This window comes from Bombina bombina, chromosome 1 (genome assembly GCF_027579735.1).
Source record: "Bombina bombina isolate aBomBom1 chromosome 1, aBomBom1.pri, whole genome shotgun sequence".
NCBI lineage: Eukaryota > Metazoa > Chordata > Amphibia > Anura > Bombinatoridae > Bombina > Bombina bombina.
Genome location: NC_069499.1, coordinates 1,536,309,859 through 1,536,598,216, shown reverse-complemented (window position 1 = coordinate 1,536,598,216; position 288,358 = coordinate 1,536,309,859). Strand labels below are relative to the sequence as shown.

At 39.4% G+C, this 288,358-nt stretch overlaps 1 protein-coding gene across 1 annotated transcript; it reads right to left on the bottom strand.

Annotated features, from left to right (window-relative positions):
• Window positions 1–84,660: 84,660 nt before the first annotated feature.
• On the bottom strand, window positions 84,661–277,587 carry LOC128654585 (myosin-4-like). The gene is made up of 39 exons (XM_053708583.1): window positions 277,384–277,587; window positions 264,377–264,520; window positions 261,892–262,048; window positions 259,716–259,743; window positions 259,463–259,580; window positions 257,482–257,574; window positions 249,851–249,914; window positions 245,554–245,652; window positions 244,769–244,872; window positions 231,873–232,011; window positions 230,889–231,007; window positions 230,661–230,810; window positions 225,178–225,348; window positions 219,576–219,882; window positions 217,740–217,810; window positions 200,722–200,809; window positions 198,223–198,340; window positions 196,420–196,543; window positions 188,772–188,908; window positions 187,992–188,247; window positions 178,990–179,232; window positions 177,205–177,381; window positions 176,542–176,687; window positions 174,966–175,056; window positions 154,936–155,325; window positions 153,807–153,933; window positions 148,974–149,092; window positions 141,356–141,552; window positions 139,635–139,818; window positions 133,759–133,924; window positions 131,194–131,318; window positions 123,870–124,178; window positions 115,128–115,331; window positions 107,383–107,508; window positions 104,743–104,913; window positions 103,786–103,890; window positions 96,620–96,715; window positions 94,486–94,620; window positions 84,661–84,767 (listed from the first exon to the last, which is right to left on the bottom strand). The coding sequence occupies exons 1-39, from the start codon at window positions 277,585–277,587 to the stop codon at window positions 84,747–84,749; spliced, it is 5,823 nt and encodes a 1,940-aa protein (XP_053564558.1). The 3' UTR covers window positions 84,661–84,746.
• Between the last annotated feature and the right edge of the window lie 10,771 nt (window positions 277,588–288,358).

Genomic DNA, 288,358 nt, shown 5'->3' with positions numbered 1-288,358 from the left:
ACACAAAATCCACGTCCGTCAGGTACTGACTAGACTCAGAAGCAATTCTTTATATGTAAAAGCTGAAAAATGCACCTTTCATGCAAATAGTATACCGTTCCTTGGGTACATAATATCTGATAAGGGTATACGTATGGACGACACCAAATTAAAACTGTAGTAGATTGGCCTGTCCCTACTTCCAGAAAACAAAGTCAAAGTTTTCTGGGATTCGCCAACTTCTACAGGAAATTTATAAAAAACTACTCTTCTCTGGCTAAACCTCTTATCGATCTTACAAAACAAAATATAAAATTCACCTGGTCTACTGCCACCCAAAATACCTTTGATTTATTGAAATCACGTTTTACCTCTGCACCTATTTTGCGCTACCCTAACTCAGAACTCCCTTATACTCTTGAAGTAGACGCTTCTGACTTTGCCCTTGGAGCCATCCTCTCACAACGACAATCTCTACAACAACCATTGCATCCTGTTGCTTACTATTCTCGTACCTTAACAACAGCAGAGAGAAATTATCCAGTTGGCGAAAAGGAACTCCTCGCCATAAAGGCCGCATTCGAACAATGGAGACACCTACTGGAAGGAGCTACAACACCAACTGTAGTTTATACTGACCATAGGAACTTGCAATTCCTGAAGTCCACAAGAACACTCTCCGCCCGCCAAGTTCGTTGGAATTTATTCTTTTCACGCTTTAATTTTCTCATTACCTACAGACCAGCCAGCAAGAATGGCAAGGCAGATGCATTATCTCGTCTTCCACAAACATTATCAGCAACGACCACAACCCAAAACATTATTCCTGAAGAAAATTTCCTTCTGTTTATGATTGATTCTGTTCCTTTATTACGTACTGAACAAATAAAAGATTCTTCAAAACCTGAACATCAACTGTACCTCCCTCCATCTCTACGTGTCACGCTCGGCTGCTGGGAATCTCTGCAGTCCTCTCTGTGTGCTTGATTGACAGGTGTCTGAGCCACCCCTTCCTGATGATGTCACAACCAGGCTTTTTATTCTGGGCTTCCTGTTTCTCCGGTGCCTGTTTGTTTGTTTAAACTTTTTGGCTTCTGTTAGGAATTCGCTGAGGAATCTCTCTAACTGCTGCTTTTCTGTTGCCACTCTCTTCAAGGATTTACTATGCTGGATTAACCTTCAACCTCCTGTTTACCTGTCTCCAAACTATGCAAGTACTGTTTGTTTTGTGAAACTTTCAAACTTCCTGTTTGCATACAAAGAGAGAAGCGCTCTACCAGGAACGAACAACAGCTCAGTGGCTTGTTCTATGGCGATTTACCACCCGGAAGCAGCCTCTTTTAGACCAGTGTGCTTTTCACAGAAGAAAACTTTCCTGAAGTATATCAGTCTGATCCCGCCAAGTAAGGTCAGTCCAGCCCCGAAATACCAGGCAATTCTCCTCTGAACAAGGAACATGACAACCCCAGACGATCGTTTCGGCCTTCTATGGGCCTCGTCAGTGAGGTGCAGCCACATTCCTCTAAGCACACTGGGCAAGGAGTCCACGTCTGGTTTCCCCCCATCACCCATAGGGAGACTTCCCCAGGGTCATAATAATTTGCATACAAAGAGAGAAGCGCTCTACCAGGAACGAACAACAGCTCAGTGGCTTGTTCTATGGCGATTTACCACCCGGAAGCAGCCTCTTTTAGACCAGTGTGCTTTTCACAGAAGAAAACTTTCCTGAAGTATATCAGTCTGATCCCGCCAAGTAAGGTCAGTCCAGCCCCGAAATACCAGGCAATTCTCCTCTGAACAAGGAACATGACAACCCCAGACGATCGTTTCGGCCTTCTATGGGCCTCGTCAGTGAGGTGCAGCCACATTCCTCTAAGCACACTGGGCAAGGAGTCCACGTCTGGTTTCCCCCATCACCCATAGGGAGACTTCCCCAGGGTCATAATAATTTGCATACAAAGAGAGAAGCGCTCTACCAGGAACGAACAACAGCTCAGTGGCTTGTTCTATGGCGATTTACCACCCGGAAGCAGCCTCTTTTAGACCAGTGTGCTTTTCACAGAAGAAAACTTTCCTGAAGTATATCAGTCTGATCCCGCCAAGTAAGGTCAGTCCAGCCCCGAAATACCAGGCAATTCTCCTCTGAACAAGGAACATGACAACCCCAGACGATCGTTTCGGCCTTCTATGGGCCTCGTCAGTGAGGTGCAGCCACATTCCTCTAAGCACACTGGGCAAGGAGTCCACGTCTGGTTTCCCCCATCACCCATAGGGAGACTTCCCCAGGGTCATAATAATTTGCATACAAAGAGAGAAGCGCTCTACCAGGAACGAACAACAGCTCAGTGGCTTGTTCTATGGCGATTTACCACCCGGAAGCAGCCTCTTTTAGACCAGTGTGCTTTTCACAGAAGAAAACTTTCCTGAAGTATATCAGTCTGATCCCGCCAAGTAAGGTCAGTCCAGCCCCGAAATACCAGGCAATTCTCCTCTGAACAAGGAACATGACAACCCCAGACGATCGTTTCGGCCTTCTATGGGCCTCGTCAGTGAGGTGCAGCCACATTCCTCTAAGCACACTGGGCAATGAGTCCACGTCTGGTTTCCCCCATCACCCATAGGGAGACTTCCCCAGGGTCATAATAATTTGCATACAAAGAGAGAAGCGCTCTACCAGGAACGAACAACAGCTCAGTGGCTTGTTCTATGGCGATTTACCACCCGGAAGCAGCCTCTTTTAGACCAGTGTGCTTTTCACAGAAGAAAACTTTCCTGAAGTATATCAGTCTGATCCCGCCAAGTAAGGTCAGTCCAGCCCCGAAATACCAGGCAATTCTCCTCTGAACAAGGAACATGACAACCCCAGACGATCGTTTCGGCCTTCTATGGGCCTCGTCAGTGAGGTGCAGCCACATTCCTCTAAGCACACTGGGCAAGGAGTCCACGTCTGGTTTCCCCCATCACCCATAGGGAGACTTCCCCAGGGTCATAATAATTTGCATACAAAGAGAGAAGCGCTCTACCAGGAACGAACAACAGCTCAGTGGCTTGTTCTATGGCGATTTACCACCCGGAAGCAGCCTCTTTTAGACCAGTGTGCTTTTCACAGAAGAAAACTTTCCTGAAGTATATCAGTCTGATCCCGCCAAGTAAGGTCAGTCCAGCCCCGAAATACCAGGCAATTCTCCTCTGAACAAGGAACATGACAACCCCAGACGATCGTTTCGGCCTTCTATGGGCCTCGTCAGTGAGGTGCAGCCACATTCCTCTAAGCACACTGGGCAAGGAGTCCACGTCTGGTTTCCCCCATCACCCATAGGGAGACTTCCCCAGGGTCATAATAATTTGCATACAAAGAGAGAAGCGCTCTACCAGGAACGAACAACAGCTCAGTGGCTTGTTCTATGGCGATTTACCACCCGGAAGCAGCCTCTTTTAGACCAGTGTGCTTTTCACAGAAGAAAACTTTCCTGAAGTATATCAGTCTGATCCCGCCAAGTAAGGTCAGTCCAGCCCCGAAATACCAGGCAATTCTCCTCTGAACAAGGAACATGACAACCCCAGACGATCGTTTCGGCCTTCTATGGGCCTCGTCAGTGAGGTGCAGCCACATTCCTCTAAGCACACTGGGCAATGAGTCCACGTCTGGTTTCCCCCATCACCCATAGGGAGACTTCCCCAGGGTCATAATAATTTGCATACAAAGAGAGAAGCGCTCTACCAGGAACGAACAACAGCTCAGTGGCTTGTTCTATGGCGATTTACCACCCGGAAGCAGCCTCTTTTAGACCAGTGTGCTTTTCACAGAAGAAAACTTTCCTGAAGTATATCAGTCTGATCCCGCCAAGTAAGGTCAGTCCAGCCCCGAAATACCAGGCAATTCTCCTCTGAACAAGGAACATGACAACCCCAGACGATCGTTTCGGCCTTCTATGGGCCTCGTCAGTGAGGTGCAGCCACATTCCTCTAAGCACACTGGGCAAGGAGTCCACGTCTGGTTTCCCCCATCACCCATAGGGAGACTTCCCCAGGGTCATAATAATTTGCATACAAAGAGAGAAGCGCTCTACCAGGAACGAACAACAGCTCAGTGGCTTGTTCTATGGCGATTTACCACCCGGAAGCAGCCTCTTTTAGACCAGTGTGCTTTTCACAGAAGAAAACTTTCCTGAAGTATATCAGTCTGATCCCGCCAAGTAAGGTCAGTCCAGCCCCGAAATACCAGGCAATTCTCCTCTGAACAAGGAACATGACAACCCCAGACGATCGTTTCGGCCTTCTATGGGCCTCGTCAGTGAGGTGCAGCCACATTCCTCTAAGCACACTGGGCAAGGAGTCCACGTCTGGTTTCCCCCATCACCCATAGGGAGACTTCCCCAGGGTCATAATAATTTGCATACAAAGAGAGAAGCGCTCTACCAGGAACGAACAACAGCTCAGTGGCTTGTTCTATGGCGATTTACCACCCGGAAGCAGCCTCTTTTAGACCAGTGTGCTTTTCACAGAAGAAAACTTTCCTGAAGTATATCAGTCTGATCCCGCCAAGTAAGGTCAGTCCAGCCCCGAAATACCAGGCAATTCTCCTCTGAACAAGGAACATGACAACCCCAGACGATCGTTTCGGCCTTCTATGGGCCTCGTCAGTGAGGTGCAGCCACATTCCTCTAAGCACACTGGGCAAGGAGTCCACGTCTGGTTTCCCCCATCACCCATAGGGAGACTTCCCCAGGGTCATAATAATTTGCATACAAAGAGAGAAGCGCTCTACCAGGAACGAACAACAGCTCAGTGGCTTGTTCTATGGCGATTTACCACCCGGAAGCAGCCTCTTTTAGACCAGTGTGCTTTTCACAGAAGAAAACTTTCCTGAAGTATATCAGTCTGATCCCGCCAAGTAAGGTCAGTCCAGCCCCGAAATACCAGGCAATTCTCCTCTGAACAAGGAACATGACAACCCCAGACGATCGTTTCGGCCTTCTATGGGCCTCGTCAGTGAGGTGCAGCCACATTCCTCTAAGCACACTGGGCAAGGAGTCCACGTCTGGTTTCCCCCATCACCCATAGGGAGACTTCCCCAGGGTCATAATAATTTGCATACAAAGAGAGAAGCGCTCTACCAGGAACGAACAACAGCTCAGTGGCTTGTTCTATGGCGATTTACCACCCGGAAGCAGCCTCTTTTAGACCAGTGTGCTTTTCACAGAAGAAAACTTTCCTGAAGTATATCAGTCTGATCCCGCCAAGTAAGGTCAGTCCAGCCCCGAAATACCAGGCAATTCTCCTCTGAACAAGGAACATGACAACCCCAGACGATCGTTTCGGCCTTCTATGGGCCTCGTCAGTGAGGTGCAGCCACATTCCTCTAAGCACACTGGGCAAGGAGTCCACGTCTGGTTTCCCCCATCACCCATAGGGAGACTTCCCCAGGGTCATAATAATTTGCATACAAAGAGAGAAGCGCTCTACCAGGAACGAACAACAGCTCAGTGGCTTGTTCTATGGCGATTTACCACCCGGAAGCAGCCTCTTTTAGACCAGTGTGCTTTTCACAGAAGAAAACTTTCCTGAAGTATATCAGTCTGATCCCGCCAAGTAAGGTCAGTCCAGCCCCGAAATACCAGGCAATTCTCCTCTGAACAAGGAACATGACAACCCCAGACGATCGTTTCGGCCTTCTATGGGCCTCGTCAGTGAGGTGCAGCCACATTCCTCTAAGCACACTGGGCAAGGAGTCCACGTCTGGTTTCCCCCATCACCCATAGGGAGACTTCCCCAGGGTCATAATAATTTGCATACAAAGAGAGAAGCGCTCTACCAGGAACGAACAACAGCTCAGTGGCTTGTTCTATGGCAATTTACCACCCGGAAGCAGCCTCTTTTAGACCAGTGTGCTTTTCACAGAAGAAAACTTTCCTGAAGTATATCAGTCTGATCCCGCCAAGTAAGGTCAGTCCAGCCCCGAAATACCAGGCAATTCTCCTCTGAACAAGGAACATGACAACCCCAGACGATCGTTTCGGCCTTCTATGGGCCTCGTCAGTGAGGTGCAGCCACATTCCTCTAAGCACACTGGGCAAGGAGTCCACGTCTGGTTTCCCCCATCACCCATAGGGAGACTTCCCCAGGGTCATAATAATTTGCATACAAAGAGAGAAGCGCTCTACCAGGAACGAACAACAGCTCAGTGGCTTGTTCTATGGCGATTTACCACCCGGAAGCAGCCTCTTTTAGACCAGTGTGCTTTTCACAGAAGAAAACTTTCCTGAAGTATATCAGTCTGATCCCGCCAAGTAAGGTCAGTCCAGCCCCGAAATACCAGGCAATTCTCCTCTGAACAAGGAACATGACAACCCCAGACGATCGTTTCGGCCTTCTATGGGCCTCGTCAGTGAGGTGCAGCCACATTCCTCTAAGCACACTGGGCAAGGAGTCCACGTCTGGTTTCCCCCATCACCCATAGGGAGACTTCCCCAGGGTCATAATAATTTGCATACAAAGAGAGAAGCGCTCTACCAGGAACGAACAACAGCTCAGTGGCTTGTTCTATGGCGATTTACCACCCGGAAGCAGCCTCTTTTAGACCAGTGTGCTTTTCACAGAAGAAAACTTTCCTGAAGTATATCAGTCTGATCCGCCAAGTAAGGTCAGTCCAGCCCCGAAATACCATGCAAATTATTATGACCCTGGGGAAGTCTCCCTATGGGTGATGGGGGAAACCAGACGTGGACTCCTTGCCCAGTGTGCTTAGAGGAATGTGGCTGCACCTCACTGACGAGGCCCATAGAAGGCCGAAACGATCGTCTGGGGTTGTCCATGTTCCTTGTTCAGAGGAGAATTGCCTGGTATTTCGGGGCTGGACTGACCTTACTTGGCGGGATCAGACTGATATACTTCAGGAAAGTTTTCTTCTGTGAAAAGCACACTGGTCTAAAAGAGGCTGCTTCCGGGTGGTAAATCGCCATAGAACAAGCCACTGAGCTGTTGTTCGTTCCTGGTAGAGCGCTTCTCTCTTTGTATGCAAACTTCCTGTTTACCTGCTGCAATCCCTGCAAATTCTGACTACTCCATTTACTGCCAAACTATTCAAATACTGTTATTTCTGTGAAACCTTCAATCTGCATGTTTACCTGTTTCCAAACTCTGCAAATACAATTATTAAGTGTAAACCTTCAAACTGCTTGATATCCTGTTGCCAATATCAACAAGTACTGATTAATCTGTGTTAACCTTCAAACTACCAGATTACCTGTTGCTATCTCTGCAAGTTCTGACTACACAGTGTTAACCCTCAAACTGCCTGATTACCTGTTGCATACTCTGCAAAGACTGTCTACACAGTGTTAACCCTCAGACTGCCTGATAACAAATGACCTACTCCTGCATTATTAACTGTTTCCTGTTTTACCCTTCTTCTGTCTGAGTATAAGTGGACTATCCCTGCTCTCCTGATTCTGTGGAAGACATTTCCTGAAACCAGTTCCTTATTCAGAAGTCTATCTGGCTGATATCTTGAATTACTTTGGCACAGGCTTACCCTGCTCCATATCGTGAGTACTTTGTTTTTTGGAGGTTGTCGTGGGGTCACGTCCTGGATTAAACTCAGAGTGCAAGGGTGTTGTTTAAGTTCGCCCTAGCATTTGGGTCTTCTTCTTGTCATTTTCTAACCTGACACTACGTTACCAACTATTCAGATCCGCTCATGATTCATCTCTTGGGGGACACTGTGGACTAACTAAAACTAGGGAATTGGTGCAGAGATCTTACTGGTGGCCTACAATGTTAACTGATGTAACACAGTTCATAAACTCTTGCCCCACTTGTACCATATCCAAAAGGAACAAAAGACCACCTTACGGTCTTCTACTCTCAATACCTACCCCCGAGAAACCCTGGCAGGAAATCGCTCTGGATTACATTGTGGATTTACCTACATCTGACAAAAACACCACTATTGTAGTAGTAGTGGATCTTTTCAGCAAAATGATCCATCTGATACCCTATCACAAACTACCCACCGCAGCAGAAACCATACAACTTCTTTTAACACATGTTATCAGGCTACATGGTTTGCCTAAGAAAATTCTGACCGACCGAGGGTCCCAATTCACTAGCGCTCTTTGGTCTGCTTTCTGTAAACAGTTCTCCATTGAAAAGTCCCTCTCTTCTTCTTACCATCCTCAGACAAATGGACAGACGGAACGGTGTAATTAATGGGTGGAAAAGTTCCTACGAACTTATTGTCATACTAACCAACACTCCTGGTCCCAACATTTACATTTCGCTGAATTCGTCTTCAATAATACGCATTCTACAACTAAACAGATACCTTTCTATGTCAACTATGGTTTCCATCCTACGTTCCAATACTTGCCTGAACTGGTTTCGGATCATTCCCACATTTCAGATTTAACTTCCACCATCAGTTCTAACTTCATAACCGTCAAACAATTGAAGACGCAAAGATTATACAGAAAAAGTATTATGACCGCCGCCACACTCCACCACCTACATACAAAGTAGGAGATCTCGTCTGGCTCTCCACAAAAAATCATCTCTTATCAACTCCATCCAGGAGGCTATCTCTTCATTGGACCATTCCCTGTACAGCGGGTTATCAACTGCAATGCTGTTCGACTCACCTTACCAACTTCACTCAAAATACATCCCACTTTCCATGTATCCTTGCTTAAACCTTACGTAACCAATCCATGGATACTACACTACCTTCTGTTTCTGTAGACCCTAACATGGAATATGAGGTTGAGGACATTTTGGATGCTAGACGTCTTAGGGGTGTCCTTCAATATCTCATTAAATGGAAGGGCTACTCTAGTGAGCACAACTCTTGGGAACCATCCACCAATATCTCAGCTCCCAGATTACTTTCCAGATTCCACCAAAGACACCCAGATCGTCCTAGACCCTGAGTATCGGTGCTGCTCCTGGAGGGGGGTGTTCTGTCATGCTTATTACCCTCACCTATTGTAACATAGTACTGGCCCTTTAAATCCCCTGCAATTGCCATAAATAGCAACAATCCTCACTTACTCATTGCTTGGTATTGATTCATTCCCGGACCAGTCCTGAGCTCCACCCTCTACCTGCAGTCTGTGCAGCAACCGCTTCCTGAGCACTGTCTCATTCAAGCTGCTTTCCTGTGAAGTGAACTGCTCCGCTAACCAGAACTCCGGCCTCTGTGACGTCACACGCCACTCTCTTGCCGACTTCAGCTGCTATCTTACCGCTCTCAGCACTTACCTTACTTGCGGTTATACCGAAGTCCAGTCTCCAACTTTAGGTCTATCAGGTATCAATATTAAGGGGGTTCTTTTGCTTATATTGTTATGCTGCTCAAACTGTACACTTTGGCGCAATCTTCTATGTGCACTAGTTATAAGAGCTCATGTTACTTTATAAGTATCCATTTTCCCATTGCTTCCAAAACACCATAAGCCTTTTCCATTCCTTGTTTTGTGCACAAACATATATATATTCAAGGTATAACGTTACACAATAATTTCATTATTGAGGTTAAAGCAACTAGTTACACTGCTGAATTGTATTTACCCTGTTACTTCAGCTATAGTGATTGCTGCTGCTTTGTTTATTTTTTCTCTCTTCACATATTAATTGCTAGTTGTGTGTGTGCTAGGTTGTCACATATTACTTAAGGGTAATATCTATGTGACACCCTGCTACACACTTAGCTACACCAATTATATATATAAATATATTGTTTATCAGTAGCTGTGGTCCACTCTAATATATGTCTCTTTTCCAGACATTACACATACATAGGTTTGGCTGTTAGTATAATATATAAACAATGAATATTCTTAAAGTTTTTTTAACAAAAAAAGTTTATTAATGTTAACCTATAGGCTCGGATGGTGAACAGGATTTCCAAGAGAGCAACAGAGCTCTGGAAAAGATATATATATCCGGCTTTCCACAGAGGCAGATAAAAAAAAAACAAGAATGTAATGATTTCTGTATTTTTATAAACATTAACAGTTGCAGAGCCTTATAGTAGATATTGCATAAGGAGGGCAATCTGTCTGGACTACTAGATATCTCTTAAATGTACCCATGCTACCTACTAGCCCTAGACATGGTACTACCATCAAGGAGGTTACAATTACCAAACAGAGGATAAATGAAAAAGGGTAAGAACCTTCCACACATTAACAAATTGGGCAGCTATAGGGTCATAATAAAACAAAAACAAACCCCTTCTTGCAGTAGATATCAGATACATTGGCAGAATGCAATTTACATGTGATTATGTTTCAGACTGGTGGTAGTCCTCAAGAAGTTATAATGACCTCCACAATTTGGTCATAATAGCACACATGTCACATCTGTAAAACATGACTTCTTTGGACAGCCATGTAGTATATATCACATCTCATAGCTACCTGACCCCGACCCGGCAAATGCTGTAGCCATGTTCCACAAATATCATAGATGAGGGCCACATTAGAAAGGAAGGCATCAGCGTGTATAGTGTTACTGAGGTTATCAGACTCAAAAAGGAATTCTCCAGTGTGACAGCAGTCTCAACATCTACTGGTTGTCAGGCCAAGGAAAACTCCATCTCCCTTAGCATTAGAGAGAGACTCAACATATAGGGCAGGGATCGAGCCGGCACCAGCTCAGACTGTGCATGACAAACCTTCGATAGCCATCTCTCATATATCGCCATCCATTTAGAGGTACACAATGTGGCAGTAAGATCATTGTCACATGTCGCCTCACAGTCTATTGTGAGAAGAGAGGTCAGCATTTGGGTAGATTCCATTTCCTGCATGGTAACAGGTATATTAGTTAGAGCCTGCTGTGATCTCCTGTTTGCATTGTGTACACTGTGATCTCCAGCAAGGTTTGTTGGTGTGTCTTGGATGATGCCTTCGCTGATAGGGGGTTTGAACATAGATCTTATGGTCTGAGTAAGATCCGTTTGATAGAAGTCTAGTAAAGAGCTTATCTCAGCCAGAAGGTGAATTGTCAAATCCATTGTTTATGCAGGTGTTGTTTCTGCCAAGGATTCAGGAGGAGGATGTGCACTCTATTAGTAAGATGAATGGTAGCTCCCACTTTATTAGGTACACCTTGCTAGTACCGGGTTGGACCCCGTTTTGCCTTCAGAACTGTCAAAATTCTTTTTGGCATAGATTAAACAAGGTGTTGGAAACATTCCTCAGAGATTTTGGTGCATATTGACATGATAGCATCAATCAGTTGCTACAGATTTGTCGACTTCACATCCATGGTGTGGTTGAAAACTAGATTTTTCAGGAGTTTTGAAGCTAATGGCAGCAGTGATATGGGGCAGTAGTTTGTAGGAGAATTGGGGTCGAGGTAGGATGTTTTGAGGATGGGGGTGACCTTTGCATGTTTGAAAGAAGATGGGAATGAGCTAGTAGAAAAGGATAGGTTGAATATGTGAGTAAGAGCTGGAGTCAAGGTGGAAGACATAGAAGGTATTAGATGTGAAGGGAAGTGGTGGGGAATTTGCTGAGAATGACAGAGGGGTGCCTGGTATTGGAGATGGAATATTGCAGGTTTGTGTTGGGATGTTGCTTCTGATGGTAAGTATTTTGTTTAGAAAGTAGTCTGTCAGGTCTTGAGCATTAAAGGCAGATGAAGGGGGTGGTGCATGTGGATAGAGGAGAGAGTTGAGTCATTTAGGATTTGAGGAGTGTGTAGATATAAGAGAAGATAACTAGGAATGCTGCGCTAAGAGAAGGGAAGAGGTGTAATTTATAGTGGATGAAGTCAGGTTTAGAGCAAGATTTTTTTTTAGGTAGCGTGTTTACCAAGAGAGTGCTGGAACAGACGATGTGGGGTTTTGCATAGTTGGGGAGGAGCAAGAGTGTCTAGTGCAGAAGAGAGAGTATTGATATAGTGGGTTGTAGCAAGGTCAAGGCAGGATATCGTAGAAATGTGGGGGGAGGAATGTTTGCATAAAATTGTAGAGGATCCAAAGTTTGCAGATTTCTACAGTTGTGGGGGTGAGGGGAAGAAGGTTCAGCCTCTACAGTAAGATTATAGGTGAGCAGATGGTAGTACGAGATGGGAAGCGGGGTAGGCGCTAAGGGTTAATGGAGATGAGATTGACCTAGAGTTTTTACTGTGGGAGACTGAGCAAGAGTGTGGAAGTTTGATGTTTGCTGCAGGACAAGGGTTAGGAGCAATGTCGCCAGTAGCTAGAAGTAGTAGGACTGAGATTGAGAGAAGGTGAGTGAGACTTGTAGGAGTGGGTATGATTGGAGACAGGAGAGTTAGATGGGGAAGTGTAGACATAGTAGTTAATGAGCAGACACCATAGGGGATGAGAGGAGGGAGGGGGAGATATTGTTATAGGGGTGTGCAATGAGTTTCAGGAGAAGGGCAGATTGAAAGAGCAGAAAAGACACATAGTGCATTGTGCAGGTGTATAGTTAGTTAGATTACCTGTTAGTAGGACAGCAGTTTCACCTTCCAGTTTCTATCTCCAGTTGGTAACTCTGCCACTTGTAACACAGAGCCACTTAGAGCACAGGGGCCACAGAGCCAGGGCTCAGAGGGTCTGTGTTGTGCTGTTTATAGCAGTGAGATCTAAGTTCTAATTATTTGATCCTAGACATCTGGTTAGAGACAGCCTTGTTAGGTAGACAGGGGTTACACAGTTGCAAATTAGGTTGTAGGTGGGAAAACAAATGGTAGGGGATCCACGCTGAAGTTGTACAGGGTAGCAGATAACAGATTACAATTAGTCATACATTCAGACATAAGAAATGCATACCAAAATAAATCAGTTTAATGGGACGTGTACAAGCAGCCAGGGTGGAAATTGGAGCAGAATACATTTCCATTATCCCTTAAACATGCTTTTAATTACACCAATCTTCAAAAAGCCTTCACTTAATCAGCATCCCCTTGCAACTATTGCCCAGTCTGTCTTCATCCCCTCACCTCTAAACGTCTTGAGCGTATTGTTTATCCCCTTACTGACCAAAGCACTTTTCAATTTTCTTACCGTTAAGGACCAGGGTTATTTTTACATTTCTGTGGTGTTTGTGTTTAGCTGTAAATTTCCCTCTTACTCATTAACTGTACCCACACATATTATATACCGTCTTTCTTGCCATTAATTGGACTTTTGAAAGATACCATTATTTCCATCATATCTTATAATTTAGTATATAAAAAAAATAAATTATAAAATATGATGAAAAGAATGGAAAAAAAAAAAACATACTTTTTCTAACTTTGCCCCCCAAAATCTGTTACACATCTACAACCACCAAAAAAAACACCCATGCTAAATAGCTAGAAATACCCAATGTTGTTTACTTTTTTTTGCAAGTTATAGGGCAATAAATACAAGTAACACTTTGCTATTTCCAAACCATTTTTTTTTTCAAAATAAACAATAATTACATTGTAACACTGATATCTGTCAGGAATCCTGAATATCCCTTGACATTTTTCTAATTTTTGTCCTGAGTTTAGAAATAAACCATGTTTACATGTTCTTTGCAAATTATAGGGCAATAAATACAATTCAAACTATGCTATTTATTAAACATTTTTTCTCAAAATTAGCGATAGTTACATTGTAACACTGAAATCTGTTAGGAATCCCTGAATATACCTTGACATGTATATATATTTGTTAGTAGACAACCTAAAGTATTGATCTAGGCCCATTTTGGTCGAATTCATGCCACTATTTCACAGCCAAATGAGATCAAAAAAAAAAAAAAAAATCATTAACTTTTTCACAAAATTTAGATTTCTCACTGAAATTATTTACAAACAGCTTGTGTAATTATGGCACAAATGGTTGTAGATGCTTCTCTTGGATCCCCTTTGTTCAGAAATAGCAGACATTTATGGCTTTGACATTACGTTTTGGTAATTAGAAAGCTGCTAAATGCCGCTGCGCACCACACTTGCATTATGCCCAGCAGTGACGGGGTTAATTAGGTAGCTTGTAGGGTTAATTTTCGCTTTAGTGTAGTGTAGTAGACAACCCAAAGTATTGATCTAGGCCCATTTTGGAATACTTCATGCCACCATTTCACCGCCAAATGCGATCAAATAATAAAAAATCATTAACGTTTTCACTAACTTTAGGTTTCTCACTGAAAACAATTTACAAACAGCTTATGCAATTATGGCACACAAGGTTGTAAATGCTTCTCTGGGATCCCCTTTGTTCAGAAATAGCATATATGGCTTTGTTTTTTTGGTATTCATAAGGCCGCTAAATGCCATTGCGCACCACACTTGTATTATGCCCAGCAGTGAAGGGGTTAATTAGGTAGCTTGTAGGATAATTTTAGATTTAGTGTAGAGATCAGCCTCTCACCTGACACATCCCACCCCCTGATCCCCCTCAATTAGCTATCTTTCCTCCCCACCTCACAATTGTGTCTGCCAGTACTAAAGTAAAAAACACACATATACATATATATATATATATATATACACACACAGTATCTCACAAAAGTGAGTACACTCCTCACATTTTTGTAAATATTTTATTATATCTTTTCATGTGATAACACTGAAGAAATTACACTTTGCTGCAATGTAAAGTAGTGAGTTTACAGCTTGCTGGCCCCTCAAAATAACTCACACAGTCATTAATGTCTAAACCATTGGCAACAAAAGTGAGTACACCCCTAAGTGGAAATGTCCAAATTTGTCCCAATTAGCCATTATCTCTCCCGGTGTCATGTGACTCATTAATGTTACAAGGTCTCAGGTGTGAATGGGTAACAGGTGTGTTACATTTGGTGTTATAGCTCTCACACTCTCTCATACTCGTCATTGCAAGTTCAACATGGCACCTCATGGCAAAGAACTCTGAGGATCTGAAAAAAAGAATTGTTGCTCTACATAAAGATGGCCTAGGCTATAAGAAGATTGCCAAGACCCAAAACTGTTCTGCAGCACGGTAGGCAAGACCATACAGTGGTTTCAAAGGACAGGTTCCACTCAGAACATGCCTCGCCATGGTTGACCAAAGAAGTTGAGTGCACGTGCCAGCACTGGAGAACTACAGTTCATTGAGGGAACTGTGAATTCCAACATGTACTGTGACATATTGAAGCAGAGCATGATCCCCTCCCTTCAGAGACCGGGCCACAGGGCAGTATTGCAAAATGATAATGACGCCAAACACACCTCCAAGACGACCACTGCCTTGCTAAAGAATCTGAGGGTAAAGGTGATGGACTGGCTATGCATGTCTCTAGACCTAAACCCTATTGAGCATCTGTGGAGCATCCTCAAACAGAAGGTGGGAAAGTGCTCCATAATATTGTCATGGAGGAGTGGAAGAGGACTCCAGTGGCACGCTGTGAAGCTCTGGTGAACTCAATACCAAGAAAATAATGGTAGCCACACAAAATATTGACAGTTTGGGCACAATTTGGACATTTCCACTTAGGGGTGTACTCACTTTTGTTTCCAACGGTTTAGACATTAATGCCTGTGTTTTTAGTTATTTTGAGGGGACAACAAATTTACACTATTATACAGGCTGTACACTCACTACTTTACATTGTAGCAAAGTGTAATTTCATCAATGTTGTCACATAAAAAGATATAATAAAATATTTACAAAAATGTAAGGGGTGTACTCACTTTTGTGAGATACTGTATATATGTCATGTTCTGTCTCAGGATATCATGTGAGAGCCTCATTGTCTGGAACAGCAGGAGTGAAAATAAACAAACAAAGTAAGCAGAGATGCAGATTCAAAAAGGAAAGTCTTTCTCCTGGTAATAACTGAAATGTAAGATTTGCTCAAGGCAGAAAACAACTTGTAAACAGGTAGCAGGTTTAAAGGTAAAGTCTTTCTCCTGGTTATAGCTGAGTGCAGGAATTGCACGAGGTAGGATACAAACTTGTGAACTGGTAACAGGTTTAAAGGTAAAGGCTTTCTCCTGGTAATACCTTGTAAACAGGTGCAAAGGTGAAATCTTTCTCCAAAGAAGTACAGGAAACAGGTTCTGACTTGACAAAACAGATCCAATGTGAAGACACTAATGCAGACTAAAAGCCATCCTTAAATAGGGAGGTTTTGCACAGGGTTGGTTCTGATTAATTCCAGAATTGAGAACACCTGTGTGTTGCACAGGTGTAATAACAAGTAAGGCAAATAGTTATTTATCAGATCTTTTAAGTTCCTTGCAATTACTAGAACTGGCTGTGGCTCAACACACAACCAAACCGACTTACAAGCAAATAGGAATAGTAACCAGAGAGCCACAGGTTCAAAACCCCACACAGCCCTTCTTAGCAGAATGCCTTCCAGACTTTTTTTTTTTTCTTTTTAATCTGGAGGCTTGGTTCATGACAGATGCCCCCACCAAAGAGCGCACTCTGGGCGCTCAGAGCCTGTTCAAACATCTGAAGGTGGGATTTACAAACAAGTGTTCCATTTGAAGCCCTAATACAATCAGATGGAATTGATTCTTCGCTTGGAACAGCTGCCTGAGATTGGGGACCCTTAGAAGAATCCACTGTAGACATAACAAGAGTTGAAAAACAAAGATCGGTTTGATTTGGAGGTTCCTGTATATGCCTAGCAGCTTGCAATGGAATGCCTGATGGGTAGGAGTACCTCCGGGTAAGGTATGACCTCTCCTTCAGAGTCAAGGAATTCATTTTCTGTTTCATGTATATCCAATTCAACCATCTCATCCAATTCTTCTTCAGTCAATGAGTAGCTGGGTGAAGGTGGTGCAAGGAGGTGTGGATCTTTAGAATTGGCAGAGTCTGGAAGGTTTGTCACTTTTTTGTCTGATGAGTGACTTTTGTTAGCTGGAGCTCCAGCCAGGGCGGAAACAAGGTAAAGTGCAGAATTTCCAGGAGGTATTTTTGCAGAGTTCCCCAATGTGGTTGATGCAGAAACAGACGTAGTGGTATGGGTAATGGATGTAGTTGGAGTTGTACTCCCAATGACCATCTGTTTCAAATCAGGTACCATTTCTTGAAGCGTGTTAGAAACGGTTGTTTGTAGAATAGATGTATTCTCCATAGCTGGGTCATCTCCAGGGGTATCATACAGTTTGCTAGTGGAAGTATAATTTGTTCCCTTAACATCAGAGTCCATTTTAAACTTGGCTGTATCTCAACTTGATCCTCTAGGAGGTCTTACTGGACACCCTGTGATGCGGTGACCAGGTCCCCCACAATAGAAACAGAGGTTAAGTTGTCTTCTCCAAATTTTCTCCTCCTCTGTTAAGGGTTCTTTAAAACCTTTCCTTGTTTGGGAGGTAACTTTAGACAAGGTTTCGGTTGGGAGAGATAACATTTCCATCAGCTCCATGAAGTTAATCAGTATGTCCTTAATAAACTTTAACACTGATTCCAATACATCAATAATCCCAGAGGGCTCTCTTTTAGGGTCTTCACATTCTGTAATTTTCTGTCTCAGGATATCATGTGAGAGCCTCATTGTCTGGAACAGTTGCTTTAAAGGAAGATTAGTAGAAGCCATACTGATTAAAAAATGATAAATTTATTTAAACAAAATACTTTGATTAAGCAAATACTTGCAGAATCTTTAAATATGCTACTCAGGTATGTTAAGACCACATACGGCAGGAGTGAAAATAAACAAAGTAAGCAGAGATGCAGATTCAAAAAGGAAAGTCTTTCTCCTGGTAATAACTGAAATGTAAGATTTGCACAAGGCAGAAAACAACTTGTAAACAGGTAGCAGGTTTAAAGGTAAAGTCTTTCTCCTGGTAATTGCTGAGTGCAGGAATTGCACAAGGCAGGAAACAGACTTGTGAACTGGTAACAGGTGTAAAGGTAAAGTCTTTCTCCTGGTTATAGCAGAGTGCAGGAATTGCACAAGGCAGGATACAAACTTGTGAACTGGTAACAGGTTTAAAGGTAAAGGCTTTCTCCTGGTAATACCTTGTAAACACGTGCAAAGGTGAAGTCTTTCTCCTGGCAATAGCTGAGTGCAGGAATTGCATAAAGCAGGAAACAAACTTGTAGATTGGTAACAGGTTTAAAGGTAAAGGCTTTCTCCTGGTAATGCCTTGTAAACAGGTGCAAAGGTGAAATCTTTCTCCAAAGAAGTACAGGAAACAGGTTCTGACTTGACAAAACAGATCCAATGTGAAGACACTAATGCAGACTAAAAGCCATCCTTAAATAGGGAGGTTTTGCACAGGGTTGGTTCTGATTAATTCCAGAATTGAGAACACCTGTGTGTTGCACAGGTGTAATAACAAGTAAGGCAAATAGTTATTTATCAGATCTTTTAAGTTCCTTGCTATTACTAGAACTGGCTGTGGCTCAACACAAAAGCAAACAGACTTGCAAGCAAATAGGAATAGTAACCAGAGAGCCACAGGTTCAAAACCCCACACAGTCCTTCATAGCAGAATGCCTCCCAGACCTTTTTTTTTTCTTTTTAATCTGGAGGCTTGGTTCATGACAAAAAAAATAAAATATATATATATATATATATATATATATATATATGCTGCAGTGTTGGATCCCTCATAGCCCCCAACCTCTCTGATCCCCCCCAAATAGCTCTTTAACCCTCCCTCCTTTACCTATTTGTCACCATCTTGGGTACTGGCAGCTGTCTGCCAGTACCCAGTTTGCTAAATTTTAGGCTTTAATTTAAATTAAAAAAGAATAAAGCCAATTTTTCTGTAGTGTAGCTGTCCCCTCAATACCCTCCCCCTCCCAGATCCCTTTCCCAAAAGTTATTCCTCCCTCTCCTTCCTTCCCACTCCCTCATTCCCTCTCCCTCCTGCTTTTAAATCGCTTCCCTCGTATCCCTCCCACCCACCAACGATCGGCACCATCGCTGGCCGATACAGAGAGGGCCACAGATTGTGCAATACTCTGAAAGTGGCTGGAAGCGATCAGGATCGCTTCCACTGCTTGAAACCCCAGAGGCACATCCTTGGTCCTTAACAACCACTTTTTGTAGGACGTGCCTGGCATGGCCTCGGTCGCTAAGGGGTTATAAACACTTATCACACTTTCTATCTTCTAACCATCTTCTTGACCCTTTAAAATCTGGCTTTCACCCCCAACACTCTACAGAAACTGCCTACACCAAGGTGACAAATGACCTGCTTATGCCAAGTCCATGCTTATCCTTTTAGACCTCTCTGCAGCCTTTGCCACTGTTGAGTATCCAGTGCTGCTCCAGACCCTTCAATCGTTGGGCATTTCTGACACAGCTTTTCTGTGGCTTTCTTCCTACCTTTCTAAATGCACCTTCAACCTTTCCTTTTTCTTTTCTCAGTCTACATATCATCTCTAGGCACATTAATCAAGTCCTATGGGTTTCAGTATCATCTCTATGCTGATGACACACAAATCTACCTTTCTGTACCAGACATTTTCTCCTCCCTGCTGACTCATGTCACTAGCTGCCTATCTAATATTTTATCCTGGATGGCTTCTCACCACCTAAAGCTGAACCTCTCTAAAACTGAACTCCTTCTAATGCCGCCGTCTAGCAACCTCCCCGTTCCCAAAAATCTCACTTACTGTGGACAACTGTGTCATCACCTCTACCCCCTAGACCCAGTGCCTTGGGGTCACACTTGATTCAGAACTTTCTTTTGCTCCCCACATTAAGTCCTTAGCTAACTCCTTCCATTTCCATCTTAAAAACATCTCTAAAATTTGTCACTTCTTCACTCAGGACACAACTAAGATTCTTATCCACTCCCTTATCATTTCCCACATTGACTATTGCAATTCTGTGTTATCTAGTCTCCCAAGCTACAACCTATTTTTCTTAAGCCTTGCTCCACATCTGCTGCACTTCCCTAGCTTCCCTTAGCCTCAAGCATAAAATTAAAAAACAATGCCCTCACCAACACTGCACCCTCCAATATCTTTGCCCTTGTCTGCAAATACTCCCCAGCCCGATCCCTTAGCTCTGCCCAAGACCTACTTCTCTCCTCATCTCTCATTACTTTCTCACTGTCTCACCTGCAAGACTTTTCTAGAACTACACCTATCATACGGAACTCCTAGCCTCACTTAGTCAGACTTTCCTCTAGTTTCTAAAACGTTGTGTTCCTTTATATCGTCTCTACTTCATATGTTTCCATCTCCCTCAACCTCTTCATGTTCTTCCTTTAGATTGTAAACTTGAGAGCCTCTCTAACTGTAGCTCACCTTGTATGAAAGTGCATCAACAACTGATTGTGCTCAAGGGCAGGGCACTCTTCTCCTTTTGCTTATGTTTGTCATTGTAAGCCTAGTAATGTACATTGTATAGTCTTAAACAATGAATGTTTTTATTGTATTGCTGCATAAAATGTTGGCACTTTATAAATAAACAATATTAATAATGAATGAGAAACTCTATCAGTTGTAGAGCCAAGAATGGAAACATTTTCACATCCCCATGGAAAATTATTTAACTTCCTCTTAATTCCTTCCTCACATTTCTGTTAATCTGCCATGGAACAGTTAATTTGTTTATCCACTGTGTCATGGCTCTAGTTACTGTATGTTTCTCTGCAGTCATTGGGGTAGATTTATCAAGCAGCAGATGCTGCAATCTACCCACGAAGTTTAAGGTCCGCCTGAAACTTAAGTTAAGAAGCAGCGGTCATAAGACCCCAGCTCTTTAACTCATCCGCTACCTCTGAGGTGGCTAACAGCAATCATTCCGATCAAATACGATCGAGATGATTGACACCCTGCTAGCGGCCGATGCCGCGAATGTGCAGGGGGTGGCATTGCACAAGCATTTCACCGTCCAACATATGATAAATCTACCCCATTGGCTCAAGCTGCATTTTTAGTTAGGGCTGTCGTGCTTCTAATTGGTGTGCACAAGCATTTATTCAGCCCAGCACAGCTTTTGCACTTGAAGTAATGACCACAATCTGCTTTATTGTGATATCATTTGATTTTCTTATAATCTTGTGTGATCTCCCTTTGATCTCACAAAATTTCATAGTAAACTTCCTTTACAATGAGGAAGGAAATATAATGACTGTGGGCCCCATGTATTAACCGTTGTGTAGCGCTGCGGAATCTGTTGATCTTTATAAATAACCAATAATAATAATAATTGTGTAGACAAGCTTCTAAACTTGAGAGGTTGTCTACATGCCTTCGCTGCATATGGACAGCAGATCTGTTTAACAACTGGCCTGTATCATTACACACTCCAATGAGTGTGTAATGCCTACTCCTTCTTTGGTCGTGTGAAGGGTCACCCAAAGAGAACCCAGTAAAAGCTCTGCAGCAGCTTACAATGCATCATATATAGAGCCCTATGTCTGCACATGCCAGATGCTCACTAACTCAAAAGTCCAAGGACAAGCATTCTGATTGGATACTTTATTGTCCCTTTGCAATAGCATGTAGCTACTGAGTAATTCTGAGGTGAAATATCTTCATTTTCTACATATAGATATTAATGTACTATATTCTAGTCTGCTTTTTTCAGTTATGCTGCATCATTTTTAAGGTCTTTTTTATATGGGTAACATGTCCCTTTAAACACCCTGGCAAATGCAAGCCTTAATGCACATGTGAGAAGTATAGCTAATATGTATCAGATGTGGGGTTCATGTTTTCTGGATGTGTCTATCATATGCCTATTGTACAATTTAATTTTCATTGTAGATTACCATGGATTTTGTGTTTTGTTTTTGTTTTTACAAACAATACAATTTAAAAAATAAAGGAAATTCAACAGTTTATTACATACTGGATTTTTGGATTAGAATCTGTGCTGTTGTGCCGCTCCTGTGTCGCCGCTCCTGTTGCCATGAATGCGGCGGTTGCCACTTTCATTCTGATGTTGGTCGGATCACCTGGGGGCCCTCTTTTGGCGCAGATCTGCGCCTATGTACGTAAGTTTGAGGATTTCTTTCCTCTGTGCCCAAGTATAGGTTGTCTTGTGCTCCCTGGGTGCTAGTGTTATTGTTATTGAACTTCTGATTATTGATGCTGAAATTTGCCTGTCTGTGACCACTCTACTGATTAACCCTGAACTGCTGATTGCCTTACTGTTGCAGTACCCTGCTTGTCTCTGACCATTCTTCTGTTTAACCCCTGAACTGCTGGTTCTCTGGATTGCTTTGTTGTTTCCGAACTCTGCTTGCCTGACTACTCTCCAATTAACCCCTCTAGTGCCGTGAGGAATTGTCTTGTTGCTGAACTCTCCTTGCCTGACTACTCTCCCCTGTTAACCCATCTGGTGCCGTGAAGGATTGCCCTCCCTGCAGTGAGTACCGCTTAACTCATTTAATAATCTGTTCTCTTGTTCTGGGATATTTCCTTATCCTTCCACTTGACGCTGGGATAAGAAGACTACTGGCCAAGTTTGGTCTGATGGGGAAATATCCCACGAGCACTACATGTGAATACTCTTCTTTATAGTAGTGTCTATTGCATACAGTTACATGAAAATTAGTGTATACTGTCCCTTTAAAGTATTCCAGGCTTTTTATCTGCCTTTTTCTTTAGGGTACAATGATTTTTGTTCTGATGCAAATCCTTTAAAAAGGTTTTAAGGTCTCTTCTGTTTTAGCACGTGTTCTGTTCTAGCCCGTGTTCTGTTCTAGCCCATGTTCTGTTCTAGTCTGTGTTCTGTTCTAGCCCTTGTTCTGTTCTAGCCCATGTTCTGTTTAGCCTGTGTTCTGTTCTAACTTGTGTGCTGTTATAGCTCGTGTTCTGTTATAGCCCATATTCTGTTCTAGCCCGTGTTCTGTTCTAGCCGTGTTCTGTTCTAGCCTGTGTTCTATTCTAGCCTGTGTTCTGTTCTAGCCTGTGTTCTGTTCTAGCCCGTGTTATGTTCTAGCCTGTTTTCTGTTCTAGCCTGTGTTCTGTTCTAGACTGTGTTCTGTTCTAGCCTGTGTTCTATTCTAGCCTGTGTTCTGTTCTAGCCCATGTTATGTTCTAGCCTGTGTTATGTTCTAGCCTGTGTTCTGCTCTACCCAGGTTCTATTCTAGCCTGTGTTCTGTTTTATTCCGTGTTCTGTTTTAAACCGTGTTATGCTCTACTGCATGTTCTGTTCTAGTCTGCATTCTGTTCTAGCCTGTGTTATGTTCTAGCTTGTGTTCTGTTCTAGCCCGAGTTCTGTTCTTGCCTATATTCTGTTCAAGCACATGTTCTGTTCTAGCCTATGTTCTGTTCAAGCATGTGTTCTGTTCTAGCCTGTCTTCTGTTCTAGCCTGTGTTCTGTTCTAGCCTGTGTTCTGTTCTAGCCTATGTTCTGTTCTAGCCTATGTTCTGTTCAAACATGTGTTCTGTTCAAGCCCGATTTCTGTTCTAGCCTATGTTCTGTTCAAGCACGTGTTCTGTTCTAGTCTATGTTCTGTTCAAACACGTGTTCTGTTCTAGCCTGTGTTCTGTTCTAGCCTGTGTTCTGTTCTAGCCTGTGTTCTGTTCTAGCTGTGTTCTGTTCTAGTGTGTGTTCTGTTCTAGCTTGCATTCTGTTCTACCCTGTGTTCTGATCTAGCCCAAGTTCTGTTCTAGCTTATGTTCTGTTCAAGCATGTGTTCTGTTCAAGCACGTGTTCTGTTCTAGCCCAAGTTCTGTTCTAGCCTATGTTCTGTTCAAGCAGGTGTTCTGTTCTAGTCTATGTTCTGTTCAAGCACGTGTTCTTTTCCAGCCTGTGTTCTGTTCTAGCTGTGTTCTGTTCTAGCCTACATACTTTTCTAGCCTGTGTTTTGATCTAGCCCGAGTTCTGATCCAGCCTATGTTCTGTTCAAGCACGTGTTCTGTTCTAGCCCGAGTTCTGCTCTAGCCTATGTTCTGTTCAAGCTTGTGTTCTGTTCTAGCCCGAGTTCTGTTCTAGCCTATGTTCTGTTCAAGCACGTGTTCTGTTCTAGCCTGTGTTCTGTTCTAGCCTGTGTTTTGTTCTAGCCCATGTTCTGTTCTAGTCTGTGTTCTGTTTTAGCCCGTGTTCTGTTCTAGCCCGTGTTCTGTTCTAGCCTGTATTCTGTTCTAGCCTGTGTTCTGCTCTAGCCTGAGTTCTGTTCTAGCCTGTGTTCTGTTCTAAACCCTGTTCTAGCCTCTGTTCTGTTCTAGCCTGTGTTCTGTTCTAGTGCGTGTTCTGTTCTAGCCTGTGTTCTGTTCTAGCCTGTGTATTGTTTTAGCCCGAGTTCTGTTCTAGCCTATGTTCTGTTCTAGCTGTGTTCTGTTCTAGTGCGTGTTCTGTTCTAGCCTGCATTCTGTTCTATCCTGTGTTCTGATCTAGCCCGAGTTCTGTTCTATCCTATGTTCTGTTCAAGCATGCGTTCTGTTCAAGCACGTGTTCTGTTCTAGCCTGTGTTCTGTTCTAGCCTATGTTCCGTTCAAGCATGTGTTCTGTTTTAGCCTGTGTTCTGTTCTAACTCATGTTCTGTTATGGCTCGTGTTCTGTTCTAACTCGTGTTCTGTTCTAGCCCGTGTTCTGTTCTAGCCTGTGTTCTGTTCTAGCCCGTGTTCTGTTCTAGCCTGTGTTCTGTTCTAGCCCGTGTTCTGTTCTAGCCTGTGTTCTGTTCTAGCCCGTGTTCTGTTCTAGCCCATGTTATGTTCTAGCCTGTGTTCTATTCTAACTTGTGTTCTGTTAAAACTCGTGTTCTGTTCTAGCCTATGTTCTGTTCTAGCTGTGTTCTGTTATAGTGCGTGTTCTGTTCTAGCCTGTGTTCTGTTCTAGCCTGTGTTCTGTTCTAGCTGTGTTCTGTTCTAGTGTGTGTTCTGTTCTAGCTTGCATTCTGTTCTACACTGTGTTCTGATCTAGCCCGAGTTCTGTTCTAGCTTATGTTCTGTTCAAGCATGTGTTCTGTTCAAGCACGTGTTCTGTTCTAGCCCAAGTTCTGTTCTAGCCTATGTTCTGTTCAAGCAGGTGTTCTGTTCTAGTCTATGTTCTGTTCAAGCACGTGTTCTTTTCCAGCCTGTGTTCTGTTCTAGCTGTGTTCTGTTCTAGCCTACATACTGTTCTAGCCTGTGTTTTGATCTAGCCCGAGTTCTGATCTAGCCTATGTTCTGTTCAAGCACGTGTTCTGTTCTAGCCCGAGTTCTGCTCTAGCCTATGTTCTGATCTAGCCCGAGTTCTGTTCTATCCTATGTTCTGTTCAAGCATGCGTTCTGTTCAAGCACGTGTTCTGTTCTAGCCTATGTTCTGTTCTAGCCTATGTTCCGTTCAAGCATGTGTTCTGTTTTAGCCTGTGTTCTGTTCTAACTCATGTTCTGTTATGGCTCGTGTTCTGTTCTAACTCGTGTTCTGTTCTAGCCCGTGTTCTGTTCTAGCCCGTGTTCTGTTCTAGTCCGTGTTCTGTTCTAGCCTGTGTTCTGTTCTAGCCCGTGTTCTGTTCTAGCCTGTGTTCTGTTCTAGCCCGTGTTCTGTTCTAGCCCATGTTATGTTCTAGCCTGTGTTCTATTCTAACTTGTGTTCTGTTAAAACTCGTGTTCTGTTCTAGCCTATGTTCTGTTCTAGCTGTGTTCTGTTATAGTGTGTGTTCTGTTCTAGCCTGTGTTCTGTTCTAGCCTGTGTTCTGTTCTAGCTGTGTTCTGTTCTAGTGTGTGTTCTGTTCTAGCTTGCATTCTGTTCTACCCTGTGTTCTGATCTAGCCCGAGTTCTGTTCTAGCTTATGTTCTGTTCAAGCATGTGTTCTGTTCAAGCACGTGTTCTGTTCTAGCCCAAGTTCTGTTCTAGCCTATGTTCTGTTCAAGCAGGTGTTCTGTTCTAGTCTATGTTCTGTTCAAGCACGTGTTCTTTTCCAGCCTGTGTTCTGTTCTAGCTGTGTTCTGTTCTAGCCTACATACTGTTCTAGCCTGTGTTTTGATCTAGCCCGAGTTCTGATCTAGCCTATGTTCTGTTCAAGCACGTGTTCTGTTCTAGCCCGAGTTCTGCTCTAGCCTATGTTCTGTTCAAGCACGTGTTCTGTTCTAGCCTGTGTTCTGTTCTAGCCTGTGTTTTGTTCTAGCCCATGTTCTGTTCTAGTCTGTGTTCTGTTTTAGCCCGTGTTCTGTTCTAGCCCGTGTTCTGTTCTAGCCTGTATTCTGTTCTAGCCTGTGTTCTGCTCTAGCCTGAGTTCTGTTCTAGCCTGTGTTCTGTTCTAAACCCTGTTCTAGCCTCTGTTCTGTTCTAGCCTGTGTTCTGTTCTAGTGCGTGTTCTGTTCTAGCCTGTGTTCTGTTCTAGCCTGTGTATTGTTTTAGCCCGAGTTCTGTTCTAGCCTATGTTCTGTTCTAGCTGTGTTCTGTTCTAGTGCGTGTTCTGTTCTAGCCTGCATTCTGTTCTATCCTGTGTTCTGATCTAGCCCGAGTTCTGTTCTATCCTATGTTCTGTTCAAGCATGCGTTCTGTTCAAGCACGTGTTCTGTTCTAGCCTGTGTTCTGTTCTAGCCTATGTTCCGTTCAAGCATGTGTTCTGTTTTAGCCTGTGTTCTGTTCTAACTCATGTTCTGTTATGGCTCGTGTTCTGTTCTAACTCGTGTTCTGTTCTAGCCCGTGTTCTGTTCTAGCCCGTGTTCTGTTCTAGCCCGTGTTCTGTTCTAGCCTGTGTTCTAATCTAGCCCGTGTTCTGTTCTAGCCTGTGTTCTGTTCTAGCCCGTGTTCTGTTCTAGCCCATGTTATGTTCTAGCCTGTGTTCTATTCTAACTTGTGTTCTGTTAAAACTCGTGTTCTGTTCTAGCCTATGTTCTGTTCTAGCTGTGTTCTGTTATAGTGCGTGTTCTGTTCTAGCCTGCATTCTGTTCTATCCCGTGTTCTGTTCTAGCCCGTGTTCTGTTCTAGCCTGTGTTCTGCTCTACCTGTGTTCTGTTCTAGCCTGTGTTCTGCTCTAACCCCTGTTCTGTTCTAGCCCGTGATCTGTTCTAGCCTTTGTTCTGTTTTAGCCCGTATTCTGTTTTAAACCGTGTTCTGCTCTAGTGCATGTTCTGTTCTAGTCTGTATTCTGTTCTAGCCTGTGTTCTGTTCTAGCTTGTGTTCTGTTCTAGCCCGAGTTCTGTTCTAGCCTATGTTCTGTTCAAGCACATGTTCTGTTCTAGCCCGAGTTCTGTTCTAGCCTATGTTCTGTTCAAGCATGTGTTCTGTTCTAGCCTGTGTTCTGTTCTAGCCTATGTTCTATTCAAGCACATGTTCTGTTCTAACCCGAGTTCTGTTCTAGCCTATGTTCTGTTCAAGCATGTGTTCTGTTCTAGCCTGTGTTCTGATCTAGCCCGAGTTCTGTTCTAGCCTATGTTCTGTTCAAACTTGTGTTCTGTTCTAGCCCAAGTTCTTTTCTAGCCTATGTTCTGTTCAAGCACGTGTTCTGTTCTAGCCTGTGCTTTGTTCTAGCCCATATTCTGTTCTAGCCTGTGTTCTGTTCTAGCCCATGTTCTGTTCTAGCCTGTGTTCTGTTTTAGCCGTGTTCTGTTCTAGCCCATGTTCTGTTCTAGCCTGTGTTCTGTTCTAGCCTGTGTTCTGCTCTAGCCCGAGTTCTGTTCTAGCCTGTGTTCTGTTCTAGCCTGTGTTCTGTTCTAGCCTGTGTTTTGGTCTAGCCTGTGTTCTGTTTTAGCCCGTGTTCTGTTCTAAACCGCGTTCTGTTGTAGTGCGTGTTCTGTTCTAGCCTGTGTTCTGTTCTAGTCTATGTTCTGTTCAAGTACGTGTTCTGTTCTAGCTGTGTTCTGTTCTAGTGTGTGTTCTGTTCTAGAATGCATTCTGTTCTAGCCTGAGTTCTGTTCTAGTATATGTTCTGCTCAAGCATGTGTTCTGTTCAAGCATGTGTTCTGTTCTAGCCCGAGTTCTGCTCTAGCCTATGTTCTGTTCAAGCACGTGTTCTGTTCTAGCCCGAGTTATGTTCTAGCCTATGTTCTGTTCAAGTTGATGTTCTGTTCTAGTCTATGTTCTGTCCAAGCATGTGTTCTGTTCTAGCCTGCATTCTGTTCTAGCCTGCATTCTGTTCTAGCCTGTGTTCTGATCTAGCCCGAGTTCTGTTCTAGCCTATGTTCTGTTCAAGTATGTGTTCTGTTCTAGCCCGAGTTCTGCTATAGCCTATGTTCTGTTCAAACTTGTGTTCTGTTCTAGCCCAAGTTCTTTTCTAGCCTATGTTCTGTTCAAGCACGTGTTCTGTTCTAGCCTGTGCTTTGTTCTAGCCCATATTCTGTTCTAGCCTGTGTTCTGCTCTAACCCCTGTTCTGTTCTAGCCCGTGATCTGTTCTAGCCTTTGTTCTGTTTTAGCCCGTATTCTGTTTTAAACCGTGTTCTGCTCTAGTGCATGTTCTGTTCTAGTCTGCATTCTGTTCTAGCCTGTGTTCTGTTCTAGCTTGTGTTCTGTTCTAGCCCGAGTTCTGTTCTAGCCTATGTTCTGTTCAAGCACATGTTCTGTTCTAGCCCGAGTTCTGTTCTAGCCTATGTTCTGTTCAAGCATGTGTTCTGTTCTAGCCTGTGTTCTGTTCAAGCACGTGTTCTTTTCCAGCCTGTGTTCTGTTCTAGCTGTGTTCTGTTCTAGCCTACATACTTTTCTAGCCTGTGTTTTGATCTAGCCCGAGTTCTGATCTAGCCTATGTTCTGTTCAAGTATGTGTTCTGTTCTAGCCCGAGTTCTGCTCTAGCCTATGTTCTGTTCAAACTTGTGTTCTGTTCTAGCCCGAGTTCTTTTCTAGCCTATGTTCTGTTCAAGCACGTGTTCTGTTCTAGCCTGTGCTTTGTTCTAGCCCATATTCTGTTCTAGCCTGTGTTCTGCTCTAACCCCTGTTCTGTTCTAGCCCGTGATCTGTTCTAGCCTTTGTTCTGTTTTAGCCTGTATTCTGTTTTAAACCTTGTTCTGCTCTAGTGCATGTTCTGTTCTAGTCTGCATTCTGTTCTAGCCTGTGTTCTGTTCTAGCTTGTGTTCTGTTCTAGCCCGAGTTCTGTTCTAGCCTATGTTCTGTTCAAGCACATGTTCTGTTCTAGCCCGAGTTCTGTTCTAGCCTATGTTCTGTTCAAGCAGGTGTTCTGTTCTAGTCTATGTTCTGTTCAAGCACGTGTTCTTTTCCAGCCTGTGTTCTGTTCTAGCTGTGTTCTGTTCTAGCCTACATACTTTTCTAGCCTGTGTTTTGATCTAGCCCGAGTTCTGATCTAGCCTATGTTCTGTTCAAGCACGTGTTCTGTTCTAGCCCGAGTTCTGCTCTAGCCTATGTTCTGTTCACGCTTGTGTTCTGTTCTAGCCAGAGTTCTGTTCTAGCCTATGTTCTGTTCAAGCACGTGTTCTGTTCTAGCCTGTGTTCTGTTCTAGCCTGTGTTTTGTTCTAGCCCATGTTCTGTTCTAGTCTGTGTTCTGTTTTAGCCCGTGTTCTGTTCTAGCCCGTGTTCTGTTCTAGCCTGTATTCTGTTCTAGCCTGTGTTCTGCTCTAGCCTATGTTCTGTTCACGCTTGTGTTCTGTTCTAGCCCGAGTTCTGTTCTAGCCTATGTTCTGTTCAAGCACGTGTTCTGTTCTAGCCTGTGTTCTGTTCTAGCCTGTGTTTTGTTCTAGCCCATGTTCTGTTCTAGTCTGTGTTCTGTTCTAGCCCGTGTTCTGTTCTAGCCTGTGTTCTGTTCTAGCCCGTGTTCTGTTCTAGCCCATGTTATGTTCTAGCCTGTGTTCTATTCTAACTTGTGTTCTGTTAAAACTCGTGTTCTGTTCTAGCCTATGTTCTGTTCTAGCTGTGTTCTGTTATAGTGCGTGTTCTGTTCTAGCCTGCATTCTGTTCTATCCCGTGTTCTGTTCTAGCCCGTGTTCTGTTCTAGCCTGTGTTCTGTTCTAGCCCATGTTCTGTTCTAGCCTGTGTTCTGTTCTAGCCCGTGTTCTGTTCTAGCCCGTGTTCTGTTCTAGCCTGTTTTCTGTTCTAGCCTGTGTTCTATTCTAGACTGTGTTCTGTTCTAGCCTGTGTTCTGCTCTACCTGTGTTCTGTTCTAGCCCGTGTTCTGCTCTAACCCCTGTTCTGTTCTAGCCCGTGATCTGTTCTAGCCTTTGTTCTGTTTTAGCCCGTATTCTGTTTTAAACCGTGTTCTGCTCTAGTGCATGTTCTGTTCTAGTCTGTATTCTGTTCTAGCCTGTGTTCTGTTCTAGCTTGTGTTCTGTTCTAGCCCGAGTTCTGTTCAAGCACATGTTCTGTTCTAGCCCGAGTTCTGTTCTAGCCTATGTTCTGTTCAAGCATGTGTTCTGTTCTAGCCTGTGTTCTGTTCTAGCCTATGTTCTATTCAAGCACATGTTCTGTTCTAACCCGAGTTCTGTTCTAGCCTATGTTCTGTTCAAGCATGTGTTCTGTTCTAGCCTGTGTTCTGTTCTAGCCTGTGTTCTGATCTAGCCCGAGTTCTGTTCTAGCCTATGTTCTGTTCAAGTATGTGTTCTGTTCTAGCCCGAGTTCTGCTCTAGCCTATGTTCTGTTCAAACTTGTGTTCTGTTCTAGCCCGAGTTCTTTTCTAGCCTATGTTCTGTTCAAGCACGTGTTCTGTTCTAGCCTGTGCTTTGTTCTAGCCCATATTCTGTTCTAGCCTGTGTTCTGTTCTAGCCCATGTTCTGTTCTAGCCTGTGTTCTGTTTTAGCCGTGTTCTGTTCTAGCCCATGTTCTGTTCTAGCCTGTGTTCTGTTCTAGCCCGTGTTCTGCTCTAGCCCGAGTTCTGTTCTAGCCTGTGTTCTGTTCTAGCCTGTGTTTTGGTCTAGCCTGTGTTCTGTTTTAGCCCGTGTTCTGTTCTAAACCGCGTTCTGTTGTAGTGCGTGTTCTGTTCTAGCCTGTGTTCTGTTCTAGTCTATGTTCTGTTCAAGTACGTGTTCTGTTCTAGCTGTGTTCTGTTCTAGTGTGTGTTCTGTTCTAGAATGCATTCTGTTCTAGCCTGTGTTCTGATATAGCCCGAGTTCTGTTCTAGTATATGTTCTGCTCAAGCATGTGTTCTGTTCAAGCATGTGTTCTGTTCTAGCCCGAGTTCTGCTCTAGCCTATGTTCTGTTCAAGCACGTGTTCTGTTCTAGCCCGAGTTATGTTCTAGCCTATGTTCTGTTCAAGTTGAAGTTCTGATCTAGCCTATGTTCTGTTCAAGCACATGTTCTGTTCTAGCCCGAGTTCTGCTCTAGCCTATGTTCTGTTCAAGCTTGTGTTCTGTTCTAGCCCGAGTTCTGTTCTAGCCTATGTTCTGTTCAAGCACGTGTTCTGTTCTAGCCTGTGTTCTGTTCTAGCCTGTGTTTTGTTCTAGCCCATGTTCTGTTCTAGTCTGTGTTCTGTTTTAGCCCGTGTTCTGTTCTAGCCCGTGTTCTGTTCTAGCCTGTATTCTGTTCTAGCCTTTGTTCTGCTCTAGCCTGAGTTCTGTTCTAGCCTGTGTTCTGTTCTAAACCCTGTTCTAGCCTCTGTTCTGTTCTAGCCTGTGTTCTGTTCTAGTGCGTGTTCTGTTCTAGCCTGTGTTCTGTTCTAGCCTGTGTATTGTTTTAGCCCGAGTTCTGTTCTAGCCTATGTTCTGTTCTACCTGTGTTCTGTTCTAGTGCGTGTTCTGTTCTAGCCTGCATTCTGTTCTATCCTGTGTTCTGATCTAGCCCGAGTTCTGTTTTATCCTATGTTCTGTTCAAGCATGCGTTCTGTTCAAGCACGTGTTCTGTTCTAGCCTGTGTTCTGTTCTAGCCTATGTTCCGTTCAAGCATGTGTTCTGTTTTAGCCTGTGTTCTGTTCTAACTCATGTTCTGTTATGGCTCGTGTTCTGTTCTAACTCGTGTTCTGTTCTAGCCCGTGTTCTGTTCTAGCCCGTGTTCTGTTCTAGCCCGTGTTCTGTTCTAGCCTGTGTTCTGTTCTAGCCCGTGTTCTGTTCTAGCCTGTGTTCTGTTCTAGCCCGTGTTCTGTTCTAGCCCATGTTATGTTCTAGCCTGTGTTCTATTCTAACTTGTGTTCTGTTAAAACTCGTGTTCTGTTCTAGCCTATGTTCTGTTCTAGCTGTGTTCTGTTATAGTGCGTGTTCTGTTCTAGCCTGTGTTCTGTTCTAGCCTGTGTTCTGTTCTAGCTGTGTTCTGTTCTAGTGTGTGTTCTTTTCTAGCTTGCATTCTGTTCTACCCTGTGTTCTGATCTAGCCCGAGTTCTGTTCTAGCTTATGTTCTGTTCAAGCATGTGTTCTGTTCAAGCACGTGTTCTGTTCTAGCCCAAGTTCTGTTCTAGCCTATGTTCTGTTCAAGCAGGTGTTCTGTTCTAGTCTATGTTCTGTTCAAGCACGTGTTCTTTTCCAGCCTGTGTTCTGTTCTAGCTGTGTTCTGTTCTAGCCTACATACTGTTCTAGCCTGTGTTTTGATCTAGCCCGAGTTCTGATCTAGCCTATGTTCTGTTCAAGCACGTGTTCTGTTCTAGCCCGAGTTCTGCTCTAGCCTATGTTCTGTTCAAGCACGTGTTCTGTTCTAGCCTGTGTTCTGTTCTAGCCTGTGTTTTGTTCTAGCCCATGTTCTGTTCTAGTCTGTGTTCTGTTTTAGCCCGTGTTCTGTTCTAGCCCGTGTTCTGTTCTAGCCTGTATTCTGTTCTAGCCTGTGTTCTGCTCTAGCCTGAGTTCTGTTCTAGCCTGTGTTCTGTTCTAAACCCTGTTCTAGCCTCTGTTCTGTTCTAGCCTGTGTTCTGTTCTAGAGCGTGTTCTGTTCTAGCCTGTGTTCTGTTCTAGCCTGTGTATTGTTTTAGCCCGAGTTCTGTTCTAGCCTATGTTCTGTTCTAGCTGTGTTCTGTTCTAGTGCGTGTTCTGTTCTAGCCTGCATTCTGTTCTATCCTGTGTTCTGATCTAGCCCGAGTTCTGTTCTATCCTATGTTCTGTTCAAGCATGCGTTCTGTTCAAGCACGTGTTCTGTTCTAGCCTGTGTTCTGTTCTAGCCTATGTTCCGTTCAAGCATGTGTTCTGTTTTAGCCTGTGTTCTGTTCTAACTCATGTTCTGTTATGGCTCGTGTTCTGTTCTAACTCGTGTTCTGTTCTAGCCCGTGTTCTGTTCTAGCCCGTGTTCTGTTCTAGCCCGTGTTCTGTTCTAGCCTGTGTTCTGTTCTAGCCCGTGTTCTGTTCTAGCCTGTGTTCTGTTCTAGCCCGTGTTCTGTTCTAGCCCATGTTATGTTCTAGCCTGTGTTCTATTCTAACTTGTGTTCTGTTAAAACTCGTGTTCTGTTCTAGCCTATGTTCTGTTCTAGCTGTGTTCTGTTATAGTGCGTGTTCTGTTCTAGCCTGCATTCTGTTCTATCCCGTGTTCTGTTCTAGCCCGTGTTCTGTTCTAGCCTGTGTTCTGTTCTAGCCCATGTTCTGTTCTAGCCTGTGTTCTGTTCTAGCCCGTGTTCTGTTCTAGCCCGTGTTCTGTTCTAGCCTGTTTTCTGTTCTAGCCTGTGTTCTGTTCTAGACTGTGTTCTGTTCTAGCCTGTGTTCTGCTCTACCTGTGTTCTGTTCTAGCCTGTGTTCTGCTCTAACCCCTGTTCTGTTCTAGCCCGTGATCTGTTCTAGCCTTTGTTCTGTTTTAGCCCGTATTCTGTTTTAAACCGTGTTCTGCTCTAGTGCATGTTCTGTTCTAGTCTGTATTCTGTTCTAGCCTGTGTTCTGTTCTAGCTTGTGTTCTGTTCTAGCCCGAGTTCTGTTCTAGCCTATGTTCTGTTCAAGCACATGTTCTGTTCTAGCCCGAGTTCTGTTCTAGCCTATGTTCTGTTCAAGCATGTGTTCTGTTCTAGCCTGTGTTCTGTTCTAGCCTATGTTCTATTCAAGCACATGTTCTGTTCTAACCGGAGTTCTGTTCTAGCCTATGTTCTGTTCAAGCATGTGTTCTGTTCTAGCCTGTGTTCTGTTCTAGCCTGTGTTCTGATCTAGCCCGAGTTCTGTTCTAGCCTATGTTCTGTTCAAGTATGTGTTCTGTTCTAGCCCGAGTTCTGCTCTAGCCTATGTTCTGTTCAAACTTGTGTTCTGTTCTAGCCCGAGTTCTTTTCTAGCCTATGTTCTGTTCAAGCACGTGTTCTGTTCTAGCCTGTGCTTTGTTCTAGCCCATATTCTGTTCTAGCCTGTGTTCTGTTCTAGCCCATGTTCTGTTCTAGCCTGTGTTCTGTTTTAGCCGTGTTCTTTTCTAGCCCATGTTCTGTTCTAGCCTGTGTTCTGTTCTAGCCCGTGTTCTGCTCTAGCCCGAGTTCTGTTCTAGCCTGTGTTCTGTTCTAGCCTGTGTTCTGTTCTAGCCTGTGTTTTGGTCTAGCCTGTGTTCTGTTTTAGCCCGTGTTCTGTTCTAAACTGCGTTCTGTTGTAGTGCGTGTTCTGTTCTAGCCTGTGTTCTGTTCTAGTCTATGTTCTGTTCAAGTACATGTTCTGTTCTAGCTGTGTTCTGTTCTAGTGTGTGTTCTGTTCTAGAATGCATTCTGTTCTAGCCTGTGTTCTGATATAGCCCGAGTTCTGTTCTAGTATATGTTCTGCTCAAGCATGTGTTCTGTTCAAGCATGTGTTCTGTTCTAGCCCGAGTTCTGCTCTAGCCTATGTTCTGTTCAAGCACGTGTTCTGTTCTAGCCCGAGTTATGTTTCTAGCCTATGTTCTGTTCAAGTTGATGTTCTGTTCTAGTCTATGTTCTGTCCAAGCATGTGTTCTGTTCTAGCCTGCATTCTGTTCTAGCCTGCATTCTGTTCTAGCCTGTGTTCTGATCTAGCCCGAGTTCTGTTCTAGCCTATGTTCTGTTCAAGTATGTGTTCTGTTCTAGCCCGAGTTCTGCTCTAGCCTATGTTCTGTTCAAACTTGTGTTCTGTTCTAGCCCGAGTTCTTTTCTAGCCTATGTTCTGTTCAAGCACGTGTTCTGTTCTAGCCTGTGCTTTGTTCTAGCCCATATTCTGTTCTAGCCTGTGTTCTGCTCTAACCCCTGTTCTGTTCTAGCCCGTGATCTGTTCTAGCCTTTGTTCTGTTTTAGCCCGTATTCTGTTTTAAACCGTGTTCTGCTCTAGTGCATGTTCTGTTCTAGTCTGCATTCTGTTCTAGCCTGTGTTCTGTTCTAGCTTGTGTTCTGTTCTAGCCCGAGTTCTGTTCTAGCCTATGTTCTGTTCAAGCACATGTTCTGTTCTAGCCCGAGTTCTGTTCTAGCCTATGTTCTGTTCAAGCATGTGTTCTGTTCTAGCCTGTGTTCTGTTCTAGCCTATGTTATATTCAAGCACATGTTCTGTTCTAACCCGAGTTCTGTTCTAGCCTATGTTCTGTTCAAGCATGTGTTCTGTTCTAGCCTGTGTTCTGTTCTAGCCTGTGTTCTGTTCTAGCCCGAGTTCTGTTCTAGCCTATGTTCTGTTCAAGCTTGTGTTCTGTTCTAGAACAATTTATGTTCTAGCCTATGTTCTGTTCAAGCATGTGTTCTGTTCTAGTCTATGTTCTGTTCAAGTACGTGTTCTGTTCTAGCTGTGTTCTGTTCTAGTGTGTGTTCTGTTCTAGAATGCATTCTGTTCTAGCCTGTGTTCTGATATAGCCCGAGTTCTGTTCTAGTCTATGTTCTGTTCAAGCATGTGTTCTGTTCTAGCCTGCATTCTGTTCTAGCCTGCATTCTGTTCTAGCCTGTGTTCTGTTCAAGTATGTGTTCTGTTCTAGCCCGAGTTCTGCTCTAGCCTATGTTCTGTTCAAACTTGTGTTCTGTTCTAGCCCGAGTTCTGTTCTAGCCTATGTTCTGTTCAAGTATGTGTTCTGTTCTAGCCCGAGTTCTGCTCTAGCCTATGTTCTGTTCAAACTTGTGTTCTGTTCTAGCCCGAGTTCTTTTCTAGCCTATGTTCTGTTCAAGCACGTGTTCTGTTCTAGCCTGTGCTTTGTTCTAGCCCATATTCTGTTCTAGCCTGTGTTCTGTTCTAGCCCATGTTCTGTTCTAGCCTGTGTTCTGTTTTAGCCGTGTTCTGTTCTAGCCCATGTTCTGTTCTAGCCTGTGTTCTGTTCTAGCCCGTGTTCTGCTCTAGCCCAAGTTCTGTTCTAGCCTGTGTTCTGTTCTAGCCTGTGTTCTGTTCTAGCCTGTGTTTTGGTCTAGCCTGTGTTCTGTTTTAGCCTGTGTTCTGTTCTAAACCGCGTTCTGTTGTAGTGCGTGTTCTGTTCTAGCCTGTGTTCTGTTCTAGTCTATGTTCTGTTCAAGTACGTGTTCTGTTCTAGCTGTGTTCTGTTCTAGTGTGTGTTCTGTTCTAGAATGCATTCTGTTCTAGCCTGTGTTCTGATATAGCCAGAGTTCTGTTCTAGTCTATGTTCTGTTCAAGCATGTGTTCTGTTCAAGCATGTGTTCTGTTCTAGCCCGAGTTCTGCTCTAGCCTATGTTCTGTTCAAGCACGTGTTCTGTTCTAGCCTGTGTTCTGTTCTAGCCTGTGTTCTGATCTAGCCCGAGTTCTGTTCTAGCCTATGTTCTGTTCAAGTATGTGTTCTGTTCTAGCCCGAGTTCTGCTCTAGCCTATGTTCTGTTCAAACTTGTGTTCTGTTCTAGCCCGAGTTCTTTTCTAGCCTATGTTCTGTTCAAGCACGTGTTCTGTTCTAGCCTGTGCTTTGTTCTAGCCCATATTCTGTTCTAGCCTGTGTTCTGCTCTAACCCCTGTTCTGTTCTAGCCCGTGATCTGTTCTAGCCTTTGTTCTGTTTTAGCCCGTATTCTGTTTTAAACCGTGTTCTGCTCTAGTGCATGTTCTGTTCTAGTCTGCATTCTGTTCTAGCCTGTGTTCTGTTCTAGCTTGTGTTCTGTTCTAGCCCGAGTTCTGTTCTAGCCTATGTTCTGTTCAAGCACATGTTCTGTTCTAGCCCGAGTTCTGTTCTAGCCTATGTTCTGTTCAAGCATGTGTTCTGTTCTAGCCTGTGTTCTGTTCTAGCCTATGTTATATTCAAGCACATGTTCTGTTCTAACCCGAGTTCTGTTCTAGCCTATGTTCTGTTCAAGCATGTGTTCTGTTCTAGCCTGTGTTCTGTTCTAGCCTGTGTTCTGTTCTAGCCCGAGTTCTGTTCTAGCCCATGTTCTGTTCTAGCCTGTGTTCTGTTTTAGCCGTGTTCTGTTCTAGCCCATGTTCTGTTCTAGCCTGTGTTCTGTTCTAGCCCGTGTTCTGCTCTAGCCCGAGTTCTGTTCTAGCCTGTGTTCTGTTCTAGCCTGTGTTCTGTTCTAGCCTGTGTTTTGGTCTAGCCTGTGTTCTGTTTTAGCCCGTGTTCTGTTCTAAACCGCGTTCTGTTGTAGTGCGTGTTCTGTTCTAGCCTGTGTTCTGTTCTATTCCATGTTCTGTTCAAGTACGTGTTCTGTTCTAGCTGTGTTCTGTTCTAGTGTGTGTTCTGTTCTAGAATGCATTCTGTTCTAGCCTGTGTTCTGATATAGCCAGAGTTCTGTTCTAGTCTATGTTCTGTTCAAGCATGTGTTCTGTTCAAGCATGTGTTCTGTTCTAGCCTGAGTTCTGCTCTAGCCTATGTTCTGTTCAAGCACGTGTTCTGTTCTAGCCCGAGTTATGTTCTAGCCTATGTTCTGTTCAAGTTGATGTTCTGTTCTAGTCTATGTTCTGTTCAAGCATGTGTTCTGTTCTAGCCTGCATTCTGTTCTAGCCTGTGTTCTGATCTAGCCCGAGTTCTGTTCTAGCCTATGTTCTGTTCAAGTATGTGTTCTGTTCTAGCCCGAGTTCTGCTCTAGCCTATGTTCTGTTCAAACTCGTGTTCTGTTCTAGCCCGAGTTCTTTTCTAGCCTATGTTCTGTTCAAGCACGTGTTCTGTTCTAGCCTGTGCTTTGTTCTAGCCCATATTCTGTTCTAGCCTGTGTTCTGTTCTAGCCCATGTTCTGTTCTAGCCTGTGTTCTGTTTTAGCCGTGTTCTGTTCTAGCCCATGTTCTGTTCTAGCCTGTGTTCTGTTCTAGCCCGTGTTCTGCTCTAGCCCGAGTTCTGTTCTAGCCTGTGTTCTGTTCTAGCCTGTGTTCTGTTCTAGCCTGTGTTTTGGTCTAGCCTGTGTTCTGTTTTAGCCCGTGTTCTGTTCTAAACTGCGTTCTGTTGTAGTGCGTGTTCTGTTCTAGCCTGTGTTCTGTTCTAGTCAATGTTCTGTTCAAGTACGTGTTCTGTTCTAGCTGTGTTCTGTTCTAGTGTGTGTTCTGTTCTAGAATGCATTCTGTTCAAGCCTGTGTTCTGATATAGCCCGAGTTCTGTTCTAGTATATGTTCTGCTCAAGCATGTGTTCTGTTCAAGCATGTGTTCTGTTCTAGCCCGAGTTCTGCTCTAGCCTATGTTCTGTTCAAGCACGTGTTCTGTTCTAGCCCGAGTTATGTTCTAGCCTATGTTCTGTTCAAGTTGATGTTCTGTTCTAGTCTATGTTCTGTCCAAGCATGTGTTCTGTTCTAGCCTGCATTCTGTTCTAGCCTGCATTCTGTTCTAGCCTGTGTTCTGATCTAGCCCGAGTTCTGTTCTAGCCTATGTTCTGTTCAAGTATGTGTTCTGTTCTAGCCCGAGTTCTGCTCTAGCCTATGTTCTGTTCAAACTTGTGTTCTGTTCTAGCCCGAGTTCTTTTCTAGCCTATGTTCTGTTCAAGCACGTGTTCTGTTCTAGCCTGTGCTTTGTTCTAGCCCATATTCTGTTCTAGCCTGTGTTCTGCTCTAACCCCTGTTCTGTTCTAGCCCGTGATCTGTTCTAGCCTTTGTTCTGTTTTAGCCCGTATTCTGTTTTAAACCGTGTTCTGCTCTAGTGCATGTTCTGTTCTAGTCTGCATTCTGTTCTAGCCTGTGTTCTGTTCTAGCTTGTGTTCTGTTCTAGCCCGAGTTCTGTTCTAGCCTATGTTCTGTTCAAGCACATGTTCTGTTCTAGCCCGAGTTCTGTTCTAGCCTATGTTCTGTTCAAGCATGTGTTCTGTTCTAGCCTGTGTTCTGTTCTAGCCTATGTTATATTCAAGCACATGTTCTGTTCTAACCCGAGTTCTGTTCTAGCCTATGTTCTGTTCAAGCATGTGTTCTGTTCTAGCCTGTGTTCTGTTCTAGCCTGTGTTCTGTTCTAGCCCGAGTTCTGTTCTAGCCTATGTTCTGTTCAAGCTTGTGTTCTGTTCTAGAACAATTTATGTTCTAGCCTATGTTCTGTTCAAGCATGTGTTCTGTTCTAGTCTATGTTCTGTTCAAGTACGTGTTCTGTTCTAGCTGTGTTCTCTTCTAGTGTGTGTTCTGTTCTAGAATGCATTCTGTTCTAGCCTGTGTTCTGATATAGCCCGAGTTCTGTTCTAGTCTATGTTCTGTTCAAGCATGTGTTCTGTTCTAGCCTGCATTCTGTTCTAGCCTGCATTCTGTTCTAGCCTGTGTTCTGTTCAAGTATGTGTTCTGTTCTAGCCCGAGTTCTGCTCTAGCCTATGTTCTGTTCAAACTTGTGTTCTGTTCTAGCCCGAGTTCTGTTCTAGCCTATGTTCTGTTCAAGTATGTGTTCTGTTCTAGCCCGAGTTCTGCTCTAGCCTATGTTCTGTTCAAACTTGTGTTCTGTTCTAGCCCGAGTTCTTTTCTAGCCTATGTTCTGTTCAAGCACGTGTTCTGTTCTAGCCTGTGCTTTGTTCTAGCCCATATTCTGTTCTAGCCTGTGTTCTGTTCTAGCCCATGTTCTGTTCTAGCCTGTGTTCTGTTTTAGCCGTGTTCTGTTCTAGCCCATGTTCTGTTCTAGCCTGTGTTCTGTTCTAGCCCGTGTTCTGCTCTAGCCCAAGTTCTGTTCTAGCCTGTGTTCTGTTCTAGCCTGTGTTCTGTTCTAGCCTGTGTTTTGGTCTAGCCTGTGTTCTGTTTTAGCCTGTGTTCTGTTCTAAACCGCGTTCTGTTGTAGTGCGTGTTCTGTTCTAGCCTGTGTTCTGTTCTAGTCTATGTTCTGTTCAAGTACGTGTTCTGTTCTAGCTGTGTTCTGTTCTAGTGTGTGTTCTGTTCTAGAATGCATTCTGTTCTAGCCTGTGTTCTGATATAGCCAGAGTTCTGTTCTAGTCTATATTCTGTTCAAGCATGTGTTCTGTTCAAGCATGTGTTCTGTTCTAGCCCGAGTTCTGCTCTAGCCTATGTTCTGTTCAAGCACGTGTTCTGTTCTAGCCTGTGTTCTGTTCTAGCCTGTGTTCTGATCTAGCCCGAGTTCTGTTCTAGCCTATGTTCTGTTCAAGTATGTGTTCTGTTCTAGCCCGAGTTCTGCTCTAGCCTATGTTCTGTTCAAACTTGTGTTCTGTTCTAGCCCGAGTTCTTTTCTAGCCTATGTTCTGTTCAAGCACGTGTTCTGTTCTAGCCTGTGCTTTGTTCTAGCCCATATTCTGTTCTAGCCTGTGTTCTGCTCTAACCCCTGTTCTGTTCTAGCCCGTGATCTGTTCTAGCCTTTGTTCTGTTTTAGCCCGTATTCTGTTTTAAACCGTGTTCTGCTCTAGTGCATGTTCTGTTCTAGTCTGCATTCTGTTCTAGCCTGTGTTCTGTTCTAGCTTGTGTTCTGTTCTAGCCCGAGTTCTGTTCTAGCCTATGTTCTGTTCAAGCACATGTTCTGTTCTAGCCCGAGTTCTGTTCTAGCCTATGTTCTGTTCAAGCATGTGTTCTGTTCTAGCCTGTGTTCTGTTCTAGCCTATGTTATATTCAAGCACATGTTCTGTTCTAACCCGAGTTCTGTTCTAGCCTATGTTCTGTTCAAGCATGTGTTCTGTTCTAGCCTGTGTTCTGTTCTAGCCTGTGTTCTGTTCTAGCCCGAGTTCTGTTCTAGCCTATGTTCTGTTCAAGCGTGTGTTCTGTTCTAGAACAATTTATGTTCTAGCCTATGTTCTGTTCAAGCATGTGTTCTGTTCTAGTCTATGTTCTGTTCAAGTACGTGTTCTGTTCTAGCTGTGTTCTGTTCTAGTGTGTGTTCTGTTCTAGAATGCATTCTGTTCTAGCCTGTGTTCTGATATAGCCCGAGTTCTGTTCTAGTCTATGTTCTGTTCAAGCATGTGTTCTGTTCTAGCCTGCATTCTGTTCTAGCCTGCATTCTGTTCTAGCCTGTGTTCTGTTCAAGTATGTGTTCTGTTCTAGCCCGAGTTCTGCTCTAGCCTATGTTCTGTTCAAACTTGTGTTCTGTTCTAGCCCGAGTTCTGTTCTAGCCTATGTTCTGTTCAAGTATGTGTTCTGTTCTAGCCCGAGTTCTGCTCTAGCCTATGTTCTGTTCAAACTTGTGTTCTGTTCTAGCCCGAGTTCTTTTCTAGCCTATGTTCTGTTCAAGCACGTGTTCTGTTCTAGCCTGTGCTTTGTTCTAGCCCATATTCTGTTCTAGCCTGTGTTCTGTTCTAGCCCATGTTCTGTTCTAGCCTGTGTTCTGTTTTAGCCGTGTTCTGTTCTAGCCCATGTTCTGTTCTAGCCTGTGTTCTGTTCTAGCCCGTGTTCTGCTCTAGCCCAAGTTCTGTTCTAGCCTGTGTTCTGTTCTAGCCTGTGTTCTGTTCTAGCCTGTGTTTTGGTCTAGCCTGTGTTCTGTTTTAGCCTGTGTTCTGTTCTAAACCGCGTTCTGTTGTAGTGCGTGTTCTGTTCTAGCCTGTGTTCTGTTCTAGTCTATGTTCTGTTCAAGTACGTGTTCTGTTCTAGCTGTGTTCTGTTCTAGTGTGTGTTCTGTTCTAGAATGCATTCTGTTCTAGCCTGTGTTCTGATATAGCCAGAGTTCTGTTCTAGTCTATGTTCTGTTCAAGCATGTGTTCTGTTCAAGCATGTGTTCTGTTCTAGCCCGAGTTCTGCTCTAGCCTATGTTCTGTTCAAGCACGTGTTCTGTTCTAGCCCGAGTTATGTTCTAGCCTATGTTCTGTTCAAGTTGATGTTCTGTTCTAGTCTATGTTATGTTCAAGCATGTGTTCTGTTCTAGCCTGCATTCTGTTCTAGCCTGTGTTCTGATCTAGCCCGAGTTCTGTTCTAGCCTATGTTCTGTTCAAGTATGTGTTCTGTTCTAGCCCGAGTTCTGCTCTAGCCTATGTTCTGTTCAAACTTGTGTTCTGTTCTAGCCCGAGTTCTTTTCTAGCCTATGTTCTGTTCAAGCACGTGTTCTGTTCTAGCCTGTGCTTTGTTCTAGCCCATATTCTGTTCTAGCCTGTGTTCTGTTCTAGCCCATGTTCTGTTCTAGCCTGTGTTCTGTTTTAGCCATGTTCTGTTCTAGCCCATGTTCTGTTCTAGCCTGTGTTCTGTTCTAGCCCATGTTCTGCTCTAGCCCGAGTTCTGTTCTAGCCTGTGTTCTAGCTGTGTTCTGTTCTAGTGTGTGTTCTGTTCTAGAATGCATTCTGTTCTAGCCTGTGTTCTGATATAGCCAAAGTTCTGTTCTAGTCTATGTTCTGTTCAAGCATGTGTTCTGTTCAAGCATGTGTTCTGTTCTAGCCCGAGTTCTGCTCTAGCCTATGTTCTGTTCAAGCATGTGTTCTGTTCTAGCCCGAGTTATGTTCTAGCCTATGTTCTGTTCAAGTTGATGTTCTGTTCTAGTCTATGTTCTGTTCAAGCATGCGTTCTGTTCTAGCCTGCATTCTGTTCTAGCCTGTGTTCTGATCTAGCCCGAGTTCTGTTCTAGTCTATGTTCTGTTCAAGTATGTGTTCTGTTCTAGCCCGAGTTCTGCTCTAGCCTATGTTCTGTTCAAACTTGTGTTCTGTTCTAGCCCGAGTTCTTTTCTAGCCTATGTTCTGTTCAAGCACGTGTTCTGTTCTAGCCTGTGTTCTGTTCTAGCCCATGTTCTGTTCTAGCCTGTGTTCTGTTTTAGGCATGTTCTGTTCTAGCCCATGTTCTGTTCTAGCCTGTGTTCTGTTCTAGCCCGTGTTCTGCTCTAGCCCGAGTTCTGTTCTAGCCTGTGTTCTGTTCTAGTCTGTGTTTTGGTCTAGCCTGTGTTCTGTTTTAGCCCATGTTCTGTTCTAAACCGCGTTCTGTTGTAGTGCGTGTTCTGTTCTCGCCTGTGTTCTGTTCTAGCCTCTGTATTGTTTTAGCCTGAGTTCTGTTCTAGCCTATGTTCTGTTCTAGCTGTGTTCTATTCTAGTGTGTGTTCTGTTCTAGCCTGCATTGTGTTCTGATCCATCCCGAGTTCTGTTCTAGCCTATGTTCTGTTCAAGCATGTGTTCGGTTCAAGCACGTGTTCTGTTCTAGCCCGAGTTCTGCTCTAGCCAATGTTCTTTTTAAGCACGTGTTCTGTTCTAGCCCGAGTTCTGTTCTAGCCTGTGTTCTGTTCTAGCTGTTTTCTGTTCTAGTGCGTGTTCTGTTCTAGCCTGCATTCTCTTCTAGCCTTTGTTCTGATCTAGCCTGAGTTCTGATCTAGCCTGAGTTCTGTTCTAGCCTATGATCTGTTCAAGCATTTGTTCTGTTCTAGCCTGAGTTATGTTCAAGCCTATGTTCTGTTCAAGCACGTGTTCTTTTCTAGCCTATGTTCTGTTCAAGCACGTGTTCTGTTCTAGCCTGTGCTTTGTTCTAGCCCATATTCTGTTCTAGCCTGTGTTCTGTTCTAGCCCATGTTCTGTTCTAGCCTGTGTTCTGTTTTAGCCGTGTTCTGTTCTAGCCCATGTTCTGTTCTAGCCTGTGTTCTGTTCTAGCCCGTGTTCTGCTCTAGCCCGAGTTCTGTTCTAGCCTGTGTTCTGTTCTAGCCTGTGTTCTGTTCTAGCCTGTGTTTTGGTCTAGCCTGTGTTCTGTTTTAGCCCGTGTTCTGTTCTAAACCGCGTTCTGTTGTAGTGCGTGTTCTGTTCTAGCCTGTGTTCTGTTCTATTCCATGTTCTGTTCAAGTACGTGTTCTGTTCTAGCTGTGTTCTGTTCTAGTGTGTGTTCTGTTCTAGAATGCATTCTGTTCTAGCCTGTGTTCTGATATAGCCAGAGTTCTGTTCTAGTCTATGTTCTGTTCAAGCATGTGTTCTGTTCAAGCATGTGTTCTGTTCTAGCCTGAGTTCTGCTCTAGCCTATGTTCTGTTCAAGCACGTGTTCTGTTCTAGCCCGAGTTATGTTCTAGCCTATGTTCTGTTCAAGTTGATGTTCTGTTCTAGTCTATGTTCTGTTCAAGCATGTGTTCTGTTCTAGCCTGCATTCTGTTCTAGCCTGTGTTCTGATCTAGCCCGAGTTCTGTTCTAGCCTATGTTCTGTTCAAGTATGTGTTCTGTTCTAGCCCGAGTTCTGCTCTAGCCTATGTTCTGTTCAAACTCGTGTTCTGTTCTAGCCCGAGTTCTTTTCTAGCCTATGTTCTGTTCAAGCACGTGTTCTGTTCTAGCCTGTGCTTTGTTCTAGCCCATATTCTGTTCTAGCCTGTGTTCTGTTCTAGCCCATGTTCTGTTCTAGCCTGTGTTCTGTTTTAGCCGTGTTCTGTTCTAGCCCATTTTCTGTTCTAGCCTGTGTTCTGTTCTAGCCCGTGTTCTGCTCTAGCCCGAGTTCTGTTCTAGCCTGTGTTCTGTTCTAGCCTGTGTTCTGTTCTAGCCTGTGTTTTGGTCTAGCCTGTGTTCTGTTTTAGCCCGTGTTCTGTTCAAAAATGCGTTCTGTTGTAGTGCGTGTTCTGTTCTAGCCTGTGTTCTGTTCTAGCCTGTGTATTGTTTTAGCCCGAGTTCTGTTCTAGCCTATGTTCTGTTCTAGCTGTGTTCTATTCTAGTTTGTGTTCTGTTCTAGCCTGCATTGTGTTCTGATCCATCCCGAGTTCTGTTCTAGCCTATGTTCTGTTCAAGCATGTGTTCTGTTCAAGCACGTGTTCTGTTCTAGCCCGAGTTCTGCTCTAGCCAATGTTCTTTTTAAGCACGTGTTCTGTTCTAGCCTGAGTTCTGTTCTAGCCTGTGTTCTGTTCTAGCTGTTTTCTGTTCTAGTGCGTGTTCTGTTCTAGCCTGCATTCTGTTCTAGCCTTTGTTCTGATCTAGCCTGAGTTCTGATCTAGCCTGAGTTCTGTTCTAGCCTATGATCTGTTCAAGCATTTGTTCTGTTCTAGCCCGAGTTATGTTCAAGCCTATGTTCTGTTCAAGCACGTGTTCTGTTCTAGCCTGTGTTCTGTTCTAGCCTGTGTTTTGTTCTAGCCCATGTTCTGTTCTAGCCTGTGTTCTTTTCTAGCCCATGTTCTGTTCTAGCCTGTGTTCTGTTTTAGCCCATGTTCTGTTCTTGCCCATGTTCTGTTCTAGCCCGTGTTCTGTTCTAGCCTGTGTTCTGTTCTAGCCTGTGTTCTGCTGTAGCCCGAGTTCTGTTGTAGCCTGTGTTCTGTTCTAACCCCTGTTCTGTTGTAGCCTGTGTTCTGTTGTAGCCTGTGTTCTGTTTTAGACTGTGTTCTTTTCTAAACCGTGTTCTGTTCTAGTGCGTGTTCTGTTCTAGCCTGTGTTCTGTTCTAGCCATGTTTTGTTCTAGTGGGTGTTCTGTTTTAGCCTGCGTTCTGTTCTAGCCTGTGTTCTGTTCTAGACCATGTTCTGTTCTAGCCTATGTTCTGTTCAAGCACATTTTCTGTTCTAGCCAAGTTCTGCTCTAGTCTAAATTCTTTTCTAGCCTGTGTTCTGTTCCAGTCTGTGTTTTGTTCTTGCCCATGTTCTGTTCTAGCCCGTGTTCTGTTCTAGCCTGTGTTCTGTTCTAGCCCGTGTTCTGCTGAAGCCCGAGTTCTGTTCTAGCCTGTGTTCTGTTCTAACCCCTGTTCTGTTCTAGCCTGTATTCTGCTCTAGCCTGTGTTCTGTTTTAGCCTGTGTTCTTTTCTAAACCGTGTTCTGTTCTAGTGCGTGTTCTGTTCTAGCCTGTGTTCTGTTCTAGCCATGTTTTGTTCTAGTGGGTGTTCTGTTTTAGCCTGCGTTCTGTTCTAGCCTGTGTTCTGTTCTAGACCATGTTCTGTTCTAGCCTGTGTTCTGTTATAGTCTGTTTTCTGTTCTAGAGTGTGTTCTGTTCTAGCCCGTGTTCTGTTCTAGCCCGTGTTCTGTTCTAGTCTGTGTTCTGTTCTAGCCTGTGTTCTGTTCTGTTCTAGCTGTGTTCTGCTCTAGTGCATGTTCTGTTCTAGCCTGTGTTCTGTTCTAGACCGTGTTCTGTTCTAGCCTATGTTTTGTTCAAGCACGTGTTCTGTTCTAGCCCGTTATTTTCTAGCATGCGTTCTGTTCTAGCCTGTGTTCTGTTCTAGTCTGTGTTCTGTTCTAGCCTGTGTTCTGTTCAAGCATGTGTTCTGTTCTAGCCTGTGTTCTGTTCTAGCCTGCGTTCTGTTCTAGCCTGCGTTCTGTTCTAGCCTGCGTTCTGTTCTAGCCTGTGTTCTGTTCTAGCCTGTGTTCTGTTCCAACCTGTGTTTTGTTCTAGCCCATGTTCTGTACTAGCACGTGTTCTGTTCTAGCCTGTGTTCTGTTCTAGCCTGTGTTATGTTCTAGCCAGTGTTCTGTTCTAGAGTGTGTTCTGTTCTAACCTGTGTTCTGTTCTAGCCTGCATTCTGTTCTAGCCTGTGTTCTGATCTAGCCCGAGTTCTGTTCTAGCCTATGTTCTGTTAAAACTTGTCTTCTGTTCTAGCCTGAGTTCTTTTCTAGCCTGTGTTCTGTTCAAGCACGTGTTCTTTTCTAGCCTGTGTTCTTTTCTTGCCTGTGTTTTGTTCCAGCCCATATTCTGTTCTAGCCTGTGTTCTGTTCTAGCCCATGTTCTGTTCTAGCCTGTGTTCTGTTTTAGCCGTGTTCTGTTCTATCCCGTGTTCTGCTCTAGCCCGAGTTCTGTTCTAGCCTGTGTTCTGTTCTAACCCCTGTTTTGTTCTAGCCTGTGTTCTGTTCTAGCCTGTGTTCTGTTCTAGCCTGTGTTCTGTTTTAGCCTGTGTTCTGTTCTAAACTGTGTTCTGTTCTAGTGCGTGTTCTGTTCTAGCCTGTGTATTGTTTTAGCCCGAGTTCTGTTCTAGCCTATGTTCTGTTCTAGCTGTGTTCTATTATAGTGCGTGTTCTGTTCTAGCCTGCATTCTGTTCTAGCCTGTGTTCTGATCCATCCCGAGTTCTGTTCTAGCCTATGTTCTGTTCAAGCATGTGTTCTGTTCAAGCACGTGTTCTGTTCTAGCCCGAGTTCTGCTCTAGCCAATGTTCTGTTTAAGCACGTGTTCTGTTCTAGCCCGAGTTCTGTTCTAGCCTGTGTTCTGTTCTAGAGCGTGTTCTGTTCTAGCCTGCATTCTGTTCTAGCCTGTGTTCTGATCTAGCCCGAGTTCTGATCTAGCCTGAGTTCTGTTCTAGCCTATGTTCTGTTCAAGCATTTGTTCTGTTCTAGCCCGAGTTATGTTCAAGCCTATGTTCTGTTCAAGCACATGTTCTGTTCTAGCCTGTGTTCTGTTCTAGCCTGTGTTTTGTTCTAGCCCATGTTCTGTTCTAGCCTGTGTTCTGTTCTTGCCCATGTTCTGTTCTAGCCCGTGTTCTGTTCTAGCCTGTGTTCTGTTCTAACCCCTGTTCTGTTCTAGCCCATGTTCTGTTGTAGCCTGTGTTCTGTTCTAGCCTGTATTCTGTTCTAGCCTGTGTTCTGTTTTAGCCCATGTTCTTTTCTAAACCGTGTTCTGTTCTAGTGTGTGTTCTGTTCTAGCCTGTGTTCTGTTCCAGCCTGTGTTCTGTTCTAGCCGTGTTTTGTTCTAGTGGGTGTTCTGTTTTAGCCTGCGTTCTGTTCTAGCCTGTGTTCTGTTCTAGCCTGCATTCTGTTCTAGCCTGTGTTCTGATCTAGCCCGAGTTCTGTTCTAGCCTATGTTCTGTTAAAACTCGTGTTCTGTTCTAGCCTGAGTTCTTTTCTAGCCTATGTTCTGTTCAAGCACGTGTTCTTTTCTAGCCTGTGTTCTTTTCTTGCCTGTGTTTTGTTCTAGCCCATATTCTGTTTTAGCCTGTGTTCTGTTCTAGCCCATGTTCTGTTCTAGCCTGTGTTCTGTTTTAGCCGTGTTCTGTTCTAGCCCATGTTCTGTTCTAGCCTGTGTTCTGTTCTATCCCGTGCTCTGCTCTAGCCCGAGTTCTGTTCTAGCCTGTGTTCTGTTCTAACCCCTGTTTTGTTCTAGCCTGTGTTCTGTTCTAGCCTGTGTTCTGTTTTAGCCTGTGTTCTGTTCTAAACTGTGTTCTGTTCTAGTGCGTGTTCTGTTCTAGCCTATGTTCTGTTCTAGCTGTGTTCTATTATAGTGCGTGTTCTGTTCTAGCCTGCATTCTGTTCTAGCCTGTGTTCTGATCCATCCCGAGTTCTGTTCTAGCCTATGTTCTGTTCAAGCATGTGTTCTGTTCAAGCACGTGTTCTGTTCTAGCCCGAATTCTGCTCTAGCCAATGTTCTGTTTAAGCACGTGTTCTGTTCTAGCCCGAGTTCTGTTCTAGCCTGTGTTCTGTTCTAGAGCGGGTTCTGTTCTAGCCTGCATTCTGTTCTAGCCTGTGTTCTGATCTAGCCCGAGTTCTGATCTAGCCTGAGTTCTGTTCTAGCCTATGTTCTGTTCAAGCATTTGTTCTGTTCTAGCCCGAGTTATGTTCAAGCCTATGTTCTGTTCAAGCACATGTTCTGTTCTAGCCTGTGTTCTGTTCTAGCCTGTGTTTTGTTCTAGCCCATGTTCTGTTCTAGCCTGTGTTCTGTTCTTGCCCATGTTCTGTTCTAGCCCGTGTTCTGTTCTAGCCTGTGTTTTGTTCTAGCCTGTGTTTTGTTCTAGCCCATGTTCTGTTCTAGCCTGTGTTCTGTTCTTGCCCATGTTCTGTTCTAGCCCGTGTTCTGTTCTAGCCTGTGTTCTGTTCTAGCCCGTGTTCTGCTGTAGCCCGAGTTCTGTTCTAGCCTGTGTTCTGTTCTAACCCCTGTTCTGTTCTAGCCCATGTTCTGTTGTAGCCTGTGTTCTGTTCTAGCCTGTATTCTGTTCTAGCCTGTGTTCTGTTTTAGCCCGTGTTCTTTTCTAAACCGTGTTCTGTTCTAGTGTGTGTTCTGTTCTAGCCTGTGTTCTGTTCCAGCCTGTGTTCTGTTCTAGCCGTGTTTTGTTCTAGTGGGTGTTCTGTTTTAGCCTGCGTTCTGTTCTAGCCTGTGTTCTGTTCTATACCATGTTCTGTTCTAGCCTATTTTCTGTTCAAGCACATTTTCTGTTCTAGCCAAGTTCTCCTCTAGTCTACGTTCTTTTGTAGCCTGTGTTCTGTTCCAGCCTGTATTTTGTTCTAGCCCATGTTCTGTTCTAGCCTTTGTTCTGTTATAGTCTGTGTTCTGTTCTAGAGCGTTTTCTGTTCTAGCCCGTGTTCTGTTCTAGCCTGTGTTCTTTTCTAGCTGTGTTGTGCTCTAGTGCATGTTCTGTTCTAGCCTGTGTTCTGTTCTAGACCGTGTTCTGTTCTAGCCTATGTTCTGTTCAAGCATGTGTTCTGTTCTAGCCCAAGTTCTTTTCTAGCATGCGTTCTGTTCTAGCCTGTGTTCTGTTCTAGTCTGTGTTCTGTTCTAGACTGTGTTCTGTTCAAGCACATGTTCTTTTCTAGCCTGAGTTCTATTCTAGCCTATGTTCTGTTCAAGCACGTGTTCTATTCTAGCCTATGTTCTGTTCTAGCCTGTGTTCTGTTCTAGACTGTGTTCTGTTCTAGCCTGCATTCTGTTCTAGCCTGTGTTCTGTTCTAGACAGTGTTCTGTTCTAGCCTATGTTCTGTTCAAGCAAGTGTTCTGTTCTAGCCCAAGTTCTGTTCTAGCCTGCGTTCTGTTCTAGCCTGTGTTCTGTTCTAGCCCAAGTTCAGTTTCAGCCTGTGTTTTGTTCTAGCCCATGTTCTGTATTAGCACATGTTCTGTTCTAGCCTGTGTTCTGTTCTAGCCTGTGTTCTGTTCTAGCCTGTGTTCTGTTCTAGAGTGTGTTGTGTTCTAACCTGTGTTCTGTTCTAGAGCATTTTCTGTTTTAGCCTATGTTCTGTTCAAGCACGTGTTCTGTTCTAGCCTATTTTCTGTACTAGCCTATGTTCTGTTCTAACCCGTGTTAAGTGCACAAGTAACCAGGGGTCATGGGGATACTTCCAGGTAGTGGCCATACTATGTTATGATACTGTAAGCTGCAAGTAAGCTCTATCAAATCTATGGACTGCAACTGTATAGGCCTATACAATTTACATATACTGCCTCAACGCTATCAGCTGAATGAATAGATGTCTATCTATATATGTAAAACAGCTCAGGTTTTCCGGAATGTTTTGAGACTTATACAGAGGAGAAGGACTCACACTAACATTCCCCTCAGTGAGTTATGTGTTAGATCTCACTGAGAGCAATATGGATATAGTTAAAGGGACAAGAAACCCAACATTTTTATTTCATGATTCAGATAGAACATTCCATTTAAAACACCCTTTCAATTTACTTCTATTATCTTATTTGCTACATTTTCTTGGTACCCTTTATTGAAGGAGCAGCAATGCACTACTGGGAGCTAGCTGGGCACATCTGTGAGCCAATGACAAGAGGCATATATGTACAGCCACTAATAAGCAGTTAGCTCCCAGTAGTGCATTGCTGCTCCTGAGCCTACTTAGGTATGCTTTTCTACAAAGGATATCAAAAGAACAATGCAAATTGAAAAGTTATTTAAAATTGCATGTTTTATTTGAATGTGTCATTTTTACTTTATTTTTCCTTTGACTTTTGTTGCTTCAATATAATACAGCCTCTGATGACACATTTAGATGTTATTTCCAAAACTGGCCAAAGTCACTTCCATATTGATGTTAAAAGACACTTTAAACAGGGTTTGGATAAATGATGACCACTTAATATATAAAAAATTAGGTAGTTGGAAAACAGCACCCTGTTTTGAGCACTGAACCCTGGGTAAGCCAGCTTCAAGTCATAAACCTGAAAATAAAGATGAGTTCCAACCTCCAAATTCTCTTAAAAAGGGACCTTTATTGTTTCATGGCAGGGACCACAGTGTAAAACTGTGACAATGTTTCGGGCCTACAACCAGCCCTTAGTCATGTCTAAGAGATCATTGCAGGCACCAAACATAGATACGATCGGGATGATTGACACCCCTGCTAGAGGCCAATGTGCAATATTAAATGTCGTCAGCGTACACTGTTGCCATTTAGCGATATCATGCAGACATGGTTCACTATAGCGAATCATGTCCGACTGACATTTGCTACATTGACCCAAAGACTTATAAAGTGCTGCCCCCTCAAGTGCCTTGTTTGCCTAGGTTTAGCTAAATACTTGGGTGTACATTACACTTAAGTGTCAGGGAGATCGATGACATCAGTAAATCTTGCACATTAAAAGTATTGGAAATGCAGAGCCAAATTAAATCAAAACAAAACATTTTTTTTTATTTTTTTTTTTAAAGTGATAGTTCCTTAGGAAAAGTACATTTCAAATGGCCAAGGCTATTAGATAAATGCAAACTTCATGTGTAATCCTGTGTGAAAAGTATATTTAGATGCATAAAAATACTGTTGTTGAATTCTTCAAAAACAAATTATTAATGAAGTTAACACTAAAATAATTAAAAAAAACACTTGATAACATGGAAATCTAATGGATTGGAATGTTGAACAAAGCAATTAATACAGCTCTTCTAATCAGTTGGAATGGAACTATACTGTTGATTTGTATAAGTTAATATGTCTAGTCACAAAAACCTTCACATTTCTACCCTCTTATCTTTTAATTCAGAAACTGTGCTCTTGCTACTCTTAAACCAAAATCCTCAGACGGATTCAATATCTCCCTTAAATGTTTATGACAACCAAACTGTGTCTTTCATGGTTCAGATAGCGAATACAACTTTAAACAACTTTCCATTTTACTTTTATTATCAATTTGCTTTATTCTCTTAGGCCTAGATTTGGAGTTTGGCGGTAGCCGTGAAAACCAGCGTTAGAGGCTCCTAACGCTGGTTTTAGGCTACCGCCGGTATTTGGAGTCATTCAAAAAAGGGTCTAACGCTCACTTTTCAGCCGCAACTTTTCCATACCGCAGATCCCCTTACGTCAATTGCGTATCCTATCTTTTCAATGGGATCTTTCTAACTCCGGTATTTAGAGTCGTGTCTGAAGTGAGCGTTAGAATTCTAACGACAAAACTCCAGCCGCAGAAAAAAGTCAGTAGTTAAGAGCTTTCTGGGCTAACGCCGGTTCATAAAGCTCTTAACTACTGTGCTCTAAAGTACACTAACACCCATAAACTACCTATGTACCCCTAAACCGAGCCCCCCCCCCCACATCGCCGCCACTCGATTAAATTTTTTAACCCCTAATCTGCCGACCGCCACCTACGTTATACTTATGTACCCCTAATCTGCTGCCCCTAACACCGCCGACCCCTATATTATATTTATTAACCCCTAACCTGCCCCCCACAACGTCGCAGCCAGCTACCTACAATAATTAACCCCTAATCTGCCGACTGCAAAGAGCCGCCACCTACGTTATCCTTATGTACCCCTAATCTGCTGCCCCTAACACCGCAGACCCCTATATTATATTTATTAACCCCTAATCTGCCCCCCTCAACGTCGCCTCCACCTGCCTACACTTATTAACCCCTAATCTGCCGAGCGGACCGCACCGCTACTATAATAAAGTTATTAACCGCTAATCCGCCTCACTAACCCTATAATAAATAGTATTAACCCCTAATCTGCCCTCCCTAACATCGCCGACACCTAACTTCAATTATTAACCCCTAATCTGCCGACTGGAGCTCACCGCTATTCTAATAAATGTATTAACCCCTAAAGCTAAGTCTAACCCTAACACTAACACCCCCTAAATTAAATATAATTTTATTCTAACGAAATTAATTAACTCTTATTAAATAAATTATTCCTATTTAAAGCTAAATACTTACCTGTAAAATAAATCCTAATATAGCTAAAATATATTTTATATTTATATTATAGCTATTTTAGGATTAATATTTATTTTACAGGTAACTTTGTATATATTTTAACCAGGCAATAGCTATTAAATAATTAAGAACTATTTAATAGTTACCTAGTTAAAATAATAACAAAATTACCTGTAAAATAAATCCTAACCTAAGTTACAATTAAACCTAACACTACACTAGGTATTTTATTTAATTTATTTATTGATAGTGTAGTGTTAGGTTTAATTGTAACTTAGGTTAGGATTTATTTTACAGGTAAATTTGTAATTATTTTAACTATTTTAGCTATTAAATAGTTCTTAACTATTTAATAGCTATTGTACCTGGTTAAAATAAATACAACGTTACCTGTAAAATAAATATTAATCCTAAAATAGCTATAATATAATTATAATTTATATTGTAGCTATATTAGGATTTATTTTACAGGTAAGTATTTAGCTTTAAATAGGAATAATTTATTTAATAAGAGTTAATTAATTTCGTTAGATTTAAATTATATTTAACTTAGGGGGGTGTTAGTGTTAGGGTTAGACTTAGCTTTAGGGGTTAATACATTTATTACAATAGCGGTGAGCTCCAGTCAGCAGATTAGGGGTTAATAATTGAAGTTAGGTGTCGGCGATGTTAGGGAGGGCAGATTAGGGGTTAATACTATTTATTATAGGGTTAGTGAGGCGGATTAGGGGTTAATAACTTTATAATAATAGCGGTGCGGTCCGCTCGGCAGATTAGGGGTTAATAAGTGTAGGCAGGTGGAGGCGACGTTGTGGGGGGCAGATTAGGGGTTAATAAATATAATATAGGGGTCGGCGGTGTTAGGGGCAGTAGATTAGGGGTACATAGGGATAATGTAAGTAGCGGCGGTTTACGGAGCGGCAGATTAGGGTTTAAAAAAATATGCAGGGGTCAGCGATAGCGGGGGCAGCAGAATAGGGGTTAATAAGTGTAAGGTTAGGGGTGTTTAGACTCGGGGTACATGTTAGGGTGTTAGGTGCAGACGTAGGAAGTGTTTCCCCATAGCAAACAATGGGGCTGCGTTAGGAGCTGAACGCGGCTTTTTTGCAGGTTTTTTTCAGCTCAAACAGCCCCATTGTTTCCTATGGGGGAATCGTGCACGAGCACGTTTTTGAGGCTGGCCGCGTCCGTAAGCAACTCTGGTATCGAGAGTTGAAGTTGCGTTAAATATGCTCTACGCTCCTTTTTTGGAGCCTAACGCAGCCATTCTGTGGACTCTCAATACCAGAGTTATTTTAAAGGTGCGGCCAGAAAAAAGCCAGCGTTAGATACGCGGGTCGTTACTGACAAAACTCTAAATCTAGCCGTATGTACACATAGTTGAAGGGGCAAAAATGTGAGCTAGCTGAACACATCTGGTGAACCAAAGACAAGAGGCATATATGAGCAGCCACCAATCAGCTGCTAGCTCCCAGTAGTGCATTTCTGCACCTGAGCCTACCTAGGTATGTTTTTTAACAAAGGATATCAAAAGAAAAAAGCAAATTAGATAAAAGAAGTAAATTGGAAAGTTATTTAAAATTGTAAACTCTATCTCAATCATGTCCCTGTATGGTACATTATCTCTTAAACATACACTGGTCCCTTCAACTACTGTTCAGTTTCTCCTCTCCTAATTTTCTCAAAATGTATTTAAGTTTAGATTCTCCATGTGTTTACAGTTGCTCTTGTCAAATTCACTTCTTGATCATCCACAGAGACTGCAATAATGATGACAAATGACAAATGACCTGCTGCAAATCTAAAAGCCATTTCTTGCTGTCAGTCCTTCCTCAACCATTTGCTGCCTTTGATAGCGTAGACCAGGGTTCTTCAAACTTCTTTTCTCCAGACCAGTGCCCTGATACCATGAACCTTTACGGCCCTATTTTTATGCTTAGGGGGTCAATTTATCAAGCTTCCCCGGGTTACCAAGCTGCCCCGTGTTTCCCAGAAACAGAAGTTATGAAGCAGCGGTCTAAAGATCACTGCTCCATAACCTGTCCGCCTGCTCTGAGGCGGCGGACAGAAATCAACCTGATCTCATACGATTGACACCACCTGCTAGGGATGGGCGAATGTTTCTAAAAATTCAAAATTTAAAACGAATTTTGATAGATTCGTTCATTCGAATCGAATTTCGAATGTTTATATAACATTCTAACATTATATTTTCAAATTTTCGTTTTCGAATTTTTCAATAAAATTCGAAAATATTTGTTCGAATAATAGAATGTTTAGCTATGTATTCATTCAATTTCGAAATGTAATATTCGAATTCGAATGTGACATTCGAATTTGAAATAATATTTCTAGTCTACAACTGTGTTTAATAAATGTAATATTCGAATTTGAATTCGAAATAGTATTTCTAGTCTAATACTGTGTTTTATAAATGTAATATTCGAATTCAAATGTGACATTCGATTCGAATGTGATATTCGATTCGAATGTGACATTCGAAATAGTGTTTCTAGTCTACAATTGTGTTTTATAAATGTAATATTCGAATTAGAATGTGATATTCGAATGTAACATTCGAATTCAAATGTGACATTCGAATTTGAATGTGACATTCAAATTCGAATGTGACATTTGAAAACTAAATAACATTCGAAAATCGAATTTTTTAGAATATTTGTTCTTAACAACATTCTAGTTTGTAAATCAAATTTCTACAATAACATTCGTTCTAACATTCGAATTCGGATATAAACACATTCGCCCATCCCTACCCCCTGTTAGCAGCCAATCTGTAGAGGGCGGCATTGCACCAGCAGTTCACACATTCTAATACAACACACAACACACACACTTTCATACAATACACACACCACACACACTCTCATACAACACACACACCACACACACTCTCATACAACACACACACCACACACACTGTCATACAATACACACACCACACACTCTCATACAATACACACGTCACACACACTCTCTTACAATACACACGTCACACACACTCTCATACAATACACACATCACACACACACCCATACAACACACATACCACACACACACTCTCATACAACACATACACCCCACACACACACTCTCATACAATACACACATCACACACACTCTCATACAATACACACCACACACATTCTTATACAATACACACAACACACACACTCTTATACAATACACGCACATTATTATACAATACACACACCACACACACTCTTATACAATACACACATCACCCACACTCTCATACAATACACACATCACACACACTCTCTCATACAATACACAGATCACTCACACTCTCATACCATACACACATCACCCACACTCTCATACAATACACACATCACACACACTCTCTCATACAATACACAGATCACTCACACTTTCATACCATACACACATCACACACACTCATACAATACACACATCATACACACTCTCTCATACAATACGCACATTACACACACTCACATACCATACACACATCACACACACTCTCATACAATACACACATCACACACACTCTAATACAATACACACATCATGCACACTTTCATACAACACACACAACACACAGTCTAATACAACACATACCACACACATCACACACACTCTAATACAACACACACACACCACACACATTAAACACACTCTAATACAATACACAAACACCACACACACTCTCAAACAATGAGCTCTCCGTATTCAGCATTGCACCAGCAGCTCATAAAAGCTGCTGGTGCAGCGCTGCCCCCTGCAGACTCGCAGCCAATCGGCCGCCAGCAGGGAGTTTCAATCAACCCGATCGTACTCGGTCGAGTTGAATTCTGGCGATTTCTGTCCGCCTCATCAGAGCAGGCGGACAGGGTTATGGAGCACCGGTCTTTGTGACCACTGCTTCATAACTGCTTTTTCTGGTGAGTCTGAAGACTCAACAGAAACACAGGCCCACAAGCTCCTTACGGAGCTTGATAAATGGACCCCATTATGTACACATATACACACCAAACACACACACTCATATTACACATATACACACCAAACACACATACTCATATTACACATATACACACCAAACACACATACTCATATTACACATATACACAACAAACACACATACTCATATTACACATATACACACCAAACACACATACTCATATTACACATATACACACCAAACACACATACTCATATTACACATATACACACCAAACACACATACTCATATTACACATATACACACCAAACACACATACTCATATTACACATATACACACCAAACACACATACTCATATTACACATATACACACCAAACACACATACTCATATTACACATATACACACCAAACACACACACTCATATTACACATATACAGACCAAACACACATACTCATATTACACATATACACACCAAACACACATACTCATATTACACATATACACAACAAACACACACACTCATATTACACATATACACACCAAACACACATACTCATATTACACATATACAGGTGGCCCTCGTTTTACAACGGTTCAATTTACACCGTTTCAGAATAACAACCTTTTTTTCCAGTCATGTGACTGCTATTAAAAAGCATTGAGAAGCAGTGGATTTGTTAAAATAGCCAGTAGGTGGAGCTGTCCGCTTGTGTTGCCGCAAAGCAAAGCAAGCTGAAATTAATCAGTTTAACCAGACCTGAGCTATCGAGCAGATTTCAAAGGAACAAAATCTTCCTGTCTATAAATTAGTGCACATTGGAATGCATAGAAAGAACTGTTTGCAGAAAAATGCAAGTGAAGTCTGTGTTGTGTGATTATTTTATTAGGTTTATAATGCTGTTTAGCAAACGTTTTTGTCCATTTAACTTAGTTTAATTATATATTCTGTGTTGTGTGTTTATTTTATTAGGTTTATAATGCTGTTTAGCATTTAAAGTCTTCATTTCAAAGCTTTAAAAATAATGTATTAGGTGTTACTTATGACAATTTTGATAGGGGCCTGGAACCTATCTCCCCCACTTCCCATTGACATACATTATAAACTGGGTTTCAATTTACAACGGTTTCGATTTACAACCATTCCTTCTGGAACCTAACCCCGGCGTAAACTGAGGGCTACCTGTACACACCAAACACACATACTCATATTACACATATACACACCAAACACACATACTCATATTACACATATACACAACAAACACACACACTCATATTACACATATACACACCAAACACACATACTCATATTACACATATACACACCAAACACACACACTCATATTACACATATACACACCAAACACACATGCTCATATTACACATATACACACCAAACACACATACTCATATTACACATATACACACCAAACACACACACTCATATTACACATATACACACCAAACACACATACTCATATTACACATATACACACCAAACACACACACTCATATTACACATATACACACCAAACACACACACTCATATTACACATATACACACCAAACACACATACTCATATTACACATATACAAACCAAACACACACACTCATATTACACATATACACACTAAACACACACACTCATATTACACATATACACACCAAACACACATACTCATATTACACATATACACACCAAACACACATACTCATATTACACATATACACAACAAACACACACTGTCATATTATACATATACACACCACACACACACACACTCATATTACACATATACACACCACACACACACTCTCTCATATTATTGGTCAAAAATTGCACATGTCAAAGGAGGGGGGGGGGCGATCAATGGTTAAGTCAGGGGCCCCAAAATATCTAGTTGCGGCCCTGCACACACCACATACTCTCATACACCACGCACTCTCAAACAACACACAGTCTCATACAACACACACTCTCATACAACACACACACACCACACACACTCTAATACAACACACACATCACACACATTCTAATACAACACACAACACACACACTTTCATACAATACACACACCACACACACTCTCATACAACACACACACCACAAACACACTCTTATACAACACACACACACACTCTCATATGACACACACACCACACACACACTCTAATACAACACACACACTACACACACACACACTCTCATACAACACACACACCCTCTCATACAATATACACATCACACACCCATTCTCATACAATACACACATCACAAATACTCTCATACAACACACACACCACACACACTGTCATACAATACACACTCTCATACAATACACACGTCACACACACTCTCTTACAATACACACGTCACACACACTCTCATACAATACACACATCACACACACACTCATACAATACACACATCACACACACTCTTATACGATACACACATCACACACACTCTCATACAATACACACCACACACATTCTTATACAATACACACAACACACACACTCTTATACAATACACGCACACTATTATACAATACACACACCACACACACTCTTATACAATACACACATCACACACACTCTCATACAGACTCTCATACAATACACACATCACATACTCATATAACACATATACACACCACACACACACTCTCATATTACACATATACACACCACACACACACTCTCATATTACATATATACACACTAAACACACACTCTCATATTATACATATACACACCACACACACACACTCATATTGCACATATACACATCACACACACACTCTCTCATATTACACATATAGAGACCACACACCCACTCTCATATTACACATATACACACCACACACTCACTCTCATATTATACATATACAGTCACACCCCACACACTCTTATATTACACATATACACACCACACACACAGACTTTCATATTACACATATACACATCACACACACACTCTCATATCACACATATATACACTACACACACAATCTCATGTTACACATACAGGGAGTGCAGAATTATTAGGCAAATGAGTATTTTGACCACATCATCCTCTTTATGCATGTTGTCTTACTCCAAGCTGTATAGGCTCGAAAGCCTACTACCAATTAAGCATATTAGGTGATGTGCATCTCTGTAATGAGAAGGGGTGTGGTCTAATGACATCAACACCCTATATCAGGTGTGCATAATTATTAGGCAACTTCCTTTCCTTTGGCAAAATGGGTCAAAAGAAGGACTTGACAGGCTCAGAAAAGTCAAAAATAGTGAGATATCTGGCAGAGGGATGCAGCACTCTTAAAATTGCAAAGCTTCTGAAGCGTGAACATCGAACAATCAAGCGTTTCATTCAAAATAGTCAACAGGGTCGCAAGAAGCGTGTGGAAAAACCAAGGCGCAAAATAACTGCCCATGAACTGAGAAAAGTCAAGCGTGCAGCTGCCAAGATTCCACTTGCCACCAGTTTGGCCATATTTCAGAGCTGCAACATCACTGGAGTGCCCAAAAGCACAAGGTGTGCAATACTCAGAGACATGGCCAAGGTAAGAAAGGCTGAAAGACGACCACCACTGAACAAGACACACAAGCTGAAACGTCAAGACTGGGCCAAGAAATATCTCAAGACTGATTTTTCTAAGGTTTTATGGACTGATGAAATGAGAGTGAGTCTTGATGGGCCAGATGGATGGGCCCGTGGCTGGATTGGTAAAGGGCAGAGAGCTCCAGTCCGACTCAGACGCCAGCAAGGTGGAGGTGGAGTACTGGTTTGGGCTGGTATCATCAAAGATGAGCTTGTGGGGCCTTTTCGGGTTGAGGATGGAGTCAAGCTCAACTCCCAGTCCTACTGCCAGTTTCTGGAAGACACCTTCTTCAAGCAGTGGTACAGGAAGAAGTCTGCATCCTTCAAGAAAAACATGATTTTCATGCAGGACAATGCTCCATCACACGCGTCCAAGTACTCCACAGCGTGGCTGGCAAGAAAGGGTATAAAAGAAGAAAATCTAATGACATGGCCTCCTTGTTCACCTGATCTGAACCCCATTGAGAACCTGTGGTCCATCATCAAATGTGAGATTTACAAGGAGGGAAAACAGTACACCTCTCTGAACAGTGTCTGGGAGGCTGTGGTTGCTGCTGCACGCAATGTTGATGGTGAACAGATCAAAACACTGACAGAATCCATGGATGGCAGGCTTTTGAGTGTCCTTGCAAAGAAAGGTGGCTATATTGGTCACTGATTTGTTTTTGTTTTGTTTTTGAATGTCAGAAATGTATATTTGTGAATGTTGAGATGTTATATTGGTTTCACTGGTAAAAATAAATAATTGAAATGGGTATATATTTGTTTTTGGTTAAGTTGCCTAATAATTATGCACAGTAATAGTCACCTGCACACACAGATATCCCCCTAAAATAGCTATAACTAAAAACAAACTAAAAACTACTTCCAAAACTATTCAGCTTTGATATTAATGAGTTTTTTGGGTTCATTGAGAACATGGTTGTTGTTTAATAATAAAATTAATCCTCAAAAATACAACTTGCCTAATAATTCTGCACTCACTGTATACATACCACACACACACTCTCATAATACACGTATACACACCACACACACAGAGTCTCATATAACACATATACACATCACACACACACTCTCATATTACACATATACACACCACATACACACTCTTATATTACACATATACACACCACAACCTCAATCATATTACACATATACACACCACAACCTCAATCATATTACACATATATACACCACACACTCTTATATTAAACACATACACATCACACACACACACTCATATAACACACACACACTCTCATTTTACACATACACATACATACTCTCATATTACACATGCACACCCACACACAACCTCTCATATTACACACATCACACACACACGCTCATATAACACACACACTCTCCTACAACGCATACACACACACACAAAAGAAACGACCCAGTTAACATAATGCTACGATGCAGTAAAAGGTTCCGATCAGTGGTTTACAGAACCCTGGTGTAGACTAGCTTCTCCTGATCCAGCCCTTCAATCTTCAATCCTAATGTATTTTAACACAGCACTCTCACCAATCTTTTCTTATACATCTAATTCTGCCTTCAGTGTATCCTCTAGCAATTTCTCTGTCTATTATCGCACACGGTCAATGCTCCTTTCTTGCTCCTGTTTTCAATCTAGACATCATCCCTAGATAATTTAATAAAGTGCCATCAGTTTTAATATCATCTGTATGCTGATGACATCAAAACTACCTCCTATTCGGTCCCTTACATCACTAGCTGCTCCTCTAGTAACTCTGTATGTGTGTCTTCTCTTAATCTAAAATGTAATAGCTCCAAAACCGAACTCCTCCTTTTTCCCCTTCATCTAACAACCCTACACGTGAACCCTAAATAACTGATGTCATTACTGTTACATCACACTAAAATCTCATATCCTCTGCCTTGGGATCCAATCCTACCTTAAGAAAATGTGTAACATCTGTAGCTTTCTTACACAAGACACATGAATTATTCTAATCCACTGTCTCATCATTAGTGATGTCGCGAATAGTTCGCCGATGAATAGTTCCTGGCGAACATAGCATGTTCCCGTTCGCCGCGGCGGGCAAACATATGCGATGTTCGATCCACCCCCTATTCGTCATCATTGAGTAAACTTTGACCCTGTATCTCACAGTCTGCAGACACATTCCAGCCAATCAGAAGCAGACCCTCCCTCCCAGATCCTCCCAGCTCCTGGACAGCAGCCATTTTAGATTCATTCGGAAGCTGCATTGTTAGTGCGAGGAGGGACAGTGTAGCTGCTGGTGATTTAATAGGGAAATTGATAGCTAGGCTAGTGTATTCAGTGTCCACTACAGTCCTGAAGGACTCATCTGATCTCTGCTGTACGGACAGCACCCCAAAAATCCATATTTAGGGCTAGAACATCATTTTTTTCCCCCTGTATAATCTAATTGCAGTTGCCTGCCTGCCTGCCTGCCTGCCTGCCTGCCTGCCAAGCCACTTGCCCAGTGCCACCACTCATATCTGGTGTAACAGTAGTGTAAATTTAAAAAAAAAAAACTTTTTTGACTGTGAAACATCAGTCTGCTTGTGTAATCTAATTGCAGTTGCCTGCCTGCCAGTGTGTGTGCCAGGCCCATTTGCCCAGTGCCACCACTCATATCTGCTGTAACAGTAGTGTAAATTTAAAAAAAAAAACGTTTTTGACTGTGAAATATCAGTCTGCTAGTGTAATCTAATTGCAGTTGCCTGCCTGCCAGCATGTGTGCCAGGCTCACAGCGTATACTGTGCCCACTTGCCCAGTGGCCCCACTCATATCTGGTGTAACAGTAGTGTAAATTTAAAAAAAAAAACTTTTTTGACTGTGAAACATCAGTCTGCTTGTGTAATCTAAATGCAGTTGCCTGCCTGCCAGCGTGTGTGCCAGGCTCACAGCGCATACTGTGCCCACTTGCCCAGTGCAACCACTCATATGTGGTGTAACAGTAGTGTAAATTTAAAAAACAAAAAACTTTTTGGACTGTGAAACATCAGTCTGCTTTTTTGTGTCAGGCTCACAGCGTATACTGTGCCCACTTGCCCAGTGCCACCACTCATATCTTGTTTAATAGTAGTGTAAGTGTACATTTAAAAACAAAAAAAACTTTTTGGACTGTGAAACATCAGTCTGATTTTTTGTGTCAGGCTCACAGCTTATACTGGGCCCACTTGCCCAGTGCCACCACTCATATCTTGTTTAATAGTAGTGTAAGTGTACATTTAAAAAAATAAAAACTTTTTGGACTGTGAAACATCAGTCTGCTTTTTTGTGTCAGGCTCACAGCGTATACTGTGCCCACTTGCCCAGTGCCACCACTCATATCTATTTTAATAGTAGTGTAAGTGTACATTTAAAAAAATAAAAACTTTTTGGACTGTGAAACATCAGTCTGCTTTTTTGTGCCAGGCTCACAGCGTATACTCTGCCCACTTTCCCAGTGCCACCACTCATATCTTGTTTAATAGTAGTGTAAGTGTACATTTAAAAAAATAAAAACTTTTTGGACTGTGAAACATCAGTTTGCTTTTTTGTGTCAGTCTCACAGCGTATACTGTGCACACTTGCCCAGTGGCACCACTCATATCTTGTTTAATAGTAGTGTAAGTGTACATTTAAAAAAAAATGACAGGCAGAGGCAGGCCACCCCGCAGGTGCCGTCGTGGTCGTGGTGCTGTGATTCCCTTTGGCCCTAGAATAATGCCCAGTGTTCAGAGGCCATGTACCATGAACTCGAAACGTTCTGAGGACATAGTTGACTTTTTAACACAGGACACCCAATCTTCTATAGCTTCCGCTCCGAACCTTGACGCACCATCCTCCTCCAGCTTATCTTCGGGCAGCACCTCTCAAGTTACCACTCACCCGTCTGCCGCCACCACCAACACTAGCACCACAGCCGCTTCACTTGATCTATCAGAGGAGTTATTTACACATCAGTTGGAAGATATGAGTGATGCACAACCATTATTGCCAGAGGATGTAGATAACAGGGATATGTCTCAGCCAGGCAGCATTACACACATGGATGTACGGTGTGATGATGATGATGTTGTACCCGCTGCGGGAGTTTGGTCTGTCACTGTGAAGCGGGCGTAACCCTTACACTACCTGATCAATACAACATCATACCTGATGTTTTAAAGCACATTATTCCAATCAATTTAGGAATGTTAGGTGATTTATGCCCTTTATGGATTAAAACCAGACTCTGTATCAACTATGTAATTTTCTGTGGGAGTTTTGCCATGGATCCCCCTCCGGGATGCCACAGTCCAGGTGTTAGTACCCTTGAAACAACTTTCCCATCACTATTGTGGCCAGAAAGAGTCCGTGGGGGTTTTAAAATTCGCCTGCCCATTGAAGTCAATGTGGGTTCGCCCGGTTTGCGAACTTTTGTGGGAGTTCGCGTTTGCATTTCGCAAACCCAAATTTTTAGGTTCACGACATCACTACTCATCATACCCCACCTTGACTACAACAACTCCATTCCCAGAACTTTTTCTTTCTTCCTCTCTTGTTTCCACCTCACATTATTATTTTGTGGAAATCTCAGAATCTCTTAGCAACACTTGCTCCAACCTTTCAGAACTACAAGTGGTTTGCTAAAAACACTAATATTCAGAGACACCTGCATTCTACTTTAACATGTCTCACCATTTTTCAGCTCAGATCCATCTCATTTTCTCACCAATTCACCCCTTTATATGTGACCTACTTCTGATGCCCCTTCATACAATACACACAAAACACACACTCTCATACAATACACACATATGCATGATCTATTTAGCTTGAAATAAGATGTGTGGTATATTCATATATTAATGTTTGTGAGGTTGTTATAAACCAATTCTAGCCTTATAGAGAGACTCTACAATCTGTTTCCCTTTTAAGATCCAATATGATACGGCTTGGTGATATCGCTTGCAGTAGCTGCGTTTGATGTCTGTGTGTTTTCGTTCTGTAACACAGTATCTCATGACAAACATCTAGCAGAATCTCAGTCCTCACTTGACTTTTATAAAATAGCATGATCCAGAGTAATTCAAAACCTCATGTTGTAAAAAAAAGTATTCAACACTTCACTGAATAAATTACTGGAAGTCTTCAAGATAAAAATTCAGGAATCTGTATAGTCTTCCTCTAACAGAAGACAAAGATTGTTTTGCAAGGTGGTAGGTTCAATGGTAATTTGTGGAAACACTTTCTTACAGAAAGGGTGGGGATTCATAGAATAGACTTTTGATAGGGGTGGTATGAAAAATACTTTAAGAGAATTCAAGAATGCCTGGAATATGTTTCAAGGTATGTTAAGGATTAATTAGGCTCATACTTAATCATGAGCAGACTAGATGGTGCTTATCAGCTGTCATCTATGTCGCTAAAATGATACAAATAGAAAATATACTTACTTAAACATACCTCACAGTCTGAATTCTTGAGCAATTTATTTTGCAAAACTAATGCTGTATGCCACAAATAAATATCCTCCTTGCTTACTTGTCTTCATCCCTTGCGCACATTTCGACTATATTACTGCAAGGTTTTCTTAAACCCTTTAAAGCCAAACTTCTTCTTTTGTGATTCAGATAGAGCATACATTTTTAAACAAAATTTTGCTAGCTGATCACATTGGCTGATAAGGTTGCCACAGGATTTGAGTTACACATGTTGCAGAGTAAGAAGAGGAACATGAATAGTGTTGTTCCAGGGTACTATGCATTTGCAGTTCAGGGGCTCCCTGCACACTCTGTAGCATGTTTAACTCATAACTTGGAAAATATGGCTGGGGGTTGCAATGCTATGAGTCAATGGCAAGAGGAATATACTGTATATCTAGTCACTAGTCAGCAGCTAGCTCCCAGTAGTGCAATACTGCTCCTTCCCCTACAAAGGATACCAAGAGAACAAAGCAAAAAGTAAATCAGAATGTTGTTTAAAATTGCATGCCCTATCTGAATCATGGAAGTTTCATTTTGACTGTCCCTTTAAACATCCTTTTTGTTTTTAATTTTAACAATTTTCTTAGAGCAATTTTACCTATATTTTTGTACATCTGCTATTTTATATTCTCTGAGACATAAAGCCGACAGGCAGAAGAGTTCTTCTCACTGGTGTCACTGGGAGGAGGGCATGAGGGGCACTAGCCCCTGCCCCCAGCAAAATGTCTAGCCTCCCATATGCCCCTCAACAGTGGATTCCCACCACCACTCTGCACAGGCACTGCAACAGCTTCAGCTGTTTGCATCTGCAGCACACACCGCACCACTCACATCACGCCAATACCTCCCATGACACATCTGATCCCACCCACTACACACTCAACCCCTCCCATGACACACCTGGCCCCACCTGTAACACCCTCAAAACCTCCCATGACACACCTGGCCCCACCCATAACACACTCAATCCCTCCCATGACACACCTGGTACCACCCATAGCAGGCCCAATTCCTCACATTACACTCCATCAAGGAACAATAATCTCAGCAAAGAAACTCAACCCCTTAATTATGCTACGGGGGGGGGGGGGCGGCACTTCCCGGAAGCCCACAGCTGATTTGAGGACATACCGAGTCTTGCGATCCCACCAAGTCCCCATCCACAAATCAGCTGTGGGCCTACTGGAAGTGCTCCCTCAAGTAGAAATTTCTAGGGACACCACTAGTTCCCCTGTATTAAATTATTTTTTAATGACATCCAAGAATTACAATTTTACATTCAACATTTGAACATTACATTGAAATGATAAAATATACGGAAAATCTGAGGCTGTGGGCATCAAGTTTCAAAGCTGGATAGAGGTTCACATATCTGTGACTAATGCTTTCTTAAATAGCTACATCAACAAATAGCTAGCTCTACAAATTCTGAAAGCATCAAGAGATGATTGGTGATAATCGCGTCTTCATTTTTAATATACTAGGGAATGCATCCTGCCTTTAATCTAATGTAATGTTCTGAGATTATCAATTAACTGTTCAAGGAGAGTCATCAAGGAACAATAATCTCAGCAATCTAACTTTTTTTTTTTATAAATATTTTTATTGAGGTAATAAAAAGGTCAGAGTTACAATCATAGTGTAAAGGACAATATCTCAGGCAATGGTATATGACATTAATTCCTCATTTCAAACATGTATACACTAAACAGTAATGGGAACATGGTATTGACCTTAGTGATGCCTCATTTGTTTTGTTAAATAATAGAACATTCAAACATCAACAATGTAAAGTAGATCCACTCATGGGATCTGGTAACTGGTACTCATCAGAAGACAGAGTTCTTAGATTCAAAATTTCTCATTGTGAGTCATATAAAATAAAAACCATAAGTGTAATCATCCAAGATATACAAGATGGGAATTCTTGAGCTATAAAATGTAAAACATCTAATGGACATATCGTGGAAATGGGGGGTAGGTAGATAACCCGAAGAACTGCTGTTGGGAGGTGGGACACGGGGGGAAGAGGAGAGGGCGAGAGAGAAAAAAAAAAAAAAGGGGGGGGGGGGGGGGAAGGAGACATCTCAGCAGGCTTGGAGGATTGATCGGGCCACCATCAATCCAGTTCAGTCCTAGGGACTTACGCATCAGCTCAGCCTCCCGCCGAACTACTGATATTTCTAGTCCCTCTATACTCCTCCCATGCAAACCAGATAGAGCAGTAGAAATCATAGCGACCCTCAACCCTCAACGCATATTCTTCCATTTTTTGAATGTAGTCTAGGCACTCTAGGACTGGGGTCAGCGTGACAGGGGTATGTTTCGCCCACTGTCTGGCTATAACAAGTTTTGCCGTCAGGAGAATAATACACCTAGTAATCGGGAAGATCTTGGGAGGCCCTGCAATCCAAGATGAAAGAGCGCCATATCTCCAGTGAGAGTGTCAGTGAAACCTAGTCTCTGGAGCAATTCCGCCACCTGGGTCCAAAAGTGTCCCAGCTTGGGGCATTCCCACCAGATGTGTAGGTGTGTACCCCGCTGTGCGCAGCCTCTCCAGCAGTCCGCTGACCAGGAGGGGTATATTCTATGCAACCTGGTCGGGACCCAATGCCACCTAAGTAGGATTTTTAGATATAATTCGAACAGGTTAGAGCATTGAACTGCTGCAATGACATCCTGGAGAGCACGCTGCCACTTCCCATCAAGAGCCACCACCCCCAAGTCCCTCTCCCAATCCTCTGTAGACTGAGTTTTCATGAAGTGAGGGGAGTTAAGGAGAGTCCTGTAATGGAACGATAGGGAACCCCGCAAAGGTCTGCCCCCCAACCATCTCCTCTCCCACTTGGTGAGGACTCGCATGTTTGATTTCTGAAATCCCCAAGACAAAAGGAGTGAAACCAGACGGAGGTATTCAAACTGTAACTCTCTAGGAAAATTATCCGTCGGGTAAGTGTGGGGGGGGTGGCTAACACGTCTCCTCGATACAGATCTGACAGTAGCCTGATCTCTAAGGCCTCCCATTTCTTGGGGTGGGAGTCAGGGAGGCAATATAGTAGAGCCTTAATGGAGTGTATTGGGGAGGGGTGCGGAGCGACCGAGTCGAGAGACCTCAGCTCCCTCCAGAGTTTCAGGCAGGTCTTGATTATGCGGCTGTGAATGCCGCTCAGAACCTCTGCATGGTCTGGAATCCAAATAAGATCGGCCAAGTCTACTCCGGCAGGCAACGATCCCTGCTCTATTCGGAACCACCCAGAGGAGCAGTCCCTCACCCCCCAAGCAGCTATTTGCAAGAGCATAGCAGCTTTGTAGTATTGTGAGATATTTGGCACAGATATGCCCCCGCACCTTTTTGGCTTTTGTAATTGGGACAATGGAAGCCTCACGTGACGCCCTTTCCATACGTACTTCGTAAAGACAGATTGAAAGTGGTTGAGGAGATATGCCGGGACAGGGACAGGGAGGCATCTAAAGAAGTAAATCAGTTTTGGGAGCAGGAGCATTTTCACAGCCGCGACCCTACCCGTCTGCTGAAACTCTCTGAGAAGGGACCCATAATTTGCGGTCACGATTCGTTTGGAATCATGAGAGAGCACAACCCCCAAGTGCTTTAGTCCTTCAGTGGACCATTTGAACGGGTAAGATCCTCTCAAGGTCCCCAGTGTGGTTTCGGATAAGCCTATAGCGTAAGCCTCAGTCTTAGTATAATTAAGTTTATAATATGTCAGGTTAGCAAACTCTGCCAATATTTTGAATAGTTCAGGAAGCGATTCCTCCGGCTCAGCCAGGAATATCGTCAAATCATCCGCAAATAGCGCTAGGGTTTGCGGGATATCGTGTAGCATCAGGAGTTGGATAGAAGGGGTCGCCCTGAGCCTGGTCGCCAGAGGCTCCATCATCAGGGCAAAAAGAAGCGGCGACAGAGGACACCCCTGTCTCGTGCCGTTCTTGATTTTAAAAGCTCTAGATACAAACCCTAGCCCTCTCACTCTAGCAGATGGGCCAGAGTACAGGGCCATCACTGCCGTGATGAAAGCGCAAGAGAACCCAAAAGAACGTAAGACCCCAACCATGTACTCCCACCGGACCCTGTCGAATGCTTTTTCAGTATCTAACGACAGGGTTACCAGTGGGATCCCGAGTTCAGCTGTCTCAAAGAAAATATTCAGGAGACGCCTAGTATTGTCTGAGCCCTAGCGTCCCGGAGTGAATCCCACCTGATCTGGGTGGATCAAGACCGGAAGGGTTTTATTTAGCCTCGAGGCCAGAATTTTTGCGTATAATTTTACATCGCCATTTATGAGAGATATTGGGTGATAACTCTCACAGAACTCAGTGTTCTTCCCGGGCTTGGTTATAGTTATAATTGATGCCTCTAAGAAATCTTGGGGGAACCTACCAGCGACCATGGTCTCACCGAACACACGGGTGAGGATGGGACACAGTTGGGCCACACATTTTTTGTAGAACATGGCATCAAACCCGTCCGGCCCTGGAGATTTGTATGCCTTAAGGCTCTTAACCGTCGTCTCAATCTCCTCTGCCGAGATAGGGGCAGTGAGAAGGTCCAATAGGTCTTCAGGAACCTGCGGTAGTTGAAGTTTGTTAAGGAACTCAGGGATAGCGGACGCCGGCGCAAAGTGTGAACAGGGGTCATCAGATATCTGGTATAGACCACTGTAATAGTCAGCAAAAACATCTCCTATGTCGCTAGGGGCGTAGAATTTTCTATTGTCTCTTGTGATAAAAGCTATCTTGCTTAGTAAGGTTCTCTGTTGAAGCTTGTGGGCCAGAAGCCTATCCACTCTGTCCCCTTTGTGGTAGTACCTCTGTTTCAAAAAATAGAGCCCTCTCTGAACCCTCTCGAGCTCGCAAGACTCAATCTGTTTTTTAAGAGCTTGGACTTTCCTAATCAGGGAGTCCGATCTAGCCCCTCTAAGCTGTCTCCTGGAAATAGTGTAATCCTGATAGAGTCGGGCCAAGCTAGCCCCTTTGAGCATTCTGGTTTCTGAAGACTTTTGCATAAAGAGTCCGCGGAGATAGGCCTTAAGCATCGCCCACAAAGTTAGTGCCGATGTCATTTATACTGAGGAACCCCTCTATTTCTCGTATCCAGAAAGGGACCTGAGAGTCGGCGAGGAGATACTCCAGTAAGCGCCAGGAGCATCCACCCTCCCCCGGGGGGAAAAAGTGATATCTACAACCACTGCGTCGTGATCCAACCATACACAAGGTATGATCCTAGCCGCCGCCACCGTCTGTAATGTCCACGAGTGGCAGAAGAAATAATCAAGCCTTGAAAAAGACTGGGAAGGGGGTGAGTAACAGGTGTAGTCGTCAACATCAGGGTGCAGGGCCCTCCAGGCATCATGGTATGAGTGCTGAGAGACAACATTTCTAAAGAGGCAAGAGTAATGCTCCTCCCCCCGATGTGGAGGGCTCCTTCTCTTTGACTTTCTATCTCTGCTCGGGTCCCACACCAGGTTGCAATCTCCGCCTATAATAACATGCCCTTGCTTAAGTCGGCTCACCTTACTTAGTAGGTTGCTAAGGAAGCGAGTCTGGTTGACATTAGGGGAATACAAAGCCACCAGAGTGACCAAGATGTTGTCCAGCTGACAGACGCATATTATATACCGGCCGGAGGGATCAGATTCAAGATAGATAGGCTCGTAGGAGATATGCCTACCAATTAAGACAGTAACTCCCCTGGCCTTTTTATGAAAGGTAGAGGATAAGCGAATCAGGAAATCTCTAGGGTGAAACATGGTGGCCCGAGACTCCGTCCAGTGGGTCTCCTGTATATACTCAACATCTAGACGTTGAGTTTTCAGGAATTTAAGAAGCAGGCTTCTCTTAGTAGGGGAATTAAGACCACGAACATTTAGCGTGCCGATTCTCATTGTAGGACGTGGAAAAAAAAAAAAAAGGGGAGAGAGAAGGGAGCTGGTAAAGATAGAAGGAGTTGGGGGAGAGGTACGCTGTAATTTACTAAGTTCTTCGGGCTGGGCAGAGGCTACTACACTCTGCCAAATAGAGAGTGCGGAGGATGAAATAGACAATCCCTAACCGCACCGAAAATAACAGCCCCCGGGGGGGGGGGATCAGCAATCTAACTTAACCCCTTAAGTGCATGGTTATCATCTGCACAAGGTATTCAGTACATTATCAAGGACAGCTTTCGTAGATTATTTAAACCCCTTCTGCACTTACCCTCACATCATTGGTGACCAAGTGGTCCTGGAAACCCAGAAGTGTTGGGCTGCTACAGATATCTTAAGAGAGCTGGATGAGGGGTAAGTATTCAAACCCCTCTTTCTCAAGTCCCTTAACCCTAGAAATCCCTGAGACCCACCACTTGAAAGGCAAATCGCTGCTTTTGACACACTTACTTAATAGAAAGGGCTCATCAAAAAGGCCTAAATAACTCAATACCCCAGAAGCCCCTCTTTAAAAGAAGGCTCCTATGGTTGCTTTTAATAGCCAGGTAATCACTGTAGTAAGAGAGATCACCTGGCAAGAATAAATATCCATTTATTTGAAGGATCAGGGGAGCGCCTATGTGCAGACCAAAGTTACATAAATAAACGGAAATGTCTTTATTTATATGAGGATATCCCCTTTTTATTTTAGAGTTTATAGGTAAACACACGCAGACACTGTTATTTGTAAGCTTTATTCAAATTCTAAAATCATAAATTAATTTGTTTCACACTTTTTGTTGCAGGTTTCTCATTATATAAACATAAATAATGGTGTAATTTGAATCTGCTGTGTGTGGGATTCTTCTTGATGTGAGCAGCATCTAAAAACTGCAAAACAGCTCAGCACTGGTGTAGACATTGCTCAACTGATACAGGGAAAATAAACACCTTGAGATTGTAATATAACATGCTTAGTTATGTGTAATTAAAACTTAGCAGTGAATTTACATGGTTTATTTTGCCCCTTTTCATGTAATTTATATCTAAAAATAGTTGTTTTTCTAATTATGAGAATTTGAAATGCACAATGGAAACTTCTGAAAGATAATCATGATTCACATATGTCCCTAATTAGTCTCAGCAGGAGCATTACATAAGGGAATGCAGAACAGTTCAGGATTTGCTATTATAATGAATGTGGCTAGCCTTGTATACAACAGAAATAAGCATGGATTAGCGTTTCTGATTTGATCAGCCAATAGGCTGTAAGCAGCTCTCATCTTATTGGCTGATTTGAAATTTTCAGCTAATAGGAATGCAAGGTACCCCAATATAAAAGGGGTACCTTGCATTCAATCTTCAGTGTGTGGCGGATGATCGAATGAAGAGGACCTCCACGTTGGATGACCGTTCCACCTCTGCCACCGGGATATAGATGGAAGATGGTGCCGTGCTAAAAGAAGACCTTCGCTGCTTGGAAGAAGATTGATGTCCGGACTTCATCAATGGTGAGTACCTATTTCTGAGTTAGTCTTAGGTTTTGTTGAGGTTTTTTTTTTTTTTCATTTTTTTTTTCATGGGCAGTATAAAATTGCCCTATTTTGTGGGTTTGGGTGGGTGGGGGGTTGTACTGTTAGGGGGTACTTTCTATTTTTTTGCCTAAAAGAGCTGTTATCTTCAGGGCAATGCCTTACAAAAGGCCCTTTTTAAGTTAGTTAGTTAGTTTTTTTTTTATTTTGGGGTGGCTTCTTTTCTTTTTAAAGAAGATATTAGATTAGAAATATTTTTTTTTTATTTTGGATAATTTACAGATAGATTACGAGTTTTTGTCGATAATAATGTGCGGTGCTAATGAGTGTTTTTTTCTCACTGCTCACTTAAGACAACGCTGGTATTACGAGTTTTCTACAAGCCGGCGTTAGCCTCAGAAAAATGAGTGTTGAGCAAAATTTAGCTCCACATCTTACTGTAATACCAGCGTTGCTTAAGTCAGCGGTAAGCTGGTGTAACGTGCTCGTGCACAATTTCCCCATAGGAAACAATGGGGCTGGCTGAAAAAAAAACCTAACACCTGCAAAAAAGCAGCGTTCAGCTCCTAACACAGCCCCATTGTTTCCTATGGGGAAATACTTTTTACGTCTACACCCTAACATGAACCCCGAGTCTAAACACCCCTAATCTTACTCTTATTAACCCCTAATATGCCGCCCCCGACATCGTCGCCACCTGCATAATCTTATTAACCCCTAATCTGCCGCTCTGGACACCGCCGCCACCTACATTATACTAATGAACCCCTAATCTACTGCCCCAAACATCGCCGAACCCTACATTATATTTATTAACCCCTAATCTGTCCCCCCAACGTTCCCACAATTATATTAAATTTATTAACCCCTAATCTGCCGCCGCCAACGTCGCCGCCACTATAATAAATTTATTAACCCCTAAACATAAGTCTAACCCTAACCCCCCCTAACTTAAATATAATTTTAATACATTTAAATAAATTATTCCTATTTAAAACTAAATTCTTACCTGTAAAATAAACCCTACGATAGCTACAATATAACTAATAATTACATTGTAGCTATCTCATGATTTATTTTTATTTTACAGGCAACTTTGTATTTATTTTAACTAGATACAATAGTTATTAAATAGTTATTAACTATTTAATAACTACCTAGCTAAAATAAGTACAAATTTTCCTGTTAAATAAACCCTAACCTAAGTTACAATTACACCTAACACTACACTATCATTAAATTAATAACATAAAATACCTACAATTAATTACAATTAAATTAAATAAACTAAATTACGAAAAACAACAAACGTTAAATTACAGAAAATAAAAAAGAAATGACAGATTTTTTAAACTAATTACACCTAATCTAATCCCCCTAACAAAATAAAAAAGCCCCCCAAAATAAAAAAAATCCCTACCCTATACTAAATTACAAATAGCCCTTAAAAGGGGCATTTCCCCAAAGTAATCAGCTCTTTTACCTGTAAAAAAATAAAATCCCCCCCAACATTAAAACCCACCACCCACACATCCAATGCTACTCTAAAACCCACCCAATCCCCCTTAATAAAACCTAACACTAACCCCCTGAAGATCACCCTACCTTGAGCCGTCTTCACCCAGTCGAGCACAAGTGGACCTCCAGACCTGCAGAAGTCTTCATCCGATCCGGCCAGAAGAGGACTTCCAGACTGGCAGAAGTCTTCATCCAGACGGCATCTTCTATCTTCTTCCATCTGGAGCGGAGCGGGTCCATCTTGAAGACATCCGACGTGGAGCATCCTCTTCCATCCGACGGCGACTGAAGAATGAAGGTTCCTTTAAGTGACGTCATCCAAGATGGCATCCCTTCAATTCCGATTGGCTGATAGAATCCTATCAGCCAATCGGAATTAAGGTAGGAAAAATCCTATTGGCTGATGCAATCAGCCAATAGAATTGAAGTTCAATCCTATTGGCTGATCCAATCAGCCAATAGGATTGAGCTCGCATTCTATTGGCAGTTCCAATCAGCCAATAGAATGCAAGCTCAATTCTATTGGCTGATTGCATCAGCCAATAGGATTTTTCCTACTTTGATTCCGATTGGCTGATAGGATTCTATCAGCCAATCAGAATTGAAGGGATGCCATCTTGGATGACATCACTTAAAGGAACCTTCATTCTTCAGTCGCCGTTGGATGGAAGAGGATGCTCCGTGTCGGATGTCTTCAAGATGGACCCGCTCCGCTCCGGATGGAAGAAGATAGAAGATGCCGTCTGGATGAAGACTTCTGCAGGTCTGGATGTCCTCTTCTGGCCGGATCGGATGAAGACTTCTGCCAGTCTGTAGGTCCACTTGTGCCCGGCTGGGTGAAGATGGCTCAAGGTTGGGTGATCTTCAGGGGGTTAGTGTTAGGTTTTATTAAGGGGGGATTGGTTGGGTTTTAGAGTAGGGTTGGGTGTGTGGGTGGTGGGTTTTAATGTTGGGGGGGATGGTATTTTTTTTTACAGGTAAAAGAGCTGATTACTTTGCGGCAATGTCCCGCAAAAGGCCCTTTTAAGAGCTATTTGTAATTTAGAATAGGGTAGGGATTTTTTTATTTTGGGGGGGCTTTTTTATTTTGTTAGGGGGATTAGATTAGGTATAATTAGTTTAAAATATATGTAATTTCTTTTTTATTTTCTGTAATTTAGTGTTTGTTGTTATTCATAATTTAGTTTATTTAATTTAATTGTAATTAATTGTAGGTATTTTATGTAATTAATTTAATGATAGTGTAGTGTTAGGTGTAATTGTAACTTAGGTTAGGGTTTATTTTACAGTAAAATGTTTACTTATTTTAGCTAGGTAGTTATTAAATAGTTAATAACTATTTAATAACTATTGTACCTAGTTAAAAACAGAATTTATGCTTACCTGATAAATTACTTTCTCCAACGGTGTGTCCGGTCCACGGCGTCATCCTTACTTGTGGGATATTCTCTTCCCCAACAGGAAATGGCAAAGAGTCCCAGCAAAGCTGGTCACATGATCCCTCCTAGGCTCCGCCCACCCCAGTCATTCAACCGACGGACAGGAGGAAATATATATAGGAGAAACCATATGATACCGTGGTGACTGTAGTTAGAGAAAATAATTCATCAGACCTGATTAAAAAACCAGGGTGGGCCGTGGACCGGACACACCGTTGGAGAAAGTAATTTATCAGGTAAGCATAAATTCTGTTTTCTCCAACATTGGTGTGTCCGGTCCATGGCGTCATCCTTACTTGTGGGAACCAATACCAAAGCTTTAGGACACGGATGAAGGGAGGGAGCAAATCAGGTCACCTAAACGGAAGGAACCACAGCTTGCAAAACCTTTCTCCCAAAAATAGCCTCCGAAGAAGCAAAAGTATCAAATTTGTAAAATTTGGCAAAAGTGTGCAGTGAAGACCAAGTCGCTGCCTTACATATCTGGTCAACAGAAGCCTCGTTCTTGAAGGCCCATATGGAAGCCACAGCCCTAGTGGAGTGAGCTGTGATTCTTTCAGGAGGCTGCCGTCCGGCAGTCTCATAAGCCAATCGGATGATGCTTTTAAGCCAAAAGGAAAGAGAGGTAGAAGTCGCTTTTTGACCTCTCCTTTTACCAGAATAAACAACAAACAAGGAAGATGTTTGTCTGAAATCTTTAGTAGCCTCTAAATAGAACTTTAGAGCACGGACAACGTCCAAATTGTGTAACAAACGTTCCTTCTTTGAAACTGGATTCGGACACAAAGAAGGTACAACTATCTCCTGGTTAATATTTTTGTTAGAAACAACTTTAGGAAGAAAACCAGGCTTAGTACGCAAAACCACCTTATCTGCATGGAACACCAGATAAGGAGGAGAACACTGCAGAGCAGATAACTCTGAAGCTCTTCTAGCAGAAGAAATTGCAACCAAAAACAAAACTTTCCAAGATAGTAACTTAATATCTATGGAATGTAAGGGTTCAAACGGAACCCCTTGAAGAACTGAAAGAACTAGATTTAGACTCCAGGGAGGAGTCAAAGGTCTGTAAACAGGCTTGATCCTAACCAGAGCCTGAACAAATGCTTGAACATCTGGCACAGCTGCCAGTCTTTTGTGTAGTAAGACAGATAAAGCAGAGATCTGTCCCTTTAGGGAACTTGCAGATAATCCTTTCTCCAAACCTTCTTGAAGAAAGGAGAGAATCTTAGGAATTTTTATCTTATTCCATGGGAATCCTTTGGATTCACACCAACAGATATATTTTTTCCATATTTTATGGTAAATTTTTCTAGTTACAGGTTTTCTGGCCTGAACCAGAGTATCTATCACCGAATCTGAAAACCCACGCTTTGATAAAATCAAGCGTTCAATCTCCAAGCCGTCAGTTGGAGGGAGACCAGATTTGGGTGTTCGAATGGACCTTGAACAAGAAGGTCCTGTCTCAAAGGTAGCTTCCATGGTGGAGCCGATGACATATTCACCAGGTCTGCATACCAAGTCCTGCGTGGCCACGCAGGAGCTATCAAGATCACTGAGGCCCTCTCCTGATTGATCCTGGCTACCAGCCTGGGAATGAGAGGAAACGATGGGAATATGTAAGCTAGGTTGAAAGTCCAAGGTGCTACTAGTGCATCTACTAGAGTCGCCTTGGGATCCCTGGATCTGGACCCGTAGCAAGGAACCTTGAAGTTCTGACGAGACGCCATCAGATCCATGTCTGGAATGCCCCATAATTGAGTTATTTGGGCAAAGATTTCCGGATGGAGTTCCCACTCCCCCGGATGAAATGTCTGACGACTCAGAAAATCCGCTTCCCAATTTTCCACTCCTGGGATGTGGATCGCAGACAAGTGGCAGGAGTGATCCTCCGCCCATTGAATTATTTTGGTCACTTCTTTCATCGCCAGGGAACTCCTTGTTCCCCCTTGATGATTGATATAAGCAACAGTCGTCATGTTGTCTGATTGGAACCTTATGAATTTGGCCTTTGCTAGTTGAGGCCAAGCTCTGAGAGCATTGAATATCGCTCTCAGTTCCAGAATGTTTATCGGGAGAAGAGACTCTTCCCGAGACCATAGACCCTGAGCTTTCAGGGATTCCCAGACCGCACCCCAGCCCACTAGACTGGCGTCGGTCGTGACAATGACCCACTCTGGCCTGCGGAAGCTCATTCCCTGGGACAGATGGTCCAGGGTCAGCCACCAACGGAGTGAATCTCTGGTCTTTTGATCTACTTGAATCATTGGAGACAAGTCTGTATAATCCCCATTCCACTGTTTGAGCATGCACAGTTGTAATGGTCTTAGATGAATTCTTGCAAAAGGAACTATGTCCATTGTTGCAACCATCAATCCTATTACTTCCATGCACTGCGCTATGGAAGGACGAGGAACAGAATGAAGCACTTGACAAGAGCTTAGAAGTTTTGATTTTCTGACCTCGGTCAGAAAAATCCTCATTTCTAAGGAATCTATTATTGTTCCCAAGAAGGGACCTCTTGTTGACGGGGACAGAGAACTCTTTTCTTTGTTCACCTTCCATCCGTGAGATGTGAGAAAGGCTAGAACGATGTCCGTATGAGCCTTTGCCTTTGACAGGGACAACGCTTGTATTAGAATGTCGTCCAAGTAAGGTACTACTGCAATGCCCCTTGGTCTTAGAACCGCTAGAAGGGACCCTAGCACCTTTGTGAAAATCCTTGGAGCAGTGGCTAATCCGAATGGAAGAGCCACAAACTGGTAATGTTTGTCCAGAAAAGGGAACCTTAGGAACTGATGATGTTCCTTGTGGATAGGGATATGTAGGTACGCATCCTTTAAATCCACGGTAGTCATAAATTGACTTTCCTGGATGGTGGGTAGAATCGTTCGAATAGTTTCCATTTTGAACGATGGTACCCTGAGAAATTTGTTTAGGATCTTCAAATCCAAAATTGGTCTGAACGTTCCCTCTTTTTTGGGAACTACGAACAGATTGGAATAAAAACCCATTCCTTGTTCCTTTATTGGAACTGGGTGTATCACTCCCATCTTTAACAGGTCTTCTACACAATGTAAGAATGCCTGTCTCTTTATTTGGTTTGAGGATAAGTGAGACTTGTGGAACCTTCCCCTTGGGGGTAGTTCCTTGAATTCCAGGAGATAACCTTGAGAAACTATTTCTAGCGCCCAAGGATCCTGAACATCTCTTGCCCAAGCCTGAGCAAAGAGAGAGAGTCTGCCCCCCACCAGATCCGGTCCCGGATCGGGGGCTACTCCTTCATGCTGTCTTGTTAGCAGTGGCAGGTTTCTTGGCCTGCTTACCTTTGTTCCAGCCTTGCATTGGTTTCCAGGCTGGTTTGGGTTGTGAGGCATTACCCTCTTGCTTAGAGGATGCAGAATTAGAGGCTGGTCCATTTCTGCGAAAGAGACGAAAATTAGGCTTATTTTTAGCCTTAAAAGACCTATCCTGTGGAAGGGCGTGGTCCTTTCCCCCAGTGATGTCTGAAATAATCTCTTTCAAATCAGGTCCAAATAAAGTTTTACCTTTGAAAGGAATGTTAAGTAATTTTGTCTTGGATGACACATCCGCTGACCAAGACTTTAGCCAAAGCGCTCTGCGCGCCACAATAGCAAACCTTGAATTTTTCGCCGCTAATTTTGCTAATTGCAAAGCGGCATCTAAAATAAAAGAGTTAGCCAATTTAAGTGCGTGAACTCTGTCCATAACCTCCTCATATGGAGTTTCTCTACTGAGCGACTTTTCTAGTTCCTCGAACCAGAACCACGCTGCCGTAGTGACAGGAACAATGCATGAAATTGGTTGTAGAAGGTAGCCTTGCTGTACAAAAATCTTTTTAAGCAAACCTTCCAATTTTTTATCCATAGGATCTTTGAAAGCACAACTATCTTCGATAGGAATAGTAGTGCGTTTGTTTAGAGTAGAAACCGCCCCCTCGACCTTGGGGACTGTCTGCCATAAGTCCTTTCTGGGGTCGACCATAGGAAATAATTTCTTAAATATAGGGGGAGGAACAAAAGGTATGCCGGGCTTTTCCCACTCTTTATTTACTATGTCAGCCACCCGCTTGGGTATAGGAAAAGCGTCGGGGGGCACCGGAACCTCTAGGAACCTGTCCATCTTGCATAATTTCTCTGGAATGACCAAATTGTCACAATCATCCAGAGTAGATAACACCTCCTTAAGCAGTGCGCGGAGATGTTCTAATTTAAATTTAAATGTCACAACATCAGGTTCAGCTTGATGAGAAATTTTTCCTGAATCTGAAATTTCTCCCTCAGACAAAACCTCCCTCATGGCCCCTTCAGATTGGTGTGAGGGTATGACAGAACAATTATCATCAGCGTCCTCTTGCTCTTCAGTGTTTAAAACAGAGCAATCGCGCTTTCTCTGATAAGTAGGCATTTTGGATAAAAGATTTGCTATGGAGTTATCCATTACAGCCGTTAATTGTTGCATGGTAATAAGTATTGGCGCACTAGATGTACTAGGGGCCTCCTGCATGGGCAAAACTGGTGTAGACACAGTAGGAGATGATGTAGTATCATGTTTACTCCCCTCATTTGAGGAATCATCTTGGGCAATATCATTATTTGTGGCAGTACTGTCCTTACTTTGTTTGGACGCTATGGCACAATTATCACATAAATTTAAATGGGGAGACACATTGGCTTTCATACATATAGAACATAGCTTATCTGAAGGTATAGACATGTTAAACAGGCTTAAACTTGTCAACAATGCACAAAAAACGTTTTAAAATAAAACCGTTACTGTCACTTTAAATTTCAAACAGAAAACACTTTATTACTGAATATGTGAAAAAGTATGAAGGAATTGTTCAAAAATTACCAAATTTTCACCACAGTGTCTTAAAGCCTTAAAAGTATTGCACACCAAATTTCAGAGCTTTAACCCTTAAAATAACGGAACCGGAGCCGTTTTTCAATTTAACCCCTATACAGTCCCAGATACAGTCCTTGCTAAGACCCAACCAAGCCCTGAGGGGAATACGATACCAAATGACGCCTTCTAAAAGCTTTTTCAGAGATTCTTAGATCCACACACATGCATCTGCATGCCCTGTTCTCAAAAAACAACTGCGCATTAATGGCGCGAAAATGAGGCTCAGTCTATGACTAGAAAGGCCCCCTGACTGAAAAAGGTGTCCAATACAGTGCCTGCCGTTTTATAAACGTTCCCCAAGATTATAAATGTCAATTGTTAGCCTAAATTTGAATAATATGCACAAATAAAGCAATCGATTTAGCCCATAAAAATGTCTACCAGTTTTTTAGCCCATAATAAGTCCTTTATTCTGTTTGTTTTTGACTAAGAAAATGGCTTACCGGTCCCCATGAGGGGAAATGACAGCCTTCCAGCATTACACAGTCTTGTTAGAAATATGGCTAGTCATACCTTAAGCAGAAAAGTCTGCTAACTGTTTCCCCCAACTGAAGTTACTTCATCTCAACAGTCCTATGTGGAAACAGCAACCGATTTTAGTTACTGTCTGCTAAAATCATCTTCCTCTTACAAACAGAAATCTTCATCCTTTTCTGTTTCAGAGTAAATAGTACATACCAGCACTATTTTAAAATAACAAACACTTGATAGAAGAATAAAAACTACATTTAAACACCAAAAAACTCTTAACCATCTCTGTGGAGATGTTGCCTGTGCAACGGCAAAGAGAATGACTGGGGTGGGCGGAGCCTAGGAGGGATCATGTGACCAGCTTTGCTGGGACTCTTTGCCATTTCCTGTTGGGGAAGAGAATATCCCACAAGTAAGGATGACGCCGTGGACCGGACACACCAATGTTGGAGAAATAAATACAAAGTTGCATGTAAAATAAAAATAAATCCTGAGATAGCTACAATGTAACTATTAGTTATATTGTAGCTATCTTAGGGTTTATTTTACAGGTAAGTATTTAGTTTTAAATAGGAATAATGTATTTAGATATATTTAAATTATATTTAAGTTATGGGGGGGTTAGGGTTAGACTTAGGTTTAGAGGTTAATACATTTATTATAGTGGCGGCTACATTGGCGGTGGCGGCGGCAGATTAGGGGTTAATAAATTTAATATAGTTGGGGAGGCAGATTAGGAGTTAATAATATTTAACTAGTGTTTGCGAGGCGGAAGTACGGCGGTTTAGGGGTTAATACATTTATTACAGTGGCGGCGATGTCCAGTCGGTAGATTAGGGGTTAAATAATTTTATTATAGTGTTTGCGATGTGGGGGGGCTTCGGTTTAGGGGTTAATAGGTAGTTTATGGGTGTTTGTGTACTTTATAGCACTTTAGTTAAGAGTTTTATGTTACGGCATTAGCCCATAAAACTCTTAACTACTGACTTTTAAATGCGGTAGGAGTCTTGGAGGCAGAAGCTGTACCGCTCACTTTTTCAAGCGATCGTAATACCGGCGTTAGGCAAATCCCATTAAAAAGATAGGATACGCAATTGACGTTAGGGGATTTGTTGTATGCTAAAATTACAGGAAAAAAAGTGAGTGGTACTCCTGTACCTGTCAGACTCGTAATACCAGCGGGGGTTAAAAAGCAGCGTTGGGACCCCTCAACGCTGCTTTCTAAGGCTAACGCAAGACTCGTAATCTAGGCGTTAGTTTGTTATTTTCTGTAATCTTAGCTTTTTTTATTTTTTGTAATCTTATTTTTTTTTATTTTAATGTAATCTTAGGTTTTTTATTTTACTGTAATCTTAGATTTTTTTTTTTTTACTGTAATGTTATGATTTTTTATTTTACCGTAAAGTTAGTATTTTTTATTTTTGGCAATTTTTTATTAATTTTTATGGTAGATAGTCTTTTTTATTTTATGTAATTGTATTTTAATTGGTGTTAATTTAGGGGGTGTTAGGTTAGGGGGCTTAGTTATTAGATTAATACTTTGTGTTGTGGGGGTTGGCGGATTAGGGGTTAATAGTTTTATTAGTTAGATTGCGATGTGGGGGGTTAAAGGATTGGGGTTAATAGTGTAATTAGTTAGATTGCGATGTTGGGGGTTGGTGGTTTAGGTGTTAATACTTTTATTAGTTGGGTTACGTTGTGGGGGATTGACGGTTTAGGTGTTAATACATTTATTAGTTAGATTGTGATGTGGAGGGTTGTCGGTTTCGGTGTTAAAACTTTTATTATTTAAATTGCGATGTGGGGGGTTGGCGGGTTAGGTGTTAATACTTTTATTGGTAGTTGCACTGTGGGGGGATGGCTGATATAGGGGTTAATTACTTTTATTAGCAGTTGCAATGTGGAGGGATGGCAGATATAGGGGTTTTGACGTGTCAATTTAATTTTTTGAGGTGGGTTAGATTTTTATGTCTATTTTGCACTTTTTTTTGTTTTTAACTTAGGCGACCCAAAATATGTGTATTTCCACAAATTTCTGAATGTCGCCATTTTGTTCGACTGCCGGCGCGTTTTATGTGATTCACCCTATGTGCGAGGTGAACTTACAGGCTACAGGGGTTTCAGCAGTTGCGCTGAAACTTACGCTGCATATGTAACCTCGCCCCTGGCTTTAACTTTGTACTGAACTATTGACCTTGGCACTTCCTACTCCTTTGGCACCTTGCAAGTTTGGAGGATACCTGGCTTCAACTTTGGACTGAACTTTTGACCTTGACTTTTCCTACTTCCTGGGAACCTTTCTTGTTACTGTTCCTGGTGATCGCTATCCAGCATTGGTGTGAGTCCCCATTCTACAGGTACTACTTTGTTTCATTTTGCTCATCGCTGATTCCGTCTCTGTCAGGAGTTGTCCAGAGCCTTCGGTTAATTACTTTATACCCCTTCAGGTGAGAGGGGGGGTCTGTGTGGCTCTCGGCAAGACCTGCGGTATTACAGCCAGACAATCCTGTAACGACCAGCGATGAACAGGGCATGTTGCAGTGGTTAAGGGGTTAAAGCCATTTGATTGCATTTTTTTCCAACACCTTTGATCTCGTATCTTTGAGCCCTTTTTTTTGTGCAATATTTTTTTAATAACTTTTTATTAGATGAGTGTAACTGTACTTTTAAATGTATTTTTGATGTGTTTTGTGACACTTTTTTGTGATACGAAACGGTTAACCAGAGCTCTGAGGTCTCGCTATCCTGACATCTGTTAAATTCAATTGCGCTAAAGCAATTGCGTTTACTTTCAACTTCGGATGAGCACAAACTGCTGCTATAAAACCGATATCCCTTGTGCATTACTGTTAGTGTTCCGCTTGTAATCTGTCCCAGAGTTGGCTGCTTAAATGGACATGAAACACAACATTTTTATTTCATGATTCTTTCTTGGTATCTTTTTTTAAAAAGCATACCTAGATATTCCCAGAAGATAGGATCTAGCTTCTGATTGGTGGCTGTATATATATATATATATGTCCCTGTTGACACAGGCTTACCAGTGTGTCCAGCTAAGTACCAATAGTGCACTGATTCTCCTTCAATAAAGGATACAAAAAGAATGAAGCAAAATTGATAATGGAAGTAAAATGGAAATTTGTTTAAAATTGTATGTTCTATCTGAATCATAAAAGAAAAATGTTGGGTTTCATGTCCCTTTAAGGCTGTAACACAACTGCAGTGTTGAACATTATTATCAGCTGAAATATTCCTATCTAGTATACACCAGAAAACAAACAGATATCACTATTAATTCCAAGAACTAATAAAGAAAATGATAACTTTAAGAAATATTTTTTATTGTGTACAATGCACAATACACAAAAAGGGCATCTTTCATCACTTTAAGACATTTCTGTGCAAATTAGGCTTCACTTTCCTTCACCTGCAAGAACACAAAAAATAAATAATAATAAATAAATACAAATTGTTTGTTATTTTAACATTTCTTAATATTTAATTACCATTTGAGGTTGATCACAAGTATTTAGAAAATTGTATCTAATGATTTTCAACAGAAAAACACCATTAATGTATATGGAAATTTTTTTCTCATTAGTTCCATAAATATAAAGTTGTATTTTTTATGTGTTTTTTGTTTGTCTGTTTTTGTGCAGGAATACAGTTATGTGCACAGATGTTGGTAACATTACTAGACTGTAATCAATAGTTCTTCTATTTTTGTAGTTTAATTACAACTTCAAAGTTAATTTTTCCTCGGACGGGCGATAGTCTTGGGTGCGCTAAATGGGGAAGTGCTCTAAAATTCATGTTGGATATCGCTCAAACGATAAGCCGAGGGTGTGCGCTATGCCTAAGGTGCACAAGTGGCCGAGCTGTTAATGTTGCTATTTGCAATATCATTAATAATTAAGGTCTCAAAATGCACTCAATTTTACAGTTGCATTTTGGATTACGCACAAATTCAACAATTAACCGCTTAATAGAAACGTAATGAGCATGCTGATAGCGCTCCTTGAGCTATCCATTAAAATTATAGGATGCAATAAAAAGTTTTGACCATGTTAGGATACTCCGATTAAATGTTTCATTATCCACTTGTAATGCCAATTTGTGCATTATTTTTAGTGCTAGACACCAGATAACATACCCTGCACTGCACTACAATTACACTCTACCAATGGCATATTTAGGTTTTGTGCTGCCCTAGGCACTCAAAATAAAGTGAGTGAGTGTGTGTGTAGCAAGACTCACAAAAGTGCTGCCCGCCTAAATATGCCGCCCTAGGCAAATGCCTTGTTTGCCTAGGCCAAAATATGCCCCAGCACTCTTTTTTTATCTAACCCCATATATTTTATATTACAGTTGAGATGGTATGTTAATTTTGAGTTATTTTCATCTTTAGATTAATTTCAAAATGTAACTTAATTTGGACTTACAGCAAGTTTAGAGGGGAGTTCAAACAAGAGGAAAAAGAATAAGATGGTGAGCAGTAACCATGCATTTGTAGTTGTGCCAATTCATGTCCCTTTAAAGGGCCAAAAACGCCTTAAATTGTTTTATATAAAAAATGTTTGCAATATATTTTCATCATATCTTTTGCCCCCCTTTTCTGTAATTTAGCTCCGCAATATGAGCAATTTCTAATTCTCTGAACTTGAAATGCACCTGCTGACTCCCCAAAGCTATAACTACTTATTTGTTCCTAATTGGCTTTAACTGATAACAGCTAGAAAACAATACATTTTATAATAACTGAAAAATAACTGCAAATTTATTTTAAAAATGTTAATACTTGGCTGAAATGTTATTCTATAGCAACACAACTGAACTGTCTTTTAATTAGAAAGGGCCAGATTACAAGTGGAGTGCTATTTAGCAATCCCACTCGAGCACAAACTTTGCTAGACAGAGAATTTTTAGCACGTGTCGGATAGCGCACATATTACAAGCTGAAAGTAAAAATTTTGCGCGCAAGTGAAACCCAACACGCGCTACCCAAATATCGCAACCGTGTTAACTTTTCCCCATAGAAGTCAATTGAGAGCGCACAAGAAAAAAACACCTATTGTTTGCGTGCTAAACCTACAGGAGTTATGAATACTTCAATGAAATTTTTTTATTGTAAATACATATTATATATATATATATATATATATACACACACACACCTATATATCTAGTCCTATAGAAGTAACACAAGGTGCAGAGGTGTCTTAGGTTTATATAAAAAGAAACTGTCTGAAAATACAGGGCGGGCCGTGGATATATCAGGTAAGAATAAATCGTATTTTCTTTCTAATGACACAGTGAGTCCACGGATCATCATAATTACTGTTGGGAATCAATACCCAAGCTAGAGGACACAGATAAGGGAGGGACAAGACAGGTAACCTAAATAGAAGGCACCACAGCTTGAAGAACCTTTCTCCCAAAGGAAGCCTCAGCCGAGGCAAAAGTATCAAATTTATAACATTTGGAAAAAGTGTGCAAAGATGAACAAGTTGCACCCTTGCAAATCTGTTCCACAAAAGCTTCATTTTTGAAGGCCCAGGAAGAAGAAACAGCCCTCGTGAAATGAGCTGTGATTTTCTCAGGAGGTTGCTGTCCAACAACCATTCCTTATGAGAAGAAGGGCTAGGACACAAGGAAGGAACAAAGATTTCCTGATTAATATTCTTGACCGAAACAACCTTGGGCAGGAAACCAAACTTAGTACACAGAACCACCTTATCAGAATTAAAGATAAGATAAGGAGAATCGCACTGAAGTGCCGAGAGTTCATAAACTCTTCGAGCAGAAGAAATAGCAACGAGAAACAAAACTTTAAAAAATAATAGCTTAATATCTAAGGAATGCATCGGCTCAAACGGAGCCTGCTAAAAAACTTTAAGAACAAGATTAAGACTCCAAGGAGGAGTAACTGATTTAAACACAGGCCGGATTCTGACCATCAGGCACATCCACCAAGTGCTTATGTAATGAAATAGACAATGCCGAAATCTGACCCTTCATAGTACTCGCCGACAAACCCTTTTCCAGACCATCCTGGAGAAAGGACAAAATCATAGGAATCTTGACTCTACTCCAAGAGTAACCCTTGGTTTCACATCAATACAAGTATTTACCCCAGATCTTATGGTAGATCCTACGAGTCACAGGCTTACAAGCCTGGATCAAGGTCTCAATAACCGACTCGGAAAACCCACGCTTAGATAAAATTAAACATTTAATCTCCAAGCAGTCAGCTTCAGAGAAACGAGATTTGGATGAAAAAAGGGACACTGAAGTAGAAGGTCCTTCCTCAGAGGAAGTCTCCAAGGTGGAAAGGATGACATATCCACTAGGTCTGCATACCAGATCCTGCGAGGCCACGCCAGGGGTATGATGATTACAGACGCCCTCTCCTGCTTGATCTGTGCAATGACTCTTGGAAGGAGAGTGAACGGAGGGAATAAGTATGCTAGACTTAAACTCCAAGGAACCACCAGAGCATCTATCAGAACTGCCTGTGGATCCCTTGACCTAGAGCCATACCTTGGGAGCTTGGCATTCTGTCAAGAAGCCATGAGGTCCAGTTCTGGCTGCCCCCATTTGAAAGTGAAATTGAAAAACAACTCCGGATGAAGTTCCCACTCCTCGGGGTGAAAAGTCTGTCTGCTCAGAAAATTTGCTTCCTAATTGTCCACTCCTGGGATGTGGATCGCAGAAAGACAGCAGTAGTTGGTCTCCGCCCACTGAATAATTCGGGCCACTTCTGTCATGGCCAATGAACTCTGAGTCCCCCCTGGTGGTTTATGTACGCCACTGAGGTTATGTTGTCCGATTGAAACCTGATAAACCAGGCTAAAGCTAACTGAGGCCAGGCCAGCAGAGCATTGAAGATTGCTCTCAGCTCTAGAATGTTTATGGGCAGAGCTGACTCCTTCCGAGTCAATAGGCCCTGCACCTTCAATGAGCCCCAGACTGCTCCCCAACCCAGAAGGCTGGCATTCATTGTTACAATCACCCAAGAGGGCCTGCGAAAGCAAGTTCCCTGGGAAAGATGGTAATGAGACAGCCACCACAGAAGAGAGTCTCTTGTTGCCTGATCCAGATCTATTCGTGGTCCGCGTTCCACTGTCTTAGCATGCATAACTGCAGAGGTCTGAGATGAAACCGAGCAAATGGAATGATGTCCATAGAAGCCACAACTCAAGAGGGCCTGCAAAAGCAAGTTCCCTGGGCCAATCATCTCCATACATTGGGCCACTGATGGTCGAGGAGAGGCCTGAAGGGCTAGACAAGAGTTGAGGATCTTTAACTTCCTGATTTCTGTCAGAAGAGAGTCTATTATAGTCCCTAAAAACAGTACTCTTGTAGCTGGAGTCTGAGAATTTTTTTCTAGATTCACCTTCCATCCGTGGGAGCGAAGAAAAGACAACAAGATCTCCATATGAGATTTTGCTTGTTGAAAAGACAGCACCTGAACCAGAATGTCATCCAAATAAGGCACCACTGCAATGCCCCAAGACCAGATAACTGTCAACAGGGATCCCAAAACCTTTGAGAAAATTCTGGGGGCTGTGGCAAGGCCGAATGGAAGAGCCACAAATTGAAAGTAATTGTCCAGGAAGGCGAACCTCAGAAACTTGTGATGATCCCTGTGTATGGGAACATGAAGTTACGTATCCTTTAGGTCTATGGTTGTCATGAACTGACCCTCTTGAACCAAGGGAAGAATGGAGCAAATAGTCTCCATCTTGAAGGATAGAACCCTGAGGATCTTGTTTAGGCACTTTAGGTCTAAAATTGGTCTGAACGTTCCCTCCTTTTTGGAAACAACAAACAGATTTGAGTAAAATTCCAGACCCTGTTCCTGTGGAGGAACAGGAACTATAACCCCCAGAGAGGTAAGGTCCTTGACACAACATAAGAACACCTCTCTTTTTGTCTGGTCTAAAGATAATCTGGAAAGAAGAAACCTTCCTCTGGGAGGAAAGGTCTTGACATTTATTCTGTACCCCGGGATACAATGTCCACCGCCATGGATCCTGGACATTTCGTATCTAAGCTTGAGCAAAAAAGGAAAGTCTGCCCCCTACTAGATCAGGTGCCGACCCTTAATGCTGACTTAGAGTCAGCTGCAGGCCTCTTAGTCTGATTCCCCTTATTCCAAGACTGGTTAGGTTTCCAGGAAGACTTGGTTTGATCTTGCTTGGAGGAGGGAGAGGAGGGTTTACCTCAAAAGTTATGAAAGGAATGAAAATTACTCTGACTTCCTTTCTGCTTATTCTTTTTATCTTGAGGAAGAAAGGAACCCTGCCCCATGTAATGTCTGAGATAATCTTAGCCAACCCAGGCCCAAACAGACCAGGACTTCAACCATAGGGCTCTGCATGCTAGAACCGCAAAAACAGATATCTTAGCTCCCAGCTTAATGACCTGTAAGGAAGCATCCAACATAAAGACATTGGCTTATTTGAGAGCCTTAATCCTGTCCTGTATCTCCTCAAGAGGAGTATCTGTCCGAATAGAATCAGACAATGCATCAAACCAGTAAGATGCAGTGCTGTTGACAGTAGCAATATACACCGCAGGCTGCCATTGGAGACCCTGGTAAATGTACATTTTCTTTAATAAGGCCTCCAGTTTCTTATCCATTGGATCTTTAAAAGAACAACTATCCTCTATGGGAATAGTAGTCCTCTTAGCCAAAGTGGAAACCGCCCCTTCCACCTTAGGAACTGTTTGCCATGACTCCTTAATAGAGTCTGCTATAGGGAACATATTCTTGAAAATTGGAGATGGAGAGAAGGGTATACCAGGTCTTTCCCATTCCTTAGCAATAATCTCTGTAGCACGGTCTGGCACAGGAAAAACCTCCACAGTGGAGGGAACATCAAAATACTTGCTCAGCTTACTAGATTTCTTAGGGTTGACTACGATGGTTGTATTGGCGTTGTCCAAGGTAGCCAAAACCTCCTTAAGTAGCATGCAGAGGTTTTCAAGCTTAAACCTGAAGGAGATAACTTCAGCATCAGAAGAAGGAATTATACTATCTGAATCTGAGATTTCACCCTCAGATGCTACCGAAGTGTCTTCATCCTCTGACTTATGTGAAGGAGCATCTTGGATAGCCAAAACTTGAATAAAAACCATACTCACTGATTCCTTATATTTCCTTTTATGTTTCCCCTGCAACATGGGAAAGGCAGATAAGGCTTCAGATACCACAGAGGATACCTGGATAGCAATATCCTGCAAAGAAAAACCTACCGGAATATTAGAGGAAACGCAGGGCACTGCATGTGGAGACTGAAAGGGATGGGACGCTTAAGGAGAAAGCTGCAGCATATCTGATACAGGAGACACCTGAACAGCATTCGCTTTAGCTAATGGTAGCTCATGGTTAAAAATGTTATCTCAAAGTTCTCTCAATGCATAAGGAACAAAATGGTATAGGAGGTTCCACTTGGGAACCAAAGCACAGTTGACATGAAACAATTTGCAAAGCCTTCCATCTTGCAAAAGACATGTACAAATAAAAATAAATAAACCGTTTAATAAAAACTAAATTGAAAGTACTGTGTCTTTAAATCAATGTTTAATTTAGGAAGCAACTCCGCAATAAAACCCCAGGCAACCCCAAGCACCTCAGTAGCTTCACTGAGGTGCCTTGTCCTGCAGCCAGAAAAAAAAACGAGTCTTACATTCAACAGCCATTTCAGAACTATAACGGCTCCGAAATTATTTCCCCAACACGGAGCAGTCAGATAACTGCGTCACAGCACAGGCCGACAGCGCAACTGAAAGTGCACCTAAAGGCTAGCCCACCTATTTCAAGGGCCCTCCTTTTAAGTTTCAGAGCGGTCCCAGCGGTCCTAGTACAGGGAAAGATAAAAACATGGCCGCAATAATAAAGTAAAAGTGCTGCCCGTAATTCTACCAGAACACACAGCTGAGCCACCAATTTAAAATAAAAAATATCTCTTCACCATCTCCCAGTGCCTGCCAAGCTGCCCAAAAATTAACCCTTCCTTAGCTGGGTAATATAAAGCGTCCTGTTAAAGCAGTAGTTAAATTCTGAGGTGCCACATTTTTCCTGCTGTTCTACTCCCAAGAAAAATATAAAGGCACTCACCTGAAAAACAATCTGTCCGGTATCTCACCCGGTTTCAGAGGCTGTAATACCTCTCATGGACCTGTGGAAAAAGGAAAGAATCTGAGTAAACCTACTCAGGCTTTCTGATCAGGGCAGCAAAAACTATGGGAAAACGCAGAGAGGATTGTACCTCACAAGTTCCCAATTGCTCAAAAGTCACCACTGCCCTACTGAAGAGACTGACGTGGACTAAGGCTAGTCCCCAGAAGAGATCAGAGTAAACCTACTCTGCTCAAAAACAATAAAATATTGATTGAAGAAAAAATATTATCAGAAACTTAAACTTCACCTCCTCCTTGCACTGTAGGCAAAGAGAATGACTGGGGAATTGTGGGTAGGGGAGTGATATTTAACAGCTTTGCTGTGGTGCTCTTTGCCTCCTCCTGTTGGCCAGGAGTGATATTCCCAACAGGAATTATGATGATCCATGGACTCACCATGTCATTAGAAAGAAATTGCGCGTTATTGAAATATAAAATATCAAATATAAAAAAATAATAATAATTATTAAAATGTATTTAACATACTTTAAAAATATAGATATATTCTACAGATTATTTTTTAAAAATACAGTATATGTAATAATTTTTATTAATATTTTTTAATATTAAAATGTATTTAACATACTTTAAAAAACATAGATATAGTCTACGGATTATTTAAAAAAAAATATATAGTATGTGTAATCATTTTTATTAATATTTTTTAATATTTTATATTTAATATTTCAATAATGTGCATTAAAATTAGAAATTCTTCATGTTCACTAACCCATCGTAAATCGTGAAACGCAATGCGTTTTAAGCATATTTTACATTCCTATGTTTCTCAAATAGAAAGTAATGTACTTTTTATTATTAAATATTTATTTCTATATGTCGCTGATACTGTTTATGTAAAATAGATGTCTATACCTATATTTCTATGGAAATAGATATATAGATATAGGTATATGTAGATTTATATAGAAGTATGTGAAGAAAATTAGAATTTTAAATATGTAAAGTAAATATACAGTAAAACTAGTGCTGCGGAATCTGTTGGTGCTCTACAAATAACTGATAATAATAAATACATATGAACACACATCTACACACTTATATGCATATATACACATATTTAGACTTATCCGTGTATGTTAATTTATGGTATAGCACTTTGCAGCACATTTTGCGTCAAACACCTTATACCATATATCTTTGAGCCCTTTTAACTTTTTTTTATTATTTTTTTAAAGGGATATAAAGCCCAAAAATGTCATGTTGTGATTAAGACAGAGCATAGCATTTTAAGAAAGTTTCCAATTTAATTCTATTATCAAATTTGCTTTGATCCCATTATATTCTGTGTTGAAGAGATACCTAGGTAGGCATTTGGAACTACGTAGCAATAAATTGCTGCCAACTAGTGCTCTTGCAAATGGATTACATTCTTGCAAAAAACGCTGTCATATAGTGCTCCTAAGCATATGTGTCTGCATTTCAACAAAGGATACCAAGAGAACAAAGAAAAATTGATATTAGAAGTAAATAAGAAAGTTGTAGAAAATCACATGCTCTACCTGAATCATAAAAGAAAAATGTGGGTTGCATATCCCTTTAACTAATGTTTATCAGACAGTGTTTATATGAGGGTAACTGTACTTGTAAGTGTATTTATGTTGTGTTTAATGTAACTTTTTTCCCCACCCTTTACGCTAGCTCTCAAGTCGCGTAAACCCCGGCAAGCGAAAATCTTTATCGCGTTCAATCGAATGCGTTTACTATCAACTCGTAATATGCACGCTTTTTCTGTCACACGCAAAAGATGATAACCCTATGTTGCTTGCGCATAACAGTTAGCTCTCCACTCGAAATCTAGTATTGGACTGTCCCTTTAAATTAAACACTGCTGAGTAAGATGATGCAGTAGTTTTACTAGCTGAATTTGTAACAAAAATTAAATTCAATATACATGGTCCAGCTAGAGGGGCATATCTATCAAGCTCCGTATGGAGCATGAAGCCCCGTGAAACACCAGTTATGAAGCAGTGGTCTAAAGACCGCTGCTCTATAACCTGTCCGTCTGCTCTGAGGAGGCGGATAGACATTGACGCAATTCAATTCGATCGAATACGATTGGGTTGACTGACACCCCCTGCTAGCAGCCGATTGGCCGCAAATCTGAAGGGGGCGGCGTTGCACCAACAGTTCACAAGATCTGGTGGTGCAATGCTGAATGCAGAGAGCGTATTGCTTTCCGCATTCAGCGATGTCTGTCGGACATGATCCACTGATTGGATCATGTCAGACAGACACATAATAAACAGGCCCCAGAGTATGCAAGTAAAAAAATCCCAATTTATCTCTATTACAATATTAACATCACTCTTTTAGTCTTCTTTGCTGATGATTTTTTGTAAAATATCTATCTATATATATATGGAATGTAAAATATTTAAAGTACATACACAGTACACTTGTAATCTTGCCCTAAATGAGAATTTAAAATGTGGTATTAACATCCTTTTTTTAATTCTAATGTACAGGTATAGGAATGCTGGAGCATCATTTTTCATTTAACAAATTAAATTTTCAGTATTTAAAGGGATACTAAACCCAATTTTTTTCTTTCATGATTCAGATAGAGCATTAGATTTTAAGCACCTTTCTAATTTACTCCTATTATCAATTTTTCTTTGTTCTCATGCTATCTTGATTTGAAAAAGCAGTACTGTAAGCTTTAGAGCCGGACCATTTTTTGTTCAGCACCTGGGTAGCACTTGCTGATTTGTGGCTAAATGTAGCAAACCAATCAGCAAGCTCTACCAAGTTGCTGAACTAAAAATGGGCCGGCTCCTAACCTTTTATTACTGCTTTTTCAAATCAAGATAACATGAGAACAAAGAAAAATTGATAATAAGAGTAAATTAGAAAGTACCTTAAATTGCATCCTCTATCTGAATCATGAAAGAAAAAATGTGGGGTTAATATCCCTTTAACAAAATAAATGTTATTACCTTCACACTGAAATCTCGGCTCTTTGCCCTGATCTTACTGAGCTGGGATTCTGCAATATCCACTCGTTCTTCAGCCTCGTCCAGCTCATGTTGAAGTTTTCTCAGCTTTAAGAGGTGAACATTGGTCTGTTCATCCTTAAAAAAGAAAAAAATACTGTCATAAATAGATCTTAACCCAAACTATATTACTGGCTACAAAAAATTGGTGATCCCGCACCAGATTATGGTTCTTTAACTTCCTGATAAAAAGCTGATTTTAGAAAAATAGAAAACATGTTGCTTTGTCAGTGCTATGCAAGATTCCTGCATGTCTAAATGGACAGTAAAACTATCATAATTCAGAGAGATCATCCAATTTTAATTTTTTGTTAATTTACTTCTATTATCATATTTACTTTGTTCTCTTGGTATCTTTTGTTGAAAATTAACCTTAGGTAGGCTCAGGTGAGCCAATGACAAAAGTTATATGTAAGTCACAGCCAATCACCAGCTAGCTCCCAGTAGTGCAGTGCTGCTTCTGTGCCTACATAGGTTTGCTTTTCAACAAAGGAAACAAAGAGGACAAGGTAACATTTGATAATATAAGTAAATTGGAAAGATATTTAAAAATGCATCAGATATGAAAGAAAGGATTATCCACTTTAAAATGAAAGGTAACCGGTGATTACAATAGTAATTGCAATCACCTGTGTATCAGGTGACATCTAATGCTATAAAATGGACCTGAGCACCCCCATCTAAAAATAAAACGGTGTGTGTGAGTTCTCTTTCAAATTTGAAGTCACATGACATAGGCATATGGAACAAAATCAGTACAAAGGAATATATGAGACCCCCTTATCTGAAAGCACTTGTAAAAGAATGGTTTTATGTAGATCCAACTTCCAGGTGATTGTCATAACAGTGACAGGTACATCACAATATTGATCCAGCAAGAGTCTCTTCATGCCACCATCACCAAACAAATATATCATCTGAAATATGTATTCTTTACCATTGAAACACAGGGTTAGCTGTCATGAGGATTACCATAGTCAAAATGATCACCTGACAGCAACCATAGCCTTTATTTTTGTTGTTATAGCCAAGATTTAAAGGGACACAAACCAAAAAAATTATTTCATGATTAAGATAGAGAATACAATTTTAAACAACTTTCTAATTTGCTCCATTCTCTTAGTATCCTTTGTTAAAGAAGCAGCAATGCAGTACTGAGAGCTAGTTAAAGGGACACTGTACACTAGATTTTTCTTTGCACAAATATTTTGTAGCGGATCCATTTATATAGCCAATCTGGCAGTGTTTTTGTAACAATGTATAGTTTTGCTAATTTTTTAATAACATTGTGCTAATTTTCAGACTCCTAACAAGCCCCAAAGTATCAGATGTATACTGATGTCTACAGACTCCAGCTGTCTCCTGTTTTTGGTATCTGTCTTTACATTTGCAGGAAAGGGGGGGGGGAAGGGGGAGTGTCTGATCTTCTTGTTTTCACAGCCCCTGTCACTGGGTGTCCCAGCCTAACCTCATCAACAGTGCTAAACTGGGAGCTTCTAAGTAATTTTTTTAAAAGGTTTTATATTGGATTTTTAGATAAGCATCAGTGTATGTTCTTATTTATAGTAGTGTATATTACATACATACAGTTATATGAAAATTGGTGTACTCTCTCCCTTTAACACACTAGGTGAGTCAATAACATGAAGCATTTAAGTCCAGCAACCAATCAGCAGCTTCTGAGCCTACTTATGTATAATTTTTCAACAAAGGATACCAAGATAACAAAACAAATTAGATAATAGAAGTAAATTGGAAAGTTGTTTAAAACCACAAGCTCCACCTAAATCATGGAAGAAAAAAAAAATGGAATGTCATCTCCCTTCATCTTATTTATCCAATTTAATGTAATTTTTGGTGCATGCTTTTTTGTTTATTTATGCATTGATGTATTTTATAACAAAAACAATTATTATGATTAGTGATATTGTATGGAGTAGGAACATATATATATATAGTCAAAATAAATTTAAAACAAATGAGCTCAAAAAAGCCTAAAATGGTTTCAGTAGCACAGGGTTGAGAAATGGTTCACAAACAAAGGGTTAAGCTTCTATATATTTTTCAGTTTACATACCGACTCTGCAGCTTGTCTCTTATAGGATTTAAGTTTAGCCTGCAACTTATCCACCAGATCTTGCAATCTCACAACATTCTTTTTATCTTCTTCTGACTGAAAAACAGTGATATAACATCAATACTATACACAGTGTTGTTACTACATAATATAAAAATGCATGGTCCGATATAGATCGTAGTTTGCGGCGCAAGCGAGGGAACCCCCGCCACCCGTAGTTTCAGCTCGCAACTCGAGCTATCCCATATACGGCGCGGTCAGAGGCTAAAGTGCCGTAAGTCGGATAAACCAGCGATGTCCAGAAATCTGCGTAAGTACAAATTTCTGGAGTCGCCAGTGACTTACGGCACTTTAGAAACTGCCGGCGCCTACAAAACCTGACTAAGTTATAAAAATCACCCATACTGTCTAACACGCCTCCCAAACATAGCCCGACACGTATACCCCTCTATCCGCTATCCCCCCTCACTATCCTAACAATAAAAAATGTATTAAACCCTAAACCGCCACTCCCGGACCCCGCCGCCACCTACATTAAAAGTATAACCCCCTAATGTGATCCCCCTACACCGTCGCCAGCTACATTACATACCCCCTAATGTGAGCCCCTTACACCGCCGCCATCTATATTACCTACCCCCTAATGTGAGCCCCTTACACCGCCGCCATCTACATTACCTACCCCCTAATGTGAGCCCCTTACACCGCCGCCATCTACATTACCTACCCCCTAATGTGAGCCCCTTACACCGCCGCCATCTACATTACCTACCCCCTAATGTGAGCTCCTACCCCGCCGACAGCTATATTAAAATTATTAACCCCTAATTTAATCCCCCTACCCCGCCGCCAGCTATATTAATTACATTAACCCCTAATTTAATCCCCCTATACCGCCGCCAGCTATATTAATTACATTAACCCCTAATCTAATCCCCCTATACCGCCGCCAGCTATATTAACTATATTAACCCTAATTATATTAGGGTTAATATAGTTAATATAGTTATTATATTATATATATATTAACTATATTAACCCTAATTATATTAGGGTTAATATAGTTAATATCGTTATTATATTATATATATATATTAAGTATAATAACCCTATCTAACTCTAACATCCCTAACTAAATTCTTATTAAAATAAATCTAATTAATATTAATATTATTAATTAAAATATTCCTATTTAAATCTAAATACTTACCTATAAAATAAACCCTAAGATAGCTACAATATAATTAATAATTACATTGTAGCTATTTTAGGGTTTATATTTATTTTACAGGTAACTTGGTATTTATTTTAACTAGGTACAATAGCTATTAAATAGTTAATAACTATTTAATAGCTACCTAGTTAAAGTAATTACCAATTTACCTGTAAAATAAATCCTACCATAAGTTACAAATACACCTACACTATCAATAAATTAAATAAACTACAAATATCTAAACTAAAATACAATTAAATAAACTAAACTAAATTACAAAAAACAAACAAACAATAAATTACAAAAAATAAAAAAAGATTACAAGATTTTTAAGCTAATTACACCTATTCTAAGCCCCCTTATAAAATAATAAAGCCCCCCAAAATAAAAAAATTTCCCTACCCTATTCTAAATTAAAAAAGTTAACAGCTCTATTACCTTACCAGCCCTTAAAAGGGCCTTTTGCGGGGCATGCCCCAAAGAAATCAGCTCTTTTGCCTGTAAAAAAACACACAATATCACCCCCCAACATTACAACCCACCACCCACATACCCCTACTCTAACCCAAACCCCCCTTAAATAAACCTAACACTACCCCCCTGAAGATCTCCCTACCTTGTCTTCACCCAGCCGGGCAGAACTCTTCATCCGATCCGGGCGATGTCTTCAATCAAGCGGCAGAGAAGAAGTCTTCCATCCGGCGATGTCTTCATCCAAGCGGCAAAGAAGAAGTCTTCCATCCGGCGATGTCTTCAATCAAGCGGCAGAGAAGGGGTCCTCCATCGGGGCGAAGTTTTCTTCCAAGCGGCATCTTCAATCTTCTTTCTTCGCTCCTCCGACGCGGAGCATCCATCCGGCACGAAGACCTCCCGATGAATGAGGTTCCTTTAAATGACGTCATCCAAGATTGTGTCCGTCGAATTCCGATTGGCTGATAGGATTCTATCAGCCAATCGGAATTAAGGTAGAAAAATCTGATTGGCTGATTGAATCAGCCAATCAGATTCAAGTTCAATCCGATTGGCTGAACCAATCAGCCAATCGGATTGAACTTGAATCTGATTGGCTGATTCAATCAGCCAATCAGATTTTTCTACCTTAATTCCGATTGGCTGATAGAATCCTATCAGCCAATCGGAATTCGACAGACGCCATCATGGATGAGGTCATTTAAAGGAACCTCATTCGTCTGGAAGTTGTCGTGCCGGATGGATGTTCCGCGTCGGAGGATCGAGGAAAGAAGATTGAAGATGCCGCTTGGAAGAAAACTTCGCCCCGATGGAGGACCTCTTCTCTGCCGCTTGATTGAAGACATCGCCGGATGGAAGATTTCTTCTTTGCCGCTTGGATGAAGACATCGCCGGATGGAAGACTTCTTCTCTGCCGCTTGATTGAAGACATCGCCCGGATCGGATGAAGAGTTCTGCCCGGCTAGGTGAAGACAAGGTAGGGAGATCTTCAGGGGGGTAGTGTTAGGTTTATTTAAGGGGGGGTTTGGGTTAGAGAAGGGGTATGTGGGTGGTGGGTTGTAATGTTGGGGGGTGGTATTGTGTTTTTTTTTTACAGGCAAAAGAGCTGATTTCTTTGGGGCATGCCCCGCAAAAGGCCCTTTTAAGGGCTGGTAAGGTAATAGAGCTGTTAACTTTTTTTAATTTAGAATAGGGTATGGAATTTTTTTATTTTTGGGGGCTTTATTATTTTATTAGGGGGCTTAGAATAGGTGTAATTAGCTTAAAAATCTTGTAATCTTTTTTTATTTTTTGTAATTTAGTTTAGTTTATTTAATTGTATTTTAGTTTAGATATTTGTAGTTTATTTAATTTATTGATAGTGTAGGTGTATTTGTAACTTAGGTTAGGATTTATTTTACAGGTAAATTGGTAATTATTTTAACTAGGTAGCTATTAAATAGTTATTAACTATTTAATAGCTATTGTACCTAGTTAAAATAAATACCAAGTTACCTGTAAAATAAATATAAACCCTAAAATAGCTACAATGTAATTATTAATTATATTGTAGCTATCTTAGGGTTTATTTTATAGGTAAGTATTTAGATTTAAATAGGAATATTTTAATCAATAATATTAATATTAATTAGATTTATTTTAATAAGAATTTAGTTAGGGATGTTAGAGTTAGATAGGGTTATTATACTTAATATATATATAATATAATAACGATATTAACTATATTAACCCTAATATAATTAGGGTTAATATAGTTAATATATATAATATAATAACTATATTAACTATATTAACCCTAATATAATTAGGGTTAATATAGTTAATATAGCTGGCGGCGGTATAGGGGGATTAGATTAGGGGTTAATGTAATTAATATAGCTGGCGGCGGTATAGGGGGATTAAATTAGGGGTTAATGTAATTAATATAGCTGGCGGCAGGGTAGGGGGATTAAATTAGGGGTTGATAATTTTACTATAGCTGTCGGTGGGGTAGGAGCTCACATTACGGGGTAGGTAATGTAGATGGCGGCGGTGTAAGGGGCTCACATTAGGGGGTAGGTAATGTAGATGGCGGCGGTGTAAGGGGCTCACATTAGGGGGTAGGTAATGTAGATGGCGGCGGTGTAAGGGGCTCACATTAGGGGGTAGGTAATATAGATGGCGGCGGTGTAAGTGGCTCACATTAGGGGGTATGTAATGTAGCTGGCGACGGTGTAGGGGGATCACATTAGGGGGTTATACTTTTAATGTAGGTGGCGGTGGGGTCCGGGAGCGGCGGTTTAGGGGTTAATACATTTTTTATTGTTAGGATAGTGAGGGGGGATAGCGGATAGAGGGGTATACGTGTCGGGCTATGTTTGGGAGGCGTGTTAGACAGTATGGGTGATTTTATAACTTAGTCAGGTTTTGTAGGTGCCGGCAGTTTCTAAAGTGCTATAAGTCACTGGCGACTCCAGAAATTTGTACTTACGCAGATTTCTGGACATCGCTGGTTTATCCGACTTACGGCACTTTAGCCTCTGACGGTGCCATATATGGGATAGCTCGAGTTGCGAGCTGAAACTACGGGCGGCGGGGGTTCCCTCGCTTGCGTGGCAAACTATGATCTATATCAGATCGCGCCCCGGATCTCAATAAATAAAAAGATATTTTACTTCAAAATGTATTTAGATCACCAGAGTAAGTGCTCTGTAATGCAGAGCTATTGCTTTTAGTATCATCTGCACAGTGAAAAAAACAGCCAATCAGCTTAAAGGGACATTGTACACTAGATTTTCCTTTGCATAAAATGTTGTAGATGATCCGTTTATATATCACATCTGGGTGTGTTTTCGTAACAATATATAGTTTTGCTTATTTTTAAATAACATTGAGCTGATTTTAAGGCTCCTAACCAAGCCCCAAAGTTTTAGATGTATACTGATGTTTACAGACTTCAGACTGCTTCTGTTTGTATAATGGGACTTTTCATATGCAGGGGAGGTTCTGCTATCAGCACCTTTCAGCGGGTGTCCCAGGCTAATCTCATCAACAGTGCTAAATTAGAACTTCTAAGTAAGTTTTTAAAAGCAAGGTTTTATACTGGATTTTTATATCAGTATCTGTGCATATTATTCTTTATAGTAGTGTCTATTACATGCAGTTGTATGAACATTGGTGTATACTGCCCCTTTAATCAGTGCTGAAATGTCATAGTAAACTTCCTTACATTGAAGAGGGAAATTAAGTGACTGTGCCTGAACAAGCTTCCTGATTGGTTGCTTAAAGTCCCTTTGCAACAGGATGTTGCTAATGAAGACATTTTATATAGAGACTAGTTGATAAGCCTGCCCAGAGGGCAATCTGTGTGTTAAAAATGAATTCCCCCAAGCTACAAAAAATAAAAAAGTAAAAATACAGAAAAAAAATAAACAAAGATATCAAAAATAATAAAATTAAACCTAAACGAATACCCCAATAAAAATAAAAAATCCCCCCAAAATAAAAACACCCCCTAATCTAATACTAAACTACCAATAGCCCTTAAAAGGGCTTTTTGTAGGGCATTGCCCTAAAGAAATGAGCTCTTTTACATTAAAAATAACAAAGTCCCCCCTAATAGTAAAACCCCCCACCCACCAAACCCCACAAAATAAAAATAAAAAACACTAATAAACCTAAACTGCCCATTGCCCCTAAAGGAGCATTTGTATGGGCATTGCCCTTAAAATGGCATTCAGCTCTTTTTCACTGCCCTTAAAAGGCATTCAGCTATTTTGCAATTTGCCCAAAAAAACCCTAATCTTAAAAAAATAACCCCCCCCAAAAAAATAAAAAAATAAAAATAACACTAAAGCCCCAAATAGGTACTCACAGTTTCAGTCCGGAGGAGAAGGTCTTCTTCCAGGCGGGTCTATCATCTTCATCCACATCGCCGAGGAGCGCCACCGTCACCGATGACTGCCGCAGAGGATCGCCACTTCTGAGAGGACCTCCACTCCGCTCCACCTTCGCTGTGTATGAAGATGATGGACCCGTCTGGAAGAAGACCTTCTCCGCCGGACTTCTGAAACTGTGAGTACCTATTTGGGGATTTAGTGTTTTTTTTTATTTTTGGGGGGGATTTAGTTTTTTTTATTAGGTTTTATGGGGGTAAAATTGCAAAAGAGCTGAATGCCCTTTTAAGGGCAGTGAAAAAGAGCTGAATGCCCTTACAAATGCCCCTTTAGGGACAATGGGTAGTTTAGGTTTATTAGTTTTTTTATTTTGGGGGGTTTGGAGGGTGGGGGGTTTTACTGTTAGGGAGGACTTGGTTTATTTGTAATGTAAAAGAGCTAATTTATTTAGGGCAATGCCCTACAAAAAGCCCTTTTGAGGGCTATTGGTAGTTTGGAATTAGATTAGATTTTTTTTATTTAGGGGGGCTTTTTTATTTTCATAGGCATTAGGTTTAATTTTTTTATTTTGGATACTGTTCTTTATTAATTTTTTGTAATGTTAGCGTTTTTTTATTTTCTGTAATTAGATTAATGTAATTTTTTTATTTTCTATTGTAATGTAGTAATTTTTTTAATTGTAATTAAGGGGTTAATTTGTTAGGTGTGTTTGGTTAGAGCGTTTAGTCATCTAATTAGTTTTTTGCATTGTGGGGGTTGGCGGTGTAGGAGTTAATAGGTAAATTAGGTATAATCCGTTGTGGGGGGTTTGCGGATTAGGGGTTAATAGATGTATTAGGTAGTTTGCGATGTTGGTGTTTGCGGATTTAGGGGTTAATAATTTTATTAGGTAGTTGGGGTGTTTTTCTTAATACTCTGTGCGGGTGGTTAGTTTATTTTTTTCTTAAAACTTAGTACGGGCGGTTATTTTATTTTTTTTAATACTTATTGCAGAGGCTTATGTTTTTTTTAATACTTATTGCGGGCGGTTATTTTATTTTTAATACTTATTGCGTGCAGTTAGTTTTTTTTTTATAATGCTTCATTTGCCTTCACTGCATCTTGGTGGATTCCCGAAAATGGCAGGGTGGTAAAAGAATCAACCTGCGGTGGATTCTTTCACCACCTTCCCATTTTTGGAATCCACCGGGATGCAGCTTCGCTGTGCTCAGGTGAATTCTTTTGGCTGCGTGCACAGACAACATTCTGTTGGCTGCCTCGTGCTGCCAACATTCCTTTGAGGATGCGTGCGCAACTGACGACACCGACGGACGCGTTACAAACGCAATTATAGTATAGAATGTTTATGTGATATTTTCTAATCAGCTTTTAACAGGTATGCTGCATTGCATTCAAGTGATTTAATATTTTAGTATCATGTCCCTTTTAATATGCTTGTATTAAACCACCTGCAAATGTTTGCTAATCTAGCATCACAGTATAAACACTAACCCTTTATCTAAATGAATGTTGCTATGATGTTTTGTATAAATTCATATTAATGCTTTAGAATTATTTTTAGTGGTAGATTGAAAACAAAAGTAGAGAGTAGGCTCTTTTCATACCTGGTAAGTCACTTCCTTAAGTTTCCTTTCTACCTTTCGATATCCCTTTGTAGCCTCGTTGCTCAGCTTTTGTTCAGCTTCCAGCTCATTTTCCAGCTCACGTACCTAAAATCATACACAAAGGGGAAAGTAATTAAATCTACAGTTTACATGCTTTTAATCTGATTAATACTTTTTATATTAACCCCTTAAGGACCGGACATTTCAGGCTAAAACTTCCCCAAAAGACCAGAGCATTTTTGCCATCAGTACATTCGAACAGAAATAGAGCCTTTTTTATATTTACCTATCACAACTATATATATATTTTTTAGTAGACAACCCAAAGTATTGATCTTGATCTAGGACCATTTTGGTATATTTCATTCTACCAAGTGTCTTAAAATGGCATGCTCTGTCTAAATCATGCAAGTTTACATTTTGACTTTCCTATCCCTTTAACCCCTTAATGACCAGCGCCATACCCTGTACGATGCTGCTGTCCTGGGCCTCTCTCGCTAAAAGTAGTATTTCTGCATGCCCCACGATTAGTCGTAGAGCTAGGTTTAAGGTTAGATCTACAGTTAGGGTTATGGCTATGGTTTAAGGTTAGCGTTAAGGATCCTATTAGAGGTAGGATTATGGTTAGGGTCAGTGGTAGAGTTAGGGATAGGATTAGAGATAGTGATATGTTAAGATTATGGTCAGGGTTAATGCTACTGTTAAGGCTAAGGTTAACACTATAGTTATTGGTACAGTAGCATTAGAGCTAGGCTCAGGGTTAGGTCGAGAGTTTATCCCAAGGGGAGTTAACCCCAACAGCATTGTCAGCGACAAAATTCCTGCTAGAAGTCACATTATTTGAAAAATATAAATTTATAAATTCTTAGTAATCCCTCTCATGGTGAATAAAGATGAATCAGGAAGTCTTTTGATAGCTGTGATTAATACTTTCACTACTGTGGTTTCTGTACTTACTTTGGCCTCCAACTTTTGGAGCTGCTTCTTCCCACCTTTCAGTGCCAACTGCTCAGCTTCATCCAAACGATGCTGCAGATCCTTCACAGTCTGCTCAATATTCTTCTTCATTCTCTCAAGGTGAGCGCTGGTGTCCTGCTCCTTCTTCAGTTCTTCAGCCATCATGGCAGCCTTAAAAAAGTACACATTAATATAACAACTGCCACTGCCAATGAAAATGTCACAATGAAACGGACCAATCATATTAGTGATTCCTTCACTCTTGTCTTCTAAAATCCAAACTATTCTTCCTGAGGTGACGTTTGTTATCATGTAACAAAATGTATCCAGATGCGCCACATTTTAGCTGAAGTGGGAAGAACCAGTTCCCTGGGGAGGAAGCAGCTGATCTGCCTTTGCATTTGTAAGTCTTTTTTTTTTTTTAGTAAAAAAGAAAGTGATAGATAATTTAAACACTCATAAAGGCCTGGATTACACGTGGACAGCAAAAACATTAGCATTATTGTGTGATGACATTGCTTGAGCGTGATAAATATTGATGATATTTTTGCACTCATATTGCTAGTTTTAAGGTATTTATTGCGCTGACAATAGTTGTTGGATAGTACAGGTGCACTAAATGCCTTGCTTAAAGGGCCATAATACCCAAAGGTTTAAACACTTGAAAGTGATGCAGCATAGCTGTAAAAAGCTGACCAGAAAATATCACCTGAACATCTCTATGTAAAAAAGAAAGATATTTTACCTCAAAAGTTCCTCAGTAGCCACCTCCCATTGTAAAGGATTTCTAAGCAGCATATTAGTGTGTCTGTCCTAGGACAACTGAAAGGATGAGCTTCGTGCACTCTCATATTATTTCACCAATCAGGTAAAGGAAGCTTACTATGAAATCTCATGAGAGTTAAGTCAAATCTCATGAGATCACAGTAAGAGTTCATGACCTCAGCACTGCTGATGCTGATTGGCTGCTGTTCATTTCTTAATTTTTTTAATTTTTTTCCCTGCAGCTGGGAGCAGGTGAACTATAACTTTTTACACAGAACTTACTCTGCTGAGCTGAGGAGATTGTGAGGTAAAATCTCTTCCTTTTTTACATAGAGATGCTCAGGTGATATTTTCCTGTCAGCTTTTTACAGTTATACTGCATCAGTTTCAAGTGATTTAGCATATGAGTATTATGTCCCTTTAATAGACTTCTGTGGGGGCACGCTATAAAAGTCATGTCTAAAATTGCTAGAGCACTAAGCCTATGATGCTCTTAGTCAAAACTGCACAAGTAGGGAAGTTATTTGTGTAGTTCTGTGCTATACTATTAATAATAATGCTTTCTGCAGGTCTCAAAAAGCATTACTTTTAAAGGGATATGAAACCCAAAAAAATATTTTGTGATTCAGACAGACGGGCCGAATTATCAAGCTCTCTAAAGACCGTTGCTCCATAACCAGTCCGCCTGCTCTGAGGCGGTGGACAGACATCGCCAGAAATCAACCCGATCGAATACGATCAGGTTTATTGACACCCCCTGCTAGAGGCCGATTGGCCGCAAATGTGCAGGGGGCAGTATTGCACCAGCAGTTGACAAGAACTGCTGGTGCAATGATAAATGCAGAGAGCGTATGCTGTCGGCATTTATCGATGTGCAGCGGACATGATACACTACATCGGATCAAGTCCGCTCACATCATGATAAATAGACCCCAGAGTATAGCATTTAAAAAAAAGTTTCCAATTTACTTCTATTATCAAATTTGCTTAATTCCCATCATATTCTTTGTTGAAGAGATACCTAGGTAGTCATCTGGAGCACTACATGAAATTAAATAGTGCTGCCATCTAGTGCTTTTGCTGCCCAATAGCGCTCCAGAAATGAGATGGCTCCTAAGCATACGTCCCTGCTTTTAAACAAAAGATACCAAGAAAACTAAGAAAAAATTGATAATAAAAGTAAATTAGAAAGTTGTATAAAATTCGATTTCACATCACTTTAAGGCATTATCAGTTTTGCGTTCAAATGAAACACGTAACCCCACCACTTGTAATATTCCCTGTGCTATTCATTAAATATATAAGTCAAGCAATAAACGTTTTGGTTGTGTTAAGATGATCTGGTTAAAATTTGCAACCATCCACTTATATACCAGTCTGAGCGATACTTTTTTAGAAAAACAATGCAGGGAAAATTGAGCTCCACTTGTAATCTACGCCAAAATAATTAAATCAGAATTGTACCAGAAATGCAATTTAAATTCATTACTTTTTTTTCTGATTTTCCTCAATAAATTGTGCTACTCCGCCCCTGAGAAACTGAGGCATCTCCTGCCTAATAACGGAAGCTACAAATAGTGACCCTGTTTCATGTTAAACTGCAGTTGCCTAAATCATTTCCATTTAAAGATCTATACATAACAATGACAAATATCTGTGCACTATCTATAAACTGCACTATAAAAAGAGGTTTCTTTTATTGCAGAATTTTAAACATTTGAATGTAGGGTTTCTTTAATAGCGTATAAAGACATATTCATGGCACATTTATATATTTTTTCATTTTATTTTTGTTAAACAAAAATCCATTTTAGCACTTTTGTGTTTCTTTGCAAAACCTAATTTAGATTAAAAAAAATAAAAGTAAAAGCTTACATCAGTAATAGCTTTCTTTGCTTTTTCTTCTGCGTTCCTCAGCTCCTGAACAGCGTCTTCAGCTTCAGACTGAAGCTGGGTTACATCACTTTCCAGCTTCTTTTTTGCATTGATCAGACCTGTGTTCTATAAGCACATGAGAAAAAAATAATATAAAAACTGAAAAATAATAAAAAACAAAATGTATGCTTACCTGATAAATTTCTTTCTTGATACGATGAGTCCACGGATCATCATTAATTACTGTTGGGAATATCACTCCTTGCCAGCAGGAGGAGGCAAAGAGCACCACAGCAAAGCTGTTAAATATCACTTCCCTTCCCACAACCCCCAGTCATTCGACCAAAGGAAAAGGAGAGAAAAGAAGTAACACAAGGTGCAAAGGTGCCTGAGGTTTACAAAACAAAAAGACTGTCTGAATAAACAGAGCGGGCCGTGGACTCATCGGGTCAAGAAATAAATACATTTATCAGGTAAGTATAAATTTTGTTTTCTTTCTAATGACACGATGAGTCCACGGATCATCATTAATTACTGTTGGGAATCAATACCCAAGCTAGACAAGGAACAACAAATCCCTATAAAGAACCACCTTATCTGAAAGAAAGATAAGATAAAACAAAAAACACACTGCCAAGCTGAGAGTTCCGAGACTCTCCGAGCAGAGTAAAGCCTTCTGAGATAACACTAAATATCTATGGAAAGTACAGCAAAACCTTAAAAACAAGGTTAAGAACAAAGTTAAGGCTCCAAGGGAGAGCAACAGACTTAAGGACAGGCTTGAGTCTGACCAGGCCTGACAAGTATTGCACAGATGACACGACTGCCACAAAATTATGTAGCAAAATAGACAATGCAGAAACTGACCCTTCAGGGTACTGACAGACCTTTTCTAGACAACCTAGAGACAGACAAAATTCTAGAAATCCTGTCTCCACTCCAAGAGAAGCCCTCGGCTTCACACCAATAAGGATAAGTACGCCATAGTCTATGGCAATCCCCTCGAAAAAATGCCTGCAAGCCTGAGCCATGATCTCAATGACTGACTCAGAAACCCCACGCTTAAACAAAACCAAGCGTTCAATACCAAGCAGGCAGCATCTGAGAAACTAGATTTAGATGAAGAAGGGACCCTGACTCAGAAGGTCCTCCCTCAGGTACAGTCACCAAAGTGGAGAGACAACATTATCAGGTGGTCTGCATACCAGATCCTACAAGGCCACAGAGAAGCTATTAGAATCCCTGCCACTCTCTCCTGTTGAATACGAGCAATGACTCGTGGAAGGAAAACAAACAGAGTAAACAGGCATGACAGACTGTAATCCAATAAAAAAACAACTTGACAGTGAACCACACCTTTAAAACTAGGCGTTCTGCCAAAAACGCCCTCAGAAGTCAACTCTGGACCCCCCATTTGAGGGTTTACCTAGAGAACACTTCCAGAAGAAGAATCTATTTCCCGGGAGAAAATATCTGTCTGTTCAGAAGTACAACTCTCAAATGCCTGGAGAGAGGATGACAGACAGCAATTGTGAGCTTCCGCCCCTGAACAATCCAAGTCACCTTCTATATGGCAAAGGAAACCTTAGATCCTCCCTGTTGGTTGAAATAAACCATTGAGGTGACATTCCCCAACTGGAACCAAACTAAGAAACGACTGAGGCCAAGAGGCCAAGCTATAAGAGCATTGAAGATCGCTCTCTACTTCAGATATTAAAGAGAAGAGCAGACACTTCTGAGTCCATAATCTTAACGAGACCCAGACAGCATACCAGCCCAGCAGGTTGGCATCCATGGTCACATCACCCAGGAATATCTCCAGAAGCACAAGCAATGAGAGATATTCCTGAAAATTACTCCAGTAGAGAGACTCTTGTCGACTAATCTATATCTATCCTTTGAGACAGATCCGATGCTCTCCCCTTTTATGGAATTAGCAAAAAGGAATGATGTCCCATGGAAATCATTAGACCAATTCCCTCCTAAATCAAATCACTGAAAAGTGAAGGAGATTCAGCTGCAGTTAGATCCGAACTCCCAACCTACTGGTTGTAAAGAGTTAAGCCATTTACCGGACAACTAAAACTTGCTGTTGGCTAGACAGTAGCCTGCAGAGAGAGAGGAAAAAAAAAAATCCTAGATATTCTGCCAAAACAAGTCCAAAGAAGGACTCATCCTTGAAAGGAAAACGGCAGAAGCATGATTTTGGAGGAAAAAATTTAACCTGCAACTGCAGCACTATAAAGCCTAGGCTGTACAACTAAGCCATAGGTAGGCTTCCCAGCTGACCAAATCATTAGCCATAACGCCCAGCGGATAGCACCACAAGCTTAATAAGACAAGTAATTGCTCTAAATGAACAATTAAACCTCCCGCTTCTTATCTATGGATCCGAAAAGGAGCAGGTACCCTCTAAAGGGATCGAAGATCTCTGAGCCATAGTAGCGAGGCCCCTCTCTTCTTTAGGCACTGTGCATTTTAATGGAGACAGCGATAGGAAGATCCTTGAAAAGACGTAAGACAGGGAGAAAGATATCCCTAGCTTATCCTATTCCTGTGAGAATATCCAAGGTACGCCTAGAAAAAGCTTCCTCCAGGAAGGAACATCATATAAATGATAACGTTCACAAAACTTTTCAAGGTTGACAAAGACAAGGGTATCAATGTCGTCCAAGTAGCCAAAACCTCCTTTAACAGTACACGAGGTGTGCAAGCATACATATGAAGGAAAACACTTCAGCATCAGATGAAGGAATTATACTGTCCGCATCTGAGATTTTTAATCACAGAAGCTACCGGCGAATTCCCTTCACCCGACTTAGGAGAGAGAGAGCAACCTGTGTAGCAGATGAGAGGCAGAAACCTTACTATCCAAATCTTCAAATGTCCTTTTGCATTTTTCCTGTAGGAAGGAAACACAGATAAAGCTGCAGATATCGCAGAGGATACCTGAGCTACAAATCTATAGGTAAATACACTCCTCCAGGAGATTGAGAGGAACCGCAGGGCACTGTATGTGATGCCAAAGAGGCTTGGGACACTTGAGGAGAAAGCTGTGGCATTGCCTAAACAGCACCATCCCGGGAGACATGAGAATCAACATGTAACAACTGATCTGTATTTCAGAAGACAAGACATTAGATAAAACTAATTATTTGTCCTGAAGGATATGAGGCTCTAAACAAATATGAGCCTCTAAACAAAAAAGACATAAATGTTCTTTCATATTATGGTCCACCAGGGCCAATAAACATATATTGTAAGACTGGGTAGATACTCCAGGAGAAATACTACTAACCACAGTGGATAAAAATTATAATATAACACGTCTATTAAATCCTTAACTAGACAATTAAGGTAAGCAACACATAGGAACATCAATATGGACCTCTGAATATAATGGGCATGTCTACAACAGTCTCCAGCTCCTAAAAAGGAATGCTCACTACACAGAATGGAATTAAAATACAATGTGTAATGTAACTTTAAGAGCAAAAATATTGTTATTTTCATAACCCCTACACGGAACCCACTTTTAGAATGAGGGGACAAGTAAACCAGAGGCAGGGAAAGCAGAGCTCATACATTTATAGAGCTTAATAGAACTTTAAAGCAGGAGGAGAATTGAGTCCACAATAACATTAACATTTCCTGAAAACAGAAAGCACGCAGCTCCTCAGCGCCTCATATGAGGAGAAACATGATAAATAAAGAACAACTCTGTAGGGAATAATATTGCCAAGATTAGACGTCCTACATGATGAATTAGTAAGAAAAATCGGCTTAATAATGGCGCCGCTTGGAAGACACTCCCCCTGCAATCGGAAGCAACGTATCAACAATAATTGCGCAGTTAGAAACAGAGTGTGCCCTCAGATCCAACTTATCTGAATTCCCACCATTGAAATCGCTCTGCATACAGAGCAGAAACGATAAAAAAGACAGCCCTTGTATACAAGTCTCCAACCTCAGTAAATAAAAGAAAGCCATTAAGGAGACCTAAGCCCTTTCCTTAAGCCTATTAGAAATCAGGAGCAAGCTCAATAAACCTAAAAAGAACTCTAAACAAAATATCCATTACAAATGAATAATACACATGAGACAAAAGGGATTACCCAGATAAGCTTCTGAACGTACCAGAGCCAACACAAAATAATAGGGTACACAGGTGGCCCTCGTTTTACAACGGTCCAATTTACACCGTTTCAGAATAACAACCTTTTTTTTTAGTCATGTGACTGCTATTGAAAAGCATTGAAAAGCAGTGCATTTATTAAAATAGCCAGTAGGTGGAGCTGTCCGCTTGTGTTGCAGCAAAGCCAAGCAAGCTGAAATTAATCAGTTTAACCAGACCTGAGCTATCGAGCAGATTCCAAAGGAACAAGATCTTCCTGTCTATAAATCAGTCCAGATTGGAATGCATAGAAAGAACTGTTTGCAGAAAAATGCAAGTGAAGTCTGTGTTGTGTGATTATTTTATTAGTTTTATGATGTTTAGCAAATGTTTTTGTTCATTTAACTTAGTTTAATTATATATTCTGTATTGTGTGATTATTTTATTAGGTTTATAATGCTGTTTAGCATTTAAAGTTTTCATTTCAAAGCTTTATAAATAATGTATTAGGTGTTACTTATGACAATTTTGAGAGGGGCCTGGAACCTATCTCCCTCACTTCCCATTGACTTACATTATAAACTGGGTTTCAATTTACAACGGTTTCAATTTACAACCATTCCTTCTGGAACCTAACCCCGGCGTAAACTGAGGGCTACCTGTACTAGTATACAGGAAAGTATTAACCCTTAGTCCCAATAGTGCCTGCAACCTATAGGATATATTATGTCCCAAAGAAAGCTGCAGTATATGTCATAAGTGCACAGTCCCCCTATATAGAGAACAAAAGGCACTTACCTGCAATCCAGCCGACCAGCAGGAGGACAGCCTAACCGGTATGATAGGAAGCCACTCCTCACCCGGTTTGAGAGGCATTCTCCCTCACATGGACCTGTGGAAAAAAAAGGAAGACTGAGTAATCTTACTCAGGCTTTCAAGTTAGGGCAGCAACAACTATTTGGGAGTTCACAATTGCTTAAAAGCCACCACTGCTCTACCGAAGAGACTGACATGGGCTACGGCTAAACCCCAGGAAAGAGCAGAACAAGCTTGCTCTGCTTTAAAATAATAAACTCTTGATTGAAGAATCTTCTTTTCAGACAAAGAGAATGACTGGGGGTTGTGGGAAGGGAAGTGATACTTAACAGCTTTGCTGTGGTGCTCTTTGCCTCCTCCTGTTGGCCAGGAGTGATATTACCAACAGTAATTAAAGGGACAGTCTACCATAGAATTGTTATTGTTTTAAAAGATAGATAATCCCTTTATTACCCATTCCCCAGTTTTGCATAACCAACACATTTATATCAATATACTTTTTACCTCTGTGATTACCTTCTCTCTAGGAACCTTCTTCCAGCCCCCTGATCACATGACTGTGACTGTTTATTATCTATTGTCATAAATTTAGCATTGTTTTGTGCTAAATCTTAAATAACCCCCTGTGCCTGAACACAGTGTTATCTATATGGCCCACATGCACTTTCTGTCTCTTTGTGTTGAAAAGAGATTTAAAAAGTATGTGATAAGAGGCAGCCCTCAAAGGCTTAGAAATTAGCATATGAGCCTACCTATGTTTAGTTTAAACTAAGAATACCAAGAGAAAAAAGCAAATTTGATGATAAAAGTAAATTGGAAAGTTGATTAAAATTAAAAGTCCTATCTGAATAATGAAAGTTTAATTTATACTAGACTGTCCCTTTAATGATGATCCGTGGACTCATCGTGTCATTAGAAAAAAATATAAAGAAATAAAAAAGAGTAAACCCAAACCTCACAACAGAGTAAGAAGTGTATATTTTAAGTAGCAGGTGAGATATATTTGTCCTGAGCGGACGGGTTCCTAAAAATTTAGTTTGAATATTTTAAAATGAATTATAAATTAAAGGGACACTGAACCCAATTATTTTCTTATATGATTCAGATAGAGCAGGAGATTTTAGGCAACTTTCTAATTTACTCCTATTATCAATTTTTCTTTGTTCTCTTGCTAACTTTATTTTAAAAGTAGGAATATAAATCTTAGCAGCCAGCCCATTTTAGGTTCAGCACCATGGATAGCACTTGCTTATTGGATGCTTACATTTACCCACCAATAAGCAAGCATAACCCGGGTTCTCAACCAAAATTGGGCCGGCTCCTATGCATCACATTCCTGATTTTTAAATAAAGATAGCAAGAGAACGTAGAAAAATTGATAATAGGAGTAAATTAGAAAGTTGCTTAAAATTGCATGCTTTATCTAAACCACGAAAGAAAAAAAATTGGGTTTAGTGTCCCTTTAAATGAAAAAGAAATGAAAAGGACAATGAAAAGGACAATAAACAAATGAAAAAGAAATGAAAAGGACAATAAACAAATCCTGCTTTTGTGTAAAAATGAATCTGCCCCACACTCCCTAGAGATGCCAAAATGCAGGTTCCTTTAAAGGAATAGCCTAGTCAAAATTAAACGTTCTAATTTACTCCTATTATCATGTTTTCTTTGTTCTCTTGGTATTTTTATTTTAAAAGGCTGGGATTTAAGCTTAAGAACCCGCCCATTTTTTGTTCAGAACCTGGGTAGCATTTGCTGATTGGATCCACCACCATGGGCCGGCTCTTAAAGGGACACTGTACCCAAAAAATTTATTTCGTGATTCAGATTGAGCATGAAATTTTAAGCACATTTCTAATTTACTCCTTTACTCTTATTATCACATTTTCTTCATTCTCTTGGTATCTTTATTTGAAATGCAAGAATGTAAGTTTAGATGCCAGCCCATTTTTGTGAACAACCTGGGTTGTCCTTGCTGATTGGTGGATAAATTCATCCACCAATAAAAAAGTGCTGTCCAGAGTACTGAAACCAAAAAAAAGCTTAGATGCCTTCTTTTTCAAATAATGATAGCAAGAGAACGAAGAAAAATTGATAATAGGAGTAAATTAGAAAGTTGCTTAAAATTGCATGCTCTTTCTGAATTACAAAAGAAAAAAATTGGGTTCAGTGTCCCTTTAAGCTTACATTCTTGCTTTTTCAAATAAAGATACCAAAAGAACAAAGCAAAATTGATAATAGCAGTAAATTAGAAAGTTCCTTAAAATTGCATGCTCTATCTTAATCATGGAAGTTTAATTTTGACTTTACTGTCCCTTTACTGCAAATCAAATAGCTAATAGCATTGTGTTTGGCCTATTTGCAGCATTTTTAAAATGATTATAGGCTTTGCTTTTTGGCCTCACTAGTAAACGTAGGAAAAAGCACATATTTACACAAAATCATTAGATGTTTAATGCCACCTCAGTTATACTTGCTGCAGGTTGTGCAGAGAGGAACATGAATAGTGCTGTTCAGTGTCACTCTTTGTGCGCTCACCAGTGTTTAAATGCATGTTCCTACCTGCACACCCTGCGGGATGTATAACTCATAAGTGTCCAGGAAAACATGGCTAAGGTGGCAAACCTACTCACTAGGCTACACTTGACAAGACAGATAAGTGAGTCTTACTGATAAAAGCAGTGAAAACACTCTAATCAAGGAACCGGCCCCAAAAACACACACTGTGCACAGAATAAATATGTGATTCAGATACAGTTTAAAAGTGCAGATCTGTAAAATGGAAAGGAAGTGTGTGATGATGAAACAATGAATATACCTGAGTATGCAACAGTTGCACACGCTCACTAGCATCAAGGAGTTCCTGCTCTGCCACTTTGCGTGCCCGATCTGTCTGTTCTAGGCTTGCTCGTAGCTCCTCTATCTCTGTCTGCTGTAGGAGGTTCCTACGTTCTGCAAGACCTACCTGTTCCTTCAGATCGTCATTTGCATGAGCCAGTTCATCTATCTGCAGTTGCACATCCTTATAAAAAAAAAAGTCAAGCAATGAACACAACCTTACTTACAAAATCATGCTTAGATTAGGGGTAAAAGTTAGGGCAGCCGAAAACTATTAATTACATTTTTTCTTTCATGATTCAGCTAGAGCATGCAATTTTATGCAACTTTCTAATTTACTCTTATTATCAATTGCTCTTCGTCCTCTTGGTATCTTTATTTGAAAAAGCAGGATTTTAAGCTTAGGAGCTGGACCATTTTTGGTTCAGCACCCTGGGTGGAGCATGCTGATTGGTCGCTACAATTAACCACCAATCAGCAAGCGCTACCCATGTGCGGAACCAAGAATGGGTCGACTCCTAAGCTTTCATTCCTGATTTTTCAAATAAAGAGACCAAGAGAACAAAGACAAATTGGTAATAGTAAAAAGTTGCTTAAAACCGCATGCTCTATCTGAATCATGAAAGAAAACATTTGGTTTTCATATCCCTTTAAGGCTGGGGTTTTATATGGGTGTAGGGGGGGGGGGGGGGGTTAATTTTTAATAATTAATTCCTCGTTTTCATATTTGAATTTACATTGTACCACCATGCACCTACCTTATCCCTGCCCTACTTAAACAAAATGACATGTAAGCAGGGACTATATTGCAAATTTATGACAGCTAATGCCTTTGGAAATTGCCACAACAATGACTGTTAATGCCTAGCAAACTTCTAGACTTGTCACTGGACTCTACTTTCTTGAAGAAATATACAACAGGTACATTGTGTTAATAAAGCCAAGAGGTAAAAGATGTAACTAAAATACAAAATAACACTTAGCATTGAAGATTATACTATTTAGTAGTTTAAACTATTGTACACTATACTGTAAGTATATATGCTATAGATTATAGTATATATTCTAGACCCCAGACAGTGAGGGAGATGTGCTGTTTAGGTCCTATAGATTTGCAGGAACAGGTTAGGACTTTAGTGTCTGGATTAGGCCCAATTTCTTAGAGAGGCTGAAACAATTACAGCTAAAGAAAAACACCTTGTGTAGAATTATAGAATAACATATCAGCCAAGTCCCAACCACACAGTACAGAGATCCAACCCAACCAGACAGTACAGAGACCCGTCCCAACCAGACAGTACAGAGACCCATCCCAACCAGACAGTACAGAGACCCATCCCAACCAGACAGTACAGAGACCCATCCCAACCAGACAGTACAGAGATCCAACCCAACCAGACAGTACAGAGACCCGTCCCAACCAGACAGTACAGAGACCCATCCCAACCAGACAGTACAGAGACCCATCCCAACCAGACAGTACAGAGACCCATCCCAACCACACAGTACAGAGATCCAACCCAACCAGACAGTACAGAGACCCGTCCCAACCACACAGTACAGAGATCCAACCCAACCAGACAGTACAGAGACCCATCCCAACCAGACAGTACAGAGACCCATCCCAACCACACAGTACAGAGATCCAACCCAACCAGACAGTACAGAGACCCGTCCCAACCACACAGTACAGAGATCCAACCCAACCAGACAGTACAGAGACCCGTCCCAACCACACAGTACAGAGATCCAACCCAACCAGACAGTACAGAGACCCATCCCAACCAGACAGTACAGAGACCCGTCCCAACCAGACAGTACAGAGACCCATCCCAACCAGACAGTACAGAGACCCGTCCCAACCAGACAGTAGAGAGACCCGTCCCAACCAGACAGAACAGAGACCCGTCCCAACCAGACAGTACAGAGACCCGTCCCAACCAGACAGTACAGAGACCCGTCCCAACCAGACAGTACAGAGACCCGTCCCAACCAGACAGTACAGAGACCCGTCCCAACCAGACAGTACAGAGACCCGTCCCAACCAGACAGTACAGAGACCCGTCCCAACCAGACAGTACAGAGACCCGTCCCAACCAGACAGAACAAATTATTTTAATTGTTTTTTAATAGTCAAACTCCACCCAGCACTTGCCTTATCTGGATGAGCTAATCTGGACTTTAGTCTGCAGACAATACGGCTAGCCACAGTCATTATGTTAGTACAAAGTGCATTTTTTTTGCAGTTGTATATTAAAGCCCATTATGGAAAGATAGGAAGAAATAGGATATTAGGAAATATGTAATAGGGTTAGCCTTCAGAAATATGCAGTACGCATTACAAGCCCCATAAATTAATAATTAAATTACACTGCAAAGTTATTATTTTTTTAAGCATAACTCAACATTTTATATAGAAATCTCAAGGTGTTCACTGCCCCTTTAAATACGTTAGGCTCCATGTACAAAAGCTGCGTACAGAAAGGGTTCCCAACTTGGGAAACTGTCCGTCTGGCTTTGCAGTTGCCCCCTTCCCTCGCGCAAACAATCACGCAAGTGAAGGGCCTGTCAATCACTCCAAACAAATGTGTTTGGGGATTTATATCTGCCAACTCAGAGGTGGCAGTGAGGGTAAGAAACAGCAGTCTTGTGAATGTTTGCAAATAAATTAAGCAAATATATGATAAAAATTAATTACCAATGAGTAGTTTGAATATTGAAAATTTGCTGAAATAGTTGCCCTTCCCTGAATGATAGATGGAATCCATTTTATGCAAAATGTAAATATTTTTAAAGACAGATATATTCTGAGTGCGGCCAAGGGCAGATACGCTCCAGAGAGCTCTGATATAATCAAAATGTCCGTCGGATAACAGTCCGGCCACGGCTATAGACATATCTACGTTTAATTTTTGTAACAGTGAAGATATTATATATATATATATATATATATATATATATATATACAGTATATATATATATATATATACAGTATATATATATATATATATATATATATATATATATAAATATATATACCTGCCTGTATATATATATATATATATATATATATATATATATATAATATAGAAAGTAATGAAGAGTGCACTCACCAGGACTTTTCAAAGTTTTATTCCAATTATGTGAACGTTTTCGGGGGATTAGCCCCTTCCTTAGACAAAAATTGTATTTTGTATGTCTGAGGAAGGGGCTAATCCCCCGAAAACGTTCACATAATTAGAATAAAACTTTGAAAAGTCCTGGTGAGGGCACTCTTCATTACTTTCTATTTACCTATCTGCTGCACCCTGGGCATGTGATTTGGATTTCTGGAGTGCTTGTCTACTTTGAACTTTATATATATAATATATATATATATATATATATATATATATATATATATATATATATATATATATAGAAACTTCTCAAAAGGAAGAGGCACTCACAGGTCTTAATATGCAAAAAAGTACTTTTATTGATTCATAAGTTCAGACTGACTGAACTTATGAATCGATAAAAGTACTTTTTGCATATTAAGACCTGTGAGTGCCTCTTCCTTTTGAGAAGTTTCTACCTATTTACCATAGAGTGCACCCAGGCGCATACCACTAACAGTGAGTGCTTGGATCCCAGAATCTTGCTTATATATATATATATATATATATATATATATATATATATATATATATATATATAAATATATATATATATATATATATATATATATATATATATATATAGGAACCAAAAAGATGCACTCTCAGGACTTTTTTTGGGTGAAGTAAAGGTTACTTTATTCGGAACGTTTTCGGGGATCAAGTCCCCTTCGTCAGCATAACAAGCAGTGAACACAAACAAACTTATATAGTGTTAAGAAACCATATCAAACCATACCTAAATTGATCAGTGGCGCCAAAGCTCCGCCATGGAACGCTGCTTGCGTTCCACAGATACACCAAGCCGGATGTAGTACATGTGTCACTTCCGGTAGTGAAATATAATACAAATATCGTGATCATTCTAACTCTTAATATTCGTGCAAAACACCAAAATACCTTGTCATACTAAGAGACCCCACTCATAAACAAAAATATCCTTATGGATGTCAAGTGTACATGCTTATATTTTAAGCCTAATGATTCTCAAAGTGACGTATCGAGACACAAGTTGCCATAGCAACGTATATACAAACTCAAAAGGACCGAAAAAAGGTGTTTAACAGCTTCAGTCAAGTCAATATGTGAATATGCTAATCAAACACAGTGCTGCAGTACTTGATACATCTACACTCAAGTGTATTAGATTGTGTGACCTTTAACATATATCTAGGCAATAATATGACTAAAGTGTAAGTGACAGTTGACAAGATGTAATGCAGGAGGGAGATCATGCTCACGCTATGTCGCCTGTCTGGATATTACACAAAAATAGTGTTTTGGTGAGTGATCCACACATTATTCAGGAACACAAAAAAATAAAATCTCCACTGTACTTAACTCTATAATGTGCATACATATTCTCATATACTAACATACCAGATGTGTGGAGCTTAAATGACAGATGTATATTATAGCACATAAACTTTTACCTCTGTACACTGTGCTATACATAACCTCCATAGGTATATAGGCCCAGGTAAAAGACATAAAAGCACACACAAGAACACGATACAAAATGGAAATTAAGAAATAACTAAGAAAAAAACAAAGAAAAGAACATCAGTGTCTATATTATACATAATATAGTACACCTACAGGCTGTATTACTACATCAAATAAACCTATGTTTGCCAGGAAAAGTCTGCAGTGATTGATCACACTATGCCATAGATATTAATTCTAATTGAATGTGCTCCCTTCACAGTTGTGGGACCTCATGCGTTATGGCATCCATGATATTTCTATACGTGACCCTGTGGATTATACTGCACACAGAGGGATTGGAGGCCGTTAGGGAGCATCTCATCAATAATCCGCTATATGAGGGTCCTCCTGTAGAGTTTGTGCTGTCATTAATGGAATTTTGTCTTCATAAAAACTACTTTAGGTTCGAAGACAGGTTCTATTTGCAAACAGCAGGTACTGCCATGGGATCATCCATGGCCCCCTCGTATGCAAACATTTTCATGTCACATTTTGAAAATTTGTACCTATGGGGAAAAAGTGACACATCTATTGTGTTTTACCGTAGGTACATAGATGATATTTTCCTGATATGGCGAGGGGGCCTGGATGATCTCCATGTGTGGTTTGATGCATTCAACAGTACAGAAACCACGGTCAGGTTTAAGATTACGGCAAATGAACAAGCCATTAACTTTCTTGACTTAAAGGGACAGTCTAGGCCAAAATAAACTTTCATGATTCAGATAGAGCATGTAATTTTAAACAATTTTCCAATTTACTTGTATCACCAATTTTGCTTTGTTCTCTTGGTATTCTTAGTTGAAAGCTTAACCTAGGAGGTTCATATGCTAATTTCTTAGACCTTGAAGCCCACCTCTTTCAGATTGCATTTTAACAGTTTTTCACCACTAGAGGGTGTTAGTTCACGTATTTCATATAGATAACACTGTGCTCGTGCACGAGAAGTTATCTGGGAGCAGGCACTGATTGGCTAAACTGCAAGTCTATCAAAAGAACTGAAAAAAGGGGCAGTTTGCAGAGGCTTAGATACAAGATAATCACAGAGGTTAAAAGTATATTATTATAACTGTGTTGGTTATGCAAAACTGGGAAATGGGTAATAAAGGGATTATCTATCTTTTAAAACAATAAAAATTCTGGTGTAGACTGTCCCTTTAAACATACACAAGACAGCACATGGTCTAGGGTTGACACTATACAATAAACCAACGGATAGAAACTCCCTCTTACTAGCCGATAGTTGTCACCCCCCTGCATTACTTAAGGGCATTGTGAAGTCCCAAATGATTAGGACCATACGAAACAATTCGGATAATGCCTTAGGAGTCTCACAGTTGACTGAGATGGGTGAGAAGTTTGCCCAAAGGGGCTACAAACCACATCTAATCAAGGAAATGATCAGAGAGGTGTCACAATACACGCAGGCTGATCTTCTTATTAAGAAATCCAGACAAACTTCGAAAGAAAAACTGATAATGGCAACCACCTTTTCACCTACCACTCGAAAAGCAGGTCAAGCTCTTCGGACACATTGGCCTATAGTGGCCACGAATCCTAAATTGCCCTTCAGCAAAAATATGACACCAATGGTTGGCTACAGAAGGGGTACGAATTTAAGGGACCTATTGGTCAGGACAGACCCTAAAGCTAGTTACAGACCTCGGACCCAGACTAACATAAAGGGATCGTATCCATGCTTAGGCTGTACCTCCTGCAATGGGCTAATCAGCACAAAAGTGTTCCATCACCCACATACCAACTGGAAGTATGTCATTAGACATTCTATAACATGTACAACTACATTTGTTATATACCTCTTGGTGTGTCCCTGTTCCCGATTTTATGTGGGGAAAACGTCGGGCACGTTGAGAGAGAGAATGGCGAACCACAGATATGCCTTCAGGTTGGCACTCAAGTCTGGGGACTCTGATCAACCCATAGCGAGACATTGTGCGCTGAGGAAACACCCTGTGTCATCTATCAGGTATACGCTGATTGACCATGTCCCCCCTCTGGACAGGGGTGGTGACCGGAATAAAATACTATTACAGCGGGAGGCACAATGGATGTACCGTCTAGGGACAATCCACCCAGGAGGTCTGAATGCGATACCTGACTTCAAAGTCCTCATGTAGTGCGGTCTAAATGTGTATTACATACTTGGGGTTCATCTTTGAACCACTATGAATCTGTGTTTCGGGCTGTTGATAGGGGTTCCATTTCTGGCATCCCGTCCAGTCTGGTTACACAGCACAAGCCATGGGGAATCTTTTGTATCCTCAGTGATCTTGTGGAAGTCGGGTTGTTAGAGTGGTTACCCACGCATTACACACCTGACCGGTATCTTCACTACAGGGCCGACTGAGGAAAAACAAGAGTACTTTCATTGTGTGGCTCTATGCAATATTATCCTCAGGAAGAGCCAGGAAGGACATTCCATGAATAGAGCAAGTGATACTGATCTCGGATGACACTTAAAGAGGACGCTGATCCCAGTGACCACATCCACAGGGTCACGTATAGAAATATCATGGATGCCATAACGCATGAGGTCCCATAACTGTGAAGGGAGCACATTCAATTAGAATTAATATCTATGGCATAGTGTGATCAATCACTGCAGACTTTTCCTGGCAAACATAGGTTTATTTGATGTAGTAATACAGCCTGTAGGTGTACTATATTATGTATAATATAGACACCGATGTTCTTTTCTTTGTTTTTTTCTTAGTTATTTCTTCATTTCCATTTTGTATCGTGTTCTTGTGTGTGCTTTTATGTCTTTTACCTGGGCCTATATACCTATGGAGGTTATGTATAGCACAGTGTACAGAGGTAAAAGTTTATGTGCTATAATATACATCTGTCATTTAAGCTCCACACATCTGGTATGTTAGTATATGAGAATATGTATGCACATTATAGAGTTAAGTACAGTGGAGATTTTATTTTTTTTGTGTTCCTGAATAATGTGTGGATCACTCACCAAAACACTATTTTTGTGTAATATCCAAACAGGCGACATAGCGTGAGCATGATCTCCTACCTGCATTACATCTTGTCAACTGTCACTTACACTTTAGTCATATTATAGCCTAGATATATGTTAAAGGTCACACAATCTAATACACTTGAGTGTAGATGTATCAAGTACTGCAGCACTGTGTTTGATTAGCATAGTCACATATTGACTTGACCGAAGCTGTTAAACACCTTTTTTCGGTCCTTTTGAGTTTGTATATAAGTTGCTATGGCAACTTGTGTCTCGATACGTCACTTTGAGAATCATTAGGCTTAAAATATAAGCATGTACACTTGACATCTATAAGGATATTTTTGTTTATGAGTGGGGTCTCTTAGTATGACAAGGTATTTTGGTGTTTTGCACGAATATTAAGAGTTAGAATGATCACGATAGTTGTATTATATTTCACTACCGGAAGTGACACATGTACTACATCCGGCTTGGAGTATCTGTGGAACGCAAGCAGCGTTCCATGGCGGAGCTTTGGCGCCACTGATCAATTTAGGTATGGTTTTATATGGTTTCTTAACACTATATAAGTTTGTTTGTGTTCACTGTTTGTTATGCTGATGAAGGGGACTTGATCCCCGAAAACGTTCCGAATAAAGTAACCTTTACTTCACCCAAAAAAAGTTCTGAGAGTGCATCTTTTTGGTTCCTGTATCTTTTACAAGTCTGCACCCAGGCAGGTGTCCGTTTGTGGGAATAAGTTGGTGTCTGGATATTTATATATATATATATATATATATATATATATATATATATATATATATACATATATACACACATACATTGTCATACAGAATGGAATATACTTTAGGACAGATTTATCTTTGTCCGGATAGACAAGGTTCACAGGTCTGCCTGGGAATACAAATTGCATTTGCTGTCCATATTTATTATTGCTCTAGTAGATGCATGTGCAAGTCCATCCCTGGCCTGCTCTCATGCAAACAATAAAACAAGAGTAGGGCTTATCAATCACCTGGATCAGTCTACTTAAGAGATAATAGAAAGAGTTCAGGTAGCAATGTTTATTATACTTTACCTTCAGCTGTGCTTGAATATTTTTGACCTGCTTCTGACTTTCTGCTAATTGGCGATTTGCATGACTCAGCTGTATCTCCATCTCATTAATATCTCCTTCCATTTTCTTCTTAGCTCGCAGAGCATCATTTTTGCTTCGAATTTCAGACTCCAGAGTGCCGTTAAGTGAGTCAATCATCCTCTGACTGTTTCGCTTAAGCTGATCAATTTCTTCATCTTTTTCAGCTATTTTTCTGTCAACCTCTGATATTACCTGGCTTAATTCCAACTGGATCCGTAGAACTTTTGCTCCTTCATGTTCCAGACTTCCCTACAAGACAAAAACATTGCTTTGAAGGCAAATGAGTACCAGATGACCCGTTTTCTTTTTGAAAATCAGCTCCATAAATTTTCAGGCTTGCCTTCTCATACATATTGTTAAATACATATACTGCATTGGTCTTACCACCTTTATTGGAAATGTATTCCAAAGATGTGGAAATGGTAAAAGATTCAGGAATAATCTGCTGAAACACATCTTTTTTTTAAGCGTGATTGATTTATAAAGCAGAGATCCAATAGAGATTGTAAGGCCAAATACTTTATTTATATATTGAGTAATTAAAAATACAATTTATATCATGGGGCCTATCTATCAAGCTCCGTACGGAGCTTGAGGGCCCGTGTTTCTGGCGAATCTTCAGAAAGACCGCTGCTCCATAACCCTGTCCGCCTGCTCTGATGAGGTGGACAGGAATCGCCGGAATTCAACCCGATCGGGTTGATTGACACCCCCTGCTGGTGGCCGATTGGCCGCGAGTCTGCAGGGGGCGGCGTTGCACCAGCAACTCACAAGTGCTGCTGGTGCAATGCTGAATACGGAGGGGGAATTGCTCTCCGCATTCAGCGATGTTTGTCGGACCTGATCCGCACTGTCGGATCAGGTCCGACAGACATATGATAAATAGGCCTCAATATCACTACATTTCTAGGTTGTTGTATGACAGCTTATGGAGAATATTTAAATTGTAATTTAGGTTAGGTTTTATTTTACAGGTAAATTTGTTTTTATTTTAACTAGGTAGCTATTAAATAGTTAATAACTATTTAATAGCTATTGTACCTAGTTAAAATAAATACAAACTTGCCTGTAAAATAAAAATAAACCCTAAGCTAGATACAATGTAACTATTAGTTATATTGTAGCTAGCTTAGGGTTTATTTTACAGGTATTTAGTTTTAAATAGGAATAATTTAGTTAATTGGAGTAATTTTATTTAGATTTATTTAAATTATATTTAAGTTAGGGGGGTTTTAGGGTTAGACTTAGGTTTAGGGGTTAATACATTTAATATAGTGGCGGCGATGTTGGGGCGGCAGATTTGGGGTTAATAAATGTAGGTAGGTTGCAGCGATATTAGGGATGGCAGATTAGGGGTTAATTAAATGTAACTAGTGTTTGCAAGGCAGGAGTGTGGCGGTTTAGGGGTTAATATATTTATTAAAGTTGTGGCGATGTCCAGTTCGGCAGATTAGGGGTTAAAATTTTTATTTAACTGTTTGGGGTGTGGGGGGGGGGCTCGGTTTAGGGGTTAATAGGTAATTTATGGGTGTTAGTGTACTTTTTAGCACTTTAGTTAAGAGTTTTATACTACGGTGTTAGCCCATAAAACTCTTAACTACTGACTTTCAAATGCGTTAGGGATCTTGGCGGTAGAGGGTGTACCGCTCACTTTTAGGAAGACTAATACCGGCGTTAGGAAAATCCCATTGAAAATATAGGATACACAATTGACGTAAGTGGATTTGCGGTATTTTCGAGTCACACCAAAAATGTGAGCGGTACACCAGTACCTGCAAGACTCGTAATAACAGCGGGCGTTAAAAAGCAGCGTTGGGACCTCTCAACGCTGCTTTTTAACCCTAACACAAGACTTGTAATCTAGCCGTATGTTTTTATGTTTCAAACAGAATTGCATTTCAAGCCATCTCAACGGAACCCATTTTTTTATTTTATCATTAAGATAAAACATACCCTTTTAAACAACTGTCCAATTTACTTCATTCTGTTAGTATCCTTTGTAGAATGAGCAGCAATGCTCTACTGAGAGTGAGCTGAACATATCAGGAGAGCCAAAAGCAAGAGGCAAATATGTGCCACTAATCAGCAACTATCTCTCAGCAGTGCATTGCTGCTCCTGAGCCTACCTAACGGCTAGATTTAGAGTTCTGCGGCCAAAGGGGTGCGTTAGCTACGCATGCTTTTTTCCCCTCACACCTTTTAAATACCGCTGGTATTTAGAGTTCACAGAAGGTCTGCGTTAGGCTCCAAAAAAGGGAGTGTAGAGCATATTTACCGCCACTGCAACTCTAAATACCAGCGTTGCTTACGGACGCGGCCAGCTTCAAAAACGTGCTCGTGCACGATTCCCCCATAGAAAACAAGGGGGCTGTTTGAGCTGAAAAAAAACCTAACACCTGCAAAAAAGCAGCGTTAAGCTCCTAACGCAGCCCCATTGTTTCCTATGGGGAAACACTTCCTAAGTCTGCACCTAACACCCTAACATGTACCCCGAGTCTAAACACCCCTAACCTTACGCCTATTAACCCCTAATCTGCCGCCCCCGCTATCGCTGACCCCTGCATATTATTATTAACCCCTAATCTGCCGCTCTTTACACCGCCACAACCTACGTTATCCCTATGTACCCCTAATCTGCTGCCCCTAACACCGCTGACCCCTATGTTATATTTATTAACCCCTAATCTGCCGCCCCCGCTATCGCTGACCCCTGCATATTATTATTAACCCCTAATCTGCCGCTCCGTACATCGCCGCAACCTACGTTATCCCTATGTACCCCTAATCTGCTGCCCCTAACAACGCCGACCCCTATATTATATTTATTAACCCCTAATCTGCCGCCCCCAACGTCGCCTCCACCTACCTACAATAATTAACCCCTAATCTGCCGACCGGATCTCACCGCTACTCTAATAAATGTATTAACCCCTAAAGCTAAGTCTAACCCTAACACCCCCCCTAAATTAAATATAATTTAAATCTAACGAAATAAATTAACTCTTATTAAATAAATTATTCCTATTTAAAGCTAAATACTTACCTGTAAAATAAACCCTAATATAGCTACAATATAAATTATAATTATATTGTAGCTATTTTAGGATTAATATTTATTTTACAGGCAACTTTGTAATTATTTTAACCAGGTACAATAGCTATTAAATAGTTAATAACTATTTAATAGTTACCTAGTTAAAATAATTACAAAATTACCTGTAAAATAAATCCTAACCTAAGTTACAATTAAACCTAACACTACACTATCAATAAATAAATTAAATAAAATACCTACAATTATCTACAATTAAACCTAACACTACACTATCAATAAATTAATTAAATACAATACCTACAAATAAATACAATGAAATAAACTAACTAAAGTACAAAAAATAAAAAAGAACTAAGTTACAAAAAATAAAAAAATATTTACAAACATTAGAAAAATATTACAACAATGTTAAACTAATTACACCTACTCTAAGCCCCCTAATAAAATAAGAAAGACCCCCAAAATAAAAAAATGCCCTACCCTATTCTAAAATTAAAATAGAAAAGCTCTTTTACCTTACCAGCCCTGAAAAGGGACCTTTGCGGGGCATGCCCCAAAGAATTCAGCTCTTTTGCCTGTAAAAAAAACATACAATACCCCCCCAACATTACAACCCACCACCCACATACCCCTAATCTAACCCAAACCCCCCTTAAATAAACCTAACACTAAGCCCCTGAAGATCTTCCTACCTTATCTTCACCACGCCGGGTTCACCGATCGATCCAGAAGAGCCTCCGATGTCTTGATCCAAGCCCAAGCGGGGGGCTGAAGATGCCCATGATCCGGCTGAAGTCTTCATCCAAGCGGGAGCTGAAGAGGTCCATGATCCGGCTGAAGTCTTCTATCAAGCGGCATCTTCAATCTTCTTTCTTCCGGATCCATGTTCATCCCGCCGACGCGGAACATCCATCTTCACCGACGACTTCCCGATGAATGACGGTTCCTTTAAGGGACGTCATCCAAGATGGCGTCCCTCGAATTCCGATTGGCTGATAGGATTCTATCAGCCAATCGGAATTAAGGTAGGAAAATTCTGATTGGCTGATGGAATCAGCCAATCAGAATCAAGTTCAATCCGATTGGCTGATCCGATCAGCCAATCAGATTGAGCTCGCATTCTATTGGCTGTTCCGATCAGCCAATAGAATGCGAGCTCAATCTGATTGGCTGATCGGATCAGCCAATCGGATTGAACTTGATTCTGATTGGCTGATTCCATCAGCCAATCAGAATTTTCTTACCTTAATTCCGATTGGCTGATAGAATCCTATCAGCCAATCGGAATTCGAGGGACGCCATCTTGGATGACGTCCCTTAAAGGAACCGTCATTCGTCGGGAAGTCGACGGTGAAGATGGATGTTCCGCGTCGGCGGGATGAACATGGATCCGGAAGAAAGAAGATTGAAGATGCCGCTTGATAGAAGACTTCAGCCCGATCATGGACCTCTTCAGCTCCCGCTTGGATGAAGACTTCAGCCCGATCATGGACCTCTTCAGCTCCCGCTTGGATGAAGACTTCAGTCGGATCATGGACATCTTCAGCCCCCCGCTTGGGCTTGGATCAAGACATCGGAGGAGCTCTTCTGGATCTATCGGTGAACCCGGTGTGGTGAAGACAAGGTAGGGAGATCTTCAGGGGCTTAGTGTTAGGTTTATTTAAGGGGGGTTTGGGTTAGATTAGGGGTATGTGGGTGGTGGGTTGTAATGTTGGGGGGGGTATTGTATGTTTTTTTTTACAGGCAAAAGAGCTGAATTCTTTGGGGCATGCCCCGCAAAGGGCCCTTTTCTGGGCTGGTAATGTAAAAGAGCTTTTCTATTTTAATTTTAGAATAGGGTAGGGCATTTTTTTATTTTGGGGGTCTTTGTTATTTTATTAGGGGGCTTAGAGTAGGTGTAATTAGTTTAAAATTGTTGTAATATTTTTCTAATGTTTGTAAATATTTTTTTATTTTTTGTAACTTAGTTCTTTTTTATTTTTGTACTTTAGTTAGTTTATTTAATTGTATTTATTTGTAGGTATTGTATTTAATTAATTTATTGATAGTGTAGTGTTAGGTTTAATTGTAACTTAGGTTAGGATTTATTTTACAGGTAATTTTGTAATTATTTTAACTAGGTAGCTATTAAATAGTTATTAACTATTTAATAGCTATTGTACCTGGTTAAAATAAATACAAAGTTGCCTGTAAAATAAATATTAATCCTAAAATAGCTACAATAAAATTATTATTTATATTGTAGCTATATTAGGGTTTATTTTACAGGTAAGTATTTAGCTTTAAATAGGAATAATTTATTTAATAAGAGTTAATTTATTTCGTTAGATAAAAATTATATTTAACTTAGGGGGGTGTTAGGGTTAGAATTAGCTTTAGGGGTTAAAAAATTTATTAGAGTAGCGGTTAGCTCCGGTCGGCAGATTAGGGGTTAATGCTTGAAGTTAAGTGTCGGCGATGTTAGGGAGGGCAGATTAGGGGTTAATACTACTTATTATAGGGTTATTGAGGCAGGAGTGAGGTGGATTAGGGGTTAATACATTTATTATAGTAGAGGTGCGGTCCGGTCGGCAGATTAGGGGTTAATAAGTGTAGGTAGGTGGCGGCGACGTTGGGGGCAGCAGATTAGGGGTTAATAAATATTATGTAGATATCGGCGGTATTAGGGGCAGCAGATTAGGGGTACATAGGGATAACGTAGGTGGCGGCGGTGTACGGAGCGGCAGATTAGGGGTTAAAAATGTTTAATAGAGTGGAGGCGATGTGGGGGGGCCTCGGTTTAGGGGTACATAGGTAGTTTATGGGTGTTAGTGTACTTTAGAGCACATTAGTTAAGAGCTTTATAAACCGGCGTTAGCCCAGAAAGCTCTTAACTACTGACTTTTTTCTGCGGCTGGAGTTTTGTCGTTAGATTTCTAACGCTCACTTCAGCCAAGACTCTAAATACCGGCGTTAGAAAGATCCCATTGAAAAGATAGGATACGCAAATGGCGTAGGGGGATCTGCGGTATGGAAAAGTCGTGGCTGCAAAGTTAGCGTTAGACCCTTTCCTGACTGACTCCAAATACCAGCGGGAGGTAAAAACCAGCGTTAGGAGCCTCTAACGCTGGTTTTGAAGGCTACCGCCAAACTCTAAATCTAGGCCTATGTATGCTATCCAACATCTATCAGAATCACAAAAGAAAAACATTGGGTTTCATATCTCTTTAAAGTGATATGCAAAACTTTGAGATTGTAAAATTACAAAACAGATCATTGCATAAGACATCTACACATTTTCCAAAGAAAACCTTAGCTATCAGTGTTTTCACTGGAGCGGGGACTTCTGGGTAAGTGTATGGAAATTAGATTACCATTGCTTTACCTTTTTGCTTCCAGTGTCCATTTTAAACATGGACTCCTTAATGTCAATGCAGTGCTGCTCAAGGTTGCTTTAAAGTTTAGTAAGTGTCATATAAAATATTTAATTGTGAGAAGGAAAACTTTTTAGTAAACTTTTATTATTTTATTTTGCCAATTTTCTGTTATTAAATTAATTAAAAAGTCGAATTCTGCTTGATTCTACACAGAGATGGGTTATTGTAGTAGTTCATTAATAGCTGCAGTGGCAATAAGATTTTTTCAAAAGGTTACTGCAATACAATGTTGCTAATATGTAAGTAGTTCAAATACTCTTAATTCTCCTGAAGTATATCAGCCTGATCCCACCTAAAAAAGTCTGTTCGGCCCAAAATACCAGGCAATACTCTTAGGACCTTTATCTTGCATGTAGATCTTTTGCAATGTAGCATTTGTCATTTCTAACATATACCACACATACACATAAAACTGTGTTTATTTTTTATTTACACACCTCTCAACATCTGACAGATGATTTTCGGATATTTGAGGTTAAGAGCTTGTAGGTAATGGGGCAGAGTGTCTGTGGGAGGGGCGGAGCTACATATGGAGGGGCTGGGATATAATCAGGGCATGGGCGTGTCTAAGTGAGTCTCAGTCAGTCCCTTAAAACCAGAACCGTGTGCTGCAGGTGGGGGGTTTGCATTTATCTGTACAATAACTTTTCAAAAGTTGTCTGCTTAGAGATTAAGCTAAATTTATTTTAACATTTTATAGCATATATATTTGTATGTGGAACATATAATAACATGTTACAGCTACATTATTGCCTGTCATCTACACCATTGTTTCATTTATCTTAGCACGTACCTCTGCTTCTTCCAAAGCTGACAAAAGATCTATTTTTTCCTGATCAACCTGCTTCTTAGCTTTTTCTAATTCATTGATGTTCTTTCCAGCCTCACCAATCTGATCTGTGAGGTCTGAGATTTCCTCTAAATTATCAAAAATAAAGAAAAACAAAAGATTATTTTACTGAAATATACTCTTGAGATTATGGGGTATATTTAACATAGTGCGAGCGGACATGATACGATGTAGCTAGGGATGGGCGAATGTTTGGCAACATTCGAAAAACGGCACGAATTTTAACACATTTATTCGTTCGAATCGAATTTCGAATGTTTACATAACATTCTAACATTCGATTTTCGAATGTTCGGTTTCTAATTTTACGATTACATTAGAAAATATTATTTTCGAAAAATTTGAATTTAGATTGTAATAGTATTTCTAATGCTTTTTCTTTAAATGTAATATTCGAGTTATGCAATATTCGAATTCGAAAAATTCGAATTTATATGTTTGTAATAGTATTTCTAATGCTTTCTTTAAATGTAATATTCGAATTATGCAATATTCTATATAGAAACATTCGAAATTATATATTTGTATCTATTATGTATCAATTTACTAGATTCCCTCCCTACCACATGAACTATTGAACTTATGAATAGTATTTGTTAAATAGAATGTTAAATTTGAAATTTCGAATGTGGACATTCGATATAATTATAAACATTCGAATTCGAAAGTGACATTCGAAAACTGTAAATAACATTCGATTTTAGAATTTTTAAGAATATTCGTTCTTATCGACATTCGGATTTATAATTCGAATTTCGGTAATAACATTCGTTCTACATTCGAAATTCGAAAATTTACACATTCGCCCATCCCTAGATGTAGCATATGATACGATACAATTCACCAGAACTGCTTTTGCAATGCCTCCCTCTGCAGATTTGCGGCCAATTGGCCGCTAGCAGGGGGTGTCAATCAACACAATCGTATTCGATCGGGTTGATTTCTGTCCATGGCCTCAGAGCAGGCGGACAAGTTATGGAGCAGCGGTCTTTAGACCGCTGCTTCATAACTTCTGTTTCCGGTGAGCCTTCATACGGAGCTTGATAAATTGGCCCCTATATATCTATTTCTGTATATTAGATTATGGGGCATATTTATCAAGCTCCATATGGAGCTTGATGCCTCATGTTTCTGGCGAGCCTTCAAGCTCGCCAGAAACACAAGTTATGAAGCAGCGGTCTAAAGACCACTGCTCCATAACCTGTTCGCCTACTCTGAGGCGGTGGCGGACAGACATTGCCGGAAATCAACTCGATTCAATACGATCTGGTTGACTGACATCCCCTGCTAGCGGCCGATTGGCCACGATTCTGCAGGGGGCGGCATTGCAACAGAAGTTCACAAGAACTGCTGGTGCAATGATAAATGCCGAGAGCGTATGCTGTTGGCATTTATCGATGTGCAGCGGACATGATCCACAATATCGGATCATGTCCATTCGCATAATGATAATTCGGCCCTTATATGTACATAAAGGAGGAACTAGATCATTACAGACAAATGACATTGCAGGAAAGAAATGTTTGATTATGAACAGTAGGGATGAGTGCATTGCAGAACAATAATAATAATAAAAACATAATAAAATAAACCCAGAATTCCTCCAAGAAAATGTATACTAACCTGTTAGTAAAAATGTATTCTACATTTATTAAACTTTGAGAAACAAGTTTCCAATTTAAGATTGTTGTAAACAAGACGACCCTTACATTAAAGGTATACAGTAAACTTAAACATTCCATTCCGCCTATGAAAACTCAGCAATAATATATGCGTGAAAAAAAAGAATTTGAGATTTAAAATTGATATTGAAACAAGCAGTAACAATGTTTAATATTATACATAAGGGTTATTTGCCATATATTGTCAGTTAGTTACACAGTGTAGTAAGATTGTAGAGATGTTCAAATGAAAAATGCATGGTCCTTAAAGGGACATAAAACCCTATTTTGTTCTTTCATGATTTTAAACAACTTTCTAATTTACTTCTATTATCATATTTTCTTCATTTTCTTGTTATCCTTATTTGAAAAGCAGAACAGTAAGCTCAGGAGTGTGCACGTGTCTGCAGCACTATATAGCAACAGTTTTGCAACAATGTTATACATTAGCAGGAGCACTAGGTGGCAGCACTATTTCCTGTTGTGTAGAGCTTCAGGCATGTGCCTTGGTATCTCTTCAACAAAGAATAACATGAGAATAAAAGAAATTTGATAATATAAGTAAATGGGAAACTTTTTAAAAGTTGTATTATCTATCTGAATCTTGAAATATTTTTTTGGGGGGGTTTAATGTCCCTTTAATCTTTTATCTCATTTGAGCTATGCACAACATAGGAATTTCCTATAGCATATTTGGCTTCATTTAAATAAATAAATAAATAAATGCCAATTTTCAAAAATAAAGGACATAAACAACTAACCTTACACGGCACTTTAATAATAGATATTTTCCAGCCATTTTAACATAAAAAACTAGATTAAAAAAAATCACAAAAGTGAAACGTACGTTGAAGATTCTTGTTCTCTCTTTTAACAGTTTCGAGCTGATCAAGAGCCATTTCATAGGCATTTTTCAGCTTGAAGAACTCTGTGCTTAAACTTCTTGACTCTTTTTGAGACATTTCCAGTTCAGCCTGGGTTTCCTCTGACTTCTGCTTCCACTCAGCTAGGATCTAGATAAACCATTTTTAAACATTTATGTGTGTTAAATAAAATAAGACACTTTACATTAAGTGCTCTAACATGCAAAAGAACATACACTATTTCTAAAAAAATAATAAATATGTCAATCTAATAATATTATTTTTTGTATTGCTACCATTGCTTGTTTCTGCATAAAATTCCATGATGTAATGAAATTGTTTGTATATAATATGTATTAAATTAATGAAAAATAAATATTTCAAACATCAGGTTTGATACCTTGTTAGGCAGACACCATGGGCCCATGCCTATAGGGAGACTGGGACCACACTCCCAGGATGCCATCTTACAAAAGAGGAATGAACTCCCTACAAAACAGGGCTCACAGTGGCCTAGATTTGGAGTTTGGCGTTAGCCGTGAAAACCAGCGTTAGAGGCTCCTAACGCTGGTTTTAGGCTAACTCCGGCATTTGGAGTCACTCAAAATAGGGTCTAACGCTCACTTTTCAGCCGCGACTTTTCCATACCGCAGATCCCCTTACGTCAATTGCGTATCCTATCTTTTCAATGGGATCTTTCTAACTCCGGTATTTAGAGTCGTGTCTGAAGTGAGCGTTAGACATCTAACGACAAAACTCCAGCCGCAGGAAAAAAGTCAGTAGTTAAGAGCTTTCTGGGCTAACGCCGGTTCATAAAGCTCTTAACTACTGTACTCTAAAGTACACTAACACCCATAAACTACCTATGTACCCCTAAACTGAGGCCCCCCCCACATCGCCGCCACTCGATTAAATTTTTTTAACCCCTAATCTGCCGACCGCCACCTACGTTATACTTATGTACCCCTAATCTGCTGCCCCTAACACCGCCGACCCCTGTATTATATTTATTAACCCCTAATCTGCCCCCCACAACGTCGCCGCCAGCTACCTACAATAATTAACCCCTAATCTGCCGACCGCAAAGCGCCGCCACCTACATTATAGCTATGTACCCCTAATCTGCTGCCCCTAACACCGCCGACCCCTATATTATATTTATTAACCCCTAATCTGCCCCCCTCAACGTCGCCTCCACCTGCCTACACTTATTAACCCCTAATCTGCCGAGCGGACCGCACCGCTATTATAATAAAGTTATTAACCCCTAATCCGCCTCACTAACCCTATAATAAATAGTATTAACCCCTAATCTGACCTCCCTAACATCGCCGACACCTAACTTCAATTATTAACCCCTAATCTGCCGACCGGAGCTCACCGCTATTCTAATAAATGTATTAACCCCTAAAGCTAAGTCTAACCCTAACACTAACACCCCCCTAAATTAAATATAATTTTAATCTAACGAAATTAATTAACTCTTATTAAATAAATTATTCCTATTTAAAGCTAAATACTTACCTGTAAAATAAATCCTAATATAGCTACAATATAAATTATAATTACATTGTAGCTATTTTAGGATTAATATTTATTTTACAGGCAACTTTGTAATTATTTTAACCAGGTACAATAGCTATTAAATAGTTAAGAACTATTTAATAGTTACCTAGTTAAAACAATAACAAAATTAACTGTAAAATAAATCCTAACCTAAGTTACAATGAAACCTAACACTATACTATCATTAAATTAATTAAATAAAATACCTACAATTACCTACAATTAAACCTAACACTACACTATCAATAAATAAATTAAATACAATTCCTACAAATAACTACAATGAAATAAACTATCTAAAGTACAAAAAATAAAAAAGAACTAAGTTACAAAAAATAAAAAAATATTTACATACATAAGAAAAATATTACAACAATTTTAAACTAATTACACCTACTCTAAGCCCCCTAATAAAATAACAAAGACCCCCAAAATAACAAAATGCCCTACCCTATTCTAAATTACTACATTTCAAAGCTCTTTTACCTTACCAGCCCTGAACAGGGCCCTTTGCGGGGCATGCCCCAAGAAATTCAGCTCTTTTGCCTGTAAAAAAAAACATACAATACCCCCCCCCCCCAACATTACAACCCACCACCCACATACCCCTAATCTAACCCAAACCCCCCTTAAATAAACCTAACACTAAGCCCCTGAAGATCTTCCTACCTTGTCTTCACCCTACCAGGTTCACCGATCCGTCCTGAAGAGCTCCTCCGATGTCCTGATCCAAGCCCAAGTGGGGGGCTGAAGAGGTCCATGATCCGGCTGAAGTCTTCATCCAAGCGGGAGCTGAAGAAGTCCATGATCCAGATGAAGTCTTCTATCAACGGCATCTTCAATCTTCTTTCTTCCGGATCCATCTTGCAGACCTCCGACGCGGAACATCCTCTTCTCCCGACGCCTACTAGCCGAAAGACGGTTCCTTTAATGGACGTCATCCAAGATGGCGTCCCTCGAATTCCGATTGGCTGATAGGATTCTATCAGCCAATCGGAATTAAGGTAGGAATATTCTGATTGGCTGATGGAATCAGCCAATCAGAATCAAGATCAATCCGATTGGCTGATCCAATCAGCCAATCAGATTGAGCTCGCATTCTATTGGCTGATCGGAACAGCCAATAGAATGCAAGCTCAATCTGATTGGCTGATCGAATCAGCCAATCGGATTGAACTTGATTCTGATTGGCTGATTCCATCAGCCAATCAGAATATTCCTACCTTAATTCTGATTGGCTGATAGAATCCTATCAGCCAATCGGAATTCGAGGGACGCCATCTTGGATGACGTCCCTTAAAGGAACCGTCATTCGGCTAGTAGGCGTCGGGAGAAGAGGATGTTCCGCGTCGGAGGTCTGCAAGATGGATCCGGAAGAAAGAAGATTGAAGATGCCGTTGATAGAAGACTTCATCTGGATCATGGACCTCTTCAGCTCCCGCTTGGATGAAGACTTCAGCCGGATCATGGACCTCTTCAGCCCCCCGCTTGGGCTTGGATCAGGACATCGGAGGAGCTCTTCAGGACGGATCGGTGAACCTGGTAGGGTGAAGACAAGGTAGGAAGATCTTCAGGGGCTTAGTGTTAGGTTTATTTAAGGGGGGTTTGGGTTAGATTAGGGGTATGTGGGTGGTGGGTTGTAATGTTGGGGGGGGTATTGTATGTTTTTTTTTTTACAGGCAAAAAAACTGAATTTCTTGGGGCATGCCCCGCAAAGGGCCCTGTTCAGGGCTGGTAAGGTAAAAGAGCTTTGAAATGTAGTAATTTAGAATAGGGTAGGGCATTTTGTTATTTTGGGGGTCTTTGTTATTTTATTAGGGGGCTTAGAGTAGGTGTAATTAGTTTAAAATTGTTGTAATATTTTTCTTATGTTTGTAAAAAAAATTTTATTTTTTGTAACTTAGTTCTTTTTTATTTTTTGTACTTTAGATAGTTTATTTCATTGTAGTTATTTGTAGGAATTGTATTTAATTTATTTATTGATAGTGTAGTGTTAGGTTTAATTGTAGGTAATTGTAGGTATTTTATTTAATTAATTTAATGATAGTATAGTGTTAGGTTTAATTGTAACTTAGGTTAGGATTTATTTTACAGGTAATTTTGTTATTGTTTTAACTAGGTAACTATTAAATAGTTCTTAACTATTTAATAGCTATTGTACCTGGTTAAAATAATTACAAAGTTGCCTGTAAAATAAATATTAATCCTAAAATAGCTACAATGTAATTATAATTTATATTGTAGCTATATTAGGATTTATTTTACAGGTATTTAGCTTTAAATAGGAATAATTTATTTAATAAGAGTTAATTAATTTCGTTAGATTAAAATTATATTTAACTTAGGGGGGTGTTAGTGTTAGGGTTAGACTTAGCTTTAGGGGTTAATACATTTATTAGAATAGCGGTGAGCTCCGGTCGGCAGATTAGGGGTTAATAATTGAAGTTAGGTGTCGGCGATGTTAGGGAGGTCAGATTAGGGGTTAATACTATTTATTATAGGGTTAGTGAGGCGGATTAGGGGTTAATAACTTTATTATAATAGCGGTGCGGTCCGCTCGGCAGATTAGGGGTTAATAAGTGTAGGCAGGTGGAGGCGACGTTGAGGGGGGCAGATTAGGGGTTAATAAATATAATATAGGGGTCGGCGGTGTTAGGGGCAGCAGATTAGGGGTACATAAGGATAATGTAAGTAGCGGCGGTTTACGGAGCGGCAGATTAGGGGTTAAAAATAATATGCAGGGGTCAGCGATAGCGGGGGCGGCAGATTAGGGGTTAATAAGTGTAAGGTTAGGGGTGTTTAGACTCGGGGTACATGTTAGGGTGTTAGGTGCAGACGTAGGAAGTGTTTCCCCATAGCAAACAATGGGGCTGCGTTAGGAGCTGAACGCGGCTTTTTTGCAGGTGTTAGGTTTTTTTTCAGCTCAAACAGCCCCATTGTTTTCTATGGGGGAATCGTGCACGAGCACGTTTTTGAGGCTGGCCGCTTGCGTAAGTAACTCTGGTATCGAGAGTTGAAGCTGCGTTAAAAATGCTCTACGCTCCTTTTTTGGAGCCTAACGCAGCCTTTTTGTGGACTCTCAATACCAGAGTTATTTTTATGGTGCGGCCAGAAAAAAGCCGGCGTTAGCTACGCGGGTCGTTACAGACAAAACTCCAAATCTAGGCCAGTGTAAAGAAAGTGTATGGATTTGCCTTTACTAATATGGTAGCAGGGTCTCCAAGATGGCCACCACTATTTCTGTACCATAAGTGTATAGAAAGGCTGTAGATTACTCAGTCACAGAGGAGCATATCCAGTTCTATGGAATATGATGGTCTGTTTTTTATCAGGTATGCTTGTGGTGCTTTGGCATCCCTAGTCAAAAAAAAGATGATCTTCCTGGAGTCATTCTGAAGTAATTAATGACTCCAGACTAGTCATTAGAAGCCATCCTGAAGTGTACCCACAGGCCAAAATATTTAAATAAGGTGACTCTAGAGTTTTTCACTGGCTGTTCTTCCTTGTGAAGTAATCAGTAAGGTAATCCGCTAATCATTCTGAAGTCATCACCCAGGATTTTTTACTTTAGCTGATGACTTTACAAGCCTGATGATGTCTGATGACGTGCAAATGACTTCTAAAGTAGTTTGATGATCATCAAATGACTCCAGGATGGTCTCTTAAATAATCCAGTTTGTCTTGGGATAGGGCGCTGTTGAAATGGGAAGCCCTGTAACGACTTTTGCCATGGTGCCCTATGCCCCTGACAGACACCTCATGAAAAATATGTGATATTATTGTAAGCTGTATTATAGTTGGTGGTGAAATATTTTAAGATTATAAAAGGGCTGCCATTTTATACAAGTCTTCTGGTCATCTGTTTCTGCTCAGGGTGAAGCATTGACATTATAGAAATAATGTATTTTCCTAGTAAATTCCAAGATCATTTCAAAGTCTTTAGCAAATGTTAGACTTAAAGGGAAATGAAACACAAATGTTTTCTTTCATGATTCAGATAGAGCGTGCAATTATAAAACAACTTTCTCATTTACTTCTATTATCAAATTTTCGTTGATCTCTTGGTAGCAGTTTTGCCAGAGCACTAGATGGCAGCACTTCCTACCATGTAGTCTTCCAGAAACCTACCTAGGTATCACTTCAACAAAGAATAACATGGGAACGAAGCAAATTAGATAATAGAAGTAAATTGGTAACTTTTTTAAAATGATATATTCTGAATCCCAAAAGACATTTTTTGGGTTTTATATCTCTTTTATAGTTCAAGCTATTATTGGATATTATTGAAACTCACCTTATCAAAGTTTCTTTGTTTCTTGTCTAGAGCTGCTGCTGCCGCATTAGATCTTTCTACCTCCATCATCAAATCGTCTACTTCCATCTGTAGTCTCTGTTTAGTCTTTTCAAGAGATGAACATTTGGCATTTAGAGCTTCAACATGCTCCTCTGCCTCTTGAAGACGTTGAGCGAGTTTCTTTCTGAAATACAATACCATATTGTTAGTGTACGCATTAAAAGACTCACATAGGTCCTCTTTCTATTTATTCAAAGCATGGGCCTGCAATATTTTACAGCGCACCCTGCACTGTCAATAGCGCTCCACTTGTTATTTAGGTCTATGTTTCTCCTCGTCTTGGGTAGTGTGCAGGACATGTAAAAACTGCCTTCACAAATACTGCTGTTATCTTTTGAGAATTAGGGGTTCTTGAAACTCCTATAAAGGATTTGTTAACCAGAAAAGAGGATATAGGTAATGACAGTGACAGTACAGGATCAAGTATATCATTAAAGGGGAATGGAGAATTTAAGCTATGACGAGAGGTTAGACAGCCTGGGTCTGTTTTCTCTAGAAAAAGGGCACTTATAAGGTGACATGATTACTATATATAAATATATTCAAGGCCCATATACAAAGATGGCAGAATCTCTATTTATTCCAAGAAAATTTTTGTGACAAGGGGGTCGCAATTTAAGGCTGGAGGAAAGGAGATTAAATCTCCTGCAACAGAAATGTTTTTTCACGGTAAGATCAATAAAATTGTGGAACTCATTACCAAAGGAGGTAGTGAATGCCAAGATACGTTTAAAAATGGTTTGGATACATTTCTGGCTAGAAACAGAATTCACAGATATTATTGCTTGTGTTTAATTGGTAACCTTTTAATGGGATTAATTTAAGCTCAACTGAAGCTTTTTTTGTAAGTATAATAGAGTTGTATAGGTTGTACTCGATGGACTTCAGTCTTTTTTTCAACCTCATCTACTATGTTACTATGTAAAGGAAAATATTAACTGTTTTATGTATTTTGTATAATTATCCTAGGTAAAAACACCTTATAGTCAACATTTTAATACTGTGTGTTAAAGGTGGGTTTCCCCTTTCTTAGGCTATGTATCCTGAGTGGAGTTACAGTCATTAGTTAAGGGTTGCATCAAGGTTGAAGAGATAACCTGTGATTAATAAACTTTAAAAGAAAAAATAATTAAATACATGCTGAAAAGAAAATGCAAAATTTAAGTTCTAGGCAGGTGAAATATATTAGTGAAGGAAGGTTTTGATATATAAAATAGCACAGTAGATAGACTGAGAAATGTTTGAAATATGTGAAGAACATAGGACAAACATTATTTCTGCAATTTATATTTGTTACTTTAATGAGAGAACTTTTTTTACTACATATGTTTCCGTCAGTTGTAATGATATAAACCTGATGATGTATTGCAGAAGTAAGAGGGGTAATTCAGCTCTGCGGCTTTTGTTCCACTGGATGCAAGAGCAATGTTTTCTCAGTTGAGAATGGCTTTTTAAAATTCAACAATTACCACAACAAAAAACACTTCTGCCATTATAATAGTCAGATATTTGATGCTGAAAGTGATATTGTAAAAGTATTGAAGTATTGACTGAAATAAACGTTCTAAAGTGTTACATTTGTACCTCTTACATTCATAATATGACATCATTGTAAATCGCCATTTTTTTACATTCAGACCTACATTGCACTCTACACTCACTTAGCTTCCTCTAGTTCTTCAGTACGTTGAATAGCATCAGTTTCATACTTGGTTCTCCACTGAGATACTTCATTGTTGGCCTTAGAGAGCATACGCTGAAGATCGGCTTTTGTCTCCTGCTCCTCATCATATTGCTCACGGAGTAGGTCACAGTCATGACGTGATGATTGTAATGCATGGGCAAGAGCATTTTTGGCCTGGATTAATAGAGACAGAATTGTTTTTTTTATTTTTTAAATAGATAGCAAAATATATTACACAATATTTATTAGACAACATTCTGAAATAAGTAACCAAAGAAAATGATTAGTCAAGCATACCAACGCCAATGTGATCAGTCACAAGAAGGAAGTATTTACAGTGTCACAGCAAAAAAAATCTAATAAAATGGTAGGACAACACGGGTCAATAAGATACATAACAAGATATAATGAGAGCTGGGGGGATTTAAGAAACATAATGCAGCGATACTGGCATATCCTTCTGACTGACACCAATTTGAATCAAATTTTGACCCCTCAACCATTAATGAGATCACGTAGGGCACCTAACCTATGTGACAGCTTGGTCCATAGCCATTTTATTCGACCACAAATGAGTGGTAATTGGTTGAATAGGACAAGTATTGAACCAGGCTGTTACCCATGCAAGCAATGCAAAGCCTGTAACTACATAGAGAAAATACGTTTTTTCTCTGATAACAAAGGTAAAATTTACAGGATTCGCTCTAAAATAACGTGTAGGACGGAAGGGTTGGTGTATCTCGCCAAGTGTAACTGCCCACGGTACTATGTGGGCAAAACCACCAGGGCCCTACGTGATCATACACTCGAACACATAAGGGACATTGAACATGATGTCACCACCACCTCAAGTGTGGCTAGACATTTTACAGAATATCATAATTCCTCTCCTAGTTGTTTCAGATTAATTGGCATAGACAAAGTGAATTTGGGTATTCGTGGGGGCAATATAGATAAAATATTGCTTCAGCGAGAAAGTAAGTGGATCTTTAACTTAGGAACCCTTACCCCCTATGGCCTCAACGAAGAAAACAATTTTGGCCATTTTCTTTAAAAAACTATTTATGCTAGTGTAATGCAAAATTTTGCCTTGGCATAAGAATGTCCCTTTAAGAGAATTCAGCAATCAAAAAGGGCCTTTGAGTGGTCAGTCATTGTCACCGTAAGTGAGCCAAGTGTTCACTTTACATTACATCTATAAAGCTCACAGTATGAATGTAAATACTGATTAGCAAGGATGGTATAAGTATTTATTATGATGCTTAATATCCTATATAATAAAAGGCCAAGTGTGTTTGTCCGAAGCTGTCATGCGCAGTAGACAGCACAGCACGAGGACAAACACACCTGGCCTTTGAGAGTCCCTAAGTCTCTGCTCTGCAGTGCGAGCAAAAGTGTGCGTGGCCGAGCGTGAAGGGGGCGTGGCCGAGCATGAAGGGGGCGTGGCCGAGCGCGAGGGCCGTGAGTGGGCGTGGCTGACCGTGAAGGGGCGGGGCCAGGCAGGCCGTGAAAGGCAGTGCAGTCTGAGAGCTCAAAACAGCTCAAAAGAGGGGAGAGAGGGGGTAGGGAAAATATAAGAAAGGTGAGAGAGAGATCAAGAGGGGAGAGAGAGATCAAGAGGGGAGATAAAGAGAGCACAAGAGAGGGAGCAAAAGAGAGGGGGAGAGACAGCAAAAGAGAGGGGGAGGGAGATCAAAAGAGAGGGGGGGAAGAGAAAGAGAGGGGGAGGGGGAGGAGAGAGAGAGAGGGGGAGGAGAGAGAGAGAGAGAGGGGAGGAGAGAGAGAGAGGGGGGCAGGAGGAGAGAGAGAGAGAGGGGAGAGAGAGAGGGGAGGGAGAGAGAGAGGGGAGGGAGAGAGAGAGGGGGAGGGAGAGAGAGAGAGGGGAGGGAGAGAGAGAGAGGGGAGGGGGAGAGAGAGAGGGGAGGGGAAGTGAGAGAGGGGAGGGAGAGAGGGGAGGGGGAGTGAGAGAGAGGAGGGAGAGAGAGAGAGAGGGGAGGGGGAGGGAGAGAGAGAGAGGGTGGGAGATAGAGAGGAGAGAGAGGGGGGAGGGAGAGAGAGGGGAGGGGGAGAGAGAGGGGAGGGGGAGATAGAGAGAGAGAGAGGGAGATAGAGAGAGAGAGGGGGAGAGAGAGAGGGGGGAGAGAGAGAGGGGGAGAGAGAGAGAGGGGGGAGAGAGAGGGGAGAGAGAGAGGGGGAGAGAGAGGGGAGAAAGAGAGAGAGGGGAGAGAGAGAGAGGGGGGAGAGAGGGGGGGAGAAAGGGGGGGAGAGAGAAAGAGATAGAGGGGAGAGAGAGAGATAGAGGGGAGAGAGAGAGAGATAGAGGGGAGAGAGAGAGAGATAGAGGGGAGAGAGAGAGAGATAGAGGGGAGAGAGAGAGATAGAGGGGAGAGAGAGGGGGGGAGAGAGAGGGGAGAGAGAGAGAGAGAGAGAGGGGGAGAGAGACAGGGGAGAGAGAGAGCGCAAAAGAGAGGAGGGAGAGAGAGCGCAAAAGAGAGGGGTGAGAGAGAGCGCAAAAGAGAGGGGTGAGAGAGAGCACAAAAGAGAGGGGGAGAGAGAGCGCAAAAGAGAGGGGGAGAGAGAGAGCGCAAAAGAGGAGGGGAGAGAGAGAGCGCAAAAGAGGGGGAGAGAGAGAGCGCAAAAGAGGGGGAGAGAGAGAGAGCGCAAAAGAGGGGGGATAGAGAGAGCGCAAAAGAGGGGGGATACAGAGAGTGCAAAAGAGGGGGGGAGAGAGAGAGCGCAAAAGAGAGGGGGGAGAGAGAGAGCTCAAAAGAGAGGGGAGAGAGCGCAAAAGAGGGGGGGAGAGAGAGCGCAAAAGAGGGGGGAGAGAGAGCGCAAAAGAGGGGGGAGAGAGAGCGCAAAAGAGAGGGGGGGAGAGAGATCTCAAAAGAGAGGGGGGAGAGAGCACAAAAGTGAGGGGGGAGAGAGAGCAAAAGAGAGGGGCAGGGAGAGAGCGCAAGGGGTGGGACCGCTGTACCCTGCAAAAAATGGCCCGTGTGAACGGGCTTTAGGACTAGTATATTATAATTTGTAATAACAGTAACAGACGAGTTGGAAAGGCACAACATATCAATTGTAAATATTTTGACATTTGGAACCAATATTCACTGGCCTTGTTTCCGGAGGCGGTAGCACACAGTATGGCCTTAAAAGAGGACACTACTATACTTCTTTATACAGTTGCCCGGATGAAGCCTAATTACTGGTGAAACGTACGTCGGCATAAGCTCAGTTTGACACTGAGCTCTTCTAAGAAGGACACACACAGCGGCTCAAGCAGCATTCCAGGAGGATTCACTTTTGTGACGGTTTCCATTCAAACAGGAAGTGAGGAAGGTGTAGAAGGAGCGAGTGTCAGGATCACGACACTAGTCTGCGACACGGCTTGCGTGTACTGGGTTTACCCGGTCTTTGGTCGTGAGCATGTATTAAGGAGCTCTTTCCAGGATCACCAGGATCTCACACTATACAAGCGGTTGAGCTACAGGCTTGTGAAACCAAACATCTCGGATTACAAATAAGCGGACATACTTACAGTTAACCGCTTCTGGTTATCACCTACAGTGCATGGACAGCAGCTACGTTGGCCAACGATAAGTATTACATATTAAGTGCTGCTTACTATGAACTTGCTGCAAAATTATGCTTAAATGTTATGTGTGTTTTTCTTTTTCTCTTTATATTTTCCCCTTCCTTTTTTCTTCTGTTATTATGTGTTATTAACAGGTATTTGATTGTACATACCTGCTTAAATGCGTTATTCCACATTTAGTGTTGTATAAACTGTGCACAGTAGGTAGTTTATTGAGGTTGTAAACTACTATCTACCGAGTAAAAATATTGGACTAAGAATGCTGTTGTGAGATATCTTTTTTCCTTCATATATGTTATTAACATTCTGAAATAACCTTGACATTAATACAAATAATCATATAGTCCTGTTATCCTATTAAGTGAATTCCTCCAGCATGTTTGAAGATTGGATAAGTGAAATAATGCTCCATCTTGTACAGTTAGTCTACTATGTATTGTATGCCCATATATTAACTGCCAAAACTTACTGTGGCAAAAAGGTTTAAAAGGAACATGAAACCCACATTTTTTTTCATGATTCAGATGAAGCATGTCATTTTTAAAAAAAACTTTTCAATGTATTTCCATTATCACATTTCTTTGTTCTTTTTGTATCCTTTATTGAAAAACAGGGAGGTAAGTCCATGAGTGTGCACATATCTGCAGCACTATATTGCAGCAGTTTTGCAAAAGTGTTACACATTTCCTAGAGCACTAGTTGTATGAGTATAGATTACCACTGGCGCTTATAGAATAAGCTAGGATTTAAACTACCACAACGTAGTGTGACTTATCTAAGTGAAAAAAGGGGATATCTTATGTGAATCAGATTTGTCTTAAATCATTAAAGGTAGAAAGATAAAGATGTCTAAGGGTCTATGCCAGTGAGTTTAATATTTGAGTCCTTGTGTGTGGACCATTAAAAAGTGTTTTCCTTTAGAAAATAGAAGAATCTGTGAATACAGACAGTTTAAATGCTGTCCATAAAACGTGTCCTTTATATATTATATTGGTTTAAAGGGATACGGTGGTATATATAATTAGTGTTCGTGAAGCTTAATGAAAAATTAAATTAAGTGAATAGTAGTTGATAAAGCTGTGTTTACAGGTTATGTTTATATGTCCATAAATAAAGATGATAAAAATAGATAAAATAATTTGTTTAATGAACTAGATAAACTTGCGACATATACTAATAACATTAAAATTCATAAAATAAATATCAAATAAAACATAGGGACGTCTCCCTATAAGTGATTCTTTAGGTCAATTGGCCTAACAAAAAATGGTCTTATAAATGTAAAACTTGATTCAAATAGCCACCTTATGTGTATAAAAGTTATTTGGCAAACCGTAAGGTACCTTACAAGTGTCCGTTGAGAATCGGAAGTGTTTCTGAGCCGATGTAACGCTTCTGTGAGCGTCCTTGTATGTTGTGCTCCTTCGCGGCTTAATATAAAAAACAACAAGCCTCCGCAACAGCTCGTTTTCAGTTTCCTTTAACAACATATCTTGATCCTATGCCTCTCTCAGTTGGAGTACCGTAAGGCTCTGTCTTGGGCCCCTTGCTTTTCTCTCTCTATACATCCTGCCTTGGAAAACTTATAACCTCCTTTGGATTCCAGTACCACTTATATGCTGATGATACCCAAATCTATCTTTCCTCTACTGATATCTCTCCCTCTTTACTCAACTTTATCCCCCCCCTCTTCGAGACATCCAACACCTGACATTTCTCTGACGGTTGGAGACTCTATTCTCAACACCTCACCCCAGTTCCGCTGTCTTGGGGTCACACTAGACTCAGAACTCACAATCAACCCACATATACTAGCACTTACCAAATCCTGCCGTTCACACCTACGCAACATTTCAAGAATTCGTCTCTTCCTTACTAAAAAACTACAAAAATACTTATTCATTCCCTCATTTTGTCACGCATTGATTATTGCATTCTACTCCTAAATGGCCTTCCAAAACACTGCCTCTTCTCCCTCCAATCTATTATGAATGCTTCTGCTAGATTCATCCACCTAAGTCGCCGATCTACATCAGCTGCTCCGCTCTCCCAGTCTCTACACTGGCTCCCCATACAAGTCAGAATACAATTTAAAGTATTAACCCTAACTTACAAAGCACTCAACAGTCTATCTCCCAACTATATTTCCTCTCTCATCGTGAAATATTCCCCATCTTGTCCTCTTCGATCAACCTCTGACCTACGTCTCTACACTCCTGTTATCTCTACGTCCCACTCCCACCTCCGAGACTTCGCACGTGCTGCTTCTGTCCTCTGGAACTCTCTACCCTGCTCCATAAGACTGTCTCCCACCTTGTATAGCTTCAGACGCTCCTTGAAAACTCACCTATTCAGAGAGGCTTACCATCTCTCCTCCATCCCTCATCTGAACCAAACTAATACATGTACATGAACTGCCTGACTCACTGCTGCAAATACAACCAATGTAACAAGCTACCCCAACCTTATGTCTCTGCACCCTTAACCTATAGACTGTGAGCTCTCCGGAGCAGGGCCCTCTTCCTCCTGTACTAGATTTGTTTAGTTTTGTTATGTTTTGTATTTTAACACAAATCTTTGTCATTGTATACCCTTATCATTGTACCCAGCGCTACGGAATTTGGCGGCGCTTTACAAATAAATGATAATAATAATAATAATTTAAATAGGAAAAGACTTAGCCAAACAGAGGAGGAAAGGGATTTGCGAGTAGTAATAGATAACAAAGATGGATGCACAATGCAGAAGGCTAATAGGTACTAGCATGCATTAAAATAGGCATTGATTTAAGGGAGGAAAGCATAATTCTGTCACTATATAAATCCCTAGTAAGACCTCACCTTGAGTATGGTGTGCAGTTCTGAGGACTGATTGCAAAAAAAGATATTGCAGAACTAGAAAAAGTTCAGAGAAGCACCACAAAGCTAATAAGGGGAATGGAGAATTTAAGCTATGAGGAGAGGCTAGCCAAACTGGGTCTGTTTTCCCTAGAAAAAAGGTCCATATACAGAGATGGCAGAAGAAAATTGAATTGTGACAAGAGGTCACAATTTAAGGTTGGAGGAAAGGAGATTTAATCTCCTGCAACGGAAACGATTTTTCACTTTAAGAGCAATAAAATTGTGGAACTCATTACCAAAGGAGGTAGTGAATGCCACTTCCCTAGATACATTTAAAAATTGTTTGGATACATTTCTGGCTAGAAATAAAATTCATGGATATAATTGCTCGTATTAAATGGGTCACCTTTTAGTGGGATTAATTTAAGCTCAACTGGAGCTTTTTTTTGTAAGTATATTAGATTTTTATAGGTTAAACTCAATGGACTTTGGTCTTTTTTCAACCTCATCTACTATGTTACTATTTACTATGTAATCAACCTCATAGTCAGAAAATCAGTTTGATTATGCTTCAGACAAGGATTTCAAAATTTAGGGGCCAAATTATCAAGGGCTGAATGACCCCTGATCCCCCTGTTTCCACGTGAGCCATCAGGCTTGCCGGAAACAGCAGTTAAGAAGCAGCAGTCTTAAGACCACTGCTCCATTACTGGTCCACTGCCTCTGATTCGCGGACAGCAATCAACCCGATCAAATACGATCGGGTTGATTGACACCCCCTGCTAGCGGCCAATTGTCCGCGAATCTGCAGGAGGTGGCATTGCACAAGCAGTTCACCAGAAATGCTTTTGCAATGATAAATGCCAACAGCGTATGCTGTCAGCATTCAGCGATGTCTGTCGGACATGATCTGCTGAGTGGATCATGTCAGACAGACGTTTAATAAATTAGCCCCTTAGACTGTATAGAGATACATATAAAAAGCCTGTTGAGGCGATTTATCCCGGCACCTCTAAGGTGGAGGAGAGAATAGGAAACCGTTCCTGCTTAATAAATTTGTGGTTGCAGGATTAAAACACCTGAAAAGCTGTCAATGCTACTTGATAGATCTTACAGTCTAGGTTATGGGGTCAGTCTATGGCATATCCTAGTGAGAATTTATTTACCTTTGTTTCATCCTCCAGTTGTCTCTTAAAATCCTCAGTTTGCTGGGTAAAAGCCACTTTGCCTCTACTTAATTGAGAAATGAAAGCTTCTTTCTCTTCTAAAATATGAGATAGTTGACCTAGAAGCAGAATACAACAGAAAATAATAAACATTAAACTAATTTAGCATACCTTGTGTATACTCAGTGGAGTATCACAAATGGGGATATCCAAAATAATGTAATACTGTTTCCCTTGAACCACCACATTTAAGATAAATAAAAGGTTGAAGAAAAGCCTGTGTTTGTCTTCTGCCTTGAGGGACACTCAAGTCAAAATAAACTTTAATGATTCAGAAAGAGCAAGCAGTTTTAAGACACTTTCCAATATAGTTCCATTATCAAACTTTGCACGGTCTTTTTACACTTTTTGGGGGACAAGATCCTACTGAGCATGTGTACAAGCTCACAGGGTATACATATTCAAGTCTGTGATTGGCTGATGTCTGTCACATGACACAGGGGGCTGGAAAATGGGAGAAAAAATAAATTTGAAAATTCAGAGTAGGTGTTAAATCATTGTTTTTTTATTATGCACGTGTTAATTATGTAATTCTACTGCATTGAGTGGTCCTTTAATTAAGCCCGTCATCATGAGTTATGCTTCGATTGGCATAGACGATCAGCTCCCACTGGTATAGTAGTGAACTATGATGCAATTTTAAATCTTGTATGTTCCTGGTAACACATAAAAATAGTTTTTGTTGCTCTTGGATGAGTTGCATATATTAAAATCATATTCTAGTTCATAGTTCAGTGGTTTTCACAACAGTCTTTGCATTCTCAGACGGGGCTAGATTTGTTAAGGGAAGGCAAACAGAGGCTTCATTAGTTTATATTAAACCACCCCTTATTAAGGGCTATCCCTCCTGCTTGCGTGTTAACTTCGCTAGAAGTAAGTTTTTTGCATATATATTACAAGTTTAAAGTAAAAACAGAATTTATGCTTACCTGATAAATTTCTTTCTCTTGTGATGTATCGAGTCCACGGATTCATCCATACTTATGGGATATTCTCCTTCCCTACAGGAAGTGGCAGAGAGAGCACCCACAGCAGAGCTGTCCACATAGCTCCTCCCTTAGCTCCACCCCCCAGTCATTCGACCGAAGGCTAGGAAGAAAAAGGAGAAACTATAGGGTGCAGTGGTGATTTAAATAAAAATATACTACCTGTCTTAAATAGACAGGGCGGGTCGTGGACTCGATACATCACAAGAGAAAGAAATTTATCAGGTAAGCATAAATTCTGTTTTCTCTTGTAAGATGTATCCAGTCAACGGATCATCCATTACTTGTGGGATATTCTCCTTCCCAAATTCTTTTAACATAAACTAGAGCGGTAGCTTCCACATGGGCTTTTAAAAATGAGGCTTCTGTTGAACAGATTTGTAAGGCGGCGACTTGGTCTTCGCTTCATACCTTTTCAAAATTCTATAAATTTGATACTTTTGCTTCTTCGGAGGCTATTTTTGGGAGAAAGGTCTTGCAGGCAGTGGTACCTTCCGTTTAAGCGCCTGCCTTGTCCCTCCCTTCATCCGTGTCCTATAGCTTTGGTATTGGTATCCCACAAGTAATGGATGATCCGTGGACTGGATACACCTTACAAGAGAAAACAAAATTTATGCTTACCTGATAAATTTATTTCTCTTGTGGTGTATCCAGTCCACGGCCCGCCCTGTCATTTTAAGGCAGGTGTTTTTTATTTTTAAACTACAGTCACCACTGCACCCTATAGTTTCTCCTTTCTCTTGCTTGTCTTCGGTCGAATGACTGGTAGTGGCAGATAGTTAGGAGGAGCTATATAGACAGCTCTGCTGTGGGTGATCCTCTTGCAGCTTCCTGTTGGGAAGGAGAATATCCTACCCCTGTGTCATGTGATAGACATCAGCCAATCACAGACTTGTATATGTATACCCTGTGAGCTTGTACATGCTATTCTTTTAACATAAAACATAGTTTTGTCTTAGCCCTTATGTAATTTAACACACAATTTAAGTATATCAAGCTATTAACTTGCATGAATTGCAATGTCACTGAGATTATAGGACATAACATATCTCTAACATACTTATGGGATACCAATACCAAAGCTTTAGGACACGGATGAAGAGAGGGACAAGACAGGTACCTTAAATGGAAGGCACCACTGCTTGTAGAACCTTTCTCCCAAAAATAGCCTCTGAAGAAGCAAAAGTATCAAATTTGTAAAATTTGGAAAAAGTATGAAGCGAAGACCAAGTCGCCGCCTTACAAATCTGTTCAACAGAAGCCTCATTTTTAAAAGCCCATGTGGAAGCCACTGCTCTAGTAGAATGAGCAGTAATTCTTTCAGGAGGCTGCTGGCCAGCAGTCTCATAAGCCAAACGGATGAAGAATGACTGGGGGGTGGAGATAAGGGAGGAGCTATATGGACAGCTCTGCTGTGGGTGCTCTCTCTGCCACTTCCTGTAGGGAAGGAGAATATCCCATAAGTATGGATGAATCAGTGGACTCGATACATCTTACAAGAGAAAAGATTTTTGCTTGCGCTCTGACCCTACGCCCCCAAAAAGTCAAAGTTATGATATGGCGACCGTGTTAATGTATTCTCCCATAAACAACGGAGCGTGACAAGTGGAAAAAAACACCCAACAATTCGCTCAAACACAATCTTGTTTAACCAAATTTGCTAACCCAACATGAAATATTATTATTTCACATTCCAGTCAATGTTCTATATATAGACATGTATATAGCGTAGATAAGTGATCTTTTAACATAAAACATAGTTTTGTCTTAGCCCTTATGTAATTTAACACACAATTTAAGTATATCAAGCTATTAACTTGCATGAATTGCAATGTCACTGAGATTATAGGACATAACATATCTCTAACAGCTGTCAGGTGGCACTGCCCCCTCCACGTGCGCATTGACGAATCGGGGTGCGTTGCACTGGGATGACGTCATTGCGACACTGGTGTTTGTGGTGGTGCACGCGACGGCTGCAGGGAGTTTGGGCTAAGTATTATTGATTAATTGTTTGTAATATTAGAATATATAAGGAGGGTTTGGTGTGGGTTATGGTATACATGTTTTGTCCTGTTATAACCATTTGAAAAAGGGACCGGACCGTTACCCAACACGTCATGAACCTTTAATTGTGGAATAAAAGTTTATTCTTATTGACAAAGTCCATTGAGTGCCTTCTATACGTTGGATTTGGATTTACTCTGTTAGCACCTTGGCCATTACATTTGATGAGGAGTGCATAGCCTTGGAGAGGTATATATATATATATATATATATATATATATTTAAAACATATATATGGTATGCATCTTTATGTTAAAGCCATTTGAATGCCTTTTTTTTTCTAACACCTCAAGCCTCATATCTTTGGGCCCTCATAACTTTTTGTTGCAAAAAAAATATTTAATTTTTTTATTAGATAGTGTTATCATGAGTGTAACTGTACTTTTAAATGTTATTTTAATGAGGGGTTTTTTTTCCAACTTTTTAGTCGAGCGTAACAGTTAACCAGAGCTCTAAAGTTGTGCTATCCTGATGCACATTAAATTTAAATGTGCACAAGCAAACACATTTACTTCCAAAGCACGCAAACAGCAACAATAAACCCCTTATCACAAATGCGCAACTGTTAGCACTCCACTCAATCTTAGATGGAATATCATAAAAGGAACACTGTACTAAAAAAATGTAATTTGTAAGAAAGAGTCACGTCTAAAAATATATATATTTTTTTTTCTTGGCATAAAAAATGTAAAGTTAAAGCTGTTTAAACTGAAACTATCACAGCTGTATCAGTTGTATATCTCCTACTAATGACATTTCTACAATACAATACAATAACGTAAATAATACTTTAAATCCAGGTCTGTTTTAATTTTTTGACTGGTTTCAAAGCCCTTATTCTACTGGATGATATCTTAATGTATGACTAATATATTGTAAATTTATCTATGATTGCATTGAAGATACAATTAGTTGGAACAACACATTATTTCTCAGTATGCTGATGGATAAAGTTTCTATTAAACTGCTATTGTTATAGGCTTTGATTAGATTGTTCAGTTATCAAATTTGCTTTGTTTTCCTATGTTGAAAAACATTCCTAGGTAGGCTGAGAAGTCTCAAGACACTACAGGGAGCTAGCTGCTTATTGGTGGTTGCACATATATGTCGAGACAAAGGCATTTTGATTTGAATAAAAGTAAATTAGAAATTGTATGTTCTATCTGAAGAATGAAAAAAAAACTTCATTTTCATGTCGCCTGAGTACTGAAGTTGGTTGGAAACTGTATTAAAGGGATAGTATCCCAATTTAAAGCAAACTTCTAATTTACTCCTATTATCAATTTTTCTTCATTATCTTGCTATCTTTATTTGAAAAAGCAAGAATGTAAGCTTAGGAGCCAGTCCATTTTTGGTTTAGCACCTGGGTTATGGTTGTTATTGGTGGCTAAATGTAGCCACCAATCAGCAAGCGCTATCCGTGGTTCTGAACCAAAAATGGGCCAGCTTCTTAGCTTAGATTCCTGTTTTCAAATAAAGATAGCAAGAGAACGAAGACATATTGATAATAGGGGTCAATTAGAAAGGTGCTTAAAATCGAATGCTCTATCTGAATCATGAAAGAAAAAATGTGGGTTTAGTATCCCTTTAATATACAGGTATATACATGGATGTCAATGTGATAGTGGACAGAAAAATAAATTGCTTTGATATTATGTTGATTACTTATTGACAACAAATTACATGAACCATGAGGTTAATATGTACGTTCAGTACAAACCGTTTTCATTCTGGAGACGAGCCTTTTGAGTTAAAAAATCATTCATCACACGAAGATTTTCATCATGTTGACTCTTCTTTTCCGCAAGCTGATCTTCTAACGAACGACACATCTTTTCTAGATTAGCCTATAATTTGTTAGATATGTCAAACATAAATATGTTTTCAGTTAAATTATGGAAAACAAATTGATGATATTTCAGTCAAGTATCTTAAAGGGATACTAAACCCACATTTTTTTTCTTTAATGATTCAGATAGAGCATGCAATTTTAAGCAACTTTCTAATTTATTACTATTATCAATTTTTCTTCGTTCTCTTGATATCTTTATTTAAAAAGCAGGAATGTAAAGCTTAGGAGCAGGACCATTTTAGGTTCAGCACTATGGATAGTGCTTGCTTACTGGTGGCTGACATTTAGCCACAAATAAGCAAGCATAATCCAGGTTCTCAACCAAAAAGGGATTGGCTCCTATGCTTTACATTCCTGCTTTTTAAATAAAGATATCAAGAGAACAAAGAAAATTGATAATATTAATACATTAGAAAGTTGCTTAAAAGTGTATGCTCTATCTGAATCATTAAAGAAAAAAAATGGGTTTAGTGTCCCTTTAAGAAAATCATGATTTTTATGAAACTTGTGTGGTATAAAATGTGCTACTTAACTTTATTTAAAAAAATACGTAACCACATTTTTAGATATTTAGCCTATTAGATAATAATGCAAAATAAAGTGTTATCCTCTTTTAAATGAGAGGTACTATGGCCCTTAAGATGTCATAGGGTTGATGAAAAATAGTAAAAAGTTGATGATAAAAACTTGCCAAGAGAGAGAGAAATTTGGCAAAATCTTTTGGGGGCTTTTTTAGCATTAAGTATGTGTCTCACAATTAAATCCAGAACCTTCCATACCTAAATCAGTAACTCTCAAGCTAAAACTCACACAGATTTACTGGTGGACAGTGGCCCACCCCCAAAAATATAAAAACAAAAATATGTTTATTTCTCGGCTCAGGAACACATGCTTTTTACATAGCAAAATATAGGGAGAAAGATAGATAGATAGATTGATAGATATTAAAGGATAAAACTGATATAGTATCCTTTTAATAATAAATAAAACTTCTTACCTTGGACTTAGAAACAGATTCCATATTACTGGCCAGATCATCTATTTCCATTTTGCCCTCAGCCTTCTCTTTCTCAAGTTTCTGTTTGATACGCTGAAGGTTTTCCACCTGCTCCCCCAGTTCTGCCATGCTATCGGCTTGCTTTTTCCGTAGGCCGGCAAGCAACACTTCGTGTTGCAATGTTGACTCCTCTAGATCTCTGCGCATTTTAAAAAATTCTGCCTCTCTCTTTTTATTCATTTCTATTTGGACTGCACTTGCTCCTCCAGCCTCTTCCATTTTTTCACTGATATCTTCTAATTCTCTGGAAAGATCCGCCCGCTGTTTCTCAATTTTAGCTCGAGTGGCTCTTTCCGACTCTATCTCCTCTTGCAGCTCTTCATTATTAGCCTATAGAACATATAGCAGACACTTTATTTCCATTGTTTATATTTATTATCACTGTATGGTTGTTTTTTTATTTCATGCGTGCTATTAACATTATTTTTCACCGCCTCTTGCATTATGATATGAGAAAAATATTTTAAAGGGATCTGAATCATGAAAGAACAAATATGGGTTTCATATCCCTTTAAAATAATTTTACACTTACACATTGCATATGTATAAAATAAACTCTTCTTACTGAGCTTAGCACCTTTATTTGGATATGTTATACTTAAACAGTGTGCAAGACAAAGGGAATATCTGCTTGCTTCCCAACAAATAATAGCAAATAAAAAGATTTGTGACATCATTGCTTTCTTAAAAGGGCCACAAAATCAAAATGAAAGTTTCATGATTCAGACAAAGCAAGCAATTTAAAACAACTTTCAATATACTTAAAGGGACACTGAACCCAATTTTTTTGTTTCGTGATTCAGATAGAGCATGCAATTTTAAGAAACTTTCTAATTTACTCCTATTACCAAATTTTCTTCCTTCTCTTGGTATCTTTATTTAAAATGCAAGAATGTAAGTTTAGATGCCAGCCCATTTTTGGTGAATAACCTGGGTTATTCTTGCTGATTGGTGGATAAATTCCTGTTTTAAAAAACAGTGCAGGCTGTGGACTCACCATATCAAGAAATAAATACATTTATCAGGTAAGCATAAATTTCGTTTTCTTTCTAATAACACGGTGAGTCCACGGATCATCTAATTACTATTGGGAATCAATACCCAAGCTAGAGGACACAGATAAGGGAGGGACAAGACAGGGAACCTAAACAGAAGGCACCACTGCTTGAAGAACCTTTCTCCCAAAAGAAGCCTCAGCCGAGGCAAAAAGTATAAAATTTATAAAATTTAGAAAAAGTGTGAAGAGAGGACCAAGTTGCAGCTTCATTTTTGAATGCCCAGGAATAGGAAACAGCCCTCGTAGAATGAGCCGTGACCCTCTCTGGAGGCTGCTGTCCAGCAGTTTCATAGGCCAAGTGAATGATACTCCTCAGCGATAAAGAAAGAGAAGTAGCCATAGCTTTCTGCCCCTTACGTTTCCCAGAGAAAACCACAAACAAAGCAGAAGAATGGCGAAAATCCTTAGTCACCTGTAAGTAGAACTTTAATGCACGCACCACGTCTAGGTTGTGCAACAGACGTTCCTTATGAGAAGATGGGTTAGGACATAAAGAAGGAACAACAATCTCCTGATTAATACAAAAAATATACCAAACATCACAAACAAAAAACAAATGTGAGAATAAATGTGATGATTCTAAAAGAACCAATAAATAAAAAGTTCATATAAGAATATGTGTATTCTTGGGGAGACTTCTGTAGCTTTTATGCCTTTTTGTATCCTTGAAGATTCTCAAAGAAAAGGAGAAAGAAATAGCAACATAGTGTAATTCTGTGATGGTTATCAACAATGTATCAAGCTTGTAGCCAAATGCCTACTCACATGTACTTGAGCTTACGACCAAGCTCAGGGAAATGTGCACACCCACTTTATACTGGTGGGTAAACAGTACTCTCACGGCAATACAATATAAAAGATTTATTTAAAATAAAATAAAAAGCGTCACACATGCAATACAAAACCACTTAAGCAGAGGTTAATAGAGCCATATATATTAATATTGCTCACAAAAGTCAACTCCTACTACAGGATGTCAGCGGATTCAGGCAGCAGAAACTTAACCGCTGCACTGATCAACCTGACTCCAAAGGGAGTGGCTCCTCCTACAAGTGTGTCAGCAGGTGTACAGATGCCAAGGAGAGTAAAATATTCCAACAATCGTTTCGCTTTGCAAGCTTTTTCAAGGAAATGAAGTGCGCATGTCCATGTGACCTTATATACCAGTCTCTTGTGTTTAAAACGGATATCCGGATTCTTCTGTTGCCATTTTGGAAAAGGGCATGAGTGTCCTCCACTGGGTTAAAAGACTTGTGTAGATTTGGTTTATATTTACAGTCATTAAGGAAAACACAAGTATATACTTATTAATCACATTACATTTTGAGAGATAAATTTTTTTTTCATTTTATACAAAACACACAGATAAGTCTTAATAGATTAAGTTTTCTCCTGAGGAATATACCAAATACGGTATGACCATATTCTATGTTTGCACTTATACTCAACTGATTATACCATTCATTGCTCACATCAATTCTTTGTTATTCAGATTGTCTACTATTAATCGTACATCTTGCTCCTTATTTTTATTTTTGTCTCGTAAATGTTTAATTCTATATTTTTGCCCCAAGTTACATAAACAACTTTATGTTCCTTACTATTGTGTTAATACTTGAATAACATAGCAAAATGTAAAAAATAGAGAATATGTCACACCCAGGTCAGGGTTATCGTGTAACATTGTCATTATGATTTAGTTAGAAACTACTATTGCAGAAAATGGTGCAATTAAAAATCTTTATTTAAGCCATTAGGTATAAAAGTATCCATAGTGTGAATCCATTTCATTTCTAGGCGTCCTAGTTGGTTTTGTATGTCACCCCCTCTCCAATCTTGTTCAATTTTTCTTATCCCTAGAAATTCTAGATCACTGACTTTCCTTTTATGTACCCTGTCAAAATGTGCTGACAGTGTATGATTTGGGTAACCCTTCTCAATATTGTAAATGTGTTCATTTAGTCTTGTTCTAAGGAGTCTAGAGGTGCGACCTATATAAATTAGATTGCACGAACAGCGTAATAGATAAATTAAATTCTTGCTATTGCAAGTAATGAATTGATTTATTTCATAAACTTTTTTATTGTCTGCTGAATAGAACTTATTACATAATTTTGATGTTTTTTTCATTCTCTGACATGCATTACAAAATAAACATTTTCTGAACCCTACCTGTGGAGTGGGCAGCCAATTTTTGGCGGATATTACACTTTGTTTGTTCTTCATGTCGTTTGCATGTGATAACTGTAATTTTAAATTTGGTACCTTTTTAAACATAATATTTGGACCTTCCCAAGAAATTCCGTTAGTCCCGAATCTCTAGTGAGGATGCCCCAATGTCTATGAATGATATTTCTTAGTTCGTGACTTTGTGTACTGTGCTGAAAAATTAATCTGTTCGCTACATTAGTATTCTTTCTCTTATAATCTTGTGTATTTTTATTCTTATATTTTAATAATTTAATTCTGTCTATATTTCTAACTTCCTCTATTTTTTCCTCCAAAAAACTGTTTGAATAATTCTTTTCTAGGAATCGTTTTTTTAAAACTTGAGATTGGGTTTGGTATTAATCTACTTCCTTACAGTTATGTCTTAACCTAACAAATTGTCCTTTGGGGACGTTCCTTAACCAATGGCGCTGGTGACAGCTATTGAGATTAATGTAATTATTCACATCTATACTTTTAAAGTGATTCCTTGACTTAAGTGAATTCTCCTTAACATAAATTTCCAAATCCAGAAATTCTATTTTTTCTTTACTATACTTCCATGTTAAAGATACTTGAAACTCATTATTTTTTAAATGTTCCATAAATTCCACCAACTGACCCTCACTCCCTGACCATATTAGAAACAGGTCATCTACATAGCGGCGATAGGACACCAGATATTGCGCCCAGGGGGAGTTGTAGATGTAATTATTTTCCCAATTAGCCATATACAGATTGGCATAACTGGGCGCAAATCTGGTGCCCATCGCCGTACCGCTAGTTTGCAGATAGTATGTTTTATTAAAGTAAAAATAGTTAGTTTCCAGTATAATCCTAATGCCTTCCAGAATAAATTCCAGTTGTTTACTATTCAAGGTTTTATCTTCCTCCAGAATCTTTTTAACTGATGCAATCCCAAGATCTTTATTTATGATAGTGTACAGTGATGTGACGTCACTAGTGACTAGCCACCACTCTTTGTTCCACTCTATACCCTCCAGGTGATTCAATATGCTTATAGTGTCTTTCAAATAGGATTTAGTACTCTTCACATAATTTTGTAACTGTTGGTCTATATAAGCTGAGAGGTTACTAGTTAGGGAATTTACACCCAACACAATTGGTCTCCCTGGGGGATTACATAGATCCTTATGGATCTTCGGGAGTACATAAAAAGTTGGTGTTTTCGGAAATGGATTATATATATAACCATATTCCTTTTTATTTAGAATTTCTTCCCTAAGTCCTTTTTCCAATCTTTTTTTAAAAGCAAATATGGGACTGGAACTTAGTTTTTTATAGGTGTCAGTGTTATTTAGTTGTCTAAGGCATTCTTCATCATACTTTATTTTGTCCATTATGACTGTTCCTCCGCCCTTATCCGCGGGCCTAATGGTGATTCTATCATCATTTTTCAGTTGATCTAATGCAATTTGTTCTACTCTAGTTAAGTTCGATTTATAATCCATTTTCAATTTTTTTATATCCCTATGTACCAGTTCTAAAAAAGTCTCCATGGGGGCTGATTTATATTGGGTCAGATTAAATGTAGATTTTTTGCTTAATTCTACATGTCTGTATGTGTTTGGTTCTAAAGCATTATTTCTAATAATAGGACTATTTGCAAAGTATTTTTTAATACATAGGTTACGTATGAATTTCTGTATTCCTATGTATGTATCAAATTTGTTAATTCTGTAACTTGGGGCAAAATTTAATCCCCTTCCCAAAACTGATGTTTGTGCTTCTGATAATGTCACACTTGACAAATTGAAAATCCCTTTGTGTATAGTGTTACTGCTGTCCTTTGCAACGATATCATTTCTCCTAATGTTACATGGTTCTCTTTTTAATAATCTACTCTGTCCATGTTCCTTCCTCTTTTGTTGAATCGGTCTGAGTCTGTGCGTGTGTACCTTCTCTTTCCGGTTTCTAAAAAAACCTCCTCATCACCTGAGTCACATCTATTTAATCCCTCAAATCTATTATAGGTGTTGGTCTCATTGTGGTATTGTGCTTTTTGTTTCCTGAATGGATTCCTAGGTTGTTGCCAATCATAATCATCTCTTCTATGCTGATCTGATTTATTGTAATTACCCCTATTGTGTTGGTGTGTATAGTTTCTGGCATCCTGCTGAAACTCAGAATGCCTATATCCTACCTGTGGATTATCACTATTTCTATGTGTATAGTATTGCTCCCTCTCTCTGTGTGCTAATGAACTGTTCCTATTTTCATGTATCCTATTACTCTTATCCACATTCTGGTATGAATACCCATATTCTTTATCGTTTTGTTTTTTAGGCATCTTATTGTTTCTGTTATTACTAATGTTATGCATATTTGTCCTTATGTTTTTTTACTTTGTAATTCCTTTCCTTCCTTTCCTTATAATCCTCATAATCCCTAATATATTTCTTTCTCTTGGTGTTTTTAATTTCTTTTTTCAAAGAATCAATATTCTCCATTATTGTGTTAGAGAGGTTTTCATACTTGGTGTCACTCATTTGTGGAATTACTTTCTTTTCTAATGCATTAATTTCTTCATTCACTTCTTCTAGGAGTTTATTCCTTTCATTAACAATTAATCCCATTAACCTTTTAGTACAGTCTTCTAAAATATGGTTCAATTTTGTCATAAACATCAAATTGTCTTGACCAAACGTAGGATTTTTAAAAATCCTTAATCCCCTTGGGGAGATTTGTTCTTTCAAATACTTTTCTAGTGTAACAATTTCTAAGTGATATTTAGTTTCCTTAGTCAAATATTTTTCTACTTCCCTTAATGTGTCGGGTGTAAACTCCCTAACTAGTAACCTCTCAGCTTATATAGACCAACAGTTAAAAAATTATGTGAAGAGTACTAAATCCTATTTGAAAGACACTATAAGCATATTGAATCACCTGGAGGGTATAGAGTGGAACAAAGAGTGGTGGCTAGTCACTAGTGACGTCACATCACTGTACACTATCATAAATAAAGATCTTGGGATTGCATCAGTTAAAAAGATTCTGGAGGAAGATAAAACCTTGAATAGTAAACAACTGGAATTTATTCTGGAAGGCATTAGGATTATACTGGAAACGAACTATTTTTACTTTAATAAAACATACTATCTGCAAACTAGCGGTACGGCGATGGGCACCAGATTTGCGCCCAGTTATGCCAATCTGTATATGGCTAATTGGGAAAATAATTACATCTACAACTCCCCCTGGGCGCAATATCTGGTGTCCTATCGCCGCTATGTAGATGACCTGTTTCTAATATGGTCAGGGAGTGAGGGTCAGTTGGTGGAATTTATGGAACATTTAAAAAATAATGAGTTTCAAGTATCTTTAACATGGAAGTACAGTAAAGAAAAAATAGAATTTCTGGATTTGGAAATTTATGTTAAGGAGAATTCACTTAAAGGGACATTATACACTCATTTTTTCTTTGCATAAATGTTTTGTAGATAATCTATTTATATAGCCCATAAAGTTTTTTTTTAAAATTAATGTATAGTTTTGCTTATTTTTAAATAACATTGCTCTGATTTTCAGACTCCTAACCAAGCCCCAAAGTTTTATGTGAATACGCTCGACTACCTACTCCAGCTTGCTCCTGTTTGTGTAAAGGGTCTTTTCATATGCAAAAGAAGGGGGGGGGGGGAGTGTCTTATTTGCCACTTGCAGTGGGCTTTCCAGCTATCTTTTCAACAGAGGTAAACTGACAGCTTCTAAGTAAGTTTTTAAACAGTTTTATACTGAATTTTTACATCAGTATCTGTGCATATTATTCTTTATAGTAGTGTCTATTACATGCAGTTATATGAAAATGAGTGTACACTGTCCCTTTAAGTCAAGGAATCACTTTAAAAGTATAGATGTGAATAATTACATTAATCTCAATAGCTGTCACCAGCGCCATTGGTTAAGGAACGTCCCCAAAGGACAATTTGTTAGGTTAAGACGTAACTGTAAGGAAGTAGATGAATACCAAACCCAATCTCAAGTTTTAAAAAAACGATTCCTAGAAAAGAATTATTCAAACAGTTTTTTGGAGGAAAAAATAGAGGAAGTTAGAAATATAGACAGAATTGAATTATTAAAATATAAGAATAAAAATACACAAGATTATAAGAGAAAGAATACTAATGTAGCGAACAGATTAATTTTTCAGCACAGTACACAAAGTCACGAACTAAGAAATATCATTCATAGACATTGGGGCATCCTCACTAGAGATTCGGGACTAACGGAATTTCTTGGGGAAGGTCCAAATATTATGTTTAAAAAGGTACCAAATTTAAAATTACAGTTATCACATGCAAAAAACATGAAGAACAAACAAAGTGTAATATCCGCCAAAAATTGGCTGCCCACTCCACAGGTAGGGTTCAGAAAATGTTTATTTTGTAATGCATGTCAGAGAATGAAAAAAACATCAAAATTATGTAATAAGTTCTATTCAGCAGACAATAAAAAAGTTTATGAAATAAATCAATTCATTACTTGCAATAGCAAGAATTTAATTTATCTATTACGCTGTTCGTGCAATCTAATTTATATAGGTCGCACCTCTAGACTCCTTAGAACAAGACTAAATGAACACATTTACAATATTGAGAAGGGTTACCCAAATCATACACTGTCAGCACATTTTGACAGGGTACATAAAAGGAAAGTCAGTGATCTAGAATTTCTAGGGATAAGAAAAATTGAACAAGATTGGAGAGGGGGGTGACATACAAAACCAACTAGGACGCCTAGAAATGAAATGGATTCACACTATGGATACTTTTATACCTAATGGCTTAAATAAAGATTTTTAATTGCACCATTTTCTGCAATAGTAGTTTCTAACTAAATCATAATGACAATGTTACACGATAACCCTGACCTGGGTGTGACATATTCTCTATTTTTTACATTTTGCTATGTTATTCAAGTATTAACACAATAGTAAGGAACATAAAGTTGTTTATGTAACTTGGGGCAAAAATATAGAATTAAACATTTACGAGACAAAAATAAAAATAAGGAGCAAGATGTACGATTAATAGTAGCAATCTGAATAACAAAGAATTGATGTGAGCAATGAATGGTATAATCAGTTGAGTATAAGTGCAAACATAGAATATGGTCATACCGTATTTGGTATATTCCTCAGGAGAAAACTTAATCTATTAAGACTTATCTGTGTGTTTTGTATAAAATGAAAAAACATAATTTATGCTTACCTGATAAATTTATTTCTCTTGTAGTGTATCCAGTCCACGGATCATCCATTACTTATGGAATATATTCTCCTTCCCAACAGGAAGTTGCAAGAGTCCACCCACAGCAAAGCTGCTATATAGCTCCTCCCCTAACTGCCATATTCAGTCATTCGACCGAAAACATGCAGAGAAAGGAAAAAACCATAGGGTGCAGTGGTGACTGTAGTTCAAATGAAAAAATTACCTGCCTTAAAGTGACAGGGCGGGCCGTGGACTGGATACACTACAAGAGAAATACATTTATCAGGTAAGCATAAATTATGTTTTCTCTTGTTAAGTGTATCCAGTCCACGGATCATCCATTACTTATGGAATACCAATACCAAAGCTAAAGTACACGGATGATGGGAGGGACAAGGCAGGTACTTAAACGGAAGTTACAACTGCCTGTAAAAAACCCTTTCTCCCAAAAATAGCCTCCGAAGAAGCAAGGTATCAAATTTGTTAAATTTGAAAAAGTATGAAGCGCAGACCAAGACTCCGTCTTGTAAATCTGTTCAACAGAAGCTACATTGTTCTTGTTAGATACCACCTTAGGAAAAAACCCAGGTTGGTACGCAGGACTACCTTATCCGTACGAAGGACCAGATAAGGAGAATCACATTGTAACACAGATAACTTGGAGACTCTACGAGTCGAGGAAATAGCTACCCAAAAGGAACTTTCCAAGATAAAGATTGATATCTATGGGACAAAAAAGGTTCAAACGGAACTTCTTGAAGAACCTTAAGAACCAGGTTTAAGCTCCATGGCGGAGCAACAGTTTTAAACACAGGCTTGGATCTAACCAAAGCCTGACCAAATGCCTGAACGTCTAGAATACCTGCCAGACGCTTGTGCAAAAAAAAAAAATAGACAGAGTAAAAATCTGTCCCTTTTAAGGAATTAGCTGACAACCCTTTTCTCAAAAACATCTTGGAGAAAAGATAATATCCTGGGAATCCAGACTTTACTCCATGAGTAACCCTTGGATTCATAACAATCAGATATTTACACCATATCTACGTTCAATTTTCCTAGAGACAGGCTTTCATGTCTGTATTAAGGTATCAATGACTGACTCGGAGAAGCCATGCTTTGATAACATCAAGCGTTCAGTCTCCAGGCAGTCCATCTCAGATTGATTCTATGTAGATGGTTGAAAAGACCCTGAGGTAGAGGGACCTGTCTCAGAAGCAGACACCGTGATGGAAAGGATGACATGTCCACCAGATCTGCATACCAGGTCCTGCGTGGCTACGCAGGCGCTGTCAAAAACACCAAAGCCCTCTCCTGCTTGGTCTTGACCTCCGGAGGAAATCCCACTCCCCCGGAAGAAAAGTCTGACGACTTAGAAAATCCACCTCCCAGTTCTCAACACCTGGGATATGGATAGCTGATAGACAAGAGTGAGTCTCTGTCCAGTGAAATATTGTAAGACTTCTAACATCGCTAGGGAACTTCTGTTCCCCCTTGATGGCTGATGTAAGCCACAGTCGTGTATATTGTCCGACTGAGTATGATGTACCTCAGAGTTGCTAACTGAGGCCAAGTCTGAAGAGCATGGAATATCACTCCCAGTTCCAGAATATTTATTAGAAGGAGGGTCTCCTCCTAAGTCCACTATCCCTGAGCCTTCAGGTAGTACCAGACTGTATCCCAACCTAAAAGGCTGGCATCTATTGTAACAATTGTCCCATCTGACCTGCGGAAGGTCATACCCTTGGACAGATGGACCCGACATAGTCACCAGAGAAGAGAATCTTTGGTCTCTTGGTCCAGGTTTAACAGGGGGACAAATCTGTGTAATCCCCAGTCCTCTGACTGAGCATGCATAGTTGCAGCGGTCTGAAATGTAGACATGCAAACGGTACTATGTCCCTTGCCGCTACCATTAAGCCGATTTCATTCATGTACTGAGTCACCGAAGGGCGCGGATGGGATGAAAAACACGGCAGAAATTTAGAAACTTTGACAACCTGGACTCCGTCAGGTAAATTTTCATTTCTACAGAATCTATCAGAGTCCCTAGGAGGGAAAACCTTGAGATTGGGGATAGAGAACTCTTTCCTTGTTCACTTTCCACCCATGTGATCTCAGAAATGCCAGTACTACGTCCGTATGAGACTTGGCAATTTGGATGTTTGACGCCTGTATCAGGATGTCGTCTAAATAAGGGGCCACTTCTATACCCCGCGGCCTAAGGACCGCCAAAGCGACCCCAGAACCTCCATAAGGATTCTTGGGGCTGTAGATATCCCAAAGGAAAGAGCTACAAACTGGTAATGCCTGTCTAGAAAGGCAAACCTGAAAAACGATGGTGATCTTTATGCATCACAATATGAGGATAAGCAACCTTCAAATCCATTGTAGTCCTCTATTGACTCTCCTGGATCATAGTTAAGATGGTACGAATAGTTTCCATCTTAAATGACGGAATTCTGAGAAATTTGTTTAAGATCTTTAGATCCAAAATAGGTCTGAAGGTTCCCTCTCCTTGGGAACCACAAACAGATTTGAATAAAAACTCTGTCCCTGTTCCACTCTTGGAACTGGATGGATCTCGTACACAATGTAAGAATGCCTCCTTTATCTGGTTTGCAGATAATTGTGAAAGGCGAAATCTCCCCTTTTTTGGGGGGGCGTTCCTTCATGCTGCCTTAGAGGCAGCAGCAGGCTCCTTGGCCTGCTTATCTTTGTTCCAGGTCCAATTGTCTCCAAACCGCCTTGGACTGAGCAAAAATTCCCTCTTGTTTTGCCTTAGAGGAAGTGGATGCCACACCTGCCCTGAAGTTTTAAAAGGCACGAAAATTAGACCTTTTTGGCCCTTGATTTGGACCTATCCTGAGGAAGGGCATGACCTTTTCCTCCAGTGATATAAGCAATAATCTCCTTCAAACCAGGCCCGAATAGGGTCTGCCCCTTGAAGGGAAGTTAAGTAGCTTATTTATTAAAGTCACGACAGTTGACCATGATATAAGCCATAGCGCTCTGCGCGCCAGTATAGTAAAAAACAGAATTCTTAGCCGTTAGTCTAGTCAAATGAACAAAGGCATCAGAAAACAAAGGAATTGGCTAGCATAAGCTTGTCAAATATATTCATCCAATGGAGTGGCTAACTGTAAAGCCTCATCAAGAGACTCAACCCAGAACGCCGCAGCAGCAGTGACAGAAGCAATGTATGCAAGGGGCTGCAGGATAAAACCCTGTTGAATAAACATTTTTTATCCATTGGATCTAAAAGCACAACTGTCCTCGCCAGAGGTAGTGGTACGCTTAGCTAGAGTAGAAACTCTTCTCTCCACCTTAGGAACTGTCTGCCAGAAGTCCTGTGTGGCGGTAACTATTAGAAAACATTCTTCTAAAAAATAGGAGGGGAAGAGAACGGCACACCTGGTCTATCCCATTCCTTATTAAAAAAGTTTTAGTAAAACTCTTTAGGTATTGGAAAAACATCAGTACACACCGGCACTGCATATTATTTATCCAGTCTACACAATTTCTCTGGCCCTGCGATTGTACACATTCATTCAGAGCAGCCAAAGCCTCCCTGAGCAACAAGTGGAGGTTCTCAAGCATAAATTTTAAATGTAGAAATATCAGAATCAGGTTAAATCATCTTCCCTGAGTCAAAAAAAAAAAAAAAAAAAAAAATCACCCACAGACTAAGCATATTTGTGAGGTAGTATCATACATGGTTCTTAAAGTGTCTGTATGCTCTGTATCTACCCCCAGAGCTATCTGCTTTCCTTTAATTTCAGGTAGTCTGACTAATACTGCTGCCAGAGTATTATTCACCACCTTTGCCATGTCTTGTAAAATAAACGCTATGGGCGCCCTTGATGTACTTGGCGCCATTTGAGCGTGAGTCCCTGAAGCGGGAGTCGAAGGGTCTGACACGTGGGGAGAGTTAGTCGGCATAACTTTCCCCTCGACAGAATCCCCTGGTAAAATAAACGCTATGGGAGCCCTTGATGTACTTGGCGCCATTTGAGCGTGAATCCCTAAAGCGGGAGTCAAAAGATCTGACACGTGGGGAGAGTTAGTCGGCATAACTACCCCCAAGACAGAATCCTCTGGTGATAATGTTTTTAAAGACAAAAAATGATCTTTATTGTTTAACATGAAATCAGTACATCTGGTACACATTCTAAGATGGGGTTCCACCATGGCTTTAAAACATAATGAACACAGAGCTTCCTCTATGTCAGACATGTTAGAACAGACTAATGAGACTAGTAAGCTTGGAAAACACTTAAAATCAAGTTAACAAGCAAATATATAAAACGTTACTGTGCCTTTAAGAGAAACAAATTTTGTCAAAATTTGAAAAACAGTGAAAAAAGGCAATAAAACAAACAAAATTTTTACAGTACATGTAATAATGTAACAGAGCATTGCACCCACTTGCAAATGGATTATTAACCCCTTAATGCAAAAAACAGATAAAAAAAACGACATAGACGTTTTTAAAAACAGACACAACAAAACTGCCACAGCAGAGCTGTGGATTACCTTCCCTATAAACGATTTTGGAAGTCTTTTTAGCCCTTTAGAAATGTCCTGTAGTATTCATGGGACTGCTGAGGGAATCTGGATGATTCATTTTGTAATTTTAACTGCGTAAAAAAAACGCTAAATTAGGCCCCTCCCACTCATATTACAACAGTGGGAAGCTTCAGTTAACTGTTTCTATGCAAAATTTAAGCCAGCCATGTGGAAAAAACTTAGGCCCCAATAAGTTTTATCACCAAACATATGTTAAAAAACGATTAAACATGCCAGCAAACGTTTTAAAACACACTTTTACAAGAGTATGTATCTCTATTAATAAGCCTGATACCAGTCGCTTTTACTGCATTTAAGGCTATACCAACATTACAGTGTTATCACCAATGTACGTTAAAAAACGATTAAACATGCCAGCAAACGTTTTAAAACACATTTTTATAAGAGTATGTATCTCTATTAATAAGCCTGATACCAGTCGCTATCGCTGCATTTAAGGCTTTACTTACATTACTTCGGTATCAGCAGTATTTTCATAGTCAATTCCATTCCTAGAAAAATATTTTACTGCACATACCTTATCTGCAGGAAAACCTGCACGCCATTCCCCCTCTGAAGTACCTCACTCCTCAGAATGTGTGAGAACAGCAAATGGATCTTAGTTACGTCTGCTAAGATCATAGAAAAACGCACGCAGATTCTTCTTCCAAATACTGCCTGAGATAAACAGCACACTCCGGTGCCATTTAAAAATAACAAACTTTTGATTGAAGAATAAACTAAGTATAAAGCACCACAGACTCTCACGACCTCCTATCTATGTTGAGGCTTGCAAGAGAATGACTGAATATGGCAGTTAGGGGAGGAGCTATATAGCAGCTTTGCTGTGGGTGGACTCTTGCAACTTCCTGTTGGGAAGGAGAATATATTCCATAAGTAATGGATGATCCGTGGACTGGATACACTTAACAAGAGAAAAAAATTTATCCCTCAAAATGTAATGTGATTAATAAGTATATACTCGTGTTTTCCTTAATGACTGTAAATATAAACCAAATCTACACAAGTCTTTTAACCCAGTGGAGGACACTCATGCCCTTTTCCAAAATGGCAACAGAAGAATCCGGATATCCGTTTTAAACACAAGAGACTGGTATATAAGGTCACATGGACATGCGCACTTCATTTCCTTGAAAAAGCTTGCAAAGCGAAACGATCGTTGGAATCTTTTACTCTCCTTGGCGTCTGTACACCTGCTGACACACTTGTAGGAGGAGCCACTCCCTTTGGAGTCAGGTTGATCAGTGCAGCGGTTAAGTTTCTGCTGCCTGAATCCGCTGACATCCTGCAGTAGGAGTTGACTTTTGTGAGCAATATTAATATATATGGCTCTATTAACCTCTGCTTAAGTGGTTTTGTATTGCATGTGTGACGCTTTTTATTTTATTTTAAATAAATCTTTTATATTGTATTGCCGTGAGAGTACTGTTTACCCACCAGTATAAAGTGGGTGTGCGCATTTCCCTGAGCTTGGTCGTAAGCTCAAGTACATGTGAGTAGGCATTTGGCTACAAGCTTGATACATTGTTGATAACCATCACAGAATTACACTATGTTGCTATTTCTTTCTCCTTTTCTTTGAGAATCTTCAAGGATACAAAAAGGCATAAAAGCTACAGAAGTCTCCCCAAGAATACACATATCCTTATATGAACTTTTTATTTATTGGTTCTTTTAGAATCATCACATTTATTCTCACAATCTCCTGATTAATGCCAATCCGAAACCACCTTAGGGAGAAACCCTAACTTAGTACGCAAAGCTACCTTATCCAAATGGAAAATAAGGTAAGGAGACTCATACTGCAACGCCGAGAGCTCTGAGACTCTACGAGCAGATGAAATAGCAACAAGAAACAAAACATTCCAAGATAACATTTTAATATCTAAGGAATTCATAGGCTCAAACGGAGCCTGCTGAAGAACTTTAAGAACAAGGTTAAGACTCCAGGGAGGAGTAACAGGTTTGAACACAGGCCTGATTCTGACCAATGCCTGACAGAATGATTGCACGTCTGGTACATCCGCCAGATGTTTATGTAACAAAATAGACATGGCAGATATTTGACCTTTCAAAGAACTTGCCGATAAACCCTTCTCCAAACCCTCTTGGAGAAAAGACAGAATTCTAGGAATCCGAACTCTACTCCAAGAGTAGCCTCTAGATTCACACCAATACAGATATTTACACCATATCTTGTAGTAAATGTTCCTAGTAACAGGCTTACGATCATGGTCTCAATGACTGACTCAGAAAATCCCCGCTTAGATAAGATTAAGCGTTCAATCTCCAAGCAGTCAGTTTCAGAGAAATCGAGATTTGGATGAAAGAAGGGTCCTTGAAGTAGAAGGTCCTTCCTCAGTGGAAGTCTCCAAGGTGGGAGAGATGACATCTCCACTAGGTCTGCATACCAGATCCCGTGAGGCCACGCCGGTGCAATCACAGACGCCCTCTCCTGTTTGATTTGAGCAATGACCCAAGGAAGGAGAGCAAACGGAGGAAATAGGTATGCTAGACTGAAATTCCAATGGACCGCTAGATCATCTATCAGTACAGCCTGAGGATCCCTCGACCTCAACCCGTACCTCGGGAGCTTGGCATTATGACGAGATGCCATGAGATCCATTTCCGGCTGTCCCCATTTGAGAATCAAGCTGGAAAACACTTCCAGATGGAGCTCCCACTCCCCTGGTTGAAAGGTCTGTCTGCTCAGAAAATCTGCTTCCCAATTGTCCACTCCTGAAATGTGGATTGCAGACAGAAAGCAGTTGTAGGACTCTGCCCACTGAATAATTTTGGCTACCTCTGTCATGGCCAAGGAACTCTGAGTTCCTCCCTGATGGTTGACGTAAGCCACTGAGGTTACGTTGTCCATTTGGAACCTGATAAACCGAGCCGAAGCCAACTGAGGCCAGGCCAGGAAAGCATTGAAGATTGCCCTCAGCTCACAATCACCCAGGTGGGTCTGCAAAAGCAGGTTCCCTGAGAGAGATGATCCTGAGACAACCACCAAAGAAGAGAATCTCTCGTTGCCTGATCCAGATTTAATCGTGGAGACAGATCCGCATAATCCCCTTTCCACTGCCTGAGCATGCATAACTGCAGAGGTCTGAGGTGGAAACAGGCAAACAGAATGATGTCCATAGCAGCTACCATCAGACCAATCACCTCCATACATTGAGCCACCGACGGCCGAGGAGAGGAATGAAGCGTCACACAAAAATAGAAAATCTTTGATTTTCTGACATCTGTCAGAAATATTTTCATCGATAGGGAATCTATTATGGTTCCCAAGAAAACTACCCTTGTAGCTGGAATTAAGCAACTCTTTCCCAAATTCACCTTCCATCCGTGAGAGCGCAGGAAAGATAACAACATCTCCGTGTGGGAGTTCACTTGTTAAAAGGATGGCGCCTGCACCAGAATGTCATCCAGATACGGCGCCACTGCAATGCCCTGCAACCAGAGCAATGCCAACAGGGATCCCAGGACTTTTGAAACAATTCTGGGAGCTGTGGCAAGGCCGAATGGGAGAGCCACAAACTGGAAGTGTCTGTCTAGAAATGCAAACCTCAGAAACTTGTGATGATCCCTGTGGATAGGAACATGCAGATACGCGTCTTTAAAAATCTACTGTTGTCATAAATTGACCCTCTTGAACCAAGGGAAGAATGAAATGAATAGTTTCCATCTTGAAGGATGGTACTCTGAGGAACTTGTTTAGACTTTTGAGATCTAGAATTGGTCTGAAATTCCCTCTTTTTTTGGGAACCACAAACAGATTGGAGTAAAATCCCAGACCCTGATCCTGCATTGAAACAGGAACTATCATTCCCAGGTCAGAAAGGTCTTGAACACAGTGTAAGAACGCCTCTCTTTTTATCTGGTCTACAGATAATCTTGAGAGCAGAAACCTGCCTCTGGGAGGAATGATTTTGAACTCTAGTTTGTATCCCTGGGACACGATATCTACCGCCAAGGGATCCTGAACATCCCGAATCCAAGCCTGAGCGAAGAAGGAAAGTCTGCCCCCCACAAGATCCGGTCCCGGATCGGGGGATACCCCTTCATGCTGACTTTGAGTCATTAGCGGGCTTCTTAGATTGCTTTCCCTTGTTCCACGACTGGTTGGACCTCCAGGAAGGCTTGGACTGTTCTTGCTTTGTAGTTTCGAAAGTAATAAAAATTACTCTGACGTCCCTTCTGCTTATTCCTCTTATCCTGAGGGAGGAAATGACCCTTTCCTCCTGTAATGTCGGAAATGATCTCAACCAGACCCGGCCCAAACAAGGTCTTACCCTTGTAGGGAATCGCTAAAAGCTTAGATTTAGATGACACATCCGCAGACTCTGCGAGCCAATACGGAAATTTTTGCTCCTAGCTTAATAACCTGTAGGGAAGCATCCGTAGTAAAAGAATTGGCCAACTTTAGGGACTTAATCCTATCCTGGATCTCGTCGAGGGGAGTGACTGTCTGAATAGAATCAGACAACACATCAAACCAGTATGCTGCCGCACTAGTGACGGTAGCAATACACACCGCAGGTTGCCATTGTAAACCCTGGTGAACATACATCTTTTTGAGCAATCCCTCCAGCTTCTTATCCATAGGATCCTTAAAAGAACAACTATCCTCAATGGGAATAGTGGTCCTCTTAGCTAAAGTGGAAATTGCCCCTTCCACCTTGGGGACCGATTGCCAAGACTTGATAGAGTCAGCAATAGGAAACATCTTATTTAAAATAGGGGATGGAGAAAAAGGCATATCCGGTCTCTCCCATTCCTTAGCAAAAATCTCTGTAGCTTGATCTGGTACAGGGGAAACCCCACCATGGAAGGTGCATCAAAACACTTGTTTAGCTTGCTAGACTTCTTAGGATTGACTACGACCATGGAGTCGGGAGTCGTCCAAGGTAGCCAAAACCTCCTTAAGTAACAAACGGAGGTGTTCCAGCTTAAACCTGAAGGATACAACGTCAGCATCAGAAGAAGGAATTACACTGTCTGAGTCTGAGATTTCACCCTTAGATGCTACCGAAGTATCCTCTTCCTCAGATTTCTGGGAAGGAGCATTTGGAAAAGCCACGACTGTGTCAGCAACCTTACTCACTGGTTCTTTACATTTCCTCTTGCGCTTTCCCTGCAGCATGGGAAAAGCAGACAATGCATCAGATACCGCAGAAGACATGAGGGAAGCGATGTCTTGCAAAGTTTGAGAGGAAGCGCAGGGCACTGCATGTGTGGATGACAGCATTTGGGACACTTGAGGAGAAAGCTGCGGCATATCTTGAACATTGTCAGAAGACTCCTGGACAGCATCCGCCTTAGACAATGTTGGCTCAGAAAAAAAGTCTATCCCTGTAATTTAAAGTTCTCTCAATACATGAGGAACAGAAAGGGATAGGTGGTTCCACATTAGCATCAAAACATAAAGAACAAGAAACATTTTGCATGGCCTCTTGGTCCGTCTTTACTCACAATTGATCAATTTAGATAGATAAACTGATATTTGAGGATGTAATTAACACACCAAAAAAACGTTACTGTCCCTTTAAATGTTAAACGTAACTTTTTTATTTTTGCTTGCAAAAAATAATTAAATTGTCACAATATATTCAGGACAACCTCTACACCTCAGCTGAGATTTGCTGAGGTGCCTACCTTACTTGCTGCCACCAGAGCGTATATTCTGATAGCAGATTGTCCGGACTCAGCCTAAGCAAAGTTTTTAACAGATCTGAGGCTGTTCTCCCGCATCACCGTATCGCAGCATACAAGTACTTGTTTAGCTTGCTATCCACCAAACCGCTGCTCTCCATAACACCAGAAATGAAGTGAAAAAAGGCGCGCAACAGAAAATTGCCGCCTCAGCTAGCTCCGCCCATCGTTGGGCGTATCAAAAATTAACCTCCCCGTTGGCAAATGTCTTCTAAAATAACGCCGCCAGGAGTAATTGAAACACACCTAACACCTTGAGCCACAATCTCCTCGTCCCCAGTGCCTGCCATTACTGCCATCCATAACATAATCCCCTAACTCCAAAGGATGTCTATTATGTCCCATATTAAAATTAAAGTGCCAAAGTTTTCCTGTGTTCCCAGAAAAAATAAATTCAGCACTTACCTTTAAAAATCTGCCCGGCAGCAAGGCAGCTCACTAGGTTTGAGAAGCATGTTCCCTCACATGGACCTGTGTAAGAGAAACAAAGACTGAGTAATTTTACTCAGGCTTTCAAAATTAGGGCAGCATTAAATACATGGGAGGCGTAGTGAGGATTGGACCCCACAAGTTCCCATTGCTTAAAAACCACTAATGCTCTACTGAAGAGACTGACATGGACTACGGCTACACCCCAGGACAACGGAGAACAAACTTGCGCTGCTGAAAAATAACAAAATCTTACTTGAAGAATCTTCTTTCAAACACCTAAACTTTACCACCTCCTTGCTCTTAACGTAGGCAAAATGACGGGGGTTGGAGGGAAGGGAGGTGATATTTAACAGCTATGATGTGGTGCTCTTTGCCGCCTCCTGCTGGGCAGGAGTGATATTCCCAATAGTAATTAAATGATCCGTGGACTCAACGTGTCATTAGAAATAAATCAGTTTATGAAATTTTATGTGTATCCTCTTAACAATTCAGATTATTTTTTATCCTATAACATCAAGAGATTTTTGTTGGGAAATTCCTCTAACATATTTAAATACACTACTGTAATGCACACTCATTCACTGGTACACCAAAAAAAGTTATTGTTGTATACATGATACATATCATAAAATAACAAGGCTTTTGACATTTTTGTCATGGTGGGAAATACAGATATTTTTTTAAATAAAAGCTATCACTGTTAGAAAAGCAACTGTAACAAATCACACATGCATATGAACCTGGAGTTCTTTAATCTTTTTCTGCAGCTGAGCATTAATTATCTGCTCATCTTCAACTTTTCTTTGCAACTCATCCACTTCAAAGTCCTTCCTGTAAAGTTAGAAAATATTTAATAAGTAGCATAAACAATCAGATCCACACTGTATATCTCGATGTTCTAAGCAACATTTAAGGCAAATATAAAATGTGGAAGTCCTTTGATCCAAAAATAATCAAGAATTACACATTCCAGAAGAACTGATTGGCTTGATTATGCCACCTCTATCCTGGATAGTCACTTAATTAACCATTCAGGAAACCAGACTAGACCCAGACCTACGATTAAGAAGACTGAGGATCCCTTGTTGCTCTGACGCTGGCACCGGGATTAAGGTAAGATGAAAACATTAATTAGATTTTGAGGAAGGTTTTGTGGCTGGCTGATCTTTATGTGGGCATGTAGGGGAAAGGATATAGATGCAAGGGTTAGTTGCACTGGAACGGTCATGTAGGACTAAGCTTAGTTGCAGTCAGAGGCTCATGATTAGTTAAACAGAGTGACAGGGCATTTTAGTGAGCTAGAGTTACTCACAGTTAGAAGAGCTGGGATTAGTTGTGGTCAGGAGGGCTAAGGTTAACAGTGGCTATGCCTTTGTTGTACGGGTTAATGCCATGTGGGGCTGCTGGTAAAATTTAAATTGCATTAGGTGGTACAGGGTAATTTGTGATGTCAGAGATTCGTTGCAAGTGAAGTTAATACAGTGGGGAGAGAGAAGCTTTAGGAAATCTTAATTTACCTAGGGGTTTATGGGAGCTAGGGGTTAAATGTAGTCAGAAAAAACAGCGCATTAAAGTTCAATCCAATTAGGGGAGATTTAGCTTACAATGGTGGGGGGTGCATGAGCTAGGAGTTTTCGTGTGGTAGGTTCAATGGCCCATAAGTTATTGTTTAGGGATTTTTGGACAGTGAGTTTATTTATAGGTCTAACTATTTTGCTATTTATTTTTTGGTTAACAAATGTAGCTTATTTAATGGTATGTGAGATGCAAATGATAGAGTCAGGGATGCAGTAAGAGGGGGTTTACCTAGATTGGGAAACACTTTAAGGGAGTAAATAGACTAGGTGGCATTTTTAGACAGGGTGTCATGTAATAGGACACTAAGATGTAAGGGGGTATTTCAGTGTGTGGTACTTTTATTAATTGTGAAAATGAGGCTACATATCAGGTCTATTACGTTATACTGCAATGGAGCAGCAGCATGGTTACATATATAAGAAACACTGACATTGGAATTAAATTTCCATTATTCCAGTTACAGTGTACAATTAAAAAAAGCTTTCCAGTTTACTTTTGGCATTAAACTTAATTCTTCCTGTGCCAAACCTAGACTCTAGAGTTTGTAAGTGCCTATATGACAACAGGGTTTGCAACACAATGTTATACATGTATTGCTCAAGCCACATTTTCTCTCTTCAGTCTACCTCAGTATGGTGTCATGGAAAGGAGCTAGGATTAACAAAAGGTTGGATTGTGCATGAGGGACCAGGGAAAACATAATATCTTCCCTTTTACATATTTAATGCATGCACATACTTTTTAAGCTTATCATCCATGTTCACTTGGCTGTTCTCAAGGTCCATAATTGCTTCCTGGCTAAGTTTCAGGTCTCCTTCAAGCTTCCGTTTGGTCCTTTCAAGGTCTATGCGCAGTTTCTTCTCCTGCTCAAGACTTCCTTCCAGCTATGAAGACAAAAGGAAAATTCAGAATAATCTTTACCAGTAGTTATATGTTTAATTTGCAGAATCCCTTTGGACGAGTATTCCGCCTAGTAAATATTGTTGCCATGAGGGTCATGTTAACGAATGCATATAAATCTGTGTGTCTGCTTTAACATCATATAACTACGTTACAGCCAAGTTTTATGTTTCTAGAGCTTCCTCCTCGGTATGTATTTTAGAAATGTTATTATGTATCGCTAAGGGGTAGATTCATGAAGCTGCATTTGCAGCTTTTTGGACTATGTGGAAAGGTGGAGAGATCAATCACCCTGACACTTGCTCGTTCAGGGTGATTGGCATGTCTTGCTCTAGCACAATTGGTTGAGGCAGCATTGCACAAGAAACCTCTTGTGCAATGTTAAATTTCTCTGTGCAATGCAACATCTCAAGTGGTGATTGCAGGAGGACAGGTTCACTACTTGCAAACCTATCCGCCTGCAAGGATGGTACATTTTGACGTAAGTATTACATAACCTACATCATCAACTTGCTGCTCCAGCTTAATCTTCAGTTTAGTAACACTGCTGACTTTGTCTTCCTCTGCCTGGAGATCATCAAGTGTCTGCTGATGGACTTCCTGAAGAGCCTTCTTCTCCCGGCTCAGCTTGACAATGCTTTCATCAAGTGCAGCCATTTCTTCTGTCAGGTTCTTAACCTGTAAAACAAAAACACAACTAGTACACAACACAAAATACTTTAATGAAATCATTATAACTTGGAACCAAAATGAATACCAATAAAATGCTGGAATATTGTATTTTAACTTCTCAGTGTATATTTTGATTATAAAATGCCCTTATGTTAGAACAAATTTAATTAAAGGGACAGTAAAGCCGAAATTAATGATTCTGATAGAGCATGCAAGTTTAAATAACTATCCAATTTAATTCTATTATCAAATTTACTTTGTTCTCTTGGTATCATTTATTTGAAGGGTAAATCTAGGTAAGAAAATGTATAGATAGGACACTGAGAACTGGCAGGGAACATTCAACTACACCCCTGTTCAGTCCACTAGCAGAGACAGGGAAACTAATTCTACAATAAGCAACAGTAGACTTTAAATTTCATACTTTTAAGTACCAATTTCAACATGTATTTTGTACTTTAAAAATGTCGTTTTATTACAATATGTACTGGGTGTATTCTTTTTTTTTTCTATTAATATGAATTTAATTTTTTCTGTAAAATTTGATTTTAAAGAAAACATTTTTTTGATGTTGACTGTATCTTTTATTTTAAAACTTAATTTATTCATGTCATACCATTTTTAATCACAATTTTCCATGAGCTCTACTGCATTGTAAAAGCAGGGAAAACCTCTTTGTGAGACACACTGTTTTCAGGTAAAAACTGCCTTTAGAGAATTTCAGCGGGGGGCTTCATTTTAAAGGGACGCTAACCCAAAAGTTTTCTTTCACGATTCAGATAGAGAATACAAATTTAAACAACGTTACAATTTACTTATATTATTTATTTTGCTTCATTTTTTAGATATCTATAGTTGAAGACAAAAGTGATGCACATGGCTGAGCCAATCACACAAGGCTTCTATGTGCAGCAACCAATCAGCAGCTACCGAACCTATCTAGATATGTGTTTTAGCAAAGAATATCAAGAGAATAAAACAAATTAGATAATAGAAGTAAATTAGAAAGTTGTTTAAAATTGCATGCTCTTTCTAAATCATGGAAGAAAAAATGTGGGTTTCATGTCCCTTTAATAGGAGCCCTAGTCTAAAAAGAATGATCTTATTGGAGTAATATGAAGTAATTGATCACTCCAGACTAATCATCAGAAGCCATGCAGAAGTATGCCCACAGGCTGATATATTTAAATGTGATGACTCATTCACTGGCTGTTCATGCTTGTGAACTAACCAATAAGTTAATCTGCTAATCATTCTGAAGTCATCAACCAGAAATGTTTACCTTAGCTCATGACTTTACAAGCCTGATAATGTCTGATGATGTGCAAATAACTTCTAAAGTAGTTTGATGATCATCAAATGACTCCAGGATGGTCTTTAAGATAATCCTGTTTGTCTTGGGAGATTTCTTACAGAATCTTGCAAGATTGGAGACCTTTAGAAAATGTCCTAAAATATTTTAGCTACAAGGTAGCAATTTCGCACTTTTTTGTGCAACAACACCAATTTAGCTATTGGGCTGCATAGGATCTAGAACTGATCCTTGGATCTAGAACTCATTCTTGGATCTAGAACTCATTATTTTCACTAAATACACAGAATAAAACTACACACCTTGTTTTCAGTTGCATGTTTTTCTTTTTCAACCTTACTCAGTGTAAGTTCCAAATTATCAATATCCTTTTTGAGTTCCATCGTCTCATCTTCTAATTTTCTCTTCCGTGTTGAAAGATCTGAACTCATTTCTTCTTCATCCTCTAATCTCTCTTGAAGTTCTTTTATTTTACCTTCCAGCTGAATCTTATTTTTAATGAGTTCATCACATCTTTCTTCTGCATCAGCCAGACTCTGGTTTTCCTATTTTGTAAAGCAACAAAATATTAAAAAAAAATTCACATAAAACAATAATATGTATGATTGAAACAGCTATTTTTGTTGTTTGCTAAACATTTTACACAATTAAGAGTTCAATCACAAACTATAATTTCATGATTATCAGCATGTCAATGGCTGCTGATGAGCTGTTTTCTGTATTGCTGCAATTACAATCAACCATTTCCATTGTTTATCTCCAGAACTTTCATAATTGTTGCAGTGAAAAATGGCACTGTAGTAGACTGTTCTAGTCCTGCAACTTTTCACTTAGCAAAATTACAGCTAAAAGTTGTTGAAAGTCAGTTTAGAAATACAGAAAAAACAAACAGCAAAAAGGAACCATAACCTTAAAAATTCTGACCATATTTCTTATAAAGTGTAAAGGGACATGAAACCCAATTTTTTCTCTCTCATGATATAGATAGAGAAAGCAATTTTAAATAACTTTCTAATTTATTTCTATTATCTAATTTGTTACATTCTCTTTGTATCCTTTGTTGTAAAGTATACCTAGGTACTTTCAGAAGCTGCTGATTGGTGGTTGAACATATATGCCTTCAACAAAGGAAACCAAGGCAATGAAGCAAATTAGATCGTACATTGGAAAGTTGTTGTATGACCTATCAGAATCATGAAATAATTGTTTTTTTTGTTTCATGTTCCTTTAATTAGTTTGTTAGCCTTATACGTATCCCAGGCTTTCCCAGGCCACAGTGCTTGCCTTTATCACCTATAATGAAAGTTTATTTTATAAATCAACCGCCCTTTCTGTTGAGAAGTGTTCCACAATTTACCCCTCAACCTACTGACCTTCAACATGAGATCATGACACCTTGTTGTGGTGTTGCTTTTTTTTGTAAAAAATATTTCAGTGTTAGCCGAAGTTTGTTAATAAATTCTTATTGTATCACCTCTCTAGCTTCTCTCCTCTAATCTATAAATATTTTGTCCATTGAATCTTTCTTTGTCAGTTTTATTCTGTAGACCGTGTACCATTTAATAGGCCTCCTTTAAACACATGCCAGTTTGTTTATATCCTGCTGAAGATAACAGAATTTATGCTTACCTGATAAATTACTTTCTCCAACGGTGTGTCCGGTCCACGGCGTCATCCATTACTTGTGGGATATTCTCCTCACCCACAGGGAAAGGCAAGGAGAGCACACAGCAAGAGCTGTCCATATAGTCCCTCCCAGGCTCCGCCCCCCCCAGTCATTCGACCGACGGTTAGGAGAAAAAAAGGAGAAACTATAGGGTGCCGTGGTGACTGTAGTGTATAGAGAGAAATTTTTCAAACCTGATTAAAAAACCAGGGCGGGCCGTGGACCGGACACACCATTGGAGAAAGTAATTTATCAGGTAAGCATAAATTCTGTTTTCTCCAACATTGGTGTGTCCGGTCCACGGGGTCATCCATTACTTGTGGGAACCAATACCAAAGCTTTAGGACACGGATGAAGGGAGGGAGCAAATCAGGTTACCTAAACAGAAGGCACCACGGCTTGCAAAACCTTTCTCCCAAAAATAGCCTCCGAAGAAGCAAAAAGTATCAAATTTGTAGAATTTGGCAAAAGTGTGCAGAGAAGACCATGTTGCTGCCTCACATATCTGATCAACAGAAGCCTCGTTCTTGAAGGCCCATGTGGAAGCCACAGCCCTAGTAGAGTGAGCTGTGATTCGTTCAGGAGGCTGCCGTCCGGCAGTCTCATAAGCCAATCGGATAATGCTTTTCAGCCAGAAAGAAAGAGAGGTAGCAGTAGCTTTTTGTCCTCTCCTCTTACCAGAATAAACGACAAACAAAAAAGAAGTTTTGTCTGAAATCCTTTGTTGCTTCTAAATAGAACTTTAAAGCACGGACTACATCTAAATGGTGTAACAAATGTTCCTTCTTTGAAACTGGATTCGGACACAAAGAAGGGACAACTATTTCCTGGTTAATATTCTTGTTGGAAACAACTTTTGGAAGAAAACCAGGCTTGGTACGCAAAACAACCTTATCTGAATGGAACACCAGATAGGGTGGATCACACTGCAAAGCAGATAGTTCAGAAACTCTTCTAGCAGAAGAAATAGCAACCAAAAACAGAACTTTCCAAGATAGTAACTTGATATCTATGGAATGTAAGGGTTCAAATGGAACCCCTTGAAGAACTGAAAAAACTAAATTTAGACTCCAGGGAGGAGTCAAAGGTCTGTAAACAGGTTTGATTCTGACCAAAGCCTGTACAAAAGCTTGTACATCTGGCACAGCTGCCAGTCGTCTGTGTAACAAGACAGATAAAGCAGATCTCTGTCCTTTTAGAGAACTCGCTGACAATCCCTTATCCAAACCTTCTTGTTAGAAAGGAGAGGATCCTGGGAATATTAATCCATGAGAATCCCTTGGATTCACACCAACAGATATATCCTTTCCATATTTTATGGTAAATCCTTCTAGTCACAGGTTTTCTGGCTTGGACCAGAGTATCTATCACTGAATCTGAAAACCAGCGCTTGGATAAAATCAAGCGTTCAATTTCCAAGCAGTCAGCTGGAGAGAAACTAGATTTGGATGTTCGAATGGACCTTGCACTAGAAGATCCTGTCTCAAAGGTAGCTTCCATGGTGGAGCCGATGACATATTCACCAGGTCTGCATACCAAGTCCTGCGTGGCCACGCAGGAGCTATCAGAATCACTGAGGCCTTCTCCTGTTTGATCCTGGCTACAAGCCTGGGAAGGAGAGGGAACGGTGGAAATGCATAAGCTAGGTTGAACGACCAAGGCGTTACTAATGCATCCACTAGAGTCGCCTTGGGATCCCTGGATCTGGACCCGTAGCAAGGAACCTTGAAGTTCTGACGAGACGCCATCAGATCCATGTCTGGAATGTCCCATAATTGAGTCAACTGGGCAAAAACCTCCGGGTGGAGTTCCCACTCCCCCGGATGGAAAGTCTGACGACTCAGATAATCCGCCTCCCAGTTGTCTACTCCTGGGATGTGAATTGCAGATAGATGGCAGGAGTGATCCTCCGCCCATTTGATGATCTTGGATACCTCTCTCATCGCCAAGGAACTCTTTGTTCCTCCCCGATGGTTGATGTAAGCTACAGTCGTCATGTTGTCTGACTGGAATCTTATGAATCCGGCCTTCGCTAGTTGAGGCCAAGCCCGGAGAGCATTGAATATCGCTCTCAGTTCCAGGATGTTTATCGGGAGAAGAGACTCTTCCCGAGACCATAGACCCTGAGCTTTCAGGGAATCCCAGACCGCGCCCCAGCCTAATAGACTGGCGTCGGTCGTGACAATGACCCACTCTGGTCTGCGGAAACTCATTCCCTGAGACAGGTGATCCTGTGACAACCACCAACGGAGTGAGTCTCTGGTCATCTGGTCTACTTGAATCTTTGGAGACAAGTCTGTATAGTCCCCATTCCACAGCTTGAGCATGCACAGTTGTAATGGTCTTAGATGAATTTGAGCAAAAGGAACTATGTCCATTGCTGCAACCATCAACCCTACTACTACCATGCACTGAGCTATGGAAGGCTGCAGAATAGAGTGAAGAACTTGACAAGCTTTAGAAGCTTTGACTTTCTGACTTTTGTCAGGAAGATCTTCATTTCTAAAGAATCTATTATTGTTCCCAAGAAGGGAACTCTTGTCGACGGAGACAGGGAACTCTTTTCTACGTTCACCTTCCACCAGTGAGATATGAGAAAGGCTAGAACAATGTCTGTATGAGCCTTTGCTTTGGAAAGAGACGACGTTTGGATTAGAATGTCGTCCAGATAAGGTGCCACTGCAATACCCCTTGGTCTTAGAACCTCTAGAAGGGACCCTAGCACCTTTGTGAAAATCCTTGGATGATCTTTGTGGATAGGAATATGTAGATACGCATCCTTTAAATCCACGGTAGTCATAAATTGACCCTCCTGGATTGTAGATAAAATTGTTTGAATGGTTTCCATTTGAACGATGGAACTCTGAGAAATTTGTTTAGAATTTTTAAATCCAGAATTGGTCTGAAAATTCCCTCTTTTTTGGGAACTACAAACAGGTTTGAGTAAAACCCCCGACCTTGTTCCACAGTTGGAACTGGGTGTATCACTCCCATCTTTAACAGGTCTTCTACACAATGTAAGAATTCCTGTCTCTTTATTTGGTTTGAAGATAAGTTAGACATGTGGAACCTTCCCCTTGAGGGTAGTTCCTTGAACTCCAGAAGAAAACCCTGAGAGACTATTTCTAGTGTCCAGGGATCCTGAACATCTCTTGCCTAAGCCTGAGCAAAGAGAGAGAGTCTGCCCCCTACTAGATCCGGTCCAGGATCGGGGGCTACGCCTTCATGCTGTTTTGGTAGCAGCAGCAGGCTTCTTGGCCTGTTTACCCTTGTTCCAGCCTTGCATTGATTTCCAAGCTGGTTTAGTCTGGGAAGCGTTACCCTCTTGTCTAGAGGCTGCCGAGTTGGAAGCCGGTCCGTTCCTGAAATTGTGAATGTAACGAAAATTGGACTTATTCTTAGCCTTGAAAGGTTTATCTTGTGGGAGGGCATGGCCCTTTCCCTCAGTGATGTCTGAAATAATCTCTTTCAATTCTGGCCCAAAAAGGGTCTTACCTTTGAAAGGGGTATTAAGCAATTTTGTCTTGGAAGATACATCCGCCGACCAAGACTTTAGCCAGAGCGCTCTACGTGCCCCAATTGTAAACCCTGAATTTTTCGCCACTAACCTCGCTAACTGCAAAGCGGTGTCTAAAATAAAGGAATTAGCTAACTTAAGTGCGTGAATTCTGTCCATGACTTCCTCATACGGAGTCTCCCTACTGAGCGACTTTTCCAGTTCCTCGAACAAGAACCACGCCGCTGTAGTGACAGGAATAATGCACGAAATAGGTTAAAGGAGGTAACCTTGCTGTACAAAAATCTTTTTAAGCAAACCCTCCAATTTTTTATCCATAGGATCTTTGAAAGCACAATTGTCCTCAATAGGAATGGTCGTGCGCTTGGCTAGAGTAGAAACCGCCCCCTCGACCTTAGGGACTGTTTGCCATGTGTCCTTCCTGGGGTCGACCATAGGGAACAATTTCTTAAATATAGGAGGAGGGACAAAAGGTATGCCTGGCTTCTCCCACTCCTTATTCACTATGTCCGCCACCCGTTTAGGTATCGGAAAAGCATCAGGGTGCACCGGGACCTCAAGGAACTTGTCCATCTTGCACAATTTTTCTGGGTTGACCAGATTGTCACAATCATCCAGAGTAGATAGCACCTCCTTAAGTAATGCGCGGAGATGCTCTAATTTTGATTTAAATGTCACAACATCAGGTTCTGCCTCCTGAGAAATTCTTAGTGTATCAGAAATTTCACCATCTGACAAACCCTCCCTCACTGCCACTTCAGATTGGTGTGAGGGTATGACAGAAAAAATATCATCAGCGCCCTCCTGCTCTACAGTGTTTAAAACAGAGCAATCGCGCTTTCTCTGAAATGCTGGCATTTTGGATAAAATATTAGCTATGGAGTTATCCATTACTGCCGTCAATTGCTGCATAGTAACAAGCATTGGCGCGCTAGAAGTACTAGGGGTCGCCTGCGCGGGCATAACTGGTATAGACACAGAAGGAGATGATGTAGAACTATGTCTACTTCCTTCATCTGAGGAATCATCCTGGGCAACTTTACAATTTGTGACAGTACTGTCCTTACTTTGTTTGGACGCTATGGCACAATTATCACACATATTTGAAGGGGGAACCACATTGGCTACCATACATACAGAACATGATCTATCTGAAGGTACAGACATGTTAAACAGGCTTAAACTGGTTAATAAAGCACAAAAACCGTTTTAAAACAAAACCGTTACTGTCTCTTTAAATGTTAAACAGGGCACACTTTATTACTGAATATGTGAAAAACTATGAAGGAATTATCCAATCTTTACCAAATTTTCACCACAGTGTCTTAATGCATTCAAAGTATTGCACCCCAATTTTCAAGCTGTTAACCCTTAAAATGTGGAAACCGGAGCCGTTTTTAATTTTAACCCCCTTACAGTCCCAGCTACAGCCTTTGCTGTGACTTCACCAATCCCAGGGGGGTATATGATATCAAATGTAGCCTTCTAGGAACGTTTTTAGTGGATTCCAGACCCACACACATGCAGCTGCATGTACTGTACTCAAAAGTAACTGCACAGTAATGGCGCGAAAATGAGGCTCTGCCTACTACAGAGAAAGGCCCTTCCTGACTGGGAAGGTGTCTTAACAAGTGCCTGGTGCTAAAAAACGTTTCCCAATGTTATAAAAGTGTGAAATTCAACTTCAAACTGCATATAATACTTAAATAAAGCAATCAATTTAGCCCTTAAGAGTGTCTACCAGTGTATAGCCCATAATAAGCCCTTTATTCTGTTTGATTTTTGACTAAGAAAATGGCTTACCAATCCCCATGAGTGAAAATGACAGCCTTCCAGCATTACACAGTCTTGTTAGAAAAATGGCTAGTCATACCTTGAGCAGAAAAGTCTGCAAACTGTTCCCCCCAACTGAAGTTCTCTCATCTCAACAGTCCTGTGTGGGAACAGCAACTGATTTTAGTTACTGTCTGCTAAAATCATAATCCTCTTTTAAACAGAACTCTTCATCTCTTTCTGTTTCAGAGTAAATAGTACATACCAGCACTATTTTAAAATAACAAACTCTTGATAGAAGAATAAAAAACTACAACTAAACACCACAAACTCCTCACCATCCCCGAGGAGATGCTACTTGTTCAGAGCGGCAAGGAGAATGACTGGGGGGGCGGAGCCTGGGAGGGACTATATGGACAGCTCTTGCTGTGTGCTCTCCTTGCCTTTCCCTGTGGGGGAGGATAATATCCCACAAGTAATGGATGACGCCGTGGACCGGACACACCAATGTTGGAGAAATGGCCTCCAAAACTGCACACACTAGATGAGACCACACTTGTGATCTGTAAAGCCCTGATCCTCTTTTGTAACAGTAAATAATTTGTTATTGAGTCTGAAATTAATATTTCCCCCCTAAATGCTTAATTTTTGCACTTTGTGATGTTGAACTTCTAAATTTTTTACATCGCTTTTCATTTGATTCATCCTCAGGACACCAAGGGTTCCATTTGCAGCCCCAGAGTAAATGCTAGTTAAGTAGCTGAGTTCTTCAGATTGCTGCTAATTGTGGCAGATTTTGCAATCATATCTGATCATATGATTGACAGCCCCTGCTCATGCATGATTGGCAGTGTGTGAGCAGGGGGTAGCATTTCACAAGCAGCAGCATATGAAATGTTAAATGCAAAGCCAGTGAAGTTCATGATAAATGAAGCCACAACTTTAAAACAAACATGCATAACATTCTGTATAGCATATCAAGATATTCACCCATCCCTATTGTTTCCCTGATAACTGCTTTGTCCTTGTACTGTACCTAGTGAACAAACAATATTCATAGAAGCTCCTGAAGCTGTTGAAGGGCAGTGTTCTTAAAGGAACAGTAAAGTGAAAAAACAAAACAAAGAAAACGTGTATGATTCAGATAGAGCATACAATTTTAAACAACTTTCCAATTTACTTATTTTCTTAAATTTGCTTCTTTGTCTTGGTATCCTTTGTTAAAGGGTATACCTAGGTAGGTTCAGGAGCTGTAGTGTACTCACTACTGAGAACTAGCAGCTCTTGTCATTGGCTCCCCAGATATGTTCTACTAGCCCCAGTAGTACATTGCTGTTCTGTTCCTGAGCTTATTCAACCAAGGATACCAAGAGATCAAGGCAAATTTGATAATAGAAGTAAAATTAAAAGTTGATTAAAACTACATGCTCTATTGGAATGACGAATGTTAAATTTTGACTTTACTGTCCCTTTAAGGCTCAATCATTTTAAAATTAATTGTGGATGACCTATCTATACAAAGTGGGATATCCTGACATAATGATGAATATATAGTTGTGTTGAGAGCCCCAATAGACAATATCTCACACTTAAAACGTGAGCTGCTGGTGCAATGATAAATGCGGACAGCAAATTGCTGCCTGCTGGCCACGATACCGTGTGGACAGGTTGGCTGGAGTGAGCCTTGTCCGCCCGGGCTTCTTAAATGTCGCCCTATACCTGCAGTGGTTGTCAAAATATACTGAATGAAATGGTATTTTTGTCATGTACATATACTCTAGTGTTTATGAAACTGGAAGATTATTTAAATTGCATTTAGTTAACAAAAAAACGTTTTAGTAGATTAAAATTGCAAACGGAATAGTAATTTTAAAGGGACAATGAACCCAAATTTTTTCTTTCGTGATTCAGATAGAGCATGCAATTTTAAGCAACTTTCTAATTTACTCCTATTATCAAATGTTCTTCATTCTCTTTGTATCTTTATTTGGAATGCAAGAATGTAAGTTTAGATGCTGGCCCATTTCTGGTGAACAACCTGTTTTTTTTTTTTTTGCTGATTGGAGGATAAATTCATCCACCAATGAACAAGTGCTTTCCAGGGTTCTGAACCAAACAAATAGCTTAGATGCCTTATTTTTCAAATAAAGATAACAAGAGAACGAAGAAAATTGATATTAGGAGTAAATTAGAAAGTTGCTTAAAATTGCATGCTCTATCTGAATCATGAAAGAAAAAAATTGGGTTCAGTATCCCTTTAAGTCTGAAATGTCAAAATGATTAAAGCTACTTTGGCTGTCGATTTTTTATCTGTTTTATTTTTTTGACATATTTTAAGCTACACATACCGAATCTACTTGGAGTAGCAGGTCATTCTTCTCTTGCATAAGCGACACCATTTTCTCTTCAGTCTCTTTTCTCTTTGCTTCTGATTTAGCAAGTTCATCTTTAAGCTTTTCAACCTCTTCTTTCAGATTGTGCAACTCTTTTTCAGTCTCAGCACTCTTCAGTAGAGGTTTGATCTTGAAGTACAATTTCATCCATGGCCAATGCTTCACATTCATGAACGACCGAACATTATACTGAATTGTAGTAATGGCATCTCTGCAAGAACAATTTAGACCGCTTAATAAAGCTTTCAAGTAGTCCAGCACAATATACACTGTACTGACCAAATTTCAACTATTATAAATGCGTTATAATTTGCTATTACATGGTCATTTAAAAATTCAAGTCTTCATTCTATAATCAGTTATAAACAATGTGCTGACTGTATTTGGTGTATCCAATCTTCAACAGTGGAAATACTAAACAATCAAAAGTATATTCAGACAATGCACATTTTTAAGCATAAATATTTTTGAGCCACTCTGGATACTATTCAAACTTGCAATAAGGGGTTTTCAGATATGGTTATCCGCATAACATTAGACCAGACAGTAAAAGAAAAGGGGTTGAACGATTGCCATATATAAGAAGATAGGAGGTGGGACGATGTATATGGTGAGAGGAAGAAGAAATAAGACGGTTGGTAAAGAGACATATTAAAGGTAGATTGAGAGCCCTGATCTCCTGCACATGAAGTTATGCATAAGGTAATATGAAAATAATAATGAGAATATTTTTACCTTCTCTCCAACATTTTCTTAAATTCTTCTCTCATAAGAAATCCTCTGCAAATTGCCTGGGTGCGAGTTATCAGCTGAGCAAGGCGTTCATCTCTCATTTCTTCAAGAACTCCCAAGAGTCCAGCTTTAAAAAATACCTAAGAACAAAAACAAGAGTCATACAGCTTTCATCTATCAATAGACATGCAAATAATAATAATAAAATATATATATATATATATACAGGTATATATATATATATATATATATATATATATATATATATATATATATATATATATATATATAAACATAATTTTAGAATCAAAATAATTAGAATAAAAGGGTACAACATGGAGAAAGATACAAACATATTTTAAATATTTATTTAATTTTTTTTTAAACAATGTTATAATATCTGACTCACAGAAGTGAACAAGAGGCTGGTCATGAGTGTTCTACAGGGACGGCAGGGGTTTTGATTTTGAGTCTAAACCTTTGCCAACAATGCACTATTTTGTAAAGATTTGATTGCCTTTCTGAAGTATCTTGTATCACATTGAGTCTCTCTGTTTCAAAGCTAACTGGGTTGTCTCTGTTTTCTTTCATTTCTCTTTATATTTATTTTTTAATGTGCATATGTTAGAGTAGACTGTTTTATTTTTTGGTTCTATGCAAAATTAATGTACATGAACGACCTCTGTAGCTAGTGATGTTTGTTCATTACATTTCAGGATAACAATTTTAAACAAATATGGGCAATATATTACCCCAGGAATGATAGTTTTATCCATTTTACATTTATAGGTTTTTCTTATATATTATGCTTTTCATCAAAAGATACCAAGAGAACAAAGAAAAAATTAAAATAGAAGTAAATTTGAAAGTTGTTTAAAATTTCATGCTCTATCAGGATCATGAAACAAAAAATTTGGGTTTCATATCCCTTAAATGGTTTTGTGACAGCAGTGTACATTCTTTGCTATTTTTCTTGTAGCTTAACTTAAAGGGGCCAAATTATCAAGCTCCGAATGGAACTTGATGCCCCTGTTTCCGCGCAAGTCTTCAGGCTCGATAACTTGTCTGCCTGCTCTGAGGCTGTGGACATCAATCCGCCCGATCCTATACGATCAGGCTGATTGACACCCCCTGCTAGCGGCCGATTGGCCGCAAATCTGCAGGGGGCTGCATTGCACAAGCAGTTCACAAGAACTGCTTGTGCAATGATACATGCCAACATTGTATGCTGTCGGTATTTAGCAATGTGTGGCGGACATGATACGCTACATCGTATAATGTTCATCCTCACTTTAATAAATCGGCCCCATAGAGTAAACACAATCCCTGTGGGCATCAACAGTGATCATTGTATAGGTAGAAAAAAAATTCACTTTACCTAATGTTACGGTTACCCTTAGTCTCGCTGAGAGATGGACCGCTTAGTAGCCTGGATCCCTATTGCTAAAGAGGGGAGAAGCTGCTTTCCATAGTATTCTATATGAGTCTCGCAAATATAGAATAATCTCCCTTAGCTGCAGTACAGCTAGGATACCCTTCTGCCCACAAAAACGAGTCAACGCTGCGATTGAGGGTCAAACAAGAACTCAGGACTGGGATGCCCAGCCTGCTTTTTATTAAGGTTACATGCACACAGGGCACTCCCAGGGGGAGAGGGGGGGAAGCACAAAATCCCCCATCACACATTTAGATAGAGAGCACTGTCCTTTGACAGGCCACAATAGGATTACAGTACTTAAGCTAACAAGTTTACAAGTTCATCTTATCAATTAGCAGTCTGGCTCCAGAGGTGATTAGACAATAGTTTCTAAAAGCTGAAAAAAAAGAGTTAACTCTTTATGAAATGATACTTGTTACGGTTTTCTTGGAGCCCTTCTTAGGCGCTGGCTTGCTGGTTCAGGCATTGCTGCTGGGAAATAAGCTCTTCACAACAAAATAACTAATGCTTCTGTAACAGTGCTCCCTTTCTGTGGAACACTCTGGCAGACACGGTCTGACCCCTTTTCGGGGCAGACTAAGGCTGTCCAGACCGCTGGTTATGCGGGGCTGAGGTCGGTTTGTCTGGACAACCCGTCGGCGTTGCCATTCTGTTTCCCAGGTCTGTAAGTAATGGTGAAATTGAAGGGTTGCAACGATAAGCTCCAACGTAATAGCCTGCCGTTATCTCCAGAGACCCGGTTCAGCCACACCAACGGGTTATGGTCGGTGACCAGAGTGAACTCCTGACCATATAAATAGGGAGTCAATTTCTTTAATGCCCACACCAAAGCCAAACACTCCTTTTCGACCGCTGCATAGCTGACTTCGCGGGGGCAGGAGCTTCCGGCTGATGTAGGCAACTGGATGCTCCCCTCCATCTTCGCCTACTTGGCTGAGGACGGCTCCCAGCCCGAACATGGAAGCATCTGTATGGACGATAAAACGTTTGTTAAGGGCTGGGGCTGCCAAGACAGGAGCGTTAATTAGAGCATTTTTGAGAGCCTGGAAAGCCGTTTCACAGTGGGGAGACCACAGGACCTGTCGAGGTAAGTTCTTTTTGGTCAAGTCAGTCAGGGGTTTGGCAAGTGTGCTGTAGTCTGGTATGAACCGTCTATAGTACCCTGCCGTGCCCAGGAAGGCTAGGACCTGAGTCTTAGTGATGGGGGTGGGCCAATTGGCGACAGCTTCTATTTTGGCCGGCTCTGGTCGCTGCTTTCCACACCCCACCCGGTGACCCAGGTACTGTACCTCGGCCATCCCAAAGTGGCATTTTTCTGGCTTCAGAGTCAGGCCAGCAGCCTGGATCTGATCCAGAACCATTCCCACATGAGCTAAGTGGTCCTCCCAGGACTCACTGTGGATCGCTATGTCGTCCAGGTAGGCGCAAGCAAAACTCTGGAAGCCATCCAGGAGCCTATCCACCAAGCGCTGGAATGTAGCTGGGGCATTCTTCATCCCAAACGGCATTACCCTAAACTGATATAAGCCGAATGGAGTGACGAATGCCGACTTGGGGATAGCCTCCGGGGCCAGGGGAATCTGCCAGTAACCTTTGCAGAGGTCAATAGTGGTCAGGTAATTTCCCCTGGCTATACGATCGAGTAGCTCGTCTACCCTGGGCATAGGGTAAGCGTCCGTCACGGTCTTTTCATTGAGCCTCCGATAGTCTACGCAGAACCGGGTGGTCCCATCTTTCTTGGGCACCAAGACAACTGGGGAGGCCGAGGGACTATCGGAGGGCTCAATTACCCTGAGCTGGAGCATCTCATCGATCTCCTTCTTCATTCCTGTCCTAACTGCTTCAGGGATTCGGTACGGAGCCTGGCGCAAGGGAGCTTGTCCCGGAGTATCTACCTGGTGGGTGGTTAAAGTAGTGTACCCTGGCTTCAGGGAGAAGGTGAGGTGTTTGGACTGGAGGAGTTGGTTGAGCTGCTCCCTTTCAGTGGGGCTAAGTCGGTCCCCTATCTGAACCTGCGCCACTATACCTGTGGGGAGGCTCTTTTCTAATAGGTCTGGAATGGGTAAACTGTCGGGGTCTTCCTGAGGGGAACAACATACGGCCGTCACGTTCTCTGGTCGCTCAAAATATTCCTTGAGCATGTTTACATGGAATGTCTTTCTAAGATTGTTGTCGTGGCAGCTAGCTATCACATAAGTGGTGTCTCCCCTTTTCTCTACGATCTGGTAGGGACCCTGCCAGGACGCCTGCAATTTGTCTGTCTTCACCGGCTTAAGTACTAACACCTTTTGTCCTATGGTGAAGATTCTCTTTCGGGCCCCCCGATCGTACCATACTTTCTGTCTTCTCTGGGCCAACTGGAGATTAGCCCGCACGGATTTGGCTAATTGCTCCATTCGGTCCCTGAGTTCCAGCACGTATGGCACAATTGGGACACCGTCAGCCTCCATCTCTCCCTCCCAGTGCTCCCGGATCAGGTTTAGGGGTCCCCGTACCTTTCTTCCGTAGAGCAACTCGAAGGGAGAGAACCCTGTCGTTTCCTGGGGCACCTCCCGATAAGCAAATAGGAGGTGCGGCAGGAAGCGTTCCCAGTCTCGGTATTCCTGAGTGAACGTCTTGAGCATTTGCTTGAGGGTCCCATTGAACCTCTCACACAGCCCGTTCGTCTGGGGGTGGTATGGGGAGCTCAGGAGGGACTTAATTTTGCAAACCTGCCAGAGTTGTTGGGTCAATTCAGCCGTAAATTGGGTGCCTCGGTCGGATAGGATTTCTTTTGGAAATCCTACCCGGGAGAACACCTGTACTAGTGCATTCGCTACCGTATCCGCTTGTATGTTGGATAGGGCGACAGCCTCTGGGTACCTGGTAGCGTAGTCCACTACGGTAAGAATGTATCGCTTACCGGAGGGACTAGGGGTAGCCAGTGGTCCCACTAGGTCAATAGCAACCCGGCTGAAGGGTTCCTCTACAATGGGCATATTTACTAGCTGGGCTTTAGGGTGATCGCCTCGCCTTCCTACTCGTTGACACACATCGCAGGTGTTACAGTAAGTTCTAACGTCAGCGTGCACCCCTGGCCAAAAGAACGTGTGAGTAATGCGGTGTAGGGTACGGGTAACGGCTAGGTGGCCTGCTAAGGGGATGTCGTGGCCTATTTTGAGGATTTCTTGACGGTATTTGTGGGGCACTACCAGCTGTCGCCTACGCTGTCCCCTTTTCTCTGTCCAGCGGTATAGTTTCCCTTTTTCCCATAAGAATGTTTCGTTATCTGCCCCGCCCCCTCCGGTCTCTGCTCGTTCCCGGTACTTTTGTAAGGTCGGGTCAGTCTTAGACTCTGCCTTGAAAGCATCTGGGGTGTCCCAGGGTATGGGGCCTAACCTGTCAGGCAAGGTCGGGGTAGGTCTTACCTGTGTCTCCCGCACTGGTGAGAGCTCTCGCTCCGTCCGGGCTTGGGCCCGTGTAGTCACTGGGTCCGCCTCGTTGTTGCATACTGGAGCATAGGCAGAAGTCATGGGGCCCAAATCGTTGCCCAGTAGTACTTCGGCAGGTAAATTATCCATTAGGCCCACGTTCACAGCCCCCTTTCCCGCTCCCCAATCAAGATGCACTTTAGCTGTTGGAATTTTGTACACATCCCCCCCCGCCACTCTAACGGCCACAGTCTGTCCGGATCGCTTGTGCTCTGGCACCAAATGACTCTGTACCAGCGTGATAGTAGCCCCTGTGTCTCGCAATCCCTCGGTAGATCGCCCCTCGAGCCATACCCTCTGCCGATGGTGCTGGCGGTTATCTGAGGCAGCATATACAGGGTCTGCCTCGTGAAGCGGCCCCACATATCCCTCCATAGGGGCCTCTTGGTTAACACAGAGGGCCCGGGCCGGATGATAGGACCCAGAGGGGTAATTGTAATTCCTGGGTGTCTGGTGCGTATTAAGGGGGCAGCTAGCCATGAAATGCCCTGGTTGCTTGCATCGGTGGCAAGTCGGTCTGGGACGCTCAGAGCTGTTATTGGGTGGTCCTGAGTGTCGGACGGGCCCTGTGGGCACCGGGGCTCGGAATTCAGCACGAGGGGGTGCACGGTAAACCTCTCTGGGTTCGACCCGTGCTGGAGCTCGGTAGTTCATGGGTTCGTGAAGACGGGAGTCATAATGTTCATCGGCCAATTTGGCTGCTTCTTCTAAGGTAGAAGGCCGCCTGTCTCGCAGCCATTCCTTCCCTTGCTGTTCCATGCCATTATAAAAATGTTCTAAGAGAAACAATTGTAAAATTTCCTCCCCAGTCACCGCTTTACTTCCGCTCAGCCAGTGATTTGCCGCTCTCCGCATTCGGTGCGCCCATTCCATATGGGTATCGTTAGGCTTCTTTTCCGTGCCCCGAAACTGTCGGCGATACGTGTCCGGAGTTACAGCGTACCGTCGCAACAGTGTCTCCTTAACTAGCTCATACTGTGTCACTTCCTCAGCACCCAGAGTACGAAAGGCTTCCAGGGCTCGCCCGGATAGTTTCCCAGACAATATCGTGGGCCACTCTCTGTTGGGAATCTGGTGCAGGGCACATTGCCTTTCGAAGTCCGCCAAATATTCATCAATCCCTGTCTCGCTCTCTAGGAAGGGTCGAAATGCCGCATAGGGTATCTTGGGCCTCCCAGCATTTTCGACAGGGATGATTACCTGCGGGGCTTCAGCATTGCGGTGTGCGTTCGCTAGGTTGAGTTCGTGGGCTCGAGTCTCTCGTATATCCTCGTCCGCCTCCGCCATCAACTGCTGTACCAATTCCATGGAGGGGTTCGGCCCGTATAATGAGAGCCTTTCCCGAACAATCCTGGTTTTTTCGTCACTAATCGTGGTCGGTGTTTCCGCCATTGTGAAGCTCTGATCCAGTTCGGTCAATTCTGCGATCAGCTCTCTCCTCGGGCGGTTGCTGGCGTACCCCCCTCTGCTTTCAAGTAAATCTTTTAGGGTTGTACGCTTCAATTTTTCGTAAGCGCTCTCCATCCATTCTGTACCTCTCCTAGGAAATCCAGGAAAATCCAGCCGCTGCCGCCAAATGTTACGGTTACCCTTAGTCTCGCTGAGAGATGGACCGCTTAGTAGCCTGGATCCCTATTGCTAAAGAGGGGAGAAGCTGCTTTCCATAGTATTCTATATGAGTCTCGCAAATATAGAATAATCTCCCTTAGCTGCAGTACAGCTAGGATACCCTTCTGCCCACAAAAACGAGTCAACGCTGCGATTGAGGGTCAAACAAGAACTCAGGACTGGGATGCCCAGCCTGCTTTTTATTAAGGTTACATGCACACAGGGCACTCCCAGGGGGAGAGGGGGGGAAGCACAAAATCCCCCATCACACATTTAGATAGAGAGCACTGTCCTTTGACAGGCCACAATAGGATTACAGTACTTAAGCTAACAAGTTTACAAGTTCATCTTATCAATTAGCAGTCTGGCTCCAGAGGTGATTAGACAATAGTTTCTAAAAGCTGAAAAAAAAGAGTTAACTCTTTATGAAATGATACTTGTTACGGTTTTCTTGGAGCCCTTCTTAGGCGCTGGCTTGCTGGTTCAGGCATTGCTGCTGGGAAATAAGCTCTTCACAACAAAATAACTAATGCTTCTGTAACACCTAATAAGCATCAAACGATAGAAAATAGATGCTAACTTGAAATACAGACACATGCATAAAATAAATCTCAATGAACACTGAGCTTCATAAGTTTTAATAGATTGGGAGCAAGCCAATAAGCTTCATAAGTTTCAAAAGATTGTGAGCAAGCCAATAAGCTTCATAAGTTTTAATAGATTGGGAGCAAGCCAATAAGCTTCAAAAGTTTCAATAGATTGGGAGCAAGCCAATAAGTTTCATAAGTTTCAATAGATTGGGAGCAAGCCAATAAGAGGATATTAGGACCTCACATCTTCTAATATTCCATCAGGAAATGTGTATAAAGAACAACCCATCCAATTAACATTAATTTATTACAGTTTTGGAAAGTGTCTCATGCATACAAGAAAGTTTAATTATATGCATTACATTGGGGTTTAATTACTGTGAGAACAAAAAAATTATTATGTCTCCAACCTCTATGAAATATCTCACAACAGAGTATTCAAGATGTCTAATTTACTTTATTCATTGTGTATTTACATGCTGACATGCTGTATATTAGTTCAATATATTCATGAGAAACTCTGAGGTCTTGTTAAAAATACCAACCTTAGTATGTCCAAACTTATATTGGGTATGGTCAATGTCTATGGAGCTAAGGAGTTTTTCACAGGCCTTTTTGCTGTCAATGAATTGCCCGTCTGGTATTGCACTCGCATTTAGTACTTTATATCTGTCAAAGGAAACAACATTGAACTTACTGAATGTGTTAAGACAGTGGGCTAGATTACAAGTGGTGCCTTATCTTGCGTGCGTATTACTAGTGGAAAGTAAATGCAAAACGCCAAGCTCAATCTAAATTTGGGCTTGTTGGGTTTGCGCAACTGGAAGCCTCGCGCAAATGGTTAGGGCTAAAAATAAATGTGCACCAAACACAACATAAATGAACATTAAAATAAAGTGTTACACTCATATAAGCATTATCTAATAAAACTTATTCATATAAATATTCAAAATATATACATTTTTTATATGGGTTAATAGGTATATAGTATATGACAAGGTATTTGAATGGAAAGGGCTATATTGTATGTATATGTATATATATATATATATATATATATATATATATGTGTGTGTCTGTGTTTGTATGTATGTATGTATTCATATGTGTAAACACACACACACACACACATATATATATATATATATATATATATATATTTATACACACATACACATAAGTGATAAGTGTTGGGAAGAAGATGTTAAAAGGGTTGCAACATCCAAAGGTACCTCGCATCGTGTTTCACTTGTGCACAAACAATATACTTTAATTTGTGCTGCCCTTGTACCTAGCAGTCATTCAATGTTCATCATCCCTCAACCTGCTTCAATCAGTACCCCCCCATGGAAACTACCACCTATAACAGTGGTACCTTATGGTGGCACCCAACATCTTACATATAACATACCCTCCACCAGCAATCAACCATAACCCAACCTATATTAATAGTGCTCAATCACAATCCAGTCTCATTATTCAGCACCAATGCCATCAACCACCAATACTATTACAATCTGCGTCCCCAGAACTCAGCACCTAAACACTTAAATGGACAGTATACACCAATTTGTATATAACTGCATGTAATAGACACTACTATAAAGAAGAATATGCACAGATTCTGATCTAAAAAGTATAAAACCAGTATAAAACCTTTTAAAAACTTACTTAGAAGATCCATGTTTAGCACTGTTGATGAGGTAGTCTAGGACAGTCACTGAAAGGGGCTGGGTAAACAAAATGAGCAGATACTCCCCACCTCCCCCCCTTCCCTGCATATGAAAAGACAGATAACATAAACAGAAGCCTGCAGGAGTCTGTAAACGCGCGTATACATCTGACACTGTGGGTCTTGGTTAGGAGTTAGGAGAATCAGCACAATGTTATTAAAAAATAAGTGAAACTATACATTTTTATAAAAACACTAACAGATGGGCTATATAAATGAATAATCTACAAAACATCTATGCAAAGAAAAATCTAGTGTACAATGTCCCTTTTATAGCAAACCAAATATATACCCACCTTCCCAGGACAAAATGAGCAACAACCACCCACAGCCCCTATTCTGCGTCATGCATGGTTTCTCTCCCACCCATGAAACCCATAAGTGCAATCAAATGTCCTTAACCAAAGCAGAAGACCTCAGCATCTCTTTTCATTCATATCAATATATGCAGCCAATTACAAGTTTTGTGTGGGATTTCTAATATCATTTTTTTCAGACAAACAACGACTTCATCTAAGGCTAATAAGCTAATCTCATATAACTATATCCATTGTTTCAACCAACCTGTATACATAACTTCAGGTCTCTATTGGAGGAATATTCACTTAGATTTTACCTCTGTTTGAAGTCTCCATAATGAATTCTGCTTGGATATCCTTTTCTGCAAATTCTAATTCCTTCCAGCACACCGTTGCATCTCAACTGATGAATAACTAGCTCATTATCCATCATACCTATCAAAGGAAGATATCTTTACTTCTTGAAAAAAAAGTTGTGTTTTCTATAAAATACAATAAAAGCACTACCTATTTAGACAACTTTTTTTTTATATTACAAAGCAATGGATTTTAGAAAACAACTAGAAGGTTCTTTAGGTCCAAACCTGTTTTTCAATAATCATTTTTTAAGCTAATCTTAAAAGGTCATTAAACACAAAATAAATGCTAAATAGAATGATGCATTCAAAGAAAAGAATAGTCTGAGAAAACATATTTGTTTTTTTAAAATTTTCATTAGCTTTTTAAATATTGACAAAATAAGTGTAAAGTTTTAGTGTCTATAAAACAATGGGAGCTGCCATGTTGTAACTTAGGCTACCTTCTCTTCTGTGGCCAATTAGATCACTAGAGTGTTCAGCCAATGGCTGTGGAATATAACAGAGGCTGTGTGGAATATAACAGAGTTCTGCACTTTCATTTCTATCAGGAACAGAAAACCTCAGAATGGAATTATAGGAAAAGGGGACAAAATAATTAAAGTATATTGCAGAATGTGTGTGTGTATATATATATATATATATATATATATATATATATATATATATATATATACACATAATTTATCATTTTATATTATCATTTCAAAGTGTTTAATGTCCCTTTAAGTTAAAGGGTCATGAAACTCAAAAATGTTCTTTCATGATTTAGAAAGAATATTACATTTTAAACATCTTTCTAATTTACTTCTATTATCTAATTTGCTTCATTCTCCTGATATCCTGTGCTGAAAAGCATATCTATATAGGCTCAATAGCTTCTGATTGGTGGCTGCACATACATGCCTTGTGTGATTGGCTCACCCATGTGCATTGCTATTTCTTCAACAAAGGATATCTAAAGAATGAAGCAAATCAGAGCATAGAAGTACATTGGAATATTGTTCAAAATTGTATTCTCTACCTGAATCATGAAAGAAAAATGTTGGGTTTAGTGTCCTTTTAAAGATGTGTTCACTGTTATGCTCTGCTGAGCGCAGGATATCCTAATCCACAACTTGCCACACTTCTACAATCATGGTGGGAATTTGGCTTGAGATACATAAGAATTTTTTCTTAACATTTGAATCCAGAGTGTAGCCACTACCATTTTATATATTTTCTCTTAAAGGGTTGGCATGGTAACCCTAAATTTGATCTGTTATCAATTACTCTTCAATGCCATTTTTAAGATTCTATTCTATCATAAACATATTACTTCCATGTACCACAGTGTATAATCCATCACCTATCTACACCTTTCTAAGCGCCTTTACTCCTTATATAGGGCTGGAGTATAAGTGGAATGCTAAAGCTAGCGCGTGCAATATTAAAATATTGTGCCCGCAATAATATGTGTACGTGCATTACAATTTGAAAGTGGGGCTTGTTGAATTAGTGAGACTAAAGATCTCATGTATAGGTTAAGCACTAAAAAATGTTGCACCATATATACATGTGTATGTGTGTATACAAACATATGTATATAAATGGTATAAACTTATATTTTACAGAACATACAAATATCTAGAAATATCTATTGAGAAAATATATAAAACATTTTCTTATATGTGAAGAACACTAGAATGTAAACATTTCCTTAACTACCTTCGGGTTAGTGCAGTTGGTCTGATGCGTATATCTGAAGTCCTCAAGTTAGTGCGCGTCAGCTTTCGCTCGCGCTCAAACAATTTACGTTCAACTTGTAAATATTTACTTCAGTCAGTGTTTATGCGTGAGAGAAAGCGCTATATAGTGCATCACTTGTAATATGGCCCATATTGATTGATTCTAACAACTTGTGCTGTATCTTATCTTAGAACTGTAAGTTTGACCATTTTTATAACAGTTGTCACTATAAATCACAAACAAGCCGTATACCTCCCCTCATATGTTTCGCAGTATGGTATTGGTGTTACCATAACTTCTCTTTTTTTATCCTACACATTCTATAACCATTTACATTATTTATACCACAGGCTGCCCATTTTCCTTCAAATACTTATTTTAACAGTAAATCTACACAAATGAGTTACAAATATTTAACACTTGTTTTGATTATAGAAAATGCTTAAAGAAATGTCGCCTTTTAAATGTTTTAAAGGAACTATATATAGTAGAGAGAAGGTTTAGTTAAAACTGCATGCTTTTACTTTGCCTTTATTCAATGAGATAGAAGTTAATTGGCTGACAGGAAAAACTCCCACACCTCTATTGGTGGACAGCAGTACCACAAACACTAGAGCACAGAGACATTTGTTTGTCCTTTCAAAATCCAATAAAAAAATATAAAACACTACAACATCTCATTCTATCATTAAGTAACTCATCTCTTGCATTTTTTTGTAAACATATATTTACCTGGGGTTTTGGTCTCATTTGGTATCAAACAACGTACAAAGTGAGGATGAGTTGTTCTTAAATTAGCCATTAGTTTGTTCAGATTTTCCTGCAATGAAAAAATACATTTAAATTAGAATCCTCCAGGATATTTAGTTGTATTATATAAACTGTAATTACTTTACATGTTGAACTTTACTTAATATCTGGGAATGCTTTTATCCAAACCGCCATTTGATACACTAAATATATGAACATTTTAAAAGGACATAAAACCCAATTTTTTTCATAATTCAGATTGAGAAGATTACAAGTTGTGCGGTATAGCCGTAGCGTACACACCGCGCACAATGGATCCGTACCGCTATTTCTATACCGCAGCCACTACAAGTTACAAAAATCTTTCTTTTGTTGTGCGGTATGGTGCGGTAAGCCCCATACCGCACCAAAAAATAGTTTAGACTTGGCATGCTCGTGCCAATTTTCCCCCATAGAGATCAATGGTGAAAAAGTGTTGGGAAAAAAACCTAACACCTGCTATTGTGAAATGGCGAATGCATTAACGCCTTCCCCTAAACTGCCGTCCAACCACGTCGCCAACACTAAATAAAGCTATTAACCCCTAAACTGCCATCCCCCCACATCACTACTTCTAAAATAAACCTATTAACCCCTAAACCGCCGGCCAACAACATTGCCAACACTAAATAAAGCTATTAACACATAAACCGCTGTCCCCCTACATCGCTACTACTAAAATAAACCTATTAACCCCTAAACTGTCGACCCCCACATCACGTCAAACCAAATTAAACTATTAACCCCTAAATCGCCATCCCCCCACATCACTACTACTAAAATAAACCTATTAATCCCTAAACCGCCAACCCCACATCGCGACAAACTAAATGAAACTATTAAACCCTAAACCTAACACTGGCTAACATTAAATTAATGTTACAATATAACTACCTTAAAATTAATAAAAACTTACCTTAAAAGGTTCTTTTGTAGGGCATTGCGCTAAGTTTAACAGCTCTTTTAGTTTAAAAAATATACAAATTACCCCCTAACAGTACAACCCCCCCCCCCCCCCATCCCCCCAAAAATATAAAAGACAACTATAAAAATAAAAATAAGCTACCCATTGCCCCTAGGGGCATTTGTATGGGCATTCAGCTCTTTTACTGCCCATTAAAACAAAAAAATACCCTAATCTAAAAAAAAAAACATCCAAAAAACTAAAAAAAAACCTAACACTAACCCCAAAATAGGTACTCACCATTCTTGAAGTCCAGCAGTGAAGGTTTTCTTCCAGGCAGCTCCATCTTTATCCCGGTGTCACTGAGCTATCTTCTATCTTCGTCCAGGGGTCGCGGAGCTGAGACAGCATGTAGGGAAGCAGGATTGGCGATGGTGCTGACGTCGGATGTGGAGGCTCCTATTCATACGATTGTCCGCCGCACACTTAAGCTTGAATGCAAGGTAACCCTTTTATATTGGGGTACCTTGCATTCCTGTTGGCTGAATTTTTTAAATCAGCCAATAGGATTTAACCAGCTCTCATCCTATTGGCTGATTTGAAATTTTCAGCCAATAGGAATGCAAGGTACCCCTTTTATAAGCTTCAGTGTGCGGCGGATGATCGCATGAAGAGGAGCCTCCATGTCGTAAGTCAGCACCGTCGCCAATCCTGCTTCGATCTGTGCCGCCTTAGCTCTGCGACCCCTGAATGAAGATGGCTCAGCGAAACCGGGATGAAGATTGAAAATGGAGCTGCCTGGAAGAAGACCTTCACCGCCGGTCTTCAGGAATGGTGACTACCTATTTAGTGGGTTAGTGTTAGTTGTTTAATGGGTGTGAATGAGTAGAGCGCTGGAATTTTAAAAGATCCCAAACACCCTATTAACCCCTTAATGACCGGACCATTTTTCAATTTTCTTACCCTTAATGACAATGGCTATTTTTACATTTCTGCAGTGTTTGTGTTTAGCTGTAATTTTCCTCTTACTCATTTACTGTACCCATACATATTATATACCGTTTTTCTCGCCATTAAATGGACTTTCTAAGGATACCATTATTTTCATCATATCTTATAATTTCCTATAAAAAAAAATATAAAATATGAGGAAAAAATTGAAAAAAACACACTTTTTCTAACTTTGACCCCCAAAATCTGTTACACATCTACAATCACCAAAAAACACCCTATGCTAAATAGTTTCTAAATTTTGTCCTGAGTTTAGAAATACCCAATGTTCACATGTTCTTTACTTTTTTTGCAAGTTATAGGGCCATAAATACAAGTAGCACTTTGCTATTTCCAAACAACTTTTTTTCAAAAATTAGCGCTAGTTAACATTGGAACCCTGGATATCTGTCAGGAATACCTGAATATCCCTTGACATGTATATATTTTTTTTTAGAAGACACCCAAAGTATTGATCTAGGCCCATTTTGGTATATATTTCATGCCACCATTTCACCGCCAAATGTCATCAAATAAAAAAAAGTCACTTTTTCACAAATTTTGTCACAACTTTAGGTTTTCCACTGAAATTATTTACAAACAGCCTTCTGCAATTAAGGCACAAATGGTTGTAAATGCTTCTTTGGGATCCCCTTTGTTCAGAAATAGCAGACTTATATGGCTTTGTGGTTGCTTTTTTTGTAAGTAGAAGGCCGGCTAAATGCTGCTGCGCACCCACGTAAATTATTGCCCCAGCAGTTAAGGGGTTAAATTAGGTAGCTTGTAGGGAGCTTGCAGGGTTAATTTTAGCCTTTAGGGTAGAGATCAGCCTCCCACCTGACACATCCCACCCCCCTGATCCCTCCCAAACAGTTCTCTTCCCTCCCCCACCCCACAATTGTCCCCGCCATCTTAAGTACTGGCAGAAAGTCTGCCAGTACTAAATAAAAGGAGTTTTTTATTTTTTTTAATAAAAAAAATAAAATGTTTTAGCTGTGATGGAACTCCTGCCTTTAGCCCCAACCTCCATGATCCCCCGCCCCCAGCAATCTAACCCTCTCCCCTACCTAATTGCCGCCATCTTGGGTACTGGCAGCTGTCTGCCAGTAACCCAATTTGCCCCCCAAAAAAGTGTTTTTAATTATTTTTTATTACTAATTTATTTTTTTCTGTAGTGTAGCAGCCCCCCACAATACCCCAAACCCCCTCCCCCTCCCAGATCCTCATATATATATATTTCCCCCCCTCTTCCCCACTCATTGGTGTCAGTGTGGGGTAGGTGATCGCGGGCGTGCGCCACGCGCATTGCGCGCCCCCCGCACGCTCCCGGCACCCGGCGTGCACATTGCCACTAACAGGAGCCGGATGCCGGGTAGCGATGGGCCGCCCACCCGCCTCCCAGTTGCGCTCCACACCCACCAACGAACCGGCCGCATCGCTACCGGTGCAGAGAGGGCCACAGAGTGGCTCTCTCTGCATCGGATGCTTTCTAAGGGTATTGCAGGATGCCTCAATATCGAGGCATCACTGCAATACCCTGAGAGCTGCTGGAAGCGATTGCGATCGCTTCCAGCACTCTCTTAGACAAGTGACGTACCAGGTACGTCCATTGTCACTAACTGCAAGTTTTTGCAGGACGTACCTGGTACGGTCACTTGTCATTTAAGGGGTTAATATAAGATCCTTCGGTCTTATAAATAAGATTTATCTAGATAGAAAAGGTTATAGGGGCAACGTATGATCCCTTAAGCTGGAAACAACGCCCCTATAACCTTTTCTATCTAGTGTTAGTTGTTGTTTTTTTGTTTTTTAGTGGGGGTTTTTTAGATTCGGGCTTTTTATTTTTTTTAATGGACAGTAAAGGAGCTGATTGCCCTTTTAAGGGCAATGCCCATACAAATGCCCATTTAAGGGGCAATGGGTAGCTTAGTTTTTTTTATTGTTTTGGTCATTTTATTTTTTTGGGGTGTTGTACTGTTAGGCAATAATTGTATTTTTTTTAAGTAATAGAGCTGTTAAAATTTAGGGCAATGCCCTACAAAAGGCCATTTTAAGGGCTATCGGTAGTTTAGTGTTAGATTAGGGGGTGTTTTATTTTGGGGTATTAGATTAGGTTTCATTTTTTTTATTTTGGATAATTATTTTATTTTCTGTAAATCTTAGATTTTTTTATTTTTCGTAATTTTAGAGTGTATTATTTTGTGTAATGTTAGGTTTTGTTATTTTGTTTAATTTTAAATTTTGTTATTTTTTGTAATGTTAGGCCTAGATTTGGAGTTCGGCGGTAAAAGGGCTGTTAACGCTCCGCGGGCTTTTTTCTGGCCGCACCATAAATTTAACTCTGGTATCGAGAGTTTAATCAAATGCTGCGTTAGGCTCCAAAAAAGGAGCGTAGAGCATTTTTACCGCAAATGCAACTCTCGATACCAGAGTTGCTTACGGACGCGGCCGGCCTCAAAAACGTGCTCGTGCCGATTCTCCCATAGGAAACAATGGGGCTGTTGAGCTGAAAAAAAACCTATCACCTGCAAAAAAGCAGCGTTCAGCTCCTAACGCAGCCCCATTGTTTCCTATGGGGAAACACTTCCTACGTCTGCACCCTAACACCCTAACATGTACCCCGAGTCTAAACACCCCCTAACCTTACACTTATTAACCCCTAATCTGCCGCCCCCGCTATCGCTGACCCCTGCATATTTTTTTTAACCCCTAATCTGCCGCTCCGTAAACCGCCCGCAACCTACGTTATCCCTATGTACCCCTAATCTGCTACCCCTAACACCGCCGACCCCTTATATTATATTCTATCTAACCCCCTAATCTGCCCCCCTCAACGTCGCCGACAACCCTGCCTACACTTATTAACCCCCTAATCTGCCGAGCGGACCTGAGCGCTACTATAATAAAGTTATTAACCCCTAAACCCGCCTCACTAAACCCTAATCATAAATAGTATTAACCCCTAATCTGCCCTCCCTAACATCGCCAACACCTAACTTCAATTATTAACCCTAATCTGACGACCGGAGCTCACCGCTATTCTAATAAATTGATTACCCCCTAAAGCTAAGTCTAACCCTAAACACTAACCCCCCCTAAGTTAAATATAATTTAAATCCGATCAGCCAATAGAATGCGAGCTCAATCTGATTGGCTGATTGGATCAGCCAATCGGATTGAACTTGATTCTGATTGGCTGATTCCATCAGCCAATCAGAAAAATTCCTACCTTAATTCGATTGGCTGATAGAATCCTATCAGCCAATCGGAATTGAGGGACGCCCCATCTTGGATGACGTCCCTTAAAGGAAACCGTCATCTCGTCGGGAGACAAGGAAGAAGAGGATGGATCACGTCGCATGCTTCAAGATGGACCCGCTCCGCACCGGATGGAAGAAGATTGAAGATGCCGCTTGGAGAAGATGTTTGCGGTCCGGATGTCCTCTTCTTGCGGATAGGAGGAGACCTTTGGAGCCTCTTCTGGACCTCTTCAGCACCGGATGATGGATCGCCAACCCCCGCTTGGGTTGGATGAAGATGTTGGAGCCAGGACGGATCGGTGAACCTGGTATGTGAAGACAAGGTGGAAGATCTTCAGGGGCTTAGTGTTAGGTTTATTTAAGGGGGGTTTGGGTTAGATTAGGGTATGTGGGTGGTGGGTTGTAATGTTGGGGGGGGGTATGGTATGTTTTTTTTTACAGGCAAAAGAGCTGAAATCCTTGGGGCATGCCCCGCAAAGGGCCCTGTTCAGGGCTGGTAAGGTAAAAAGAGCTTGTAACTTTTTTAATTTAGAATAGGGTAGGGAATTTTTTTATTTTGGGGGGCTTTGTTATTTTATTAGGGGGCTTAGGAGTAGGTGTAATTAGTTTAAAATTTGTTTAAGATTTTTCTTATGTTTGTAAATATTTTATTATTTTTTGTAACTTAGTTCTTTCTTTATTTTTTGTACTTAGCCTAGTTTATTTAATTGTATTTATTTGTAGCAATTGTGTTTAATTAACTTTATTGATAGTGTAGTGTTAGGTTAATTGTAGGTAATTGTAGGTAGTTTATTTAATTATTTTATTGATAGGGTAGTGTTAGGTTTAATTATATCTTAGGTAAGGATTTATTTTACAGGTAAATTTGTTATTATTTTAATAGGTAACTATTAAATGTTCTTAACTATTTAATAGCTATTGTACCCTGGTTAAAATAATTTACAAAGTTGCCTGTAAAATAAATATTAATCTAAAATAGCTATAATTATAATTATAATTTATATTGTCAGCTATATTAGGATTTATTTTACAGGTAAGTATTTAGCTTTAAATAGGAATCATTTATTTAATAAGAGATAATTATTTCGTTAGATTTAAATTATATTTAACTTAGGGGGGTGTTAGTGTTAGGGTTAGACTTAGCTTTAGGGGTTAATCAATTTATTAGAATAGCGGTGAGCTCCGGTCGTCAGATTAGGGGTTAATATTGAAGTTAGGTGTTGGCGATGTTAGGGAGGGCAGATTAGGGGTTAATACTATTTATGATAGGGTTAGTGAGGCGGGTTAGGGGTTAATAACTTTATATAGTAGCGCTCAGGTCCCCGCTCGGCAGATTAGGGGTTAATAAGTGTAGGCAGGTGTCGGGCGACGTTGAGGGGGGCAGATTAGGGGTTAATAAATATAATATAGGGGTCGGCGGTGTTAGGGGTAGCAGACTTAGGGGTACATAGGGATAACGTAGGTGGCGGCGCTTTGCGGTCGGAAGCTTAGGGGTTAATTATTTTAAGTAGCTGGCGGCGACGTTGTGGGGGGCCAGGTTAGGGGTTAATAAATGTAATACAGGGGTCGGGGGGGTTAGGGGCAGCAGATTAGGGGTACATAAGTATAACGTAGGTGGCGGTCGGCAGATTAGGGGCTAAAAATTTTAATCGTAGTGGCGGCGGTGTGGGGGGACCTTGGTTTAGGGGTACATAGGTAGTTTATGGGTGTTAGTGTACTTTTAGGGTACAGTAGTTAAGAGCTTTATGAACCGGCGTTAGCAGAAAGCTCTTAACTCTGCTATTTTCAGGCGGCTGGAATCTTGTCGTTAGAGCTCTAACGCTCACTTCAGAAAGACTCTAAATACCAGCGTTAGAAAGATCCCATGAAAAGATAGGCTACGCAAAATGGCGTAGGGGGATCTGCGGTATGGAAAAGTCGCGGCTGAAAAGTGAGCGTTAGACCCTTTAATCACTGACTCCAAATACCAGCGGGCGGCCAAAACCAGCGTTAGGAGCCTCTAACGCTGGTTTTGACGGCTACCGCCGAAACTCCAAATCTAGGCCTTAGTTTGGGGGGAAAGGGGTTTTGTAGTGTTAGGATTTTTTAATTTTGTCATTTAGGTTTATTAGTTTTGGTATCTTCTTTTTTTTAATAGTATGTTAGGTTTATTTATAGTTTAAGCTTAGGTTTTATTTATTACACAGGTAAGTTTTTATTTATTTTAAGGTAATAATATTGTAACTTTAATTTAAAGTAAACGGGTGTTAGGTTAGGGGTTAATGGTTCAAATGAGTTTGGCACAATGTGGGCGGCCAGCGGCTTAGGGGTTAATTGGTTTATTTAGGGAGCTACAATGTGGGGAGGTCAGTGGTTTAGGGGTTAATAGGTTTATTTATGTTGTCAATGTGGGGGAGGATGAAGGCAGTTTAGTTTAAAGGTTAATAGCTTTATTTAGTGTTAGCGGGGACGGCGGATTAGGGGTTAATACTTTAATTTAGGTAGTCGCGATGTGGGTGGGCAGTGGATTAGGGGTTAGTAGGTTTATTATATTATTTGCGATGTGGGGGGAAGGCAGTTTAGGGGTGAATAGGTAGTTCTATGGGTGTTTGTACTTTCCTAACATATTTTTATGACTTTTGTGTAACATTTTTGTTTTGCAAAATCCATAACTACTGGTCTTTGATTGCGGAATCGATCGTTTTGCGGTATAAGTAACGCTCTAGCGGAATAACATACCGCCAAATAATCTCCTATTGAGGATTCAATTAAAAAATAGTGTCCTATTTAATTCTATTATTAAATTTGCTTTGTTCTCATGTTATACCTCTGTTAAAGAGACACCTAAATAGGTAGCGAGCACATGACTGGAGCACTACATGGCAGGAAATAGTGCTGTTCATCTAGTGCTCGTTGCTAATTGTATAACATTGTTGCAAAATTGCTGCAGAAAGTGCACACTCCTGAACTTACCTTCCAGGTTTTCAACAAGGATAACAAAGAAAATATGATAGTTAAAAGTAAATGGAAAGTTGTTTAAAATTGTATGCTATATGATTTATATAGAAAAAATGTGGGTTTTATGTCCCTTTAAGTGTTGCACCTCAAGCACTATCAAAAATACCTCCACAATTTGTGCACCATCGGCTAAGCACTCACGCAATACTCCAACATGACTTTTATTGTGTGCGGGATTTAGCTCACCCACGCTATCCAACATGGCAGACTAGACAAAATAGACAGCACTATTGATTGCAGAAAAGAGCTAGATTATGAGTGGCACTCCTAACTGTTGTGCAAAAGCGAAAAGTGGTTTATCGCGGCCTCTTTGCGCCACATATTACAAGTTGAAAGTAACCGTGTTCACGCTAACAAAATGAATTTAACACGCAACTTCAGAGCTCTGGTTAACTGTTACGCTTGACTAAAAGTTGCACAACACATAAAAATGATATTTAAAAATACAGTTACACTCATAATAACACGGTCTAATAAAATTATTAAAGAAAAACACTGCATACAAAGGTTATAAGATATGAGGTCTCAGGTGTTAGGAAAAAAAGGACATAACACATAAATATATATACATATAGAGACATACAGTACTGTATATAAGTGCATTAGTTGCAGTCAAGTAGTTGAAATGATGGAAAATCATATTTATACAATATTTATATTTAATAAAGAGTTTAATTGTGTATGTACTGCAAATATTGTACATTACAATATGGGGAATATGTTCTAAGTATTTATAAAGTATTTATTAATAGATATTCCTATATATTAAAAAATCTGTATATATATTTTAATAATCTATATAATATATATATACTGTATATATATATATATATATACTATATATATATATACTATATATATACACATATATAATATATAGAAATATATTTAAAAAAAAACCCAGATATATAGAGGAATATTTAATTATATATATATAGAACTATTCTCTGATATGCAAATTTCCCAATCAGTGTTAGCTCTCAGGATCCAAGAATACGCTAGTCCCAGAAGTTGAATCCCTTAGGATTTCAGAAAAGAAAATGTCCAAATGTTCCCAAAGAAAGTCTTATTATTAGGAAACTGTAGTGGCCGCTCTTCTCAAAAACATGACTGGATGATCTAAGACAAAGAGGAAATAAAAAGACGGCGCCTCTTGGTGGAATAAATAACAAATAATATACTCACAAGAGGAGCAGCACCCCAACCTGCAAACTGAGATCTCACAGTGTCTCATCTCACTGAACCATGGTGCGGGATGTCAGCTACTCCCCGCTGGGCTCAATCAGCCTTACAGGAATAAATGATGTGAAACAGAAATGGGTTTTTTAAACAAATAAAAACACCATTTATTGAGAGCATGTTAAAATCTTATAGAGCTGATAAGCATATCTGGCTATTAAAACAGGGATTCTCTTATATGAAGAAACATTCTAAGGTTGAAATATTAATATTTTTTGTCTGGTTAGCGCGAGTAAGGGTGTACGTTTTTTTCCCCACTTTCACGCTCACATTGAACTTTCTGGAGGGAATACGTTAACAAGGTTGCAATATTCCATGTTCGGCTTTTTTGCGTGTGTTGGGTTAGCGCTTGTACAAAAACTTTTTACTTTCAACTTGTAAGATGCTACTTGGACGTGTGCAAAAAGCTTACTTCTAGCCAGAGTTAGCGGCATGAGCGGGTACGATAAATAGCACTCCACTCGTAATCTAGTCCTTTATATGCAGTATTTTTGTAATTCAGTGATATACACCATATATTTATACAGTGACTTTAACATCCTTCAAGAGATAAAGTATATTGTCAAATAAAGTCAAAATCCATATAATGAGGCCCATTTATCAAGCTCCAAAAGCTTGAGGGCCCGTGTTTCTGGCAAGTCTTCAGACTCAATATATAAGGTAAGAGAACCTAAGGGTAAGGGTTTAAACAGCACTCCTTCCTGCTAAAGTAGCTTAAAAAATTGAATTTTTATTGTAAATAAAGTTAAAAATTAAGGATAACACCTTAAAAAAGTACCCACTAAGCCGCTGTAAACCTTGTCCCCCAGTTTCCTGGCGATAGCAGCTCCCTCGGCATCAGGTGGCAGGGACAAGGTACCAGCAAGTTAAAACCAACAAATTGTGCACAGAAGTGCTTACAGAGAGCACAAACGCGTTTCGGCTGTACTATTCAGCCCTTTGTCAATGTGATGAGACAAACCGAGGCCGGGTGCCCACCCTCTTATATAGTGCTCATAACCGGTCTAATACCAATCATATGTTTCCCTTTGAAACGCCCTTTATTTCGCCAATGAAAGGCTATATGCTAGGGGCGTGTGGGAAAGCCTGTATCTGATAGGTGTTGCTATTTCATCTTCAGCGGTAATGATTCGATGTACCCAGATGTAAACCATTGTCGACTCTGTTTAATTCATTGTATATGGTTCTGATCATTTGCAGTATTAACATATGTTAAGCTGACATAGTGGTTATCTATATCATATCATATCGTTTTATACTCCCCACTTACATTATTCATAAGTTAGACATCCTTGCAGTTTAACACTAGTTCGTTTTTTAAACCTAATTGTTGAGAGCGCAGGTTTCCGCAAGTATAGTTTTCACTTAATTCTGCATTACATAAAAAACGTATGGGTTTGCAAGTAACAAACTGGTTAATGGATTTAATACAAGGTCCTCTCCTCTATACATATTAGCGACATTATCTTATATCACATTTAATTCATACTCGCTTCTTTCTAAGTTCATGTGTATCGCAGTTAACTTTTAAAATGGATTCGCCGTAAGTGACAGTTGAAAGTTTAAATGGTACACGTTAGAATCTCCAAACAGGTTCTTATTTAAATTTATTTAATCTCCAAAAATGATCGACTTTGTAATGAGTGACTAAGAGCTAAAATTTATATCCTATCTGTTCTACATTCATATACCAATAAAAAAACTTTTGCACAATTTTGGTCTATTGTTGACAGATAATTTCGGTATTATGGATTCCAATCATACATTTTCATACATTTTCAAAGGTTATGTATATGTATATTCATTTCATAACGATCATTCTAATCTGTCAAACTTAGTAATGACGGCGACTGTTAAACACATTTGGTGCGTATTTCAGTAATGCTGTATATGTCTTATTTGTGTATTCTCCAGTAACAGCAGTGATTTTTGCGTTCTACAGAAATTATTTGTTCATTCAGTAGGCGTATAAGTCTACGATAGTGAAGGTCCCAACAATCTTAATTTTATGGGCTCCAGTTGTCTAACATCCTACGTAGTCCAAAAGCCTAACATGTCTCAGAGAGAGACAATATAAAAATGTCCCAGAATACTGTTCTATTATGTGGTATTAACCATTCAGTTGGGTGGTGATCATGGTGTATATGAGGTCACGAAGCTATAATCCATGAATTGCCATTTTGAGTCTAATGTTAAATTACACTTCTAGGATGATTAGTACTTTATTAGTGATTTGTACAATATATACATAGAACTAATACATCTGCCCATTAAATATAAACCAAGGATATATATAGAGATGGAGTTAGACAAACGCCATTACTCTGTATAGAGGTAATTCTAAGTATAGGGTGTTATTCCAACTTTGCATTAGTATGACGATACATATGCATAGTTTATGGAAAAACACGATGTGTAGCTTATTGTATAAAATTTTCACAAAGTATTAATTTTAAACATAATAATACCAATACGATTGAACTAAGTTATTAGAGATTGTCATCAAGAAGGTTATAAAAAGTACTATGGGCGGCAGATAGACATTATATTTCATTATGTGTATATTCTATATTAGAGTTGATTATTAAATGGTCGGAATATTCATCATCAAGTTACCATTTAAGATCACCTTACATAGTTGGTATATCCTTATGTATGACTCAAAATTATTTGTAGCCATTCGTATAGCGAATATAAGAATACAAAATGAAATAAGATACAGATTATAAATACTATTAGTTATTAATCATACAGTTTAAAGGAATACCCAATAATTATTAGCTTCATTCATTCCGTGTGGCATCACTGTATTTAGTTTTGAATATCCAGCCTGTTTCCTTTTGTAACAGAATATTTTCAGTGTTTACCACCCCTGATACCAGGCTTAACTCTTTCTATACCCCAGCATTTGAAGGATGTAGTTTTACCTGCATGATATAGCAGGAAATTTTTAGCTACACTTGTAATTATTTTACCTTCTTTTTGGTCTTTTTGGGTGTTACGTATATTACTGAGGTGTCCTGTAATTCTGGTGCTCAATTTGCGAGTTGTCATGCCTGTGTATATCAAATTGCATGAGCATGATAAACAGTATATGACATTATCACTCTGACAGTTGATATGAGTTTGCATGAGATTATCCATTAAATTTCTGGCACGTCTAAAAGTAAAGGATGGGTCTGTCTGGTATTAACACTTTTAACCGTTTTTGATTGAACCAAACTTTTCGTCTGGTTTGAGGATGTCTTACCTCGCCCTCTACGGCTAAAGGGATTTTATTTATGTTAGTGTGTGGTTTAGATTTTTTATTGCTGTTTGTAAGTATAGATCTGGGAGTAACTTCACTGTCAGATGTTTCTGCATCCCCAGATTCATATTCTATATCAGTGCCTTCTGAATCAGAAAGTTGGTTAGTACTTTTTTTCCAGGAATATACTTTTCCTTGGGAATAATCATTTAAATCTCTGTCAATCTTTTTTTCTTTTTTATCAGAGACAAACTTGGCAAAATCTCTCCACATCAGTTTTAATTTTATTTTTTTATTTTTGGAAATCATCCCTTGTTTCATAGACTTTTAAACTGTCACTTAGTTTATTGATCTCTTCAGTTACTGAATTTAATTTATCAGTCTCATGTTCTATGATATAACCTATCAACTTAAGTGAGCAGTCAGTTAGGGCTTGTATCTTAGAATTAGGAGAAACTGTACAGACATAGCTTCTTTTAAAAAATCGGCATTAGAATTAAGAGACAGACTTCTTCAACGAGGCTACTCTAGGAAACTACTAGCCAAGGCTTACCAAAAAGCACTAGCTAAAAACAGGTCAGATCTTCTCAAACCCAAGAACAAAAATGTGCATCAGAGCAAAATACTATTAGATTTATATCCACTTACAGTAATCAAAGTGAGAAAGTGAGCTCAATTGTTAAAAAATACTGGCATATCCTTCAAAGTGATGAACGGTTAAAAGTGTTATTACCAGACAGACCATCCTTTACTTTTAGACGTGCCAGAAATTTGATGGATAATCTCACGCAAAGCCACTTTGATAGAAATAGGAATACAAAAACAATCCATCAAGGCTCTACCCCATGGGGTCATTGTAAAACCTGCCAATTTATGATTAAAAAAGAATTTATCACTGACAGATTTTCAAAAAAATGGAAAATAAAAACTCATATCAACTGTCAGAGTGATAATGTCATATACTGTTTATCATGCTCATGCAATTTGATATACACAGGCATGACAACTCGCAAATTGAGCACCAGAATTACAGAACACCTCAGTAATATACGTAACGCCCAAAAAGACCAAAAAGAAGGTAAAAAAATTACAAGTGTAGCTAAACATTTCCTGCTATATCATGCAGGTAAAACTACATCCTTCAAATGCTGGGGTATAGAAAGAGTTAAGGCTGGTATCAGGGGTGGTAACACTGAAAATATTCTGTTACAAAAGGAAACAGGCTGGATATTCAAACTAAATACAGTGATGCCACACGGAATGAATGAAGCTAATAATTATTGGGTATTCCTTTAAACTGTATGATTAATAACTAATAGTATTTATAATCTGTATCTTATTTAATTTTGTATTCTATTATTCGCTATAAGAATGGCTACAAATAATTTTGAGTCATACTTAAGGATATACCAACTGTGTAAGGTGATCTTAAATGGTAACTTGATGATGAATATTCCGACCATTTAATAATCAACTCTAACTATGGGCGGCAGATAGACATAATGAAATATAATGTCTATCTGCCGCCCATAGTACTTTTTATAACCTTCTTGATGACAATCTCTAATAACTTAGTTCAATCGTATTGGTATTATTATGTTTAAAATTAATACTTTTGTGAAAATTTATACAATAAGCTACACATCGTGTTTTCCATAAACTATGCATATGTATCGTCATACTAATGCAAAGTTGGAATAACACCCTATACTTAGAATTACCTCTATACAGAGTAATGGCGTTTGTCTAACTCCATCTCTATATATATCCTTGGTTTATATTTAATGGGCAGATGTATTAGTTCTATGTATATATTGTATAAATCATTAATAAAGTACTAATCATCCTAGAAGTGTAATTAACATTAGACTCAAAATGACAATTCATGGATTATAGCTTCTGACTCATATACACCATGATCACCACCCAACTAATCTCTGAGACATGTTAGCTTTTGGACTACGTAGGATGTTAGACACTGGAGCCCATAAAATTAAGATTGTTGGGACCTCCTCTATCGTAGACTTATACGCCTACTGAATGAACAAATAATTTCTGTAGAACGCAAACATCACTGCTGTTACTGGAAAACACAAAAATAAGACATATACAGTATTACTGAAATGCGCACCATATGTGTTTAACAGTCGCCGTCATTACTCAGTTTGACAGATTAGAATGATCGTTATGAAATGAATATACATACACATAACCTTTAAAAATGTTTGAAAATGTACTGTATGATTGGAATCCATAATACCGAAATTATCTGTCAACAATAGACCAAAATTGTGCAAAAGTTTTTTTATTGGTATATGAATGTAGAACAGATAGGATATAAATTTTAGCTCTTAGTCACTCATTATAAGTCGATCATTTTTGAGATGAAATAAATTTAAATAAGAACCTGTTTGGAGATTCTACGTGTACCATTTAAACTTTCAACTGTCACTTACGGCAAATCCATTTTAAAAGTTAACTGCGATACTCATGAACTTAGAAATAAGCGAGTATGAATTAAACGTGATATAAGATAATATTGCTAATATGTATAGAGGAGAGGACCTTGTATTAAATCCATTATACCAGTTTGTAACTTGCAAACCCATACTTTTTTTATGTAATGCAGAATTAAGTGAAAACTATACTTACGGAAACCTGCGCTCTCAATTACGTTTAAAAAACGAACTAGTGTTAAACTGCAAGGATGTCTAACTTATGAATACTGTAAGTGGGAGTATAAACGATATGATATAGATTACCACTATGTCAGCTTAACATATGTTACTGCAAATGATCAGAACCATATACAATAAATTAAACAGAGTCGACAATGTTTACATCTGACAACGAATCATTACCGCCGAAGATGAAATAGCAACACCTATCAGATACAGGCTTTCCTGCATGCCCCTAGCATATAGCCTTCCATTGGCGAAATAAAGGGCGTTTCAAAGGGAAACATATGATTGGTATTAGACCGGTTATGAGCACTATATAAGAGGGTGGCACCCGGGCCTCGGTTTGTCTCATCACATTGACAAAGGCTGAATAGTACAGCCGAAACGCGTTTGTGCTCTCTGTAAGCACTTCTGTGCACAATTTGTTGGTTTTAACTTGCTGTACCTTGTCCCTGCCACCTGAAGCCGAGGGAGCTGCTATCGGCCAGGAAACAGGGGGACAAGGTTTACAGCAGCTTAGTGGGTACTTTTTTAAGGTGTTATCCTTAATTTTTAACTTTATTTACAATAACAATTAAATTTTTTAAGCTACTTTAGCAGGAAGGAGTGCTGTTTAAACCCTTACCCTTAGGTTCTCTTACCTTATATATTTTGTATGAATGTTGTAGGGTTAGCACCGGACTTATCATCCATTAATTCCTTGCATATACTACAACTAGTGCCAGTTCTCTACCTTATCAATAATTCAAGTCTTCAGACACGCCAGAAACAGCAGTTATGAAGCAGCGGTCTAAAGACCGCTGCTCCATAATCCTGTCCACCTGCTCTGATGAGGCAGACAGAGATCGCCACAAGACACCCCCCTGCTGGCGGCCGATTGGCCGCGAATCTGCAAGGGGTGGCGTTGCACCAGCAGCTCACAAGAGCTGTTGGTGCAATGCTGAATGCGGAGAGCGTATTGCTCTCCGCATTCAGCGATGTCTGTCGGGCCTGATCCACACTGTCGGATCAGGTCCGACAGACATTTTATAAATAGGCCTCATTATGTGTGGTTGGTATTATTAAGAACATACCCTGAATATCACTGACACAGTCTGTAATTGGGGTTATAAGGAACATACCCTGAACGTCACTGACACAGTCTGGAATTGGGGTTATTAGAAACATACCCTGAACATCACTGGCACAATCTGGAATTGGGGTTATAAGGAACATACCCTGAACATCACTGACACAGTCTGTAATTGGGGTTATAAGGAACATACCCTGAACATCACTGGCACAGTCTGTAATTAGGGTTATAAGGTACATACCCTGAACATCACTGGCACAGTCTGTAATTAGGGTTATAAGGAACATACCCTGAACATCACTGACACAGTCTGTAATTGGTGTTATTAGGAACATACCCTGAACATCACTGACACAGTCTGTAATTGGGGTTATAAGGAACATACCCTGAACGTCACTGACACAGTCTGTAATTGGGGTTATAAGGAACTTACCCTGAACGTCACTGACACAGTCTGTAATTGGGGTTATAAGGAACTTACCCTGAACGTCACTGACACAGTCTGTAATTGGGGTTATAAGGAACTTACCCTGAACGTCACTGACACAGTCTGGGGTTATAAGGAACATACCCTGAACATCGCTGACACAGTCTGGAAGGAGGAACCTTTCTTCTTACTCCCAGCTTTGCCCCCACTGCTGGCTGCAAATCACAAATACAATATGAGTTGCTGTATTGAAGCTGCTTTAGAATAGGCTTTTAAAAACATAGGGAAATTTGGATTTTAAGTTTATGCACTGGCCCCCATTTATGAAGCTGCTTAAGTGGCTTCGGACCATTTTGGTGCAGGCTCACTCATTTGAACTTGAACTGAAAGTCAAGAAGCAGAGGTTATACAATCACTGCTTCTTAAGATGTCTGCAACCTTATAGGCTGCACACTTTAGACAGCTCAGAGGTTACAAACATCAGGCAGAAGGTGCAATCTTAAACTCCAGCAGCAGATGCTGATTCGGAGAACCCTAATGTGTGCAGACAGGTTTTCTCAATGAGAACCTTATCTGCACATAACTTCATAAATAGGGGCAATTGTAGGGCTTTGTAATAATGAGTATGATGAGTTTGTGGGGAGGGCATATAAACATGAGTGTGTCAATATGTTTGCATATGAATATTCATGTGTACACATAAGCATTTGTATTTGTGCACCTTTAAACTTGCTTGTGTGAGTGCATTAGAATGAACATGTGAACAAACGCTTTTGTATGAGTGCCCCTATGAACTTGCATGTGTGAGTGCATAAGAATGTGCATGTATGCACAAGCTTTGAATCGATGTGCCTATGAACTTACATGTGTGAGTGCATAAGAATGTGCATGTGTGCACAAGCTTTGTATGGATGTGCCTATGAACTTACATGTGTGAGTGCATAAGAATGTGCTTATGTGCACAAGCTTTTGTATGTGTGTGCCTATGAACTTGCATGTGTGAGTGGATCAGAATGTGCATATGTGTGTGCATAAGAATGCAAATATTTGTACATGCGTGCACAAGCTTTTGTATGTGTGTGCCAATGAACTTGCATGTGTGATTGCATAAGAATGTGCATAAGTGCACAAGCGTTTTGTATGTGTGTGCCTATGAACTTTCATGTGTGAGTGCATACAAAATTGCATAAGTGCACAAGCTTTTGTATGTGTGTGCCTATGAACTTGCATGTTTGTGTACATATATATGCACGTGTACGCATGAATGTTTGTGTGTGTGTTTGTGTGTGTATGTGTGCTTATAAATGTGCATGTATACACATAAGCATATGTGTGTTTATATTTGCGTATATATATATATATATATATATATATATATATATATAATACATTTTATAATAGTAAAAGACCAGTCTTTAAATCTTAAGGGTTCCTCTGCTTTAACTGTTTCTCTTTTTATTCTGTGATATGGGATAATTAATTATTACCCAAGATAATGACCTGAATTCCAGTCCTCATATTTTATTGTATCCCAATAAGCATTTATCAGGTTTAGGAAAAATAGTTTTTCCTTTTGTTGTTAAAGAGGTAGGCTCAGAAGCAGCAATTCACGACTGGGAAATTGATGGTGATTGGTGGCTCCACACATATGCTCCTTGTCATTGGCTATTTGATGTGTTAAGCTAGCTCCCAGTAATGCATTGCTGCCCCTGAGCCTACCTAGGTTTACTCTTCAACAAAGAATACCAAGAGAATTAATCAAATTTGATCATACTAAATTGGGAATCTGTTTAAAATCCCATGGTTTATCTAAATCATGGAAACTTTATTTTGTCTGTACTGTCCCTTTAAAAGAGCTAAAAATTGTCTGGGTTTTAGTTATAGTTTGTGATTTTTTTTCTATAAGCCTATATTCAGCCTACTGATATTGCTCATCCTGTGCGTTGTGCCTCACTGAACTAACAATTAATAAAAATTTACCTGTTTCAGTTGAAAACGTGGAAAAGAGAGAGGCTAGAAGTTTTACTGATGACTTCTGGTACAGAGTAACCACTGTCTCATTCAGTGGGTCTTTATTTTTCTCCAGCCACCCAGTAATATTGTAATCTACAGTGCCGGCATAATGCACCAGAGAGAAGTGGGCCTCTGCTTTTCCTTTGCCCGGTTTGGGCTTCTGGAAATTAGGTGACTTGCCAAGATGCTGGTCATAAAGCTTGTTCTTAAACGTGGTATCAGATGCCTTTGGAAACATGCATTCTTCTTCAAGAATAGAAAAGATTCCCATTGGCTGTCAAAAAAGGAAAAATGTGTTAGAAACCTTAAGCAGTCACTAAAATCAAAATTAAACTTTCATGATTCAGATACAGCGTGCATTTTTAAGAGATTTTTTCAATTACTTTCTTTATCAAATTGTGCACAGAATGTAAGCTTAGGAGCCAGCCCATCTGTGGTTTAGCACCTGAGTAGTGCTTGCTAATTGGTAACTAAATGTAGCCACCCAGGGGGCTGAACCAAAAATAGGCCGGTTCATAAGCTTAGATTTCTGCTCTTTTTAAATAAAGATACCAAGATAATAAAGAACAATTGAAAATAGGAGTAAATTAGAAAGTTGCTTAAAATTGCCTGCTGTATCTGAATCATGAAAGAAAAAAGTTACGTTCAGTGTCCCTTTAAGATTATAGAATATTCTGATTTGGATGACAGAATTGTTTGAGTACAGTGTATGTTAAAGGGGCATTCAGGTCAAAATTTAAATACAGGTAGCCCTCAGTTTACGCCAGGGTTAGGTTCCAGAAGGAATGGTTGTAAATCGAAACCGTTGTTAATTGAAACCCAGTTTATAATGTAAGTTGATGGGAAGTGAGGGAGATAGGTTCCAGGCCCCTCTCAAAATTGTCATAAGTAACACCTAATACATTATTTTTAAAGCTTTGAAATGAAGACTTTAAATGCTAAACAGCATTATAAACCTAATAAAATAATCACACAACACAGAATACATAATTAAACTAAGTTAAATGAACAAAAACATTTGCTAAACAGCATTATAAACCTAATAAAATAATCACACAACACAGACTTCACTTGCATTTTTCTGCAAACCGTTCTTTCTATGCATTCCAATCTGGACTGATTTATAGACAGGAAGATCTTGTTCCTTTGAAATCTGCTTAATAGCTCAGGTCTGGTTAAACTGATTAATTTCAGCTTGCTTGGCTTTGCTACAACACAAGCGGATAGTTCAATCTACTGTCTATTTTAATAAATGCACTGCTTCTCAATGCTTTTCAATAGCAGTCACATGACTGGAAAAAAATGTTGTTATTCTGAAACGGTGTAAATTGAACCGTTGTAAAACGAGGGCCACCTGTACACATAGATGAATTACATCTTTGAATAGAGACATAGTTGCAATATACATGAATTGGCAGAAATGCTTGTAGTAAAAGTTATCACTGTTTTAGTGTTAACATTTTTCTCTGCACGTGCATGTGAAGCATAGCTAGATATCCTCAGTGCACCAGTATTTTAAATTCTGCAGCTTCTCAGAGCACCAGTTGTATCATGTCAGCAATTAACAAACACCTAGATTACAAATTTTGCGTCCGTGTTTAAAACAGCACCGCAGCCATTACAAGTCTTGTCGGTATAGCTTTACCGCAAGCCTTTTAGCCTGTAACGCAATGTCAGTCCCGCACACGTAAAAAAAAATTTTTTCATGGGACTTCTATAGCGCAGCCATTACGAGTTTTGCCGTGAGGCTAAAAAGCTTGGGTTGCAGCCTGTACCGACAAGATCCGTTTTGCCATCTAAAAGCAGTAGTTATGAGTTTTACGCTACAAAACTGTTACATAAAACTTATAACTAAAGTGTCACAAAGTGCACTTAAACACCCATAAACTACCTATTAACCCCTAAACCGAGGCCCTTCCACATTGCAAACACTATATTAAAGTTATTAACCCCTAATCTGCTGCTCCCGACATCACCGCCACTATTAAAAATTGTTAACCCCTATTCCGCCGCTCCCTGACATCGCCGCTACTATACTAAAGTTATTAACCCCTAAACCGCCGCCCTCCCGCATTACAAACACTATTGAAATATTATTAACCCCTAATCTGCCATCCGTCCACATCGCCCCCACTATACTAAAGTTATTAAACCCTAATTCCGCCGCCACTATAATAAACCTATTAACCCCTAAACCGAAAGCCCCCCACATCGCAATAAACTAATTTAAACTAGTAACCCCTAAACCTAATGCCCCCCTAACTTTATATTAAAATTACAATTTCCCTATTTTAAATTAAATTAAAACTTACCTGTCAAATTAAAAAAAACTAAGTTTAAACTAACAATTAAACTAATATAACTATTTAACTATTATCAAACTAACTACCAATTAAATAAACTATATTACACATTAAAAAATTCCTAACACTACTCTAAAAATTATAAACTATCTAATTGCAAAAAATAACAAATACTAAATTACAAAAAATAACAAACAAAATTATTAAAAATAAAAAAAATTACACCTAATCTAATAGCCCTATAAAAATAAAAAAGCCCACCCAAAATAAAAAAAACCCTAGCCTACAATAAATTAGGGCATTGCCCTAAGTTAAACAGCTCTTTTACCTGTAAAAAAAATACAACCCCCCCAACAGTAAAACCCACCACCACCCAACTAACCCCCCAAAATAAAAAACCTAACTCTAAAAAAAACCTAAGCTACCCATTGCCCTAAAAAAGGCATTTGTATGGGCATTGCCCTTAAAAGGGCATTTAGCTATTTAGCTCATTTACGAATAGCCCAAACCCTAAACAAAAAAAAACCCACCCAAAAACCCTATCACTAACCCCCGAAGATCCACTTACAGTTTTTGAAGCCCCGCTTGAACGATCTTCATCCAGGCGGCGAAGTCCTCATCTAGGTGGCGAGAAGTCTTCATCCAGGTGGCCTCTTCTATCTTCATCCAGACGGCATCTTCTATCTTCATCCCGACGGCACGGAGCATCCTCTTCATATGGTCGCCGCCGTATACTGAATCTTCAATGCAAGGTATGCAATTCAAAATTGCATCCCTTGCATTCCTATTTTAAATCATCCAATAGGATGAGAGCTACTAAAATTCTATTGGCTGATTTAAACAGCCAATAGAATTTCAGAAGCTCTCATCCTATTGGCTGTTTTGAACAGCCAACAGGATTTCAGTAGCTCTCATCCGATTGGCTGATTTGAATTTCCAAAATCAAATCAGCCAATAGGAATACAAGGGACGCCATTTTGAATCGCATACCTTGCATTGAAGATTCAGTTTACGGGGCGACCATATGAAGAGGATGCTCCGCGCCGGATGTCTTCAGGATAGACCCGCTCCGCGGCGGGATGAAGATAGAAGATGCCGCCTGGATGAAGACTTCTCGCCGCCTAGATGAGGACTTCGCCGCCTGGATGAAGATAGAAGAGGCCGCCTAGATGAAGACTTCTCGCCGCCTGGATAAGGACTTCGCCGCCTGGATGAAGATCGTTTTTTAGGGCAATGCAAAAGAGCTAAATGCCATTTTAAGGGCAATGCCCATACAAATACCCTTCTCAGGGCAATGGGTAGCTTAGGTTTTTTAAAATGTTTTTTTTTATTTTGTGGGTTTGGGGGGTGGGGGTTTGTAATGTTAGTGGGTCTTTGTATTTTTTTTCAGGTAAAAGAACTGTTTAACTTAGGGCAATGACCTACAAAAGGCCCTTTTAAGGGCTATTGGTAGTTTATTCTCTCTGTTAGGTTTTTTTATTTTGGGGTGTTTTTTTTTTTTTAAATGGGTATTAGAATAGGAATATTTTTTATTATTTTTGATAATTTCTTTGTTATTTTGTGTAATGTATTTTTTTTTTTCGTTTTGGGGTGGGTTTTTATTTTTTGATTAGAGCTTGGGCATATCATAAAAGAGCTGAATGCCCTTTTAAGGGCAGGAAAAAGAGCTAAATGCAATTTTAAGGGCAATGCACATACAAATGCCCTTTTCAGGGCAATGGGTAGATTAGGTTTTACTTTATTTTTATTTTGTGGGTTTGGGGGTGGGGGTTGTATACTGTTATGGGGTGTTTGTTGTATTTTGTAGCAAAAGAGCTGTTAACTTTGGTTCAATGCCCTACAAAAGGCCCTTTTAAGGGCCTTGGTAGTTTATTCTAGATTAGGTTTTTTATTTTGGGGTGTTTTTTTTTTTTTTTAAAGGGTATTATCATTTTTATTGTTTTAGATAATTTTGTTTGTTATTTTTTGTAATGGTAGGTTTTAAATTATTTTTTGTAATTTTAGTGTTTTTAATTTTTTGTATTGTTAGTTTAGTGTAAGGAAGCTTAAGTTTTATTTTGCAGGTAAGTTTGTATTTATTTTAACTATGTAGTTAGTAGTAAATAGTTAATAACTATTTACTAACTAGTCTACCTAGTTAAAATAAATACAAACTTACCTGTGAAATAAAAATAAAACTTAAGATAGCTACAATATAACTATTAGTTATATTGTAGCTAGATTAGGTTTTATTTCACAGGTAAATATTTATTTAGTTTTAAATAGGAATAATTTAGTTAATAATTGTAACTTTAACTTAGCTCCATTTTAATTATGTTAAAGTTAGGGGGTGTTAGGGGTTAGGGTTAGGTTTAGGGTTAGGGTTACGTTAAGGTTAGGGTTAGGTTTAGGGGTTAATATAGTTTAATTTAGGTTGTTGCGATGTGGGGGGCTGGCGGTTTAGGGGTTAATAGGTTTATTTAGTGGTAGTGATGTGGGAGGCCAGAGGTTTAGGGGTTAATAACTTTATTTAGCGGCGGCGATATTTGGAGCAGCAGATTAGGGGTTAATAGCTTTATTTAGGTGGCGGCGATATCGGGAGCAGCAGATTAGGGGATAATAACATTATGTAAGTGCCGGCTATTTCGAAGGCAGCAGATTAGGGGTGTTTAAATGTGCAGTTTATGTTAGGGTGATAGTTTTAAACATTATTTTTTTTCCCACATAGACATCAATAGAGCTGCGATACAGAGCTTTTCATTCCGCAATCGCAGGTGTTAGGCTTTTTTCTGACCCGCTCTCCCCATTGATGTCTATGGGGAAAGTGTGCACGAGCACGTCAAAACAGCGATTGGATTGTGTGCGGTATGGAGCTCAACGCAACCATATCGCACGCACAAGCCGGCTGTTTGAAAACTTGTAATGGCCGCGCTATAGAGGGTTAAATAGCGCAACTTTTGTTGCGTTCATTAATTTCGATATAACGCGCATAACTTGTAATCTAGCTGTATGTGAGTCATTACCAAATGGTACAAGCACCTTAGGTTCTCTAAGTGCTGTGTTTAAAATGCTGGTGCACGGTGCATACACTTTTGAAACAGCTATAGCTTTTATTAGAAGCATTTTTGCTAATACAGGTATATTACAAAAATGCTTCTATTAAAAAGTAAAATATATCCATGTGGATTCCAATTTTGTCTGGAATATCCTTTTAACGATTTCTTATCTAGGTTTGGGTCCATACACAATATGAATACAACAAGAGTTGTTACAAAAAAAGTTCTCACCTTTTCGATGAGCTGAATACAAGCGGCCAAATCCATCCCAAAGTCTATGAATTCCCATTCAATACCTTCTTTAGTGTATTCCTCCTGCTCCAGGACAAACATGTGATGGTTGAAAAACTGTTGCAGTTTCTCGTTAGTGAAGTTGATACAAAGCTGTTCAAATGTGTTCATCTGATGGTTCAAACCGTAAAAAAGGGGGAAATATATAACGTTATAGATTTATTTATATTATTGACAGCAAGTTTAATTAACGTGCAAAAACAGAACTCTCTCAATTTCAACTTCTGATGGCAATTAGGGATGGGCGAATGTTTCTAAAAATTTGAAATTTAAACGAATTTTCATACATTCGTTCATTTGAATCGAATTTCGAATGTTTATATAACATTCTAACATTCTATTTTCGAATTTTCGTTTTTGAATTTTTCAATAAAATTCAAAAATATTCTTTCGAATAATAGAATGTTTAGCTATGTATTCATTCAATTTCGAAATGTAATATTCGAATTCGAATGTGACATTCAAATTTGAAATAGTATTTCTAGTCTAATACTGTGTTTTAAATGTAATATTCAAATTCAAATGTGATAGTCGATTCGAATGTGACATTCAAATTCGAAATAGTGTTTCTAGTCTACAATTGTGTTTTATAAATGTAATATTCGAATTCGAATGTGATATTTGAATTCGAATGTGACATTTGAATTTGAATGTGACATTCGAAAAACTGTAAATAACATTCGAAAATCGAATTTTTAAGAATATTCGTTCTTATCAACATTCTATTATGTAAATCGAATTTCTACAATAACATTTGTTCTAACATTCGAATTCGAATATAAACACATTCGCCCATCCCTACTGGCAATGTCATAGTTTATTTTACTGTCAAAACATTTGTCAGCATGCTACAATACCTGGCTTTAATGGACATGAAACCTACAATTTTTCTTTCATGATTCAGACAGAGCATACAATTATAAAAATATTGCAATTTACTTCTATTATCAAATCTGCTTCATTCTCATGTTATTTTTTGTTGAAGAGATACCTATGTAGTTAGTGTGCACATATTCTGGAGCAATACATGACAGGAAAGAGTGCTTTTGCTAATGTATAACATTCTTGGAAAACTGCTGCCATACAGTGCTGATGACATGTGCACGCTCCTGAGTTTAATTTCCTGCTTTTCAACAATGGATACCAAAATAATGAAGACAATTTGATAAAAGTAACAGGGGACATTGTATAAAATTGTATGCTCTGTCTGAATCATGAAAGAAAAAATGTGATTGTTATGCCCCTTTAAAGGGACAGACAGTTTTATTTCTTTGCTATATCTAAAATAAATTTTAAAATGTATTTTTTATTATTTTTATTGTAAAATAGCTGTATTGAAAATAAGACTTTTTTGCTTGAGGGGTGTGTCTTTGCCCACCAATAGTTAGATAGAAGGTTTGCTTATTCTTTTAGTTTTAAAATCAAAATAAACAGCTTTAACGTAATCTTTTTGGGACAATATTATTAATAATATAAAACAGTTATATAGTTTTTATAAATAATTTAAATATTTTTTTCCAAAACCTGAAGCCAAGAAAAGAAGTAAAATACAGAAAAATAGCACTGCGCTGTCTGTCTGATGGGTAACTCCTACAGTTTATTGGTGGAGGGTACCGTGCCCTAAAGAGCAAAACAAATAGTAATTATTTCTCGGCATAGAAAACTTTATTGAATAAAAACAACAAATTTAATCTATTTTTTAGTGCATTACATTTTTTATTTAATTTCCCTAGATAACTATGGGTTAGGTGATTACAAGCGGAGCGATAAAGATTTAGGGATGGTGAGAGTTAACTTTCCCCATAGACTTCTATAGGGTGCACAAAAAAGTCTCTTTTTTTTCGCTCATTCACTAACCCGATGGTAAGCTAGGATACATGCTTTAAGAATACTTTAAATTCCTATGTTCTTCACTTAGAAGAAAAGGTTCTTTTTATTTTAAAATGTATATTTCTATATATACACTTTTGTAAAATATATATGTATATATCTGAATATATATATATATATATATATATTTTATTTATTTTTATTTATATATTTATATATACAGTATATATATATATATATATATATATATATATATATATATATATATATATAGATGAAAGAAGGAGACGCACTCGTCGGGTCTTAACAAATTCAGTGTTTTTAATACACCATAACAAGTGACGTTTCGGGGTAGTTAGCCCCGTCCTAAGACCATGGTCTGAGGACGGGGCTAACTACCCCGAAACGTCACTTGTTATGGTGTATTAAAAACACTGAATTTGTTAAGACCCGACGAGTGCGTCTCCTTCTTTCATCTACATGTTTTCTTTAGATGCACCCCGGGCATTTGATCTCTACTTGTTACAGTGAGTGCGGAGCTCTGGGACTCTTTTATATATATATATATATATATATATATATATATATATATATATATATATATATAAATACATTTTGTATTTATAGATATATGGATTTTAAAATAAAGAAGATTTTCTTCTAAGTGAATAACATAGGAATTATGAAGTATTTTTATTTTTTATATATGTGTGTGTGAGTGTGGGTGCACATACATATTTACACATATAAACACATAAATACACATGTATAAAATATATATATAACCCTAACACTTGACTTCAGTTCTCAGGTCGCACTTAATCTTCTAGCACTGTTTTGGCCTGCGCTCAAGCACAACCAATAACTTTCAACTTGTAATATCAGCAATATTTAGTACGGTTACGATATCCATTGGCAGTATAGGGTGCTCTAAAGGGATGTTGGCCGTACTAAGGGGTAGATTTATTAACTGTTGGGCGGACATGATTCACTGTAGCATACGCTGTTGGCATTTAAGTTTGCACAAGCATTTCTGATAAAAAAGTTTGTGCAATGCCGCCCCCTGCACAATTGTATCCAATTAGGATGATTGCTGTCTGCCACCTCAGAGGCTGAAGGCTTGCGCAGAAACAGCTGTATTCGCAGCATGAAAAATCGGCCCCTAAATCTTCTCTGGTAATTATGTTTTCAAATGGATTTGAAATATCAATTTGGTCTTCACTTGTAATATGTGTCTATGGGGCCTAGTTATCAAGCCATCAACCGCAAATATGCCGGAAGTCTGCAGCGTAATTGTGGCGAGCCTGATTCAACCTAGTTATCAAAGCCTACAGACCGGCAAAAGTTAAATTTTGTGATGTAACATACGATCTGCCGGTCTCAATTTGACACAGATCGATGCTTACGTCATTACAGATGTTCCGAATACAAATTCCATAGGAATCAATGGGAGTCTGAAAGTAGCGAAAGCTTATGTTCAATGCTGCCAGATATCCCATTGATTTCTATGGTAGAAAACCAGTAAAGTTTACACCTAACACCCTAACATATACCCCGAGTCTAAACACCCCTAATCTGCCGCCCTGACATCGCCGCCACCTAAATAAAATATATTAACCCCTATCCCACCGCTCCCGGGCCCACCGCAACTGTAATAAAATGATTAACCCATAAACCCCTGGCCTCCCACATCACTACCATTAACTAAACCTATTAACCCCTAAACCGCCAGCCCGACACATAGCCATAAACTAAATTAACCTATTAACCCCTAAACCTAACAACCCACTAACTTTACATTAAAATTACAACATCCCTATCTTATAATAAATTAAAACTTACCTGTAGAATTAAAATAAACTATATTAAACTATTAATTAACCTACCCTAACTATTATAATACAATTACATTAAACTAACAATTAAATTAACTATATTAGATATTTAAAAACCTAATCAGCCAATGGGATTGAGCTTGCATTCTATTGGCTGATTGGAACAGCCAATAGAATGCAAGCTCAATCCCATTGGCTGATTGGAACAGCATATAGGATTGAAGCTCAATCCTACTGGCTGATTGCATCAGCCAATAGGATTTTTTACCCTTTAATTCCGATTAGCTGATAGAATTCTATCAGCCAATCGGAATGCAAGGACGCCATCTTGGATGACGTCCCTTAAAGGGAACCTTCAGTGTACAGCTGGGACCGTATGAAGAGGATGCTCCGCGCCGGATGTCTTGAAGATGGAGCCGCTCCGCGTCGGAAGGATGAAGATAGAAGATGCCGTCTGGATGAAGACTTCTGCCCGCCTGGAGGATGACTTCTTGCCGCTTGGATGAAGACTTCTCCCGGCTTTGTTGAGGACTTCTTGCCACTTGGATGAAGACTTCTCCTGGCTGGATGAGGATGGATGTCCGGTCTTCAAAAACTGTTTATTTTATTATTTTCTTGTAATTTAGTAATTTTTAATTGTAGATTTAAATAATTTGTGTAGGGTTAGGTTTTTAAATATGTAATATAGTTAATTTAATTGTTAGTTTAATGTAATTTTAGCATAATAGTTAGGGTAGGTTAATTAATAGTTTAAAATAGTTTAATGTAATTGTAGTATAATAGTTAGGGTAGGTTAATTAATAGTTTAATATAGTTTAATGTAATTCTAAATGTAAGTTTTAATTTATTATAAGATAGGGATGAGGTAATTTTAATGTAAAGTTAGTGGGTTGTTAGGTTTACAGGGTTAATAGGTTAATTTAGTTTATGGCAATGTGGGGGGCTGGTGGTTTAGGGATTAATAGGTTTAGTTAATGGTAGTGATGTGGGAGGCCAGGGGTTTAGGGGTTAATCATTTTATTACAGCTGCGGCGGGGTCCGGGAGCAGCGGGATAGAGATTAATATATTTTATTTAGTTGCGGTGGGCTCCGGGAGCGGGGATATAGGGGTTAATATATTTTACTTAGTTGCGGTGGGCTCCGGGAGCGGCGGGATAGGGGTTAATATATTTTATTTAGTGGCGGTGGGCTCCGGGAGCGGCGGGATAGGGGTTAAACATTTTAGTATAGTGGCGGTATTTAGTGACAGGGTATAAATAAAGTTGGTAAAAAGCTGAATAGCAGCAAGATCGATGTCTGCTAGTTAACAACAGTCCGCTGCTCATTGCACTGTACTTGGTGTGCAGTTTTTTGCCGGCTTTTTTGCTACATATGGAGAGCGTATTTAGATATGCGGCCGCAATGTTAGGCGAGCATATTGGTGCCGGCGAATGCAACTAAGTTGACGCTTTGATAAATAGGCCTCTATGTGTTTAACCCCAGAAAGAGGTTAAACACAAGACAAAACTCTGCTTTGAAGCTGCAAGCTCCATGGTTGACAACAAATATTGAGCCAGTCAAGTGAGGAAGTTTCACAAACAGCCAATCACCATCCATATCCTATTTGGGAACTGCAACTCAGACTCATGTCTTTTTTGCAATAGATTGTTCCTTTAACTTGAGAGTTAGATTTATTTTATTTATTTTTTGCCTCACTTGCATTCCAGCGTTATATAATCATACAAATCAACCTTTAATTTTTTAGTGAAAATAACTTACATCAAAGATTTCAAAACCTGCAATATCCAAGACACCAATAAAATATTGTCTTGATTGCTTTGTGTCCAGCTGTTGATTGATTCGCGTTACCATCCATAAAAACAGTTTCTCGTAAACCGACCTTGCCAGGGCACCAATGGAATTGTACACCTGAAATATAAATATTATTAGATCATTACTATAAGGTGATATAAAGCAATGGAAAGATGAAGCAAGAGTCTGCCTTACCTGCTGAACATTCTGACTTTTTGTGACATATTCATTTCCAACTTTGACCCTGGGATTGCAAAGTGATTTAACCAATTCTGATGAGTTGAGTCCCATAAGATAAGACACTTTATCTGCATCTGTTTAAAAGAAAATAACATAATGGAAGTTATTTTAGAACAAAAAAATGTGTTTTAACTAGCTGTGTTGTGGAAAATTCAAGTGTTCACTTATTATTAACATGTCAACTATAGATGTGCAGCCTTTGCTTAAATGGATAAAAAGGTCTGTAAAATGTGCATGAGTGCAGCAGCATACGCACATATGCTGTGAGTCAGCAGTGGCTTGTATGAGCAGGCATTGGGGTAGATTTATCATAGTGCAAGCGGACATGATACGATGTAGCGTATCATGTCTGCTGCACATCGATAAATGCTGAAAGCATAAGCTTTCGACATTTATCATTGCACCAGCAGTTCTTGTGAACTGCTGGTGAAATGCCGCTAGCAGGGGGTGTCAATCAACCTGATCGTATTCGATCGGGTTGATTTCTGTCCGCGGCCTCAGAGTAGGCGGACAAGTTATGGAGCAGTGGTCTTTAGACTGAAGGCTTGCACGGAAACAGGAGCATCAATCTCCATATGTAGCTTGATAAATCGGCCCTATTGTTTTGAATCCTGATCCTCTAGTAGCACGTAGCATATGTGAGTATTTCACTAAAAAAGTTATAACTTTCACTAGAAGCATTTTTGTTTATGGAAATTTAATGCAGAAATGCTTTTATTTGAAATTGAAATGCATCCATACACAATTCACTTTTCCCCTTTTGTATCCATTTAAAAAGATGGAAATATTATCTGTTTTGCTCACATTTATTAGCATGGGAATAACCTATAAGCTTTAATTATATTTTCATATATATTAAGTTCTCTGCCTTAGATTAGGTATCATAAATGCAGACACTGTGCATTACATTAGGATATTGTCCTTAATCAGACATGATACCTTCTGTGCCATCTGCCTCTGCCTGCTCCTCCCGCGCCTTCTGTTTAAACTTCATATTGCCGTAGTGCATCACAGCTCCTGTCAGTTTGTAGATACCCATCTTCTCCTCTGGATTAAAACCAAGGATGTCTATTGCCTCCTAAAAAAGAGCACAAGGTTACAACGGTCAATGATAGCTATGTGGGAAGAGTAAGCAATAGGCTGAAATGGACACAAAGAAGGAGAAATTCTTGCTTCACCTTCATCTGCCTGCAAATTACAGACCAGGGGGCCTATGTATCAAAGGTCTTGCGGACCTGATCCGACAATGCGGATCAGGTCCGCAAGACCTCGCTGAATGCGGAGAGCAATACGCTCTTCGTATTCAGCATTGCACCAGCAGCTCACAAGAGCTCCTGTTGCAACACCGCCCCCTGCAGACTCGCGGCCAATGGGCCGCCAGCAGGAAGGTGTCAATCAACCCGATCGTACTCGATCAGGTTGAATTGTGGCGATTCCTGTCCTCCTGCTCAGAGCAGGCGGACAGGGTTATGGAGAAGTGGTCTTTAGAAAACCCGGGCCCACAAGCTCTATACGGAGCTTGATAAATGGGCCTCCAGGTCTAAACAGAGCACCAGTTTTATTGCCCTTTAGGTTTTGTGCACATTTCAGATGGAACCAGATTTACCCTTATTCCATTCCACACCCTGTGTAGTGGGTGTGCTTCTTAATAGCTCTCTTCTTTTCTCCTTATGTTTGAATCTTCTACTTTTATCATTTTAACCATTTTAACCAAGGTCATTAATGTATTTATATACACCTAGATTACAAGTTTTCCTCTATAGAGGGTTGTGAAACGAACGCAACAAAAGTTGTGTTATTTCAACCTTCATAGTGCTGCCATTACGAGTTTTTGAAAAGCCGCCTTGTGCATGCGATATGGTGGAGATGAGCTCCATACCGCACAAAATACAAGCGCTGCTTTGACGTGTTTAAGCACACTTTTCCCATAGACATCAATGGGGAGAAAGTGTTAGAAAAAAACCTAACACCTGCGATCGCGGAATGAAAAGCTCCGTAACGCAACCCCTTTGATGTCTATGGGGAAAAAAAAGTTACGTTTAAACACCCTAACATAAACCCCACGTCTAAACACTCCTAATCTGCCGCCCCGACATCACTGCCACCAAAATAAATCTATTAACCCCTAATCTGCCGCTCGCCACCACTATACTAAAGTTATTAACCCCTAAACCTCTGGACACCCACATCACTGCCACTAAATAAACCTATTAACCCCTAAACTGACAGCCCCCCACATTGCAAAAAACTAAATTAAACTAGTAACCCCTAAACCTAACAACCTCCTAACTTTAATTTAAAATTACAAGATCCCTATCTTAAAATAAATAAAAACGTACCTGGGGAATTAAAAAAAAACTAAGTTTAAACTATAAATTAAACTAACATTACTATTATACTAAAATTAAAATAACTATCAATTAAATAAATTAAATTACTCATTAAAAAAAAAAAACTAACAGTTACAAAATATAAAAAATACTAAGTTACAAAAAACAAAACAATACTAAATTACGAAAAATAACAAACGAAATGATCCAACATAAAAACAATTACATCTAATCTAATAGCCCTATCAAAATAAAAAAGCCCCCCCCCCCCAATTAAAAAAACCCTAGCCTACAATAAACTTCTAATAGCCCTTAAAAGGGCCTTTTTTAGGGCATTGCCCTAAAGAAATCAGCTCTTTTCCCTGAAAAATAATACAAAGCACCCCCAACAGTAAACCCACCACCCAACCAACCCCCCAAAATAAAAAACCTAACTCTAAAAAAAACCTAAGCAACCCATTGCCCTGAAAAGGGCATTTGTATGGACATTGCCCTTAAAAGGGCATTCTTTTTTTTTTCATTGCCCTTAAAAGGGCATTTAGATATTTTAAGAAAGCCCAAAATCCTAATCTAAAAAAAAAAAACACCCCAAAAAAGTTTAAAAAAACAGTCCAGACATCCAGACGGCGAAGTCTTTATCTATCCAGGCACCAGTCGCCGCCGTATACTGAATCTTCAATGCAAGGGAGCCTTTTCAAAATCGCATCCCTTGCATTCCTATTGGCTGACTTGATTTTGGAAATTCAAATCAGCCAATAGGATGAGAGCTACTGAAATTCAATTCTATTGGCTGATTTGAATAGCCAATAGAATGTCAGTAACTCTCATCCTATTGGCTGATTTGAACAGCCAATAAGATTTCAGTAGCTCTCATCCTATTGACTGATTTGAATTTCCAAAATCAAATCAGCCAATAGGAATGCAAAGGACGCCATTTTGAAAAGGGTCCCTTGCATTGAAGATTCAGTATACAGGGGCGACCTGGTTGGATGAAGACTTCTCGCCGCCTGGATGTCCAGTCATCAAAAACTGTAAGTGGATCGTCGGGGGTTAGTGTTAGGTTTTTTTTAAACTTTTTGGGTGTTTTTTTTTTTTAGATTAGGGTTTTGGGCTTTCTTAAAAGAGCTGAATGCCCTTTTAAGGGCAATGAAAAAGAGCTGAATGCCCTTTTCAGGGCAATGGGTAGCTAAGGGTTTTTTTAGAGTTAGGTTTTTTATTTTGGGGGGTTGGTTGGGTGGTGGATTTTACTGTTGGGGGAGTCTTAGTATTTTTTTACAGGGAAAAGAGCTAAGTTCTTTAGGGCAATGCCCTATAAAAGGCCCTTTTAAGGACTATTGGTAGTTAATTGTAGGCATGTTTTTTTTTTATTTTGGGGGGCTTTTTATTTTTATAGGGCTATCAGATTAGGTGTAATTGTTTTTATTTGGGATAATTTTGTTTGTTATTTTTTTGTACATTAGTATTTTTTTATTTTTTGTAATTTAGTATTTTTTATTTTTGGTAATTGTAGATTTAATAGGTATTTTAATGTGTAATTTAGTTTATTTAATTGATAGTTATTTTAATTTTAGTATAATAGTAATGTTAGTTTAATTTATAGTTTAAACTTAGGTTTCTTTAATTTCCCAGGTAAGTTTTTATTTATTTTAAGATAGGGATATTGTAATTTTAAATTAAAGTTAGGAGGTTGTTAGTTTAAGGGGTAAATAGTTTAATTTAGTTTTTGGTGATGTGGGGGGCTGGCGGTTTATGGGTTAATAGGTTTATTTAGTGGTAGTTATGTGGGAGGCCAGAGGTTTAGGGGTTAATAACTTTATTTAGTGGCGGCAATCTTGGGGAGCGGTGGAATAGGAGTTAATATCTTTATTATAGTGTGGGCAATGTTGGGGTATGGGGGAATAGGGGTTAATAACTTTATTATAGTGGCGGTGATGTCGGGAGCGGCAGATTAGGGGTTAATAACTTTAAAATAGTGTTTGCAATTCGGGAGGGCCTCGGTTTAGGGGTTAATAGGTAGTTTATTGGTGTTAGTGTACTTTGTAACACTTTAGTTATAAGTTTTGTGTAACAGTTTTGTTGTGTAAAACTCATAACTACTGCTCTTAGATTTGCGAAACAGATTGTGTCGGTATGGGCTGGAACGCAAGCTTTTTAGCCTCACCCCAAAACTTGTAATGGCAGCGCTATAGAAATCCCATGCAAAAACGTCATTTTTTCGAGTGCGGGACAGACGTTGCATTACAGGCTAAATGGCTTGTGGTACAGCTATACTGACAAGACTCGTAATGGCTGCGCTGTTTTAACGCTGAAATGGCGTTAAAACACAAACGCAAAACTCGTAATCTAGGTGATGGTTTCTTTTCAAGAGGATACCTAGCAACAGGACACACATTTAAATGTCTATTTAAAAAAATAAAAATAAATAACTATTATTATCCAACTTCATGGGGTTCAATTCCCAAACCTTGTATTGCATGACATCAATTATATAGAGCATGTGTGAATGGTTGAAGTGCATGCACATGAAGTTATTTTTTGAAGGCATTTAACATGCACTACTGCCTCACTGACCACCACTGAGATTTTCTTTGGAGAAAGAGGGACTATTGTGATGTGCAGGTATTCACTGTTAAGTTTTTTTTAACTGTCTTTCCAGAAAATGTATGTAAAACTGATTTTAAAGGGACATTAAAAACCCACAATTTTATTTCCTGGTTTAGATAGAAAATACAATTTTAAACAACTTTCCAGTTTACTTCTATTATCAAATTTGTTTTGCTTTTTGGTATAATTTGCAGAACAAGCATCAATGCACTACTGGTTTCTAACTGAACACATTGGTGAGCCAATGACAATCAGTTTATATATGCAGCCACCAATTAGCAGCTAGAACCTAGGTTCTTTGCTGCTCCTGAGCTTACCTAGATAAACCTTTCAGAAAAGGATAACAATAGAAGGAAGCAAATTCAATAATAGAAGTAAATTGGAAAGTTGTTTAAAATTGTATGCTCTAAATCATGAATTTCTAATTATGTCTTTACTGTCCCTTTAACTGATTGGGTCTGATCTGATGTCAGTGTATAGCTAAGAGGTACTACAGGGTCATGGCTCTGTTCTGAGCTCCAGTGTGGGTATATAACTGACAGAAGCTAGCAGCAATGTGGTTTAATATAAAGGGATATTAAACCCAAAAAAATTATCTCATGATTCAGATAGAGCATGCAATTTTAAGCACCTTTCTAATTTACTCTTATTATCAAATTTTCTTCTCTCTCGTAGTATCTTTATTTGAAAAAAGCAGGAATGTAAGCTTAGGAGACAGCCCATGTTTGGTTCAGAAACCTAAGTAACGCGTGCTCATTGGTAGCTACATTTAGTTCTGATTTTATATGTATGAAAGAGAGAGTAAGTAGAGACATTGGCCTCTAGTTATCAAGCCGTCAACCGCAAATACGCTGGAATTCTGCAGCGTATTTGTGGCGAAGTTATCAAGCCCTACAGACCGGCAAAAGTAGAATATAGTGACGTAACATACGATCCGCCAGACTCAGATCGATGGTTACGTCACTACAGATGTTCCGAACGCAAGTTCGGCACAATCTGACTACTTTTGGTAGTTATCAAAGAACAACCAGATACGCTCGCCACTATTCCGGCCCAGCGTACCTGGTTTTCAATCCCTGGAGGTGGCGGATCCCATAGGAATCAATGGGAGTCTGACAGCAGCGAGAGCTCATGTTCGCTGCTGCCCGATATCCCATTGATTTCTATGGGAACGTTTACACCTAACACCCAAACATGTACCCAGAGTCTAAACACCCCTAATATGCCCCCCCTACAACGCCACCACCTACTTTATACTTATTAACCCCTAAACTGCCGCTCCTGGACCCCGCCGCAACTATAATAAATATATGAACCCCTAAAACGTTTCTCCCGGACCCCGCCGCCACCTACATTATACCTATTAACCCCTAATCTGCCGCTCCCTATACCGCCGCCACCTACATAAAGTTATTAACCCCTGGGTGTGGCGGTTGGCGGATAGGATTCTATCAGCCAATCGGAATTAAGATAGGAAAAATCCGATTGGCTGATGTAATCCTATCAGCCAATCGGAATTCGAGGGACGCCATCTTGGATGACGTCATTTAAAGGACCAGCCATTCGTCGGCCTAGAAGGATGTTTTGCGCCGGAGGTCTTCAAGATGGAGCCGCTCATCGCCGGAAGGATGAAGATAGAAGATGCCGCTTGGATGAAGATGTCTGCCGGTCCGGATGTCCTCTTCTGCCCGGATAGGATGAAGACTTCTGCTGGTCCTGATGTCCTCTTCTGCCCCATCGGATGACCAGTGGCGCCCGGCTGGGTGTCGACGGCTCAAGGTAGGGTGATATTCAATGGGGTAGTGTTAGGTTTTTTTAAGGGGGGGATCGGGTGGGTTTTAGAGTAGGGGTGTGTGGGTGATGGGTTGTAATGTTGGGGGGGGTATTGTATTTTTTTTTTTTACAGGTAAAAGAGCTGATTACTTTGGGGCAGTGCCCCGCAAAAAGCCCTTAATTTTCTGTAATTTAGAGGGTTTTTTTTTGTACTTTAGTTATTTTTAGTTAAGTTTATTTAATGTTAGGTAATTGTAGTTAATTAATTTAATTTATTTAATGATAGTGTAGTGTTAGGTGTAATTGTAACTTAGGTTAGGATTTATTTTACAGGTAATTTTGTATTTATTTTAACTAGGTAGCTATTAAATAGTTAATAACTATTTAATAACTATTGTACCTAGTTAAAATAAATACAAAGTTGCCTGTAAAATAAAAATAAACCCTAAAATAGCTACAATGTAATTATTAGTTATATTGTAGCTAGTTTAGGGTTTATTTTATAGGTAAGTATTTAGTTTTAAATATGATTAATTTATTTAATTATAGGAATATTTATTTAGATTAATTTAAAATAATATTTAAGTTAGGGGGTGTTAGGGTTAGGGTTAGACTTGGGTTTAGGGATTAATTAATTTAATATATTGGCGGCGGTGTAGGGAGGGTAGATTAGGGGTTAATCAATGTACTGTAGGTGGCGACGGTGTAGGGGGGGGCAGGATAGGGTTTAATAAATGTAATGTAGGTGGCGGAGGGCTCCGGGTGTGGCGGTTTAGAGGTTAAACAATTAATTTATTTGCGACGGGGTCCGGGATCGGCAGGATAGGGGTTAATAACTTTATGTAGGAGGTGGCGGTAAAGGGGGACACAGATTAGGGGTTAATAGGTATAATGTAGGTGGCGGCGGGGTCCGGGAGCGGCGGTTTAGGGGTTCATATATTTATTATAGTTGCGGCGGGGTCCAGGAGTTGCGATTTAGGGGTTAATAAGTTTATTATAGTTGCGGAGGGGTCCGGGAGCGGCGGTTTAGGGGGTAATAAGTTTATTTAGGTGCGGGGGGCTCCAGGAGCGGCGGTTTAGGGGGTATAACAGTATAGTATAGTGTGGGTGCTTAGTGACAGGCTAGCAAGAAAGCTGCGAAGAAGCCGATGAGCAGCGAGATTGATGACTGTCAGTTAACAACAGTCCGCTGCTCATCGCTCCGTACTTGGTGTGCGGCTTCTTGACAGCTTTCTTGATAACTTTGGCGAACGTATTCAGGTCCGCGGCGGCGATGTTAGGCGAGCTTAGGCGAGCGTATTGGGGCCGGCGAATGCAGGTAAATACGGAGCTTGATAACTAGAGGCCCAAATAAGTATCTACACAAAAAAGACAGGGATTTCAGCATAAACATAAGCATCTCAATTGATTAATTCACAACAACTTATTTATATATGCAGTGTACATCATTTTATGTCTATACGTAGTGAAGAAAGACACAAATGTGAAGGACAAAAGAACTGTTATACAGGCACACAAAGTGGTGCAGCTCAATCTCCATAAAACAAGAAAAGGAAATTAAAGGCAACACCTCCACTAGAGGATGGCTTTGAGAATCGCAAAGGTATCTGTATACAGAGTTTCCCATAGTTCCAGTGCTTTATTGTATCCTGAAACTCCATAAAAATATGAGAGAACTACCAGGACGGCCCATAATTTCTGGGATCGGGAGTATTACTGAAAATCTGGGAAACTATGTTGACACTTTTTTAAAGCCATTTCTAATCACTTTGCCTTCATATGTACAGGACACCAGTGATTTTCTGAGGAAAATTGGATGGAATAGAGGAAATTGGATGGAATAGAGGTTGAACAAGACACTATCTTGTAACACTAGTAAATTCATTAGTATTCAGTATTTTCACAAATTCCTTCAAAGATTCACTAGTGCCCCTCCACTACAAAAAATAATAAACACTAGATTACGAGAGAAAAAAACCCACTTAGCTTACAAAAAATAATAAACAAAATTTAAAAAATAAAGTTTGCCTTATTTCTGCATGCCCCTCTGCATCGGACAGCAATGATGCTGATCATTGGTGGGTGGGAGGTTAAGGAGGGCGGGAGGCAGGGGCAGACCATCACTGAAAGAGGCGGGAGGAGGGAGGGAGTGGGCGGTACCGGTACTGCTCAGCCATGATACAGGGAATAAAAAAAAACTAAAAAAAACTGCATCATTGAGGGGGAAGGAGGGAGGAGGGAGTAGGGGCAATGAGGGGGATCCCATGTGGGATCTGTTAACGGAAATGGATCTGGGAGGGGGAGGGGGGGCATGATATATATCTCTTCATACGGCCATCGCCGTACACTGAAGTTGAATGCAAGGTAGCCGTTTCAAAATGGCATACCTTGCATTTCTATTGGCTAATTTGATTTTTTAAATTCAAATCAGCCAATAGGATTAGCGCTTCTAAAATCCTATTGGCTGTTTTGAGTAGCCAATAGGATTTCAGAAGCTCTCATCTTACATTTTAAATCAGCCAATAGGATTTAAGTAGCTCTCATCCCATTGGCTGATTTGAATTTGAAGAATCAAATCAGCCAATAGGAATGCAAGGTACACCATTTTGAAACCTTGCATTCAACTTCAGTGTGCGGCTGTGACCGTATGACGAGGACGCTCCACACAGGATGGGATCGGCTTCCAGGATGGCTCCGCTTTGCGCCGCCGGGATGAAGATAGAAGACATCACCGAGATGAATGAAGGTGTTGCCGCCTGTATGAAGCCTTCTCGTCGCCTGGATGAAGATGGATGTCTGGACTTCAGGAAATGTTTTTTTTACATTAGGGCTTTGGGCTTTTGTAAAATAGCTGAATGCCTTTTTAAGGGCAGTGAAAAAGAGCTGAATGCCCTTTTAAGGGCAATGCCCATACAAGTGCCCATTTAGTGGCAATGGGTAGCTTAGTTTTTTTTTAGAGTAATTGTTTTTTATTTTGGGGGTTGGTTGGGTGGTGGGTTTTACTGTTTGGGGACTTTGTATTTTTTTTTTACAGGTAAAAAGGACTGTTTAAATTAGGGCAATGCCCTACAAAAGGCCCTTTTAAGGGGTATTGGTAGTTTATTGTAGGTTAAGGGGTGTTTTTATTTTGGGGGGCTTATTTTTTTTTAGGGCTATTAGATTAGGTGTAATTGTTTTATTTTTGTTAATTTTGTTTATTATTTTTTGTAAGCTTTATTGTTTTATAGTTTTCATAATTTAGTGTTTGTTATTTTTTGTAATTTTTGATTTTTTATGTGTAAGGTTTTTTTTAAATTTGTAATTTAGATTTTTTAATTGGTAGTATTTAGAATAGTTATGTTAAATTAATTTATAGTTTAATGTAAGGTTAATATTTATTTCATAGGTAAGTTTATTTATTTTAAGATAGTTATATTGTAAGTTTAATTTAAAGTTAGGGGTGTGTTAGGTCTAGGGGTTAATAGCTTAATTTAGTGTTTTGTGATGTGAGGGGTCGGAGGTAGTGATGTCGCGAATAGTTCGCCGGCGAATAGTTCCCGTCGAACATAGCATGTTCGCGTTCGCCGCATACGGCTAACATATGCGATGTTCGGTCCGCCCCCTATTCCTCATCATTGAGTAAACTTTGACCCTGTACCTCACAATCAGAAAACACATTCCAGCCAGGTTGGGGGCTAAGGAGGGATGCTACACCACAGCATATGTAAATATGCTAAAAAAAATATTTAAAGCCTTTTATTTTAGTACTGGCAGACTTTCTGCCAGTACTTAAGATGGCGGGGACAATTGTGGGGTGGGGGAGGGAAGGGAGCTGTTTGGGAGGGATCAGGGGGTCTGATGTGTCAGGTGGGAGGCTTATCTCTACACTAAAGCTAAAATTAACCCTGCAAGCTCCCTACAAACTACCTAATTAACCCCTTCACTGCTAGCCATAATAAACGTGTTATGCGCAGCAGCATTTAGCGGCCTTCTAATTACCAGAAAGCAACGCCAAAGTCATATATGTCTGCTATTTCTGAACAAAGGGGATCCCAGAGAAGCATTTACAACCATTTGTGCCATAATTGCACAAGCTGTTTGTAAATAATTTCAGTGAGAAACCTAAAATTGCGAAAAAAATTTAGTTTTTTTTAAATTTGATCGTATTTGGCGGTGAAATGGTGGCATGAAATATACCAAAATGGGCCTAGATCAATACTTTGGGTTGTCTACTAAACTACACTTAAGCTAAAATTAACTCTACAAGCTGCCTACATGCTCCCTAATTAACCCCTTCACTGCTGGGCATAAAACACGTGTGGTGCGCAGTGGCATTTAGCAGCCTTCTAATTACCAAAAAGCAACGCTAAAGCCATATAAGTCTGCTATTTCTGAACAAAGGGGATCCCAGAGAAGCATTTACAACCATTTATGCCATAATTGCATAAGTTGTTTGTAAATAATTTCTTTGAGAAACCTAAAGTTTGTGAAAAAGTGAACAATTTTTTTTTTATTTGATCGCATTTGGCGGTGAAATGGTGGCATTAAATATACCAAAATGGGCCTAGATCAATACTTTGGGTTGTCTACTACACTACACTTAAGCTAAAATTAACTCTACAAGCTCCCTACATGCTCCCTAATTAACCCCTTCACTGCTGGGCATAAAACACGTGTGGTGCGCAGTGGCATTTAGCAGCCTTCTGATTACCAAAAAAAAAAACGCCAAAGCCATATAAGTCTGCTATAATGGCATGTCTGGCACACAGTGTTGGGGCAAGGGTCCATCTGACCACTGATACCTGGTCTGCAAAGCATGGTCAGGGCAGGTATATCACCTACATTGCGCACTGTGAAGCGGGCGTAACCCTTACACTACCTGATCGATACAACATCATACCTGATGTTTTAAAGCACGTTATTCCAAACAATTTAGGAATGTTAGGTGATTTATGCCCTTTACGGATTAAAACCAGACTCTGCATCAACTATGTAATTTTCCATTGGAGTTTTGCCATGGATCCCCCTCCGGCATGCCACAGTCCAGGTGTTAGTCCCCTTGAAACAACTTTTCCATCACTATTGTGGCCAGAAAGAGTCCCTGTGGGTTTTAAAATTCGCCTGCCTATTAAAGTCTATGGAGGAAGTTCGCGTTCGCTGTTCGCAAACCCAAATTTTTATGTTTGCGACATCACTAGTCGGAGCTTTAGGGGTTAATAACGTTATTATAGTGTCAGCGATGTCGGGGAGTGGCAGATTAGGGGTTAATATATTTAAATAGTGTTGGCGGTGTGGGTGGATGGCAGATTAAGGGTTATTAGGTTTTTTTAATAGTCGCAATGTGGGTGGGCAGCAGATTAGGGATTAATAAATTTTAAATAGTGTTTGCGATGCAGGAGGGCAGCGGTTTAGGGGTTAATAGGTAGTTTATGGGTGTTAGTGTAGTTTTTAATACTTTAGTTATGAGTTTTGTGAAACATTTTTGTTTTGCAAAATCCATAACTACTGCTCTCAGTATGGATCGTGTCGGTATAGGCTGTAACACAAGCATTTAAGCCTGAACGCACAACCTGTAATATCGGCGCTATGAAAATCCCACACAAAAACGTAATTTTTTTTGAGTGCGAAATGGACGTTGTGTTACAGGCTAAAATGCTTGCATTAAAGCTATACCAACAACACGACTTGTAATATGCGTTCCTGGTCATTACGCTGGAATGGCCATTTTTTCAGCGTTAAAAGCCATACCGCAACACTTGTAATCTAGCCGATTATTCTCTACATTTAGATGGTTTTTAATGCACATATGATGCTTTTTTTGTTAAGGTGTATGGTTTTTCTGTCAAATAATTTCACTAATCCTTTAAAGGGAATTGTCCTGGAGAATATCTAATTGGAGGATACAAAAGAATGAAGAGCCAATCATGCTTACCTTCAAAAAGCTGTAAACTGTTCCTCCAATGAACGTTTGCCCTGGGGAAGCCTCAATGACGCTGTAGTCACGTGGGGGAAGGACTCAATGTGGTAACTATATACGCACCCTCCCACAGGTGGAACTTGCAAGTTAATATTGCTGTGGTAATGGGTGGTCAACAATGGAAATATAATCAACATAAATCTCTGTAGAGAACACCAAGTTTTAAGTGCTTTTCTGTTTATAGCACTTTGCAGTAACAGCGTAGTGTACCATTCAGTCTTGTACTGGTAGTGAACTGATACATCTGGGGTGCACATAGATCCTTTTTAAGTTTTTCATGACACCCGGTAACTACTCTTCATGTAGTGATGTGCTCCGAAATAGGTGTTGTGTATACCCCATATCATTTCGCTTACCATTGATGAATTAAATGTACATTGAATAGCACATGACTGTTTAAATCGTTAGCAAAGATCCTCATGGATCACTAAGGTAGCCTGTTTTTCACCATTTTAGCAAAGCTACCCTCTAGTGGAGGTGTTACTGGGATTTTATATATGTGCTGCCTATCTGGCCTGTATTAATCACTTGTACAGTCTGTATGCAAATTCATTTGTTAACCCTTTTATATAGGAAATATGTATCATAAGGTATTATACACGGTACTATGAAATCTAAGCATAGATCCTCAAAGATCACTTTGGTGGCAATTTTTTCGCCTAGGTTGCAAAACCACCCTCTAGTGGAGGTGTTTCCTATAATTTCATTTTCTTGTTTTATGAAGATTGAGCTGCACCACTTTTTTTTAACTACGTATAGACGGGAAATGATGTACACTGCATATATAAAAAAAACAATTGTTGTGAATTAATAAATTGTTTATGCTGAAATCACTGTCTTTTTTGCATAGACACTTATTTGGTCTCTACTTACTCTCTCTTTTGTACATATAAAATATTGATTTTAAGGGTCTGCATACTATTTCTTTAAAAGGGTGTAGATACCCAAGTTTATTGGTTTGTGGGCTTGATAGTATTCTATATATATCTATCTATCTATCTATCTATCTATATATATATATATATATATATATATATATATATATATATAATACATAAAGATCTACCTATAAATAAAAAATACATTTAGTTCTGAGCATTCATTTTATCTAGTAATTCATATCAATTTCTTTAACATTACTACAATCAAGAACATTATAGTCTGATACTCACATCTGTGGCCATTAGTTCCTCTGCATCATCAATGCTTTTGACAGAGATTTCTCCTAGGCTGGTGTAGTGGTAATCATAAGGGTTGGTTGTGACCAATAGCATGTCTGTAAACAAGGCACAATTAATGGTATCATCAGCCCATTTACCTGGGTATTGTTTGTGCAAATGAGCCCCACTTGTAATACGTTACACTGTACTGTGGCACAGTTTACTGCAGAATAATCCCAGGTACAATTATTGTAGCTCCCAAACAGAAAACAACTGGTGAGCTAATCAGGAGTTGCAATTATACTAATCCTGAGACCCCACAAGGGTATTTACCTGTGTGTTTAACCCCTTTGTGTGGGGTTAAATAAACACAGCTGTGAATGCAGCCGTTTCCACACGAACCTTCAGGCTCGCCGGAAGCAAATTAAAGAAGCAGTGGTTTTAAGACTGCTGCTCTTTAACGCATCCGCCACTTCATGATTGACACCCCCTGCTAGCGGCCAATTGGTCGCAAATCTGCAGGGGGCAACATTGCACAAGCATTTCACAAAGAATGCTTGTGCAATGATAAATGCTGACAGCGTATGCTGTCGGCATTTATCGATGTGGGGCGGACATGATCCACTATAGCGGATCATGTCCGGCCCCACATTGTTAATTTGGCCCCCTGGGCTGAGTTTACATTGCTAGTGTTAGTTATTTCTTGCCAGCTTATAGCTGGTAAAAGGTTGTCAAAAATGTTATACTTGTGGTTTACAAACCTGCAGAAAAACATATTTTCTAGCATTGCTACTTACCCACAATATCTGGCTTCTTATTAGATTGGATCTGGTAAAATATATGGTAGCTCCTTTCGTTTGCAAGCTGGAAAGTTACTCTGGATTTTTCAAGCAAATCTAGAGTATAAAAAACGCAGATGATACTAGATTCCATGAAAACCAGGAAAATAGGGGCAGTAATAATTTCAATGAATTAAAGGGATATGAAAGCCCAAATTGTTCTTTCTACTTTACATCTATTATCATTTTTTCTTCATTCTCTTTGTATCTTTTTGTTGAAAAGCAGGAACATATGCTTAGGGGCCAGCCCATTTCTGGAGCACTAAATGGCAGCATATTTGCAAGAATGTTATCCATATGCAAGAGCACTAGATAGCAGCACTATTTCCTGTTATGTAGTGTTCTTCAACACAGATTATCATGGGAAGAAAGCAAATTTGATAATAAAAATAACTAAAAACTTTTTTTAAATGGTATGCTCTGTCTAAATCACAAAATATATATTTTTTTGATGTTTCATATCCCTTTAATGTTGTCACAATCAATTACAACAGTTACGTGGCATTGCAATGCACACTATTTATAGGGTAACAGAGGTTCTTGGGAAATGCCTTGATGCCACTGATATAGATAGCACAGATAAATATCTGAGAAACTAAACTATGGCATTACATTTTTGTAATATAATTTAAATGCATACATAATAACGTAATGTAATGTTATGTATAATCAATTGTTTAAAGACACTGATGTGCAATAAGCCGTGACATTTTACCTGCCTCTTGAACATATCTGTGTCAGTTTTCTATTTCAAAAATACTTTAAATAACATATTAGTCATTAGATGCATTATTCACAAGTAAGAAATGCTCACAAACAAACTCTCAAAGCAAATAATCTTCTATAGGTATTTGTTTATGCTTAAATCAAATAAGATCCAAAGGATGTGGCAGCAATAGGTGAAGTCAAATGATTTTATTTAAGCACAGCAAACACAGCAACGTTTCAGGAACATCTTCCCTTAATCATGCCTAAAATATTGTGGTAAAAAGCATCCTAATATACCCTACACCACCAGGGGGCGGTAGAGGGACATTTTACTAATTCACAAATTATTAACTCTTTCACAAACTTGATAATAGCAATTGGATGGTTCCACACAAATACAAAACAATGATACATTAAAAAATACTATTTCTATAGTGATTAAAAAACAATAAATACATTGTAATCAAAATGATACCTACATTATATACAGCAAGGATTAATTTTCATAGATAATTATTATGTTAAAGAATAATTAATTGTCAAAATTCATGTTTGAATTGTTTAATACTTCTGGCCCCATTTTTCATTTTATAAATAACATAATTTACCTACAGGGATAAATATCTTAATAGTGAAGGCAGTATATTTTACAGAAATACTTTGCAAAAATACTTTACAAAAAAACTGACAAATCCCAGTCTTTATTAAGACCGATTGGTTCCAGAGTACCCAACTCAAATATCCAGAAACGTTCTCTTTGATGTAACAGTAGTTCCATATTACCTCCTCTCCTGGGTCTGGGGATAAAATCAATAACCTGAAAACGAAGTTGATTAATAGCATGACCCGCTGAATTTAAGTGACATGCTATAGGAGTTAATTTGTTCTGTGTCCTAATTGAACTTTTATGTTCAATGCTCCTGTCCCTAATGGACCTAGTGATCTCTCCTACATAGCTCCGCCCACAAGGACACTTAATAAGATAGATAACAAATTTTGAATGACAGGTATAAAGATCGTTACATGAGTAATAGAAGTGTATAAGCTTTCCACGTCCAAGCTACATATAATAAACTTCCTGGTGTCCAAATTCAATGCCTCTAGTTTCAATAGGAAATCACTTGTATCTCTTAAAAAAGCGCTAGTTTTTTCAACAAAAGGTCTCAAAATTTTGTCAAGATATATAGAAACATTAGAAGAAATAGCTCCAATAGAGGAAACTATTGGGCGACCAGGGGGTGTGTTTAGATTTTTGTGCACCTTAGGCAGCGTATATAGCACAGGTGTACGTGGATACGGTACATCAAAGAATTTAACCAAATCCTTACCAATAATCCCATTATGCTTAAATCAACCAGATAATCTCTAACTATATTTTTAAATTTGACATTTTTAAAAATTCTACATCCCCTATTTTATAGTAAGATGTTTTGATTAGCACAAAATACTTCCAAAAAATTATTTCACTAATGTTCAGAAACATATTTTTATCAGGCTTATAAGCCAACAGTCTGGTCTATCCATCTGTCTAGTCAGGGCAGACACCTGTAATTATACATCAGCCAGTCCTCTAAATAAAAAAAAAATTATTTCTCCAAATTTCCAGACAGGACAGTTTGCATACTAAACATCTACTGAGCAAAATAAAAGTAATACAGGGGCGTATTATGGCCTAGGCCAACAAGGCCGGTGCCTAGGGCAGCAGATTTGGGAGGGGCAGAACATCTGCCCTATCCTCTCTCTAAAAGCCAGCATACAGTACAGTGAGCGATAAAGTGCAGGCTTTTACAGAGAAGACAAGGCACGTACGCTGATTAAGGTCGCTCTTTACAGGCAGTGCTCCTTTAAGCCATTGCTTCATTTAGAGCCGCCAGCATTTTTGTAGTAGAAGCGTTCTTGGTGAGAAACTTGCCCGGGGATATGCGGCTTGAGGAGAAGACCTTGTGCCGATATGCTACCTCCCCTTGTCATCTGTGGTAAGTCTGTGAGCGCAGTGCTTATTGCAGGTCTTAGCAGCTAACAGACTGGATGCATCTGTGCACTGCTTAGATCAGCTTGTGATGTCTAATCATAAACTCTCAGCGCTAATGTATGTTAGCTACTAATAGCAAGCTCTCTCTCCATTCATGTGATGTCTAGTCATAAACTCTCAGCGCTAATGTATGTTAGCTACTAATAGCTAGCTTTCTCTGCATTCATGTGATGTCTAATCATAAACTCTCAGCGCTAATGTATGTTAGTTACTAATAGCTACTAATAGCTAGCTTTCTCTGCATTCATGTGATGTCTAATCATAAACTCTCAGCGCTAATGTATGTTAGCTACTAATAGCTAGCTTTCCCTGCATTCATGTGATGTCTAATCATAAACTCTCAGCGCTAATGTATGTTAGTTACTAATAGCTACTAATAGCTAGCTTTCTCTGCATTCATGTGATGTCTAATCATAAACTCTCAGCGCTAATGTATGTTAGCTACTAATAGCTAGCTTTCTCTGTATTCATGTGATGTCTAATGATAAACTCTCAGCACTAATGTATGTTAGCTACTAATAGCTAGCTGTCTCTGCATTCATGTGATGTCTAATAATAAACTCTCAGCGCTAATGTATGTTAGCTACTAATAGCTAGCTTTCCCTGCATTCATGTGATGTCTAATCATAAACTCTCAGTGCTAATGTATGTTAGCTACTAATAGCTAGCTGTCTCTGCATTCATGTGATGTCTAATCATAAACTCTCAGTGCTAATGTATGTTACATACTAATAGCTAACTTTCTCTGCATTCATGTGATGTCTAATCATAAACTCTCAGCGCTAATGTATGTTAGCTACTAATAGCTAGCTTTCTCTGAATTCATGAACCCATGGAGTAAATAGTAAACGGACACTTAAAAAGTTTCATTACTTGAATAATGGTAATTACTGTATGTTGTTTCATGTGAAGGGCAGTGATTGTTTCAAAGTGTACTCTTCTTTCCCTCCCTTCCTCTCTCCCTTCTTTCCCTTTCTCCCTTTCTCAACTCTCCTTCCTCCCTCAACTCATTCCCTCCCTCCCTCAACTCATTCCCTCCCTCAACTCCTTCCTTTATTTCTTTCCCTCCCTCACTACCTCCCTTCTTTCCCTCCCTCCCTCCTTTCCCTCCCTCCCTTCTTTCTCTCAACTTCCTCCCTTGCTCCCTTCTTTCTCTCCTTTCTTTCTGTCCCTTCTTTCCCTCCCCCTTTTCTGCTCTCCTTTCCCACTTTTCTCTTCTCTCTCCCTCCCTTCCTTCTTTCCTTTCCCTTCTTTTTCTCCCCTCCCTTTCTTTTCTCTTACTTCTCTCAGGGAGAAAATGGTATGAGATGCATGCAATTTTTTTTAGACCTTTGGGGGGAGGGGGGGCAGCAAAATGTTGAGTACCTAGGGCAGCACAAAACCTAAATACGCCACTGAAGTAATATGTTTGCACTGAGCATTTATTTGTTATATGAATTCAACAATAGTGAACATATCTTTAGGTAATACTATTTTTAACAATTCTTATAATAGTAAATATACCATAATACTTACAGGTCTCAATATCCGCTGATGCCAGTTTTCCTGTAGCTCCAAAATGAATCCTGATGAATTTCCCCTACAAAAATTAAAGATAAAACTGGTCACAATATTGACTAACATGACTGATCTGCTTAATACAAGCAAGTCAGCTTGTAACAGACCAGTCTTTTAGCTCATGACCAGTGCTGTTACAAAAAAATGGAAGATACAATTTACTCACATGAGAAATGTTTTGGGATCCAAAACTTCTGTCACCTATTTTACCCATATTATAACCAATGTAATGCCATAGCTGAACGCAATCAAGCAGATGAAGTCATGAAACACAAATGTAGCAATATCCAATATTTACTCATGCCATGCAGATGTTAGTTAACAATACTGGTAAAGAGTTTATTAACTGAACTGCTATAATACTGGTACATATATTGATCTACAGTTCAGTATCCCTAACCAACCCTACAACTATTAATCCTACCCATGGTTGACTCATAAACATGCCCTCTACTTCCATAGACCTTTACTGCTACACTAGATGATGTCTCTACCATAATTCCCACTAACATCAAAGAGATTCCCTTTCAGACACCTCACCATAATATCTCCCATCACATAAGAACCATTCCCCATTAATAATCCCTCTAGAAATCTAAATTCCCTACAAAAGAAACCATCAAAAACCTAAAGCCCCAGCCTGAAATGTAAAACTGCTTGCTACAAGAAAAACAACAGTAAAGTCACCTAAAATCTAAACCTCCACAAACATTTTAAAATCAATCCTATTTGGCTATCTGATTGACTAATCAAAAGAGTGGGAGGGCTTAATTTGGAAAGTGAGCCCATCAAGATCAGTCCTTATTAGTTAATCATAGAACCAACCAGGATAGATTTACATAAGAGGGAATCCCAAACTAGGTCCAAGTAAGAGGACAAAAGGGAGTTGCTGATGCTGGCTTGAAGACACCAAATGATGTTTCTCTACATAGGGTAATAATTGTATTTGCATGAGTGCTCTTTTTTAAAAAAAGAAAAGAATGAAAAAAATAATACAAATTATTTTCAGCTATTTTGATGTTAAATAGTCATTGGGTATTAGAAGAATTTGGGAGGGGCAAACACATGGCTCAGGCATGACTGGGGTGTTTTGTAATATGATTTTGGTTTAAGGTGGTAATGATGAGTTAGATGCACACAGTGGTGATTTAATATATTGGTGTGATGGAGGATTGCATGGAGGTATCTTAGGATATCAGTTTATTGTGGCATTGGGGACATATACTTGTGTTTTGATGGATATTTATTTAGGAATTGGTCATGTATTGGAATCTGTCCATTGCTACTGCAGTAAGATTACAATTAGGACTCCATTTAAGAAGCTTTTAATGTGGCGTAGCACACAAGGCAAAGTGCGCAATAATAAATGCTGGCAGCGAATTGTTGCCTGCTTACCGAGATGCCGGGCCCTTGTCCATTCGAGGGTTAGTAAATCTAGACTTTAAATAGTACTGTTTACAGTGAGGATTAATTGAGACTTGGCAACCCAGGACAGCTCCATATAGGGTTGCAGCTGGGCATGATTTGGATTAACTATACTAAGTTTTTAACTAGACATGTGCGTTTCATTTCGGCAGAATTTCGTTTCCGGACAAATTTTGGCGGATTCGAAGATATGAATTTGTCCGAATTTCCAAATCGGTACCATAACTAAAATCCTGAAAAATTCAGAAAATTAATGAATCAGTTTCCGAATTTTCGGATCCATTCGCCGACACTAACTAAATCACTAAATAAAACTATTAATACCTAAACCGCCATTCCCCGACATCGCCGACACCAACTAAATCACTAAATAAAGCTATTAACCCCTAAACCGCCGTTCCCCGACATCGCTGATGCTAACTAAACCTATTAACCCCTAAAACACAGTTCCCCAACATCGCCAACACTAACTAAACCTATTAACCCCTAAACCGCCATTCCCAAATATCCCCAATACTAACTAAACCTATTAACCCCTAAACCGCAGTTTCGCGACATTGCTGACACTAACTGAAACACTAAATAAACCTATTACCCCTAAACTGCCGTTCCCAAACATCTCCAACACTAACTAAGTCTATTAACCCCTAAACCGCTGGCCCCAACATCGCAACAACCAAAATTAAACTATTAACCCCTAAACCTAACACCTAACCTAACCTAAGCTTGCTAGAATATAACTATTTACTAACTACCTTGTTAAAATAAATACAAACCTGTGAAATAAAAATAAAACCTAAGCTTAAACTGATAAAACCTAACATTACTAAAAATAAAAAAAAACTAAGATTACTAAAAAATTAAAACTACAATTACAAAAAATAATAAACACTAAAATTGCAAAAAACTAAAAAACTAACATTACAAAAAATAACAAACAAAGGCCTAGATTACGAGTTGTGCGTTAGGGTTAAAAAGCAGTGTTAAGAGGTCCTAACGCTGCTTTTTAATGCCCGCTGGTATTACGAGTCTTGCAGGTACAGGTGTACCGCTCACTTTTTTGGCCAGACTCGGAAATACCGCAAATCCACTTACGTCAATTGCGTATCCTATATTTTCAATGGGACTTGCATAGTGCCGGTATTACGAGTCTGACCAAAAGTGAGCGGTAGACCCTCTCCTGTCAAGACTGGTACCGCATTTAAAAGTCAGTAGTTATGAGTTTTACACTACAACGCCGTAGCATAAAACTCTTAACTAAACTGCTAAAAAGTACACTAACACAAATAAACTACCTAGTAACCCCTAAACCGAGGCCCCCCACATCGCAAACACTAAAATAAATATTTTAACCCCTAAGCTGCCGAACCGGACATCGCCGACACTATAATAAATATATTAACCCCCTAAGCCGCCGCACACCTGCATTGCAAACACTATTAAAATATTATTAACCCCTAATCTGCCGGCCCTAACATCGCCGACACATACCTACATTTATTAACCCATAATCTGCCGCACCCAACGTCGTCGCCACTATAATAAAGTTATTAACCCCTAAACCTAAGTCTAACCCTAACGCCCCCTAACTTAAATATAATTTAAATAAATCTAAATAAAATTACTACAATTCACTAAATTATTCCTATTTAAAACTAAATACTTACCTATAAAATAAACCATAAGCTAGCTACAATATAACTAATAGTTACATTGTAGCTATCTTAGGGTTTATTTTTATTTTACAGGCAACTTTGCATTTATTTTAACTAGGTAGAATAGTTATTAAATAGTTATTAACTATTTAATAACTACCTAGTTAAAATAAAGACACATTTACCTGTAAAATAAAACTTAACCTAAGTTACAATTACACCTAACACTACACTACAATTAAATTAATTACCTAAATTAAATACAATTAATTACAATTAAAAAAAATTATCTAAAGTACAAAAACCCCCCACTAAATTACAGAAAATAATAAACAGATTACAAGATTTTTAAACTAATTACACCAATCTAATCCCCCTAACAAAATAAAAAAGCCCCCCCAAAATAAAAAAGCCCTAGCCTACACTAAATTACAAATAGCCCTTAAAAGAGCCTTTTGTGGGGCATTGCCCCAAAGTAATCAGCTCTTTTACCTGTAAAAAAAATTACAATCCCCCCCAACATTAAAACCCACCACCCACATAATTTACCCTACTCTAAAACCCACCCAATACCACCTTAAAAAAACTAACACTAACCCCTTGAAGATCACCTTACCGGGAGACGTCTTCACCCAACCGGGCAGAAGTCCTCAACGAAGCCGGGAGAAGTCTTCATCTAAGGCGGACGAAGTGGTCCTCCAGATGGGCAGAAGACTTTATCCAGACGGCATCTTCTATATTCATCCATCCGGCGCAGAGCGGGTCCATCTTTAAGATATCCGACGAGGAGCATCCTCTTCAAACGACGGCTAAACACAGAATGAAGGTTCCTTTAAATGACGTCATCCAAGATGGCGTCCCTTCAATTCTGATTGGCTGATAGAATTCTTTCAGCCAATCGGAATTAAGGTAGAAAAAATCCTATTGGCTGATGCAATCAGCCAATAGGATTGAACTTCAAACCTATTGGCTGATCCAATCAGCCAATATGATTGAGCTGGCATTCTATTGGCTGTTCCAATCAGCCAATAGAATGCCAGTTCAATCCTATTGGCTGACTGCATCAGCCAATAGGATTTTTTCTACCTTAATTCCGATTGGCTGATAGAATTCTATCAGCCAATCGGAATTGAAGGGACGCCATCTTGAATGATGTCATTTAAAGGAACCTTCATTCAGTTGTCGGCCGTAGTTAGAAGAGGATGCTCCGCGACGGATGTCTTGAAGATGGACCCGCTCCTCGCCGGATGGATGAAGATAGAAGATGCCGTCTGGATGAAGACTTCTGCCCGTCTGGAGGACCACTTCTGCCTGGTTGGATGAAGACTTCTGCCCTTCTGGAGGACCACTTCTGCCCGGTTGGGTGAAGACGTCTCCCAGTAGGGTGATCTTTAGGGGGTTAGTGTTAGGTTTTTTTAAGGGGGGATTGGGTGGGTTTTAGAGTAGAGTTGGTTGTGTGGGTGGTGGGTTTTAATGTTGGAGGGGGAATTGTAATTTATTTTTTATAGGTAAAAGAGCTGATTACTTTGGGGCAATGCCCCGCAAAAGGCCCTTTAAGGACTATTTGCAAATTAGTGTAGGGTAGGGCTTTTTTTTATTTTAGGAGGGCTTTTTTATTTTGTTAGGGGGATTAGATTCGGTATAATTTGTTTAAAAATCTTGTAATTTGTTTATTATTTTTCTGTAATTTAGTGTTTGTTATTTTTCGAACTTTAGATAATTTTTTTAAATTGTAATTAATTGTATTTAATTTAGGTAATTAATTTAATTGTAGTGTAGTGTTAGGTGTAATTTTAACTTAGGTTAGGTTTTATTATACAGGTAAATTTGTCTTTATTTTAACTAGGTAGTTATTAAATAGTTAAAATCTATTTAATACCTATTGTACCTAGTTAAAATAAATACAAAGTTGCCTGTAAAATAAAAATAAACCCTAAGCTAGATACAATGTAACTATTAGTTATATTGTAGCTATCATAGAGGCATATTTAAGAAATTTCAGTGCGGATCAGGTCGGCAAGACATCGCTGAATGCGCAGAGCAATACGCTCTCCGCATTTAACATTGCACCAGCAGCTCACAAGAGCTGCTGGTGAAACGCCGCCCCCTGCAGACTCGTGGCCAATGGGCCACCAGCAGGGGCTGTCAATCAACCCAATCATACTCGATCGGGATGAATTGTTGCGATTCCTGTCCGCCTGCTCAGAGCAGGTGGACAGGGTTATGAAGCAGCGGTCTTTGTGACCGCTGCTTCATAACTGCTGTTTCTGGCGAGTCTGAAGACTCGCCAGAAACACGGGCCATCAAGCTCCTTTCGGAGCTTGATAGATAGGCTCCTTAGGGTTATTTTATAGGTAAGTATTTAGTTTTAAATAGGAATAATTTAGTTGAATGTAGTAATTTTATTTAGATTTATTTTAATTATATTTAAGTTAGGGGGCGTTAGGGTTAGACTTAGGTTTAGGGGTTAATAACTTTATTATAGTTGCGGCGACGTTGGGGGTGGCAGATTAGAGGTTAATAAATGTAGGTAGGGGTTCATAAATAAAATGTAGGGGTCGGCGATGTTGGGGGCAGCAGATTAGGGTTTCATAAGTATAATGTAGGTGGCGGCAGTGTCCGGAGCAGCAGATTAGGGGTTAATAATATAATGCAGGTGTCGCCGATGTCAGGGGCGGCAGATTAGGGGTTAATAAGTGTAATATTAGGATTGTTTAGACTCGTGGTTCATGTTAGGGTGTTAGGTGTAGACATAAAATGTATTTCCCCATAGGAATCAATGGGGCTGCGTTAGAAGCTGAACGCTGCTTTTTTGCAGGTGTTAGGTTTTTTTCAGCCAGCTCTCCCCCATTGATGCCTATGGGGAAATCGTGCACGAGCACGTTTTAACAGCTCACCGCTAACGTAAGCAGCGCTGGTATTGAGGTGAGATGTGGAGCAAAATTTTGCTCTACGCTCACTTTTTTTGCGGCTAACGCCGGGTTTGTAAAAACCCGTAATACCAGCGCTGTCTGTAAGTGAGCGGTAAGCATAAACTGCTCGTTAGCACCGCACAGCCTCTAACGCAAAGCTCATAATCTAGGTGAAAATTTTTAAAAAAATAAAAATTATTCCTATTCTAATCCCCCATTTAAAAAAAACAAAAAACACCCCAAAATAAAAAAAATGCTCTAAAGTTAACAGCTCTTTTGCAAAAAAATAAAAACAAACACCATTGGGAAGGGCGGTTTAGGGGTTAATAGGTTTAGTTAGTTTTGGCGATGTGGGTGGACAGTGGTTTAGGGGTTAATAGCTTTTTTTAGTGTCGGTGTGTTTCGACTATCGTTGGCATATTAGTTATGTTAAGTAAAATCGTTTTTTCGGATACTTTAATTTTTTCGGATCCATTCTTTATTCATATGCATTATTCTATTCTAAACTTCAGAATAGAATAATACATAAGAATAAAAAATGGATCCTAAAAAACGAACGGATCTGAAAAAAACATATTACTCAACATAAGTAATTTGCAAAAAACAATTTTTAATTTAAACTTAACTGAACTAATTTGCGGAAAAGAAATTATTTATTTAACTAATGAAAACGAAATGAAACTAAACAACATTTTTAGTGTGGTCTAGTATTAACATAGTGCATTTTATTGTTGTTCTGTAAGGAACTTACACCAGACAAAGGCAGCCATGGAATGTCAGTCTTTCTTTAAAAGTGCCTTAACAGCTGTAATAATTATTTGTGTCCTACTTTAAAGCAGCAATATGGCAGCTCAAGGTGAACAGCCATACACAGTATTAGCAGGCATAGTTAAAAAAAATGACACTAATAGATATAGCTTTTACTGGGACAGGATTCACCAGCATGTGTGCAATGAATGTTTGACACCGCTTTCAATGCCACACTTGTCAAATTTCAGACAGTGTGACAAATAGGCCTTCTGTCCTCCTCTTTACTTTCCCTGCACCGGCCCTGTGTGGTGCTATGCTCAGGGGAAACTTGCACATCCTCAGGATAATAAGGTATGTGGCTGATCTAAGCACCGCAGGCCTAAGGTTCTGAGATTTTTTTTCTTTATTATTATTATCATCAAACTGGCACTCCAGTTCACTTAACAACTTTAATAACATTATAACTTTGTGTAGCTGCCTTTTGATCACACATATAGTTCCCATTGAAACAGATGTGTTGTCTCCTCAATGTGCAGTTGATTGTGGTTACATTTTTTGAATTTTTATCAATGAATTCAAAGAAGCTTTTTTTTTTCAATGTGTATTGCCTCTTCCTCCTTTTCAATTAACTTAATTTGTAAGTCATTTAAGTTTTTGAGAACAAGGGACTCAATACAGTAGGTTATTACTGTCTAAGGCAACAGCACCATCTATAAAGAATGCACAGTGAATGCACAATTGGCATTGATGCCTGGAAGCTGGGGATTTTGACATGGAAGAGGGATTATTCTTATAATCAAAGATTAAAGAGCCAATAATAATTCATGTCATGCAGATGTCAACTTACAAAACGCGATGAGTTATCATTTCTCACAGTCTTGGCATTTCCAAAAGCTTCCAGAAGAGGATTAGCTTGGATGATCTGATCCTCTAGAGTACCCTGCAATGAGACATGGAGAGATACTATGAATCTGTGGTCCAAGTATCCTGCACTGTAATATATTATGTTGTAAGAGCCCAACATTGACAGTGTCTACTTAACAATACAAAAATGTTGTCATGCAAATTTAAACAGCGCCAAGGGTATCTGCAACCCTCAAGAAAAATCACAAAAATAATTATCTTGAACATAAAAGCTAATTTATTAAGGCTTGACACCTAAAAGTAACAATGATTTGGGGACAACAATCAGTTGTAATGGCAATGTTGTCACAGCATACTGTTGTATTCAGAATATAATATTCATTTATTTATGTCAAATTGAATTGACTTTTATTTTTCTTTATATATTTATCTAAACCTGGGTAGCACCATTTTTTAATAACAAATTACACTTTTAGAGCAACTCTGGAAATAAGTTGAACAGTTATTTGCTTATTCTCAAATCTAAATACAAAATCTATTTGGCCATTTTTTTACATTGTTTTTGCCTGTCAAATTAGAAACACATCTCAAAATGTAAATTTTACTTATCGATGAAAATATCTACTTCAAACATGAAAATTAATTCCAAAATAGTCATTTTCCAAGTAATTTAGTTAACTTCAAATTAAACATTCAGAGCTAGATTACAAGTGCAACAGTATTTAGCTCTCACACTCGCGCTTTTTACAAGTTAAAAGTATTTTTTTTTTCTTTCCATAGACTTCAATAGAGAGCGCAAACTGAAAAAAAAACTGAACCTATCTATGTTTACTTTTTTAACAAAAGATGCCAAAAAACAAAGCAAATTTAATAACAAGTAAATTGGAAATATTTTTTTAATTTGCATGCTCTGTCAACATCATGGAAGTTTTCATTCTGACTTTACTGTCCCTTTAAATCCTGTTTATATTAGTACATTTTTTGTTAACAATTTTGGGACTTCATTACACTCAAAAAACTCATCTTGATGAGTATTTTTTTCTTTACTAACACTATTAACAATCCATTAGAGCATGTTCCAAAGCTTAAAAGTATACCCTACATATATATTATCAGATCTCTTTTTTTAAAGGGAAAACAAAGGTTACATTTCATTTTATATATATATATTTATTTTTCTATATAAAAAGAAATGTTCATTGAAAGCAAGACCCAGCAAGACGAACTTGGTTCTGTGTCAGTTTAAATTAAAGGGACATGAAACCCAAAATGTTTATTTTGTGACTCAGAGCTTACAATTTTAAGCAACTTTCTATTTTACTTCTATTATCAAATTTGCTTCCTTCTTTTGGTATCCTTTGTTGAAAGAGCAGCAATGTACTACTGGGAGCTAGCTGAACAGATCGGGTGAGAGAATAACAGAATGCATATATGTGCAGCCACCAATCAGCAGCTAGCTCCCAGTAGTGCTTTGCAGCTCTTAGCCAACTTAGGTATGCTTTTCAATAAAGGATAAGGAGCGAACAAAACAAATTAGATAATAGAAGTGAATTGGAAATGTGTTTAAAATAGAATAGTCTATCTGAACCACAAAATAAAGATTTTGGGTTTCATGTCCCTTTAATGAGCTTTGCAATATGTCATCTTTATTTAGTTTTAATTCCAAAATGGTGACCATTTATATATCCCTGCCTCTGATCTCAGCTGCTGATTGGTGCATACAGTACTGACAATGCTTGAGCTTCAATAAGGGCCCAAGGTATACACATAACAATTAGAGCTTCTGAAACAAATTCAGTGACAACTGAGAAATAACTAAATAAAAAGCAGACTTTTTAAAATGATTGCTTATTGTTTAAAAAATATATTTCATACATTTATGTTTCTTTAGTTTATCATCTTCAATCCAATGTTAAACTTGTACTATGATGTAGTATATATTGATGGTGTTCAGTATATCTCACCTGCATTTTGCTTCCAGATGCTTCCTTCTTCTTCCCAGAATCCCCAGCAGCAGCAATTGTTGCAAAATACTGGATGACCCGTTTCGTGTTCACAGTTTTTCCCGCTCCAGACTCTCCGCTGTGGTTTTGACAGAAAAAAATGAAAATTAGTGAAAGTAGTTTAATTAATGAAGAAACAAACAAAATAGGTATTGTTTTATCAGTTTTAGAAATAAAACTCTAAAAACAGAACGTCTGTTTCTTGCATACTTACGTGATAAGAATAGACTGATTTTCACGATCTGTTGGGAAAAAAAATCTTTATTTTAATTATAAATTCCAGAAAAACTCAGTAAGATGTACAAATTAATACAGGAAGACTAAAACACTGATATCTATGAACCATTATCAAGAGGTAGTTCTTGAACACAAAGGGTGGAGCATGTATCTTGCAAGGGGAGCTAAATGTATGTTTATAGCTTAGAATTTGCTGTGCACACTTTAGGCGAGATTACGAGTGACACGATTACTGTTGCACACAAGCGATATTGTGTTTTTCTCAGCTTTTCGCGTGCAACGGAAATAGCGCACATATTATGAGTTGAAAGTAAACTAATTTGCTTGAGCACAATCATAATTTATGCTTGTTGGGTTAGCGCGACTTGGGAGTTTGCGTAAAAGGTAGGAGAAAAAAACAAAGTTGCATTAAACACAAACAATGAATACATGATAAAGTACAGTTATACTAATATAAACACTATCTGATAAAAATGTATTTTAAAAATGTATAAGAGTTGCAAAGGGCTTTAACATATTATATATATATATACATATATATATATATATATATATATATATATATATATATATATATATATATACTGTATATATATATGCATACACCTACATGTCTAAATATGTGTGTGTATGTATTTGTGTGTATATATGTGTATATTTGTATTTAAACACATAAATAAATATCTAGACATATCTAGACATAAATATATAAGTGCATTGGAGCCCTTTAACATTAAGAAGATGAAAACATGAGAAAGCATATTATATATATTATATATATTATTATATTCATATTTAATAAAGGTTTTTACTATGTATTTAACTATGTATTTACGGTCATTTTTTCATATTTGAATGTTCTGCACTTGTTCTGAAAATGTACTGCAGAATATGTTCTAAGTATTTCTAAATAGATATTCCTATATACAGTATATGTGTGTGTGTATGTATATATATATATATATATATATATATAAAATCATGTATATATAGTTATAGATATATGTTGTACCAAACTACCATCAGAAACATGTAGAAATATGTATTTATAAATAAATAGAACATATTCTTGTGTGTACAGAACATTGGAATGTGAAATATTCATATTTTCATGTTGGTTTATCACAAATGAGAAAAAACGATTGTGTTTGCGCGAGAGTGGGATGTTTTTTTTTCCCACTTTTTTCCTCCCTTGACTCCTATGGGGGAATACGTGAACATAAACGCGATATTCTAACTTCAGATTTTTACTTTAAACTCAAACAATATGAGAGCAACCCGACGAGTGCAAAAATGTTACTTACTAATGTAATTAACACTCAAGGGGGTTTGTTAATTTGAGCTGTACTTGTAATCTACCCCAAAATATTCAAAAATATTTATTAAAATGATTAAAAATTATAGATATATTTTAGGGATTGTTTAGAATATGTTACAGTATGTTTAATACTATTTAATATTTTTTATTAATATATTTTAATATTTGATATTTAATATTTCAATAACGCATTGAAGTTAGCAATTCTTCATGTGCACTAAACCCTGATACGAATCACACACATTTTACATTCCTATCTATCCCTCTGTACACATATCCATCCATTCTTAAAGGGACAGTTTACAGAATTTGTATTTAAAAAGATAGATAATTCATTTTTTTACCCATTCCCCAGTTTTGCTCAATCAACACAGTTATATTAATATACTTTTTACCTCTGTAATGACCTTGTATCTACTTACTGTTATCTACTCTTACTGTTTGTTCACCTACTGGTCTATCCTCCCATATATTTACCAAACCATTTTATATAACATGGATGGACCTCTCAGTTACTTTGCTATCTGTTGAGCCATGTACCTTTCTTAAATCTTTCCATTTAAGTTATTTGTCCAGTCATATGCTTGACTGTTTCTATTAAATAGCTCTATTTCAACCATACACATATCTTTCTATCCATTCATATACTGGTCTACCCATACATACATATACATCTGTTTTTCTAACCAGCCATACATATCTCTGTCTATAAATTCATATACCGGTCTACCTATTTATACACTTACACTTTTTTGTCTAACCAACCATACACATGTAATTTTTAGTCTCACCAATCTGTGTATTACTTACGTACATGCATTCGCCATGGCCTTACCAGTCAACATGAATTGATAGGCGTTGTCAGAGATGGAAAAGATGTGAGGTGGAGTCTCCATGCGCTTCTTGCCTCTGTACGCATTAACCACCTCAGGGTTGTACACTGGCAGCGACTTGTAGGGGTTTACAGTAACACAAAATAGTCCCGAGTAAGTCTGGCCCAATAGAAGAAAAATAAATATTTGAAATGCTTTCCCATTATTGTAGTGTTTTTTTTAGGAATATCAATAAATAGATAATCACACCTTATGGGTCCAGGGTAAGATCTTATATATTTAGCTATATCATTTTTTTCTCTATTATGATAGCATAGAACTATAAATCAACCTAAAATATAGGGATTGTTATAAACATACAACTAACTGAAAACACAGATGTCATAACAAATGATGCACATACTGATATATATGTTTTGATAATCTGTTCTGTTTCATGAAAAACTGCAACTACTTTTTGTGGTGATTTTTGGCTTTATTATCCAATGTCCTGGAATGTTCCTCAATATTTTAATGGTTTATTAGCAACTTACAGCAAGGTTTGCTGCTTGATATAACAGCTCATAATGTTGTAGGTATATTAATTTACCTTCAACTTGAAAAAGTTCAATAAACTAAACAGCTTGATTTTCATCAATAGCCCCCATAAAGGCACAACATTTAAAAAAAAATCTTTGTCAATCAGTTCTATAAAATGTTTCATTTTTGCTAATTCTTCTGAATATTAAAACAAACACACATACACATTATTTAACCTGATCAGAGCCTTTTCTCTTTCATTAAATGGTGCTTGTTCAACTGCTACTATTAAAATGTTTCTAATTAAAGGGTCTGAATTCAAACATAGGGGTATATTTATTAAACTGCGAATGCAACTGTTTCCGTGCGAGCCTTTATGCTCGCCGGAAATAAAAGTTAAGAAGTTGCTCCTGAACTCATCCGCCACCTCTGAAGTGGCGGACAGCAATCATACCGATCGGATATGATCGGGATGATTGACACCCCCTGCTAGCGGGCTATTGGCCACGAATGTGCAGGGGGCAGCATTGCACAAGCATTTAACTAGAAATGCTTGTGCAATGATAAATGCTGACAGCGTATGCTGTCAGCATTTAGCAATGTCTGGCGGACATGATCTGCTACAGTAGATCATATCTGTCCGACATTTAATAAATCTACACCATAGAGTTTACAGACAAAGGATGATTACTGATAATGACAAATGGTAAATGTATTCTTTATTGAGGAAGCACATTCAAGATACATTAAGCTTTACATTCCAGCTTTTTAAATAAAGATAGCAGGAGAACGAAGAACATTTGATAATAGGAATAAATTAGAAAGCTGCTTAAAATTGCATGCTCTATCTGAATCATTAAAGAAAAAAAAATGTGGGTTTAGTGTCCCTTTTATCAGTTGGAGCCAGATTACAAGTGGATCGCTAAATAGTGATATTTGCACTCCACTTTGTAATACCAGCGCACTCTAATGTGCACTGGTATTACAAGTGTGGTGCAATGCGCTTCCGTAGGCTCCAATGGGAGCCTCATTCTGCTGGCAGAGATGGCATCAGAACCTCGCACAGCAAAATGATAAGTCGCACAACGATGGGCAGTCTTTTTAAATATATATGTATATGATTATATACATAATATATTTATCTGTTAATATGTGTATATACACATATTAACAGATAAATATATATGTTTATAAGCATATACATATATATTTACTGGGAACACACAGTTACCATAGGCCGCAATGTAAAGGCACTTTACACCTACTTTAAATGCCTAGTGCAGTTTTTTTCTTTTTATTAAAAAAAAAATGCTAGATATTTTTTAATAAAAAACTATAATGCCCTCTATTTTGAGGGCATTTGGCGAACTTTTAGAAAATTTACCAGAGATTGGATTTCTGGATAATTTTCTGAGCGCTAATTAATACTGAGCGCTTGTGATAGCAATAATAAGCCACTTGTAATAGCTAGTTATTTTTGGTGTTCCCGCAAACAAGCACATTTGCCCATTTGCGGGAACCCAATAATTAAGCGCTTCACTTGTAAGCTAGCCCTAAAATGTATGGTATGAGAAAACTAAATATTTTTGTAATAATATTTATAGATGACTTGATGTTACCACTTGTTCCTTGTATGTGTGAGGTTTGTATCTGTAACTCAAATATATTTCTTTATAACAATCTATCCATAATGTTCCAAGGTTTGCTATATATTATTTGTTTATGGTTGGCGATAACTAATATTTGCCATTAAATTCAAGCTATTGCAGCATGTGTCTCCCATTTACTATAAAGTTAGCATTTGTCCAGGTTTTTTGGTAAACACCTGGTCATGTTCCAGTTGAAAGTTATAGCAAGATCTATTTATTTTTTTTACTCCAAATATTTTTATCCATTGATGATTTGTGAACTTAATGTTATCAGCCCTAATATTTTACATTTGTGCTTTGGCTATTGGGTTGTGCTTACATAGATCATCCAGGCTGCATACCGCTCCTTCAGATTATACAAGACAGATGGCTCATTAAGGTGAGTAAGTAATGCCATGTCTTCAAGTTTATCAAATTTAGGAGGATTCATAGGATACACATCGTCTTCCTTCACAGTAACAACCTATAGCATAGAAGGAATATTTATAAGTAAACAATATAAGTGTTAATCAGGTTGTTTGAAAGTAGTTCACAATAACATCATTAGACAATAATAATCATAGACACAAAGAAGTACATATGAAATTACTAAAGATTTAAATTTCATTAAATATAATCTGGTACAATAAATTACAAATAAAAAAATAATCACCGCCCACATTTATAAAAGCTATTATTAGGCAATAAGGAATTTGCAACAAAAAGCCATTTTACTGTTTGCATGTGTATGAGTCTAATGAAAAATGTATCTGCATAATTTTTAAATTAATATAAATAAACAAATATTGAATCAGCAAAATCAGCAGATACAGATTAGTGATGTCGCAAACCTAAAAATTTCGGTTTGCGAACAGCGGACTCGAACTTCCGGTATTGTTCGCGAACCGGCGAACCGCGCAAACCACCATTGACTTCAATAGGCAGGCGAACTTTAAAACCTACAAGGACTCTTTCTGGCCACAATAGTGATGGAAAAGTTGTTTCAAGTGGACTAACACCGGGACTGTGGCATGCTGGAGGGGGATCCCTGGCAAAACTCCCATGGAAAATTACATAGTTTATGCAGAGTCTGCTTTTAACCCATAAAGGGCCTAAATCACCTAATATTCCCAAATTGTTTGCAATAACGTGCTGCCAGGCAGGAGGAACTGCAATTTAATGGCACTAGGAGACTGAAGATTTGCAGTCAAAAAACTTATGATTTTAAATTTTTTCTATACTGTTACAAGAAATATGATTGCTGAAACTAATTGGCTAGTTGGGCCTGGCACACAGGCTGTCAGGCAGGAGGAAAGTGCAATTCAATGGCACGAGCAAACTGATGATTCACAAGCGAACAATTTTTTACTTTTAAAGATTAACAATACTGTTACAACAACTATGATTGGTGTAACTAGTTGGCAAGTCGGCCTGGCACACAGGCTGGCAGGCAGGAGGGAACTGCAATTCAATGGCACTACTAGACTAGACTGCAGATTCACAGTCAAAAAAGTGATGATTTAAAATTTTTTATATACTGTTATAACAACTATGATTGGTGGCACTAATTGGCTAGTTGGGCCTGCCACACAGGCTGGCAGGCAGGAGGGAAATGCAATTCAATGGCACTACTATACTGCAGATTCACAGTAAAAAAAGTGATGATTTATAATTTTTTCAATACTGTTAAAACAACTATGATTGGTGGCACTAATTGCCTAGTTGGGCCTGGCACACAGGCTGGCAGGCAGGAGGATAGTGCAATTCAATGGCACAAGCAAACTGATGATTCACAATCGAATAATGTTTAATTTTAAAGATTAACAATACTGTTACAACAACTATGATTGGTGGCACTAATTGGCTAGTTGGGCCTGGCACACAGGCTGGCAGGCAGGAGGAAACTGCAATTCAATGGCACTAGGAGACTGAAGATTTACAGTCAAAAAAATTAGGATTTAAAATTTTTTATATGCTGTTACAAGAAATATGATTGGTGCCACTAATTGGCTAGTTGGGCCTGGCACACAGGCTGGCAGGCAGGAGGAAAGTGCAATTCAATGGCACAAGCAAAATGATGATTCACAATCGAACAATGTTTAATTTTAAATATTAACAATACTGTTACAACAACTATGATTTGTGGCACTAATTGGGTAGTTGGGCCTGGCACACAGTCTGGCAGGCAGGAGGGAACTGCAATTCAATGGCACTACTAGACTGCAGATTCAAAGTAAAAAAAGTGATGATTTACAATGTTTTCAATACTGTTACAACAACTATAATTGGTGGCACTAATTGGCTAGTTGGGCCTGGCGCACAGGCTAGCAGATATGAGTCGTGGCTGGTAGGTAGGGCAGCAATTTAACACAGTATGCTGTGTAAGTGAGAAAAACACAGGCCTGATAGAAAATTAAGTTAGATTACACTAGCAAAATAATTTAAAAGTTTATATTTTAATATTAAAATAATGTTAAGCAGTGCACATATGAGTGGTGGCACTGGCTGGCTGCTACGTAGGGCAGCAATTAACAACAGTATGCTCTGTAAGTCAGATAGACAGTTAGACACAGGCCTGATTGAAAATAAAATTAGATTACACTAGCATAATGATTTAAAGATTTTTTGGGGGAATTTAAAGTAAAAGGTTAAGCACATATGAGTCGTGGCTGATAGCCTTGGAAGGGCAGCTATTAAAAACAGTAGGCTGTGTAAGTCAGATACACACACGCCTGATAGAAAATACAATTAGATTACACTAGAAAAATGATTTAAAGTTTTTTTTTGGGGGGGGAATTTAAAAAAAGGTTAAACACATATGAGTCGTGGCTCATAGACTAGGGAGGGCAGCAATTAAACACAGTATGCTCTGTAAGTCAGCAAAACACACAGGCCTGATAGAAAATTATATTAGATTACACTAACAAAAAAATGTAAAAGTTTTTTTTTTTTAAATTTATAATAAGGTGAAGCAGATCTGAGTGGTGGCTGCCTGGCACAGAGCAATTAACCAAAAGACTGAAAAAAAATATATGTATATATATAAGTATATGCTGTGTGAGCCAGACAGACACAGGCCTGATAGAAAATGTAATTAGATTACACTAGCAAAATGATTTTAAAGTTTTTTTTTAAATTTAAAATAATGTTATAAGCGGATATGACCACTGGTAGCTGGCACAGAGCAATGAACCAGAGTATATGCTGTGTGACACAGGCCTGATAGAAAATGAAAATAAATTACACTAGCAAAATAATTTCAAATTTTTGTTGGTTAAATTTAAACTAATGTTGTTAGGCAGATATCAGTGGTGGCACTAATCACAGCAACAGCATATGATGTGAGCCTTACACACAGGCTGAAAGCCAGGCAAATGCTAATAAAAATACGAAGAAAAAAAAAACGGCTGGAATTATAGCCCTAAAAAGGGCTTTTTGGGGTGCTGTCCTTGCAGCAGAGATGAGATGAGTCCTTCTGGACTGTAGTGGACACTAAATACACTAGCCTAGCTATGTATTTCCCTATAATGTCAGCAGCACAACAACAACACGTCCTCTCACTAACAAAGCAAGGTCGTTATGAGTCTAAAATGGCTGCTGCCAAGAAGCTGGGAGGGTCTGTGAGGGAGTGTCTGATGTTGATTGGCTCTAATGTGTCAGAAGGCTGTGACATACAGGGTCAAAGTTTCCTCAATGATTACACATAGGGGGCGGATCAAACATCGCATGTGTTCGCCCACAGCCGCAAACGCGAACAAGCTATGTTCGCCGTGAACCGTTCGCGGGCGAACAGTTCAGGACATCACTAATACAGATATTTATATCACTGTATGGAGCGTAACGCATATACTTAACAGATAAAAACTGCTCAACAAAGTATCCAACATTATAGTCACCAAAAGCAGGGGCTAATCTTCAAAGACTCAAGTATGATAAACCTGTTTGTCCCAGGTGATTTTCCCAACAGTCCTCAATATGTAGAAGGAGGTGTTAATAGTAGAGCACCTTTTCCATAGAGATGCCGCTGTACAAAATCATATGGGTCTCTTGTCCATATGAAGGTATACTGCAGGTGTACACAAGTGGAGGGTGGGAGACAGTGCAAACTCCAAATCAAGGTGTTATAAAACAATCAATTTATTGCACATATAAAAAATATGCTTACCAGAGGTAAGAAGTTTACAAGAAGTGAAAATATATCAAATGCTGCATAAGCGTCCAAAGAACTCCTTCAATCAATTTTCGCCAGAGTTGAATTTACTCAGACTGCCATGCATTATGTGTTCAAGACCGTTCTACTTTGTGTCAAAAACATATTTTAAAAAAACGATTAATAACGGCATTATTTAAAGAAGACATAAACAAACATAATTATAAAAACACTTATAAATACAAGTACAATTAGAATATTGTCACAATAAAAGAAATAAAGGAGAAAAAATAGATTTCATCATTATAATCTAAATTGCTACTGATTTTATAAAATACTGATGTTATAAAAATACCGACGTATACCATATTAGAAAACATTACCAGAGATAAAAAGCTAAATATTACCAGAGATAAAAAGCTAAATATTTTGTGAACAAAGATTACACACATTTGTTTACACACTTATTTACACTTGTTTTATAGGAAAGCTTGTACGTCTAGGTCTAATTTTTTTTCCTTTTGGACAGAGACTTTTTAATTTATAGATCCATTCTGTCTCTTTTTGCTGAAGTACTCTAAGTCTATCTCGTGTGGCTTATTCCACTGATGTCCCCACCAAGTATTGTTTTAAATTGATTATGGCACACAAGCACCTAGATTACGGGTTTTGCGTTAGAGGCTGTGCGGTGCTAACAAGCAGTTTTCCCTCACCGCTCACTTACCTACAGCGCTGGTATTACGAGTTTTCAGAAACCCGTCGTTACAAGACTAGAAGTGAGCATTGAGCAAAATTTTGCTCATTACCGCACTCCAATACCAGTGCTGCTTAAGTCAGCGGTGAGCTGGTGTAACGTGCTTGTGCACGGTTTCCCCATAGGAATCAACGGGGAGAGCCGGCTGAAAAAAAGTCTAACACCTGCAAAAAAGCAGCGTCAAAAATCCTTAACGCAGCCCCATTGATTCCTATGGGGAAATAAAATTTATGTTTACACCTAACACCCTAACATGAACCCCGAGTGTAAACACCCCTAATCTTACACTTATTAAACCTTAATCTGCCGCCCCCGACATCGCCGACACCTACATTCTAATTATTAACCCCTAATCTGCCGCTCCGGACACTGCTGCCACCTACATTATACTTATGAACCCCTAATCTTCTGCCCCCAACATTGCCGACACCTACATTATATTTATTAACCCCTAATCTGCAGCCCCCAATGTCGCCGCCACCTACCTACACTTATTAACCCCTAATCTGCCGCCTCCAACGTCGCCACCACTATAATAAACATATTAACCCCTAAACCGCTGCACTCCCACCTCCCAAACATTAGTTAAATAGTATTAACCCCAAATCTGCCGGCCCTAACATCGCCGCCACCTACCTACATTTATTAACCTCTAATCTGCTGCCCCCAATGTCGCCGCCACTATATTGAAGTTATTAATCCCAAAACCTAAGTCTAACCGTAAACCTAACACCCCCTAACTTAAATATAATTTAAATAAATCGAAATAAATATTACTATCATTAACTAAATTATTCCTATTTAAAACTAAATACTTACCTATAAAATAAACCCTAAGGTAGCTACAATATATCTAATAGTTACATTGTAGCTAGCTTAGGAATTATTTTTATTTTACAGGCAAGTTTGTATTTATTTTAACTAGGTAGAATAGTTATTAAATAGTTATAAACTATTTAATTACTACCTAGTTAAAATAAAGACAAATTTACCTGTAAAATAAAACCTAACCTAAGTTACACTAACACCTAACACTACACTATAATTAAATAAATTAACTTAATTAAATACAATTACCTAAATTAAATTAATTAGCTAAAGTACAAAAAACAAACAAACACTAAATTACAGAAAATAATAAACAAATTACAGAAAATTAAACTAATTACACCTAATCTAATAGCCCTATTAAAATAAAAAGCCCCCCCAAAGTAAAAAAAAAACCTAGCCTAAACTAAACTACCAATAGCCCTTAAAAGGGCCTTTTTGTGGGGCATTTCCCAAAGTAATCAGCTCTTTTACCTGTAAAAAAAAAAAATACAAACAACCCCCCCAACAGTAAAACCCACCACCCATACAACCAACCCCCCAAATAAAATACTAGCTAAAAAAACCTAAGCTCCCCATTGTCCTGAAAAGGGCATTTGGATGGGCATTGCCCTTAAATGGGCAGTTAGCTCTTTTGCCATCCAAACCCTAATCTAAAAAATAAAACCCACCCAATACACCCTTAAAAAAAACCTAACACTAACCCCCTGAAGATCGACTTACCGGTAGACGTCTTCATCCAAGCCGGGCGAAGTGGTCCTCCAGACGGGCAGAAGTCTGCATCCAAGCTGGGCAGAAGTGGTCCTCCAGACGGCATCTTCTATCTTCATCCATCCGGCGCAGAGCAGGTCCATCTTCAAGACATCCGACGCGGAGCATCCTCTTCATCCGACGACTAAAACAGAATGAAGGTACCTTTATGTGACGTCATCCAAGATTGCGTCCCTTAGATTCCGATTGGCTGATAGAATTAAGGTTGAAAAAATCCTATTGGCTGATGCAATCAGCCAAAAGGATTGAAGTTCAATCCTATTCGCTGATCCAATCATCAGCCAATGCATCATGCATCAGCCAATAGGATTTTGTCAACCTTAATTCCAATTGGCTGATAGAATTCTATCAGCCAATCAGAATCTAAGGGACGCCATCTTGGATGACATCACTTAAAGGTACCTTCATTCTGTTTTAGTCATCAGATGAAGAGGATGCTTCGCGTCGGATGTCTTGAAGATGGACCCGCTCAGCGCCGGATGGATGAAGATAGAAGATGCCGTCTGGATGAAGACTTCTGCCCGTCTGGAGGACCACTTCACCCGGCCTGGATGAAGATGTCTCCCAGTAAGTTGATCTTCAGGGGGTTAGTGTTAGGTTTTTTTAAGGGTGTATTGGGTGGGTTTTATTTTTTAGATTAGGGTTTGGGTGGCAAAAGAACTGCCCTTTTAAGGGCAATGCCCATCCAAATGCCCTTTTCAGGGCAATGGGGAGCTTAGGTTTTATTAGCTAGTATTTTATTTGGGGGGCTGGTTGTGTGGGTGGTGGGTTTTACTGTTGGGGGGATTGTTTGTATTTTTTTTTACAGGTAAAAGAGCTGATTACTTTGGGGCAATGCCCTGCAAAAGGCCCTTTTAAGGGCTATTGGTAGTTTAGTTTAGGCTAGGGTTTTTTTTATTTTGGGGGGCTTTTTAATTTTAATAGGGCTATTAGATTAGGTGTAATTAGTTTAAATTTCTGTAATTTGTTTATTATTTTCTGTAATTTAGTGTTTGTTTGTTTTTGTACTTTAGCTAATTTAACTTAATGTAGGTAATTGTATTTAATTTAGTTAATTTATTTATTTATAGTGTAGTGTTAGGTGTTAGTGTAACTTAGGTTAGGTTTTATTTTACAGGTAAATTTGTCTTTATTTTAACTAGGTAGTTATTAAATAGTTAATAACTATTTAATAACTATTCTACCTAGTTAAAATAAATACAAACTTGCCTGTAAAATAAAAATAAATCCTAAGCTAGCTACAATGTAACTATTAGTTATATTGTAGCTAGCTTAGGGTTTATTTTATAGGTAAGTATTTAGTTTTAAATAGGAATAATTTAGTTAATGATAGTAATATTTATTTAGATTTATTTAAATTATATTTAAGTTAGGGGGTGTTAGGTTTAGGGTTAGACAGGTTTAGAGGTTAATAACTTTAATATAGTGGCGGCGACATTGGGGGTGGCAGATTAGGGGTTAATAAATGTAGGTAGGTGGCGGCGATGTTAGGGCCGGCAGATTAGGGGTTCATAATATTTAACTAATGGTTGTGAGGTGGGAGTGCGCCGGTTTAGGGGTTAATATGTTTATTATAGTGGCGGCGGCGTTGGGTGTGGCAGATTAGGGGTTAATAAGTGTAAGTAGGTGGCAGCGACATTGTGGGCAGCAGATTATGGGTTAATAAATATAATGTAGGTGTTGGCAATGTTGGGGGCTGCAGATTAGGGGTTCATACATATAATGTAGGTGGCGGCGGTGTCCGGAGCGGCAGATTGGGGTTAAAATTTTTATTTTAGTATTTGCAATGTGGGAGGGCCTCGGTTTAGGGGTTAATAGGTAGTTTATGGGTGTTAGTGTACTTTTTAGCACTTTAGTTATGAGTTTTATGCTACGGCGTTGTACCATAAAACTCTTAACTACTGACGTTTAAATGCGTTAGGACTCTTGACAGGGTAGGGTGTACCGCTCACTTTTTGGCCTCCCAGGAAAGACTTGTATCATATATCAGCTCTATGGAAGTCCCATAGAAAAAAGACTTTACGAAGTTTACGTAAGTCGTTTTGAGGTAAGGCCAAAGAAGTGTGCAGTGCCCCTAAACCTGCAAGACTCGTAATACCAGCGGGTGTAAAAAAGCAGCGTTAGGAACTCTTAACGCTGCTTTTTTGCCCTAACGCACAACTCGTAATCTAGCAGTATGATTCTCAAAACCAGTTTTACAAATGTGAACTGATTTATGTAGGAAGAACCAAACGTAAGATCAGAAAAAGGTTTAATGAGCATTTGTATATATTTAGCTTTTTATCTCTGGTAATATTTAGCTTTTTTATCTCTGGTAATGTTTTCTAATATGGTATGCGTCGGTATTTTATAACAGCAGTATTTTATTATATCAGTAGAAATTTATTTTATAATGATGAAATCTATTTTTTTCTCCTTTATTTCTTTTATTGTGCCAATATTCTGATTGTATTTATAAGTGTTTTTATTATTATGTTTCTTTATGTCTTCTTTAAATAATGCCGTTTTTAATTAGTTTTTTAACATATGTATTTGACAAGAAGTAGATCGGTACTGAACACATAATGCATGGCAGTCTGAGTAAATTACCATGGTTACTTATTTCAAAAGGTAGCACAGGGGTATAAAAGTTCACTCCTTTGCACCTTTGTAAGCATTTTTTGAGAAAGCCCGGACGTTACCTGGCGAAAAACGCGTTAAGATTTTTGGACTGTCCAGGCCTCCGTATCAGCCGGTTGTTTGACACATGTTGCTGGTCGTAAACAGGTTAAGGCTGTTGAACTCTGACGATAATTGATTGGAGTTTTTTGGATGCTTATGCAGCATTTGATATATTTTCACTTCTTGCAAAAAGCATATTTTTTATATGTGCAATAAATCGATTGTTTTATACCACCTTGATTTGGAGTTTCTGCTGTCTCCCACCCCCCACTAATTACTACATATTTGTATTGAGAGGTTTCGGATGTCTCAGAATGCAGCATTCGGCTATTTTCAGAGCTGAATTTATTTGTTTGAAAGTGTAATATACTAAGATCTGGATTTACATAGATTTTAGTGTGATGAACTTTTACAAGCTGAAATCCAAATCTGAAAATTGTCGAATGCCGTGAGCAGCCATCTTCTTCAGCGAGATACCCTATATATGCTCATGCCTACCTATTACTAGAGATGAGCAAATGTTTCCGGACATAAAATAAAAAATAATTAATGGTGGGCTCATTCATTCCTTCTAAATGAATGTTAAATGTTTGCATACAATTTAATTTTCTCTTTTCTTTAAAACAGCTGTTAATTTCTCTCTATATAATGTATCACTTGAATATTTGATCTTGTTATTTGAATTTGTAATACTCCTAAAAACCAATGTATAGATCTAATTCTCTTGAAATATCCAACATGGAGTAATTCCCTGTTGACCCTCGCATGGGCAGACTTCACTTAATTCTCTAAAAACAAAAAAACAAATGATTCTAGAATTTCTCGCAAGTAAAGAGCTGCCCACCATAGAAAGCAATGAAGTTCTCCAGAACGCAGAATATTACAGGGGACAGTGAATGTGGCAGGGATTACCCAAGACTAATTACAACATTATTTTTGAAGCAAATACAAATCAAATAACTCTGTTTTCAGTCTACTTTAACTTGTGTTTGCTTCTTTTTTCATATACATTTCTGATTGTTAAATGAATGCATTGTTGGCCAGATTATAAGTGGAGCGCTAATTAATGCTCCCGCTCTAGCATTAACTGTGCTAAAAGTTAAATTTTTTTGCACGCATCGGGTTGCACTTGTATTATGAGTTGAAAGTAAACTGTTTTTGGTTGTGCACTAACCCGATGAGCGCAAAAAGTAAAACTTAGAATATTGTATGCACGTTTTCCCCATAGAATCAATGAAAAAAAGTGGAACACCAAACTGATGCAAACCTGATCACATTTTCTCATGTGCGCTAACCCAACATGAAAATATGAATGTATCACATTCCAATGTTCTTCACATAAAATATGTTATATTTATTCATAAATACATATTTATATATATATATATATATATATGATATTATTTTGGTACAATCTCTATAACTATATCTATACATACATATATATATATATATATATATATATATATATATATATATATATATATATATATATATATATATGTATATATATATATATACATACATACATACATACATACAATCACCTACATGATTATATATAGGTATAGATATATACAGATATATACAGATATATATATATATATATATATATATATATATATATATATATATATATATATAAATACTGAGAACATATTCCCCTATGTACAGAAGATTGTAATATGAAATATTTACAGCAAATACACTTTATTAAATATAAATATTATATAAATATGATTTTACATGTTTTCATCTACATAAATGCAAAGTGTTCTAATGCACTTGTATATATTTCTATATATGTCTACATATGTATTTATTTGTTTATATGTGTATATGTGTTTGTAAATACATATACACACATATAAATACATATGTACACACACTCTTTAGAGATGTATATGTATGTGTCTCTAGGTTAAAACCCTTTCCACCTGAGATCTCATATCTTTGAGCCTTTATAATAACTAATGTGTGCAATATTTTAACAGTTAACTAGAGCTCTAAGGACGTGGTAATCATTCTAGCAAAAACCGCGATCACTTTATTTTCAACAAACCGTGAGACCTCCGGGTGTATCATATTTAGAGAGTATTATGAGATCTATGAGAGCGATCACTTTATTTTCAACAAACCGTGAGACCTCCGGGTGTATCATATTTAGAGACTATTATGAGATCTATGAGAGCGATCACTTTATTTTCAACAAACCGTGAGACCTCCGGGTGTATCATATTTAGAGAGTATTATGAGATCTATGAGAGCGATCACTTTATTAACAAACCGTGAGACCTCCGGGTGCATCATATTTAGAGAGTATTATGAGATCTATGAGAGCGATCACTTTATTTTCAACAAACCGTGAGACCTCTGGGTGCATCATATTTAGAGAGTATTATGAGATCTATGAGAGCGATCACTTTATTTTTAACAAACCGTGAGACCTCCGGGTGCATCATATTTAGAGAGTATTATGAGATCTATGAGAGCGATCACTTTATTTTTAACAAACCGTGAGACCTCCAGGTGTTTCATATTTAGAGAGTATTATGAGATCTATGAGAGCGATCACTTTATTAACAAACCGTGAGACCTCCGGGTGCATCATATTTAGAGAGTATTATGAGATCTATGAGAGCGATCACTTTATTAACAAACCGTGAGACCTCCGGGTGCATCATATTTAGAGAGTATTATGAGATCTATGAGAGCGATCACTTTATTAACAAACCGTGAGACCTCCGGGTGCATCATATTTAGAGAGTATTATGAGATCTATGAGAGCGATCACTTTATTTTCAACAAACCGTGAGACCTCTGGGTGCATCATATTTAGAGAGTATTATGAGATCTATGAGAGCGATCACTTTATTAACAAACCGTGAGACCTCCGGGTGCATCATATTTAGAGAGTATTATGAGATCTATGAGAGCGATCACTTTATTTTCAACAAACCGTGAGAACTCTGGGTGCATCATATTTAGAGAGTATTATGAGATCTATGAGAGCGATCACTTTATTTTCAACAAACCGTGAGACCTCTGGGTGCATCATATTTAGAGAGTATTATGAGATCTATGAGAGAACTTTAAATTTGCCAAAGGAACATCCCTGTTCAGCCAACTCAAGAAGGCTGCAAGGTTAATTTTGCAATAGGATCTTATACTCTTGGTTACAATTTTAGCATTGTATTATATTTTAGATATAATACAATTTTTTCTTTCATGACTCAGCATTTCATTTTTAACAACTTTACAGTTTACTTCTATTATGAGATTTTCTTCCCTTTCTTGGGGGAAATTAAGTTCCGGAGCGTGCACGTGTCTGCAGCATTATATGGCAGACGTTTTGCAGCAACGCTATACCTTAGCAAGAGCACTAGATGGCAGCACTATTTCCTGTCATGTAGTACTCCAGACATGCGCACGCTACCTATCTAGATATCTGTTCAACAAATAACATGAGAGTGACACAAATTTGATAATAGAAGTCATTTGGATACTTTTTAAAAATAGTTTTCTCTATCTGAATCATGAAAGAAAACAATTGGGTTTCATCTCCCTTAAAAAATGATATAAAACTATCTAATTTAGCTGTATTATTACATGTAAATATTACCTTAATGGCATAAGATATTGTTGTTTAAACTTGGTCCCATCCCCTTTCCAAATTGTCCCATTTTACAGATTCAAATATTCAAAAATCCAAACTATTCTGTAATATTAACTTTTTCCAGTCCCACACAGTTTGGATAAAGGGTTTTCATCTCTATTACATTAATTATGATGCTCATATTGCACTCTCAGTAAACTTTTTTATTGAGTACAATATTGTAAATTATGCACCTCGCCTTTGCATACAGGAATTTAAAGATAAAGGTAAGATTTGTCTTTAGAGAATCTTGAGATTTTAATACGCTGAAATAACAATGGTTCTAAAGAAACATTTAAATGATAGAACAGATGTCAAGGGGAAGAATTATTTTATCACTCCAATGTCACCCAAGGCTGCTTATTACAAGCCCAACCAATGCGCAATGTATGAATGCAAAGCAATGTGCTTTAGTGTAAGCACGTTCTGATAATTTCCGTAAACTATGAAAACATAAGAAAATATAAAAAAAAGAAACATTTTTGACATTGGTTAGAATAATACAGCTACCTTACAGATTCTACTTACATTTCCTCCCCCTGTTTTGACAGTGACGTTCTTCCCATCTTTGCTCTGGATAATTCCTTTCACATACAATTCTTTGCTATCCACAACATAGCAGAAGGTTTTGGCATCAAATTGCTGGTTTTGAGCTTCAATTCGCTCTTTCTCTGACTTACGCAGAAACTGTGCAGCCTGTCCAAAAATCATCATTTCTCTGTCACCGCTCATGTTTACAACTTTCCTAAAACAAAACAAAAATGTGCTTATAAGTCTGTGCTTAAAATAGCAAATTTACAGCAATCACAATGACTATTTGTTCATATTGGGGCATATTTATCAAGCTCCGTATGACGTTATCAAGAAATTATGAGACCGCTGCTCCATAAGTTGTCCGCCTGCTCTGAGGCAGCGGACAAAAATCAACCCGATCGAATACGATCGGGTTGATTGGCACCCCCTGCTAGCGGCCGATTGGCCGCCAATCTGCAGGGGGTGGCATTGCACCAGCAGTTCACAAGAACTGCTGGTGCAATGATAAATGCCGACAGCGCATTTATCGATGGGCAGCAATGTGCAGCGGACATGATACACTACTTCATATCATGTCTGCTCGCACATTGTTAAATAGGCCCCATTGAGTTAGATTTCGGTCATTATGGGTCTCCTTGTAAAGAGCAAAGCATTTATTGAATTATTTTGGGCCATGAAAACATAGGCCCTATATTCTGCCTTGGGACAATTGGACCACTATTCTATTTTCTAGAATCAGGTAGTGGCATATTTAGGTTTTGTGCTGCCCTAGGCACTCAAAATTCTGCTGCCCCCCCCAACATTTTAGGCCTTCTTTGGCCATAATATGTTTTGGTCAGGGAGTTATGTGAATTTTGTATGGCATTTGCAAAATAAATGTTCACACACACCTCTAAACTGAAAGATCCATGGGCAATCTCTTATTTATACCTCCCCTAGAATGTAAGCTCTTTAGGCAAAATCTCCCATTATATACCTGTATAATACTTCTAAAATAATTTTAAGCTTTTTACAAATAAAGCCACAAAAAAAGTGCTGCCCCCTCCCAAGTTTGCCTAGACCAAAATATGCCCCTTCGCATATAATTTTAAAAAAAAAATCCAGTGTACTTTTATTGTTTTCAGTTTGCTTATTTCTCTTGCTTTGTTGAAAGAGCAACAATAAACTACTGTGAGCTAGCTGAACACATGGGGTGAGCCAATGACAAGAGGCATATGTGTATAGACACCAATCAGCAGCTAGCTCCCATTAGTGCAGTGCTGTTCCTGAACCTGCCTACTGTAGGTATGTTTTTTTTTTCAACAACGGCTATGAAGAGAACAAAGCAAACTAAATAATTGGAGTAAATTGGAAAGTTGTTTAAAACTCATGCTCTATCTGAATCATGAAAGAAAAAAAAATGACTTCCCTTTAATCAGTAGACATCTATTGGGCTGTTTTTCAAAGGATTTATTTTACTTTTTGGGTGCTTTTTTAGCTTCTTTCACAGTTTTTTACTATAAACCATAGGGCAGATTACAAGTGGCGCACTAATGATAGTGCAGGTCGTGATTAGCAATATCGCTATATGGCGCTAATATTATTGCGCAATATTGATATTACAAGTCTTTGGTGAATCCCATTTACCAGAGAAGGGTTAGCGCAGCCAACATCGCTCTAGTGCAGCCCATACTTTCAATGTTAATTGCGACATCGCTTAATAGTGTTGATGTTACAAGCTAAAAGTTATAGGTTGCACTTAAGCACCATAAAGTATAAGGGATAAAAAAAAAAAACATATTAAAGTAAACTATTGCATTCATATATACACTTTTTATTTAAAAATATTTCAATTTAGTTAAAAAGGCTTTTAAAGGGGTTAAAAAGGATATGGTATATGGCAAAGTGTTTAATAATAATGGCAAGGTAAGTAGGTAAGTTTTTATTTTTGTTTATCTGGGGTTTTTAGGTTAGTGGGTTAGGGGGATGTTAGTGGGTTAATAGCGTATTGGGGACTTTGCAATGTTGGGGGTTGGTAGTTTAGGAGTTAATAGTGGAGAAGCTTACTTTGCAGTGGGGTTGTGGTGGTTTAGGAGTTAAAAAAGTTTGAGCAGTTAATGTGATTGTGTTTGCGCAATCACATTTACTTTCATCTTATAATATGAGCGCACACACAGCTCAACGCTACCCATAGAAAATATGGGGAGCGTAAATTACAGCAATTTCGTGCAAACAAATTTGCAGTAATTTTAAAAGTGTGTTTTTGAAACACATTAACATCCTTTTTAGTGCAATAATTTATCAATAACCAAACTCCACCTACCATTTGCCTTATTTGCAGGAGCCAATCTGGGCTTTAGTCCTCAGGCAACAAGGCTAGTCACTGTCATAAAGTTAGTATAGAGAGCCTTGTTTTGCAGTTGCTTTCTGATAAATGCAATAAGCAAAATAAGTTCTAGGAATTATAAATTGCTCAATTTGTAGAGGTAAATTACATGAAAAGGGCAAAAATAATGAAAATAAATTGCACAGTTGTTTCATTATGCATAACTAAACATTTTATTAAAAATCCCAAGGTGTTCACTGTCCCTTAAAAGGGCACCCAAGTCAAAATTAATCTTTCATGATTCAGATAGAGCAACAATTAAATATATTCCTAAATGTGCACAATCTTTTGTGCACTGCCGACCCTCCACATTCACGGTCAATCGGCCGCTAGCAGGGAGTGTGAATCATCCTGATTGGTGGCGGACAAGTTAAGGAGCAGCAGTCTTACGACCCCTAATCTACCCCTAAGTGCTATTACATTGTATTTACTGGTCTTTTAACTGTTGCATGAAAGTGTCCAGTAATTTTGAAAACTGACTGCCTAAAAAATAGACACCTTCTTACCCTGAATTTGATCAAACAGACACACCTCCACATAAGAGAAAGTTTAGCAAATGTTTAAGAAAAAAATAGGAAAATGGGAGGGGTGTTTGATTTTTTTAGCCGCTAAAGGGCACTTTGCATTTTGAAGCAATTTTAATATCTGGATTTCGACTGTTTCTCTAAACCACAAATGCATTTTCAGCTCACAGAAAAAAACCTGTTTTTACATACAGCAGAACAAATCTTGGTGAACATTGTTTATTTTCTCAATACTTTTCAACAAGTTTTCAAAACCATTTTACACTTATCAAATTCATTACCCATAGGCACTTAAGTCCCGAACTAGTTTTTTGACATATTTGCAAATACTCCACACAGTTCTATCATGTTGCACATGTGCAAGACACTCTGTAATGTAGGTGTGTTTGTATAGAGGTGTGCTTGTATATAGGTCTAGATTCATTGTCTGCAGTGCGCAGGAGACAAATCTATATATGAGAAATTGGAGAATCAGGACCCCAACATTTAGAAATAGTGTGCGGCAATCATTTTCTGTAAATGTTTGTTTCTAATTAACCCTTGTATTTTTAGGATTGTCAGTTTCAGTACAGGCGGTCTTCATGATTGGCCTTTCAAGTGGGATCGGTCCTTCGTGACCGGGATCTAAAATGGGATTGTTCCTTCTTGACTGCAAAGACAAAAGCCATTCACGTGAGGGCAGTTTTCACTTTTTGTGTCTACATTATTGAAAATTTTTCATGATGGTGCAATCCCATTTGAAAACCCGGTCATAAAGGAGCAATACGTTTGAAAGCACAACATTTTTGCGGCTACATTATTGCAGTGGTTTCAAGGATTTTAGTGTGAGAATTATAAAAACCTGTTTTAGACGATATGATACGTTTCAGCCACTTCCTTCTAATAGTTACCCAGTGTCTTCTTGATTTCAGATGTACAGTATATCTTGACAAGCCAAAAAATTGTATTTTCTTAATCAATAATTGCAAATGTTGAAAAAACAATACTTTTAAAATATTAAAATTGTCAATATAATAATCGAGCATACATGCCCAATATACCCATCATGTCTATATGTTACGGGTAAAGTCAGATATCCTGGTAATCCTAGGATTACCCAGGTAAAACGTACAATAGTCAAGTGGCAGTGGGTAAAGCCCGATATACTGTAATTCCCCCATCTACACAATTTATTTGGCCTCCATCTGGGGGGTTGAAGGGGGGTGCCCCGATGATCCTCTGGCATCCACCACCCCTTGAAACCCCAGGCAGAGACAAAAAAGATAGCGAAAATGGGGGGATTACAGTGCATCATATATATGTTTGATGCAGTGACTCAATTAAGCACATGCATAAGGGGATTTATGATCTTACATTGGGCTTTACCCACAGCTGATTGGATAATGTCAGTTTTACATGGTTAATCCTAGGAATACCTTAGATCTGACTATATCCATAACATATATACAAAGGGTATTCTTATGCTATGGTTTCAGATTACAAAAGATTAATCTCAGACATGTAAAGGAGTATTTCCCTTACACACTGTGCAGGGGTTAATTTAAAAAAAATTGTAATGTAACCTTATAAGGTGTGAAATGTCTATTGTATATGTCAGATTTGGTTGGATTCCTAATTTAAATCCTGATAAGGATGTAACAACCAAAAACAAGTTTTCATGAACTTTTCTATTGAGAACTCTTTTTTTATGGCTGTTGGTTTTTAGTGACCGAATCCATTTTGGATTGTAACCACTTGAATAGAAAAAGATAAGCACATCTCCCACTGCATGCCCTGCCCCATCTGCTTAGTTAGATGGATTTATATTTCTAATAAGAAGCTCAGAATAGTGCTAAGCTTTTTTTTAGTGTGGTTGGCACTTAACATGGCAATGTACAGCCAATCGCTGCTATTCAGCAAGTCTACTTACAGCCGTCTCTAATTACAAATTCACAGTAGGGATAACTAGGGAACTTTATAAAATGTAATCTCAAACTCATAAATACTCAGCAGGAGTCTGTACTCAAATTATAGGGCATGGTTCCCCCTATCCTCGTTACTTGCTGGTATCTCCCTTCTCTCAAGCATCTATAAACAAATATGGGCTAGATTTCAAGTGGCGCAGAATTTTTTTAACTCCGCTAGAGTTAAGCTTTTTGCGCTAGCCAGGTTGCGCTTGTATTTCAAGTTCCAAAACAAACATATTTTGCGCAAGCGGTAACACGGATAGCGCAAAAATCCTAACGTAACTTTTTGTGTGTGCATACATGTATTTCCCCATAGAAATCAATGGAGAAAAAAAAAACAGAAAAAAACTTAACACCCGAGATCGCGCAAACACAATCGCATTTTCGCATTCCCCAAAGAAGTCAATGGAGAAAAAAAAATGACACCCATCTCGCAAACAACATATCATATGCGCTTTAGCAAATGTCAAATATTTACAGTAAATATGAATATTGCATATATATGTTTTATCATCTACTTAATGGCAAAGGGCTCTAATGCACTTAAATACATGTTTATATGTGTACATACTGTATATATTAATGTTATGTGTATATATAACTGTAAATACATGTATACACATAAAAATACATATATATACATACAAATACATCTTTAGCAATGTATCTGTATGTATCTCTATGTTAAAGTACTTTGGTGGCTTTTTTTTTCTTCTAACACCCGAGATCTTTCAGTCCTTATAACTTTTTTGTGCAATATTTTTTTTTTTTTGTTAGACAGTGTTAATATGAGTCTAACTGTACTTTGTAATGTATTTTTGATGTGTTTTGTTTCGGAAAACAGTAAACCACAGCTCTGAGATTGCGGTAAGGATTGAGGCGTAAATGGCGATTGCGCTAGCTCAATCGAGATTTCGCTTAACTTGTAATATCAGTGCAATTAAAAATACTTGCAAAAAACGATATCGATTGCGCAAAACCGTTTGCGCTATTTTCCTGCACAAAACTCCCTCATCTCAACTAATCAGAAGCACTTAAGCCAGATTTAATCTTTTTTGCATGTTGCATTTAAAGGGACATTAAAACCAATTTTTTTATTTCATGATTCAGATGGAGAATACCATTTTAAACAACTTTCTAATTGACTTCTATTATCTAATTTGCTTCATTCTCTTGATATTCTTTCCTGAAAAGCATATCTAGATAGGCTCAGTTGCTTCTGATTGGTGGCTGCACATAGATGCCTCGTGATTGGCTCACCCATGTGTATTGCTATTTTTTTTAACAAAAGATATCTAAAGAATGAAGCAAATTAGATAAGAGACGTAAATAGGAATGTTGTTTAAAACTGTATTTTCTATCTGAATAATGAAAGTAAATTTGGGGGTTTAATGTCCCTTTAAACATCAATTTCAGTGCTGTTTGTGTGAGATACCCACACAAACTATACCTTGTTTTGTTTTCAGTAGACCAAGCACTTGCACAAAATAACTTTCATTTACAATAAAAGCACAGTCCAGCCAAAATTGGAATCCATATGAATGCATTTCAGTTTTGAATAGAGGCATTTTTGTAATTTACCTGTATTAGCAAAACTGCTTCTAATAAAAGCTATTGCTGTTTCAAAAGTGTATTTAAGTATGCACCGTGCACCAGCATTTTAATCACAGCACTTGCTCATAGAGCCTAAGGTGCGTGTACCATATGGTAATGACTCAGTTTGTTAATCGCTGACCAATACAAACCTCACTGGCACTCTGAGCATCTGCAATATTCAAAATGCTGGTGCACTGAGAATATCTAGGTATGCTTCACATGCACGTGCAGAGAAACATGTTAACACTAAAACAGTAATAAGTGATAACTTTAACTGAAGGCATTTTTTTGCTATTACATATATATTGCAAATATGTTTCTATTCAAAGATGTAATTCATCTATGTGCGTTTCAATTTTTTATTGGAATGTCCCTTTATTACCCAGAAAAGAGAAAAAACAACAATGTGGGAATCTTTATTCCCATAGGCCTAGATTTGGAGTTTGGCGGTAGCCGTGAAAACCAGCGTTAGAGGTAATTTAGAATAGGGTAGGGCATTTTTTATTTTGGGGGTCTTTGTTATTTTATTAGGGGGCTTAGAGTATGTGTAATTAGTTTAAAATTGTTGTAATATTTTTCTTATGTTTGTAAATATTTTTTTATTTTTTGTAACTTAGTTCTTTTTTATTTTTTGTACTTTAGTTAGTTTATTTCATTGTAGTTATTTGTAGGTATTGTATTTAATTAATGTATTGATAGTGTAGTGTTAGGTTTAATTGTAGGTAATTGTAGGTATTTTATTTAATTAATTTAATGATAGTATAGTGTTAGGTTTAATTGTAACTTAGGTTAGGATTTATTTTACAGGTAATTTTGTAATTATTTTAACTATTTTAGCTATTAAATAGTTCTTAACTATTTAATAGCTATTGTACCTGGTTAAAATAAATACAAAGTTACCTGTAAAATAAATATTAATCCTAAAATAGCTATAATATAATTATAATTTATATTGTAGCTATATTAGGATTTATTTTACAGGTAAGTATTTTAGCTTTAAATAGGAATAATTTATTTAATAAGAGTTAATTTATTTCATTAGATTTAAATTATATTTAAGTTAGGGGGGTGTTAGTGTTAGGGTTAGACTTAGCTTTAGGGGTTAATACATTTATTAGAATAGCGGTGAGCTCCGGTCGGCAGATTAGGGGTTAATAATTGAAGTTAGGTGTCGGCGATGTTAGGGAGGGCAAATTAGGGGTTAATACTATTTATTATAGGGTTAGTGAGGCGGATTATGGGTTAATAACTTTACTATGATAGCGGTGCAGTCCGCTCGGCAGATTAGGGGTTAATAAGTGTAGGCAGGTGGAGGCGACGTTGTGGGGGGCAGATTAGGGGTTAATAAATATAATATAGGGGTCGGCGGTGTTAGGGGCAGCAGATTAGGGGTACATAAGGATAATGTAAGTAGCGGCGGTTTACGGAGCGGCAGATTAGGGGTTAAAAATAATATGCAGGGGTCAGCGATAGCGGGGGCGGCAGATTAGGGGTTAATAAGTGTAAGGCTAGGGGTGTTTAGACTCGGGGTACATGTTAGGGTGTTAGGTGCAGACGTAGGAAGTGTTTCCCCATAGCAAACAATGGGGCTGCGTTAGGAGCTGAACGCGGCTTTTTTGCAGGTGTTAGGTTTTTTTTCAGCTCAAACAGCCCCATTGTTTCCTATGGGGGAATCGTTCACGAGCACGTTTTTGAGGCTGGCCGCGTCCGTAAGCAACTCTGGTATCGAGAGTTGAAGCTGCGTTAAATATGCTCTACGCTCCTTTTTTGGAGCCTAACGCAGCTTTTATGTGGACTCTCAATACCAGAGTTATTTTTATGGTGCGGCCAGAAAAAAGCCAGTGTTAGCTACGCGGGTCCTTACCGACAAAACTCTAAATCTAGCCGTAAATATTTTATATTCCCATTCTAAACTTCCACTTTAGGAGATTTACATTTTTTTGTGAATCCAAGTCCACATGACGTGACATGTTCACATAACCCTGACTATTCCTAAATGGCCTCTGCAGAGACTACATATCAAATTGCAGAACAATTATACTTCTGCTAACAAAATGACAGTGGCTGTATCTACTCTAGCAACAAGTCCTACATGCAAGGAACCTACACATAAGACAAGAGGTGAGTAGAGATTGTTTTCTGAAAATAAAATTGAAGCAGACTATGTGTTATTGCATTCAAAACATTTCACATCCACCTAGCATGCTAATTTATTGCAAGACCACAGGGAAATCTTGCAATAAAAAGGTTTTTACTATCCTTTCAAAAGGTGCGTTGGGGTTTATTCATAACTGTAGCATCCCTAACATGCCAGCTGCCCTATATTTATAGTGACTTTTATCAATTCCAGATCCCTATACCAAGAAAGGTAGGGGTACAGGAGTAATATGGGAGATTTAAGATAAATAAATATAGGAATGAATTCCCAACTTTAATATTTATCATACTGTTTTTAGCTCATTTAATAACTGATTTGACTCTAGTTTGATAGCACTAGTGGTCAGGACATGGTTCATGAGCAAGCTTTATTTAGACCTTTCCCGAGTGGAAAAACATACTATATTACAGGATGATGTTCATTGCTGAACACATGGGAAACAGAAATCGAACAGGTGCTCCGATTTAGTTACAAGAGATTTGCCAGTTTGGAATTGAATCAGTGTGCCAGTATTCACTCAGCGTGCCGGTATTAATAAGCAGCATTCAAGCAAGCAACACCTTATTAAATATGTTTTTAATATGCTGCAGTCTGATTAATTATATGGTTTCATGGGAAGTTTTGTGGATCTATTTTCTAGATAGTTAAAGGGAATAGAACAAATGAGTGTTCAAAGTTGACAGATAGGAAAAAAGTGATACCCTGTGGTTCAATAAAACTAAAGTTAATACAGAGAAGTGAAAATTACTATTGAGTTCTAAGTGAAATGCCCAACTTATAATTAATTAAGTGAAATATTAATGGTGCCAACACAGGGTGAATGACTGGCAGATCAAGAGGGGAGGGTAAAAGTAACTGATAATAGTGTCAGAGTAGGCTTTGTAATTTATTTCATGAGATACAAGAGAAATGGATAGCACAGATCTTAAAACATGTTTGAAATGCCCTGATTTTTGTCCGTGAAGTTAGAATCAACCATGTTGAATGCTGGAGGTCAGTATTAGATTGTTTAATTGTGTCTTAGGCAGTAACAAGGAGCTTAAAGGGACACTGAACCCATTTTTTTATTTTGTGATTCAGATAGAGAAGGCAACTTTAAGCAACGTTCTAACTTACTCCTATTATAATTTTTTCTTCGCTCTCTTACTATCTTTATTTGAAAAACAAGGCATCTAAGCTATTTTTTGGTTCAGACCTCTGGACAGCACTTGTTTATTGGTGGATGAATGTATCCACCAATCAGCAAGAACAACCCAGGTTGTTCACCAAAAATGGGCCGGCATCTAAACTTACATTCTTGCATTTCAAATAAAGATACCAAGAGAATGAAGAAAATATGATAATAGGAGTAAATTAGAAAGTTGCTTAAAATTGCATGCTCTATCTGAATCACAATATAAAAAATTTGGGTTCAGTGTCCCTTTAAGTGCAGTAAAGGTCCAAAGTTGCAGTAACAGAGCTTTGAAGGTAAGCTACGGTAGGTGTTAAGTTTTGGGTTATGGTTACTGTATATTAGGTAAGGGTAGGTGTTATGTGTTGGGTTATGGTGGCTGTATGTTAGGTAAGGGTAGGTGTTAAGTGTTAGGATATGGTGTCTGTATGTTAGTTAAGGGTAAGTGTTAAGTGTTGGGTTATGGTTGCTGTATGTTAGGTTAGGGTAGGTGTTATGTGTTGGGTTATGGTAGCTGTATGTTAGGTAAGGGTGGGTGTTATGTGTTGGGTTATGGTTAGTGTATGTTAGGCAAGGGTAGGTGTTATGTGTTGGGTTATAGTTGCTGTATGTTAGGTAAGGGTAGGTGTTAAGTGTTGGGTTATGGAAGCTGTATGTTAGGAAAGGGTAGGTCTAATGTGTTGGGTTATGGTAGCTGTATGTTAGGTAAGGGTAGGTGTTACGTGTTTGGTTAAGGTTTATGTATGTTAGGTAAGGGTAGGTTTTATGTGTTGGGTTAGTGTAGTTGTTAAATGTTGGATAAGAGTAGGTGTGGGGTTTAGAGTATGTATAAATGTTGGCAAGGATAGTTGTGTTAGGATGTTGCAATGGATTGCCAGTTGAATGTTGGTTTCGGGATGATATGTGCTGAGTTAGAGTATGTGTTATATGTTAGATTATTGCACAGGGTACCTGTCGAGTGTATGCTGTGTGGTTAGGTCAGATGCTGCTGTGAGGTTAGGATAAATGTTTCAGGCTAGATTAGGGTAGGAGCTGGGTGTCAGTTTTTTGTTTAGGGTTAGCTATTGATTGTTGGGCTAGCGAGTGTTTTATTTAGGTCAGTGTTATGTTTCAGGTTGTTGTTGGCCAAGAGTCTATGTTGAATGTTTGGTTATGGTTGGAGATTAGTGTTTAGCTATAGTAGATGTCCCATGTTGTTTTACAGCAGGT

What these genes read in the sequence shown, in the direction of transcription:
- LOC128654585 (XM_053708583.1), bottom strand. Translation starts at nt 277,587, where the DNA reads ATGAGCGGTGACAGAGAAATGATGATTTTTGGACAGGCTGCACAGTTT. An exon ending in TAAGAAGCCAGATATTGTGG is followed by an intron (nt 244,873 to 245,553) that starts GTAAGTAGCAAT and finishes CCTTGTTTACAG; the next exon opens with ACATGCTATTGGTCACAACC. An exon ending in AAATGAGACCAAAACCCCAG is followed by an intron (nt 198,341 to 200,721) that starts GTAAATATATGT and finishes TTCCTTTGATAG; the next exon opens with GTATGATGGATAATGAGCTA.